The 285,671-nt window shown below is 48.7% G+C and overlaps 4 protein-coding genes and 3 long non-coding RNA genes across 7 annotated transcripts; 4 read left to right on the top strand and 3 right to left on the bottom strand.

The window, feature by feature from the left end:
• Positions 1-59,289: 59,289 nt before the first annotated feature.
• Positions 59,290-158,145, top strand: LOC135307652 (IQ motif and SEC7 domain-containing protein 2-like). Its single transcript, XM_064432057.1, has 5 exons — positions 59,290-59,373; positions 148,761-148,934; positions 149,751-149,927; positions 156,100-156,149; positions 157,554-158,145. The coding sequence occupies exons 1-5, from the start codon at positions 59,343-59,345 to the stop codon at positions 157,998-158,000; spliced, it is 879 nt and encodes a 292-aa protein (XP_064288127.1). The 5' UTR covers positions 59,290-59,342; the 3' UTR covers positions 158,001-158,145.
• Positions 158,146-164,148: 6,003 nt separating this feature from the next.
• LOC135307651 (uncharacterized) lies at positions 164,149-167,383 on the bottom strand. Its single transcript, XR_010368343.1, has 2 exons — positions 166,493-167,383; positions 164,149-164,344 (listed from the first exon to the last, which is right to left on the bottom strand). It is a non-coding gene; the product is annotated as an uncharacterized LOC135307651 (long non-coding RNA).
• A 6,689-nt stretch (positions 167,384-174,072) lies between these two features.
• LOC135308293 (complex I assembly factor ACAD9, mitochondrial-like) lies at positions 174,073-183,619 on the top strand. Its single transcript, XM_064433233.1, has 14 exons — positions 174,073-174,100; positions 174,258-174,355; positions 175,262-175,436; positions 176,035-176,108; positions 177,330-177,405; positions 178,095-178,165; positions 178,496-178,615; positions 179,241-179,369; positions 180,123-180,202; positions 180,691-180,817; positions 181,521-181,598; positions 182,085-182,213; positions 182,959-183,031; positions 183,482-183,619. Exons 1-14 carry the CDS (start codon positions 174,073-174,075, stop codon positions 183,580-183,582), a joined length of 1,359 nt encoding a protein of 452 aa, XP_064289303.1. The 3' UTR covers positions 183,583-183,619.
• Positions 183,620-238,290: 54,671 nt separating this feature from the next.
• On the top strand, positions 238,291-246,469 carry LOC135308292 (histidine-rich glycoprotein-like). Its single transcript, XM_064433232.1, has 3 exons — positions 238,291-238,422; positions 244,574-244,623; positions 246,020-246,469. The coding sequence occupies exons 2-3, from the start codon at positions 244,618-244,620 to the stop codon at positions 246,467-246,469; spliced, it is 456 nt and encodes a 151-aa protein (XP_064289302.1). The 5' UTR covers positions 238,291-238,422; positions 244,574-244,617.
• Positions 246,470-251,117: 4,648 nt separating this feature from the next.
• Positions 251,118-257,431, bottom strand: LOC135307650 (uncharacterized). The gene is made up of 3 exons (XR_010368342.1): positions 256,277-257,431; positions 254,942-255,508; positions 251,118-252,803 (listed from the first exon to the last, which is right to left on the bottom strand). It is a non-coding gene; the product is annotated as an uncharacterized LOC135307650 (long non-coding RNA).
• A 3,443-nt stretch (positions 257,432-260,874) lies between these two features.
• LOC135307649 (complex I assembly factor ACAD9, mitochondrial-like) lies at positions 260,875-272,176 on the top strand. Its single transcript, XM_064432055.1, has 16 exons — positions 260,875-260,976; positions 261,145-261,251; positions 261,964-262,064; positions 262,726-262,804; positions 263,711-263,885; positions 264,484-264,557; positions 265,779-265,854; positions 266,549-266,619; positions 266,950-267,069; positions 267,695-267,823; positions 268,577-268,656; positions 269,146-269,272; positions 269,976-270,053; positions 270,540-270,668; positions 271,410-271,482; positions 271,933-272,176. Exons 1-16 carry the CDS (start codon positions 260,955-260,957, stop codon positions 272,031-272,033), a joined length of 1,542 nt encoding a protein of 513 aa, XP_064288125.1. The 5' UTR covers positions 260,875-260,954; the 3' UTR covers positions 272,034-272,176.
• A 1,710-nt stretch (positions 272,177-273,886) lies between these two features.
• On the bottom strand, positions 273,887-274,828 carry LOC135307171 (uncharacterized). Its single transcript, XR_010367893.1, has 2 exons — positions 274,675-274,828; positions 273,887-274,165 (listed from the first exon to the last, which is right to left on the bottom strand). It is a non-coding gene; the product is annotated as an uncharacterized LOC135307171 (long non-coding RNA).
• Between the last annotated feature and the right edge of the window lie 10,843 nt (positions 274,829-285,671).

Raw genomic sequence — 285,671 nt, 5'->3', positions numbered from 1 at the left:
AAAGGACACTTGGTGACCACTACTAAAGAAGTGAACTACCTCATTCTCTGACTAACAAGTTTTAAAAACTCTTCCACACCGCTTTTGGTTTCTGTAGACCTAGTTGCCTAAGCAATTTCATCATGCTCAACCTGTAAACCCATCTAGAAGGGACTCACCAGGCAGCAGGAAAAGAGAAACTATGGCAATGGCTGGGTCAGCAGCTAGAGGAATAATGTCACTTCCCAGACTTTCCATGGAAAGTAATGGTTTCTCTTTTGCAGTAAAAAAAGGACACTCTAATAGTTCCAAGCAAAACAGGGCTCAGCTCAACTACAGCCCTCAGGTTTTGCATAGAGGATCTATTTAAAAAGCAGTGAAACATCATCCCAGCTGTAACTTTCTGTTGTTAAGGGATGCTTCAAAAAAAACATGCAGAGTGTACTTCAAAGTGGTACTTAGATGAAAAATTACCCCATTTTGGAGCAAGCTTTAGATACTACAACGATGAATTTAATAACCTATCCTTTACTAGTCAAAACAAGAATTTGTTATCAAGATTCCTGCACAATTACCTTGGTTTACAAAATTCAAGATCCTTTATGCTTCCGTGCACCATCACTGACAACATCCAGACAATAAAAACCATGTTCCCAACTCCCCAGTGGCTGGTTTTTCATGTGAACCATAAATAAAGATTATTAAAAGGGAAAAAATCATTGAAGAGGATATATATTTAGAGAAACCTGCAGGAAAATAGGGGCAATATCAATTGTTTTGACTACAAAATCCACTAAATTATACACATTGTATACAAACATGGAGAGAGATATTAAATAAAAAGAAATTTTAATAAAAAGCACAGCTTATTGTTGGTTCTCTTTTTCCAAAGAAAGGTTCACTTCTTGAAAGCTGTGAGAGACATGTGATTTCTTACCCATTTATAGGGCTAGCTTTGAATTTTTATGTGTTAGACAGTAACTCTTCTGTAACTTTCACACACACGGAAAAAAATATATTTAGTTCCCCAAAACAACGACTTCAAACAAGTTTGCAACCACTCAATACATTCCACACAAAGTGCACACATGGTCAGACTTCCATTTCTCTACAGTTCTGGCCCAGATCAAAAAAAAAAGCAAAACATGCACTGAAATCTGTCAAAGTTTCATCCGAGTTGAAGTACAATTGTGCCGAGTTGCTGTCCGAGGTTTTTTCTCTACTCCCCCGGGCGGGGGAGGAGGCTGCACCGGCCGAGCTGTGGCACAGCAACTGACAGCCGGGGGGGCACTGCCCAGATGCGCCGGGGGCGTCCGGGCAGCGCCTCAGCAGGAGGCAGCAGTGATCAGCAAGAAGGCGAAGTAGAAAAGAGGGACCCGAATCAGGGCAAAGTCCAGAGTGCTTTAATGTCTCCAGGGAACGCCAGCCGAGTCGGGACCACGAGGCAGGGGTACAGCCGATGAGAAAGGGACGGAACATAGAACATTTCAACCAATGAGAGAGAACTTGGGAGGGAACAAACTCGTGACAAATATGCCGGCTCGCCAATAGGGAATGCGACAGGGAGGGACCCTTGTTCCCGATCCAGTCACCCACCGAGGAGGGGAGAACTTTCTGGAAATAGGGAAGGGGACAGTGGCTGATGGACAGGAACTCAGGGAGGGATTGACAGAGGGTAACCAGGGGAACAGGGGTGGAGACAAAAAACTGACACTCTCAAAAGGAGGGGTTGCCAGGGGGGGAACCCTAGGACCGAACCGTTATAACTTTAGGGGGAAACGGAAGAAACCAAATGAACCCTGCACCACAACACAATTGCAATAGTCATCAGATATTTAAAGAGATTTAAAAGTCATATGCAGTACACAGTTACTTCTTAATTATTTTGTGGAAGATTGCTGATATATTCACTTGATCTTATTTAAGTTAATCCAAATTCCAGTGCACTGATTGTATGCTATAATGTGTATCATTGAAAATATTTCTGAAAAACCTCTGAATTAAAAACAATTTCATCTGGTTTTAAAATGCTTTCACAAAAATGTACACCATGTCCTTGGCTAACAACAACAGTTAAAAGGCATAAAGAAACTGATAACTTTTTTATTATCTATGTGCCCATGAAACAAAAGTGCAGGACATCTGGAACAAGCTGGATACTATCTGAACCTGGGGTTTGGATAAACCCCTCATAGCAAGTGAAGGCACATGAAAACCATGGACCTAAAGACATACCATACTCTGAAATTTTCCAAAATTTTGACGTTGAGAGCTGCATTACAGCCACATACACTGCTTAAAATTCAACAGTCTATGATAAAAAGATGACTTTACACTAAGAAAATTTACTCTTCATGGTAAAACCACAAGTGTTTAATTCCTTAAAATTTACTCTTCATGACAAAACCACAAGTGTTTCATTGACCATATTCTTTGGCTGTGGGTACTTGTCCTTTACCTCTCCTAAAGTTTGTCCCAGCTACCTTCCACAAACTACTACCCCATCATCCCCACCACACAGAGGCAGCCCAGTTGCCCACTGCTAAATAGATATTTATACATAGACAACACGAGGAGAAAGGCCAGTCCACATGCTGTGGTTCTTGTTTCCATGTGAAGTTTAATATGATGATGGTTTCCATTTTTAGAGGGCAATTTTCTGAACTGATAGGCAGATCTGAATCATCTGTAAATAACAGTGTCTTCAGCTTGGCATCAGCTCTCTTCTCTGCAGCACTAACCTTTGTTCTTGCCCTAATGACTTCTCAGCCATAGTTTTCCCCAGACTCTAATAATGCTAAATTTAGATCACAACAGATATTTTTTATTATATTCTCTGGCATCTTTGCACTACAACCATTGCCTTACATTAGCTGCACTTTTTTAGCTCCACTGCTTTTACTCCCATAGCTCTTTTTCCAAGAGTGCTCTAACAACTAATTATGTGAGCTAACAGATAAGAAAAAAGTACTTATTTTTTTCAGACCCTCATGTGAATATAATCATATTGTTAAGTAGATTTTACCTACTTTCATCCACATATTTATTTTGAAAAGTAACTGAAATGGGATAGTTTAGTCTTCATAATCATACAGGATCAAAAACTTAAATACAGCAGATTTTTATTTTAGACTGGAAAATAAAATTTAAAAAAAGGCAAAAAACCCAGCAACAACAACCCAACATGGGAATAAGAAAACACTGGAAATCAAAAATACTCCATAGGCAAATGTAGTGAACCTTAGGAGTTTTTGACACATATTAAATTGTTAAAAAAAATTAAAAAAAGCTTGACCAAAACATTGTTTCCAATTTGTGGAATTAAGTCAGATGCAAAGAGCACTGAAGTCAAAGCTTCTTTTTGACATACTTCAAGGGGCTCTGAATTAGACTGTAAGTAATAACCTGCTTCAACTTTAGTTTCATGTTATTTTGTACATTTAAGCTATTCAACATCCACAATTCTTTGATAATGACAGTTACGCTTTCTTAGGAATGACTGATTTTTAGTCGACATCTGTGTTCCTTCCTAAACCTACCACAGTAAAAGAACTACTTTTCAGCTTGGTCTAACTGGACAATTTTTTTGAGAAAATTATGTAACACAGGCCCAGCATGGAATTCTTTTAACATGAGAGGCCTAAAAATAAGCAAAGTCTTCAGATTTTACAAGGTCCCCTGGGTGCTGTGGTGGGGGGAACAATCATCACTGATGACCTGTAGTAAGACCTGAGCCTACTCAAGCCCATAAACCTGTTGATGGACCTGTTCCCATTTCTCCTCTTCCCACCACAGCCATGCCTGACATGGACAAAGTCCCAGCCAGCACCAACAAGGACACTGTCCCCAAGTGAGGGGAGTGGGGCACGCAGAACTCACCGATTGTGAGGTCACGGGCACATCTCCAGGGAGGCCTGAGGTATAACCGTTGCTGTACATCAACATTGCACTCAGAGCTGAGGACAGGATCCCGAGAGGGAGCTTGCCCAAGGCTGCTGAGCGAGTTTTGGTGTCTCTGAGGCATCTCTCTTCACTCAAGGAAGGATTGGAAGGCTTTGTCAGGAGGAGAAAGGCCGGCAGTGCTGTGGCACAGACCATCCAGGCATTCCTCTGTACCCACAATGGTGCAGCAGAACGCTGCTAAGAAGCGTCCCCCTGGCAAGGAGCGAGGTGAGAGCCAAGTCTCCCTCCCCACAGATGGCAGAGGGGGAGCGGCCAAGAGCAGCAGAAAGGGGAAACAGGAGATCCACAGAATCACCCCAGAGTAGAGGCCCTCCTCTCATGGGCCAGAGGAGCCAGGCTGGGCTGTGGGCACCGGCACTTCCCCTGCCCTTTAGCCAGCCAGCAGGGCCTTGGGGACAATGCTGCAGGGACATTTCCTGAGCTCTACAAGGTGCTCACTCCCCCTGCCCTCTCTCTCTCTCCCCAATGCACACCGTGTCACCGGGCAGAGGCAGACGCAGAGAGCGGCAGCTGCCTCTCCGGACATGCCAGGCCGGACCAAGCTCGTCGCCGTTCATGGAGACAGCAAGCACAAGACTCGGGCAGCCAGAAAGGAAAACGCATCTGGCTCAACCGCGTGCCACTGCTGCGTGCTGAGACCAGCAGCCCCAGCACCGCCCCTCAGGCGGTGTCAGGGCAGTCCCAGGCCGTGGGGCTGGTCACCAGCAGCAGCTTGCCCTGCCGAAAGCAGGGCCTGAAGCGAGGCCACCCACGGGGAGACACGGAGCCTCAGGCACCCAAGAGCCCACTGGCAAAGCGCCGCAGGTTGGAGGATGGTCCAACCCCTCAGGAGGTGTCAGGGTGGTCCCAGGCCATGGGGCTGGTCACCAGCAGCAGCTTGCCCTGCCGAAAGCAGGGCCTGAAGCGAGGCCACCCACGGGGAGACACGGATCCTCAGGCACCCAAGAGCCCACTGGCAAAGCGCCGCAGGTTGGAGGATGGTCCAGCCCAGAGTGCTGGTACCACCAGCCAGGTGGCATTGAGGCTGTCCCAGGAATCTCAGTCATCCAGGAAACAAACAGCCCCATACATACCCCCCTGGATCTTGCCCCGCTCCCAATCCGGGCCAATTCGTGTGAGGCACGTCTTGCGGCGGCAGCTGCGAGATAAAAAGCCCTACAGTCGGCCGGAAAACCAGGGCAGGACCAGACGAGCACCCACCCCTGTTGTTTGGCCCCCTCATCCCTCAAAATAAAGTTTTCTGGTTTGTTTGTTTGAACTGGGAGATGCCACATTCTTTTTTCCAGTCGTCTGCAGCTGATCTCCAAATAGGGGCCCCAAGCTCAGTGGGACAAGTGTGTGCCTTCAAGGACTCACCTGTCCCATGGCAACACCCAGCGTCACCACGTTCCATGGCAACACCCAGTGTCACCATGTCCCCTGGTCTGGAGATACCAGCCCTGCTTCTGCCAGGGAAAAAACAGAACTGTGCAAAAGGAGCACGGGGATTTTGCAAGCATTCCTGGCTGAGGCAGCCTCAGTGGGAGGGCACAGCTCTGCCTGCTGCAGGTGCCCAGGAGGGAAAATCATGGATGCAGTAGGATTATTCCCCTCCCAACCCAGCCCAGGCACAGTTCAATCTACCACTGCTGCCACTGGGGTTGCACGTACCAGCCTGGAGAGTAACTGGAATAAGAGAGAGTAACTTCCCAGCATCAGTGCAGCTGATGCTGGGAAGGTAAAACTAAAGCCAGTCCCGCCCCCAGTAAAAATACACTGCACCTGAAAAAAAATAGCCAGCACCCTCCTGTTCTCTGCAAATGGGACCAAAAATTTCAAAAGCATTAAAAAAATTAACCAGGCTTTGGAGCAGTTACAGGTCAGACTACATGAGGCTGGAAAAGATTGTACAGGTGACAGTTCTCAGAGGAAAATTAGCAGGAAATCCCTTCTTTCTGCTATTAAAATCTCAGGCTGTTGCCATGAGACACTCAAGCCACAAGAAAAGTACTTAAGCACCAGCATCCAACTGAGCACCTGTTTGATCCACTTCAGTGGAAAGCCATCACTTTGCCAGCAGAATTCCTCCTCTGGGTTACACACAACATATTTTTTTCTATCTGGGAGTGCCACTGGATTTTTTTACCTAGCATTTAATATTAAATTGTGGAAGTATTTTAAATTAAAAGGGAATGAAAAGATGGACCCACGAGATGGGACAGGAGGAAGCCGGGCAGCCTTTTAAAGAGGGAGATGCTAAGCTGTACATCCAGGAGAGCTCCTCTGAGCACAGAGCAGCCACAGAGCACACCTGACCACAACATTTCTAGTTCACCTGTGTCCTTATAAATGGGAAAAGAACAAAACAGTGGCAGGAAAGGAGGCAGAAGTCAACAGTGAAAGTTTCATTCACAACACATGATTCTCTGCAAGAAGCACTGGAGAAGTGCATGGGGTAAGAGTTCTGCAAGTGCCAGGCTCTTCTGCAGCAGAAAAGGTCTAAAAAAATCAAAATTCTAGCAAGCAAAATAAATCCATCCTTTAGGGCTTGTAAATACTCCGATGAATCTCAGTTACTTTGGGACAAAAACAAACACAGGGCAAACTTTCCCAAGTATGGTTTCATGACAAAATTCCCATTTGTCTGCTCCTGTTTGTCGGAGAAGACAAGGTTACAAGCTGCCCAGCTCAAGAAGGAAAGGAGGATCTACACTTCCCTGTCATATTTTCCTACTGACAAAGGATTTAAGACAGAGAATTTGGGTAAATGGAAGGATAAGACTGGAGTACGGATGAAGTTTCACATCTAAGATACTTCATTTGCTAAAATAGAAGCACTTTTGTTGTACATGGATCTCCTTGCTAAACCTCTTTGTCTTCAAACTCCCTTCCTCCATGGCAGAACTGAGCAAGCTCCATGTGTCAGAGCTTCGAGTTAAAAGCTCTATGATGAGTTAGTTTTAATGGATCCATTTCCAGTCCGTGGGGTTGCTGTCATGAGGAGCTCAGGTGGCTTTTTGTTGAGATCAAAATCAATGAGCCATTTGTCCCAGCTCCACCTGTCCTGAGGCAGCACTGGCTCCACTGTGCCATTTCTAATGAAAATTGAACCTCCTAAAGAAGCCAGGCCAAAATCACAAGAGAGTAGTCACAAAAATTAATTTTGGCAGTTTACTGGGTATTGATCTAACAGCTACCACCTTCCCAAAGTCCAGGCAACAGTTAACAAGGCTCTTTGCTCTGTAAACGGCCTTTCAGTTGGTAGTGTTTCATACCCATGCAGAAAAACAAAAAGCCACTTCCACTGTAGAAACATGAGCTGCAGCTATGCAGTAAGTTGTGCTCAGTAGCTGACCTGCTGCTTTAGTTTTGGGGCAGGAGATACTGCCATAAAATTTCACAAGGAAACTATCAAGTATCTAAACTATGCAGCATTATGTTATTTTCTACCTCCAGTATTGCCAGCACATAGCTTAAGGAAGACAGCCACCATAGATGAAAAAATTAGAATGAAAAATGGCTTTTAAGGAAATCAGAGTGATGGCCACCAGTCATTTTCCAGCTTTGCAGGATTTTGGTTCACAGTCAATCTAAACAAGCCTGCATATGTCTAGCAAGAAGGAAATCACAGAAACATTTCATAGATTGTAGCAGTTTGTTTGGCGGGGGGGGGGGGGTTCCTCGGGGAGTCCCCGGAGGGCCCCCTGGGCTGTGAGTTCGCTGGCAGCAGCAGGCACGCAAGGAGACTCCACACGGCTTCTGAGGGTGCTGATTAGATGAGGGTTTATTGGGGGCCCCAGCCCCGGGAGTAACATGGTTTCAGAGGGAGAAGGGGGAAAGGCAAAAGGAAGGGGGAGAGAGGGCGAGCCTAGGGGAGAGATGGGCCATGAGAGAATCTGGTCTTCCTCGCACAGCTTAAGAGGGAAATTCAAAGTGGGCACGAAATAAGATGTGGGCCAATGGGATTGCAGATTCATGGGACTTCAGGGGAGGAACACAGGTTGGAATAAATCATACATTTTTGAGGGGTACATTTTCAAGATAGAGCATACCATTTGAATGAAATGCAACACCACAATAGATTAATATGATAGATGATAGATAGATAGATAGATAGATAGATAGATAGATAGATAGATAGATTGACAAGGAAAATAGAGATATATGGATGCACTTGCCTGTATCACTTTGTATAGAAAAGGATGGGGAAGTGAGAGGTTATTCTTTTCCACACATGGGAAACTGTCTTTTTCCCAGAAAAATCAGCTTCCTTCTTCAGTGACCACCAGGGTATCTGAAGACCCCACCAAGAAGGCCCTGTGATGCCATTGGCCTGTGCATCCACCAAGTCAAGAAAGTAAGGCCTGCCTCTTAATACTACAGTGGTGTTAAAGAGGTTTATTCTCGGTTTTTGGTACCAAGAGGAACAAACTGAAGCCACTTGCCATAAAATGCCTGCACAAGTACCAGTGCAAATCACAGCCAAAGGAAGGATGAAGCCAAGGTGTCCCACAACCACAGCCCAAGCGGCCAGAGATCCTCCTTCAACCCTGGCTGCATTGAAGCCCCACTGACTGCCAAGAAGAAAAGCACCCTACTGAGAGCAAGCAAACTTAACCCTCTGGCAGGACACAAATTCAGAGGGAAAAAAATTTTAAAATCCCCACACCACCAGCCACACTTCCCAGTGAGAAGGGTTGGAACTCTCTGGCTCCCAGCACTTCCCCAGCAGGCAGGTTCACAAAGGTGCTGGGAGCTAAGCTGTGCCCTGCGAGGGAACAGAGCCAGCCTCCCTTCAGTGGCAGAAGGCGCGGCCTCAGCTGTAGCCCCGGGTGCCTGCGGTGGCCCAGGGCACGGCCATAGCTGTCAATGTGTTGGGCTGCAGCACAGGGCAGGCCGGAGCTCAGCAGCCTCAGCAGAGCCCAGGGCCGCGGCCCTTCCCTGCCGGGGCCTGAGCCTGGCCCGGCCCGGCCTGAGCAGCCCGGACTGGCCCAGGGGATGGGCTGCGCCCGCCCGCTGTGCCCACAGGCTGGGCCCAAGCCTTTGCAAGAGGCTTTCTCCCAGCTTGGCAAAACCTCGGCCAAGTGTCCCTGTGCTGTGCTGAGAAGAGTAAAAACCCTCTCAAATTTAACCCTGCTGCCCAACGCATGAGGGATCCCTGCACACCTTAGGAGAGGCCATCAATACTCCTTTGTGCCTCATGAGGGATCCCTGCACCCCTCAGCAGGGACACCAAAATATCCCTTTGAGCCTCTTCAGGTCCAGGCCCAGATGATGCCACGAAAGGAAATGTGCCCTCAGCCCAGGGAAGCTCAGCATGGGCTCCCCCATCCCCTCGGGGCCCCGCCGCTGGGCACAGCAGCCCCTGCCTGGCTCCTGCCTGCCCACACCATGGGCATCCACGGCTGCTCCTGGGCATGGAGCTCAGTCAGTGCTGGTGCCGGGTGGGCTTTGTTGGTGCTACCAACCGGACATAGCTGTGAAAACTCTAATTCTTTATTTAAACATAAAATGTGGGAAAAGCCCTGCCCTGCCAGGCAAGGGCTGCCCACCTTCAGTCCTGGCTGGGGAACAGGACCAGGGGGCTCAGGGGCAGAGGGTCTCGTTGAGGAGGGGTGGGTTTTGGGACGGCCGCATGGCGGGGATGCAGCCACGGCAGGGCAGATAGGGGCAGAAGGGAAGAGCTGGGATAAACTGCCAGGTTGTCATTGCCTCTGTTTTTAGGTTTGTCTTCTGAAGATACACGCGAGCACCTGTGAATAGAGGTGGTGGCTAAGGCCCCAGCTGCCAGTGGCACACAGGGAGCCTCCTGCACAGCAGGGCCCAGAGCTGGCAAGGCTCCCCAGCACGGCTGGAGCTGCTGGCACAGCTGGGCCCAGCTGGACAGCTGCCCCTCAAGGCCCCGGCCAGCAGGGCACGGCTCTGGGCAGGGTCCCTGGCCAGGAGCGGGCCCCAGAGCGCCTCTGCCTTTCAAGGGCAACCTCGGCCCTGCTCTTTCTCCTCCCCACCTGCCTCTGCCTCTGCCCCGTGCCCCTGGGGCTGCTCTTGGCCAGGCAGCCTCAGTGGGAGCCAGCACTGGCTGCAGCCCCAGCGGGGCCCCCAGGACAAGGCCCAGCAATTGAGAGGCCAATGGAAGCACTGGGCAGCAGCAGAACCCTCAGGAGAGTTATTTGGACTATCATGGACTGGCCACAACTCCACTGCAGCCTCAATGGGAATGTTCCCTGTCCACGTTAGACTTTCAAAAGAAGCTGTTGGAGGGGGAGAGCACAAAACACTCACTGTTTTCTGTTCCAAGAATACCAGATTCCAACGCAGCACAATATGAAGACAAGCTCCAAATAAAGCACGCCTGCCAGAAACCCTAGCCAGCAGCCTGTTCCCTGACAGAAACCACTTCCGAGGCTATCCTGGGCATTGGGAACAGGTCTTGTGGTGCCAGCTGCATCTGTAGGAGCAATGGGAAGCGTGAGCCCGTGCTGTGCTGCACTGCTGAGCTGGCAGCACGGTGGATACGGGCAGGACGTTCTCTGTTTCCCCCAGAGCTGGGGCCTGCAGGCACCTTGCCGGCCCTTGGCACAGGCTGTGCCAGCCAACAAAGCCCAGCAGGCCGGGAGGAGAGCCCGGGGCCAGCGCAGCTGCTTGGGCAGTGGCTGCTGCCAGGGACACGGGCCAAAGCCATCCCTGAGCAGCCACTGCCAGCCCTGGCACTCCCTGCCCCGTGACAGCTCCCCCAGCCCCAGGGGACAGGCTCAGGCCCTGTCAGGACCCAGCGCAGCCCCTGCCCAGTCGGGAGCCAGGGCTGGCTCTGGCCCTGGGCTGGCGGCAGGGCTCCCGCTCGGGGCTGCTCCTGTGCCTTGGGCCTCTGGGCACTCAGGGCCAGGTCTGCAGCAGCTGCAGCGCCAGGGACGTTGCTGCACCAGTCCCGTTTCCCCGGGGCTCTGAACCAGCTCCAGAGGCCTGGAAGCCGAGGCGCCTCCAGCTTTGGCTGCTGCCGGGCTGGGCAAGGGCAGGCCCTGGAGGAAGAGCTGCTGCCACACAGCCCCAGCCAGGCCTGAGCCCGGCACAGCAATTACCTGCTGTGCCTGTGCCCCTGTCTGGCTTTGCCTTCCCTCCTGCAGCAGGGGCTCGCACCGAAGATGGAGTGCTTCCTTCAAGAAATACCACCTTCCACTGAAGCACTATGTCCATCTCTTGACAAAGGAAGGGAGACAGCTGCATCAGATGGAGCTGTTTCCCACTTGGGTGGTGGCATCAGAGGTAATATTTGTGAAATTTATGGAGCAGGAAAATGGCCAGGTTACAGTGGCATGATGAGAGCACTTCCACCTCCAAACAGCCACCCTTTTCCTAATCTGCAGGGCTGGATATAGTGGGGGATCTCAGGGTGTCTTACAGTTTGGGCATGGCCTGTCAGCTGATGCCAAATAACTTCCGGCAGAGGCTGGGCAGAAGCTGCAGCCAGGCCAGGCTGGCAAACAGCCCTGCAGGGCGTGAAAGCAGCAGCGGGGCAGCAAGGCTGCCATGGATCCCTTTCTGCTGTGCCGGGCATGGCGTGTTCAGATGTGCAGCCAAAGCCCCCGGCTGCTGACTCCCAGGAGCAGCATGAGGGAAATGCACCCACCTTCTCTTGTCTGCAGGGGTTCCTTCAGCTCTTGCCTCATCTGTTTGGATGGTTCCAGGGATATCTTATCTGTTGTATCTTGGATTTTCCCTGTTGGAGTACCTTAGAGAAAAATATTTCCATTTGCCAGGAATGGATCCCAGAAAAGCAGGGTTCAGCCTGTGGGGTCAGCAGGGACACACTACTCACCCCTGAGATGGGAGCTGGGCTTGAGTGCAGCATCCAAGGTAGCAGCTGGAGAAGCTGGAGAAGTCTTCCCTGTAGACACATCTGTAACACAACAGCCACAGAAGCTTCTGTCACCTGGTGCCTGCCCGCTTGTCTACAATTCTTCCTTGGTGGCACACTGAGAACATACCTGCAGGAGGCTCCAAGGGCTTCAAAACTTTATTCATCCAAGCTGATGGAGAAGCCTTCCCAGCACCCTCATCTACAATGCAGCACCGATGAGAACATTTTCCAGTGTGTGCTGGGATCTCTTTCTGCCACAGGGAACTGGGCACTGCCAGGGAGTCGGCTAAGGCCATGGGAGCCAGATGTGAATAGACATGGCCAAAGCTGCCCAGGGGCCTGGGGAGCTCTGGGCTGGCTCCTGGTCACTCTCCACACTCTTTCCCTGCCCTCAGCAACATCCCTGGGAGGGGTGGCTGCAGCAGTGCAGGGACCTGGAACTCTCCCCCTCACACACAGAAGAAATCCTCCCTAAAGCATGGGGGAAAACTGCAGCAGGCAGTGCCACAGCTATCCATCCTGCCCTCCCTCTGTCCCTCCTGCCCTCCTTCTGTGGGGAAACCCCCCAGATCCCAAGGGCAAACAGCCAGGCCCTCTCAGGACACACTGGAGCCTTGCTCTCCCCCTCTGTCCTTTCCCCACCGTGGGCACCCCGTGCAGTCGCTCCCAGGTTTCAGGACATGTCTCCCATGGAGGGACCCCAGCAGGACTGCTCAGTGCCCTGCGCCTGCTCGGGATAATTCCCCTGGGCTGTGCTGCTCTAGTCCAGGCTGTGCCCGCACTGCCAAACAGCAGAGAGGGCAGCTCAAGCCTCAGCAGGGCTCAGGCCCAGAGGCACAGCAATTACCTCCTGTGTCTGTGCCTGGCATGGCCTCCCTTCCTGGAGCTGAGGCTGGCATGCAACCACTGCTTCCTCCGGGAAATGCTTCTTTCTCCGCAGGCTCTCCTTTCATTTCTGGAGAATGGAAAAGAGACAGCTGGATCAGATGAAAACATTCCTGACTGGGAATGGGGAAGGGGACAATTTCAGGAGGCATCACTTGTGAAAGGAATGCACAAGGATCAGAAAACACCCAGGATTTTGGGACAACCCAAGGCTGCTTCCTTCCCCAAACAGCCCCAACATCTGATCTGCCTGGACACCAGGAAATTGCAGGGCATCTGAGGGTGGGCATGGCCTGTGGTGCAATTGGGGCTGTCTGCCAGCTGATGCCAAATGCCTTCCTGCAGAGGCTGGGCAGAAGCTGCAGCCAGGCCAGGCTGGGAAACAGCCCTGCAGGGCGTGAAAGCAGCAGCGGGGCACCAAGGCTGCCATGGATCCCTTCCTGCTGTGCCGGGCACGGTGTGTCCAGATGTGCAGCCAAAGCCCCCGGCTGCTGAGTCCCAGGAGCAGCATGAGGGAAATGCACCCACCTTGTCTTCTCTGCAGACGTTCCTTCAGCATTTGCCACATGATTTCCAATGGGTCCTGGAATTTCCTGCCTGCCATGTCTTTGGTCTTTCCTGTCAGAGGACCTTAAGAGAAAGTAGTTCCATTTCCCAGGAATGGACCCCACAAAAGCAGGGCTCAGCCTGAGGGGTCAGCAGGGACACACTACTCACCCCTGCCATGGGAGCTGGGCTTTTGTGCAGCATCCAAGGTAGGAGTTGGTGAGGTCGTCCCTGCAGACACGCCTGTAACACAACAGACACAGAAGCTTCTGTCACCTGGTTCTTACCAGTCAGTCAAACATTACGCCTTGGTGGGACAGTGAGAACATACCTGAAGAATGCTCGGAGGGCTTCACAACTTCAGAGCGCCAGGCTAATGGAGAATCCTTCCCAGCATCCCAGTCTGGAAGCAAACCAAGATGAGAACTGTTTCCATTGTGTGCCAGTGCTGGCTCTGGCCCCGGGCTGGCGGCAGGGCTCCCGCTCGGGGCTGCTCCTGTGCCTTGGGCCTCTGGGCACTCAGGGCCAGCTCTGCAGCAGCTGCAGCGCCAGGGACGTTGCTGCACCAGTCCCGTTTCCCCAGGGATCTGAACCAGCTTCAGAGGCCTGGAAGCCCAGGCGCCTCCAGCTTTGGCTGCTGCCGGGCCGGGCAAGGGCAGGCCCTGGGGGAAGAGCTGCTGCCACACAGCCCCGGCCAGGCCTGAGCCCGGCACAGCAATTACCTGCTGTGCCTGTGCCCCTGTCTGGCTTTGCCTTCCTTCCTGCAGCAGGGGCTGGCACCGAAGATGGAGTGCTTCCTTCAAGAAATACCACCTTCCACTGAAGCACTATGTCCATCTCTTGACAAAGGAAGGGAGACAGCTGCATCAGATGGAGCTGTTTCCCACTTGGGTGGTGGCATCAGAGGTAATATTTGTGAAATTTATGGAGCAGGAAAATGGCCAGGTTACAGTGGCATGATGAGAGCACTTCCACCTCCAAACAGCCACCCTTTTCCTAATCTGCAGGGCTGGATATAGTGGGGGATCTCAGGGTGTGTTACAGTTTGGGCATGGCCTGTCAGCTGATGCCCAATAACTTCCGGCAGAGGCTGGGCAGAAGCTGCAGCCAGGCCAGGCTGGGAAACAGCCCTGCAGGGCGTGAAAGCAGCAGTGGGGCAGCGAGGCTGCCATGGATCCCTTCCCGCTGTGCCGGGCATGGCGTGTCCAGATGTGCAGCCAAAGCCCCCGGCTGCTGACTCCCAGGGGAAGCATGAGGGAAATGCACCCACCTTCTCTTGTCTGCAGGGGTTCCTTCAGCTCTTGCCTCATCTGTTTGGATGGTTCCAGGGATATCTTATCTGTTGCATCTTGGATTTTCCCTGTTGGAGTACCTTAGAGAAAAATATTTCCATTTGCCAGGAATGGATCCCAGAAAAGCAGGGTTCAGCCTGTGGGGTCAGCAGGGACACACTACTCACCCCTGAGATGGGAGCTGGGCTTGAGTGCAGCATCCAAGGTAGCAGCTGGAGAAGCTGGAGAAGTCTTCCCTGTAGACACATCTGTAACACAACAGCCACAGAAGCTTCTGTCACCTGGTGCCTGCCCGCTTGTCTACAATTCTTCCTTGGTGGCACACTGAGAACATACCTGCAGGAGGCTCCAAGGGCTTCAAAACTTTATTCATCCAAGCTGATGGAGAAGCCTTCCCAGCACCCTCATCTACAATGCAGCACCGATGAGAACATTTTCCAGTGTGTGCTGGGATCTCTTTCTGCCACAGGGAACTGGGCACTGCCAGGGAGTCGGGTAAGGCCATGGGAGCCAGATGTCAATAGACATGGCCAAAGCTGCCCAGGGGCCTGGGGAGCTCTGGGCTGGCTCCTGGTCACTCTCCACACTCTTTCCCTGCCCTCAGCAACATCCCTGGGAGGGGTGGCTGCAGCAGTGCAGGGACCTGGGACTCTCCCCCTCACACACAGAAGAAATCCTCCCTAAAGCATGGGGGAAAACTGCAGCAGGCAGTGCCACAGCTATCCATCCTGCCCTCCCTCTGTCCCTCCTGCCCTCCTTCTGTGGGGAAACCCCCCAGATCCCAAGGGCAAACAGCCAGGCCCTCTCAGGACACACTGGAGCCTTGCTCTCCCCCTCTGTCCTTTCCCCACCGTGGGCACCCCGTGCAGTCGCTCCCAGGTTTCAGGACATGTCTCCCACGGAGGGACACCAGCAGGACTGCTCAGTGCCCTGTGCCTGCTCAGGATAATTCCCCTGGGCTGTGCTGCTCTAGTCCAGGCTGTGCCCGCACTGCCAAACAGCAGAGAGGGCAGCTCAAGCCTCAGCAGGGCTCAGGCCCAGAGGCACAGCAATTACCTCCTGTGCCTGTGCCTGGCATGGCCTCCCTTCCTGGAGCTGAGGCTGGCATGCAACCACTGCTTCCTCCGGGAAATGCTTCTTTCTCCGCAGGCTCTCCTTTCATTTCTGGAGAATGGAAAAGAGACAGCTGGATCAGATGAAAACATTCCTGACTGGGAATGGGGAAGGGGACAATTTCAGGAGGCATCACTTGTGAAAGGAATGCATAAGGATCAGAAAACACCCAGGATTTTGGGACAACCCAAGGCTGCTTCCTTCCCCAAACAGCCCCAACATCTGATCTGCCTGGACACCAGGAAATTGCAGGGCATCTGAGGGTGGGCATGGCCTGTGGTGCAATTGGGGCTGTCTGCCAGCTGATGCCAAATGCCTTCCTGCAGAGGCTGGGCAGAAGCTGCAGCCAGGCCAGGCTGGCAAACAGCCCTGCAGGGCGTGAAAGCAGCAGTGGGGCAGCGAGGCTGCCATGGATCCCTTCCTGCTGTGCCGGGCACGGCGTGTCCAGATGTGCAGCCAACGCCCCCGGCTGCTGAGTCCCAGGAGCAGCATGAGGGAAATGCACCCACCTTGTCTTCTCTGCAGACGTTCCTTCAGCATTTGCCACATGATTTCTAATGGGTCCTGGAATTTCCTGCCTGCCATGTCTTTGGTCTCTCCTGTCAGAGGACCTTAAGAGAAAGTAGTGCCATTTCCCAGGAATGGACCCCACAAAAGCAGGGCTCAGCCTGAGGGGTCAGCAGGGACACACTACTCACCCCTGCCATGGGAGCTGGCCTTTTGTGCAGCATCCAAGGTATAAGTTGGTGAGGTCGTCCCTGCAGACACGCCTGTAACACAACAGCCACAGAAGCTTCTGTCACCTGGTTCTTACCAGTCAGTCAAACATTACGCCTTGGTGGGACAGTGAGAACATACCTGCAGAATGCTCAGAGGGCTTCACAACTTCAGAGCGCCAGGCTAATGGAGAATCCTTCCCAGCATCCCAGTCTGGAAGCAAACCAAGATGAGAACTGTTTCCATTGTGTGCCAGGGCTGGCTCTGGCCCTGGGCTGGCGGCAGGGCTCCCGCTCGGGGCTGCTCCTGTGCCTTGAGCCTCTGGGCACTCAGGGCCAGCTCCGCAGCAGCTGCAGCGCCAGGGACGTTGCTGCACCAGTCCCGTTTCCCCGGGGCTCTGAACCAGCTCCAGAGGCCTGGAAGCCGAGGCGCCTCCAGCTTTTGCTTCTGCCGGGCTGGGCAAGGGCAGGCCCTGGGGGAAGAGCTGCTGCCACACAGCCCCGGCCAGGGCTGAGCCCGGCACAGCAATTACCTGCTGTGCCTGTGCCCGTGTCTGGCTTTGCCTTCCTTCCTGCAGCAGGGGCTGGCACCGAAGATGGAGTGCTTCCTTCAAGAAATACCACCTTCCACTGAAGCACTATGTCCATCTCTTGACAAAGGAAGGGAGACAGCTGCATCAGATGGAGCTGTTTCCCACTTGGGTGGTGGCATCAGAGGTAATATTTGTGAAATTTATGGAGCAGGAAAATGGCCAGGTTACAGTGGCATGATGAGAGCACTTCCACCTCCAAACAGCCACCCTTTTCCTAATCTGCAGGGCTGGATATTGTGGGGGATCTCAGGGTGTCTTACAGTTTGGACATGGCCTGTCAGCTGATGCCTAATAACTTCCGGCAGAGGCTGGGCAGAAGCTGCAGCCAGGCCAGGCTGGGAAACAGCCCTGCAGGGCGTGAAAGCAGCAGCGGGGCAACAAGGCTGCCATGGATCACTTCCCACTGTGCCGGGCATGGCGTGTCCAGATGTGCAGCCAAAGCCCCCGGCTGCTGAGTCCCAGGGGAAGCATGAGGGAAATGCACCCACCTTCTCTTGTCTGCAGGGGTTCCTTCAGCTCTTGCCTCATCTGTTTGGATGGTTCCAGGGATATCTTATCTGTTGTATCTTGGATTTTCCCTGTTGGAGTACCTTAGAGAAAAATATTTCCATTTGCCAGGAATGGATCCCAGAAAAGCAGGGTTCAGCCTGTGGGGTCAGCAGGGACACACTACTCACCCCTGAGATGGGAGCTGGGCTTGAGTGCAGCATCCAAGGTAGCAGCTGGAGAAGCTGGAGAAGTCTTCCCTGTAGACACATCTGTAACACAACAGCCACAGAAGCTTCTGTCACCTGGTGCCTGCCCGCTTGTCTACAATTCTTCCTTGGTGGCACACTGAGAACATACCTGCAGGAGGCTCCAAGGGCTTCAAAACTTTATTCATCCAAGCTGATGGAGAAGCCTTCCCAGCACCCTCATCTACAATGCAGCACAGATGAGAACATTTTCCAGTGTGTGCTGGGATCTCTTTCTGCCACAGGGAACTGGGCACTGCCAGGGAGTCGGGTAAGGCCATGGGAGCCAGATGTCAATAGACATGGCCAAAGCTGCCCAGGGGCCTGGGGAGCTCTGGGCTGGCTCCTGGTCACTCTCCACACTCTTTCCCTGCCCTCAGCAACATCCCTGGGAGGGGTGGCTGCAGCAGTGCAGGGACCTGGGACTCTCCCCCTCACACACAGAAGAAATCCTCCCTAAAGCATGGGGGAAAACTGCAGCAGGCAGTGCCACAGCTATCCATCCTGCCCTCCCTCTGTCCCTCCTGCCCTCCTTCTGTGGGGAAACCCCCCAGATCCCAAGGGCAAACAGCCAGGCCCTCTCAGGACACACTGGAGCCTTGCTCTCCCCCTCTGTCCTTTCCCCACCGTGGGCACCCCGTGCAGTCGCTCCCAGGTTTCAGGACATGTCTCCCACGGAGGGACCCCAGCAGGACTGCTCAGTGCCCTGTGCCTGCTCAGGATAATTCCCCTGGGCTGTGCTGCTCTAGTCCAGGCTGTGCCCGCACTGCCAAACAGCAGAGAGGGCAGCTCAAGCCTCAGCAGGGCTCAGGCCCAGAGGCACAGCAATTACCTCCTGTGCCTGTGCCTGGCATGGCCTCCCTTCCTGGAGCTGAGGCTGGCATGCAACCACTGCTTCCTCCGGGAAATGCTTCTTTCTCCGCAGGCTCTCCTTTCATTTCTGGAGAATGGAAAAGAGACAGCTGGATCAGATGAAAACATTCCTGACTGGGAATGGGGAAGGGGACAATTTCAGGAGGCATCACTTGTGAAAGGAATGCATAAGGATCAGAAAACACCCAGGATTTTGGGACAACCCAAGGCTGCTTCCTTCCCCAAACAGCCCCAACATCTGATCTGCCTGGACACCAGGAAATTGCAGGGCATCTGAGGGTGGGCATGGCCTGTGGTGCAATTGGGGCTGTCTGCCAGCTGATGCCAAATGCCTTCCTGCAGAGGCTGGGCAGAAGCTGCAGCCAGGCCAGGCTGGCAAACAGCCCTGCAGGGCGTGAAAGCAGCAGTGGGGCAGCGAGGCTGCCATGGATCCCTTCCTGCTGTGCCGGGCACGGCGTGTCCAGATGTGCAGCCAACGCCCCCGGCTGCTGAGTCCCAGGAGCAGCATGAGGGAAATGCAGCCACCTTGTCTTCTCTGCAGACGTTCCTTCAGCATTTGCCACATGATTTCTAATGGGTCCTGGAATTTCCTGCCTGCCATGTCTTTGGTCTCTCCTGTCAGAGGACCTTAAGAGAAAGTAGTGCCATTTCCCAGGAATGGACCCCACAAAAGCAGGGCTCAGCCTGAGGGGTCAGCAGGGACACACTACTCACCCCTGCCATGGGAGCTGGCCTTTTGTGCAGCATCCAAGGTATAAGTTGGTGAGGTCGTCCCTGCAGACACGCCTGTAACACAACAGCCACAGAAGCTTCTGTCACCTGGTTCTTACCAGTCAGTCAAACATTACGCCTTGGTGGGACAGTGAGAACATACCTGCAGAATGCTCAGAGGGCTTCACAACTTCAGAGCGCCAGGCTAATGGAGAATCCTTCCCAGCATCCCAGTCTGGAAGCAAACCAAGATGAGAACTGTTTCCATTGTGTGCCAGGGCTGGCTCTGGCCCTGGGCTGGCGGCAGGGCTCCCGCTCGGGGCTGCTCCTGTGCCTTGGGCCTCTGGGCACTCAGGGCCAGCTCCGCAGCAGCTGCAGCGCCAGGGACGTTGCTGCACCAGTGCCGTTTCCCCGGGGCTCTGAACCAGCTCCAGAGGCCTGGAAGCCGAGGCGCCTCCAGCTTTGGCTGCTGCCGGGCCGGGCAAGGGCAGGCCCTGGGAGAAGAGCTGCTGCCACACAGCCCCGGCCAGGCCTGAGCCCGGCACAGCAATTACCTGCTGTGCCTGTGCCCGTGTCTGGCTTTGCCTTCCTTCCTGCAGCAGGGGCTGACACCGAAGATGGAGTGCTTCCTTCAAGAAATGCCACCTTCCACTGAAGCACTATGTCCATCTCTTGACAAAGGAAGGGAGACAGCTGCATCAGATGGGGCTGTTTCCCACTTGGGTGGTGGCATCAGAGGTAATATTTGTGAAATTTATGGAGCAGGAAAATGGCCAGGTTACAGTGGCATGATGAGAGCACTTCCACCTCCAAACAGCCACCCTTTTCCTAATCTGCAGGGCTGGATATTGTGGGGGATCTCAGGGTGTCTTACAGTTTGGGCATGGCCTGTCAGCTGATGCCCAATAACTTCCGGCAGAGGCTGGGCAGAAGCTGCAGCCAGGCCAGGCTGGCAAACAGCCCTGCAGGGCATGAAAGCAGCAGCGGGGCAGCGAGGCTGCCATGGATCCCTTCCCGCTGTGCCGGGCATGGCGTGTCCAGATGTGCAGCCAAAGCCCCCGGCTGCTGAGTCCCAGGGGAAGCATGCGGGAAATGCACCCACCTTCTCTTGTCTGCAGGGGTTCCTTCAGCTCTTGCCTCATCTGTTTGGATGGTTCCAGGGATATCTTATCTGTTGTATCTTGGATTTTCCCTGTTGGAGCACCTTAGAGAAAAATATTTCCATTTGCCAGGAATGGATCCCAGAAAAGCAGGGTTCAGCCTGTGGGGTCAGCAGGGACACACTACTCACCCCTGAGATGGGAGCTGGGCTTGAGTGCAGCATCCAAGGTAGCAGCTGGAGAAGCTGGAGAAGTCTTCCCTGTAGACACATCTGTAACACAACAGCCACAGAAGCTTCTGTCACCTGGTGCCTGCCCGCTTGTCTACAATTCTTCCTTGGTGGCACACTGAGAACATATCTGCAGGAGGCTCCAAGGGCTTCAAAACTTTATTCATCCAAGCTGATGGAGAAGCCTTCCCAGCACCCTCATCTACAATGCAGCACAGATGAGAACATTTTCCAGTGTGTGCTGGGATCTCTTTCTGCCACAGGGAACTGGGCACTGCCAGGGAGTCGGGTAAGGCCATGGGAGCCAGATGTCAATAGACATGGCCAAAGCTGCCCAGGGGCCTGGGGAGCTCTGGGCTGGCTCCTGGTCACTCTCCACACTCTTTCCCTGCCCTCAGCAACATCCCTGGGAGGGGTGGCTGCAGCAGTGCAGGGACCTGGGACTCTCCCCCTCACACACAGAAGAAATCCTCCCTAAAGCATGGGGGAAAACTGCAGCAGGCAGTGCCACAGCTATCCATCCTGCCCTCCCTCTGTCCCTCCTGCCCTCCTTCTGTGGGGAAACCCCCCAGATCCCAAGGGCAAACAGCCAGGCCCTCTCAGGACACACTGGAGCCTTGCTCTCCCCCTCTGTCCTTTCCCCACCGTGGGCACCCCGTGCAGTCACTCCCAGGTTTCAGGACATGTCTCCCATGGAGGGACCCCAGCAGGACTGCTCAGTGCCCTGAGCCTGCTCGGGATAATTCCCCTGGGCTGTGCCGCTCTAGTCCAGGCTGTGCCCGCACTGCCAAGCAGCAGAGAGGGCAGCTCAAGCCTCAGCAGGGCTCAGGCCCAGAGGCACAGCAATTACCTCCTGTGCCTGTGCCTGGCATGGCCTCCCTTCCTGGAGCTGAGGCTGGCATGCAACCACTGCTTCCTCCGGGAAATGCTTCTTTCTCCGCAGGCTCTCCTTTCATTTCTGGAGAATGGAAAAGAGACAGCTGGATCAGATGAAAACATTCCTGACTGGGAATGGGGAAGGGGACAATTTCAGGAGGCATCACTTGTGAAAGGAATGCATAAGGATCAGAAAACACCCAGGATTTTGGGACAACCCAAGGCTGCTTCCTTCCCCAAACAGCCCCAACATCTGATCTGCCTGGACATCAGGAAATTGCAGGGGATCTGAGGGTGGGCATGGCCTGTGGTGCATTTGGGGCTGTCTGCCAGCTGATGCCAAATGCCTTCCTGCAGAGGCTGGGCAGAAGCTGCAGCCAGGTCAGGCTGGCAAACAGCCCTGCAGGGCGTGAAAGCAGCAGCGGGGCAGCAAGGCTGCCATGGATCCCTTCCTGCTGTGCCGGGCACGGCGTGTCCAGATGTGCAGCCAAAGCCCCCGGCTGCTGAGTCCCAGGAGCAGCATGAGGGAAATGCAGCCACCTTGTCTTCTCTGCAGACGTTCCTTCAGCATTTGCCACATGATTTCTAATGGGTCCTGGAATTTCCTGCCTGCCATGTCTTTGGTCTCTCCTGTCAGAGGACCTTAAGAGAAAGTAGTTCCATTTCCCAGGAATGGACCCCACAAAAGCAGGGCTCAGCCAGAGGGGTCAGCAGGGACACACTACTCACCCCTGCCATGGGAGCTGGCCTTTTGTGCAGCATCCAAGGTAGGAGTTGGTGAGGTCGTCCCTGCAGACACGCCTGTAACACAACAGCCACAGAAGCTTCTGTCACCTGGTTCTTACCAGTCAGTCAAACATTACGCCTTGGTGGGACAGTGAGAACATACCTGCAGAATGCTCAGAGGGCTTCACAACTTCAGAGCGCCAGGCTAATGGAGAATCCTTCCCAGCATCCCAGTCTGGAAGCAAACCAAGATGAGAACTGTTTCCATTGTGTGCCAGGGCTGGCTCTGGCCCTGGCTGGCGGCAGGGCTCCCGCTCAGGGCTGCTCCTGTGCCTTGGGCCTCTGGGCACTCAGGGCCAGCTCCGCAGCAGCTGCAGCGCCAGGGACGTTGCTGCACCAGTCCCGTTTCCCCGGGGCTCTGAACCAGCTCCAGAGGCCTGGAAGCCGAGGCGCCTCCAGCTTTGGCTGCTGCCGGGCCGGGCAAGGGCAGGCCCTGGGGGAAGAGCTGCTGCCACACAGCCCCAGCCAGGCCTGAGCCCGGCACAGCAATTACCTGCTGTGCCTGTGCCCGTGTCTGGCTTTGCCTTCCTTCCTGCAGCAGGGGCTGGCACCGAAGATGGAGTGCTTCCTTCAAGAAATACCACCTTCCACTGAAGCACTATGTCCATCTCTTGACAAAGGAAGGGAGACAGCTGCATCAGATGGAGCTGTTCCCCACTTGGGTGGTGGCATCAGAGGTAATATTTGTGAAATTTATGGAGCAGGAAAATGGCCAGGTTACAGTGGCATGATGAGAGCACTTCCACCTCCAAACAGCCACCCTTTTCCTAATCTGCAGGGCTGGATATTGTGGGGGATCTCAGGGTGTCTTACAGTTTGGGCATGGCCTGTCAGCTGATGCCAAATAACTTCCTACAGAGGCTGGGCAGAAGCTGCAGCCAGGCCAGGTTGGGAAACAGCCCTGCAGGGCGTGAAAGCAGCAGCGGGGCAGCAAGGCTGCCATGGATCCCTTCCTGCTGTGCCTGGCATGGCGTGTCCAGATGTGCAGCCAAAGCCCCCGGCTGCTGACTCCCAGGGGAAGCATGAGGGAAATGCACCCACCTTCTCTTGTCGGCAGGGGTTCCTTCAGCTCTTGCCTCATCTGTTTGGATGGTTCCAGGGATATCTTATCTGTTGTATCTTGGATTTTCCCTGTTGGAGTACCTTAGAGAAAAATATTTCCATTTGCCAGGAATGGATCCCAGAAAAGCAGGGTTCAGCCTGTGGGGTCAGCAGGGACACACTACTCACCCCTGAGATGGGAGCTGGGCTTGAGTGCAGCATCCAAGGTAGCAGCTGGAGAAGCTGGAGAAGTCTTCCCTGTAGACACATCTGTAACACAACAGCCACAGAAGCTTCTGTCACCTGGTGCCTGCCCGCTTGTCTACAATTCTTCCTTGGTGGCACACTGAGAACATACCTGCAGGAGGCTCCAAGGGCTTCAAAACTTTATTCATCCAAGCTGATGGAGAAGCCTTCCCAGCACCCTCATCTACAATGCAGCACAGATGAGAACATTTTCCAGTGTGTGCTGGGATCTCTTTCTGCCACAGGGAACTGGGCACTGCCAGGGAGTCGGGTAAGGCCATGGGAGCCAGATGTCAATAGACATGGCCAAAGCTGCCCAGGGGCCTGGGGAGCTCTGGGCTGGCTCCTGGTCACTCTCCACACTCTTTCCCTGCCCTCAGCAACATCCCTGGGAGGGGTGGCTGCAGCAGTGCAGGGACCTGGGACTCTCCCCCTCACACACAGAAGAAATCCTCCCTAAAGCATGGGGGAAAACTGCAGCAGGCAGTGCCACAGCTATCCATCCTGCCCTCCCTCTGTCCCTCCTGCCCTCCTTCTGTGGGGACACCCCCCAGATCCCAAGGGCAAACAGCCAGGCCCTCTCAGGACACACTGGAGCCTTGCTCTCCCCCTCTGTCCTTTCCCCACCGTGGGCACCCCGTGCAGTCACTCCCAGGTTTCAGGACATGTCTCCCATGGAGGGACCCCAGCAGGACTGCTCAGTGCCCTGCGCCTGCTCGGGATAATTCCCCTGGGCTGTGCTGCTCTAGTCCAGGCTGTGCCCGCACTGCCAAGCAGCAGAGAGGGCAGCTCAAGCCTCAGCAGGGCTCAGGCCCAGAGGCACAGCAATTACCTCCTGTGCCTGTGCCTGGCATGGCCTCCCTTCCTGGAGCTGAGGCTGGCATGCAACCACTGCTTCCTCCGGGAAATGCTTCCTTCTGCACAGGCTCTCCTTTCATTTCTGGAGAATGGAAAAGAGACAGCTGGATCAGATGAAAACATTCCTGACTGGGAATGGGGAAGGGGACAATTTCAGGAGGCATCACTTGTGAAAGGAATGCATAAGGATCAGAAAACACCCAGGATTTTGGGACAACCCAAGGCTGCTTCCTTCCCCAAACAGCCCCAACATCTGATCTGCCTGGACATCAGAAAATTGCAGGGGATCTGAGGGTGGGCATGGCCTGTGGTGCATTTGGGGCTGTCTGCCAGCTGATGCCAAATGCCTTCCTGCAGAGGCTGGGCAGAAGCTGCAGCCAGGCCAGGCTGGCAAACAGCCCTGCAGGGCGTGAAAGCAGCAGCGGGGCAGCGAGGCTGCCATGGATCCCTTCCTGCAGTGCCGGGCACGGCGTGTCCAGATGTGCAGCCAACGCCCCCGGCTGCTGAGTCCCAGGAGCAGCATGAGGGAAATGCACCCACCTTGTCTTCTCTGCAGACGTTCCTTCAGCATTTGCCACATGATTTCTAATGGGTCCTGGAATTTCCTGCCTGCCATGTCTTTGGTCTTTCCTGTCAGAGGACCTTAAGAGAAAGTAGTTCCATTTCCCAGGAATGGACCCCACAAAAGCAGGGCTCAGCCTGAGGGGTCAGCAGGGACACACTACTCACCCCTGCCATGGGAGCTGGCCTTTTGTGCAGCATCCAAGGTAGGAGTTGGTGAGGTCGTCCCTGCAGACACGCCTGTAACACAACAGCCACAGAAGCTTCTGTCACCTGGTTCTTACCAGTCAGTCAAACATTACGCCTTGGTGGGACAGTGAGAACATACCTGCAGAATGCTCAGAGGGCTTCACAACTTCAGAGCGCCAGGCTAATGGAGAATCCTTCCCAGCATCCCAGTCTGGAAGCAAACCAAGATGAGAACTGTTTCCATTGTGTGCCAGGGCTGGCTCTGGCCCTGGGCTGGCGGCAGGGCTCCCGCTCGGGGCTGCTCCTGTGCCTTGAGCCTCTGGGCACTCAGGGCCAGCTCCGCAGCAGCTGCAGCGCCAGGGACGTTGCTGCACCAGTCCCGTTTCCCCGGGGCTCTGAACCAGCTCCAGAGGCCTGGAAGCCGAGGCGCCTCCAGCTTTTGCTTCTGCCGGGCTGGGCAAGGGCAGGCCCTGGGGGAAGAGCTGCTGCCACACAGCCCCGGCCAGGCCTGAGCCCGGCACAGCAATTACCTGCTGTGCCTGTGCCCGTGTCTGGCTTTGCCTTCCTTCCTGCAGCAGGGGCTGGCACCGAAGATGGAGTGCTTCCTTCAAGAAATACCACCTTCCACTGAAGCACTATGTCCATCTCTTGACAAAGGAAGGGAGACAGCTGCATCAGATGGAGCTGTTTCCCACTTGGGTGGTGGCATCAGAGGTAATATTTGTGAAATTTATGGAGCAGGAAAATGGCCAGGTTACAGTGGCATGATGAGAGCACTTCCACCTCCAAACAGCCACCCTTTTCCTAATCTGCAGGGCTGGATATTGTGGGGGATCTCAGGGTGTCTTACAGTTTGGACATGGCCTGTCAGCTGATGCCCAATAACTTCCGGCAGAGGCTGGGCAGAAGCTGCAGCCAGGCCAGGCTGGGAAACAGCCCTGCAGGGCGTGAAAGCAGCAGCGGGGCAACAAGGCTGCCATGGATCACTTCCCACTGTGCCGGGCATGGCGTGTCCAGATGTGCAGCCAAAGCCCCCGGCTGCTGAGTCCCAGGGGAAGCATGAGGGAAATGCACCCACCTTCTCTTGTCTGCAGGGGTTCCTTCAGCTCTTGCCTCATCTGTTTGGATGGTTCCAGGGATATCTTATCTGTTGTATCTTGGATTTTCCCTGTTGGAGTACCTTAGAGAAAAATATTTCCATTTGCCAGGAATGGATCCCAGAAAAGCAGGGTTCAGCCTGTGGGGTCAGCAGGGACACACTACTCACCCCTGAGATGGGAGCTGGGCTTGAGTGCAGCATCCAAGGTAGCAGCTGGAGAAGCTGGAGAAGTCTTCCCTGTAGACACATCTGTAACACAACAGCCACAGAAGCTTCTGTCACCTGGTGCCTGCCCGCTTGTCTACAATTCTTCCTTGGTGGCACACTGAGAACATATCTGCAGGAGGCTCCAAGGGCTTCAAAACTTTATTCATCCAAGCTGATGGAGAAGCCTTCCCAGCACCCTCATCTACAATGCAGCACAGATGAGAACATTTTCCAGTGTGTGCTGGGATCTCTTTCTGCCACAGGGAACTGGGCACTGCCAGGGAGTCGGGTAAGGCCATGGGAGCCAGATGTCAATAGACATGGCCAAAGCTGCCCAGGGGCCTGGGGAGCTCTGGGCTGGCTCCTGGTCACTCTCCACACTCTTTCCCTGCCCTCAGCAACATCCCTGGGAGGGGTGGCTGCAGCAGTGCAGGGACCTGGGACTCTCCCCCTCACACACAGAAGAAATCCTCCCTAAAGCATGGGGGAAAACTGCAGCAGGCAGTGCCACAGCTATCCATCCTGCCCTCCCTCTGTCCCTCCTGCCCTCCTTCTGTGGGGACACCCCCCAGATCCCAAGGGCAAACAGCCAGGCCCTCTCAGGACACACTGGAGCCTTGCTCTCCCCCTCTGTCCTTTCCCCACCGTGGGCACCCCGTGCAGTCACTCCCAGGTTTCAGGACATGTCTCCCATGGAGGGACCCCAGCAGGACTGCTCAGTGCCCTGAGCCTGCTCGGGATAATTCCCCTGGGCTGTGCCGCTCTAGTCCAGGCTGTGCCCGCACTGCCAAGCAGCAGAGAGGGCAGCTCAAGCCTCAGCAGGGCTCAGGCCCAGAGGCACAGCAATTACCTCCTGTGCCTGTGCCTGGCATGGCCTCCCTTCCTGAAGCTGAGGCTGGCATGCAACCACTGCTTCCTCCGGGAAATGCTTCTTTCTCCGCAGGCTCTCCTTTCATTTCTGGAGAATGGAAAAGAGACAGCTGGATCAGATGAAAACATTCCTGACTGGGAATGGGGAAGGGGACAATTTCAGGAGGCATCACTTGTGAAAGGAATGCATAAGGATCAGAAAACACCCAGGATTTTGGGACAACCCAAGGCTGCTTCCTTCCCCAAACAGCCCCAACATCTGATCTGCCTGGACATCAGGAAATTGCAGGGGATCTGAGGGTGGGCATGGCCTGTGGTGCATTTGGGGCTCTCTGCCAGCTGATGCCAAATGCCTTCCTGCAGAGGCTGGGCAGAAGCTGCAGCCAGGTCAGGCTGGCAAACAGCCCTGCAGGGCGTGAAAGCAGCAGCGGGGCAGCAAGGCTGCCATGGATCCCTTCCTGCTGTGCCGGGCACGGCGTGTCCAGATGTGCAGCCAAAGCCCCCGGCTGCTGAGTCCCAGGAGCAGCATGAGGGAAATGCAGCCACCTTGTCTTCTCTGCAGACGTTCCTTCAGCATTTGCCACATGATTTCTAATGGGTCCTGGAATTTCCTGCCTGCCATGTCTTTGGTCTCTCCTGTCAGAGGACCTTAAGAGAAAGTAGTTCCATTTCCCAGGAATGGACCCCACAAAAGCAGGGCTCAGCCAGAGGGGTCAGCAGGGACACACTACTCACCCCTGCCATGGGAGCTGGCCTTTTGTGCAGCATCCAAGGTAGGAGTTGGTGAGGTCGTCCCTGCAGACACGCCTGTAACACAACAGCCACAGAAGCTTCTGTCACCTGGTTCTTACCAGTCAGTCAAACATTACGCCTTGGTGGGACAGTGAGAACATACCTGCAGAATGCTCAGAGGGCTTCACAACTTCAGAGCGCCAGGCTAATGGAGAATCCTTCCCAGCATCCCAGTCTGGAAGCAAACCAAGATGAGAACTGTTTCCATTGTGTGCCAGGGCTGGCTCTGGCCCTGGCTGGCGGCAGGGCTCCCGCTCAGGGCTGCTCCTGTGCCTTGGGCCTCTGGGCACTCAGGGCCAGCTCCGCAGCAGCTGCAGCGCCAGGGACGTTGCTGCACCAGTACCGTTTCCCCGGGGCTCTGAACCAGCTCCAGAGGCCAGGAAGCCGAGGCGCCTCCAGCTTTGGCTGCTGCCGGGCCGGGCAAGGGCAGGCCCTGGGGGAAGAGCTGCTGCCACACAGCCCCAGCCAGGCCTGAGCCCGGCACAGCAATTACCTGCTGTGCCTGTGCCCGTGTCTGGCTTTGCCTTCCTTCCTGCAGCAGGGGCTGGCACCGAAGATGGAGTGCTTCCTTCAAGAAATACCACCTTCCACTGAAGCACTATGTCCATCTCTTGACAAAGGAAGGGAGACAGCTGCATCAGATGGAGCTGTTCCCCACTTGGGTGGTGGCATCAGAGGTAATATTTGTGAAATTTATGGAGCAGGAAAATGGCCAGGTTACAGTGGCATGATGAGAGCACTTCCACCTCCAAACAGCCACCCTTTTCCTAATCTGCAGGGCTGGATATTGTGGGGGATCTCAGGGTGTCTTACAGTTTGGGCATGGCCTGTCAGCTGATGCCAAATAACTTCCTACAGAGGCTGGGCAGAAGCTGCAGCCAGGCCAGGTTGGGAAACAGCCCTGCAGGGCGTGAAAGCAGCAGCGGGGCAGCAAGGCTGCCATGGATCCCTTCCTGCTGTGCCTGGCATGGCGTGTCCAGATGTGCAGCCAAAGCCCCCGGCTGCTGACTCCCAGGGGAAGCATGAGGGAAATGCACCCACCTTCTCTTGTCGGCAGGGGTTCCTTCAGCTCTTGCCTCATCTGTTTGGATGGTTCCAGGGATATCTTATCTGTTGTATCTTGGATTTTCCCTGTTGGAGTACCTTAGAGAAAAATATTTCCATTTGCCAGGAATGGATCCCAGAAAAGCAGGGTTCAGCCTGTGGGGTCAGCAGGGACACACTACTCACCCCTGAGATGGGAGCTGGGCTTGAGTGCAGCATCCAAGGTAGCAGCTGGAGAAGCTGGAGAAGTCTTCCCTGTAGACACATCTGTAACACAACAGCCACAGAAGCTTCTGTCACCTGGTGCCTGCCCGCTTGTCTACAATTCTTCCTTGGTGGCACACTGAGAACATACCTGCAGGAGGCTCCAAGGGCTTCAAAACTTTATTCATCCAAGCTGATGGAGAAGCCTTCCCAGCACCCTCATCTACAATGCAGCACAGATGAGAACATTTTCCAGTGTGTGCTGGGATCTCTTTCTGCCACAGGGAACTGGGCACTGCCAGGGAGTCGGGTAAGGCCATGGGAGCCAGATGTCAATAGACATGGCCAAAGCTGCCCAGGGGCCTGGGGAGCTCTGGGCTGGCTCCTGGTCACTCTCCACACTCTTTCCCTGCCCTCAGCAACATCCCTGGGAGGGGTGGCTGCAGCAGTGCAGGGACCTGGGACTCTCCCCCTCACACACAGAAGAAATCCTCCCTAAAGCATGGGGGAAAACTGCAGCAGGCAGTGCCACAGCTATCCATCCTGCCCTCCCTCTGTCCCTCCTGCCCTCCTTCTGTGGGGACACCCCCCAGATCCCAAGGGCAAACAGCCAGGCCCTCGCAGGACACACTGGAGCCTTGCTCTCCCCCTCTGTCCTTTCCCCACCGTGGGCACCCCGTGCAGTCACTCCCAGGTTTCAGGACATGTCTCCCATGGAGGGACCCCAGCAGGACTGCTCAGTGCCCTGCGCCTGCTCGGGATAATTCCCCTGGGCTGTGCTGCTCTAGTCCAGGCTGTGCCCGCACTGCCAAGCAGCAGAGAGGGCAGCTCAAGCCTCAGCAGGGCTCAGGCCCAGAGGCACAGCAATTACCTCCTGTGCCTGTGCCTGGCATGGCCTCCCTTCCTGGAGCTGAGGCTGGCATGCAACCACTGCTTCCTCCAGGAAATGCTTCCTTCTGCACAGGCTCTCCTTTCATTTCTGGAGAATGGAAAAGAGACAGCTGGATCAGATGAAAACATTCCTGACTGGGAATGGGGAAGGGGACAATTTCAGGAGGCATCACTTGTGAAAGGAATGCATAAGGATCAGAAAACACCCAGGATTTTGGGACAACCCAAGGCTGCTTCCTTCCCCAAACAGCCCCAACATCTGATCTGCCTGGACATCAGAAAATTGCAGGGGATCTGAGGGTGGGCATGGCCTGTGGTGCATTTGGGGCTGTCTGCCAGCTGATGCCAAATGCCTTCCTGCAGAGGCTGGGCAGAAGCTGCAGCCAGGCCAGGCTGGCAAACAGCCCTGCAGGGCGTGAAAGCAGCAGCGGGGCAGCGAGGCTGCCATGGATCCCTTCCTGCAGTGCCGGGCACGGCGTGTCCAGATGTGCAGCCAACGCCCCCGGCTGCTGAGTCCCAGGAGCAGCATGAGGGAAATGCAGCCACCTTGTCTTCTCTGCAGACGTTCCTTAAGCATTTGCCACATGATTTCTAATGGGTCCTGGAATTTCCTGCCTGCCATGTCTTTGGTCTCTCCTGTCAGAGGACCTTAAGAGAAAGTAGTTCCATTTCCCAGGAATGGACCCCACAAAAGCAGGGCTCAGCCTGAGGGGTCAGCAGGGACACACTACTCACCCCTGCCATGGGAGCTGGCCTTTTGTGCAGCATCCAAGGTAGGAGTTGGTGAGGTCGTCCCTGCAGACACGCCTGTAACACAACAGCCACAGAAGCTTCTGTCACCTGGTTCTTACCAGTCAGTCAAACATTACGCCTTGGTGGGACAGTGAGAACATACCTGCAGAATGCTCAGAGGGCTTCACAACTTCAGAGCGCCAGGCTAATGGAGAATCCTTCCCAGCATCCCAGTCTGGAAGCAAACCAAGATGAGAACTGTTTCCATTGTGTGCCAGGGCTGGCTCTGGCCCTGGGCTGGCGGCAGGGCTCCCGCTCGGGGCTGCTCCTGTGCCTTGGGCCTCTGGGCACTCAGGGCCAGCTCCGCAGCAGCTGCAGCGCCAGGGACGTTGCTGCACCAGTCCCGTTTCCCCGGGGCTCTGAACCAGCTCCAGAGGCCTGGAAGCCGAGGCGCCTCCAGCTTTGGCTGCTGCCGGGCCGGGCAAGGGCAGGCCCTGGGGGAAGAGCTGCTGCCACACAGCCCCGGCCAGGGCTGAGCCCGGCACAGCAATTACCTGCTGTGCCTGTGCCCGTGTCTGGCTTTGCCTTCCTTCCTGCAGCAGGGGCTGGCACCGAAGATGGAGTGCTTCCTTCAAGAAATGCCACCTTCCACTGAAGCACTATGTCCATCTCTTGACAAAGGAAGGGAGACAGCTGCATCAGATGGAGCTGTTCCCCACTTGGGTGGTGGCATCAGAGGTAATATTTGTGAAATTTATGGAGCAGGAAAATGGCCAGGTTACAGTGGCATGATGAGATCACTTCCACCACCAAACAGCCACCCTTTTCCTAATCTGCAGGGCTGGATATTGTGGGGGATCTCAGGGTGTCTTACAGTTTGGGCATGGCCTGTCAGCTGATGCCAAATAACTTCCGGCAGAGGCTGGGCAGAAGCTGCAGCCAGGCCAGGCTGGGAAACAGCCCTGCAGGGCGTGAAAGCAGCAGCGGGGCAGCAAGGCTGCCATGGATCCCTTCCTGCTGTGCCGGGCATGGCGTGTCCAGATGTGCAGCCAAAGCCCCCGGCTGCTGAGTCCCAGGGGAAGCATGAGGGAAATGCACCCACCTTCTCTTGTCGGCAGGGGTTCCTTCAGCTCTTGCCTCATCTGTTTGGATGGTTCCAGGGATATCTTATCTGTTGTATCTTGGATTTTCCCTGTTGGAGTACCTTAGAGAAAAATATTTCCATTTGCCAGGAATGGATCCCAGAAAAGCAGGGTTCAGCCTGAGGGGTCAGCAGGGACACACTACTCACCCCTGAGATGGGTGCTGGGCTTGAGTGCAGCATCCAAGGTAGCAGCTGGAGAAGCTGGAGAAGTCTTCCCTGTAGACACATCTGTAACACAACAGCCACAGAAGCTTCTGTCACCTGGTGCCTGCCCGCTTGTCTACAATTCTTCCTTGGTGGCACACTGAGAACATACCTGCAGGAGGCTCCAAGGGCTTCAAAACTTTATTCATCCAAGCTGATGGAGGAGCCTTCCCAGCACCCTCATCTACAATGCAGCACAGATGAGAACATTTTCCAGTGTGTGCTGGGATCTCTTTCTGCCACAGGGAACTGGGCACTGCCAGGGAGTCGGGTAAGGCCATGGGAGCCAGATGTCAATAGACATGGCCAAAGCTGCCCAGGGGCCTGGGGAGCTCTGGGCTGGCTCCTGGTCACTCTCCACACTCTTTCCCTGCCCTCAGCAACATCCCTGGGAGGGGTGGCTGCAGCAGTGCAGGGACCTGGGACTCTCCCCCTCACACACAGAAGAAATCCTCCCTAAAGCATGGGGGAAAACTGCAGCAGGCAGTGCCACAGCTATCCATCCTGCCCTCCCTCTGTCCCTCCTGCCCTCCTTCTGTGGGGACACCCCCCAGATCCCAAGGGCAAACAGCCAGGCCCTCTCAGGACACACTGGAGCCTTGCTCTCCCCCTCTGTCCTTTCCCCACCGTGGGCACCCCGTGCAGTCACTCCCAGGTTTCAGGACATGTCTCCCATGGAGGGACCCCAGCAGGACTGCTCAGTACCCGAGTGCCCTGAGCCTGCTCGGGATAATTCCCCTGGGCTGTGCCGCTCTAGTCCAGGCTGTGCCCGCACTGCCAAACAGCAGAGAGGGCAGCTCAAGCCTCAGCAGGGCTCAGGCCCAGAGGCACAGCAATTACCTCCTGTGCCTGTGCCTGGCATGGCCTCCCTTCCTGGAGCTGAGGCTGGCATGCAACCACTGCTTCCTCCGGGAAATGCTTCTTTCTCCGCAGGCTCTCCTTTCATTTCTGGAGAATGGAAAAGAGACAGCTGGATCAGATGAAAACATTCCTGACTGGGAATGGGGAAGGGGACAATTTCAGGAGGCATCACTTGTGAAAGGAATGCATAAGGATCAGAAAACACCCAGGATTTTGGGACAACCCAAGGCTGCTTCCTTCCCCAAACAGCCCCAACATCTGATCTGCCTGGACACCAGGAAATTGCAGGGCATCTGAGGGTGGGCATGGCCTGTGGTGCAATTGGGGCTGTCTGCCAGCTGATGCCAAATGCCTTCCTGCAGAGGCTGGGCAGAAGCTGCAGCCAGGCCAGGCTGGCAAACAGCCCTGCAGGGCGTGAAAGCAGCAGTGGGGCAGCGAGGCTGCCATGGATCCCTTCCTGCTGTGCCGGGCACGGCGTGTCCAGATGTGCAGCCAACGCCCCCGGCTGCTGAGTCCCAGGAGCAGCATGAGGGAAATGCACCCAACTTGTCTTCTCTGCAGACATTCCTTCAGCATTTGCCACATGATTTCTAATGGGTCCTGGAATTTCCTGCCTGCCATGTCTTTGGTCTTTCCTGTCAGAGGACCTTAAGAGAAAGTAGTTCCATTTCCCAGGAATGGACCCCACAAAAGCAGGGCTCAGCCTGAGGGGTCAGCAGGGACACACTACTCACCCCTGCCATGGGAGCTGGCCTTTTGTGCAGCATCCAAGGAAGGAGTTGGTGAGGTCGTCCCTGCAGACACGCCTGTAACACAACAGCCACAGAAGCTTCTGTCACCTGGTTCTTACCAGTCAGTCAAACATTACGCCTTGGTGGGACAGTGAGAACATACCTGCAGAATGCTCAGAGGGCTTCACAACTTCAGAGCGCCAGGCTAATGGAGAATCCTTCCCAGCATCCCAGTCTGGAAGCAAACCAAGATGAGAACTGTTTCCATTGTGTGCCAGGGCTGGCTCTGGCCCTGGGCTGGTGGCAGGGCTCCCGCTCGGGGCTGCTCCTGTGCCTTGGGCCTCTGGGCACTCAGGACCAGCTCCGCAGCAGCTGCAGCGCCAGGGACGTTGCTGCAGCAGTCCCGTTTCCCCGGGGCTCTGAACCAGCTCCAGAGGCCTGGAAGCCGAGGCGCCTCCAGCTTTGGCTGCTGCCGGGCCGGGCAAGGGCAGGCCCTGGGGGAAGAGCTGCTGCCACACAGCCCCGGCCAGGGCTGAGCCCGGCACAGCAATTACCTGCTGTGCCTGTGCCCGTGTCTGGCTTTGCCTTCCTTCCTGCAGCAGGGGCTGGCACCGAAGATGGAGTGCTTCCTTCAAGAAATACCACCTTCCACTGAAGCACTATGTCCATCTCTTGACAAAGGAAGGGAGACAGCTGCATCAGATGGAGCTGTTTCCCACTTGGGTGGTGGCATCAGAGGTAATATTTGTGAAATTTATGGAGCAGGAAAATGGCCAGGTTACAGTGGCATGATGAGAGCACTTCCACCACCAAACAGCCACCCTTTTCCTACTCTGCAGGGCTGGATATAGTGGGGGATCTCAGGGTGTGTTACAGTTTGGGCATGGCCTGTCAGCTGATGCCAAATGCCTTCCTGCAGAGGCTGGGCAGAAGCTGCAGCCAGGCCAGGCTGGCAAACAGCCCTGCAGGGCGTGAAAGCAGCAGCGGGGCAGCAAGGCTGCCATGGATCCCTTCCCGCTGTGCCGGGCACGGCGTGTCCAGATGTGCAGCCAAAGCCCCCGGCTGCTGACTCCCACGAGCAGCATGAGGGAAATGCACCCACCTTCTCTTGTCTGCAGGGGTTCCTTCAGCTCTTGCCTCATCTGTTTGGATGGTTCCAGGGATATCTTATCTGTTGTATCTTGGATTTTCCCTGTTGGAGTACCTTAGAGAAAAATATTTCCATTTGCCAGGAATGGATCCCAGAAAAGCAGGGCTCAGCCTGTGGGGTCAGCAGGGACACACTACTCACCCCTGAGATGGGAGCTGGGCTTGAGTGCAGCATCCAAGGTAGCAGCTGGAGAAGCTGGAGAAGTCTTCCCTGTAGACACATCTGTAACACAACAGCCACAGAAGCTTCTGTCACCTGGTGCCTGCCCGCTTGTCTACAATTCTTCCTTGGTGGCACGCTGAGAACATACCTGCAGGAGGCTCCAAGGGCTTCAAAACTTTATTCATCCAAGCTGATGGAGAAGCCTTCCCAGCACCCTCATCTACAATGCAGCACAGATGAGAACATTTTCCAGTGTGTGCTGGGATCTCTTTCTGCCACAGGGAACTGGGCACTGCCAGGGAGTCGGGTAAGGCCATGGGAGCCAGATGTGAATAGACATGGCCAAAGCTGCCCAGGGGCCTGGGGAGCTCTGGGCTGGCTCCTGGTCACTCTCCACACTCTTTCCCTGCCCTCAGCAACATCCCTGGGAGGGGTGGCTGCAGCAGTGCAGGGACCTGGAACTCTCCCCCTCACACACAGAAGAAATCCTCCCTAAAGCATGGGGGAAAACTGCAGCAGGCAGTGCCACAGCTATCCATCCTGCCCTCCCTCTGTCCCTCCTGCCCTCCTTCTGTGGGGAAACCCCCCAGATCCCAAGGGCAAACAGCCAGGCCCTCTCAGGACACACTGGAGCCTTGCTCTCCCCCTCTGTCCTTTCCCCACCGTGGGCACCCCGTGCAGTCACTCCCAGGTTTCAGGACATGTCTCCCATGGAGGGACCCCAGCAGGACTGCTCAGTGCCCTGAGCCTGCTCGGGATAATTCCCCTGGGCTGTGCCGCTCTAGTCCAGGCTGTGCCCGCACTGCCAAACAGCAGAGAGGGCAGCTCAAGCCTCAGCAGGGCTCAGGCCCAGAGGCACAGCAATTACCTCCTGTGCCTGTGCCTGGCATGGCCTCCCTTCCTGGAGCTGAGGCTGGCATGCAACCACTGCTTCCTCCGGGAAATGCTTCTTTCTCCACAGGCTCTCCTTTCATTTCTGGAGAATGGAAAAGAGACAGCTGGATCAGATGAAAACATTCCTGACTGGGAATGGGGAAGGGGACAATTTCAGGAGGCATCACTTGTGAAAGGAATGCACAAGGATCAGAAAACACCCAGGATTTTGGGACAACCCAAGGCTGCTTCCTTCCCCAAACAGCCCCAACATCTGATCTGCCTGGACACCAGGAAATTGCAGGGGATCTGAGGGTGGGCATGGCCTGTGGTGCAATTGGGGCTGTCTGCCAGCTGATGCCAAATGCCTTCCTGCAGAGGCTGGGCAGAAGCTGCAGCCAGGCCAGGCTGGGAAACAGCCCTGCAGGGCGTGAAAGCAGCAGCGGGGCAGCAAGGCTGCCATGGATCCCTTCCTACTGTGCCGGGCACGGCGTGTCCAGATGTGCAGCCAAAGCCCCCGGCTACTGAGTCCCAGGAGCAGCATGAGGGAAATGCACCCACCTTCTCTTCTCTGCAGACGTTCCTTCAGCATTTGCCACATGATTTCTAATGGGTCCTGGAATTTCCTGCCTGCCATGTCTTTGGTCTTTCCTGTCAGAGGACCTTAAGAGAAAGTAGTTCCATTTCCCAGGAATGGACCCCACAAAAGCAGGGCTCAGCCTGAGGGGTCAGCAGGGACACACTACTCACCCCTGCCATGGGAGCTGGCCTTTTGTGCAGCATCCAAGGTAGGAGTTGGTGAGGTCGTCCCTGCAGACACGCCTGTAACACAACAGCCACAGAAGCTTCTGTCACCTGGTTCTTACCAGTCAGTCAAACATTACGCCTTGGTGGGACAGTGAGAACATACCTGCAGAATGCTCAGAGGGCTTCACAACTTCAGAGCGCCAGGCTAATGGAGAATCCTTCCCAGCATCCCAGTCTGGAAGCAAACCAAGATGAGAACTGTTTCCATTGTGTGCCAGGGCTGGCTCTGGCCCTGGGCTGGTGGCAGGGCTCCCGCTCGGGGCTGCTCCTGTGCCTTGGGCCTCTGGGCACTCAGGGCCAGCTCCGCAGCAGCTGCAGCGCCAGGGACGTTGCTGCACCAGTCCCGTTTCCCCGGGGCTCTGAACCAGCTCCAGAGGCCTGGAAGCCGAGGCGCCTCCAGCTTTGGCTGCTGCCGGGCCGGGCAAGGGCAGGCCCTGGGGGAAGAGCTGCTGCCACACAGCCCCGGCCAGGGCTGAGCCCGGCACAGCAATTACCTGCTGTGCCTGTGCCCGTGTCTGGCTTTGCCTTCCTTCCTGCAGCAGGGGCTGGCACCGAAGATGGAGTGCTTCCTTCAAGAAATACCACCTTCCACTGAAGCACTATGTCCATCTCTTGACAAAGGAAGGGAGACAGCTGCATCAGATGGAGCTGTTTCCCACTTGGGTGGTGGCATCAGAGGTAATATTTGTGAAATTTATGGAGCAGGAAAATGGCCAGGTTACAGTGGCATGATGAGAGCACTTCCACCACCAAACAGCCACCCTTTTCCTACTCTGCAGGGCTGGATATAGTGGGGGATCTCAGGGTGTGTTACAGTTTGGGCATGGCCTGTCAGCTGATGCCAAATGCCTTCCTGCAGAGGCTGGGCAGAAGCTGCAGCCAGGCCAGGCTGGCAAACAGCCCTGCAGGGCGTGAAAGCAGCAGCGGGGCAGCAAGGCTGCCATGGATCCCTTCCCGCGGTGCCGGGCACGGCGTGTCCAGATGTGCAGCCAAAGCCCCCGGCTGCTGACTCCCACGAGCAGCATGAGGGAAATGCACCCACCTTCTCTTGTCTGCAGGGGTTCCTTCAGCTCTTGCCTCATCTGTTTGGATGGTTCCAGGGATATCTTATCTGTTGTATCTTGGATTTTCCCTGTTGGAGTACCTTAGAGAAAAATATTTCCATTTGCCAGGAATGGATCCCAGAAAAGCAGGGCTCAGCCTGTGGGGTCAGCAGGGACACACTACTCACCCCTGAGATGGGAGCTGGGCTTGAGTGCAGCATCCAAGGTAGCAGCTGGAGAAGCTGGAGAAGTCTTCCCTGTAGACACATCTGTAACACAACAGCCACAGAAGCTTCCGTCACCTGGTGCCTGCCCGCTTGTCTACAATTCTTCCTTGGTGGCACGCTGAGAACATACCTGCAGGAGGCTCCAAGGGCTTCAAAACTTTATTCATCCAAGCTGATGGAGAAGCCTTCCCAGCACCCTCATCTACAATGCAGCACAGATGAGAACATTTTCCAGTGTGTGCTGGGATCTCTTTCTGCCACAGGGAACTGGGCACTGCCAGGGAGTCGGGTAAGGCCATGGGAGCCAGATGTGAATAGACATGGCCAAAGCTGCCCAGGGGCCTGGGGAGCTCTGGGCTGGCTCCTGGTCACTCTCCACACTCTTTCCCTGCCCTCAGCAACATCCCTGGGAGGGGTGGCTGCAGCAGTGCAGGGACCTGGAACTCTCCCCCTCACACACAGAAGAAATCCTCCCTAAAGCATGGGGGAAAACTGCAGCAGGCAGTGCCACAGCTATCCATCCTGCCCTCCCTCTGTCCCTCCTGCCCTCCTTCTGTGGGGAAACCCCCCAGATCCCAAGGGCAAACAGCCAGGCCCTCTCAGGACACACTGGAGCCTTGCTCTCCCCCTCTGTCCTTTCCCCACCGTGGGCACCCCGTGCAGTCGCTGTCAGGTTTCAGGACATGTCTCCCATGGAGGGACCCCAGCAGGACTGCTCAGTGCCCTGAGCCTGCTCGGGATAATTCCCCTGGGCTGTGCCGCTCTAGTCCAGGCTGTGCCCGCACTGCCAAACAGCAGAGAGGGCAGCTCAAGCCTCAGCACGGCTCAGGCCCAGAGGCACAGCAATTACCTCCTGTGCCTGTGCCTGGCATGGCCTCCCTTCCTGGAGCTGAGGCTGGCATGCAACCACTGCTTCCTCCGGGAAATGCTTCTTTCTCCACAGGCTCTCCTTTCATTTCTGGAGAATGGAAAAGAGACAGCTGGATCAGATGAAAACATTCCTGACTGGGAATGGGGAAGGGGACAATTTCAGGAGGCATCACTTGTGAAAGGAATGCACAAGGATCAGAAAACACCCAGGATTTTGGGACAACCCAAGGCTGCTTCCTTCCCCAAACAGCCCCAACATCTGATCTGCCTGGACACCAGGAAATTGCAGGGGATCTGAGGGTGGGCATGGCCTGTGGTGCAATTGGGGCTGTCTGCCAGCTGATGCCAAATGCCTTCCTGCAGAGGCTGGGCAGAAGCTGCAGCCAGGCCAGGCTGGGAAACAGCCCTGCAGGGCGTGAAAGCAGCAGCGGGGCAGCAAGGCTGCCATGGATCCCTTCCTACTGTGCCGGGCACGGCGTGTCCAGATGTGCAGCCAAAGCCCCCGGCTACTGAGTCCCAGGAGCAGCATGAGGGAAATGCACCCACCTTGTCTTCTCTGCAGACGTTCCTTCAGCATTTGCCACATGATTTCTAATGGGTCCTGGAATTTCCTGCCTGCCATGTCTTTGGTCTTTCCTGTCAGAGGACCTTAAGAGAAAGTAGTTCCATTTCCCAGGAATGGACCCCACAAAAGCAGGGCTCAGCCTGAGGGGTCAGCAGGGACACACTACTCACCCCTGCCATGGGAGCTGGCCTTTTGTGCAGCATCCAAGGTAGGAGTTGGTGAGGTCGTCCCTGCAGACACGCCTGTAACACAACAGCCACAGAAGCTTCTGTCACCTGGTTCTTAACAGTCAGTCAAACATTACGCCTTGGTGGGACAGTGAGAACATACCTGCAGAATGCTCAGAGGGCTTCACAACTTCAGAGCGCCAGGCTAATGGAGAATCCTTCCCAGCATCCCAGTCTGGAAGCAAACCAAGATGAGAACTGTTTCCATTGTGTGCCAGGGCTGGCTCTGGCCCTGGGCTGGTGGCAGGGCTCCCGCTCGGGGCTGCTCCTGTGCCTTGGGCCTCTGGGCACTCAGGGCCAGCTCCGCAGCAGCTGCAGCGCCAGGGACGTTGCTGCACCAGTCCCGTTTCCCCGGGGCTCTGAACCAGCTCCAGAGGCCTGGAAGCCGAGGCGCCTCCAGCTTTGGCTGCTGCCGGGCCGGGCAAGGGCAGGCCCTGGGGGAAGAGCTGCTGCCACACAGCCCCGGCCAGGGCTGAGCCCGGCACAGCAATTACCTGCTGTGCCTGTGCCCGTGTCTGGCTTTGCCTTCCTTCCTGCAGCAGGGGCTGGCACCGAAGATGGAGTGCTTCCTTCAAGAAATACCACCTTCCACTGAAGCACTATGTCCATCTCTTGACAAAGGAAGGGAGACAGCTGCATCAGATGGAGCTGTTTCCCACTTGGGTGGTGGCATCAGAGGTAATATTTGTGAAATTTATGGAGCAGGAAAATGGCCAGGTTACAGTGGCATGATGAGAGCACTTCCACCACCAAACAGCCACCCTTTTCCTAATCTGCAGGGCTGGATATAGTGGGGGATCTCAGGGTGTGTTACAGTTTGGGCATGGCCTGTCAGCTGATGCCAAATGCCTTCCTGCAGAGGCTGGGCAGAAGCTGCAGCCAGGCCAGGCTGGCAAACAGCCCTGCAGGGCGTGAAAGCAGCAGCGGGGCAGCAAGGCTGCCATGGATCCCTTCCCGCGGTGCCGGGCACGGCGTGTCCAGATGTGCAGCCAAAGACCCCGGCTGCTGACTCCCACGAGCAGCATGAGGGAAATGCACCCACCTTCTCTTGTCTGCAGGGGTTCCTTCAGCTCTTGCCTCATCTGTTTGGATGGTTCCAGGGATATCTTATCTGTTGTATCTTGGATTTTCCCTGTTGGAGTACCTTAGAGAAAAATATTTCCATTTGCCAGGAATGGATCCCAGAAAAGCAGGGCTCAGCCTGTGGGGTCAGCAGGGACACACTACTCACCCCTGAGATGGGAGCTGGGCTTGAGTGCAGCATCCAAGGTAGCAGCTGGAGAAGCTGGAGAAGTCTTCCCTGTAGACACATCTGTAACACAACAGCCACAGAAGCTTCCGTCACCTGGTGCCTGCCCGCTTGTCTACAATTCTTCCTTGGTGGCACGCTGAGAACATACCTGCAGGAGGCTCCAAGGGCTTCAAAACTTTATTCATCCAAGCTGATGGAGAAGCCTTCCCAGCACCCTCATCTACAATGCAGCACAGATGAGAACATTTTCCAGTGTGTGCTGGGATCTCTTTCTGCCACAGGGAACTGGGCACTGCCAGGGAGTCGGGTAAGGCCATGGGAGCCAGATGTGAATAGACATGGCCAAAGCTGCCCAGGGGCCTGGGGAGCTCTGGGCTGGCTCCTGGTCACTCTCCACACTCTTTCCCTGCCCTCAGCAACATCCCTGGGAGGGGTGGCTGCAGCAGTGCAGGGACCTGGAACTCTCCCCCTCACACACAGAAGAAATCCTCCCTAAAGCATGGGGGAAAACTGCAGCAGGCAGTGCCACAGCTATCCATCCTGCCCTCCCTCTGTCCCTCCTGCCCTCCTTCTGTGGGGAAACCCCCCAGATCCCAAGGGCAAACAGCCAGGCCCTCTCAGGACACACTGGAGCCTTGCTCTCCCCCTCTGTCCTTTCCCCACCGTGGGCACCCTGTGCAGTCGCTGTCAGGTTTCAGGACATGTCTCCCATGGAGGGACCCCAGCAGGACTGCTCAGTGCCCTGAGCCTGCTCGGGATAATTCCCCTGGGCTGTGCCGCTCTAGTCCAGGCTGTGCCCGCACTGCCAAACAGCAGAGAGGGCAGCTCAAGCCTCAGCACGGCTCAGGCCCAGAGGCACAGCAATTACCTCCTGTGCCTGTGCCTGGCATGGCCTCCCTTCCTGGAGCTGAGGCTGGCATGCAACCACTGCTTCCTCCGGGAAATGCTTCTTTCTCCACAGGCTCTCCTTTCATTTCTGGAGAATGGAAAAGAGACAGCTGGATCAGATGAAAACATTCCTGACTGGGAATGGGGAAGGGGACAATTTCAGGAGGCATCACTTGTGAAAGGAATGCACAAGGATCAGAAAACACCCAGGATTTTGGGACAACCCAAGGCTGCTTCCTTCCCCAAACAGCCCCAACATCTGATCTGCCTGGACACCAGGAAATTGCAGGGGATCTGAGGGTGGGCATGGCCTGTGGTGCAATTGGGGCTGTCTGCCAGCTGATGCCAAATGCCTTCCTGCAGAGGCTGGGCAGAAGCTGCAGCCAGGCCAGGCTGGGAAACAGCCCTGCAGGGCGTGAAAGCAGCAGCGGGGCAGCAAGGCTGCCATGGATCCCTTCCTACTGTGCCGGGCACGGCGTGTCCAGATGTGCAGCCAAAGCCCCCGGCTACTGAGTCCCAGGAGCAGCATGAGGGAAATGCACCCACCTTGTCTTCTCTGCAGACGTTCCTTCAGCATTTGCCACATGATTTCTAATGGGTCCTGGAATTTCCTGCCTGCCATGTCTTTGGTCTTTCCTGTCAGAGGACCTTAAGAGAAAGTAGTTCCATTTCCCAGGAATGGACCCCACAAAAGCAGGGCTCAGCCTGAGGGGTCAGCAGGGACACACTACTCACCCCTGCCATGGGAGCTGGCCTTTTGTGCAGCATCCAAGGTAGGAGTTGGTGAGGTCGTCCCTGCAGACACGCCTGTAACACAACAGCCACAGAAGCTTCTGTCACCTGGTTCTTACCAGTCAGTCAAACATTACGCCTTGGTGGGACAGTGAGAACATACCTGCAGAATGCTCAGAGGGCTTCACAACTTCAGAGCGCCAGGCTAATGGAGAATCCTTCCCAGCATCCCAGTCTGGAAGCAAACCAAGATGAGAACTGTTTCCATTGTGTGCCAGGGCTGGCTCTGGCCCTGGGCTGGTGGCAGGGCTCCCGCTCGGGGCTGCTCCTGTGCCTTGGGCCTCTGGGCACTCAGGACCAGCTCCGCAGCAGCTGCAGCGCCAGGGACGTTGCTGCAGCAGTCCCGTTTCCCCGGGGCTCTGAACCAGCTCCAGAGGCCTGGAAGCCGAGGCGCCTCCAGCTTTGGCTGCTGCCGGGCCGGGCAAGGGCAGGCCCTGGGGGAAGAGCTGCTGCCACACAGCCCCGGCCAGGGCTGAGCCCGGCACAGCAATTACCTGCTGTGCCTGTGCCCGTGTCTGGCTTTGCCTTCCTTCCTGCAGCAGGGGCTGGCACCGAAGATGGAGTGCTTCCTTCAAGAAATACCACCTTCCACTGAAGCACTATGTCCATCTCTTGACAAAGGAAGGGAGACAGCTGCATCAGATGGAGCTGTTTCCCACTTGGGTGGTGGCATCAGAGGTAATATTTGTGAAATTTATGGAGCAGGAAAATGGCCAGGTTACAGTGGCATGATGAGAGCACTTCCACCACCAAACAGCCACCCTTTTCCTACTCTGCAGGGCTGGATATAGTGGGGGATCTCAGGGTGTGTTACAGTTTGGGCATGGCCTGTCAGCTGATGCCAAATGCCTTCCTGCAGAGGCTGGGCAGAAGCTGCAGCCAGGCCAGGCTGGCAAACAGCCCTGCAGGGCGTGAAAGCAGCAGCGGGGCAGCAAGGCTGCCATGGATCCCTTCCCGCTGTGCCGGGCACGGCGTGTCCAGATGTGCAGCCAAAGCCCCCGGCTGCTGACTCCCACGAGCAGCATGAGGGAAATGCACCCACCTTCTCTTGTCTGCAGGGGTTCCTTCAGCTCTTGCCTCATCTGTTTGGATGGTTCCAGGGATATCTTATCTGTTGTATCTTGGATTTTCCCTGTTGGAGTACCTTAGAGAAAAATATTTCCATTTGCCAGGAATGGATCCCAGAAAAGCAGGGCTCAGCCTGTGGGGTCAGCAGGGACACACTACTCACCCCTGAGATGGGAGCTGGGCTTGAGTGCAGCATCCAAGGTAGCAGCTGGAGAAGCTGGAGAAGTCTTCCCTGTAGACACATCTGTAACACAACAGCCACAGAAGCTTCCGTCACCTGGTGCCTGCCCGCTTGTCTACAATTCTTCCTTGGTGGCACGCTGAGAACATACCTGCAGGAGGCTCCAAGGGCTTCAAAACTTTATTCATCCAAGCTGATGGAGAAGCCTTCCCAGCACCCTCATCTACAATGCAGCACAGATGAGAACATTTTCCAGTGTGTGCTGGGATCTCTTTCTGCCACAGGGAACTGGGCACTGCCAGGGAGTCGGGTAAGGCCATGGGAGCCAGATGTGAATAGACATGGCCAAAGCTGCCCAGGGGCCTGGGGAGCTCTGGGCTGGCTCCTGGTCACTCTCCACACTCTTTCCCTGCCCTCAGCAACATCCCTGGGAGGGGTGGCTGCAGCAGTGCAGGGACCTGGAACTCTCCCCCTCACACACAGAAGAAATCCTCCCTAAAGCATGGGGGAAAACTGCAGCAGGCAGTGCCACAGCTATCCATCCTGCCCTCCCTCTGTCCCTCCTGCCCTCCTTCTGTGGGGAAACCCCCCAGATCCCAAGGGCAAACAGCCAGGCCCTCTCAGGACACACTGGAGCCTTGCTCTCCCCCTCTGTCCTTTCCCCACCGTGGGCACCCCGTGCAGTCGCTGTCAGGTTTCAGGACATGTCTCCCATGGAGGGACCCCAGCAGGACTGCTCAGTGCCCTGAGCCTGCTCGGGATAATTCCCCTGGGCTGTGCCGCTCTAGTCCAGGCTGTGCCCGCACTGCCAAACAGCAGAGAGGGCAGCTCAAGCCTCAGCAGGGCTCAGGCCCAGAGGCACAGCAATTACCTCCTGTGCCTGTGCCTGGCATGGCCTCCCTTCCTGGAGCTGAGGCTGGCATGCAACCACTGCTTCCTCCGGGAAATGCTTCTTTCTCCACAGGCTCTCCTTTCATTTCTGGAGAATGGAAAAGAGACAGCTGGATCAGATGAAAACATTCCTGACTGGGAATGGGGAAGGGGACAATTTCAGGAGGCATCACTTGTGAAAGGAATGCACAAGGATCAGAAAACACCCAGGATTTTGGGACAACCCAAGGCTGCTTCCTTCCCCAAACAGCCCCAACATCTGATCTGCCTGGACACCAGGAAATTGCAGGGGATCTGAGGGTGGGCATGGCCTGTGGTGCAATTGGGGCTGTCTGCCAGCTGATGCCAAATGCCTTCCTGCAGAGGCTGGGCAGAAGCTGCAGCCAGGCCAGGCTGGGAAACAGCCCTGCAGGGCGTGAAAGCAGCAGCGGGGCAGCAAGGCTGCCATGGATCCCTTCCTACTGTGCCGGGCACGGCGTGTCCAGATGTGCAGCCAAAGCCCCCGGCTACTGAGTCCCAGGAGCAGCATGAGGGAAATGCACCCACCTTGTCTTCTCTGCAGACGTTCCTTCAGCATTTGCCACATGATTTCTAATGGGTCCTGGAATTTCCTGCCTGCCATGTCTTTGGTCTTTCCTGTCAGAGGACCTTAAGAGAAAGTAGTTCCATTTCCCAGGAATGGACCCCACAAAAGCAGGGCTCAGCCTGAGGGGTCAGCAGGGACACACTACTCACCCCTGCCATGGGAGCTGGCCTTTTGTGCAGCATCCAAGGTAGGAGTTGGTGAGGTCGTCCCTGCAGACACGCCTGTAACACAACAGCCACAGAAGCTTCTGTCACCTGGTTCTTAACAGTCAGTCAAACATTACGCCTTGGTGGGACAGTGAGAACATACCTGCAGAATGCTCAGAGGGCTTCACAACTTCAGAGCGCCAGGCTAATGGAGAATCCTTCCCAGCATCCCAGTCTGGAAGCAAACCAAGATGAGAACTGTTTCCATTGTGTGCCAGGGCTGGCTCTGGCCCTGGGCTGGTGGCAGGGCTCCCGCTCGGGGCTGCTCCTGTGCCTTGGGCCTCTGGGCACTCAGGGCCAGCTCCGCAGCAGCTGCAGCGCCAGGGACGTTGCTGCAGCAGTCCCGTTTCCCCGGGGCTCTGAACCAGCTCCAGAGGCCTGGAAGCCGAGGCGCCTCCAGCTTTGGCTGCTGCCGGGCCGGGCAAGGGCAGGCCCTGGGGGAAGAGCTGCTGCCACACAGCCCCGGCCAGGGCTGAGCCTGGCACAGCAATTACCTGCTGTGCCTGTGCCCGTGTCTGGCTTTGCCTTCCTTCCTGCAGCAGGGGCTGGCACCGAAGATGGAGTGCTTCCTTCAAGAAATACCACCTTCCACTGAAGCACTATGTCCATCTCTTGACAAAGGAAGGGAGACAGCTGCATCAGATGGAGCTGTTTCCCACTTGGGTGGTGGCATCAGAGGTAATATTTGTGAAATTTATGGAGCAGGAAAATGGCCAGGTTACAGTGGCATGATGAGAGCACTTCCACCACCAAACAGCCACCCTTTTCCTACTCTGCAGGGCTGGATATAGTGGGGGATCTCAGCGTGTGTTACAGTTTGGGCATGGCCTGTCAGCTGATGCCAAATGCCTTCCTGCAGAGGCTGGGCAGAAGCTGCAGCCAGGCCAGGCTGGGAAACAGCCCTGCAGGGCGTGAAAGCAGCAGTGGGGCAGCGAGGCTGCCATGGATCCCTTCCCGCGGTGCCGGGCACGGCGTGTCCAGATGTGCAGCCAAAGCCCCCGGCTGCTGAGTCCCAGGAGCAGCATGAGGGAAATGCACCCACCTTCTCTTGTCTGCAGGGGTTCCTTCAGCTCTTGCCTCATCTGTTTGGATGGTTCCAGGGATATCTTATCTGTTGTATCTTGGATTTTCCCTGTTGGAGTACCTTAGAGAAAAATATTTCCATTTGCCAGGAATGGATCCCAGAAAAGCAGGGCTCAGCCTGTGGGGTCAGCAGGGACACACTACTCACCCCTGAGATGGGAGCTGGGCTTGAGTGCAGCATCCAAGGTAGCAGCTGGAGAAGCTGGAGAAGTCTTCCCTGTAGACACATCTGTAACACAACAGCCACAGAAGCTTCTGTCACCTGGTGCCTGCCCGCTTGTCTACAATTCTTCCTTGGTGGCACGCTGAGAACATACCTGCAGGAGGCTCCAAGGGCTTCAAAACTTTATTCATCCAAGCTGATGGAGAAGCCTTCCCAGCACCCTCATCTACAATGCAGCACAGATGAGAACATTTTCCAGTGTGTGCTGGGATCTCTTTCTGCCACAGGGAACTGGGCACTGCCAGGGAGTCGGGTAAGGCCATGGGAGCCAGATGTGAATAGACATGGCCAAAGCTGCCCAGGGGCCTGGGGAGCTCTGGGCTGGCTCCTGGTCACTCTCCACACTCTTTCCCTGCCCTCAGCAACATCCCTGGGAGGGGTGGCTGCAGCAGTGCAGGGACCTGGAACTCTCCCCCTCACACACAGAAGAAATCCTCCCTAAAGCATGGGGGAAAACTGCAGCAGGCAGTGCCACAGCTATCCATCCTGCCCTCCCTCTGTCCCTCCTGCCCTCCTTCTGTGGGGAAACCCCCCAGATCCCAAGGGCAAACAGCCAGGCCCTCTCAGGACACACTGGAGCCTTGCTCTCCCCCTCTGTCCTTTCCCCACCGTGGGCACCCCGTGCAGTCGCTGTCAGGTTTCAGGACATGTCTCCCATGGAGGGACCCCAGCAGGACTGCTCAGTGCCCTGAGCCTGCTCGGGATAATTCCCCTGGGCTGTGCCGCTCTAGTCCAGGCTGTGCCCGCACTGCCAAACAGCAGAGAGGGCAGCTCAAGCCTCAGCAGGGCTCAGGCCCAGAGGCACAGCAATTACCTCCTGTGCCTGTGCCTGGCATGGCCTCCCTTCCTGGAGCTGAGGCTGGCATGCAACCACTGCTTCGTCCGGGAAATGCTTCTTTCTCCACAGGCTCTCCTTTCATTTCTGGAGAATGGAAAAGAGACAGCTGGATCAGATGAAAACATTCCTGACTGGGAATGGGGAAGGGGACAATTTCAGGAGGCATCACTTGTGAAAGGAATGCACAAGGATCAGAAAACACCCAGGATTTTGGGACAACCCAAGGCTGCTTCCTTCCCCAAACAGCCCCAACATCTGATCTGCCTGGACACCAGGAAATTGCAGGGGATCTGAGGGTGGGCATGGCCTGTGGTGCAATTGGGGCTGTCTGCCAGCTGATGCCAAATGCCTTCCTGCAGAGGCTGGGCAGAAGCTGCAGCCAGGCCAGGCTGGGAAACAGCCCTGCAGGGCGTGAAAGCAGCAGCGGGGCAGCAAGGCTGCCATGGATCCCTTCCTACTGTGCCGGGCACGGCGTGTCCAGATGTGCAGCCAAAGCCCCCGGCTGCTGAGTCCCAGGAGCAGCATGAGGGAAATGCAGCCACCTTGTCTTCTCTGCAGACGTTCCTTCAGCATTTGCCACATGATTTCTAATGGGTCCTGGAATTTCCTGCCTGCCATGTCTTTGGTCTCTCCTGTCAGAGGACCTTAAGAGAAAGTAGTTCCATTTCCCAGGAATGGACCCCACAAAAGCAGGGCTCAGCCAGAGGGGTCAGCAGGGACACACTACTCACCCCTGCCATGGGAGCTGGCCTTTTGTGCAGCATCCAAGGTAGGAGTTGGTGAGGTCGTCCCTGCAGACACGCCTGTAACACAACAGCCACAGAAGCTTCTGTCACCTGGTTCTTACCAGTCAGTCAAACATTACGCCTTGGTGGGACAGTGAGAACATACCTGCAGAATGCTCAGAGGGCTTCACAACTTCAGAGCGCCAGGCTAATGGAGAATCCTTCCCAGCATCCCAGTCTGGAAGCAAACCAAGATGAGAACTGTTTCCATTGTGTGCCAGGGCTGGCTCTGGCCCTGGGCTGGTGGCAGGGCTCCCGCTCGGGGCTGCTCCTGTGCCTTGGGCCTCTGGGCACTCAGGGCCAGCTCCGCAGCAGCTGCAGCGCCAGGGACGTTGCTGCAGCAGTCCCGTTTCCCCGGGGCTCTGAACCAGCTCCAGAGGCCTGGAAGCCGAGGCGCCTCCAGCTTTGGCTGCTGCCGGGCCGGGCAAGGGCAGGCCCTGGGGGAAGAGCTGCTGCCACACAGCCCCGGCCAGGGCTGAGCCTGGCACAGCAATTACCTGCTGTGCCTGTGCCCGTGTCTGGCTTTGCCTTCCTTCCTGCAGCAGGGGCTGGCACCGAAGATGGAGTGCTTCCTTCAAGAAATACCACCTTCCACTGAAGCACTATGTCCATCTCTTGACAAAGGAAGGGAGACAGCTGCATCAGATGGAGCTGTTTCCCACTTGGGTGGTGGCATCAGAGGTAATATTTGTGAAATTTATGGAGCAGGAAAATGGCCAGGTTACAGTGGCATGATGAGAGCACTTCCACCACCAAACAGCCACCCTTTTCCTAATCTGCAGGGCTGGATATAGTGGGGGATCTCAGGGTGTGTTACAGTTTGGGCATGGCCTGTCAGCTGATGCCAAATGCCTTCCTGCAGAGGCTGGGCAGAAGCTGCAGCCAGGCCAGGCTGGCAAACAGCCCTGCAGGGCGTGAAAGCAGCAGCGGGGCAGCAAGGCTGCCATGGATCCCTTCCCGCGGTGCCGGGCACGGCGTGTCCAGATGTGCAGCCAAAGCCCCCGGCTGCTGACTCCCACGAGCAGCATGAGGGAAATGCACCCACCTTCTCTTGTCTGCAGGGGTTCCTTCAGCTCTTGCCTCATCTGTTTGGATGGTTCCAGGGATATCTTATCTGTTGTATCTTGGATTTTCCCTGTTGGAGTACCTTAGAGAAAAATATTTCCATTTGCCAGGAATGGATCCCAGAAAAGCAGGGCTCAGCCTGTGGGGTCAGCAGGGACACACTACTCACCCCTGAGATGGGAGCTGGGCTTGAGTGCAGCATCCAAGGTAGCAGCTGGAGAAGCTGGAGAAGTCTTCCCTGTAGACACATCTGTAACACAACAGCCACAGAAGCTTCCGTCACCTGGTGCCTGCCCGCTTGTCTACAATTCTTCCTTGGTGGCACGCTGAGAACATACCTGCAGGAGGCTCCAAGGGCTTCAAAACTTTATTCATCCAAGCTGATGGAGAAGCCTTCCCAGCACCCTCATCTACAATGCAGCACAGATGAGAACATTTTCCAGTGTGTGCTGGGATCTCTTTCTGCCACAGGGAACTGGGCACTGCCAGGGAGTCGGCTAAGGCCATGGGAGCCAGATGTGAATAGACATGGCCAAAGCTGCCCAGGGGCCTGGGGAGCTCTGGGCTGGCTCCTGGTCACTCTCCACACTCTTTCCCTGCCCTCAGCAACATCCCTGGGAGGGGTGGCTGCAGCAGTGCAGGGACCTGGAACTCTCCCCCTCACACACAGAAGAAATCCTCCCTAAAGCATGGGGGAAAACTGCAGCAGGCAGTGCCACAGCTATCCATCCTGCCCTCCCTCTGTCCCTCCTGCCCTCCTTCTGTGGGGAAACCCCCCAGATCCCAAGGGCAAACAGCCAGGCCCTCTCAGGACACACTGGAGCCTTGCTCTCCCCCTCTGTCCTTTCCCCACCGTGGGCACCCCGTGCAGTCGCTGTCAGGTTTCAGGACATGTCTCCCATGGAGGGACCCCAGCAGGACTGCTCAGTGCCCTGAGCCTGCTCGGGATAATTCCCCTGGGCTGTGCCGCTCTAGTCCAGGCTGTGCCCGCACTGCCAAACAGCAGAGAGGGCAGCTCAAGCCTCAGCACGGCTCAGGCCCAGAGGCACAGCAATTACCTCCTGTGCCTGTGCCTGGCATGGCCTCCCTTCCTGGAGCTGAGGCTGGCATGCAACCACTGCTTCCTCCGGGAAATGCTTCTTTCTCCGCAGGCTCTCCTTTCATTTCTGGAGAATGGAAAAGAGACAGCTGCATCAGATGAAAACATTCCTGACTGGGAATGGGGAAGGGGACAATTTCAGGAGGCATCACTTGTGAAAGGAATGCACAAGGATCAGAAAACACCCAGGATTTTGGGACAACCCAAGGCTGCTTCCTTCCCCAAACAGCCCCAACATCTGATCTGCCTGGACACCAGGAAATTGCAGGGGATCTGAGGGTGGGCATGGCCTGTGGTGCAATTGGGGCTGTCTGCCAGCTGATGCCAAATGCCTTCCTGCAGAGGCTGGGCAGAAGCTGCAGCCAGGCCAGGCTGGGAAACAGCCCTGCAGGGCGTGAAAGCAGCAGCGGGGCAGCAAGGCTGCCATGGATCCCTTCCTACTGTGCCGGGCACGGCGTGTCCAGATGTGCAGCCAAAGCCCCCGGCTACTGAGTCCCAGGAGCAGCATGAGGGAAATGCACCCACCTTGTCTTCTCTGCAGACGTTCCTTCAGCATTTGCCACATGATTTCTAATGGGTCCTGGAATTTCCTGCCTGCCATGTCTTTGGTCTTTCCTGTCAGAGGACCTTAAGAGAAAGTAGTTCCATTTCCCAGGAATGGACCCCACAAAAGCAGGGCTCAGCCTGAGGGGTCAGCAGGGACACACTACTCACCCCTGCCATGGGAGCTGGCCTTTTGTGCAGCATCCAAGGTAGGAGTTGGTGAGGTCGTCCCTGCAGACACGCCTGTAACACAACAGCCACAGAAGCTTCTGTCACCTGGTTCTTAACAGTCAGTCAAACATTACGCCTTGGTGGGACAGTGAGAACATACCTGCAGAATGCTCAGAGTGCTTCACAACTTCAGAGCGCCAGGCTAATGGAGAATCCTTCCCAGCATCCCAGTCTGGAAGCAAACCAAGATGAGAACTGTTTCCATTGTGTGCCAGGGCTGGCTCTGGCCCTGGGCTGGTGGCAGGGCTCCCGCTCGGGGCTGCTCCTGTGCCTTGGGCCTCTGGGCACTCAGGGCCAGCTCCGCAGCAGCTGCAGCGCCAGGGACGTTGCTGCACCAGTCCCGTTTCCCCGGGGCTCTGAACCAGCTCCAGAGGCCTGGAAGCCGAGGCGCCTCCAGCTTTGGCTGCTGCCGGGCCGGGCAAGGGCAGGCCCTGGGGGAAGAGCTGCTGCCACACAGCCCCGGCCAGGGCTGAGCCTGGCACAGCAATTACCTGCTGTGCCTGTGCCCGTGTCTGGCTTTGCCTTCCTTCCTGCAGCAGGGGCTGGCACCGAAGATGGAGTGCTTCCTTCAAGAAATACCACCTTCCACTGAAGCACTATGTCCATCTCTTGACAAAGGAAGGGAGACAGCTGCATCAGATGGAGCTGTTTCCCACTTGGGTGGTGGCATCAGAGGTAATATTTGTGAAATTTATGGAGCAGGAAAATGGCCAGGTTACAGTGGCATGATGAGAGCACTTCCACCACCAAACAGCCACCCTTTTCCTACTCTGCAGGGCTGGATATAGTGGGGGATCTCAGGGTGTGTTACAGTTTGGGCATGGCCTGTCAGCTGATGCCAAATGCCTTCCTGCAGAGGCTGGGCAGAAGCTGCAGCCAGGCCAGGCTGGCAAACAGCCCTGCAGGGCGTGAAAGCAGCAGCGGGGCAGCAAGGCTGCCATGGATCCCTTCCAGCTGTGCCGGGCACGGCGTGTCCAGATGTGCAGCCAAAGCCCCCGGCTGCTGACTCCCACGAGCAGCATGAGGGAAATGCACCCACCTTCTCTTGTCTGCAGGGGTTCCTTCAGCTCTTGCCTCATCTGTTTGGATGGTTCCAGGGATATCTTATCTGTTGTATCTTGGATTTTCCCTGTTGGAGTACCTTAGAGAAAAATATTTCCATTTGCCAGGAATGGATCCCAGAAAAGCAGGGCTCAGCCTGTGGGGTCAGCAGGGACACACTACTCACCCCTGAGATGGGAGCTGGGCTTGAGTGCAGCATCCAAGGTAGCAGCTGGAGAAGCTGGAGAAGTCTTCCCTGTAGACACATCTGTAACACAACAGCCACAGAAGCTTCTGTCACCTGGTGCCTGCCCGCTTGTCTACAATTCTTCCTTGGTGGCACGCTGAGAACATACCTGCAGGAGGCTCCAAGGGCTTCAAAACTTTATTCATCCAAGCTGATGGAGAAGCCTTCCCAGCACCCTCATCTACAATGCAGCACAGATGAGAACATTTTCCAGTGTGTGCTGGGATCTCTTTCTGCCACAGGGAACTGGGCACTGCCAGGGAGTCGGGTAAGGCCATGGGAGCCAGATGTGAATAGACATGGCCAAAGCTGCCCAGGGGCCTGGGGAGCTCTGGGCTGGCTCCTGGCCACTCTCCACACTCTTTCCCTGCCCTCAGCAACATCCCTGGGAGGGGTGGCTGCAGCAGTGCAGGGACCTGGAACTCTCCCCCTCACACACAGAAGAAATCCTCCCTAAAGCATGGGGGAAAACTGCAGCAGGCAGTGCCACAGCTATCCATCCTGCCCTCCCTCTGTCCCTCCTGCCCTCCTTCTGTGGGGAAACCCCCCAGATCCCAAGGGCAAACAGCCAGGCCCTCTCAGGACACACTGGAGCCTTGCTCTCCCCCTCTGTCCTTTCCCCACCGTGGGCACCCCGTGCAGTCGCTCCCAGGTTTCAGGACATGTCTCCCATGGAGGGACCCCAGCAGGACTGCTCAGTACCCGAGTGCCCTGAGCCTGCTCGGGATAATTCCCCTGGGCTGTGCCGCTCTAGTCCAGGCTGTGCCCGCACTGCCAAACAGCAGAGAGGGCAGCTCAAGCCTCAGCAGGGCTCAGGCCCAGAGGCACAGCAATTACCTCCTGTGCCTGTGCCTGGCATGGCCTCCCTTCCTGGAGCTGAGGCTGGCATGCAACCACTGCTTCCTCCGGGAAATGCTTCTTTCTCCACAGGCTCTCCTTTCATTTCTGGAGAATGGAAAAGAGACAGCTGGATCAGATGAAAACATTCCTGACTGGGAATGGGGAAGGGGACAATTTCAGGAGGCATCACTTGTGAAAGGAATGCACAAGGATCAGAAAACACCCAGGATTTTGGGACAACCCAAGGCTGCTTCCTTCCCCAAACAGCCCCAACATCTGATCTGCCTGGACACCAGGAAATTGCAGGGGATCTGAGGGTGGGCATGGCCTGTGGTGCAATTGGGGCTGTCTGCCAGCTGATGCCAAATGCCTTCCTGCAGAGGCTGGGCAGAAGCTGCAGCCAGGCCAGGCTGGGAAACAGCCCTGCAGGGCATGAAAGCAGCAGCGGGGCAGCAAGGCTGCCATGGATCCCTTCCTGCTGTGCCGGGCACGGCGTGTCCAGATGTGCAGCCAAAGCCCCCGGCTGCTGAGTCCCAGGAGCAGCATGAGGGAAATGCACCCACCTTGTCTTCTCTGCAGACGTTCCTTCAGCATTTGCCACATGATTTCTAATGGGTCCTGGAATTTCCTGCCTGCCATGTCTTTGGTCTTTCCTGTCAGAGGACCTTAAGAGAAAGTAGTTCCATTTCCCAGGAATGGACCCCACAAAAGCAGGGCTCAGCCTGAGGGGTCAGCAGGGACACACTACTCACCCCTGCCATGGGAGCTGGCCTTTTGTGCAGCATCCAAGGTAGGAGTTGGTGAGGTCGTCCCTGCAGACACGCCTGTAACACAACAGCCACAGAAGCTTCTGTCACCTGGTTCTTACCAGTCAGTCAAACATTACGCCTTGGTGGGACAGTGAGAACATACCTGCAGAATGCTCAGAGGGCTTCACAACTTCAGAGCGCCAGGCTAATGGAGAATCCTTCCCAGCATCCCAGTCTGGAAGCAAACCAAGATGAGAACTGTTTCCATTGTGTGCCAGGGCTGGCTCTGGCCCTGGGCTGGTGGCAGGGCTCCCGCTCGGGGCTGCTCCTGTGCCTTGGGCCTCTGGGCACTCAGGGCCAGCTCCGCAGCAGCTGCAGCGCCAGGGACGTTGCTGCAGCAGTCCCGTTTCCCCGGGGCTCTGAACCAGCTCCAGAGGCCTGGAAGCCGAGGCGCCTCCAGCTTTGGCTGCTGCCGGGCCGGGCAAGGGCAGGCCCTGGGGGAAGAGCTGCTGCCACACAGCCCCGGCCAGGGCTGAGCCCGGCACAGCAATTACCTGCTGTGCCTGTGCCCGTGTCTGGCTTTGCCTTCCTTCCTGCAGCAGGGGCTGGCACCGAAGATGGAGTGCTTCCTTCAAGAAATGCCACCTTCCACTGAAGCACTATGTCCATCTCTTGACAAAGGAAGGGAGACAGCTGCATCAGATGGGGCTGTTCCCCACTTGGGTGGTGGCATCAGAGGTAATATTTGTGAAATTTATGGAGCAGGAAAATGGCCAGGTTACAGTGCCATGATGAGAGCACTTCCACCTCCAAACAGCCACCCTTTTCCTAATCTGCAGGGCTGGATATAGTGGGGGATCTCAGGGTGTGTTACAGTTTGGGCACGGCCTGTCAGCTGATGCCAAATAACTTCCGGCAGAGGCTGGGCAGAAGCTGCAGCCAGGCCAGGCTGGGAAACAGCCCTGCAGGGCGTGAAAGCAGCAGCGGGGCAGCGAGGCTGCCATGGATCCCTTCCTGCTGTGCCGGGCACGGCGTGTCCAGATGGGCAGCCAAAGCCCCCGGCTCCTGTGTGCCAGGGGAAGCATGAGGCAAATGCACCCACCTTGTCCTCCCTGCAGCACTTCCTTCAGCATTTGCCACATAATTTCTAATGGATTCTGGAATTTCTCGTCTGCCATGTCTTTGATCTCTTCTGGTGGAGGACCTTAAGAGAAAGTAGTTCCATTTCCCAGGAATGGATCCCACAAAAGCAGGGCTCAGCCTGAGGGGTCAGCAGGGACACACTACTCACCTCTGCGATGGGAGCCAGGCTTCTCTGTAGGAATCAGCAAAGGAGCTGGAGAAGTCCTCCCCGCAGACACACCTGTAACAAAACAGCAACAGAAGCTTCTGCCATCTCTGCTGATCTGCACGGGCACCGCTGAGCCGCAGGAGCGGTGAGGGGATCGCGCAGGGCGAGGGCACACACGTGCATGGTTCTGTGCTGGCACCTGCAGCGATGCCCCCCTGGCCAAGATTTGGGCTCTGAGCTGGCAGCTCTCCCAGGGGAAAGGCCTTGACCCACCCTCAGCATCTCCCACAGCCTCAGTCCTGGACGTGGCTTGGGAAGCTGCACCACCTTCACCAGCAGGTTCAGCTGCAAAGAAAGACAGGACAGAAGACCTGTAAATCCACCAACAGAAACACCAGCCAAACCTCACTAAAAAGTCACCACTACTCCTTGAAGTAAAATAGACTGATGCATGTTAATACCTAAGCTTGTAAGCTGTAAAACCCATTGTTATGAGAAGTAAAATATTTTATTTTAAACTGTATTATTCATGAGGTTGTTTTAAGTGAACTGAATATTTAAGGTGTGATATGCAAATTTATTTCAAAAAATAAAATATTTTAGTGCTTTTGTCATAACAGACAAAAGAAATAGAAGTAAAAGCTAATGAAACACTGTAAAGAATATATTAGAACAATAATATGATTTGTGAAAAATTGGGAAAAAATTAAGTATATAAGATACAAACCAGATTTAAGTTCCAAGAAACACTAAAAGTAACATTAAATCAGATAGGATATAACAAAAGCCGTTAGATATTTAATAAGGATCAAATTAAAATAAAGGAAAACAGCCAAGTATAGCTGAAAGAAAGAGAAGTGTACAGACTAATTACAACTTTAGAGCTAAAATGTCAAAGAAATAAAACTATAACAATTAGAAATAAGCAGATGCTATCCTAAATCCTGAAAAACAATTTAAAAGGCTCTTATAAATCTTATGAAGTAAATACTGAGAATGAGACGAATGACACCAGTGACTAGATCCCAAGGTGTAAGCTCTGCTACCAAGAAGATACACATCTTGGCCCTTTGGCTGCAACCCAAAGGGGCTTTGAGAGAGCTAGAGTGTTAAAACTGCAGAGGATTATTGTCACCGTATTAGTCATCCAAGCCCAAAAAGAATGAGCCATATGCACACTCCCAAGTTAGTGTAGTACGCTATAATTTTAACAAATTCAGAAGGTGCACTATGAGTAGTAAAAGACACTGGAATAAAGAAAATGTGAAATATAGCAAAAAGAATAAAATGGCAAAATTTGTAAGCAATATATTAAAACTTTTTGTTCTGGAAGAGCTAGAGAAGAAATAAATCCTGAGAGTAGAATAAAGCAAATTGCTCAAGAATTAAAAAACAAGAACATGAGACAGTTATAAAGATACATTTTAGCAGGCAACATAAGAAAACATGAAAAACTTATTTTACAAATATTACCAGCCTTAAACGACTATGGAGTCAAAATATATCTAAAGTACAATAAGCACATGCATTGATATAAAAAAATATAATTGACAATCCAAAGAAAAGAAATTAAAGATTTAGAATAATCTACCTTATGAGAAGAGCTGTTAATTTTATACCCTGACTAGTAGTATGAAAGTGTAGTTGTCAAGTTTTATAAATACTAAACATAAAATTAGAAAATAAGTAAGCTTTTTCAAAGTGTATCCTAAAAGTACAAATTTAATAAATTAATAGAGAAAGGGAGGGATTCTGATAGATTGTATGCACAAATTCATGCTGAGACTACAGTAATCTCGCCTAATGAAAATCCTAGCATAACAAAGAAGGGTTCAGGGCAATCAACATGCACCAGAATCCTAGCCTGAATATTCGTCCCCAGAAATGCTGATTCCAGAAGATTATTTCTCTGACCAAACCTCAGCAATGTGCATTCGATTTGCATCATCTATAAGATAAATGTGTGCCTCCTAGAATGCATATTGCATTTTCCTCTAACAAAGTGAATCTTTTACCAGTTTTGGGGAAACTCTCAGCAAGAGCTGCAGCAAGAAAGGAAAAAATACATGAATATGCAAAAAGGATAAAAACAACCATAAGAAAGCAGAAAAACTCCTGCCCTCCACACCGCTTGGAGCTTGGAAATGGACAAAAAAGACTTTGAGAGAGCTGTCCCTTCGTGATGCACAGGGGAGAGAAATGCCCCACCTGTCTCATCTGACGCTGTTAGCCTGCTTCAGGGCCAATCTGATATTTGCTTCTAGATTTTCTACGACTGAATTTTAATTATGGAATAAATTCTCCTTATTAATCAAAAAAGCTAATTCATTTAAAACATGCGGGACTCCTGGAACCCTCATCAGGCAACCCAAAATATCCCTTTGTGCCTCTTCAGGTCCAGGCCCAGATGATCCCCCAGAAGGAAATGTGCCCTCAGCCCAGGGATGCTCAGCATGGGCTCCCCCATCCCCTCGGGGCCCCGCCGCTGGGCACAGCAGCCCCTGCCTGGCTCCTGCCTGCCCACACCGTGGCCATCCATGGCTGCTCCTGGGCACGGAGCTCAGCCACTGCTGGTGCTGGGTGGGCTTTGCTGCTGCTACCACACGAACATAACTGTGAAAACTCCAACTCTTTATTTGAATATAAAATGTGGGCCACGCCCTGCCCTGCCAGGCAAGGGCTGCCCACCTTCAGTCCAGGCCGGGGAACAGGACCAGGGGGCTCAGGGGCAGAGGTTCTCGTTGAGGAGCGGTGGGTTTTGGGATGGCCTCGTGACACTGCTGCAGCCACGGCAGGGTAGATAGGGGCAGAAGTGGAGAGCTGAGGTCATGGCTCAAATTCTCGCTGCCTGCGTTGTTAGGCTGGTCTTCTGGAGATGGAGAGGAGCACCTGTGTAGAGAGGAGGTGGCTGAGGCCCCAGCTGCCAGTGGCACACAGGGACCCTCCTGCACAGCTGGGCCCAGTCCTGGCCTCCACGGCTGCTCCTGGACATGGAGCTCAGGCAGTGCTGCTGCCAGGTGGGCTTTGCTGGTGCTACCTCCCAGGCACTCGCGTGACAGCTGCATCTCTTTATTGCAGCAGAAGAGCTGATTTGGGAAGTGCTCTGCTGCCCCATGTCTTCAGCCCCACTAGCTGCCCACACCCACAGTGGCACTGGGCCGCCCCCAGAAAACTGTCGAATCTGGGCTGTGGCTGCAGGGCACAGCTGCTCTACAGCACAGGTGGACTGCCTTGGGGGTAGGACTGCACTGAGGGTAGGGACAAGGAACAGGGTGAGGTCTGCTCTATGATTTCCGAAGGTGATTACTCTACAGACCATCAGGGGCAGGCCAACACTGCACTAAAGGCATACACCCTTCCAAACTTGGCAGGGTCCCAGGGGAGGATCCAATCTTTAGCCAATTGGGAGAAACTGAGGGTGGAACACCAGGCGGGGAATACAAGGTTTAAACCAATTGGGGATTACAGGGGAGGGGAAGAACTTAAACAAACCAATGGGGTTCCGAAGGATACAAAATTGATAGGAAAATTTCTAGAGCAAGGGGCAAGCTTGGAGAGGGACTGACATGCAATGGGAGGAGGAACAGTGAACAAAAGGGCAGGTCTTTGGGGAAATGGACAAGTGGAGCAAAACCAACACATGGGGTAAAGGAGCAAGCCCTTGGTAATAAAATATGCTATAACAATAGAAAATAAGGGGAGAGGTATAAAACTGACTGCTAGGACCGAATTACAATCAAAGACATGAACTGCAGTGCCGAAACTCTGAGTTGAGGTTCAGTTGAGCACTTCCAAATAATTTCCTGGCAGAAACAGATAGCCAGACTTGCCCTTATCACATGCAAACAGAGGGTTCCCCAACAGCAACCCATTCTGAGGCTCTTCTGGGAATGGGAAACACGTGTTGTGGGGTCGGCCGCATCTGTGGGAGCAATGGGGAGCGTGAGCCCGTGCTGTGCTGCACTGCTGAGCTGGCAGCACGGTGGATACGGGCAGGACGTTCTCTGTTTCCCCCAGAGCTGGGGCCTGCAGGCACCTTGCCGGCCCTTGGCACAGGCTGTGCCAGCCAACAAAGCCCAGCAGGCCGGGAGGAGAGCCCGGGGGCAGCGCAGCTACTTGGGCAGTGGCTGCTGCCAGGGACACGGGCCAAAGCCATCCCTGAGCAGCCACTGCCACCTCTGGCCCTCCCTAACAAATTCTAGGTTACATCTGTGAATTGCATGCTGCACTTTCCTTCATGTTTTTCCCAATACCAGGACGTTTCTATGTATAGTAATGCCCTTGAGAATCTCTGATTATTTTAAGGTTTTATTTTCTTTTTTTTTTTTTTTTTTAGTTGAGACAGATGAAACAGCCTTATTGGTCTTAGTTTTGGCAGGTCTGTTTTTTTTCTTTGCATGATGGTTTACTTATTATCTACATTTAAGCTTGTTTTTATTTATGGGTTTTTTGTTCCCCAAGCAATTATTTTGACAGTCTTTTGTTCACTTCTTACTTAATGTTCCATAGATGAATAGTTTGGACTCTCTTTTTATAGTAATATGAAGATCTGAGAAAGCTCTATTTTTAATTTTGATAACATTCTCTCTCCCCGCTCCTAGCTTTCACAATGATCGTTTTTGAAACATCACTGAGGATAGACAGAGTTATTTGGGAAATAACCAATAGGCTTGGCTTAACCTGGGTATTGGATTATTATTTTCAGTGCTATAAACCTACATTGCTTCAAGGTTCACACCACGGTCCTGATTTGTGGCTCAATGCATGGATGACTGAATTAAAAGAATGTTTGTGAGGCAGCTGAAGAGCTTAGACCTCAGCGATTAAAATTCCTGGGAGGAGGAGGTGGAGGAAGAAAGGATAAAATCCTGATTCAAAGGGTTTTTTCTCACTTCTAGTATGCCAGAAGTATGGTAGACTACACCTGTATTCAAATGGCATTTACTTACAGAACAACTCTCTACAGTGTCAGACTCCAGGAGAAATGACTCAACACTTTGCCTCCCAATGCATCAGCTTTAATTCTAGTGAGAGGTAGGCCTTAATTACAGTCCGATTAGAGCAAATCAACAAAGCAGTCTTGCCATTGTGAGAGTGGCAAGAGGAATTTGCTTGTGAACAGATGAATATGTCCCACTCAGTAATGAACAAAATTTGCCCTGACTTGGAAGAAAGTAGACAAGGAGCAATGCAGTATTTGGGTTTTATTCAGGGATAAATGGGGCAAGAAGCTGTAACAACTTACCTGTTTTACAGAACACAAGTACTGATATGGCCAATAATGAACCCACATGAAGGGATCTTCAGGACATTCCTTTATTTCTCTAACCAGGAATGGGCAGCAAAATGCTGGCATTTATCTGAACTGGAAGCCGTGTTCCTCTCCTTTTTCTCCTTGAGCACACTGAGTGTTATTTGCAGACTTCACTGTCCAGCCCATCAATCCTCTCATGGCCAATTGCTAAATGGCACAAGTACCAAAATACAGGTGCCAGCATAATCAGCCCAGCACTAATGCAGCACTGCTTTGATGGTGCACAGGAGCACAGAATGGCTTGGGTTGGAAGGGACATTTAAAGGCCATCTTGTCCCAATGCCCTGCAATGAGCAGGGGACACCTTGAACTAGGTCAGGTTGCTCAGAGCAGGAGCTTGAATGTCTGCAGGGATGGATGTCCACCTCTCTGGGCAACCTGTGCCAGGGTTTCAAAAGCAATAGTGTAAAATATGTGTTTCTTTCATCTAGTCTGAATTGACCATCTTTTAGATTAAAACCATTCCCTCTCTGTATGGTCACAAAAGGCTTTACTAAAAATTCAGTCCCGTCTCTTTACAAGCCCCCAGAAGACACTGAAAGGCAGCAATCAGGTGTCCCTGGAGTCTTCTCTCTTCCAGGCTGAACACTGCCAGCTCTCCCAGCCTGTGTCTCCAAAGCAGAAGGGCTCCAGCCCTCAGAGCATTTTGTCCCTCCTCTGGACTAGATCTCACGGGACCATGTCCTTCCTGTCTTGGGGACCCAGAGCAGGATGCAGTACTCTGTCGTGGGAGAGGTCGAGACACTACAAGGCAACACAGTCCATTTCCAGAAGGCTTCAAACCCTGTTTTTATTCTAGCCTGCATGCTTTTTCTCCATTCTTACAAAGCTCTTAAGTTTATACTTTACTTATTGGTCACGAGATACAAACAAAATACTCATTGAAATAGGGAGTTGCAGGTTTCTCTTATTTATCCTTCTTTCTTTCTTGGTTTCTATGTCAACAACCTTGGTAGAAAATTCTTTCAGGGGTTAGCATGGATCCTCTTATCAAACTTCTCGATGGGTCACAGAGGTCACTGTAAAACGTCTTCCACAGTACTCCAGGTGGGGTCTCACCAGAGCAGAGAGGTGGAATCACCTCCTTCAACCTGCTGGGCACTCTCCCTTGGATGCACATGGCTGCCTCATGTCCAGCCTCTCTTCTAGCAGCAACCCCAAGTCCTTGGTGGAGCTGCTCTCCATCCCTTCATGCCCCAGCCTGTGAGATCAGCTGAGCTGGGACTGTGTCACAGCCCTTGGGCAGAGCAGCTGGGCAGGATGAGCTCACTCCCGAAGAAGGCAGATCCAGCTCCCGAAACAACTGCACCCTGGTCATGAGCTCACAGCAGGCTCTGAGGTCCCAGAGGTGCCAGAGCCCCGTGGTTGCACAGCAGCACAAGGAGCCAGCAGTCAGTCCCTGAGCACAACTGTTGCGGCAGCAGCGACGGTGGCAGCAGCGGTGCTGACGTTGGGACAGCGGTGTCGGGACAGCGGTGGCAGCAAGAGCTGCGGGACTGGCAGAGGGCAAGGCAGCATGGCCCTTGCTCTGCGCCTCCTACTCCTGCTGCTCCTGGCCGTGGCCCTGCCTGCCAGGGCTGCCCAGGCTGCTCCACTGCAAGCGCGGGGAGCAGGTGAGCCGGCAGCCTGGCTGCCCTTTCCCGGGACAGCGCTCCCTGCTCCCCGGGAAGCGCTGGGGATGGTTTTGCCCAGGGCTTTGGGGAGGGGTTCCTCTGTGGGAGGGAGGGAGGGAGGGAGGGAGGGAGGGAGGGAGGGAGGGAGGGAGGGAGGGAGGGAGGGAGGGAGGGAGGGAGGGAGGGAGGGAGGGAGGGAGGGAGGGAGGGAGGGAGGGAGGGAGGGAGGGAGACCCCAGGGGCCTGGGGCTTCCTCAGTTTCCACTCCAAGGATGTTCCACAGAGCTAGGAAATAGTGTGGAGAGTGACCGGAGCAAGGCCATAGCTCCCCAGCCCCTGGTACTGCTTTGGTCATGGCCGTTGACATCTGGCTCCCATGGCCTTATCCGACCCATCCTCATGAAGAGGAACTACCTTTCTCTAATGTCCTCGAAGAGACAAGACCCAAGATACAGAAGACAAAAAATCCCTGGAGGCAGCCAAACATCTGGACCAGATGATGAGTGCACAGGTGAGACGCCATGGTCAGTGCATTTCCCTCCCTTGGTCAGTGCAATTCCCTCCCTTTCAGTGCCCAGATCCCTAAGGCAGAAGGAAATTCCGGTACACCATGGAAACACTTCTGATCTGTGCTCCCTTCTAGGTGAGGGTGCTGGGATGGCTTCTCCAGGAGCGGGGATGGAAGATGATTTGGAGCCCTTGGGAATTTCTGCAGGTTAGTTCACCAGTTTCCCTCAGAGAATAATTATTGTAATCCTGGAAGAAAAAGGTGACAGAAGCTTCTCTGGCTGTTGAGTTCCAGGTGTGTCTGCAGGGAGGACTTTTCAAGCCCCAGGGCTGGATGCTGCACACAATCCCCGCTCCCATGGCAGGGGTGAGTAGTGTGTCCCTGCTGACACCGCAGGCTGAGTCCTATTTTTGTGGGATCCATCCACACGAACTGGAAGTACTTTTAAGGTCCTCCAACAGGCAGTACCAAAGAGGAGACAGTAAGTTCCTGGAGTCAGCAAAACATCTGGGCCAGATGCTGAGTGACCTGGAGAGATGCTGTGGTGGGTGCATTTCCCTCATGCTTCCCCTGGGACTCAGCAGACGGGGGCTTTGGCTGCACATCTGGACACGCTGTGCCCGGCACAGTGGGAAGGGATCCATGGCAGCCTCACTGCCCCGCTGCTGCTTTCACGCCCTGCAGGGCTGCTTCCCAGCCTGGCCTGGCTGCAGCTTCTGCCCAGCCTCTGCAGGAAGGCATTTGGCATCTGCTGACACGGTGCCCAAACTGCACCATAGGCCATGCCCACCCTGAGATCCTCTACAATTTCCCAGTCTCCAGGCAGATCAGGAGGGGTGGTGCTTTGGAGAAGGGAGGGGCCTGTCCAATCCCAAAAGCTCATCTGATTTCCTCATCCTTGTCCATGACATTCACACATTTAGCTTCTGAAGATGACACCTCCCCAATGGGGAACTGTCCCATCTGATCCATCTGTCCCTTTCCTTTCTCCAGCGATTACCCAAAACTTGGCACAGAAGGTGGCTGATCCAGGAGGAAGCAGTGGCTCAGTGGCAGCCTCTTCTGCAGGAGAACAGGCAGTTCCAGGCACTGGCACAGCAGGTGATGCCTCCAGTGTCTCCTGAGAGGGCCTGAGCCTGTCCCCTGGCGCTGGGGGAGCTGTGACGGGGCAGGGAGTGCAAGGGCTGGCAGTGGCTGCTCAGGGATGGCTTTGGCCCTTGTCCCTGGCAGCAGCCGCTGCCCAAGCAGCTGCGCTGCCCCCGGGCTCTCCTCCCGGCCTGCTGGGCTTTGTTGGCTGGCACAGCCTGTGCCAAGGGCCGGCAAGGTGCCTGCAGGCCCCAGCGCTGGGGGAAACAGAGAACGTCCTGCCCGTATCCACCGTGCTGCCAGCTCAGCAGTGCAGCACAGCAGGGGCTCACGCTCCCCATTGCTCCCACAGATGCAGCCGGCACCACAACACAACTGCCCGATGCCCAGAAGGGCCTCGGAAGGGGCTTCTGTAAGGAAGCAGGGTGCTGGGCAGGGTTAATGGCAGGCCTGCTTTGTTTGGAGTTTATCTTCATCTTATGCTGTGTCCAAATTCATTTTTACTGGAAGAGAAAATGGTGAGTGCTTTCTTCATCTTTTCCTGAAACAGCTTCTTATGAAGATCTAATGCAGACAGGAAACATTCACAGGGAGGCTGCAATAGAGTTGTGGCCAGGCTATGATTGTCCAAAGAACTCTGCTGCTGCCCAGTGCTTCCATTGGCCTCTCAATTGCTGGGCCTTGTCCTGGGGGCCCCGTTGGGGCTGCAGCCAGAGCTGGCTCCCACTGAGGCTGCCTGGCCAAGAGCAGCCCCAGGGGCACAGGGCAGAGGCAGAGGGAGGTGGGGAGGAGAAAGAGCAGGGCCGAAGTTGCCCTTGAATGTCAGAGGCGCTCTGGGGCCCGCTCCTGGCCAGGGACCCTGCCCAGAGCCGTGCCCTCCTGGCCGGGGCCTTGAGGGGCAGCTGTCCAGCTGGGCCCAGCTGTGCACGAGGGTCCCTGTGTGCCACTGGCAGCTGGGGCCTCAGCCACCTCCTCTCTTCACAGGTACTCCGGTGCATATTCAGAAGACGCACCTAAAAACAGAGGCAATGAGAACCTGAAACTTTATCCGAGCTCTCCACTTCTGCCCCTATCTGCCCTGCCGTGGCTGCATCCCCGCCATGAGGCCGTCCCAAAACCCACCCCTCCTCAACGAGACCCTCTCCCCCTGAGCCCCCTGGTCCTGTTCCCCGGCCAGGACTGAAGGTGGGTAGCCCTTGTCTGCCAGGGCAGCGCTTGGCCTATATTTTATGTTCAAATAAAGAAATTGAGTTTTTGCAGCTACGTCTGGGTGGGTAGCAGCAGCAAAGCCCACCCGGCACCAGCACTGACCGAGCTCCATGCCCAGGAGCAGCCATGGATGGCCACGGTGTGGGCAGGCAGGAGCCAGGCAGGGGCTCACAGGCATATTTTGGGGTCCCTGCTGAGGGGTGCAGGGATCCCTTATGAGGCACAAAGGAGTATGGATGGCCTCTCCTAAGGTGTGCAGGGATCCCTCATGCGTTGGGCAGCAGGGTTAAATTTGAGGGGGTTTTTTACTCTTCTCAGCACAGCACAGGGACACTTGGCCGAGGTTTTGCCAAGCTGGGAGAAAGCCTCTTGCAAAGGCTTGGGCCCAGCCTGTGGGCACAGCGGGCGGGCGCAGCCCATCCCCTGGGCCAGTCCGGGCTGCTCGGGCCGGGCCGGGCCGGGCCAGGCTCGGGCCCCGGCAGGGAAGGGCCGCAGCCCTGGGCTCTGCTGAGGCTGCTGAGCTCCGGCCTGCCCTGTGCTGCAGCCCAACACATTGACAGCCATGGCCGTGCCCTGGGCCACCGCAGGCACCCGGGGCTACAGCTGAGGCCGCGCCTTCTGCCACTGAAGGGAGGCTGGCTCTGTTCCCTCGCAGGGCACAGCTTAGCTCCCAGCACCTTTGTGAACCTGCCTGCTGGGCAAGTGCTGGGGGGCAGAGAGTTCCAACCCTTCTCACTGGGAAGTGTGTCTGGTGGTGTAGGGATTTTAAATTATTTCCCTCTAAATTTGTGTCCTGGCAGAGGGTTAAGTTTGGTCGCTCTCAGTAGGGCGCTTTTCTTCTTGGCAATCAGTGGGGCTTCAATGCAGCCAGAGTTGAAGGAGGATCTCTGGCCGCTTGAGCTGTGGTTGTGGGACTGGCTTCATCCTTCCTTTGGCTGTGATTTGCACTGGTGCTTGTGCAGGCATTTTACAGTAACTGGCTTCAGTTCCTTCCTCTTGCCACCAAAAACTGAGAATAAACCTCTTTAACACCACTGTAGTATTAAGAGGCAGGCCTTACTTTCTTGACTTGCTGGATGCACAGGCCAATGGCATCACAGGGCCTTCTTGGTGGGGTCTTCAGATACCCTGGTGGTCACAGAAGAAGGAAGCTGAATTTTCTGGGAAAAAGATAGTTTCCCATGTGTGGAAAAGAATAACCTGTCACTTCCCCATCCCTTTCTTTGTAAAGTGATACAGGCAAGTGCGTTTATATATCTCTATCTGCTTTGTCTATCTATCTATCTATCTATCTATCTATCTATCTATCTATCTATCTATCTATCTATCTATCATCTATCATACTAATCTATTGTGGTGTTGCATTTTATTCAAATTGTATGCTCTGTCTCAAAAATGTACCCCTCAAAAATATATGGTTTATTCCAAGCTGTGTTCCTCTCCTGAAGTCTCATGGATCTGCAATCCCATTGGCCCAAATCTTATTTCGCACCTACTTTGAATTTCCCTCTTAAGCTGTGTGAGGAAGACCAGATGTTCTCATGGCCCATCTCTCCCCTAGGCTCGTCCTCTCTCCCCCTCCCTTTCCCTTTCTCCCTTCTGCCTCTGAAACTATGTTACATCCGGGGCTGGGACCCCCAATAAACCCTCATCTAATCAGCACCCTCAGAAGCCGTGTGGAGTCTCCTCTCTGGAGAGCTGGAAAAGAATACAAAGAATATATCTTTGGTATAGCAAAGCTTGAGTGCAGGAGCAAACCTGAACTGTGATTTCCTTCTTGCTAGACATATGCTGGCTTGTTTAGATTGACTTTGAACTGAAATCCTGCAAAGCTGGAAAATGACTTGTGGCCATCACTCTGATTTCCTTAAAAGCCCCTTTTTTTCATTTTAATGTTTTTCATTTCTGGTGGCTGGTAAATTCCTTTCTTTCTTAAGCTGTGTCCTGGCAATACTGGAGGTAGAAAATAACCATAATACTGCATTATTTTAGATACTTGATAATTTTCTTGTGAAATTTTATGGCAGTATCTCCTGCCTAAAACTGCCTCAAAACTAAAGCAGCAGGTCAGCTACTGAACACGACTCACTGCATAGCTGCAGCTCATGTTTCTACAGTGGAAGTGGCTTTTTGTTCTTCTGCATGGGTATGAAACACTACCAATTGAAAGGCTCCTTACAGAGCAAAGAGCCTTGTTTAGTGGAGCCTGGACTTTGGGATGCTGGTAGCTGTTTGATCAATACCCAGCAAACTGCCAAAATTATTTTTTGTGACTACTCCCTCATGATTTTAGCTTGGCTTCTTTAGGAGATTCAATTTTCATTTAGAAATGGCACAGTGGAGCCAGTGCTGCCTCAGGAGAGGTGGAGCTGGGACAAATGGCTCATTGATTTTGATCTCAACAAAAAGCCACCTGAGCTCCACATGACAGCAACCCCACGGACTGGTAATGGATCCATTAAAAATAACTCATCACAGAGCTTTTCACTTGAAGCTCTGACTTATGGAGCTTGTTCAGTTCTGCCATGGAGGAAGGGAGTTTGAAGACAAAGAGGTTAACAAGGAGATCCATGTACAACAAAAGTGCTTCTATTTTAGCAAATTAAGTATCTTAGGATGTAAAACCACATCCATACCCCAGTCTTATCCCTCCATTTACCCAAATTCTTGGTCTTAATTCCTTTGTCAGTAGGAAAATATGACAGGGAAGTGTAGATCCTCCTTTCCTTCTTCAGCTGGACAGCTTGTAACCTCTTGTTCCACAAACAGGAGCAGACCACCAGGAATGTTGTCTTCAAACCATATTTTTGGAAAGTTTTCACTGTGTTTGTTTTTGTCCCGAAGTAACTGAGATTCATCAGAGTATTTACAAGCCTTAAAGGATGGATTTATTTGGGTTGCTAGAATCTTTCATATTTTATGACTTTTCTGCTGCACAAGAGCCTGGCACTTGCAGAACTCTTGCCCCATGCACTTCTCCAGTGCTTCTCGCAGAGAAGCTTTTGGAAGCACTCAGGAAAAGTGCCATGTTCGTGTGCGGGTTATAGAGCCCACAGGACAGGGAAATGTCTTTGCAGTGGGCACTGCCTTTTATTCCAAGGAGTTGTTATTGCTGTGGGCACTGGCTGTTGCTCCAACACCTGTGTCATTTATTCTACTGGAATCCTTGTGAAAAAGTTCTTCTTTGCCATCGAGATTTTTGATCTGAAACTGCCCAAAGTTTTCCATCTCACAGGTTTCTGATGCTGGTTTTTCGTTTCCAGTCTGTTGTTGGCCCATGAAGATGCTGCTTCGATTCTGAAGGCCCCCATACATGGGTACCAAGCTGAAAGTTCTCCAGTGCTCCACAGCAGCACAGTTATCCACAGGAGGGCCAAGAGCAGCTCCAGAAGCTCCAAGGGATTCTAACAGATGAATTTCTGTCCCTCAGGAAGGCAGGGCTGGGTCTGAAGTAAAGGGTCTAACCCTGCACCCACCACTGCATGGCAACAGCTGTCCCACACTTTGTGGAAGGCACATACATGTGACACTCTTAATTCAGCACTGGGTTAGTCAGTCTTATAAACCTCTTAAAAAAAAACCAGACCAGGCAAAAAATATTTATATTTTAGTTGGTTGGGGTATTTTTGGCTTTTTTTTTTTCTTGGTTCTTTGCTTTGGTGCTCAGAGATAATGAAGGAGATTTTCTGTTCAACTTGCCTGTCAGTATGCAGGGGGCATGAAAAGAAGATCAGTTTTTCACCAGCTGGTTAAGGAGTTCTAAAAGCAATTGTGCTGTCCCTAATCAGGGGGTGGGGGCACTTCTAACAGTCTGGATTGTCCCCACCTGTGTTTCCCTCCTTACCAAAGTGCTGTGTAGATCCAGAGCCTTGTGCCTTGGCCTGATGGTACAAAATCCACCCAATATCCATCTGTTTGCATAAATAAAGGCTTTGTTCTCATTAAGATGAAAAGCTGTATGGATAGCCTGCAGCTTATGTTCCTTTGTTGCCTGGACCCCAGTCAGTGCTGACATCTAAATGACTGACCAGCCCCAAGCTGCTCTTAAGACTGATTTGATCAAAGGCACTGAAGCTCTGTTGAGTGCAAGTTCTCCAGGAAAACAAGCACAGGAACTTGGATAATGTTGGTGACAGAAGCAGAGTGCAGAGTTGAACCTCTGAGGACACCTCACTGCTGCCTCCCCCCACCCTTTTATTTTTAATTCATTTGATATTCTGAGTGCCAGCTCTTGCATGAAGTAGGTCCTCAGCAAGGAGCTGCTGGGCCTCCTGGCTGTGTCCGTTTGTGCTCCCAGTGCTTCTGGTCTGGTTTGGCTGGGAAACTTGTCCATCCTGCCTCTGTGTTTTCTTCCTATCTTTCCAATGCACAGCCCTTTCCCGCTGCTTGGCATTTGAATACTCTGATTACTTCATTGGGTAACTTGCATCTTGCACTCCATGACATTAAATTGTGTTGCTCTGACGCTGTCCTATTCTGAGTTTCTGGAACACATTTCTAAGCCTTCCAGCTGTAGCCCAAGGGAAGCTGTTTCTGCCTTGCATCACAAAATTTGCAGATTTTTTGCAAAGACAGCCCGTTACAAAGGACTTGCTGTGTGCATTAACATCTGAGGGGCTGCTTTCAAAGACAGGCAAAAAACCCATGAACAAACAGCAAACCAACCAAACAACATATTTTTAAAAATTACTTTATTTTTACCTCTTATTTTTAATCTTTTCCAAACTGGCCTCCTTTTCCACTGCAGTGTTTTTCTTTGGACAGAAAAGCCCCCTTGCCAGATGATGCGACTTCACAGGAAAACAAAACTCACACACAATGCATATATGAAAGCTAAACGTAGAGATTCCCATTATCACAATCACCATCATTGATTTTCAGTGTATTTTGATGTCAGATTGTTTCCAGAAGGGTGAGAACAGTATCTCAGATCCCCTGGCTAGTTTGGTGTCATACCCACTTATTATCTCTCCTTTCTTATTATCTTTCCTTTCTGCACTTCTGTAGTTGCTCTGCCCATTTGTTGCTCTTGGATCTCTGCCTCCTTCACCTGATTTTTACCTTTTTCTGGATTTGTGGGGATTTTTCTGTTGGTTTTGCTTTTTTCTTGGTGGTTGTTTTGTTTGCCTATTTTATTTGGTCCCTGTTAGAGAGCCTTTTGGGCAGATGCTGTGGCCTATGTGCACAACCCTGCAGATAAAAACCAATGGACATTCTGTGGATTTAGAAGCATGCTTGCCAACACTTCGGGTATGTGCCTGATAGCAGAAGCTTGCTGCCCTTGGACAGCCAGCCTGAGAAAGTTTGCCAACTGAAGAAGACGTGAAAGTACATGGTCTGAAGATTCTAGCAGAGGATGAGAAAATGTTCTACTGATATTGCTGACAAGCTGAGCTACATGACCAAGATATGTTTAAGAAATAGTCTTTGTTTTAGGTATAAGTGCTTTGTTAACCAATCAGATACTTTCCCATGTCGCTTGAACCCTGGAACCATATAAATGTACCCTGAAACTAACAGTAAATGGAGCATTGATCATACTTCTATGAGAACTCGATCTTTGACTCTGGAGGCCCCTCTTCCTTTTTCCCCCTACCCCTACTCTCTGTCTCCAGCAAGAGGTCCCGGTTGTGCTTTAGTTTTTTGTGGTTTTATTAATCTACTCAACAGCAGAATCAGCTTGTGATTTCTATTATGAAATTTTGATATACAGGTGTAGCACATAAAGGTTGTTTTTGTTTTTAAAGTCATCTCAGACACAGACCTGCAAGCTCCTGTGACTTTGAGAACTGAGTGCTCTCAGACAGCAAATTGTGCATGAATAGGAAACTTGTAGTTCCCGTCTCCATTACACACAGCAAAATGTAAAGTGGTTGGAATTGTTGTAGATAGAAATTGATCAAGCCAATTTAATAATAATAAATATATGTATATAATTTATTGTGTGACTGATATACAGGCTTGAGATCCACAATCAAAGGGACAGTGTTGAGCCTGGATGGACACTGGGTGAACACTGATCCGACCTCTATCGCATCAGACCCGCTCTGTTCACTAAGGCAGTCTGGTACAGTCAGGTTTTATACCCTTTCTGTTGCTTGAGGCAGCGTCTCTCTTGTTCTTTTCATGGTCAAACACATTCATGATGTCCTCTTTCTCCAAGTTGCACTGGACAATGTGGTTCCTGGCAAGCTGTGAATGCTGACAGTAGGGGGTACCTGGTATTGGGATACCAGTTCCCTGATAACTTCTGCTATCTCAATCTCAGTGCTTGATGAGCGTTGACCGCCCAGGTTTGGATTGTTTGAGAAATGATCCATCTCCTTCCCCAGATAGGTTCTTTTAATTGCAAATTAGATCCCTCCTCACTGCTGTCTGCAGTTTTGCAATGGCATGCAGCAGTCTCTAAGCATGAAGCAATTCCATGTGGATTTGAAAATGCTTTTGTGTATTTCTTTTAAACATTATAACATATCTTCCTCTCATATTCTACATAAGCACAAATTACCTATATCACATATTACAGAATGGTACCAATTCTAGCCTTTATTTTGCCTTCGTTTGCTGCCATGCATCAAACTGGGTCAGACTCATCAATGACCTGGGTTCTTCCAGGATGGGGTGTGCAAGGATGATCCCTCAGCTCATGTGTGGACCTGGTGTGCACCAGGCCAGAGACGTGAGTGTCATCCATAGCCAGCCCCTGTCTGCCAAGAGAACAGGGAGCTGCAGCTCTGAGGAACTCAGGGGTGAGGCAGCAAACAGCCCAAATGCCTAGTTTATATCAGTTACTGGTCAGGAGGATTTACTGCGGAGAGATTTTTATCTTCCTACCCAGAGCTGGAAAAAAAGAGCTCTCTCTCTGTGAAGAGACTCTTTTCAACAGGTTCCAGCTCTTCTGCTTGTCTAAATTAAAAGTAGAGCCAAACTCTTCTGTTGGTCACATCAAACCAACATAAGTTTCAGGAGTCTGTGGAAGACATAAGAGTGTCAACATTATTTCATTTTATAATACTTACAGTCTTCTAATTCAGCCATGGGATAATTAGGCCATCACTCACTATATCAAATAACTGGAAAAAGCACTGGAAAAGAAGTTTTTTTACAACTAAGTTTTAAAAACTAATGAATGCATTTCATAAAGAAAACCATGTAGTAAGAATACAGTAATTTAAACATCTCAAAGCTCTTTGATAATGGAGCCCTGAACCCCAGTCATGTGCAGTGCAGCCTCGGCTGTCCCTTTGAGGCCAGACAACTACCAAGGCTCAGGGCTGGGATGAGCCTTCGCCCAAAACCAGCTCCAAGACTGACTGGGATTCAATCCAGAGCAGGGCTGACACAAAGAGCAAAGTCTCAAGGCCAAAGCCAAACCTTCATCATGTTGGATTTGTTTTCACACTGATCTGGAGCAAATTTGCCTGACCTGCAACAACACTCTTACTGTAAAACTTTACATGAGCTACTAAATAAGCACTGTCCTGTCCTGTCCTGAGCTGTGCTGCCCAAATACTGTGGAGAACTTGCTCTGCCTCTGCCCTGTGCCCCTGGGGCTGCTCTTGGCCAGGCAGCCTCAGTGGAAGCCAGCACTGGCTGCAGCCCCAGCGGGCCCCCAGGACAAGGCCCAGCAATTGAGAGGCCAATGGAAGCACTGGGCAGCAGCAGAACCCTCAGCAGAGATATTTGGACAGCCATGGACTGGCCACAGCTCCACTGCAGCATGACTCCCAGTGAGGCTACCTATGCAGGAGCAGAGTTATAAGAAAACTGTGGAGAAAAATCAACAACTGACTGTCTGAGCCCGTACAGTTTGCGAATGCCAAGATAGCAGCCTATCAGCACAAGTGGCACAGTGAACACTGTCACCACTGTGCCTATCATGCAGGTCCTGAACACATCCTGGGGGCAGACAATTCTTGGGAAGCGCACTGGATCCGGGGCATATATTCCTGTTTCATTGATAACGTCTGTGGGAGCAATGGGGAGCGTGAGCCCGTGCTGTGCTGCACTGCTGAGCTGGCAGCACGGTGGGTACGGGCAGGACGTTCTCTGTTTCCCCCAGAGCTGGGGCCTGCAGGCACCTTGCCGGCCCTTGGCACAGGCTGTGCCAGCCAACACAGCCCAGCAGGCCGGGAGGAGAGCCCGGGGGCAGCGCAGCTTCTTGGGCAGTGGCTGCTGCCAGGGACACGGGCCAAAGCCATCCCTGAGCAGCCACTGTCACCCCTGGCCCTCCCTGCCCCGTGACAGCTCCCCCAGCGCCAGGGGACAGGCTCAGGCCCTCTCAGGAACACTGGAGCAATCACCTGCTGTGCCAGTGCCTGGAACTGCCTGTTCTCCTGCAGAAGAGGCTGCCACTGAGCCACTGCTTCTTCCTGGAACAGCCACCTTCTGTGCCAGCTTTTGGGTCATCACTGGTGAAAGAAAAGGGACAGATGGATCAGATGGGACAGTTCCCCATCAGGGAGGTGTTGTCTTCAGAAGCTAACACTGGTGAAAGTCATGGACAAGGATGAGGAAATCAGATGAGCTTTTGGGATTGGACAGGCCCCTCCCTTCTCCAAACCACCACCTCTCGTGATCTGCCTGGAGACTGGGAAATTGCAAGGGATCTCAGGGTGGGCATGGCCCATGGTGCAGTTTGGGCACCGTGTCAGCAGATGCCAAATGCCTTCCTGCAGAGGCTGGGCAGAAGCTGCAGCCAGGCCAGGCTGGGAAACAGCCCTGCAGGGCGTGAAAGCAGCAGCGGGGCAGCGAGGCTGCCATGGATCCCTTCCTGCTGTGCCGGGCATGGCGTGTCCAGATGTGCAGCCAAAGCCCCCGGCTGCTGAGTCGCAGGAGATGGCTGAGGGAAACCACGACAACTCTCCGGTTCACTCAGGATTTGGTCCACTTGTTTGGATTCCTCCAGGGACTTACTCTGATTTGTAGGTTTTTTCCTTCCTCCTTGAGTACCTTAAGAGGAAGTATTTCCATTTCTCCAGAAATGGATTCCACAGAACCAGGGCACAGCCTGTGGCGTCAGCAGGGAAGCACTACTCACCCCTGCGATGGGAGCGGGGCTTTTGTGCAGCAACCAGCCCTGGAGCTAGAAAAGTCTTCCCTGCAGACACACCTGTAACTCAACAGCCACAGAAGCTCCTGTCACCTGGTTCCTGACAGTTTGTCAATGATTATTCTCTGAGGGGAAGTTGAGAACTTACCTGCAGAGGCTCCCAAGGGTTCCAAACCATCTTCCATCCCAACTGCTGGAGAACCTATCCCAGCAACCTCACCTAGAAAGGGAGCATAGATCAGACCCATTTCCATGGTGTGCTGGGATCCCCCTCTGCTTTTGGGAACTGGGCACTGCAAGGGGGTCGAGTAAGGCTGCGGGAGGCAGATGTCAATGGACAAGGCCAAAGCTGCACAGGGGCCTGGGGAGCTCTGGGCTGGCTCCTGGTCACTCTCCACCCTCTTTGCAGGCCCTGTGAAACATCCCTGAAGGGGCAGGCACTGACACACAGCAGCAGAGAGGGCAGCTGAAGCCTCAGCAGGGCTCAGGCTCAGAGGCACAGCAATTACCTCCTGGGCCTGTGCCTGGCATCGCCTCCCTTCCTGCAGCAGAGGCTGCCAATGAGCCAATGCTTCCTCTGGGAAGCTCAGTCTTCAGCAAGGCATTTCGTTTCATATCTGCAGAACGAAAAAGGAACTGGTGGATTAGGTGCAGATGTTCCCCTTTCTGGGAGTTGGAATCTTCAGGAGACAATACTGGTCTAACTGATGGATAAGGATCTGGAAATCAAAAAAACTTTTGGGATTGGACAGGGCACTCTCTTGTCCAAGCAGCTGCCATTCCTGATCTGCCTGGAGACCGGGAAATTTCAGGGCATCTCAGGCCAATGGTGCAGTTTGGGCAGCCTGTCAGCTGATGCCAAATGCCTTCCTGCAGGGGCTGGGCAGAAGCTGCAGCCAGGCCAGGCTGGGAAACAGCCCTGCAGGGCGTGAAAGCAGCAGCAGGGCAGCGAGGCTGCCATGGATCCCTTCCCACTGTGCCGGGCACGGCGTGTCCAGATGTGCAGCCAAAGCCCCCGGCTGCTGAGTCCCAGGGGAAGGCTCAGGGAAATACACTCACCACGGCGTCTCTCCAGATCACTCAGCATCATGTTCCGAAGTTTGGCTGCCTCCAGCGACTTGCTTCCTCCTGTGTCTTGGTTCTTCCATCTAGGAGGACCTTAATGGAAAGTGATTCAATTTCTCCTTCAGGCCTGAGTGGCAGTGAGGGCACCTGGGTGACTGGTGCCCTCCAAGGCACTCCCTCAGCTCTGCCTCCCACTCAGGAGCACAGGTGGTTTCTCAGTGAGCTTTGCTTGGGTGGTATGTGCAAAGTGGTGAATTATTGGTGGATCAGGCTCTGATGTTGTACAGTTCAAGAAGCTGATGACATAGAGAGCCTTGCAAAGTCTTGCAACTGGAGAAATGATTTTTGTTTCTCTCTATTGCTGATTGAGGACTCTTTTGAGGGTTTGATGCGTCCTTTCTATGACGGATTGTCCTGTGGGGTTTGCAGGTATACCTGTCTTATCTTCTATTCCCCACTCACTGAAGAACTCTTTCAACTTGCGAGAGGTATAGGCAGGTCCATTGTCTGTTTTGATCTCCTTTGGTACTCCCAGGGTAGCAAAGGCCAGGAAAAAATGTTTTATGGTGTGCTGCGAGTTTCTCCTGTATGTGTTGATGCAAATACTGCTCCTGAAAATATATTGACCCATACATGCACATACTTTGACCTTCCAAAAGGTGCAAAGTGGGTTACATCTGTCTGCCACAGCTGGCAGCTGTTTAAACCTCTGGGACTGACTCCCGTCCCCATAGATTGTATCTGGTAGTTTTGACAGTTCGGGCATGTGGCAACAATAGCTTCTGCTTGATCTTTTGAATACTTGAACATTCTGATAAGGGCAGGCACATTTTGATGAAAAAATGAGTGTGACAGCTTTGCCTGGGCAAAGATGTTAGGGACATTAGCAGTCTCTATTGCCATGGCTAAGGTGTCTGCTTTCCTGTTCCCTTCTGGAATGAAACCTGGGAGGTCAGTGTGTGACCTCACGTGCATTATATGGTAAGGTTGTTTTCTGTGGGAAATTAAGTGTGTTAATGTAGAAATCAATTGGTATAACTTTGGATTGGAAACCTCTTTGAGAAGAGCATGTTCTGCTCTCATAGCTATGCCAGCAACATAAGCTGAATCTGTGACCAGATCAAAAGGTTCATTTTTGAATTTCTCAAAGGCTCTGACAACAGCTGCTAATTCTGCAATCTGTGGAGATCCCTCCACTATTTCCATGTCAGATTCCCAGTTTTGGGTCTTAGGGTCTCTCCATGTCATTACTGACTTGTGGGATGACCCTGAGCCATCTGTAAAGATGGTTAGAGCTTTGAGAGGTGTTCTACTTTGGATTAATTTTGGGGTCAGATGAAAGGTTACATCACAATTAAAAAGCTTATGTTTTGGGATATGTACTGAAATTTGGCCTGTATAGCTGTCTAAGGCATACTGGAGATTTTCATTGGTCTGGAGCAAATGTTCCAGGTCCCCAGTGGTCACTGGCAAATATATGCATGTGAACTCACACCCTGCAAGGGAGCGGAGGTGAGTTCTAGCCTTTTTTATTAAATGTGCCATAATTTCTTGGAAGGTGGTAATTGTCTTTGTGGGTTGGTTATTTGTAAAGATCCATTCCAGTATTAGTAAAGGGTCTCGAAGTTGAGTGTCCCATTGGAAGATCAGTCCATAGAACCAAGGTGCTTTTCCCAGAATGACGAACTGGAAAGGCAGGCTGGGCTCAAAGCGATGGGCTTTGAGTGAAGACAGGGCTTCTTGGACCTTGGTGATGGTATCTCGGGCTTCTGCTGTAAGAGTGCATGGAGAGTCCAGATCCTCCTTGCCCCAAAGAAGGTTGAACAGTGGAGTGAGGTCCTCTGTTGTAATTCCTAGCAGTGGACGTACCCAGCTGATGGATCCGCACAGACTGTGTAAGTCTCTCAGAGTTTTTGGGTTGTCTCGGATGGCGAGCTGCTGGGGTACGATGGTCCTTTCCCGGATCTGGAGTCCAAGCTAAGTCCATGGGTTGGTGTACTGTATTTTGTCCTCACAGATCTCGAATCCTGCCTTTTCTATGGTTTCAATAGTCTTTTTAACTGCTTTGTCCAAGTAAGCTTTTCCTGATGCACAGACTAGGATATCGTGCATATAGTGATGGATGATTGCATCTGGGAATAGGTTCCGAACAGGAGACAGGATGTGAGCAACATACCACTGGTATAGAGTGGAACTGCATTCAAGTCCCTGAGGAAGATACAGCCAATGATATCTTTTGAGTGGAGCCTCTCTGTTAAGAGAGGGGACGGAGAAGGCAAACCGTGGGGCGTCCTGGGGATGCAGCGGGATGCTGAAGAAACAGTCTTTAATATCAATGATAGCAAGTGTCCAGTCTCTAGGCAGCATCGATGGTGAGGGCAGGCCAGGCTGGAGGGGACCCATGTCCTCGATGACCTCATTGATTTTGCGAAGATCGTGGAGGAGCCTCCACCTGTCAGTTCCAGGCTTTTGTAGTACGAAGACTGGAGAGTTCCAAGGGCTGGTGGTCTCTACAATGTGGCCTTTGGCGAGCTGTTCATCCACAAGGGCATGTAGTGTGCGCAGTTTGACTTTAGAGAGGGGCCACTGCTCGATCCAGATCGGGTTATGGCATTTCCAGGTGAGACGAGGAGTGTCTGGCAGTGAGCGCTCCTCAGTGGCCCCAGTTAGAATTCCGGACTGGGAATATACGTAGGGAAGCACCCCACTGGAATAAAATGTGCCTGCCATAGAGGATGATGGGGGCCCTTACCATGAACGGGCGGATGGTTGCCAACTTGCCTTCAGGCCCTTTGACGAGGATGTTGTACTTGCTCCGCATGGAAACTGTAGCTCCACCGATCCCTGTGATCATGCCTGCCACAGGTTGTAGCTCCCAGTGAGCTGGCCATTCTGAGCGGGCGATGATGGTCACGTCTGCACCGGTGTCCAGCACCCTGGTAGGTGGAACTTCTCTCCTCTGCAGGTAAGACCGCACTCGATGACAGGCTTACTCGGTCCCACAACTTGTGTCCACATTGCTGTGGGGTTGAGAGGAAGCTGTTCTCTGTGATTCTTAGGGAGTAAAAAGGCTTGTGCGAACGGAGTACCCTTTGGAAGAAAAAATGGTAAGTCTGTGCAGTACATCTGGACAGAGATTTCTTGGCCCGAGTACACTGTTTGTACTTCTGGAACAACAAATATTTCCTTTGGGCTACGGAGAGTATCACCTATAATTAGGATGTTAGAAGGACCACCTTTTGGCCCACGTTTGCCTGTGGGAACACGATAAACATTGTCATTTTTAAAGTCAATGGACAGTGCAGTTACCAGTAGCTGGCAGGTTCCCCTCGGTATTGCTCTGTGTGTTGGGTCCTACTCATGTGGTCTGGAATCTCCTGGGATGGTGCGTGACTGGCTGTGGATGGCCTTTGATTTGGTGTCCTTGCCTGGGGCCCCACCACGCTCCACTGGAAGTTTCCCGGACGTGGCTGATAGTACTGCTGATTCTGGGACCTTTGGTAGAAATTGTGAGGGTACCTGGGATGTGACCTCTCTGGACAGTCCTTTATACAATGTCCACAGTCTCCGCAGTGGTAGCAGCAGACCTGGTCTTTAGAAGCTATTATTGCATATGCACCAGAAACTCCTTCTGCAACACCCTTAGTAACTGCTTGGGCCACTGTATCTTCAGTGGACAGGTGGCGTGTGCAGCTTTCCAGCATTTGCTCTATGGTAGGTTCTGTGTCTAAGGGTAAGACTCTCAGAATTGCTTTACATTTTTCATTTGAGTTACTCATGGGAAGATTGCACAACAGTTCTTTTCTTGCCTCTGTGCTCTCTATCTGTTTTTCCAGAGCATCCTTAATTCTATCTACAAATTTGATAAAGCTTTCATCTATTCCTTGTTTAATACTAGAAAAGTGTTGGGTAGAAATAGAGTCATCAGGGGTAAGAAGTAAGGAGGTTTCTGCTGCAATAACCATGTCTTGTAGTGTTGTCTTAGGTAAGGTATCAGCTTGGTGAGAGGGTTTCTGCAAATCCCCTTCACCAGCCAGCTGTTCGAGTGTAAGGTTTGACTTATCAGCATCAGCAGCATAGTTATCTGATAATGTTTTTAATTGCTTTTTCCAATGCCTTTCCCAAAGCATGTACTCGGCAGGAGAAAGGAGGCACTGGGCAATATTTTTAATATCGTGGGGTACCAGAACATGTGCTGAGAATGTAGATTCTAGGGAATTTCTAAAACTATGTGAACTTCTACCATGTTCTTTTGTACAAGTTCTTTATTTGTAATAGGTTCCCATGTCTTTCTAGTAGTAGCACCGCCCCTTTTTTCCTTTTTATAATCTACTGGAAAGGCAGTAATTCTCTGAGCCAAAACGGAAACAGGCGCAGTTGCACTCGGAGATAACGCAGAGCAAGGTCGCTCGCAGGATGCCGCGGGCTGCACAGTGGAATTCACGTCCAAGGGGGAGGGGGGGACACAGGCAGGAGCCTCGGGCACGGCAGGGGTGGGGGAGGCGGCACAAGGGGAGCGGGGGACAGCAGGACACTAGGAACCAGGGGAAGAGTGGAGGGTGAAGGAATGTTATCAGCACGATTAGCATTTGATGGAAAGGGTTCTGGTGAAACAGATAAGTTAGCACTTTGTTCATAAAAGGTTCGCACTGAAGTTACAGGTTTTTTGTTAGTTTTTTCTATGGCTTTGGTTATAATGTGAAATATAGGGATAAACTGAGTTACAGAAAAATCTTGGTTAGTGTGAAACTTATATATCGTGGTCCCAATTGTATCCCAAAAGGAGTCTAAAGTGGTAGTGTGTGTGTTAGTATCTGGAAAGTGGGAAAGAATCCATTTTATAAATTTTTTCAGGTTAGTTTTTGAAGGGTTACCTTTAGAAAAAGAAAAGTTGTTAGAAGATAGGATTTCTAGGATTAGTAAATATAAATCTCTCTCGTTCTGGGATTGTTTTAACGTACTGAGCTTCGATCCCATGTTCCCGTTCCCTGCCAGCAGAAAAAAAAAGAAAAAAAAAAAAAAAAAAAAAGGGGACCCAAGGAAAAAGTTTTTTGCGTGCAAGAAAGGCTGTTTTAAAACGTACACTTCTTCAGCCAGATGTGGGTCAAAGGTCTGCCAGCAGGTAGTCTGCTGAATCAGTCTCCTCGAGCACTTTTTGTGCCCAGATGTCAGCGGTTTGAGGGTTGACTGACAGCCTTTCAGAAGAGTCCTGCTAAAACGGAGGGCTTCTTCTTCCAGGACGTCTGGTGAGCGAAGGCAGTGACAATTTCAAGAAGAAATGCTGCTCCTCTGAAATGCCAGGTCCAGCATTCAGTTTGGGTGCCAGTTTATCACGGCAGTTTCCCACCAGGCTGATGCCCAGCAGGGTGCCGGAGCCAGGATAACTCAGTGGAGGCTCAAGCAGCCTAGGCAAGCTATAGTGATTGGAGCTCTTAGTGATTATCAGCTCAGTGATTTCAGCTCGTGGCTTGCTAGGTGCTGCAGCAGCAGACGCAGGGAGAGAGAGGAGAAGGCCGTGTGAGGTTCCACAGGATTCTTTATGCAGGTGTGCCACGAAGGTTCCCAGTGACAGCTCTTCTGCTGAACCGGGCAGAATCAGGGGTTTTTATACCCTACAGGGGTTTTGAAAACTGTCCAAGAGAAAGGGTCAGGGGAAAGTGACCTATGGGCTTACAGAGAGATAAGCAGGGTCGGAAAGGCGGAAGAGAGGGGCTGCTAGGGTCCAGTCATGCTGACCTGGCATTTCCTAGCTCAGGCCTCTGACCGCCAAGGAGGCCTTGCAGCCCCTGGGCCTGCTACACTGACCCACAGGGTGTCAGGTCCTGCTCTGACCCTGGCTGTGGGTTTTGGGTTTTTTTCTTTTGTATTGTTGCATTTGTATTTTTAGTTTTCCTAGTAAAGAACTGTTATTCGTATTCCCATATCTTTAACTGAGAACTTTTTAATTTCAAAATTATAGCAATTTGAAGGGAGGGGGTTGACATTGTCCATTTCATGGAAGGCTCCTGCCTTCCTTAGCAAAAGCTGTCTTTTCCCACCAAGACACCTCCAATGCTCTTACAGAGAAAAAGAATATGGACACTTTATTAAGTAATCGATTTCTAAGCCACCTCCAATCTAGTATAGAAAACAAAGCTAACTCATATTTGGCAAGAACAATTCACGTCAAACCAATCCAGTTTCCTTTTCTGACAGGGCAAATGGCTCAATGGGTGAAAGAAGCAGTAGATGTGACATTTGTACTGTAGTAATATTTTAATGTGTGGTATTTTTAGAAACAACACTTAAAAATCATAGGATTCCATTAGAACATGGAAGATGTCACCTTGTGCTGCAGCAGAACTTAGAGGGGGGGAAAAAGGGAGTTTAGGGAATAGTGACCAATGATTTGTCCTGTGAGAATAAATCCCTGGGCACTGCATAAAAATGGGACGTGCCTGACTTCCTAAACTCTCCTGTCATCAGGCACTGGCAACTACACACTCTTGATACAACACCAATAGTAAGTATACAATTTCTTGTGATGTCTTTTGCACTGAAATGAATTGAACTCAAGCTTTTCAGGAAGGAATTTATTGAAATGTACCTTTAAAGTTGAGCTGACTCACTAACTTGACAGGGATTAAAAAGTAAAAGCTGAAAGATAGTCCAGACACAAACCTGGCACACGCATCAGAGTAGGAAGATCAGGATGGGCACCTGAAGAAAAGAACTATGAACTATTTGGTCAACTAGGCTGGTTTAGGAACCCAGTGACATGACAGGGGCAGTTCAAACCCTGGCACAGGAACTTGTGCTCTCAGAAGAAGTTCATGTTTAAGTCATACAGATTGCAGGAATATGAGTCTGGAATATGAAATCAGGAATAGGTGATTATAATTACACACTCCAATTTAGGACAACATTTAATCACTTGCAGGTACTTAAACACTTTCTTGACTAAATGCAAACTCTTGTTTCCTGCATTAGGGATTATAACTTAAGGTCATGGCTGGGATTTCAGATCTAAGTGATAGCAAGTAGGTCTCAGATGAAGGTCTAGAAGAGGGATTTAGATGCTAAAAGAGCTTTTAAAATCTGAGCCTAAAAGGAGAAAGCATTTCCTTGATAAATATGAAACTATAAACGTGAGCAGTGTGTAAAGCTTACAGGTTGGACTCTTTCTTGAATATGATCCTCTCTGGAAGAAAGTGGACTTTAGCTGGAGGAAACCTGTGGCTCACCAAGCCAGTTAATGGAGATTCTCAGAAGAGATATCTCCAATTGGCAATGCTTCCTGCAGAACACCCAAATCCCCCCCCATTCCTCTCCAGCCCTACCTTGCAGCATTTACAGATGGCTCAGGGTCGTCCCACAAGTCGGTAAGGACCGGGAAAGACCCTAAGACCCAAAACTGGGAATCTGACATAGAAATAGTGGAGCGATCTCCACAGATTGCAGAATTAGCAGCTGTTGCCAGAGCCTTTGAGAAATTCAAAAATGAACCTTTTAATCTGGTCACATAAAACTCAGCTTATGTTGCTGGCATATCTATGAGAGCAGAACATGCTCTTCTCAAAGAGGTTTCCAATCCAAAGTTATACCAATTGATTTCTACATTAACACGCTTAATTTCCCACAGAAAACAACCTTACCATATAATGCACGTGAGGTCACACACTGACCTCCCAGGTTTCATTCCAGAAGGGAACAGGAAAGCAGACACCTTAGCCATGGCAATAGAGACTGCTAATGTCCCTAACATCTGTGCCCAGGCAAAGTTGTCACACTCATTTTTTCATCAAAATGTGCCTGCCCTTATCAGAATGTTCAAGCATTCAAAAGATCAAGCAGAAGCTATTGTTGCCACATGCCCAAACCGTCAAAACTACCAGATACCATCTATGGAGATGGGAGTCAATCCCCGAGGTTTAAACAGCTGCCAGCTGTGGCAGACAGATGTAACCCACTTTGCAACTTTTGGAAGGTCAAAATATGTGCATGTATGGGTCAATATATTTTCAGGAGCAGTATTTGCATCAACACATCCAGGAAAAACTGCGCAGCACACCATAAAACAATTTTTCCTGGCCTTTGCTACCCTGGGAGTACCAAAGGAGATCAAAACAGACAATGGACCTGCCTATACCTCTCGCAAGTTGAAAGAGTTCTTCACTGAGTGGGGAATAGAACATAAGACAGGTATACCTGCAAGCCCCACAGGACAATCCGTCATAGAAAGGATGCATCAAACCCTCAAAAGAGTCCTCAATCAGCAATAGAGAGAAACAAAAATCATTTCTCCAGTTGAAAGACTTTGCAAGGCTCTCTATGTCATCAGCTTCTTGAACTGTACAACATCAGAGCCTGATCCACCAATAATTCACCACTTTGCACATACCACCCAAGCAAAGCTCACTGAGAAACCACCTGTGCTCCTGAGTGGGAGGCAGAGCTGAGGGAGTGCCTTGGAGGGCACGAGTCACCCAGGTGCCCTCACTGCCACTCAGGCCTGAAGGAGAAATTGAATCACTTTCCATTAAGGTCCTCCTAGATGGAAGAACCAAGACACAGGAGGAAGCAAGTCACTGGAGGCAGCCAAATTTCTGAACAAGATGCTGAGTGATCTGGAGAGGTGCCGTGGTGAGTGTATTTCCCTCATGCTTCCCCTGGGACTCAGCAGCTGGGGGCTTTGGCTGAACATCTGGACATGCCGTGCCCGGCACAGCGGGAAGGGATCCATGGCAGCCTCGCTGCCCCGCTGCTGCTGCTGCTGCTTTCACGCCCTGCAGGGCTGTTTCCCATCCTGGCCTGGCTGCAGCTTCTGCCCAGCCTCTGCAGGAAGGCATTTGGCATCTGCCACCAGGGAGCCCAAACTGCACCATGGGCCATGCCCACCCTGAGATCCCCTGCAATTTCCCAGTCTCCAGGCAGATCACGAGAGGTGGTGGTTTGGAGAAGGGAGGGGCCTGTCCAATCCCAAAAGCTCATCTGATTTCCTGATCATTGTCCGTGACTTTCAGCAGTGTTAGCTTCTGAAGACGATATCTCCCTGATGGGGAACTGTCCCATCTGATACATCTGTCCCTTTTATTTCTCAAGCGATGACCCAAAAGCTGGCACAGAAGGTGGCTGTTCCAGGAAGAAGCAGTGGCTCAGTGGCAGCCTCTTCTGCAGGAGAACAGGCAGTTCCAGGCACTGGCACAGCAGGTGATTGCTCCAGTGTCTCCTGACAGGGCCTGACTGTCCCCTGGGGCTGGGGGAGCAGTCATGGGGCAGGGAGGTCCAGGGGTGGCAGTGGCTGCTCAGGGATGGCTTTGGCCCGTGTCCCTGGCAGCAGCCACTGCCCAAGCAGCTGCGCAGCCCCCGGGCTCTCCTCCCGGCCTGCTGGGCTTTGTTGGCTGGCACAGCCTGTGCCAAGGGCCGGCAAGGTGCCTGCAGGCCCCAGCTCTGGGGGAAACAGAGAATGTCCTGCCTGTATCCACCGTGCTGCCAGCTGAGCAGTGCAGCACAGCACCGGCTCACGCTCCCCATTGCTCCCACAGACGTTATCAATGAAACAGGAATATATGCCCCGGATCCAGTGCGCTTCCCAAGAATTGTCTGCCTCCAGGATGTGCGCAGGACCTGCATGATAGGCACGGTGGTGACAGTGTTCACTGTGCCACTTGTGCTGATAGGCTGCTATCTTGGCATTCGCAAGCTGTACGAGAACAGATGGTCAGTTGTTGATTTTTCTCCACAGTTTTCTTATAACTCTGCTCCTGCATACGTAGCCTGACTGGGAGTCATGCTGCAGTGGAGTTGTGGCCAGTCCATGGTTGTCCAAATAACTCTGCTGAGGGTTCTGCTGCTGCCCCGTGCTTCCATTGGCCTCTTAATTACTGGGCCTTGTCCTGGTGGCCCGCTGGGGCAGCAGCCAGTGCTGGCTCCCACTGAGGCTGCCTGGCCAAGAGCAGCCCCAGGGGCACAGGGCAGAGGCAGAGCAAGTTCTCCACAGTATTTGGGCAGCACAGCTCAGGACAGGACGGGACAGTGCTTATTTAGTACCTCATGTAAAGTTTTACAGTAAGAGTGTTGTTGCAGGTCAAGCAAATTTGCTCCAGATCAGTGTTAAAACAAATCCAACATGATGAAGGTTTGGCTTTGGCCTTGAGACTTTCCTCTTTGTGTAGGCCTTGCTCTGGATTGATTCCAAATCAGTCTTGGAACTGGTTTTGGGTGAAGGCTCATCCCAGCCCTGAGCCTTGGCAGTTCTCTGGCCTCAAAGGGACAGCTGAGGCTGCACTGCACATGACTGGGGCTCAGGGCTCCATTGTCAAAGAGATTTGAGATGTTTAAATTACTGTATTCTTACTACATGGTTTTTGTTATGAAATTCATTCATTAGTTTTTAAAACTTAGTAGTAAAAAAACTTCTTCTTCAGTGCTTTTTCCCGTTTTTTGATATAGTCAGTGATGGCCTAATTATCTCATGACTGAATTAGAAGACTGTAAGTATTATAAAATGAAATAATGTTGACACTCTTATGTCTTCCACAGACTCCTGAAACTTATGTTGGTTTGATGTGACCAACAGAAGAGTTTGGCTCTGCTTTTAATTTAGACAAGCAGAAGAGCTGGAACCTGTTGAAAAGAGTCTCTTCACAGCTAAAGCAAACTGCCAGGGTTCTTTTTTTCCAGCTCTGGGCAGGACAATAAAAATCTCTCAGCAGTAAATTCTCCTGACCAGTAACTGATATAAACTAGGCATTTGGGCTGTTTGCTGCCTCACCCCGGAGTTCCTCAGAGCTGCAGCTCCCTGTTCTCTTGGCAGACAGGGGCTGGCTATGGATGACACTCACGTCTCTGGCCTGGTGCACACCAGGTCCACACATGAGCTGAGGGATCGTCCTTGCACACCCCATCCTGGAAAAACCCAGTTCATTGATGAGTCTGACACAATTTGGTGCATGGCAGCAAAAGAAGGCAAAATAAAGGCTAGAATTGGTACCATTCTGTAATATGTGATATAGGTAATTTGTGCTTATGTAGAATATGAGAGGAAGATATGTTATAATGTTTAAAAGAAATACACAAAAGCATTTTCAAATCCACATGGAATTGCTTCATGCTTAGAGACTGCTGCATGTCATTGCAAAACTGCAGACAGCAGGAAGGAGGGGGTCTAATTTGCAATTAAAAGAGCCTAGCTGGGGAAGGAGATGGATCATTTCTCAAAGGCCACCTGGGCGGTCAACGCTCATCAAGCACTGAGATTGAGATAGCAGAAGTTATCAGGGAACTTGCATCCCAATACCAGGTTCCCCCTACTCTCAGCATTCACAGCTTGCCAGGAACCACATTGTCCAGTGCAACTTGGAGAAAGAGGACATCATGAATGTGTTTGACTATGAAAAGAACAAGAGAGACGCTGCCTCGAGCAACAGAAAGGGTATAAAACCTGACTGTACCAGACTGCCTTAGTGAACAGAGCGGGCCTGATGCGATAGAGGTCGGATCAGTGTTCACCCAGTGTCCATCCAGGCTCAATGCTGTCCCTTTGATTGTGGATCTCAAAACTGTATATCAGTCGCACAATAAATTATATACATATATTTATTATTATTAAATTGGTTTGATCAGTTTTTATCTACAACAATCTTAGTGACCCCTACATGATCTGATTTAGGGGTTCTGGGGACCCCCTTCCTCTGGTCAGGATGTGCCCTGGTCATTTCAGTGGCCCAACAAGGTTGGGAAGCCCTGTAGGACCAATCAGACAAACCAAAAGCTAAAAGATACAATCTGGGACGAGATTTTAAAAAAAAAAGGGGGCCCAAAAATAGCTCTCAGGTATTTGGAGGTGGGTCTCCGAGGCTGCGGCAACATTTTTTCACTCATAGAAGTCTACGTGCACGAAGAATCCACACGGAAAAAAGAATCATATCATGTGGTTGAGTGAGGTGTGATTGAGCGCGTGTGTGAGACATGATACTATCACAAAGCGAGTGCAAACTCCAAGATCCCAGCTCCCCTCTCCCTCGAGGGAAGGGGTCGGTCAAGGGGGAAGCAGAGGAGCTCATTTCACACGTAAAGCCTGTAACTCCGGGGAGGGGAGTTCAGGGGTTTGATCACGGGCGGACCAGAAAGGGAGGGTACGTTCCCAGGCGTTCGGAAGCTGGTAAATTTTTTTGGTCCAGGACTTCAGTAAGTCCAGGTAAGAGAGCCTTCTACCAGTCGGCAAACCGACACTGTGAGCCTAGCAGGCTGGTAACGTTCAATTAGGATTAAAAACAGGTACGGTACTGATTCAGGGAAAACTTTAGGACTCATATCGAAATACAACACAGGAACACGGTATGGAGAGACTAAAAGAAATAGAGTCGAGGAAGGTGGGGCAGAAAAAGAGTAAGATGCAGGGAAAAACTCAGGGTAAATCAAAAAAGGAACAGGAGAACGGTTTACCTGAAATTCCGAGAAATAGTCCATTGGGGTGGATGTTAGAACATTGGGAGGACTGCCTCAAGAGAAGTATGAGATCCAAGGAACGAATGATACATTATTGCATTGAGGTATGGGGAGGAAAAGAGATTAAAAGACACCTAACGTGGCTGATGTTTGGCACTTTCGAAAGGTGGACTTGCCGAGCTTTGCACGACTACGTGTACGATGAGTACCTGCCAGAAAGTGAGGAGATGAGCTATGCCAAACTATGGGAATATGCTAGCACAGTTAAAACTTACAGGAGTGCCATGATTCAGGGAGAAACGTGGGAGCCCTTAGATAACCTTCTGCCTCCATATCCTCTGCAGGCTCAGGTTCCTTTGCCTGCATCCTTGGATCCTTCACACCCACCCACACAGGCACAGGCACCTCCGCTCCCAGTGCAGCAGCCGTAAGTCCTGCTCCCACAGGGACAGGCTTGGCTCCATAGTATCCACAAGATAGTGCTCAGCCCCCCCCCCTACTGCTGCCAGTGGAAAGCAAGTGGCAAGCCTGTCATACTGGGGAAACCAGTTCTCCTCCAGCCAGCCGAATATGGCACAAGACAAGGAGGGTGGCCAATGATGATAGTGAGAGCGAGGAGGACAAACAGAATCTCTTTAAGAGAAATGCCCATTGCCCCAGGAATAATTTGGTACGTAAATGTACCAATTAATACTGAGGATGTAAGGGCTTTCAAGAAAGAGATGGGGAGTTTGATGGACAATCCGATAGGAGTAGCAGAAAGCTAGATGAATTCCTGGGGGCAAGCGTATACACTTATGATGATATAATGCCATACTAAGGTCATTGTCTTATCATAAGGGATATGATAAGACAAGTGGCGATATGAGACTGGGATCACAGGAATCCCCAAGGGACATGGGGGAACCAGAAGTGGCCAGATCAGAGGCTATCATGGAATGCTCAGAATGAGGAGGACTGAACAAAAATGATAGAACTGAGAAATATGGTAATACAGGGTATAGGGAAAGCAGTGCCAAAAGAACAAGATATCAGTAAGGTATTCCAGGAATGCCAATGAAAAGATGAGACACCCACAGAATGGCTAGAGAGACTAAGGAAAGGACTTTGAATGCATTCGGGGACAGATCCGGACTCCCCTGTCAGGGAGGTTATGCTAAAAACACAATTCGTTGCGAAATCATGGGAGGATATATAGAGAAAACTAGAGAAAATAGAAGGCTGGCAGGAAAAAGGATTACAGAAATTACTAAGGAAGGCTCTAAAGGTTTATATGAGAAGAGACGAGGAACAACAAAAAGCACAGGCAAAGGTACTGGTGGCCGCCGTCAGGGAAGCCCAAAAGCAGGAACGGACTCAAGACTCTATGAAACCAACACAGAGTCATCCGCCTCCGAGAAAGCCAAACCTTCCTCAGAGAAGGCACTCGAACAGTAACAAGTACAACCCCGAGTGCTTTTACTGCAAGCCCAGGGAGCACCTTCGGAGGGAATGCAAGAAAAGAGTGAAGGATGAGAAAATCTTTCAGGAAGATTAGAGGTGTCAGGGGCTTTTTAATTTGGGGTCCAGAACATCCAACGAGCCCTTAATAAAATTAAAGACAAGACCCCGAAACAGGAATTAACTTTTCTAGTAGATTCAGGAGCAGAGCAGAGCACCATTCAGCGGCTGCCACCAGGATGTATAAGAAGCAAAGACACCATGGTGGTGATCGGATTGAAGGGAGACCTTTTTAAGGTACCTGTGATTAAAAATGTTAAGATAGAATCAAAGTTTTGCTTCGGGAATATGTTACTGGTGGAAGAGGCAGATTATAACCTACTAGGAAGGGATCTGATGGTAGCCCTGGGGATAAGTATAATTGCACAGGAGTCTCAACTCATGCTAAGTTTATATAAACTAACCACTGAGGACAAAAGCAAAATAAATTCAAAGGTTCGGCATACACAAGGAGAGGCTGGGAGGCTGCATATGGAGCCAATTTGTATTGAAATCGAAAGACCAGAGGATCCAGTTAGAATTAGAAATACCCTATACCTATGGAAGGTAGAAAAGGGCTGAAAGCAATAATAGAGGAATTCATCACAAAAGGAACACTAGAACCGTGCATGTCTAGACATAATACTCCTATTCTGGCAGTATGGAAACCAGTTGGAAATTACAGATTAGTACAGGATTTGAGGGCTGTGAATGGGAGGACAAAAATGCTATTCCCCACAGTTTCCAATCCTTACACTCTGCTAAATAATATTTCTCCTGAGGGTACATGGTATAGCATAATAGATTTAGAAGATGCTTTTTGGACCCGTCCTTTAGCTAAAGAAAGTAGGGACTATTTTGCATTTCAATGGGAGGATCCAGAGACGAATAGGAAGCAACAGCTCAGATGGACATCTGCCTCAGAGGTTCGTGGATTCACCAAACTCATTTGGACAGGCTCTTGAGCAATTTCTAAGCCAATTTGTACCGCCAGAGGGTATCAAGCTACTGCCGTATGCAGATGACTTACTGGTAGCAGGTCCTAAGGAGGAAGATGTAAGGGCCAGCACAATTTCATTGTTTCTTGGGAGACAAAGGATTAAAGGTCTCAAACTCCAAGCTACAGTTTACTGAGCCCGAGGTAAGATACTTGGGACGCTGGTTGTCCTGAAAGAGTGGCACGAATTGTTGCTTTACCCTCCCTGTGGACGAAGAGAGAAATCAGACAACTGTTGGGACTTTTAGGATATTGCAGGCAGTGGATCGAGGGATATAGTGAGAAGGTGAAGTTTTTCTATGAGAAATGGACCACTGATAGACTGAAATGGACACAGCAGGATGAGGAAGGATTTAAGCAGATAAAAGAGACCCTGACGGCAGCTCCGGTGTTGAGTTTGCCTGATATAAAAAGACAATTTCAGTTGTTTGTGGACATGAGTAGCCATACTGCTCACGGGGTACTAATGCAGGATTGGGCAGGGGATAAGAAACCAGTAGGATATGTATCTAAGCCTTTAGACCCGGTGGTAGCCCACCTGTCTGCAAGCTATTGTAGCTGTGGCATTATTAGTGGAGGAAGCGAAAAAGGTAACTTTTGGAGCCCCACTAGTGGTATACACTCCTCATAGTGTGAGGAACATATTGCAACAAAAGGTCGAGAAATGGCTCACTGATGCCAGGCTTTTGAAATATGAAGCCATATTAATCCACTCCCGTGATCTTGAACTACAACTGACTACTGCAAAAAATCTGGCACAATCTTGTTCAGGGAAGCCTCAGGGGAACCAGCGTACGATTGCGTCGAGGTGGTGGAATTGCAGACCAAGATAAGACCTGACCTAGAGGAAGAGGACTTAGACGAGGGAGAGAAATGGTTTGTAGACGGCTCAGCCAGAGTCATAGAGGGGAATAGGAAATCTGGATATGCTGTAGTGGATGGTAAGATCAGAGAAGTAATAGAATCAGGACCCCTGAGTGTTAGCTGGTCAGCAGAAGCATGTGAATTATATGCAGTAATTACAGCCCTATGGAAATTAAAAGGCAAAAAGGGAACGGTTTTCATAGATTCTAAGCACTCGTTTGGGATAGTCCATACCTTCGGAAAAATTTGGGAGGAGCGAGGATTACTTAACACCAAGGGACGAGAACTAGTGCATGGAGAATTAATAAAGCAAATCTTAGAAGCCATCAGGGAGCCAGAGGCAATATCAATAGTCCATGTGAAAGGGCACCAAGCAGGAATGCAGTTCTGGACCCGAGGGAATAATCTAGCAGGGAAGCGAAAAACACTGCTCTATTGCAGGTAAGTACCCCAGAGATCAAAGAAAGCGGTACCCAGGAATATCCTCTGTATCCTTCTCCCAAAGAAATTGAAGGGTATGAGAAAATAGGGGGAAGATTAGAAGAAGGTAAGTGGAAATTACCAGATGGGAGAGAATTACTGTCTAAAGACTATACCAGAAGGATATTGAAAAGATTAAACCAGCAGACGCTTTGGGGCTCTCAGGCCCTTGCAGAACAGTTTCTAAAATTTTTCGGATGTAAGAGGATTTATGAATTAGCCAAACAAGGAATACAGGGATGTATGGTTTGCCAGAAAGTTAATTGAGCCAGGGCACGACAGGTAGCATTGGGAAGGCGTCCAACAGCATACTGTCCTTTGGAGAGGATTCAGGTGGATTTTACAGAACTGCCTAAGGAAGGAAGATGCAAATTTTTACTAGTACTAGTGGACAAAATGACCCATTGGGTAAAGGCCTTTCCAAGCTCTAGGGCTATGACTCAGGCAGTATCAATATTTTTACTAGAAGAAATCATACCTCGATATGGGTTGGTGAAATATACAGATTCAGATCAAAATATATAGATTCAGATCAAATTCTAAAATCATTAAGCAACTAGCAGGAGCCTTGGGGATCAGGTGGGAACACCATACTCCATGGCACCCACAGAGTTTGGGACAGGTTGAAAGGATGAACCAGATGCTGAAGGCTCAATTATCAAAGCTGATACTTGAAACCAAGATGTCCTGGTCAAAGTGCCTCCCCTTAGCTTTGCTAAACATCAGGACCATGCCCCATTCAGAGACAGGGCTGTCACCTTTTGAAATGTAATATGGGATGCTGGTAGGACACCCAAGAAAAGAGGATGGCCAGGTACAGCCATACCTGATAGAGATAAGAATCTGCAGGAATTACGAAAGCAGGATATAATAACTCAGGGCACCCCCTTGGGGTTTGCTGTACATAGGCTACAGCCCAGGGATTGAGTGCTCATAAAAACATGGAGAGAGGTCCCTCTCTCCTCACTGGGAAGGCCCTTTTCTCATCCTATTGACCACAGACACCGCCGTCGGGACAGCAGAGAAAGGCTGGACCCACGCGTCTCGAGTAAAAAAGATTGAGCACCGGGAGGAGATGCCTGAGTGGAAGGCTACCACTTCCCCTGGAGACCTAAAGATAACTTTATGTCGGCCAAGTAAATGACCAAACGGGATCAGATAAGTTGTGCAACTCCTAGGTGTAGATGTTATCCGTTTGTGCATTTTAAGTGTGAATATTGTAACAAGGTGTGGGTGGTACATTGTAGAAGGGGATATTGACCAAAGGGCTTGTGTGATAAGTGCCTAGAGGACAAACTGTACCTGACTAGCCGTGTCTTAGAGCTCGCTACTGCTTTGGGTATAATAGAATTAGATTCCTGGGAATGGTTTCACCTGTTTCAAAACAGGGTGGGAGGAAAATTAAACTCCAGAGCTCAAATTATAACGGTTGAGTGCCAGAGGTTAAAAAAAAGTTCCCTGCAGCGCTGATGCCATTAAACTTGTGAGGTGGGGCTCCTTTAGGAGGACGTATGCAGTTCGGTCCAGGACCCTGGAAGAATATTCCTGCTGCTGAAAAGATGGCTTATCTCGCTGTTGGTGGCAACCCAGTGGGCGCAGGCAGAGGCAGAGGGATACAAATATGGGGAGTTCTGATGAGCCTGAGTCTAGTCACGTGCCACTTGATTAGCCTGCACCAAGAGAATTCACCCAGCCAGAAAGGGTCAAGTCTCGATAACGGGTGCGGGCAGTGTGTGGAAATTGTCCGGGGGAGGACAAGGAGAAGCGGAGACTCTGGCATACCCAGCCCCAGGAAATTGCAACATGAATAAGCAAAGCAGGTTCTGCTTTATAAATGGCACTCAATATGTGAGTTGACTGGAAAGATGATATGTTATTCACAAAAGGCAATCTAAGGACAGGCAGTCAGAACATAGACTACATAAACAGAATGTTGAACAGATGTCTATTCCTATCTGTAACAAATGCAATCACACGGTATGGGTAGGAGGAAAAACAGAGTCAGGATTTGTAGCTTACTTTCAGGTTAACAAACTATGTTATGATAATAGCCAACTGGAGATGTGTGCAATGGGAGGAAAACATATTGGATTGGAAAGAACTTGAAATATGAAGGCAGGGTATCCCTCAGAAATGAACTGGTCTTTCTTGACCTCCTTGAGGAACATGATGACAGAGCCTGTCTACAGTTTGACAAAACATTCTGCCTTTCAAAGAATAAGGATGGTATAGACCCAGAGGGGAAAATGAAACAGGTAGCCCAAGAATTGAAAAGACAGGAATCAGAAATGAGGAAAAAGAGAATAGAGCAAGAAAGGCTAAGAACTCTAAGTGAACAATACAACCAATTGGAAAAGCAGTATACTGGCTGGGGGCTGCCTGCTTCAGAGAGAAATTTATTTATAGATCTAATGCAAGAAATTGCTACTGAACTGGGTTTATCAAATTGCTGGATTTGCAGAGGGCTTAAATCAGCGGACAAATGGCCTTGGAAAGGTGAGAGCTTAACTCCAGAGCAGCTGCTAAAATGGGATAACACTGAGATTTCAAGAACAATACAGAGGCCCCAGAGGTGGGTCTTGGACCAGTGGGGAATTGGGATAGTTTGTATCAGCCAAGAAGGGAGAGAATATAACAAGGTAGTGGGATATACCTTATTTATCTCTACCTTACCAGTAAATTCAACTAATAAAAGCAGGACCTGGCAACCAGAACCTCCTGCTGGATATTGGAGCCGGGAAAAAGGGACCACTTGTGAGTGGAACAAAATAATTGCGCTCTGCTGGAACAAAGGCTCTGGAGTTAATCCTTACCAATCCTTGGGAGACCTAAAGGGATACTGGAACTCCCCAAAGGGAGCCAGAAAATACCGAGGGGAATTGGAAAAACCCCAAATGGTATATATTGGATCTGTGGGAGAAAAGCATACAAAAAATTACCCCTGAAATGGAAAGGGTCGTGCACCCTAGGAAAAATCAGGTTTTGTTCACACTCCCTATGTCAGAAAGTAGCTCATTGGGAGCACCCTTATATGAAACTTTAAGTAGGGGAAAAAGAGAAATAAAGAAGAAATTCCATGTGGTGGACGGTAGCCAGACATGGGGAGAGGAAGAGTGGCCTGCTGAGGGAATAATAGAATATTATGGCCCTGCCACGTAAGCCCCAGATGGAAGCTGGGGGTACAGAACCCTGATTTTTCTGTTGAACAGGCTAATATGACTTCAGGCTGTAGTTGAGATAATTTCAAAACATACATCAGATGCCCTCGAATTGTTATCTAGACAGCATTCCCAAATGCGGGTTTTTGTATATCAAAATCAGATAGCCCTGGATTATTTGTTAGCTGAAGAAGGGGGCATCTGTGGAAAATTTAACAAATCAGAATGTTGCATAGAAATTGGCCATTATGGGGAAACCATCTGAGGTCTGGCAGCAGAAATTAAGAGGGTAGCACATGTACCAGTTCAGAAATGGAATTCCATTCTCTAAGCATCCTGGTGGGATCACTTATTCGAAGGAGCCTGGTGGAAGAAAGTAGTATTCTTTATACTATGTTCAGTAGCCAGGGTTATATTCCTACCCTGTTTTAATACCTTGTTTTATTAGACTGCTGTACTCAGTTGTGTAAGGTATGTAAGTAGCAGCCATGCCCATAGACCTAGAATGTGCTGCAGGAAAAGTAAGTCAAGTGTCTAAAATAATGAAATTAGAGGAAAAAGATAATAAAGCAGCTGAGGCCCTGGCAACATTTGAAAAACAAGTGAAGGGAGACAGGGCTGTCTGTAAAGTATATCAGGAGATATCCCAGGACAAATAGGAAAAAGACAGAGAGGCTGGGGAAAATTAAAAAGGTAACTATATTTCCTAAAAACACAAAATAGCTAACACACATAGATATTAAAGAAGTTACATGGGCTAAGGGAAAATTCACTAAATGAATTAAAGGATATTAGGACTCTAGCATGAATTAATGTGTTTATATAGAAGGGGAGGGATTGTAATATGTGATACAGGTAATTTGTGCTTATGTAGAATATGAGAGGAAGATACGTTATAATGTTGAAAAGAAATACTCAAAAGCATTTTCAGCGGAAGCCAAGGAATTGCTTCATGTTTAGAGACTGCCACATGCCATTGCAAAACTGCATACAGCAGTGAGGAGGGGTCTAACTTGCAATTAAAAGAGCCTAGCTGGGGAAGGAGATGGATCCTTACTCAAATGCCACCTGGGCGGTCAACGCTCCTCAAGCTCTGAGATCAAGATAGCAGAAGTTATCAGGGAACTTGTATCCCAATACCAGGTTCCCCCTACCATCAGCATTCACAGCTTGCCAGGAACCACATTGTCCAGTGCAACTTGGAGAAAGAGGACATCATGAATGTGTTTGACTATGAAAAGAACAAGAGAGACGCTGCCTCGAGCAACAGAAAGGGTATAAAACCTGACTGTACCAGACTGCCTTAGTGAACAGAGCGGGCCTGATGCGATAGAGGTCAGATCAGTGTTCACCCAGTGTCCATCCAGGCTCAACGCTGTCCCTTTGATTGTGGATCTCAAGACTGTATATCAGTCATGCAATACATTCCATTCTTTTCTTTTTTAATTCTTATTAAATTGGCTTGATCAATTTCTATCTATAACAATTCCAACCACTTGACATTCAGCTGTGTGTAATGGAGATAGGTACTACAAGTATCCTATTCATACACAATTTGCTGTCTGAGAGCACTCAGTTCTCAAAGTCACAGGAGCTTGCAGGTCTGTGTCTGAGATGACTTTAAAAACAAAAACAACCTTAATGTGCTACACCTGTATATCAAAACTTCATAATAGAAATCACAAGCTGATTCTGCTGTTGAGTGGATTAAAAAAAACCCACAAAAAACTATAGCAAAACTGTGACCAAATAAAATAGGTAAACAAAACAACCACCAAGAAAAAGCCAAAACCAACAGAAAAATCCCCACAAATCCAGAAAAAGGTAAAAATCAGGTGAAGGAGGCAGAGATCCAAGAGCAACAAATGGGCAGAGCAACTACAGAACTGCAGAAAGGAAAGATAATAAGAAAGGAGAGATAATAAGTGGGTATGACACCACACTAGCCAGGGGATCTGAGATACTGTTCTCACCCTTCTGGAAACAATCTGACATCAAAATACACTGAAAATCAATGATGGTGATTGTGATAATGGGAATCTCTACGTTTAGCTTTCATATATGCATTGTGTGTGAGTTTTGTTTTCCTGTGAAGTCGCATCATCTGGCAAGGGGGCTTTTCTGTCCAAAGAAAAACACTGCAGTGGAAAAGGAGGCCAGTTTGGAAAAGATTAAAAATAAGAGGTAAAAATAAAGTAATTTTTAAAAATATGTTGTTTGGTTGGTTTGCTGTTTGTTCATGGGTTTTTTGCCTGTCTTTGAAAGCAGCCCCTCAGATGTTAATGCACACAGCAAGTCCTTTGTAACGGGCTGTCTTTGCAAAAAAATTGCCAATTTTGTTATGCAAGACAGAAACAGCTTCCCTTGGGCTACAGCTGGAAGGCTTAGAAATGTGTTCCAGAAACTCAGGATAGGGCAGAGTCTGAGTAAACGCAATTTAATGTCATGGAGTGCAAGATGCAAGTTACCCAATGAAGTAATCAGAGCTTGTAAATGCCAAGCAGCGGGAAAGGGCTGTGCATTAGAATGACAGGGAGCAGCCACAGAGGCAGGATGGACAAGTTTCCCAGCCAAAGCAGACCAGAAGTGTTATGAATAAAAAGTTATCTATGTTTTTAAGGTTGCAGAGTTAAAACAAGTTGGACCAGTTGCTGTTCAGTTAGCTTCATTGTTAAGAGTTCTTCTTCAATTACCTGTTAATGGTTGGTGATTAACCATTGTCCCCATGAGGCTTGCCAGGGAGTGACACAGGGTCCCTGCAGGTACCAGGAGAATGGGAGTGGCATCAGAGCTGGTATGCAGATGAGAAATGCATTGCACCAAATTTTGCAGTTTTCCAGGAAAACCCCTAAAAACAAGGAGCCAACATAGAACTAGGGGACCTAGGTGATGTCTAAGGATGGGAGCGTAGTCCAGTGCCTGCTTGGATCCTTTTTGTTTCTCACCCTAACCCGAAAAGATGTTGATTAAAGAGAAGCCCCGGGGTGTTAGACAAAAAAGATAGGAATCTCCTAATCTCTGGTGAGGACGGAATCCCCAGCTCTGCCTGCAGACCAGTGGACACAGCTGCATCATCCTCCTCCTCCGTGCCACGCCTGGGAGCACCGGCGGCGTGGGCGCGACCTTTTGATTTCTCCCCACCTGAGCTGATTCTTTTTAATAAAGGCATTAAAAAGGAGAAAGATCTCCTGCCCCATTTATTTCAAGAAGCACTGGGAGCACAAAGGGACACAGCCAGGAGGCCCAGCAGCTCCTTGCTGAGGACCCACTTCATGCAAGAGCTCACACTCAGAATATTAAATGAATTTAAAATAAAAGGGTGGGGGGAGGCAGCAGGGAGGTGTCCTCAGAGGTTCAACTCTGCACTCTGCTTTTTCCAGCAACATTATCCAAGTTCCTGTGCTTGTTTTCCTGAAGAATTTGCACTCAACAGAGCTTCAGTGCCTTTGATCAAATCAGTCTTAAGAGCAGCTTGGGGCTGGTCAGTCATTTAGATGTGAGCACTGAAATAAATGGACAGGAGATCTTTCTACTTTTAATGCCTTTATTAAGAAGAATCAGCTCAGGTGGGGAGAAATCGACGGGTTGCGCCCACGCCGCCGTTGCTCCCAGGCATGGCACGGAGAAGGAGGGTGATGCAGCTTTGTCCACTGGTCTGTAGACAGAGCTGGGGATTCCATCCTCACGGGAGATTAGCAGATTCCTGGCTTTTTTGTCTAACACCCCGGGGCTTCTCTTTAATCAACATCTTTTCAGGATAGGGTGAGAAGCAAAAAGGATCCAAGCAGGTCCGGGACAATGCTCCTATCCTTAGACTTCACTTAGGTCACTTGTTGGCTCGTAATGTTAGGGGGTTTTCCTGTAAAAACTGTAAAACTGTAAAAATTTGGGGCGCAATGCATTTCTCATCTGCATACTGGCTCTGATGTCACTCCTATTCTCTTCATACTTGGAGGGTCTGTCCCTGAGTCCGTCCCTGGCAAGCAGCCAGCATCAGGGGAACAATGGTGAATCACCGGACATTAACAGGTAATTGAAGAGCTTTTCTTTGGCAGTGAAACTAAAGAGGTCTGATGGTCTGACTTGTTGTTAACTCTGAAACTTAAAAAAAATACAAGTTTCTAATCATAACAAGCACTGACTGGGGTACAGGCAACAAAACAACATTAGCTGCAGGCTACCCATACAGCTTTTCATCTTAATGAGCACAAAGCCTTTATTTTTGCGAAGGGATGGATATTGGGAGAATTTTTGCACCATCAGGCCGAGACAGAAGGCTCTGGATCTACACAGCACTTTGGTAAGGAGGGGAACACAGGTGGGGGCAATCCAGGCTGTTAGCAGTGCCCCCACCCCCTGATTAGGGACAGCACAATTGCTTTTCGAGCTCATTAACCAGATGGTGAAACACTGATCTTCTTTTCCTGCTCCTTGCATACTGACAGGCAAGTTGAACAGAAAATCTGCCTCTTCCTCCATGATCTCTGAGCACCAAAGCAAAGAACCAAGGAAAAAAAAAAAAACAACAAAAAAACCCAAAAACACCCCAAGCAACTAAAACGCAAATATTATTTGCTCAGGCTAGGTTTTTTTAAGAGGCTTATAAGACTGACTAAGCCAGTGCTGATTTAAGAGTGGCACATGTTATGTGCCTTCCACAAAGTGTGGGACAGCTGCTGCAATGCAAAGTGGGTGCAGTGTCAGACCCTTTACTTCAGACCCAGCCCTGCCTTCCTGAGGGATAGAAATTCATCTGTTAGAATCCCTTGGAGCTTATGGAGCTGCTCTTGGCCCTCCTGTGATAACGGGACTACTGTGGAGCACTGGAGAACTTTCAGCTTGGTACCTGTTATATATATTATGGTAATTCGTGCTGATAGAATATATATATATATAGCTAGATAGATAGATAGATACATAGATATATATATAATGGTAATTCATACTCATACTATATATATATATGTGTATATATATATATATATAAGAATAAAATATAAAACTTGAAATCACAGTAGCAAGGGAAGAGGGGATTGCTTCACAGGGTGAGCAAACCGCAGCTGGCAGTCGGGTAGGAGGAGTGTCATTAACATAGGAAGTGAACCCAGCCGGCACAGGAGATTGTCGTTCTCACTGGTGTGAACAGGAGGAGGCCCAGCGATGGTGGCCCATGGAGATGTTCATCTTAGACAGAGGGGACCATCAAGGACATACATCTGCATACGGGATTCCGGTAACCAAAGAGTGGATACACATCAGTTCCTGCACAAGGTTTTGTCCAGCACAGGACGGAGAATAGAGGCATCATGAATGTGAAGAACCCTGAGGAAAGACAAAGGGACTCCGCCACGGGCTAGAAAAAGAGTATAAGAACGGATTCTGCCAAGCGGCATTGGTGAACAGGGGGGATTGGGTGCGATAGAAGGCGGATCTGTGTTCACCCAGCTTCCATCCCGGGGTCGGTGCTGTCCTTGATTGTTGGCTGTCGTGGCTGCATATCGGTTGTGAATAAATTTATATTTTATTTTTATTAAATTGGCTGGATCGATTTTTACCTATAACAGTACCCATGTATGGGGGCCTGCAGAATCTAAGCAGCATCTTCCTTGGCCAACAACAGACTGGAAAGGGAAAACCAGCATCAGAAACCTGTGAGATGGAAAACTTTGGGCTGTTTGAGATCAAAAATGTCACCTAAAAATCTCAATGGCGAAGAACAACCTTTCTGACAAGGATTCCAGTAGAATAAATGACACAGGTGTTGGAATAACAGCCAGTGCCCACAGCAATGACAATTCCTTGGTGAGGAGGGTCCCACGGAGAGTCGGCTGTGTAATGACACTCACAGCCAATGTGGCTACATGTCGTTCTCCTTTATTAAGCAACTTTGACATAGTTATCCTCCTCTATACACTGTCTCCTGCCACTAATGCTTAATGCTCATTGGTTAAGTAGCTATATTCACACATACATCTTAATTACTGATTGGTTGTCACACTATAAGCATCTTTAGCTAAGGTGTGCCAAATTAGGAGCTCCCACAACGTGCTTGGCGCATTTGGTTTCATCCTGGCACAATGCTCATTCTTCCTTGTTGTATTTGAGGACAGCACATGGTCTATCTTGTTCCTGTTTGAGGACGATACATGGTTTTCAGAGTAACTCTGTAATCTGCAGACCAGGGCTGTCCAATACCCACAGGGGAATATCATGGCATTGTTCAGCCAAGAATCCTTCTACACCTTGGAATAAAAGGCAGTGCCCACTGCAAAGACATTTCCCTGTCCTGTGGGCTCCACAAACCACACATGAACATGGCACTTTTCCTGAGTGCTTCCCAAAGCTTCTCTGCAAGAAGCACTGGGGAAGTGCATGGGGTAAGAGTTCTGCAAGTGCCAGGCTCTTGTGCAGCAGAAAAGTCATAAAATATGAAAGATTCTAGCAACCCAAATAAATCCATCATTTATGGCTTGTAAATATTCCGGTGAATCTCAGTTACTTCAGGGCAAAAACAAACACAGGGCAAACTTGCCCAAGTATGATTTCATGACAAGATTCCCATTTGTCTGCTCCTGTCTGTGGGAGAAGACGAGATTACAAGCTGTCCAGCTGAAGAAGGAAAGGAGGATCTACACTTCCCTGTCATATTTTCCTACTGACTAAGGAATTAAGACCAAGAATTTGGGTAATGGAGGGATAAGACTGGAGTATGGATTAGGGTTTACATCCTAAGATACTTCATTTGCTGAAATAGAAGCACTTTTATTGTACATGGATCTCCTTGCTAAACCTCTTTGTCTACAAACTCCCTTCCTCCATGGCAGAACTGAACAAGCAACATAAGTCAGAGCCTCAAGTTAAAAGCTCTGTGATGAGTTAGTTTTAATGGATCCATTACCATTCTGTGGGGTTGCTGTCATGAGGAGCTCAGGTGGCTTTTTGTTGAGATCAAAATCAATGAGCCATTTGTCCCAGCTCCACCTGTCCTGAGGCAGCACTGGCTCCACTGTGCCATTTCTAAATGAAAACAGAATCTCCTAAAGAAGCCAGGCCAAAATCATGAGGGAGTAGTCACAAAAAATAACTTAGGTCGTTTGCTGGGTATTCATCTAACAGATACCACCTTCCCAAAGTCCAGGCTACACTAAACAAGGCTCTTTGCTCTGTAATCAACCTTTCAATTGGTAGTGTTTCATACCCATGCAGAAGAACAAAAAGCCACTTCCACTGTAGAAACATGAGCTGCAGCTATGCAGTAAGTTGTGCTCAGTAGCTGACCTGCTGCTTTAGCTGTGAGGCAGGAGATACTGCCATAAAATTTCACAAGAAAATTTTCAAGTATCTAAAATATGCCGTGTTATTTTATTTTCTACCTCCAATATTGCCTGCACATAGCTTAAGGAAGAAAGGTATTTACCTGCCACCATAGATGAAAAAAATTAAAATGAAAAAAGGGCTTTTAAGGATATCAGAGTGATGGCCACCAGTCATTTTCCAGCTTTGTAGGATTTCAGTTGAAAGTCAATCTAAACAAGCCAGCATATGTCTAGCAAGAAGGAAATCACAGATCATCTCTGCTCCTACACCCAAGCTTTTCTATATCAAAGATGGATGGTATTCTTTTCCAGCTCTCAAGAGATGTGTCATAATTTACCAATAAACAAAATATCATGCATAGAAATATTTCATGGATTGTAGCAGTTCCTTTGAGGGGAGCTCCCCAGGGAGTCCCCGGAGGGCCCCCTGGGCTGTGAGTTCGCTGGCAGCAGCAGGCACGCAAGGAGACTCCACACGGCTTCTGAGGGTGCTGATTAGATGAGGGTTTATTGGGGGACCCAGCCCCGGGAGTAACATGGTTTCAGAGGGAGAAGGGGGAAAGGGAAAGAGAGGGGGAGAGAGGGCGAGCCTAGGGGAGAGATGGGCCATGAGAGAAACTGGTCTTCCTCGCACAGCTTAAGAGGGAAATTCAATGTAGGTGCGAAATAAGGTTTGGGCAAATGGGATTGTAGATTCATGGGACTTCAGGGGAGGAACACAGCTTGGAATAAACCATATATTTTCAAGAGCTACATTTTTGAGACAGAGCATACCATTTGAATAAAATGCAACACCACAATAGATTATTAAGATAGATAGTTGATAGATAGATAGATGATAGATAGATAGATAGATAGATAGATAGATAGATAGATAGATAGATAGATAGATAGATAGACAAGGCAGATAGAGATAGATGAATGCACTTGCCTGTATCACTTTGTATAGAAAGGGATGGGGAAGTGACAGGTTATTCTTTTCCACACATGGGAAACTATCTTTTTCCCAGAAAATTCAGCTTCCTTCTTCAGTGACCACCAGGGTATCTGAAGACCCCACCAAGAAGGCCCTGTGATGCCAATGGCCTGTGCATCCAGCAAGTCAAGAAAGTAAGGCCTGCCTCTTAATACTACAGTGGTATTAAAGAGGTTTATTCTTGGTTTTTGGTACAAAGAGGAACAAACTGAAGCCACTTACTGTAAAATGCCTGCATAAGCACCAGTGCAAATCACAGCCAAAGGAAGGATGAAGCCAAGGTGTCCCACAACCACAGCCCAAGTGGCCAGAGATCCTACTTCAACCCTGGCTGCATTGAAGCCCCACTGACTGCCAAGAAGAAAAGCGCCCTACTGAGAGCAAGCAAACTTAACCCTATGGCAGGACACAAATTTAGAGGGAAAAAAATGTTAAAACCCCCACACCACCAGCCACACTTCCCAGTGAGAAGGGTTGGAACTCTCTGGCTCCCAGCACTTGCCCAGCAGGCAGGTTCACAAAGGTGCTGGGAGCTAAGCTGTGCCCTGCGAGGGAACAGAGCCAGCCTCCCTTCAGTGGGAGAAGGCGCGGCCTCAGCTGTAGCCCCGGGTGCCTGCGGTGGCCCAGGGCACGGCCATGGCTGTCAATGTGTTGGGCTGCAGCACAGGGCAGGCCGGAGCTCAGCAGCCTCAGCAGAGCCCAGGGCCGCGGCCCTTCCCTGCCGGGGCCCGAGCCTGGCCCGGCCCGGCCCGGCCTGAGCAGCCCGGACTGGCCCAGGGGATGGGCTGCGCCCGCCCGCTGTGCCCACAGGCTGGGCCCAAGCCTTTGCAAGAGGCTTTCTCCCAGCTTGGCAAAACCTCGGCCAAGTGTCCCTGTGCTGTGCTGAGAAGAGTAAAAAACCTCCTCAAATTTAACCCTGCTGCCCACCACATGAGGGATCCCTGCACCCCTTAGGAGAGGCCATCAATACTCCTTTGTGCCTCATGAGGGATCCCTGCACCCCTCAGCAGGGACCTCAAAATATCCCTGTGTGCCTCTTCAGGTCCAGGCCCAGATGATCCCACAGAAGGAAATGTGCCCTCAGCCCAGGGACGCTCAGCATGGGCTCCCCCATCCCCTCGGGGCCCCGCCGCTGGGCACAGCAGCCCCTGCCTGGCTCCTGCCTGCCCACACCGTGGCCATCCATGGCTGCTCCTGGGCATGGAGCTCAGCCAGTGCTGGTGCCGGGTGGGCTTTGCTGCTGTTACCACACGGACATAATTGTGAAAACTTTATTCTTTTATTTGAATATGAAATATGGGCCAAGCCCTGCCCTGGCAGACAGGGGATGCCCACCTTCATTCCTGGCCGGGGAACAGGACCAGGGGGCTGAGGGGCAGAGGGTCTTGTTGTGGAGGGGTGGGTTTTGGGACGGCCTCCTGACGCTGCTGCAGCCATGGCAGGGCAGATAGGGGCAGAAGTGGAGAGCTGGGATAAACTGTCAACCTCCCGCTGCCTGTGTTGTTAGGCACATCTGCTGACGATGCACAGGAGCATCTGTGAAGAGAGGAGGTGGCTGAGGCCCCAGCTGCCAGTGGCACACAGGGACCCTCATGCACAGCAGGGCCCAGAGCTGGCAAGGCTCCCCAGCACGGCTGGAGCTGCTGGCACAGCTGGGCCCAGCTGGACAGCTGCCCCTCAAGGCCCCGGCCAGCAGGGCACGGCTCTGGGCAGGGTCCCTGGCCAGGAGCGGGCCCCAGAGCACCTCTGCCTTTCAAGGGCAATCTCGGCCCTGCTCTTTCTCCTCCCCACCTCCCTCTGCCTCTGCCCCGTGCCCCTGGGGTTGCTCTTGGCCAGGCAGCCTCAGTGGGAGCCAGCTCTGGCTGCAGCCCCAGCGGGGCCCCCAGGACATGGCCCAACAATTGAGAGGCCAATGGAAGCACTGGGCAGCAGCAGAACCCTCAGCAGAGTTATTTGGAAAATCATGGACTGGCCACAACTCCACTGCAGACTCTCTGGGAATGTTCCCTGACTATGAGCAGCCTGTAAAGGAAGCTGTTTGAGGTGGAGAATCGCAAAACACTCACGATTTTCTCTTCCAGCAATACCAGATTCCTGCACAGCACATCATCAGGCAAAGTGCCGCACCAGCCACAATGGCCATCAACTTAATCAAACAAGGTGTTCCCCAGCAGAAAACTCTTCTCATGCTTTTCCAATTGATGTCAGAATGTGTTGAGGTGCTGTCTGCATCTGTTGGAGCAATGGGGAGCGTGAGCCCGTGCTGTGCTGCACTGCTGAGCTGGCAGCACGGTGGATACGGGCAGGACGTTCTCACTCCCTGTTTACCCCACAGCTGGGGCCTGCAGGCACCTTGCTGCCCCTTGGCACAGGCCAAACCCCCTGAGCCTGCATGCCATAATTCCTCTGTGCTGTGCCCTTCTGCTCCAGGCAACAGTTGTCAAAGACATGGATAAGGAGAATGGCCAGGGTTTTGGAGCTGCTCCATGGCCCTTCCTCCTGCACAGAGCGGCCCCTCCAGATGTGCCCAGAGACTGGGAAATTGCAGGGGATCTTAGGGTGTGCATGGCCTGTGGTGCATGGATGCCTTCCCGCTGTGCCGGGCACGGCGTGTCCACATGTGCAGCCAATGCCCCCAGCTGCTGAGTCCCAGGGGAAGCATGAGGGAAATGCACCCACCACGCTGGCTGTCCACATCACTCAGGAGTTTTTCCAGATATTTGGATTCCTCCAGGGATGTACGAGCTCCTGTAGGTTTCTTCTTCCGTCTTGGAGGACCTTAAGAGAAATATTTCCGTTTCCCAGGAAAGGATCCCACAAAACGAGGGCTCAGCCTGTGGGGTCAGCAGGAACAAACTACTCACCCCTGTGATGGGAGCTGGGCTTGCGTGCAACATCCACCAAAGGACCTGGGAAATTCCTCCCTGCAGACACACCTGTAACAAAACAGCTTCTGCCATCTCTGCTGATCTGCACGGGCACCACTGAGCCGCAGGAGCAGGGAGGGGATTGCGCAGGGCGAGGGCACACACGTGCCTGGTTCTGTGCTGGTACTTGCAGCAATGCCCCCCTGGCCCAGCTTTGGGATCTGCACTGGCAGCTCTCCCAGGGGAAAGGCCTTGACCTACCCTCAGCATCGCCCAGAGGCTCAGTAATGGGTATGCGTTGGGAATCCAAGTCATCTCCATTCATAGGATAGTCTTCGTCAACAGGCTCATATTCATCATCAGGATCATCATCAGGTTCATCTGCAAAGAAAGGCAGGACTGAAGAGCTCCTGTGACACTGTTGAAGATTCTCCTTCAGGCCCGAGTGGCAGTGAGGGCACCTGGATTCTTGGTGCTCTCCAAGGCACTCCCTCAGCTCTGCCTCCCACTCAGGAGCAGGAGCAGGGGGAGCACGTTCCTGCAGTGGCCCCACACTGGGATGGAAGGAGTCCCTTGCGGGGCAGTCGGGGCAGAAAGGACTCCCTGGAGCTGCCAGCAGCTCTAAACCCAGCCACGGGCAGGGCCAGGGCTTGGCAGTGGCAACAGGAGCAGCTCAGGCTCCCTGGGGTCGGTAAAGGAGCTGCCAAAGGCTCAGCCCCGGGGCACAGCCCTGGGCCCGGCCCCTTCCCTCTCTGCTCTTCGCCCTGGCTGCACAGAGCACACGGAAGGACAGACTGGCATTGCCCACGGGAGGAAGATGGACAGCTAAATGCTCCTTCCTCCCACTGACAGCAATCCTGTGGGATCATTGTTGGGTACAAGAGTAAAAATTTGGAGGCTAGGATTTACAGAATCCATCAAACCTTGGAGGATCTTAAGGGAAGTGACAGAGGAATATTACTCTGGACAATGATTACACTTAGACAATGATTATTCTGTTAGCGAAGGGTTGCTGATAACCTACCTTCACCAAGCTCCAACATCCTTAAAGTGTGCTTTAACAAATGATGGAAGTCACGTTCCCAGTCTAGAAAGGAGCACAGATGGGAACTGTTCCATGCTGTGCTGGGATCCCCTTGTATAGGAAACCGAGCACTGCAAGGGGGTCAGGTAATGCTGTGTGCCTGCACTGCCAAGCAGCAGAGAGGGCAGCTGAAGCCTCAGCAGGGCTCAGGCCCAGAGGCACAGCAATTACCTCCTGGGCCTGTGCCTGGCATGGCCTCCCTTCCTGCAGCAGAGGCTGCCAATGAGCCACTGCTTCCTCTGGGAAATGCTGCCTTCAGCACAGGCTTTCTTTCCATCTCTGCAGAAAGGAAAAGGGACAGCTGAATCAGGTGTGGCTCTTCCCCAGTGGGAATGTGGCATCTTCAGGAGGCAATGCTTGTCACCAGGTTACTGGGGCTGCTCCAGGGCCCTCCCTCCTCCAAAGAGCGGCCCCTCCAGATGTGCTCAGAGACTGGGAAATTGCAGGGGATCTCAGGGTGGGCATGGCCCATGGTGCAGTTTGGGCTCCCTCGCAGCTGATGCCAAATGCCTTCCTGCAGAGGCTGGGCAGAAGCTGCAGCCAGGCCAGGCTGGGAAACAGCCCTGCAGGGCGTCAAAGCAGCAGCAGCTGTGGGGCAGCGAGGCTGCCATGGATCCCTTCCCGCTGTGCCGGGCACGGCGTGTCCAGATGTGCAGCCAAAGCCCCTGGCTGCTGAGTCCCAGGGGAAGCAGGAGGGAAATGCACCCACCACGCTGCCTGTCCACCTCACTCAGGACCCTATCCATGTGTTTGGATGCCTCCAGGGACTTCCTGTCTCCTATAGGTTTGTTCCTCCCTCTTGGAGGACTTTAAGAGAATTATTTGCATTTTCCCTGGGAGGGATCCCACAGAACAAGGGCTCAGCCTGTGGGGTCAGCAGGCACACACTACTCACCCCTGCCATGGGAGCGGGGCTTGTGTGCAGCATCCAAGAAAGGAGCCTGAAAAGTCTTTCTTGCAGACACACCTGTAACTCAACAGCCACAGAAACTCCTGTCACCCCGTGCCTACAAGGCTGTCCATGATTATTCTTTTAGGAACATTGACAACATACCAGCAGGAGGCTTAAGAGGCTGAAAATCTTCATGGAGCCACGCTGCTGGAGAAGCCTTCCTAGCATGCTCATCTAGAGGGGAGCACAGATCTGATCAGACCCATTTCCATGGTGTGCTGGGATCCCCCTCTGCCTTAGGGAAGTGGGCACTGCAAGGGGGTCGGGTAAGGTCTTGGCTGCCAGATGTCAGTGGACAAGGCCAAAGGTGCACAGGGGCCTGGGGAGCTCTGGACTGGCTCTGGTCACTCTCCACCCTCTTTGCAGGCCCTGTACAACATCCCTGGAGGGGCGGCAGGAGTAGCCCAGGGCCCGTGGGGGCTCTGTCCCTCCCACAAAGGAAATCCACACTAAATCCTTGGGGAAGACTGCAGCAGGCAGTGCCACAAGTGTCCCTCCCAACCTCTGTCCCTCCTTCTGCGGTGACAGCTTCCCCAGCCCACGTGGACATACCCAGGCCCTCTCAGGACACACTGGAGCCTTGCTCTCCCCCTCGGCCCTTTCCCCACCATGGACACCCTGTGCAGTGGCTCCCAAGTTTCAGTTCGTGTCCCCCATGGAGGGACCCCAGCAGGACTGCTCAGTACCCGAGTGCCCCTGAGCCTGCTCAGGATAATTCCCCTGGGCTGTGCTGGTCCTCTCCGGGCTCTTTCCGCATTGCCAAGCAGCAGAGAGGGCAGCTGAAGCCTCAGCAGGGCTCAGGCTCAGAGGCACAGCAATTACCTCCTGGGCCTGTGCCTGGCATGGCCTCCCTTCCTGCAGCAGAGGCTGCCAATGAGCCACTGCTTCCTCTGGGAAACTCAGCCTTCAGCACAGGCTTTCCTTCCATCTCTGCATAAAGGAGAAGGGACAGATGAATCAGGTGGGGCTCTTCCCCAATGGGAAGGCGGCATCTTCAGGAGGCAATGCTAGTTGAAGATATTAATAAGGTTCAGGAAGTCATCCAAGCTTTGGAGCGGGACCAGGGCCCTCCCTCCTCCAAACCACCACCCCTCCGGAGCTCCCCAGTGAAGGGAAATGGCAAAGGATCTCAGGGTGGGCATGGCCCATGGTGCAGTTTGGGCTCCCTCGCAGCTGATGCCAAATGCCTTCCTGCAGAGGCTGGGCAGAAGCTGCAGCCAGGCCAGGCTGGGAAACAGCCTTGCAGGGCGTGAAAGCAGCAGCAGCAGCGGGGCAGCGAGGCTGCCATGGATCCCTTCCCGCTGTGCCGGGCACGGCGTGTCCAGATGTGCAGCCAAAGCCCGCGGGTGATGAGTCCCAGGGGAAGGCTGAGGGAAATGCACCCACCACGCTGCCTGTCCACCTCACTCAGGACCCTATCGAAACCCTATGTGTTTGGATGCCTCCAGGGACTTCCTGTCTCCTATAGGTTTGTTCCTCCCTCTTGGAGGACTTTAAGAGAATTATTTGCATTTTCCCCGGGAGGGATCCCACAGAACAAGGGCTCAGCCTGTGGGGTCAGCAGGCACACACTACTCACCCCTGCCATGGGAGCGGGGCTTGTGTGCAGCAACCAGGAAAGGAGCCTGAAAAGTCTTTCCTGCAGACACACCTGAAACTCAACAGCCACAGAAGCTCCTGTCACCTGGTGCCTACCAGGCTGTCCATGATTATTCTTTTAGGAACATTGACAACATACCTGCTGGAGGGTTAAGAGGCTGGAAATCTTCACGGAGCCAAGCTGCTGGAGAAGCCTTCCTAGCATGCTCATCTAGAGGGGAGCAAGATCTGATCAGACCCATTTCCATGGTGTGCTGGGATCCCCCTGTGCCTTAGAGAACTGGGTACTGCAAGGGGGTCCGGTAAGGCTGTGGGAGCCAGATGTCAGTGGACAAGGCCAGAGGTGCACAGGGGCCTGGGGAGCTCTGGAATGGCTCTGGTCACTCTCCACCCTCTTTGCAGGCCCTGTGCAACATCCCTGGAGTGATGGCTGGAGCCGCCCAGGCCCTGTGGGGGCTCTGTCCCTCCCACAGAGGAAACCCTCCCTAAAGCCCTGGCCAAAACCATCCCCAGCGCTTCCCAGGGAGCAGGGAGCGCTGTGCCAGGAAAGGGCAGCCAGGCTGCCGGCTCACCTGCTCGCCGCGCTTGGAGTGGAGCCGCCTGGGCAGCCCTGGCAGGCAGGGCCACGGCCAGGAGCAGCAGGAGTAGGAGGCGCAGAGCAAGGGCCATGCTGCCTTGCCCTCCGCCAGTCCCGCAGCTCTTGCTGCCACCGCTGTCCCGACACCGCTGTCCCAATGTCAGCACCGCTGCTGCCACCGCCGCTGCTGCCGCAACAGTTGTGCTCAGGGACTGACTGCTGGGTCCTTGTGCTGCTGTGCAACCACGGGGCTCTGGCACCTCTGGCACCTCTGTGACCTCAGGGCCTGCTGAGAGCTCAGCCTGCTGTGACCCGTGAGCCTGCTGTGACCTCATGGCCCGGGGCAGGTTTTTGTGGCAAAGGATCTCAAGAGGTGCCCTTCCAGCAAGGAGAGTGTGTCCCTGCTGGTAGTTATGTGCAATCTAGCTCTTTTTCACCAGAAGTGAGTTAGACAATATTGGGCATGTGAGACATTTCATGGTTCTACATGCCAAAGCAATGTCATGTCCAAAATTCATCTCACGTTGGCCATTCCCACTATTGCAGGCAGCCCCAGCCCTGCCCCGCTCCCACCAAGTCCGTGCTGTGCGCTGTGCTGGCCTTTGGCCCCTATTTCAAAAGTGAAGGACTTGATGCCATACAAAAGTAATGCAACACAGGCCATCAGGGGAGCTGCACACTTTAGGGGACACCCAAACCCACTGCACATCTTATGGCTATACCCTCAGCCACCCTAAAATCCCCCTGTGTGCCTCACAAGAGACCCCAGACCCCTGCTCTATTTACAGGTGTCCCTTGACCCCTGCACACCTTTTCACATACAGTAAATTCCCTGCACAATTTTGGGTGCCCCCAGCCCCTTGCACAGCACCGAGATGACCTAAAGCCCCTGCGTGCCTTTTAGAGGGAGCCAAACATAACACTCAGGGAGCAGCAACAGGGCTGAGCCATCTTCGGTGTGTGCTCACCACGTGTCCCTGGGTGAACAGATGAGGCTTGGGGGCAAATGGCCTCTCTGCTCATAAGAGATCTGCGGGTGCCACAGGCTCAGTCTCTGTCTCTGGGCTCTGAGCTCACCCCTCAGGCTATGAAGGACTTCCTTCAGAGTCCAGCCTCATTCCATTGATCTCAAGGCAAGCACTTTCTAGGTGGTTTCCCTCTTTTCCTGGGCATGCCCCTGGACGGGGTCCAGGCTCAGATGATGCCAAAGAAGGAAATGTGCCCTCAGCCCAGGGACGCTCAGCATGGGCTCCCCCATCCCCTCGGGGCCCCGCCGCTGGGCACAGCAGCCCCTGCCTGGCTCCTGCCTGCCCACACCATGGCCATCCACGGCTGCTCCTGGGCACGGAGCTCAGCCACTGCTGGTGCCCGGTGGGCTTTGCTGCTGCTACCACTCGGACATAGTTGCGACAACTCCATCTCTTTATTTGAACATAAAATGTGGGACAAGCCCTGCCCTGCCAGACAAGGGCTGCCCACCTTTAGTCCTGGCCGGGGAACAGAACCAGGGGACTCAGGGGCAGAGGGTCTCGTTGTGGAGGGGTGGGTTTTGGGACGGCCTCATGGCAGGGGTGCAGCCACAGCAGGGCAGATAGGGGCAGAAGCGAAGACCTGGCATAAACTGTCAACTTCTCATTGCCTCTGCTTTTCTGCTTGTCTTCTGAATATGCACAGGAGCACCTGTGTAGAGAGGAGGTGGCTGAGGTCCCAGTTGCCAGTGGCAAACGGGGACCCTCCTGCACAGCTGGGCCCAGAGCTGGCATCCACGGCTGCTCCTGGGCATGGAGCTCAGCCAGTGCTTTTGCCAGTTGGGCTTTGCTTGTGCTACCACCAGGACACTGGGTCACAGCTGCATCTGTTTATTGCAGCAGAAGAGCTGATTTGGGAAGTGCTGTGCTGCCCCATTTCTTCAGCCCCACTAGCTGCCCACACCCACAGTGGCACTGGGCCGCCCCCAGAAAACTGTCGAATCTGGGCTGTGGCTGCAGGGCACAGCTGCTCTACAGCACAGGTGGACTGCCTTGGGGGTAGGACTGCCCTGAGGGTAGGGACAAGGAACGGGGTGAGGTCTGCTCTATGTTTTCCGAAGGTGATTACTCTACAGACGACCAGGGCCAGACCAACACTGCATTAAAGGCATACACCAACTTACAGACTTGGCAGGGTCCCAGGGCAGGATACAATCTTTAGCCAATTGGGAGAGACTGAGGGTGGAACACCAGGCGGGGAATACAAGGTTTAAACCAATTGGGGATTACAGGGGAGGGGAAGAACTTAAACAAACCAATGGGGTTCTGAAGGATACAAAATTGATAGGGAAATTTCAAGAGCAAGGGGCAGGCTTGGAGAGGGACTGACATGCAATGAGAGGAGGAACAGTGAACAAAAGGGCAGGTCTTTCGGGAGATGGACAAGCGGGGCAAAACCAACATCACAGGGGGGAATGGAGCAACCCATTGGTAATAAAATATGCTATAACAATAGAAAATAAGGGGAGGGGTATAAAACTGACTGCTAGGACTGAATTACAATCAAAGACCTGAACTGCAGTGGGGAAGCTCTGATTCAAGGTTCAGTTGAGCACTTCCAAATAATTTCCTGGCAGAAACAGATAGCCAATCTTGCCCTTATCACATGCAAACAGAGGGTTCCTCAACAGCAACCCATTCTGAGGCTCTTCTGGGAATGGGGAAGACGTGTTGTGGTGCCAGGTGCATCTGTGGGAGCGATGGGGAGCGTGAGCCCGTGCTGTGCTGCACTGCTGAGCTGGCAGCACGGTGGATACGGGCAGGACGTTCTCTGTTTCCCCCAGAGCTGGGGCCTGCAGGCACCTTGCCGGCCCTTGGCACAGGCTGTGCCAGCCAACAAAGCCCAGCAGGCCGGGAGGAGAGCCCGGGGGCAGCGCAGCTGCTTGGGCAGTGGCTGCTGCCAGGGACACGGGCCAAAGCCATCCCTGAGCAGCCACTGCCACCCCTGGCCCTCCCTGCCCCGTGACAGCTCCCCCAGCCCCAGGGGACAGAGTGTCAAAAACTCCACAGCCAGCAAAGAGATTGTCCCAGGAATTGTGTGCTGCTTTTCTTCCCTCCAGTTGTAAATCCCTCAGACTGCTGGAAATGCCCACACGTGGTCTGATCAACCCCTATGCTTTTCCAGTCTCCTCTCAGAAATTCTGCAACAAAGCCACTAACAAATTCTAGGTTACATCTGTGAATTGCATGCTACACTTTCCTTCATGTTTTTCCCAATAGCTGGAAGTTTCTATATAAAGTAATGCCCTTGAGAATCTCTGATTCTTTTCAGGTTTTATTTTATTAAGACAGACGAAACAGCCTTATTGGTTTTAGTTTTGGCAGGTCTGTTTTTTTTCTCCGCATGATGGTTTACTTATTATCTACATTTAAGCTTGTTTTTATTTATGGGGTTTTTATTCCCCAAGCAGTAATTTTGACAGTCTTTTGTTCACTTCTTAGTTAATGTTCCATAGATGAACAGTTTGGACTCTTTTTTTATAGGAATATAAAGATCTCAGAAAGCTGTATTTTTAATTTTGATAACATTCTCTCTCCCTGCTCCTAGCTTTTACAATGATGGTTTTTGAAACATCACTGAGGATAGATAGAGTTATTTGGGAAATAACCAATAGGCTTGGCTTAACCTGGGTATTGGATTATTATTTTCAGTGCTATAAACTCACATTGCTTCAAGGTTCACACCACGGTCCTGATTTGTGGCTCACTGCATGGATGCCTGTCTGAATTAAAAGAATGTTTGTGAGGCAGCTGAAGAGCTTAGACCTCAGAGATTAAAATTCCTGGGAGGAGGAGGTGGAGGAAGAAAGGATAAAATCCTGATTCAAAGGGTTTTTTCTCACTTCTAGTATGCCAGAAGTATGGTAGACTACACCTGTCTTCAGATGTCATTTAGTTACAGAACAACTCTCTACAGTGCCAGATTCCAAGAGAAATGACTCAACACTTTGCCTCCCAATGCATCAGCTTTAATTCTAGTGAGAGGTAGGCCTTAATTACAGTCTGATTAGAGCAAATCAACAAAGCAGTCTTGCCATTGTGAGAGTGGCAAGAGGAATTTGCTTGTGAACAGATGACTATGTCCCACTCAGTAATGAACAAAATTTGCCTTGACTTGGAAGAAAGTAGAAAAGGAGCAATGCAGTATTTGGGGTTTATCCAGGGATAAATGTGGCAAGAAGCTGTAACAACTTACCTGTTTTACAGAACACAAGTACTGATATGGCAAGTAATGCACCCACATGAAGGGATCTTCAGGACATTCCTTTATTTCTCTAACCAGGAATGGGCAGCAAAATGCTGGCATTTATCTGAACTGGAAGCCGTGTTCCTCTCCTGTTTCTCCTTGAGCACACTGTGTGTTATTTGCAGACTTCACTGCCCAGCCCATCAATCCTCTCGTGGCCAATTGCTAAATGGCACAAGTACCAAAATACAGGTGCCAGCATAATCAGCCCAGCACTAATGCAGCACTGCTTTGATGGTGCACAGGAGCACAGAATGGCTTGGGTTGGAAGGGACATTTAAAGGCCATCTTGTCCCAATGGCCTGCAGTGAGCAGGGACACCTTGAACTAGGTCAGGTTGCTCAGAGCAGGAGCTTGAATGTCTGCAGGGATGGATGTCCAGCTCTCTGGGCAACCTGTGCCAGGGTTTCAAAATCAACAGTGTAAAAAATGTGTTTCTTTCATCTAGTCTGAATTGACCATCTTTTAGATTAAAAGACCCTCGGTCTGGTCACAAAAGGCTTTACTAAAAATTCTGTCCCATCTCTTTACAAGCCCCCATAAGGCACTGAAAGGCAGCAATCAGATCTCTCTGGAGTCTTCTCTCTTCCAGGCTGAACACTGCCACCTCTCCCAGCCTGTCTCCAAAGCAGAAGGGCTCCAGCCCTCAGAGCATTTTGTCCCTCCTCTGGACTAGATCCAACAGGTCCATGTCCTTCCTGCCTTGAGACCCAGAGATGGTTGCAGTACTATGTTGTGGGAGAGACCAAGACACTACAAAGCAACACAGTCCATTTCCAGAAGGCTTCAAAGCCTGTTTTTATTCTAGCCTGCATGCTTTTTCTCCATTCTTACAAAGCTCTTAATTTTATACTTTACTCATTGGTCACGAGATACAAACGAAATACTCATTGCAATAGGGAGTTGCAGGTTTCTCTTATTTATCCTTCTTTCTTTCTTGGTTTCTATGATCAATGACATAGAAAATTACTAGAAAATTATTTTAGTTGTAAACATGGATCCTCTTATCAAACCTCTCAATGGCTCACAGAGGTCACTGTAAAACATCTTCCACAGTACTCCAGGTGGGGTCCCACCAGAGCAAAGGGGGGGAGTCACCTCCTTCAACCTGCTGGGCACTCTCCTTTGGATGCACATGGCTGGCTCATGTCCAACCTCTCATCTAGCAGTACCCCCAAGTCCTTCTCGGCAGAGCTGCTCTCCATCCCTTCATGTCCCAACCTGTGAGATCAGCTGAGCTGGGACTGTGTCACAGCCCTTAGGCAGAGCAGCTGAGCAGGATGAGCTCCCTTCCAAAGAAAGCAGAACCCACTCCACACAACTCCACCCTGGCCATGAGGTCACAAGCAGGCTCTGAGATCACAGAGGTCCCAGAGCCCCGCGGTTGCACAGCAGCACAAGGAGCCAGCAGTCAGTCCCTGAGCACAACTGTTGCGGTGGCAGCAGCAGCGGTGGCAGCAGCGGTGCTGACATTGGGACAGCGGAGTCAGGACAGCGGTGGCAGCAAGAGCTGCGGGACTGGCAGAGGGCAAGGCAGCATGGCCCTTGCTCTGCGCCTCCTACTCCTGCTCCTCCTGGCCGTGGCCCTGCCTGCCAGGGCTGCACAGGCGGCTCCACTCCAAGCGCGGCGAGCAGGTGAGCCGGCTGCCTGGCTGTCCTTTCCTGCAACAGCGCTCCCTGCTCCCTGGGAAGCGCTGGGGATGGTTTTGCCCAGGGCTTTAAAGAGGATTTCCTCTGTGGCAGGGACAGAGCTGCCATGGGCCTGGGGCTGCTCCAGCCACAACCCCAGGGGTGTTGCACAGGGCCTGCAAAGAGGGTGGAGAGTGACCAGAGCCAGTCCAGAGCTCCCCAGGCCCCTGTGCAGCTTTGGCCTTGTCCACTGACATCTGGCAGCCAAGGCCTTACCCGACCCCCTTGCAGTGCCCAGTTCTCTAAGGGAGAGGGGAATCCCAGCACACCATGGAAATTTTCTGATCTTTGCTCCCTGCTAGATTGGGATCGTGATATGGCTTATATGGAAAAGCTAGTGCATAACAGTTGGAAGACTCCAGAGCATGGTGGAGGCAAGTTCTTCATGTGTCTTTCCTGACAAAATAATTGGTGTCCAAGTGGCAAGAGCTCCCTCATGTGCTATTTCCCTTAACATAATCTCTTGATTTAAAGTATCTGGAAATCTGGCTGTGCTCCTTTCTTGAACCATGAATGATCTCACAGGATTGCAATCTGTGGGAGGAAGGAGCATTTAGCTGTCCATCTTCCTTCCGTGTGCCATGCCAGTGTGTCCTTCCGTGTGCTCTGTGCAGCCCGGCAGAAGAGCAGAGAGGGAAGGGGCCGGGCCCAGGGCTGAGCCCCGGAGCTGAGCCTTTGGCAGCTCCTTTGCCAGCCCCGGGGATCCTGAGCTGCTCCTGCTGCCACTGCCAAGCCCTGGCCCTGCCTGTGGCTCGGTTTAGAGCTGCTGGCAGCTCCAGGGAGTCCTTTCTGCCCCGAATGCCCGGCAAGGGGCTGCTTCCATCCCAGTGTGGGGCCACTGCAGGCACATGTTCCCCCTGCCCCTGCTCCTGAGTGGAAGGCAGAGCTGAGGGAGTACCTTGGAGGGCATCAATCACCCAGGTGCCCTCACTGCCACTCAGGCCTGAAAGAGAAATGGAGCAATTTTCCATTAAGGTCCTCCTACAATGAAGAAGGAAGAGATGGCAGGCCGTGGTGGGTGCATTTCCCTCAACCTACCCCTGTGTCGCAGCAGCCGGGGGCTTTGGCAACACAGCGGGAAGGGATCCATGGCAGCCTCACTGCCCCGCTGCTGCTTTCACACCCTGCAGGGCTGTTTCCCAGCCTGGCTTGACTGCAGCTTCTGCCCAGCCCCTGCAGGAAGGCATTTGGCATCTGCTGGCAGGCAACCCAAACTGCACCATGGGCCATGCCCACCCTGAGATCCCTTGCAATTTCCCAGTCTCTGAGCACATGTGGAGGGGCAGCTCCATGGAGGAGGGAGGACCCTGGCCCAGACCTAACAACCTGGCCATCTTCCTGAGCATTATCCATGACTTCACAAGTACTGATTCCTGATGATGCAACCCTCCACAATGCTGAATGGTTCCATCTGGTCCAGCTGTACTTTTTCCTTTCCACAGCAATGGAGCAAAAGTCCATGCAGATGGCGCCATATCATACTGGAAGCAATGGCTCTGTGTCAGATTCTGATGGAGGAAAGGAGGAGTTGCCAGACATGAGCAAAGGCATAGGAGGTAATTGCCGTGCTGGGCTCAGCCCTGGGCAGGGCTGTGTGGCAGCAGCTCTTCCCCCAGGGCCTGCCCTTGGCTTCCAGGCCTCTGGAGCTCGTTCAGAGCCCCAGGGAAATGGGACTGGTGCAGCAACGTCCCTCCCGCTGCAGCTGCTGCAGAGCTGGCCCTGAGTGCCCAGAGGCCCAAGGCACAGGAGCAGCCCCAGCCAGGGCCAGAGCCAGCCCTGGCTCCCGACTGGGCAGGGGCTGCGCTGGCTCCTGACAGGGCCTGAGCCTGTCCCCTGGGGCTGGGGGAGCTGTCACGGGGCAGGGAGGGCCAGGGGTGGCAGTGGCTGCTCAGGGATGGCTTTGGCCCGTGTCCCTGGCAGCAGCCACTGCCCAAGCAGCTGCGCTGCCCCCGGGCTCTCCTCCCGGCCTGCTGGGCTTTGTTGGCTGGCACAGCCTGTGCCAAGGGCCGGCAAGGTGCCTGCAGGCCCCAGCTCTGGGGGAAACAGAGAACGTCCTGCCCGTATCCACCGTGCTGCCAGCTCAGCAGTGCAGCACAGCACGGGCTCACACTCCCCATTGCTCCCACAGATGCAGCCGGCACCACAACACGTATTCCCAATGCCCAGGATGGCCTCGGAAGGGGTTTCTATCAGGAAACAGGCTACTGGCTAGCAATACTGGCATTTCTGCTTTGTTTGGAGCTTGTCTTCGTGTTGTGCTTGTTTGGAATCCGGTATTTGGAATCGGGAAGAGAAAACAGTGAGTGTATTGTTGCTGTCCCCCTCCAACAGCTTCTTTTGAAAGTCTACTGCAGACAGGGAACATTCCCATTGAGACTGCAGTGGGGTTGTGGCCAGTCCATGATAGTCCAAATAACTCTGCTGAGGGTTCTGCTGCTGCCCAGTGCTTCCATTGGCCTCTCAATTGCTGGGCCTTGTCCTGGGGGCCCCGCTAAGGCTGCAGCCAGAGCTGGCTCCCACTGGGGCTGCCTGGCCAAGAGCAGCCCCAGGGACTCGGGGCAGAGGCAGAGGGAGGTGGGGAAGAGAAAGAGCAGGGCCGAGATTGCCCTTGAAAGGCAGAGGTGCTCTGGGGCCCGCTCCTGGCCAGGGACCCTGCCCAGAGCCGTGCCCTGCTGGCCGGGGCCTTGAGGGGCAGCTGTCCAGCTGGGCCCAGCTGTGCCAGCAGCTCCAGCCGTGCTGGGGAGCCTTGCCAGCTCTGGGCCCTGCTGTGCACGAGGGTCCCTGTGTGCCACTGGCAGCTGGGGCCTCAGACACCTCCTCTCTTCACAGATGCTCCTGTGCATCGTCAGCAGATGAGCCTAAGAACACAGGCAGCGGGAGGTTGACAGTTTATCCCAGCTCTCCACTTCTGCCCCTATCTGCCCTGCCATGGCTGCAGCAGCGTCAGGAGGCCGTCCCAAAACCCACCCCTCCACAACAAGACCCTCTGCCCCTCAGCCCCCTGGTCCTGTTCCCCGGCCAGGAATGAAGGTGGGCATCCCCTGTCTGCCAGGGCAGGGCTTGGCCCATATTTCATATTCAAATAAAAGAATAAAGTTTTCACAATTATGTCCGTGTGGTAACAGCAGCAAAGCCCACCCGGCACCAGCACTGGCTGAGCTCCATGCCCAGGAGCAGCCATGGATGGCCACGGTGTGGGCAGGCAGGAGCCAGGCAGGGGCTGCTGTGCCCAGCGGCGGGGCCCCGAGGGGATGGGGGAGCCCATGCTGAGCGTCCCTGGGCTGAGGGCACATTTCCTTCTGTGGGATCATCTGGGCCTGGACCTGAAGAGGCTCAAAGGGATATTTTGAGGTCCCTGCTGAGGGGTGCAAGGATCCCTCATGAGGCACAAAGGAGTATTGTTGGCCTCTCCTAAGGGGTGCAGGGATCCCTCATGCGTTGGGCAGCAGGGTTAAATTTGAGGGGGTTTTTTACTCTTCTCAGCACAGCACAGGGACACTTGGCCGAGGTTTTGCCAAGCTGGGAGAAAGCCTCTTGCAAAGGCTTGGGCCCAGCCTGTGGGCACAGCGGGCGGGCGCAGCCCATCCCCTGGGCCAGGCCGGGCTGCTCAGGCCGGGCCGGGCCGGGCCAGGCTCGGGCCCCGGCAGGGAAGGGCCGCGGCCCTGGGCTCTGCTGAGGCTGCTGAGCTCCGGCCTGCCCTGTGCTGCAGCCCAACACATTGACAGCCATGGCCGTGCCCTGGGCCACTGCAGGCACCCGGGGCTACAGCTGAGGCTGCGCCTTCTGCCACTGAAGGGTGGCTGGCTCTGTTCCCTCGCAGGGCACAGCTTAGCTCCCAGCACCTTTGTGAACCTGCCTGCTGGGCAAGTGCTGGGAGCCAGAGAGTTCCAACCCTTCTCACTGGGAAGTGTGGCTGGTGGTGTGGGGGTTTTAACATTTTTTTCCCTCTAAATTTGTGTCCTGCCATAGGGTTAAGTTTGCTTGCTCTCAGTAGGGCGCTTTTCTTCTTGGCAGTCAGTGGGGCTTCAATGCAGCCAGGGTTGAAGGAGGATCTCTGGCCACTTGGGCTGTGGTTGTGGGACACCTTGGCTTCATCCTTCCTTTGGCTGTGATTTGCACTGGTGCTTATGCAGGCATTTTACAGTAAGTGGCTTCAGTTTGTTCCTCTTTGTACCCAAAACCAAGAATAAACCTCTTTAGTATTAATACCACTGTAGTATTAAGAGGCAGGCCTTACTTTCTTGACTTGCTGGATGCACAGGCCATTGGCATCACAGGGCCTTCTTGGTGGGGTCTTCAGATACCCTGGTGGTCACTGAAGAAGGAAGCTGAATTTTCTGGGAAAAAGATAGTTTCCCATGTGTGGAAAAGAATAACCTGTCACTTCCCCATCCCTTTCTATACAAAGTGATACAGGCAAGTGCATTCATCTATCTCTATCTGCCTTGTCTGTCTATCTATCTATCTATCTATCTATCTATCTATCTATCTATCTATCATCTATCTATCTATCAACTATCTATCTTAATAATCTATTGTGGTGTTGCATTTTATTCAAATGGTATGCTCTGTCTCAAAAATGTAGCTCTTGAAAATATATGGTTTATTCCAAGCTGTGTTCCTCCCCTGAAGTCCCATGAATCTACAATCCCATTTGCCCAAACCTTATTTCGCACCTACATTGAATTTCCCTCTTAAGCTGTGCGAGGAAGACCAGTTTCTCTCATGGCCCATCTCTCCCCTAGGCTCGCCCTCTCTCCCCCTCTCTTTCCCTTTCCCCCTTCTCCCTCTGAAACCATGTTACTCCCGGGGCTGGGACCCCCAATAAACCCTCATCTAATCAGCACCCTCAGAAGCCGTGTGGAGTCTCCTTGCGTGCCTGCTGCTGCCAGCGAACTCACAGCCCAGGGGGCCCTCCGGGGACTCCCTGGGGAGCTCCCCTCAAAGGAACTGCTACAATCCATGAAATATTTCTATGCATGATATTTTGTTTATTCGTAAATTATGACACATCTCTTGAGAGCTGGAAAGGAATACCATCCATCTTTGATATAGAAAAGCTTGGGTGTAGGAGCAGAGATGATCTGTGATTTCCTTCTTGCTAGACATATGCTGGCTTGTTTAGATTGACTTTCAGCTGAAATCCTACAAAGCTGGAAAATGACTGGTGGCCATCACTCTGATATCCTTAAAAGCCCTTTTTTCATTTTAATTTTTTTCATCTATGGTGGCTGGTAAATACCTTTCTTCCTTAAGCTATGTGCAGGCAATATTGGAGGTAGAAAATAACATAACACGGCATATTTTAGATACTTGATAATTTTCTTGTGAAATTTTATGGCAGTATCTCCTGCCTCACAGCTAAAGCAGCAGGTCAGCTACTGAGCACAACTTACTGCATAATTGCAGCTCATGTTTCTACAGTGAAAGTGGCTTTTTGTTCTTCTGCATGGGTATGAAACACTACCAATTGAAAGGTTGATTACAGAGCAAAGAGCCTTGTTTAGTGTAGCCTGGACTTTGGGAAGGTGGTATCTGTTAGATGAATACCCAGCAAACGACCTAAGTTATTTTTTGTGACTACTCCCTCATGATTTTGGCCTGGCTTCTTTAGGAGATTCTGTTTTCATTTAGAAATGGCACAGTGGAGCCAGTGCTGCCTCAGGACAGGTGGAGCTGGGACAAATGGCTCATTGATTTTGATCTCAACAAAAAGCCACCTGAGCTCCTCATGACAGCAACCCCACAGAATGGTAATGGATCCATTAAAACTAACTCATCACAGAGCTTTTAACTTGAGGCTCTGACTTATGTTGCTTGTTCAGTTCTGCCATGGAGGAAGGGAGTTTGTAGACAAAGAGGTTTAGCAAGGAGATCCATGTACAATAAAAGTGCTTCTATTTCAGCAAATGAAGTATCTTAGGATGTAAACCCTAATCCATACTCCAGTCTTATCCCTCCATTACCCAAATTCTTGGTCTTAATTCCTTAGTCAGTAGGAAAATATGACAGGGAAGTGTAGATCCTCCTTTCCTTCTTCAGCTGGACAGCTTGTAATCTCGTCTTCTCCCACAGACAGGAGCAGACAAATGGGAATCTTGTCATGAAATCATACTTGGGCAAGTTTGCCCTGTGTTTGTTTTTGCCCTGAAGTAACTGAGATTCACTGGAATATTTACAAGCCATAAATGATGGATTTATTGGGGTTGCTAGAATCTTCCATATTTTATGACTTTTCTGCTGCACAAGAGCCTGGCACTTGCAGAACTCTTACCCCATGCACTTCCCCAGTGCTTCTTGCAGAGAAGCTTTGGGAAGCACTCAGGAAAAGTGCCATGTTCATGTGTGGTTTGTGGAGCCCACAGGACAGGGAAATGTCTTTGCAGTGGGCACTGCCTTTTATTCCAAGGTGTAGAAGGATTCTTGGCTGAACAATGCCATGATATTCCCCTGTGGGTATTGGACAGCCCTGGTCTGCAGATTACAGAGTTACTCTGAAAACCATGTATCGTCCTCAAACAGGAACAAGATAGACCATGTGCTGTCCTCAAATACAACAAGGAAGAATGAGCATTGTGCCAGGATGAAACCAAATGCGCCAAGCACGTTGTGGGAGCTCCTAATTTGGCACACCTTAGCTAAAGATGCTTATAGTGTGACAACCAATCAGTAATTAAGATGTATGTGTGAATATAGCTACTTAACCAATGAGCATTAAGCATTAGTGGCAGGAGACAGTGTATAGAGGAGGATAACTATGTCAAAGTTGCTTAATAAAGGAGAACGACATGTAGCCACATTGGCTGTGAGTGTCATTACACAGCCGACTCTCCGTGGGACCCTCCTCACCAAGGAATTGTCATTGCTGTGGGCACTGGCTGTTATTCCAACACCTGTGTCATTTATTCTACTGGAATCCTTGTCAGAAAGGTTGTTCTTCGCCATTGAGATTTTTAGGTGACATTTTTGATCTCAAACAGCCCAAAGTTTTCCATCTCACAGGTTTCTGATGCTGGTTTTCCCTTTCCAGTCTGTTGTTGGCCAAGGAAGATGCTGCTTAGATTCTGCAGGCCCCCATACATGGATACTGTTATAGGTAAAAATCGATCCAGCCAATTTAATAAAAATAAAATATAAATTTATTCACAACCGATATGCAGCCACGACAGCCAACAATCAAGGACAGCACCGACCCCGGGATGGAAGCTGGGTGAACACAGATCCGCCTTCTATCGCACCCAATCCCCCCTGTTCACCAATGCCGCTTGGCAGAATCCGTTCTTATACTCTTTTTCTAGCCCGTGGCGGAGTCCCTTTGTCTTTCCTCAGGGTTCTTCACATTCATGATGCCTCTATTCTCCGTCCTGTGCTGGACAAAACCTTGTGCAGGAACTGATGTGTATCCACTCTTTGGTTACCGGAATCCCGTATGCAGATGTATGTCCTTGATGGTCCCCTCTGTCTAAGATGAACATCTCCATGGGCCATCATCGCTGGGCCTCCTCCTGTTCACACCAGTGAGAACGACAATCTCCTGTGCCGGCTGGGTTCACTTCCTATGTTAATGACACTCCTCCTACCCGACTGCCAGCTGCGGTTTCCTCACCCTGTGAAGCAATCCCCTCTTCCCTTGCTACTGTGATTTCAAGTTTTATATTTTATTCTTATATATATATATATATATATACACATATATATATATAGTATGAGTATGAATTACCATTATATATATATCTATGTATCTATCTATCTAGCTATATATATATATATTCTATCAGCACGAATTACCATAATATATATAACAGGTACCAAGCTGAAAGTTCTCCAGTGCTCCACAGTAGTCCCGTTATCACAGGACGGCCAAGAGCAGCTCCATAAGCTCCAAGGGATTCTAACAGATGAATTTCTATCCCTCAGGAAGGCAGGGCTGGGTCTGAAGTAAAGGGTCTGACTCTGCACCCACTTTGCATTGCAGCAGCTGTCCCACACTTTGTGGAAGGCACATAACATGTGCCACTCTTAAATCAGCACTGGCTTAGTCAGTCTTATAAGCCTCTTAAAAAAACCTAGCCTGAGCAAATAATATTTGCGTTTTAGTTGCTTGGGGTGTTTTTGGGTTTTTTTGTTGTTTTTTTTTTTTTCCTTGGTTCTTTGCTTTGGTGCTCAGAGATCATGGAGGAAGAGGCAGATTTTCTGTTCAACTTGCCTGTCAGTATGCAAGGAGCAGGAAAAGAAGATCAGTGTTTCACCATCTGGTTAATGAGCTCGAAAAGCAATTGTGCTGTCCCTAATCAGGGGGTGGGGGCACTGCTAACAGCCTGGATTGCCCCCACCTGTGTTCCCCTCCTTACCAAAGTGCTGTGTAGATCCAGAGCCTTCTGTCTCGGCCTGATGGTGCAAAAATTCTCCCAATATCCATCCCTTCGCAAAAATAAAGGCTTTATGCTCATTAAGATGAAAAGCTGTATGGGTAGCCTGCAGCTAATGTTGTTTTGTTGCCTGTACCCCAGTCAGTGCTTGTTATGATTAGAAACTTGTATTTTTTTTAAGTTTCAGAGTTAACAACAAGTCAGACCATCAGACCTCTTTAGTTTCACTGCCAAAGAAAAGCTCTTCAATTACCTGTTAATGTCCGGTGATTCACCATTGTTCCCCTGATGCTGGCTGCTTGCCAGGGATGGACTCAGGGACAGACCCTCCAAGTATGAAGAGAATAGGAGTGACATCAGAGCCAGTATGCAGATGAGAAATGCATTGCGCCCCAAATTTTTACAGTTTTACAGTTTTTACAGGAAAACCCCCTAACATTACGAGCCAACAAGTGACCTAAGTGAAGTCTAAGGATAGGAGCATTGTCCCGGACCTGCTTGGATCCTTTTTGCTTCTCACCCTATCCTGAAAAGATGTTGATTAAAGAGAAGCCCCGGGGTGTTAGACAAAAAAGCCAGGAATCTGCTAATCTCCCGTGAGGATGGAATCCCCAGCTCTGTCTACAGACCAGTGGACAAAGCTGCATCACCCTCCTTCTCCGTGCCATGCCTGGGAGCAACGGCGGCGTGGGCGCAACCCGTCGATTTCTCCCCACCTGAGCTGATTCTTCTTAATAAAGGCATTAAAAGTAGAAAGATCTCCTGTCCATTTATTTCAGTGCTCACATCTATATGACTGACCAGCCCCAAGCTGCTCTTAAGACTGATTTGATCAAAGGCACTGAAGCTCTGTTGAGTGCAAATTCTTCAGGAAAACAAGCACAGGAACTTGGATAATGTTGCTGGAAAAAGCAGAGTGCAGAGTTGAACCTCTGAGGACACCTCCCTGCTGCCTCCCCACACCCTTTTATTTTAAATTCATTTCATATTCTGAGTGCCAGCTCTTGCATGAAGTGGGTCCTCAGCAAGGAGCTGCTGGGCCTCCTGGCTGTGTCCCTTTGTGCTCCCAGTGTTTCTTGAAATAAATGGGGCAGGAGATCTTTCTCCTTTTTAATGCCTTTATTAAAAAGAATCAGCTCAGGTGGGGAGAAATCAAAAGGTCGCGCCCACGCCGCCGGTGCTCCCAGGCGTGGCACGGAGGAGGAGGATGATGCAGCTGTGTCCACTGGTCTGCAGGCAGAGCTGGGGATTCCGTCCTCACCAGAGATTAGGAGATTCCTATCTTTTTTGTCTAACACCCCGGGGCTTCTCTTTAATCAACATCTTTTCGGGTTAGGGTGAAAAACAAAAAGGATCCAAGCAGGCACTGGACTACGCTCCCATCCTTAGACATCACCTAGGTCCCCTAGTTCTATGTTGGCTCCTTGTTTTTAGGGGTTTTCCTGGAAAACTGCAAAATTTGGTGCAATGCATTTCTCATCTGCATACCAGCTCTGATGCCACTCCCATTCTCCTGGTACCTGCAGGGACCCTGTGTCACTCCCTGGCAAGCCTCATGGGGACAATGGTTAATCACCAACCATTAACAGGTAATTGAAGAAGAACTCTTAACAATGAAGCTAACTGAACAGCAACTGGTCCAACTTGTTTTAACTCTGCAACCTTAAAAACATAGATAACTTTTTATTCATAACACTTCTGGTCTGGTTTGGCTGGGAAACTTGTCCATCCTGCCTCTGTGGCTGCTCCCTGTCATTCCAATGCACAGCCCTTTCCCGCTGCTTGGCATTTACAAGCTCTGATTACTTCATTGGGTAACTTGCATCTTGCACTCCATGACATTAAATTGCGTTTACTCAGACTCTGCCCTATCCTGAGTTTCTGGAACACATTTCTAAGCCTTCCAGCTGTAGCCCAAGGGAAGCTGTTTCTGTCTTGCATAACAAAATTGGCAATTTTTTTGCAAAGACAGCCCGTTACAAAGGACTTGCTGTGTGCATTAACATCTGAGGGGCTGCTTTCAAAGACAGGCAAAAAACCCATGAACAAACAGCAAACCAACCAAACAACATATTTTTAAAAATTACTTTATTTTTGCCTCTTATTTTTAATCTTTTCCAAGCTGGCCTCCTTTTCCGCTGCAGTGTTTTTCTTTGGACAGAAAAGCCCCCTTGCCAGATGATGCGACTTCACAGGAAAACAAAACTCACACACAATGCATATATGAAAGCTAAACGTAGAGATTCCCATTATCACAATCACCATCATTGATTTTCAGTGTATTTTGATGTCAGATTGTTTCCAGAAGGGTGAGAACAGTATCTCAGGTCCCCTGGCTAGTTTGGTGTCATACCCACTTATTATCTCTCCTTTCTTATTATCTTTCCTTTCTGCACTTCTGTAGTTGCTCTGCCCATTTGTTGCTCTTGGATCTCTTCCTCCTTTACCTGATTTTTACCTTTTTCTGGATTTGTGGGGATTTTTCTGTTGGTTTTGGCTTTTTCTTGGTGGTTGTTTTGTTTACCTATTTTATTTGGTCACAGTTTTGCTATAGTTTTTTGTGGGTTTTTTTTAATCCACTCAACAGCAGAATCAGCTTGTGATTTCTATTATGAAGTTTTGATATACAGGTGTAGCACATAAAGGTTGTTTTTGTTTTTAAAGTCATCTCAGACACAGACCTGCAAGCTCCTGTGACTTTGAGAACTGAGTGCTCTCAGACAGCAAATTGTGTATGAATAGGATACTTGTAGTACCTATCTCCATTACACACAGCTGAATGTCAAGTGGTTGGAATTGTTATAGATAGAAATTGATCAAGCCAATTTAATAAGAATTAAAAAAGAAAAGAATGGAATGTATTGCATGACTGATATACAGTCTTGAGATCCACAATCAAAGGGACAGCGTTGAGCCTGGATGGACACTGGGTGAACACTGATCCGACCTCTCTCGCACCAGACCCGCTCTGTTCACTAAGGCAGTCTGGTACAGTCAGGTTTTATACCCTTTCTGTTGCTCGAGGCAGCGTCTCTCTTGTTCTTTTCATAGTCAAACACATTCATGATGTCCTCTTTCTCCAAGTTGCACTGGACAATGTGGTTCCTGGCAAGCTGTGAATGCTGATGGTAGGGGGAACCTGGTATTGGGATACAAGTTCCCTGATAACTTCTGCTATCTCAATCTCAGTGCTTGATGAGCATTGACCGCCCAGGTGGCATTTGAGTAAGGATCCATCTCCTTCCCCAGCTAGGCTCTTTTAATTGCAAGTTAGACCCCTCCTCACTGCTGTATGCAGTTTTGCAATGGCATGTGGCAGTCTCTAAACATGAAGCAATTCCTTGGCTTCCGCTGAAAATGCTTTTGAGTATTTCTTTTCAACATTATAACGTATCTTCCTCTCATATTCTACATAAGCACAAATTACCTGTATCACATATTACAATCCCTCCCCTTCTATATAAACACATTAATTCATGCTAGAGTCCTAATATCCTTTAATTCATTTAGTGAATTTTCCCTTAGCCCATGTAACTTCTTTAATATCTATGTGTGTTAGCTATTTTGTGTTTTTAGGAAATATAGTTACCTTTTTAATTTTCCCCAGCCTCTCTGTCTTTTTCCTATTTGTCCTGGGATATCTCCTGATATACTTTACAGACAGCCCTGTCTCCCTTCACTTGTTTTTCAAATGTTGCCAGGGCCTCAGCTGCTTTATTATCTTTTTCCTCTAATTTCATTATTTTAGACACTTGACTTACTTTTCCTGCAGCACATTCTAGGTCTATGGGCATGGCTGCTACTTACATACCTTACACAACTGAGTACAGCAGTCTAATAAAGCAAGGTATTAAAACAGGGTAGGAATATAACCCTGGCTACTGAACATAGTATAAAGAATACTACTTTCTTCCACCAGGCTCCTTCGAATAAGTGATCCCACCAGGATGCTTAGAGAATGGAATTCCATTTCTGACCTGGTACATGTGCTACCCTCTTAATTTCTGCTGCCAGACCTCAGATGGTTTCCCCATAATGGCCAATTTCTATGCAACATTCTGATTTGTTAAATTTTCCACAGATGCCCCCTTCTTCAGCTAACAAATAATCCAGGGCTATCTGATTTTGATATACAAAAACCCGCATTTGGGAATGCTGTCTAGATAACAATTCAAGGGCATCTGATGTATGTTTTGAAATTATCTCAACTACAGCCTGAAGTCATATTAGCCTGTTCAACAGAAAAATCAGGGTTCTGTACCCCCAGCTTCCATCTGGGGCTTACGTGGCAGGGCCATAATATTCTATTATTCCCTCAGCAGGCCACTCTTCCTCTCCCCATGTCTGGCTACCGTCCACCACATGGAATTTCTTCTTTATTTCTCTTTTTCCCCTACTTAAAGTTTCATATAAGGGTGCTCCCAATGAGCTACTTTCTGACATAGGGAGTGTGAACAAAACCTGATTTTTCCTAGGGTGCACGACCCTTTCCATTTCAGGGGTAATTTTTTGTATGCTTTTCTCCCACAGATCCAATATATACCATTTGGGGTTTTTCCAATTCCCCTCGGTATTTTCTGGCTCCCTTTGGGGAGTTCCAGTATCCCTTTAGGTCTCCCAAGGATTGGTAAGGATTAGCTCCAGAGCCTTTGTTCCAGCAGAGCGCAATTATTTCGTTCCACTCACAAGTGGTCCCTTTTTCCCGGCTCCAATATCCAGCAGGAGGTTCTGGTTGCCAGGTCCTGCTTTTATTAGTTGAATTTACTGGTAAGGTAGAGATAAATGAGGTATATCCCACTACCTTGTTATATTCTCTCCCTTCTTGGCTGATACAAACCATCCCAATTCCCCACTGGTCCAAGACCCACCTCTCAGGCCTCTGTATTGTTCTTGAAATCTCAGTGTTATCCCATTTTAGCAGCTGCTCTGGAGTTAAGCTCTCACCTTTCCAAGGCCATTTGTCCGCTGATTTAAGCCCTCTGCAAATCCAGCAATTTGATAAACCCAGTTCAGTAGCAATTTCTTGCATTAGATCTATAAATAAATTTCTCTCGGAAGCAGGCAGCCCCCAGCCAGTATACTGCTTTTCCAATTGGTTGTATTGTTCACTTAGAGTTCTTAGCCTTTCTTGCTCTATTCTCTTTTTCCTCATTTCTGATTCCTGTCTTTTCAATTCTTGGGCTACCTGTTTCATTTTCCCCTCTGGGTCTATACCATCCTTATTCTTTGAAAGGCAGAATGTTTTGTCAAACTGTAGATAGGCTCTGTCATCATGTTCCTTAAGGAGGTCAAGAAAGACCAGTTCATTTCTGAGGGATACCCTGCCTTCATATTTCAAGTTCTTTCCAACCCAATATGTTTTCCTCCCATTGCACACATCTCCAGTTGGCTATTATCATAACATAGTTTGTTAACCTGAAAGTAAGCTACAAATCCTGACTCTGTTTTTCCTCCTACCCATACCGTGTGATTGCATTTGTTACAGATAGGAATAGACATCTGTTCAACATTCTGTTTATGTAGTCTATGTTCTGACTGCCTGTCCTTAGATTGCCTTTTGTGAATAACATATCATCTTTCCAGTCAACTCACATATTGAGTGCCATTTATAAAGCAGAACCTGCTTTGCTTATTCATGTTGCAATTTCCTGGGGCTGGGTATGCCAGAGTCTCCGCTTCTCCTTGTCCTCCCCCGGACAATTTCCACACACTGCCCGCACCCGTTATCGAGACTTGACCCTTTCTGGCTGGGTGAATTCTCTTGGTGCAGGCTAATCAAGTGGCACGTGACTAGACTCAGGCTCATCAGAACTCCCCATATTTGTATCCCTCTGCCTCTGCCTGCGCCCACTGGGTTGCCACCAACAGCGAGATAATCCATCTTTTCAGCAGCAGGAATATTCTTCCAGGGTCCTGGACCAAACTGCATACATCCTCTTAAAGGAGCCCCACCTCACAAGTTTAATGGCATCAGCGCTGCAGGGAACTTTTTTTTAACCTCTGGCCCTCAACCGTTATAATTTGAGCTCTGGAGTTTAATTTTCCTCCCACCCTGTTTTGAAACAGGTGAAACCATTCCCAGGAATCTAATTCTATTATACCCAAAGCAGTAGCGAGCTCTAAGACACGGCTAGTCAGGTACAGTTTGTCCTCTAGGCACTTATCACACAAGCCCTTTGGTCGATATCCCCTTCTACAATGTACCACCCACACCTTGTTACAATATTCACACTTAAAATGCACAAATGGATAACATCTACACCTAGGAGTTGCACAACTTATCTGATCCCGTTTGGTCATTTACTTGGCCGACATAAAGTTATCTTTAGGTCTCCAGGGGAAGTGGTAGCCTTCCACTCAGGCATCTCCTCCCGGTGCTCAATCTTTCTTACTCGAGACGCGTGGGTCCAGCCTTTCTCTGCTGTCCCGACGGCGGTGTCTGTGGTCAATAGGATGAGAAAAGGGCCTTCCCAGTGAGGAGAGAGGGACCTCTCTCCATGTTTTTATGAGCACTCAATCCCTGGGCTGTAGCCTATGTACAGCAAACCCCAAGGGGGTGCCCTGAGTTATTATATCCTGCTTTCGTAATTCCTGCAGATTCTTATCTCTATCAGGTATGGCTGTATCTGGCCATCCTCTTTTCTTGGGTGTCCTACCAGCATCCCATATTACATTTCAAAAGGTGACAGCCCTGTCTCTGAATGGGGCATGGTCCTGATGTTTAGCAAAGCTAAGGGGAGGCACTTTGACCAGGACATCTTGGTTTCAAGTATCAGCTTTGATAATTGAGCCTTCAGCGTCTGGTTCATCCTTTCAACCTGTCCCAAACTCTGTGGGTGCCATGGAGTATGGTGTTCCCACCTGATCCCCAAGGCTCCTGCTAGTTGCTTAATGATTTTAGAATTTGATCTGAATCTATATATTCTGATCTGAATCTGTATATTTCACCAACCCATATCGAGGTATGATTTCTTCTAGTAAAAATATTGATACTGCCTGAGTCATAGCCCTAGAGCTTGGAAAGGCCTTTACCCAATGGGTCATTTTGTTCCCTAGTACTAGTAAAAATTTGCATCTTCCTTCCTTAGGCAATTCTGTAAAATCCACCTGAATCCTCTCCAAAGGACAGTATGCTGTTGGACGCCTTCCCAATGCTACCTGTCGTGCCCTGGCTCAATTAACTTTCTGGCAAACCATACATCCCTGTATTCCTTGTTTGGCTAATTCATAAATCCTCTTACATCCGAAAAATTTTAGAAACTGTTCTGCAAGGGTCTGAGTGCCCCAAAGCGTCTGCTGGTTTAATCTTTTCAATATCCTTCTGGTATAGTCTTTAGACAGTAATTCTCTCCCATCTGGTAATTTCCACTTACCTTCTTCTAATCTTCCCCCTATTTTCTCATACCCTTCAATTTCTTTGGGAGAAGGATACAGAGGATATTCCTGGGTACCGCTTTCTTTGATCTCTGGGGTACTTACCTGCAATAGAGCAGTGTTTTTCGCTTCCCTGCTAGATTATTCCCTCGGGTCCAGAACTGCATTCCTGCTTGGTGCCCTTTCACATGGACTATTGATATTGCCTCTGGCTCCCTGATGGCTTCTAAGATTTGCTTTATTAATTCTCCATGCACTAGTTCTCGTCCCTTGGTGTTAAGTAATCCTCGCTCCTCCCAAATTTTTCCGAAGGTATGGACTATCCCAAACGAGTGCTTAGAATCTATGAAAACCGTTCCCTTTTTGCCTTTTAATTTCCATAGGGCTCTAATTACTGCATATAATTCACATGCTTCTGCTGACCAGCTAACACTCAGGGGTCCTGATTCTATTACTTCTCTGATCTTACCATCCACTACAGCATATCCAGATTTCCTATTCCCCTCTATGACTCTGGCTGAGCCGTCTACAAACCATTTCTCTCCCTCGTCTAATTCCTCTTCCTCTAGGTCAGGTCTTATCTTGGTCTGCAATTCCACCACCTCGACGCAATCATACGCTGGTTCCCCTGAGGCTTCCCTGAACAAGATTGTGCCAGATTTTTTGCAGTAGTCAGTTGTAGTTCAAGATCACGGGAGTGGATTAATATGGCTTCATATTTCAAAAGCCTGGCATCAGTGAGCCATTGCTCGACCTTTTGTTGCAATATGTTCCTCACACTATGAGGAGTGTATACCACTAGTGGGTCTCCAAAAGTTACCTTTTTCGCTTCCTCCACTAATAATGCCACAGCTACAATAGCTTGCAGACAGGTGGGCTACCACCGGGTCTAAAGACTTAGATACATATCCTACTGGTTTCTTATCCCCTGCCCAATCCTGCATTAGTACCCCGTGAGCAGTATGGCTACTCATGTCCACAAACAACTGAAATTGTCTTTTTATATCAGGCAAACAACATCGGAGCTGCCGTCAGGGTCTCTTTTATCTGCTTAAATCCTTCCTCATCCTGCTGTGTCCATTTCAGTCTATCAGTGGTCCATTTCTCATAGAAAAACTTCACCTTCTCACTATATCCCTCTCACTATATCACTGCCTGCAATATCCTAAAAGTCCCAACAGTTGTCTGATTTCTCTCTTCGTCCACAGGGAGGGTAAAGCAACAATTCGTGCCACTCTTTCAGGACAACCAGCGTCCCAAGTATCTTACCTCGGGCTCAGTAAACTGTAGCTTGGAGTTTGAGACCTTTAATCCTTTGTCTCCTAAGAAACAATGAAATTGTGCTGGCCCTTACATCTTCCTCCTTAGGACCTGCTACCAGTAAGTCATCTGCATACGGCAGTAGCTTGATACCCTCTGGCGGTACAAATTGGCTTAGAAATTGCTCAAGAGCCTGTCCAAATGAGTTTGGTGAATCCACGAACCTCTGAGGCAGATGTCCATCTGAGCTGTTGCTTCCTATTCGTCTCTGGATCCTCCCATTGAAATGCAAAATAGTCCCTACTTTCTTTAGCTAAAGGACGGGTCCAAAAAGCATCTTCTAAATCTATTATGCTATACCATGTACCCTCAGGAGAAATATTATTTAGCAGAGTGTAAGGATTGGAAACTGTGGGGAATAGCATTTTTGTCCTCCCATTCACAGCCCTCAAATCCTGTACTAATCTGTAATTTCCAACTGGTTTCCATACTGCCAGAATAGGAGTATTATGTCTAGACATGCACGGTTCTAGTGTTCCTTTTGTGATGAATTCCTCTATTATTGCTTTCAGCCCTTTTCTACCTTCCATAGGTATAGGGTATTTCTAATTCTAACTGGATCCTCTGGTCTTTCGATTTCAATACAAATTGGCTCCATATGCAGCCTCCCAGCCTCTCCTTGTGTATGCCGAACCTTTGAATTTATTTTGCTTTTGTCCTCAGTGGTTAGTTTATATAAACTTAGCATGAGTTGAGACTCCTGTGCAATTATACTTATCCCCAGGGCTACCATCAGATCCCTTCCTAGTAGGTTATAATCTGCCTCTTCCACCAGTAACATATTCCCGAAGCAAAACTTTGATTCTATCTTAACATTTTTAATCACAGGTACCTTAAAAAGGTCTCCCTTCAATCCGATCACCACCATGGTGTCTTTGCTTCTTATACATCCTGGTGGCAGCCGCTGAATGGTGCTCTGCTCTGCTCCTGAATCTACTAGAAAAGTTAATTCCTGTTTCGGGGTCTTGTCTTTAATTTTATTAAGGGCTCGTTGGATGTTCTGGACCCCAAATTAAAAAGCCCCTGACACCTCTAATCTTCCTGAAAGATTTTCTCATCCTTCACTCTTTTCTTGCATTCCCTCCGAAGGTGCTCCCTGGGCTTGCAGTAAAAGCACTCGGGGTTGTACTTGTTACTGTTCGAGTGCCTTCTCTGAGGAAGGTTTGGCTTTCTCGGAGGCGGATGACTCTGTGTTGGTTTCATAGAGTCTTGAGTCCGTTCCTGCTTTTGGGCTTCCCTGACAGCGGCCACCAGTACCTTTGCCTGTGCTTTTTGTTGTTCCTCGTCTCTTCTCATATAAACCTTTAGAGCCTTCCTTAGTAATTTCTGTAATCCTTTTTCCTGCCAGCCTTCTATTTTCTCTAGTTTTCTCTATATATCCTCCCATGATTTCGCAACGAATTGTGTTTTTAGCATAACCTCCCTGACAGGGGAGTCCGGATCTGTCCCCGAATGCATTCAAAGTCCTTTCCTTAGTCTCTCTAGCCATTCTGTGGGTGTCTCATCTTTTCATTGGCATTCCTGGAATACCTTACTGATATTTTGTTCTTTTGGCACTGCTTTCCCTATACCCTGTATTACCATATTTCTCAGTTCTATCATTTTTGTTCAGTCCTCCTCATTCTGAGCATTCCATGATAGCCTCTGATCTGGCCACTTCTGGTTCCCCCATGTCCCTTGGGGATTCCTGTGATCCCAGTCTCATATCGCCACTTGTCTTATCATATCCCTTATGATAAGACAATGACCTTAGTATGGCATTATATCATCGTAAGTGTATACGCTTGTCCCCAGGAATTCATCTAGCTTTCTGCTACTCCTATCGGATTGTCCATCAAACTCCCCATCTCTTTCTTGAAAGCCCTTACATCCTCAGTATTAATTGGTACATTTACGTACCAAATTATTCCTGGGGCAATGGGCATTTCTCTTAAAGAGATTCTGTTTGTCCTCCTCGCTCTCACTATCATCATTGGCCACCCTCCTTGTCTTGTGCCGTATTCGGCTGGCTGGAGGAGAACTGGTTTCCCCAGTATGACAGGCTTGCCACTTGCTTTCCACTGGCAGCAGTAGGGGAGGGGGCTGAGCACTATCTTGTGGATACTATGGAGCCAAGCCTGTCCCTGTGGGAGCAGGACTTACGGCTGCTGCACTGGGAGCGGAGGTGCCTGTGCCTGTGTGGGTGGGTGTGAAGGACCCAAGGATGCAGGCAAAGGAACCTGAGCCTGCAGAGGATATGGAGGCGGAAGGTTATCTAAGGGCTCCCACGTTTCTCCCTGAATCATGGCACTCCTGTAAGTTTTAACTGTGATAGCATATTCCCATAGTTTGGCATAGCTCATCTCCTCACTTTCTGGCAGGTACTCATCGTACACGTAGTCGTGCAAAGCTCGGCAAGTCCACCTTTCGAAAGTGCCAAACATCAGCCACGTTAGGTGTCTTTTAATCTCTTTTCCTCCCCATACCTCAATGCAATAATGTATCATTCGTTCCTTGGATCTCATACTTCTCTTGAGGCAGTCCTCCCAGTGTTCTAACATCCACCCCAATGGACTATTTCTCGGAATTTCAGGTAAACCGTTCTCCTGTTCCTTTTTTGATTTACCCTGAGTTTTTCCCTGCATCTTACTCTTTTTCTGCCCCACCTTCCTCGAGTCTATTTCTTTTAGTCTCTCCATACCGTGTTCCTGTGTTGTATTTCGATATGAGTCCTAAAGTTTTCCCTGAATCAGTACCGTACCTGTTTTTAATCCTAATTGAACGTTACCAGCCTGCTAGGCTGACAGTGTTGGTTTGCCGACTGGTAGAAGGCTCTCTTACCTGGACTTACTGAAGTCCTGGACCAAAAAAATTTACCAGCTTCCGAACGCCTGGGAACGTACCCTCCCTTTCTGGTCCGCCCGTGATCAAACCCCTGAACTCCCCTCCCCGGAGTTACAGGCTTTACGTGTGAAATGAGCTCCTCTGCTTCCCCCTTGACCGACCCCTTCCCTCGAGGGAGAGGGGAGCTGGGATCTTGGAGTTTGCACTCGCTTTGTGATAGTATCATGTCTCACACACGCGCTCAATCACACCTCACTCAACCACATGATATGATTCTTTTTTCCGTGTGGATTCTTCGTGCACGTAGACTTCTATGAGTGAAAAAATGTTGCCGCAGCCTCGGAGACCCACCTCCAAATACCTGAGAGCTATTTTTGGGCCCCCTTTTTTTTTTTAAATCTCGTCCCAGATTGTATCTTTTAGCTTTTGGTTTGTCTGATTGGTCCTACAGGGCTTCCCAACCTTGTTGGGCCACTGAAATGACCAGGGCACATCCTGACCAGAGGAAGGGGGTCCCCAGAACCCCTAAATCAGATCATGTAGGGGTCACTAAGATTGTTGTAGATAAAAACTGATCAAACCAATTTAATAATAATAAATATATGTATATAATTTATTGTGCGACTGATATACAGTTTTGAGATCCACAATCAAAGGGACAGCATTGAGCCTGGATGGACACTGGGTGAACACTGATCCGACCTCTATCGCATCAGACCCGCTCTGTTCACTAAGGCAGTCTGGTACAGTCAGGTTTTATACCCTTTCTGTTGCTCGAGGCAGCACCTCTCTTGTTCTTTTCATAGTCAAACACATTCATGATGTCCTCTTTCTCCAAGTTGCACTGGACAATGTGGTTCCTGGCAAGCTGTGAATGCTGAGAGTAGGGGGAACCTGGTATTGGGATGCAAGTTCCCTGATAACTTCTGCTATCTCAATCTCAGTGCTTGATGAGCGTTGACCGCCCAGGTGGCCTTTGAGAAATGATCCATCTCCTTCCCCAGCTAGGCTCTTTTAATTGCAAATTAGACCCCTCCTTCCTGCTGTCTGCAGTTTTGCAATGACATGCAGCAGTCTCTAAGCATGAAGCAATTCCATGTGGATTTGAAAATGCTTTTGTGTATTTCTTTTAAACATTATAACATATCTTCCTCTCATATTCTACATAAGCACAAATTACCTATATCACATATTACAGAATGGTACCAATTCTAACCTTTATTTTGCCTTCTTTTGCTGCCATGCACCAAATTGTGTCAGACTCATCAATGACCTGGGTTCTTCCAGGATGGGGTATGCAAGGACGATCCCTCAGCTCATGTGTGGACCTGGTGTGCACCAGGCCAGAGACGTGAGTGTCATCCATAGCCAGCCCCTGTCTGCCAAGAGAACAGGGAGCTGCAGCTCTGAGGAACTCCGGGGTGAGGCAGCAAACAGCCCAAATGCCTAGTTTATATCAGTTACTGGTCAGGAGGATTTACTGCTGAGAGATTTTTATTGTCCTGCCCAGAGCTGGAAAAAAAGAACCCTGGCAGTTTGCTTTAGCTGTGAAGAGACTCTTTTCAACAGGTTCCAACTCTTCTGCTTGTCTAAATTAAAAGCAGAGCCAAACTCTTCTGTTGGTCACATCAAACCAACATAAGTTTCAGGAGTCTGTGGAAGACATAAGAGTTTCAACATTATTTTATTTTATAATACTTACAGTCTTCTAATTCAGTCATGAGATAATTAGGCCATCACTGACTATATCAAAAAACGGGAAAAAGCACTGAAGAAGAAGTTTTTTTACAACTAAGTTTTAAAAACTAATGAATGAATTTCATAAAGAAAACCATGTAGTAAGAATACAGTAATTTAAACATCTCAAATCTCTTTGATAATGGAGCCCTGAGCCCCAGTCATGTGCAGTGCAGCCTCATCTGTCCCTTTGAGGCCAGAGAACTGCCAAGGCTCAGGGCTGGGATGAGCCTTCACCCAAAACCAGTTCCAAGACTGATTTGGAATCAATCCAGAGCAAGGCCTACACAAAGAGGAAAGTCTCAAGGCCAAAGCCAAACCTTCATCATGTTGGATTTGTTTTAACACTGATCTGGAGCAAATTTGCTTGACCTGCAACACCACTCTTACTGTAAAACTTTACATGAGGTACTAAATAAGCACTGTCCTGTCCTGTCCTGAGCTGTGCTGCCCAAATACTGTGGAGAACTTGCTCTGCCTCTGCCCTGTGCCCCTGGGGCTGCTCTTGGCCAGGCAGCCTCAGTGGGAGCCAGCACTGGCTGCTGCCCCAGCGGGCCACCAGGACAAGGCCCAGTAATTAAGAGGCCAATGGAAGCACTGGGCAGCAGCAGAAGCCTCAGCAGAGTTATTTGGACAACCATGGACTGGCTACAAGTCCACTGCAGCATGACTCCCAGTCAGGCTACGTATGCAGGAGCAGAGTTATAAGAAAACTGTGGAGAAAAATCAACAACTGACCGTCTGAGCTCGTACAGCTTGCGAATGCCAAGATAGCAGCCTATCAGCACAAGTGGCACAGTGAACACTGTCACCACCGTGCCTATCATGCAGGTCCTGCGCACATCCTGGAGGCAGACAATTCTTGGGAAGCGCACTGGATCCGGGGCATATATTCCTGTTTCATTGATAACGTCTGTGGGAGCAATGGGGAGCGTGAGCCCGTGCTGTGCTGCACTGCTGAGCTGGCAGCACGGTGGATACGGGCAGGACGTTCTCTGTTTCCCCCAGAGCTGGGGCCTGCAGGCACCTTGCCGGCCCTTGGCACAGGCTGTGCCAGCCAACAAAGCCCAGCAGGCCGGGAGGAGAGCCTGGGGGCAGCGCAGCTGCTTGGGCAGTGGCTGCTGCCAGGGACAAGGGCCAAAGCCATCCCTGAGCAGCCACTGCCACCCCTGGCCCTCCCTGCCCCATGACTGCTCCCCCAGCCCCAGGGGACAGTCAGGCCCTCTCAGGAGACACTGGAGCAATCACCTGCTGTGCCAGTGCCTGGAACCGCCTGTTCTCCTGCAGAAGAGGCTGCCACTGAGCCACTGCTTCTTCCTGGAACAGCCACCTTCTGTGCCAGCTTTTGGGTCATCGCTTGAGAAATAAAAGGGACAGATGTATCAGATGGGACAGTTCCCCATTAGGGAGATCTCGTCTTCAGAAGCTAATACTGGTGAAAGTCACGGACAATGATCAGGAAATCAGATGAGCTTTTGGGATTGGACAGGCCCCTCCCTTCTCCAAAGCACCACCACTCGTGATCTGCCTGGAGACTGGGAAATTGCAGGGGATCTCAGGGTGGGCATGGCCCATGGTGCAGTTTGGGCTCCCTGGTGGCAGATGCCAAATGCCTTCCTGCAGGGGCTGGGCACAAGCTGCAGCCAGGCCAGGCTGGGAAACAGCCCTGCAGGGCGTCAAAGCAGCAGCAGCAGCAGCGGGGCAGCGAGGCTGCCATGGATCCCTTCCCGCTGTGCCGGGCACGGCGTGTCCAGATGTGCAGCCAAAGCCCCCAGCTGCTGAGTCCCAGGGGAAGCATGAGGGAAATACACTCACCATGGCACCTCTCCAGATCACTCAGCATCTTGTGCAGAGATTTGGCTGCCTCCAGCGACTTGCTGTCTCCTGTGTCTTGGTTCTTCCATCTAGGAGGACCTTAATGGAAAGTGATTCAATTTCTCATTCAGGCCTGAGTGGCAGTGAGGGCACCTGGGTGACTGGTGCCCTCCAAGGCACTCCCTCAGCTCTGCCTCCCACTCAGGAGCACAGGTGGTTTCTCAGTGAGCTTTGCTTGGGTGGTATGTGCAAAGTGGTGAAGTATTGGTCGATCAGGCTCTGATGTTGTACAGTTCAAGAAGCTGATGACATAGAGAGCCTTGCAAAGTCTTTCAACTGGAGAAATGATTTTTGTTTCTCTCTTTTGCTGATTGAGGACTCTTTTGAGGGTTTGATGCATCCTTTCTACGATGGATTGTCCTGTGGGGTTTGCAGGTATACCTGTCTTGTGTTGTATTCCCCAGTCACTGAAGAACTCTTTCAACTTGTGAGAGGTATAGGCAGGTCCATTGTCTGTTTTGATCTCCTTTGGTACTCCCAGGGTAGCAAAGGCCAGGAAAAAATGTTTTATGGTGTGCTGCACAGTTTTTCCTGGTTGTGTTGATGCAAATACTGCTGCTGAAAATATATCGACCAATACATGCAAGTATTTTGACTTTCCAAAAGGTGCAAAGTGGGTTACATCTGTCTGCCACAGCTGGCAGCTGTTTAAACCTCTGGGACTGACTCCCATCCCCATAGATTGTATCTGGTAGTTTTGACAGTTCGGGCATGTGGCAACAATAGCTTCTGCTTGATCTTTTGAATGCTTGAACATTCTGATAAGGGCAGGCACATTTTGATGAAAAAATGAGTGTGACAGCTTTGCCTGGGCAAAGATGTTAGGGACATTAGCAGTCTCTATTGCCATGGCTAAGGTGTCTGCTTTCCTGTTCCCTTCTGCAATGAAACCTGGGAGGTCAGTGTGTGACCTCATGTGCATTATATGGTAAGGTTGTTTTCTGTGGGAAATTAAGCGTGTTAATGTAGAAATCAATTGGTATAACTTTGGATTGGAAACCTCTTTGAGAAGAGCATGTTCTGCTCTCATAGCTATGCCAGCAACATAAGCTGAATCTTATGTGACCAGATTAAAAGGTTCATTTTTGAATTTCTCAAAGGCTCTGACAACAGCTGCTAACTCTGCAATCTCTGAAGATCCCTCCACTATTTCTATGTCAGATTCCCAGTTTTGGGTCTTAGGGTCTTTCCCGGTCCTTACCGACTTGTGGGATGACCCTGAGCCATCTGTAAAGATGGTTAGAGCTTTGAGAGGTGTTCTACTTTGAATTAATTTTGGGGTCAGATGAAAGGTTACATCACGATTAAAAAGCTTATGTTTTGGGATATGTATGGAAATTTGGCCTGTATAGCTGTCTAAGGCATACAGGTGAGACGAGGAGTGTCTGGCAGTGCGCGCTCCTCAGTGGCCCCAATTAGAATTCCGGACTGGGAATATACGTACTGGGAAGCACCCCACTGGAATAAAATGTGCCTGCCATAGAGGATGATGGGGGCCCTTACCATGAACGGGCGGATGGTTGCCAACTTGCCTTCAGGCCCTTCAACGAGGATGTAGTTCTTGCTCCGCATGGAAACTGTAGCTCCACCGATCCCTGTGATCATGCCTGCCACAGGTTGTAGCTCCCAGTGTGCTGGCCATTCTGAGCGGGCGATGATGGTCACGTCTGCACCGGTGTCCAGCACCCTGGTAGGTGGAACTTCTCTCCTCTGCAGGTAAGACCGCACTCGATGACAGGCTTACTCGGTCCCACAACTTGTGTCCACATTGCTGTGGGGTTGAGAGGAAGCTGTTCCCTGTGATTCTTAGGGAGTAAAAAGGCTTGTGCGAACGGAGTATCCTTTGGAAGAAAAAATGGTAAGTCTGTGCAGCACATCTGGACAGAGGTTTCTTGTCCCGAGTACACTGTTTGTACTTCTGGAACAACAAATATTTCCTTTGGGCTACGGAGAGTATCACCTATAATTAGGATGTTAGAAGGACCACCTTTTGGCCCATGTTTGCCTGTGGGAACACGCTAAACATTGTCATTTTTAAAGTCAATGGACAGTGCAGTTACCAGTAGCTGGCGGGTTCCCCTCGGTATTGCTCTGTGTGTTGGGTCCTCCTCATGTGGTCTGGAATCTCCTGGGATGTTGCATGACTGGCTGTGGATGGCCTTTGATTTGGTGTCCTTGCCTGGGGCCCCACCACGCTCCACTGGAAGTTTCCCAGATGCGGCTGATAGTACTGCTGATTCTGGGACCTTTGGTAGAAATTGTGAGGGTACCTGGGAGGTGACCTCTCTGGACAGTCCTTTATAAAATGTCCAAAGTCTCCACAGAGGTAGCAGCGGATCTGGTCTTTAGAAGCTATTACTGCATATGCACTAGAAACTCCTTCTGCAATACCCTTAGTTACTGCTTGGGCCACTGTATCTTCAGTGGACAGGTGGCGTGTGCAGCTTTCCAGCATTTGCTCTATGGCAGGTTCTGTGTCTAAGGGTAAGGCTCTCAGAATTGCTTTACATTTTTCATTTGAGTTACTCATGGGAAGCTTGCACAACAGTTCTTTTCTTGCCTCTGTGCTCTCTATCTGTTTTTCCAGAGCATCCTTAATTCTATCCACAAATTTGATAAAGCTTTCATCTATTCCTTGTTTAATACTAGAAAAGTGTTGGGTAGAGATAGAGTCATCAGGGGTAAGAAGTAAGGAGGTTTCTGCTGCAATAACCATGTCTTGTAGTGTTGTCTTAGGTAAGGTATCAGCTTGGTGAGAGGGTTTCTGCAAATCCCCTTCACCAGCCAGCTGTTCGACTGTAAAGTTTGACTTATCAGCATCAGCAGCATAGTTATCTGATAATGTTTTTAATTGCTTTTTCCAATGCCTGTCCCAAAGCATGTACTCGGCAGGAGAAAGGAGGCACTGGGCAATATTTTTAATATCGTGGGGTACCAGAACATGTGCTGAGAACGTAGATTCTAGGGAATTTCTAAAACTATGTGAACTTCTACCATGTTCTTTTGTACAAGTTCTTTATTTGTAATAGGTTCCCATGTCTTTCTAGTAGTAGCACCGCCCCTTTTTTCCTTTTTATAATCTACTGGAAAGGCAGTAATTCTCTGAGCCAAAACGGAAACAGGCGCAGTTGCACTCGGAGATAACGCAGAGCAAGGTCGCTCACAGGATGCCGCGGGCTGCACAGTGGAATTCACGTCCAAGGGGGAGGAGGGGACACAGGCAGGAGCCTCGGGCACGGCAGGGGTGGGGGAGGCGGCACAAGGGGAGGGGGGACGGCAGGACACTAGGAACCAGGGGAAGAGTGGAGGGTGAAGGTATGTTATCAGCACGATTAGTATTTGATGGAAAGGGTTCTGGTGAAACAGATAAGTTAGCACTTTGTTCATAAAAGGCTCGCACTGAAGTTACAGGTTTTTTGTTAGTTGTTTCTATGGCTTTGGTTATAATGTGAAATATAGGGATAAACCGAGTTACAGAAAAATCTTGGTTAGTGTGAAACTTATATATCGTGGTCCCAATTGTATCCCAAAAGGAGTCTAAAGTGGTAGTGTGTGTGTTAGTATCTGGAAAGTGGGAAAGAATCCATTTTATAAATTTTTTCAGGTTAGTTTTTGAAAGGTTACCTTTAGAAAAAGAAAAGTTGTTAGAAGATAGGATTTCTAGGATTAGTAAGTATAAATCTCTCTCGTTCTGGGATTGTTTTAACATACTGAGCTTCGATCCCATGTTCCCGTTCCCTGCCAGCAGAAAAAAAGAGAAAAAAAAAACAAACAAAAAAAGGACCCAAGGAAAAAGTTTTTTGCGTGCAAGAAAGGCTGTTTTAAAACTTACACTTCTTCAGCCAGATGTGGGTCAAAGGTCTGCCAGCAGGTAGTCTGCTGAATCAGTCTCCTCGAGCACTTTTTGTGCCCAGATGTCAGCGGTTTGAGGGTCGACTGACAGCCTTTCAGAAGAGTCCTGCTAAAACGGAGGGCTTCTTCTTCCAGGACGTCTGGTGAGCAAAGGCAGTGACAATTTCAAGAAGAAATGCTGCTCCTCTGAAATGCCAGGTCCAGCATTCAGTTTGGGTGCCAGTTTATCACGGCAGTTTCCCACCAGGCTGATGCCCAGCAGGGTGCCGGAGCCAGGATAACTCAGTGGAGGCTCAAGCAGCCTAGGCAAGCTATAGTGATTGGAGCTCTTAGTGATTATCAGCTCAGTGATTTCAGCTCGTGGCTTGCTAGGTGCTGCAGCAGCAGACGCAGGGAGAGAGAGGAGAAGGCCGTGTGAGGTTCCACAGGATTCTTTATGCAGGTGTGCCACGAAGGTTCCCAGTGACAGCTCTTGTGCCGAACCGGGCAGAATCGGGGGTTTTTATACCCTACAGGGGTTTTGAAAACTGTCCAACAGAAAGGGTCAGGGGAAAGTGACCTATGGGCTTACAGAGAGATAAGCAGAGTCGGAAAGGCGGAAGAGAGGGGCTGCTAGGGTCCAGTCATGCTGACCTGGCATTTCCTAGCTCAGGCCTCTGACCGCCAAGGAGGCCGTGCAGCCCCTGGGCCTGCTACACTGACCCACAGGGTGTCAGGTCCTGCTCTGACTCTGGCTGTGGGTTTTGGGTTTTTTTCGTTTGTACTGTTGCATTTGTATTTTCAGTTTTCCTAGTAAAGAACTGTTATTCCTATTCCCATATCTTTAACTGAGAACTTTTTAATTTCAAAATTACAGCAATTTGAAGGGAGGGGGTTGACATTGTCCATTTCACGGAAGGCTCACGCCTTCCTTAGCAAAAGCTGTCTTTTCCCACCAAGACACCTCCAATGCTCTTACAGAGAAAAAGAATATGGACACTTTATTAAGTAATTGATTTCTAAGCCACCTCCAATCTAGTACAGAAAACAAAGCCAACTCATATTTGGCAAGAACAATTCACGTCAAACCAATCCAGTTTCCTTTTCTGACAGGGCAAATGGCTCAATGGGTGAAAGAAGCAGTAGATGTGACATTTGTACTGTAGTAATATTTTAATGTGTGGTATTTTTAGAAACAACACTTAAAAATCATAGGATTCCATTAGAACATGGAAGATGTCACCTTGTGCTGCAGCAGAACTTAGAGGGGGGGAAAAAGGGAGTTTAGGGAATAGTGACCAATGATTTGTCCTGTGAGAATAAATCCCTGGGCACTGCATAAAAATGGGACTTGCCTGACTTCCTAAACTCTCCTGTCATCAGGCACTGGCAACTACACACTCTTGATACAACACCAATGGTAAGTATACAATTTCTTGTGATGTCTTTTGCACTGAAATGAATTGAACTCAAGCTTTTCAGGAAGGAATTTATTGAAATGTACCTTTAAAGTTGAGCTGACTCACTAACTTGACAGGGATTAAAAAGTAAAAGCTGAAAGATAGTCCAGACACAAACCTGGCACACTCATCAGAGTAGGAAGATCAGGATGGGCACCTGAAGAAAAGAACTATGAACTATTTGGTCAACTAGGCTGGTTTAGGAACCCAGTGATGTGACAGGGGCAGTTCAAACCCTGGCACAGGAATCTGTGCTCTCAGAAGAAGTTCATGTTTAAGTCATACAGATTGCAGGAATATGAATCTGGAATATGAAATCAGGAATAGGTGATTATAATTACACACTCCAATTCAGGACAACATTTAATCACTTGCAGGTACTTAAACACTTTCTTGACTAAATGCAAACTCTTGTTTCCTGCATTAGGGATTATAACTTCAGGTCATGGCTGGGATTTCAGATCTAAGTGATAGCAAGTAGGTCTCAGATGAAGGTCTAGAAGAGGGATTTAGATGCTAAAAGAGCTTTTAAAATCTGAGCCTAAAAGGAGAAAGCATTTCCTTGATAAATATGAAACTATAAACATGAGCAGTGTGTAAAGCTTACAGGTTGGACTCTTTCTTGAATATGATCCTCTCTGGAAGAAAGTGGACTTTAGCTGGAGGAAACCTGTGGCTCACCAAGCCAGTTAAGGTGAATTCTCAGGAGAGATATCTCCAATTGGCAGTGCTTCCTGCAGAACACCCAAATCCCCCCCATTCCTCTCCAGCCCTACCTTGCAGCATTAGTTCTGGCCAAATCCAGACCCTGCTCACAAACTCTGTGTGGCACCTGGCAAGGGGGAAAACTGTTCACTGGAGTGGTGACTGAAACACAGCCAGACTTCAACAGGGCAGGTAACAGCAACTGAAACCCAGCCAGACTTAAGCAACAGGACAAGTGACACTTTTGTCAAGTGACAGAACCCTGTGGGTTCCCAGCTGTCCCTCCCTCTCCCCGCCTCAGCCAACCCATCTCTTCCCCTCAACAAAAGCAACAAGAGCAGTGGACTATTACATTTGTGACCAACTTTCTGACTTCTGCAAGCATTTATTTATGCTGTGGCAAAAGTGGGGTTTAGTTGGCTAGTGGTTTTTCTTTCAGATTCCCACTCTATTTTCTTGTGGGTTTAGGAACGTTTCAGCTTCTCTCCTCTATCACCTGTTCTGTCAGTGAAGAAGCAATGAAGTCACAGCAAGTTTCAAACCACTGGCCAGAAGTTGTCCTTGTGTGCTTTTTCCCAATTCCTAGGACAAGCTGAAGAGCTTTTATATGAAATGGAGACTCAGCCATCTGATTACAGCTGGCTTGGAATGGGACCTAAGGACCAGGAAAGGCAGCAAAAAAAGTAAGTGTGCTGGAAATGGTTTCTGAAGGACTGTAAGCAATTTGTTTTGAGGCTTTCTTGAAGCATTACCATGCTGAGTTCTGCTGTTGTGTGTCTGAAGAGTAACTTCAGCTCTCTGTAGATCTGCACCCTGACTTTTGCCTGGAAGACTCCCACATCTCCTAAAGACCCCTACCAAGAAAATGCATGAGCAGCTTCTCATTTCCCTCTGGCCAGATTTCACAAGGTGTTTTGGAGACATCTAATAAGCCCCAGCCAGAGATTCTCAAACTCACTTGTGCCCCAAGCCAGTGATTTTATAGGCACTTTTTGTCAGACTCCAACCTACCTGTAGTGCTGCAGTTGTGATTCCAGCTGCTGGATGTGTATTTGCAGATGTGGCACCTCGTTAGCTCTCACTTCCAGCTCCTTCACTTTGCCAAGACTGTTCAGGACAGCCTGTCTGGCCTCTTCCACCTTCCTCCTCATCTCTGCCTGCTCCCTCTTCAGGTGACGGTTGCAATCTTCCAGGCTGACCAGAGCTTCCTGAGAGCTCTCCAGCTCCTTCTCCAGCTCCTGACTGAACAGGATGGCTTCTTCAACCTCCCCATCCCCGGAGCTCTGGATGAGCTCCATCTCCTCCAGGACACTTTGGAGATACTTGGACTGGGAGTGCTTCTGTGTTAACGCTCTCTTCCTCCCTGTGAAGCAGGATCCTTCTTCTCTATGGCTGGCACGGCTCTTCCGCAGTCCCACCTGTAATGACCAGGAGCACAAAGCAGGGAGAAATTGATGGGGTTTACTGAAGACTGAAAGTGGCTGGACTGTGCTTTGTTTTTGTTTTTGTTTTTTTTTAGTTTTTTTTTTTTTAATCACATAGAGTTGATCAGCAACTAAAGCTACTTGACCTCTGCCAGATACAGAGACAAGAAAACAATCTCTGGAAAGTATTTTTTAATACCTAGCTATGCATTTAATTTTCAAACTACACACTATCATGTTAATGCACAAGTTTCTGTATAGCTTTAATGTCATTACTGTGGTCTCTAATCAGGAGTTAAGTAGTCTTCTGAAAAAGATATTTCCAATGAAGTTGTGTTCATGAGAAAGGAGCAGGGAGCAGCTGGGAGTGTTCTGGAGCTCTCCTCTTTGTCGTTTTCATTGTTCCTGGGACTTCTGACTGGTGACTTGGTGATGGAGAAGGAAGACTCGCTCACCATATGATGATCGACAAGTCTCATCTTTATTCCCGAATCACCGATTATTATACACCCTTTAATTAGCTCATGCATAATGCAAAATCCCAGCTCACCATTGGCTAACTAGCTATCAGCTAACTACGTGCTGTTTTTGGTATAACTATCACCACTTTCCCAGGCTATCCCGCTCCACCACCTGTGTCTGTGCATTACTTCATCCGTGGGCCAAGGACACAGTTTAATTAGAATGGCAACTCCCCTCATTTTCTATCTTGGTCAAATTAATCTCACTGTGAGCTTTAGCTCGGAGCTAGCTTGTTACAAAGCTCTCAACACAGAACATATTTTCATTCTGAGTATCTTTCTGTAAATGAACATTCTGTCTCAACCAGGAGGTATTTTTGACCAGCTGTTAAAACTTCAGAAGTACACCTAGAAAAGAGGCAAAGACAGTTTCCTGAAACATCTGCCTTTTATTAAAAGTCCATAATATGGGTCAAAAGAAGGGTGAAAAAACCAAATCAGTCCTTTTACTTCTTCAGTATGTGATTTCACAGATACTTTTAATTTCATTTTAAAGAAAAAAAGGAAAGTAGCATGTACAGGGAGAACAATCCAATAGGAAATACTAAATCTGTACCTGTTTGTGTGTCAACTCACCTGCAAATGGTGAGTTAAAAGTAAAAGATAATTTGTAGCATTTGAAATGTCTTCAAGTAGCCTTTACACTCAGCAAAACTTTGGTCACAAGTGGATAAGGTGATCATGGGATCTGTTCCATGAAAAAAAAAATATCCCCTTAGATTTTTTTTTTTCCTACTGTTTTTGATATATATTGCATATTGTGCCTTAAGGGCAGCAGCTACATAAAGATATCTCTCAGTATTTGTTCAGTATTTGACAGTTAGGCTGTTCCAATGTACCTTAGGGATTTTTATTCTAATTTTATGCTGTCAGACTTTTATTTCTCTGACTTTGTATCCTCTGTGGTAATATTACTAAAAGCTTTCTGGTTTTGTGGGTATTTTTATTAAAAGAAAAGTAATTGTATTAATCAGAGCTTAGTTTTTCTTGCCTTTTTCTTCCAGATTATCCCAATGGCATTCGGCTCACGTCAGCTGTTCCAGGAGCAGATATCAAAGTACTCATAAATTTCAATGCACCAAATCCTCAGGACAGGAAGAAGTTTACAGATGATTTGAGGGAATCAATTGCAGAAGTTCAAGAAATGGAAAAGCACAGAATAGAGTGTAAGTACAAAGGTACATATAATGGAGCATTTTCCAGCTAATCAAAATAATAAAAAGTAATATTACCCTTGGAAAATTTAAATTTTAAATTAAAAATTACCATTAATAAAAAGTATAAGAGTATAACACATTAGAACTCTGTAAAAGTTCAAAATAATGTGGGTTTTTCTGTGACTTTATCTTGAGAAGAAGGAAAAAGCCAATAATGCCTTAAGCCCCGGCTGAGTTCATTGACTACTATTTACTGCAGTGTAGCTGCAGTGGAATTCATCTTGGACAAGCTGCAAATAACAATGGGCAGAGGAGAGCTGGGTCTGTGATTTGTAGCATAAATTACAGGAAGAATTTTAGGGATAATTTGGACAGAAGAGAGCTGGGTCTGTGATTTGTAGTATAAATTACTGCAGGAATTTTTAGGGATAATGTGGAGAAGAAAGATGGATCCATGATTTGTACTATAAATTCCTGTAAGAATTTTAGGGATAATGTGGACAGAGGAGAGCTGGCTCTGTGATTTGTATCACAAATTACAGCAGGAATTTTAAGGGCAATTTACCTCACACTGAAATTCCCAATGATGGCTCTTCCAATAAGCTTCATTGAATTTTTCTTCATTTCCGGGTTGCAATTCCTGTGGTCAGTAAGGAAGTCATGGTCCAAACCGATACATTTTGCTGGTAGTCCCGTGAGTGTCTGAAGATGAAATTTTATCCCATTTTCCCAAAAGAGAAATCCAGCTGTGGGTAGAGGGGTGAAACTCCCTGTGGGACGTTCTGGGTTGTTTCATGCCCACAAACACCCCTGTAAAAGCCCCCGTGTGTGTTGCAGCCGAGCTGGAGAAGCAGAAGGGGGTGGTGCGTCCCAGCATGTCGCAGTGCTCCAGCCTGAAGAAGGACTCCGGGAACGGGACCCTGCCCCGGGCGTGCCTGGACGACAGCTACGCCGGCGGCGAGGGGCTGAAGCGGAGCGCGCTCAGCTCCTCCCTGCGCGACCTGTCCGAAGCAGGTAAGAGCTGCCTCTCCTCCCCGGCTCGCTGCATGCCTCCACAAATAGCAGTGGTGGAATCTTACACTTCCAAGTAGCTCCTTACTCCCCCCTCCTCGGCTCGTGGTTAATTTCTGTTTGTTTTGGGTTTTTTTTTTTTTACCTTTGTTCTGTTAAGCGGCTGCTGTTTGAAAGTATTAAAGCCGTTGTAGGTTGCTATAGAAACTTTTAAAGGACAGTGAAGACAGAGGAAAAATTGTAAGTTTTTAATAAAACAGAAGTGACTGACTTGTGCTAGGAGCAATTCACTTGGTTTTCCTTTCTTTTTTTTTCATTGCCTTTGCTTTTTCCCCCTCATAGACTAGGCCTGGAAAGGGAAGGAAAGCTCCTGGTCTCTGTGTGACGAGCGCTTTCTGTGTACTCTGTGCTCAAGTGTACCTGTGTCACCACCTCGATGAATGAAACTGAGTGAAGCCCTACTAAATTCTCTCTAGAGCTGTGTAACACCAGTGTGCCCCTGATGCTCTTTTCTGGTTCTGTAACTCAGACACAGTTCCTAATTCTTGCAAAAAGAGGTTGTTGTGAAGTACTCTTTGCAACAGAACCAAAGAAGCCCTATTGGACAAGGATGCTGATAACCCACAAAGCCACTGATGTGTCTTAAGTTTTATTAACTGGTTAAAGACTGGAAAGCAGTGGTGATACAATTTGTTAGCCAAAGCAAGCCAGGGGAAGTTGGGCATGTTTTTATTTGATGGTTTGCCTCACACCTGGCATAGCCATGTAATCTTTCAGTGTTAAAGATTCCTGTCACTGACAAGAACTCTTATCTGAACACCATGTCCACTATTCAGAAAGTACTTCCATAGATAGTAGCAACTCTATTTTTTTTAGTTATTTGGTTTTTAGTTCATAGGCTGTGTTGCATACTCTGCTTTGTTCTTTCAATTGCAGTGATGATGTCCAGTGTAGTCATAATTTCAATATTCTGTATATCTTTGGTAGTAGACACTACTTACCTATTTCCTTTTTTTTTAACTAAAGAGGAGACATTAGCTATGCTGCAATAAATAAAATTGTTGTAAACTGAAATGATAGCCTGTGTTTTGTGGGTATATGTATGTGCATACAAATATGTAGAGAGTGAGCTCTTTCAATTCTTTTCTTCTCTGTTTAGGCTTTCATACTCACATCTCCATGTGCTTCATTAAAAAGACTTAGGCCCTTGATCCAAAATCAGGCTGAAGTTGACTATTGGTGCTTGCTTGGCTCCAGCGGATTTTAGATCAAGCCCTAGTCTTCACCACTCTTATCTCTCAGATTTGAAGATACTTCATCTTTTTCTGTTGTTTTGGTTTTATTTCATTAGAATGAGAACTACCATATTGTTAATATGTGAGTTCAGTGGGTATCTGTACCCCTAAATGTGATTTCTGATTAATTTTTTCATTCCATTAGAATTACTCATCCCTCTCTTTCAAACACTGCCATGTATTTGAATTCATATTATGGGTTTAATTCAACAAACCAACATTTGTAATCACAAACACATTTCACAGGGCATGCCTACAACTGGCATGCTTCTTACTGAAAATAACCTTTTTCCATGACAAAAAGTAGAAATCACTCACAGACTGCAGGGTTTATCAATGAGTTTGTTAAACCCAACTAAACTTAATTTTAACCTGAAATAACTGAGAATTATGGAGAGCTTCTGTTTGGTCTTGTGCAGTGCAACTGACTTGAGAAACAACCAGCCTGTTATTTGCTTTGTTATTTGGTGGAATGACTTAAGGGAGATGATCCATATCATTCTGCCTTCTCTCAGGGAATAGCTTGCATGTGAGGCTAATTTTATTTTTAATGTGGGAGAAGTGATCCACAGAAAAGCAAAGAAATCTCTTTCAGTTAGGAAGATACTGCCCCTCAGTGATTATCCCATATTAAATTGCTTCTCTAAAACAGGCCTGAGTTAGGTTCCCTCAAATCCTTCTGTGGATGAAGCACAGGATGAACAAGGAGGAGGAACAGGAGTGTGTGGGCCTGTAGGAAAGTAGATTTTTAGAGAGACCTTTCTACCTTGAATCAAAAATAAATCTAACAAACAAGAGAAAATGGCCTGATTTCATATTTATGCAGGAAGGCAGGTAAATGTCCAGTGAACATTGCAAACTCAAAATTTTAACTGTTTATTCAGTGAAGGGAAATGTGACTGAACAGCATTTGGCTGCACAGGTACTTGACAGAACTATTTAGGAAAAAAATCCATTGCTGTCCCCCAGACATCCCAGTAAATGGAGGCTGTGGAAATTACTAAATTTCTCTGAGTGACAATTCAGCAGCTTCTGAGATCTAGCAAATACCCTGACTGATTCTGCCTCCTAGGCTGGGCATGCACAGAAAAGCAGGATGTGTCCATCAGGTATCCTTTCCTGAGAGTGTTTCCATGCCTTGGCCACAGCAGCTCAACTCCCAGCTGTGGGAAGGGTGTGCTGAGGATCTCTTCACTGGGAGATGCTGTTGTTCCTTGTGCCTTGACAGTTCTTTCCATGGAATATAAAACAGAATGTGACATCCAAGTGTTCCAAGATGCGAATATATCAAAAATATTTAGGGCTTTATTTTTCTCTAAAGATAAATGTATAATTTTTATTGCACATTCTTGAGCTGGAAGAACTGAATTTATTTTTTCCAGACCTTGAAATTCTTAATTTATACAAAAATATTAGAGCCAGGCAAATTTTAATGAATCTAAAGCTGAGTTTTATGAGTTTACAGAAAGATGGGAAAAGTATGATGTCCCCTCATGGCCACTGTTCCACAGGAAGAATGATTTGGTCACTAAAGCAGAGCAGAAAGAGTTGGACTGGCTGTGTTTCCCATTCTGTTTCTCCCAGAAACAGTCCCATTGCACTGATTTTAGGTTCTTCAATTTGAATTCCAGCCACTTTGAATTGCTGGGGGACCCAGTGCTTTTACATTGAGTTTACAGAGGAATTCAAACTTTATTCCCACATCACTAATCTGTAAGGTGGGAGTAGTATTTACACACTGAACTGGTTTAAAAATTGCAGTTTTCTTGTTTGCCCCAGTACTCCACAACTGGCACAGCCAGGTAGTACTGACCAGGTGAGGGTGGTGCAGTGGTTCCTGTTACTGAGAGCTGGGCTTGTCTAAAACAGCCACAGGCCAAAAAAGATTACTGCAAAATCAAAACAAAACCAAAGGTATTTCCAGGATTAAAATAGTTCTGTTTCAGTGTGAAATCTTAAGATTGTACCTGTTTCACACAGAAACAAGCTGAAAATGTAAAGGTGGCAAACAGTACTTTCCCCCTCAAAAGTGGTCTCTCCAGTCATTGGAGAGAGTAATTTAACTTAAAACTTTTTTCCAAGCTTTCTCCCCCAAGACACTCAAAGCCAAATCATAATACTAAATCATAATATCAAATCATTGATAGTCTTTAGCTATCAGTTATGTCACTGGCCCAGAAGAGTTTCAAGAACTACAGAGCAGGAGTGAGAAATATTTCCATGTACTGAGCTGATCTGTAGCCTAAACTGTGAGATCACCACACATCCTGTGATGTGTCCTGCACACATCCATTCTGCAAGGTGCAGTGGCCTTTATTAATGAAGCTCAATATTCTTTTGGCATGGTTAAGTTTGTAAAAATCTTGTAATCACTTCATATCTCTACTATAAATTTGAAATGTTCTTGGCCCTATATAGTGCATGTTCATATATGAGGCATACACTTGTGTAAGTTCAAGATATTTCTTGCAAGGAATATTCATATCTAACAGATAAGGTTAAATTAATTGAAAATTTATTTTTATAAATTAAAGTCCACTCTAACAGCCTTAAAATATTAAAGTAAGCTTAATATATTAAGCAAAACTAATCTTCAGATTTGATAAATACCACCTTGCTTTGTACCACAGCTACTAATTATCCTGCCAGTACATGCTTGGGTGCAGTTCTAGTTTAGAATTTCCCTGAGATGCATGTGAAGGCTGGAGCTCCAGGGAGGCATTTCTGCGATGGGATGCTATCCCAAAGACCAGGGAACAGTCTGGAATAAACACACATTGGCAGGGGGAATGCTCCAGGGGATTTACTGAGTAAACCCACCACACTGCATGTCAGCACAGAATCGGGATCAATTTGTTTTTAAGAAAAAGAACTAAGCCTCTGTACGGCAGTAGTGCCTATCTGAGGGAAATTACAGGCATTTAAAGTGGATTTTTCTCTTTGTTCTTGGCTTTGCAAGTACTACTTTGCCCTGGAGTTATTCTGAGCAAAATTCCATCTGTCGCTCTCTGTCTGTATTTACTGTGTCCGTGGTTATTTGATCAGACTGTGACTCCTGCCATATGCAAAAGGCATTGGATTGTTGTGTTTTCCTTCATTTTTGGCCACGTTTAATGCCCCGTGTCAGCTCTCAGTCTTATTTGCAACCCTGACTGCTAAGTTCCGAGGTGGCTGCCGCAGTGTGTTTGCATCAGCAAGCAAGAGGGGTTGGAGTGTTAATCAGTACTAATCCCGTTATCAGAGCAGAAAAATATCAAACCTGACTAGGAGTCAACATAAGGGATGAACAAACCCAGTTTTTCTTGGGGGACTCATAAGATAGTAGAGTTTGGCTGAGGCTAAAACTGCAGCAGGAGATGAAGCAGTGAGCTTTTGACAAAGAGCCCATCCAGGGAAATTGTTCCAAATCCCAATGAATTTCTCAAGTCAAACACAACACCTTGACCACAAACGCCTTCCCCTCAATTTAATGTCACTGCAGAGGGGTTGTACTGGGGAGCAACTCTTTTTAAGAGGGGAGAATGTTCCAGTAGCCTGGAACTGTAGCTCTTACAAGAAACTTGTTTCAGGGCAGTGTTCTGTGACCAACCAGGTCAATACTATGCTTATAAATCCAGCAGGTGGTAGATTTTGGTCATCCTGATCCTTTGGGTAGTCTGAATTGCCCTATGAGCAGTTCCACTGCTCTCTAGTTCTGATCACAGGTGCTTTTGGGGTGTCTGTGATGAGGGTACATCATTAATTGGTTAAGTGATGCTGAAATCCTCACATTCTCTGCCAAAACTACCTCTCCGTGTAGAAAACTCTGAATGCAGCCAATGCAGGGTGGAGACTGATATTTGGCCTTGCAGGAAAACAAGGAGAGAGTGCTGAGAAAGCTTTGGTTTCGAAAGCCCTGCAGATTTTAGGGAAGCTCTGAGCACCAGGAGGGCTCCTCAAAGCTCAGCTTTGTTTCTGCACCCTGCCAGGAAAGTATTCTGAAACTTTGCAAAGCAAAGCTCCACAAGTTATCTTCTAAAAATCTCTATTTCCACTGCAGCCAGATGCTATTTTCTCTGTGAAGAGAAAGAAAATCTGAAGTGAAGTGAGAAAGAAAATCTGAGATCCTGTGTCCTATCCAGCCACTGAGGTCTTCTGGCTCTTTAGGCAAACTGTCTGGAGTTTCACGTGTGGGTTTAGGCAAAAGTTTTTGCAGTTTGAGACTGTTGGAGTACAATCCAACATGCTTAAAGATAAAGCACTGCACAGCTAAACAAACAAAATCTAGCCATAATGTCAAGACAGATTCCAGATTTACTGATCAAAAATTAAGTTTAGTTTTTTTTTTAAACTTCATGAAAGAATATTGTATGAAATCCACTGAGGTTCAAAGCTGAAATTGAAATTATAAATTCGATAAAATGATAAAACCGATGAAGTGATAAAACTGATTAATTGATAAAACCGATGGCCCTCACAGTGCCCCACACTGAAGTTCAGAATATTTCAACGTTAAATTTTGCATTTAAGTTAATGCCACCCCACAACTATATCTCAATACTTAAAGAAAAAAAAACCTCCATGGCCGATTAGCTTCCAGTAAACCAAACCCTTTAAAATCATTGCTGCTCAGCATCACAAGCGCAGCACTAAACCCAGCTGCCCAAACACCTCTACTTCAAAAGTTGTGCAAATTACCAACAAAATAATCACCCCCCGCTCGTGTGAGCCGATCCCCAGCACCAGCAGCTCTCCAAATTTCCACTGATCCCCTAGAAACGCAGGCAGGTGCAGGGAGTTGCTGTCCCTGCTGGCCCTGAAGCTGTGGGGCTGTGGGGCCGCGGCTCCTGGCGCCGGTCGTGTCGCAGTCTCTAATCTCTGCTGTTGCATGTCCTGGGCAGGCAAGCGTGGGCGACGCAGCAGTGCAGGATCGCTAGGCAGCAATATGGAAGTAAGTAGGAAGTTCCTGATGTCTAGCTGGATGTGATGATGTGCATTTCAAACCTTTCTTTTATATACATACATATTTTTTTGCTCTTTTTTCTTCTAACATATATATATATACACATATATATAACCTGCCTGCCACAAGTAAAATGCATGCCTAGGCTATTCACTCTGTATTCTTCCAGCTTACAAAGCACTGACAGCTTGTTTTAGAACAATGCCATTTTTGGTTTGAGCTAACCTTGTTCCCTTTGTTCCTGCCAGCATGGTTAAATGGATATGATGTGTCCTTTTGCCACCATTTCAGTCTGGTCCCAGCTTAAAAGCCCACCTTGCTCTTTGTTACCAAGTACACTGTTCTTGCTGTTTGATATTTAGCTACAACTATTGACTGTCATGCTCAACCATCCCCATTGCTTATTTTCGAGTTCAATTGCTAAATGTATGCAGTCATGACACCATGGAATTGCACAGATAGGGCATGGGAGGACAAAAAAAATTATTCAGATAGGTGAATTCAATGTGGATTTCATGAGATTTCATTCATCTTCAAACCATTTATATATACTGTTCATGTCTCTGAATTCAGCTTACAGATTTTTTCTTTTTTTTTTCTTTTTTCTTTTTTCTTTTTTTTTTTTTTTGTGTTTGCTTTAGGTAGATTACAGTTTAAATCTAGCATACATTGCCTAACTACTCTTGTGTCCCATAACTCTTTAAAAATACAAACCCTCAACTTCAGCAACTAAATTCCAGGCTAAATAATAGAGAATGTTGGACCATAGGTCAGAAAAATATAAGCACATAGAAATGTTAGTGGCAAAAATGGTATGGTTCCATTTACCACAAAATGCAGAGGTAGGCCTGAGAAGCAGCACTGTCATATATAGTAGTGGAAAACTGCTATAAATAAATATTTAAATACCATTTTAAAATCTGAGCTGTAACTGTAATATTTGCTGCTGTATGTTTAACTATTTAGGTTGCATTTAATGTAGCGCTTTTTTTTTTGTGGTAAAAAAGCAAGTATGGTATTTTTTGCAGTATTTTAAAATGTATTTTTCCTTTAAAAACACACTCGTAGGTCTTATATCATGTTACATTTCCGTGACATTTTTTTTTTTAATTTGAAGTCATATCACTTTATGTCAAAATATTGAGAGAAAATCACCCAATGCTTAACAACCTCTAAGAAGGGCATGAGTGCCCCACTGGCCACTTAGGGAAGGTGGAGATAAAATTTCCCCTAGAGCTCTCTAACATAATCCACCCATGTTAACCCTAAAGGAGGAGTTTGTGGGTCAGTGTGAACTTTTTCTTTTTTTTTTTTTTTAATTTTTTTTTTCCCTTTCCGAACATTTCAAGATATATTTTTTTTAATTTTTATTTTCTATTAATTTCTTTTTAGGGGTCCATCATTAGCAGTCCTCACATGCGCCGAAGAGCTACATCAACCCGAGAGTGTCCATCTCGCCCTCACCAGACTATGCCCAACTCCTCCTCACTCCTAGGGTCCCTGTTCGGTAGCAAGAGGGGCAAGCCCCCCTCGCAGAGCCACGCGGCCGCGCAGACCCCGCACCACGCGGAGGGCGCGGCCGCCACGCCGCACCCGCACCACGCGCAGTTCTGCCACCAGAACCCGCCGCCCTACCACCACCACCACCACTACCACCCGCCCCTGCACCCGCACCCGCACCAGTACCACCAGCACGGGCACGGCCACGGGCACGGCCCCTACCTGCCGCACGCCCCGCACCACGGCCCGCACCACGGCCCGCACCACCACGGGCCGCCCCCGCCGCCCGCCGCCGCCAGCACCAAGCCCAAACACAGCGGCATCAGCACCATAGTCTAGGCCTAAAGACCCTCCTCGTGACTCTAGTTCCAAACCCAGCTGCAAAGGCACTTAGAGGAAGCAACAAAATCACACCGTCAGTTTTTACCCAGGCCGTTTAATGAGCTTAAAGGCTTGCTGTTACTAAATAAAATAATTCCAGTTAGCCCAGGCCATACTGGTTTTACTTATCTACTGGATAGATGTTCACCACCATCTGGTTAGTTCTCATTTCCAAACTTGCCTTGACAACGTGCTGCTTGCTGAATCTGAGGAAAGCTACCTTTTACACCAAACCCCTGGACAATTTTACACACATAATGAAAAGCTAGCCTATGGAAAAAAAACAGGGAAAAAAGTCAGACAGAACCAAGTGTTGCATTCTTGCTCTTTTACTCTCAATGGGCAAAAAAAAATAAGTAGACCTGATATGGTTGATGAAAGTACGTAAGTAAACTTTATATAATATAAATATATACATATAAATATATATATATATATATACTGTATAGTTAACATTTGTGCTTGGAAAGAAATTTTTTCAGTCCACAAAACTAGCAATATAGACTTTACAAGGAATTCCACTTACTTGATAGGACAGTATAATAGATGAATAGCATATGAAAGTAGACCAAAACCATTAAACATTAGAAACCAATTTCAAACATTTCAGTATTTTCATCACAAGTCCCCTGGACTTGTTAAGATTTCTAAGCAATCATTACTAAATGTGCCAAGTAACATAGCATTTAAATGTTATAGTCCAATACTGCTTTGTATAAATCCTTATTTTATTAACACGATGATATCATACGTAATCAGTATTAGAGCTGCTCTGCTATTTCAGGTAAGCAAACTCGTTAAGATGCAGTAATTATTCCGTAGCAATGGAGGGTGCCCACCTACCAGGGGGCACCTCCGAGCATCGATCACACAAGTTCTTAGACACTTTAAAGGCTGTGATAACTGTGAATTTACATGATCCACATTTCTTTTGTAAGCATATGGATTGAACGAGCACATGGGAAGAGTTCCGCCAGGTGCATGTAAACACTGCAAAAGCATTCATCTCAAACATGAAAATGGCAAACCTCCATCCTTCTCAGCTACTTTGGTTCCTGTTTACCATAATTGCTCATTTTTACCCCCAGCGAAGCTGAATTCTAGTCCAGAGTGTTTCCAGTGGAAGTGCTCTAAAACTTGAAGGTTTGTTTTAGAATTTAGTATAGGGTTTTTATATATATATATATATATATATATATATATATTAAAAAAAAATTCAAAATCTGTAATTCCATGTAGCCATGTGCTAGCAATGAAGTGGCTTTACCATTTTTACTCATCACATTTGTTAGTTTGAAACACCCAGCACTCAGCAGGCTGAGTTTATGCTCAAACCTTCACTTCCATAGTCCAGTTAGTTGCAAGACATCACATAAAAATAGGCTGTGCTGTTGTTGCTTATGTGTTGTAACCAAACAATTTGCAAATTTCTCTACAATTTGTATCCCGAAATCCTGTACAAAGTTATCCATGGCACCTACTTTGTAGTTTCAGCACTTTGAGCCACTGCAAGGACTTAACACCTAAACAGTAGAGACAAAGGAATCACAACTGCAAAACTGTACCAGCCTAAAAGCAAACCTTGAAGAGGATGAGCAAAAAGTTCCAGTGAGAGATGGGTAAAAGTAATCACAGCTCCAACCAGTCGGGTTTCTGTGGAACAGAAAACAAACAGTAATAAAAGCGTCCCAAATCGGGAGGACATGGGAGCAACAGAGTGACTTGTCCTGTTGGCTTGCTCATGGCATCTCTAGCGTGGGGAGGATGGGAGAGGTTCAGTCATTTTTTCCCTTTCATACCATGGATACCACAATACCAGCAGAACTGCAAACTGAGCACTTTGTTCACCTCCACAGAGAGCAAATACAGCAATCTAGAGTTTAGCCTTTTGTTTCCAGCAGTCCACGTTTGTTTCACACATGTGCAATATGTTTTCCCCTTCTGCTCCTTCTCCTCAGAATGATCTCCATGAAAAGAAAACAAATGATTATTATTCTTTTTCTGTGTCACTCATTCTATTCTAAATTCTGCGGCTTACCTTAAGAGGGCTCACCTGGGTCCCCTGAGGCTCTGTTCCTTGCAGTTTAAAAAATATATACTGTTCTTATAAGGGAAAGTAGAACTGTCTGCATGTCATCTAATGTTATTAGTGTGAGGCTACACTCTACATATTGTATAATTGCAAAATATATCAGTGTTACTGTTGATATTAGTTGAAGTAAAGTGATAACATGTTTCAATATGTAGACTTTTCTTCATACATCTGTACCAATAGTAGAGTCTAACTGTAATTTATAGGTTGTTCCAGAAAAGATGAAGAACCATTTAGGTGCAAACATCTCTGAGAAACTGCATCTTTTAATTAAAACAGAGGTAAGAAAGCTCCTCTTCACTGGGTGATGGAGTCTGTACTTGTTTCAGATGCAGAGGCATAATGGAAGTAAAATTCTGTAGATGGAATAAAGGCAGAATATGCAGTAGCAGTGGAGAGGAAAATCTGACTCACTGTGTTGATTAACGCTGAAGGTGTTAAATCTCCCAGATCTGCATTTGCTTTGTGTTTAAAAAACCCTTCCATTCATTTAAATTAGAGTTACATATATTCTGTGCTTAAACAGTGAGCCACAGTTTAATGCCTGCCCACTGATTTTCCATGTGCAGTCAATGTATTTGTGAACCAAAGTGTTGAGGAGATGTCACAAACGTGCATGCACAGAAACATTTCCACATGGTTCCATGGACACTGGGGAGGAGAATGTGCCTGCCCTGGGCCTGCAGGGAGTGTGAAATCACAGATCACTTGGAGGCTGGTTAGAAACCAAAACTGGTAACCTGAGAGCACGGGATTTGGAAACTCTGTTCTTGCTCTTTCAAGCCAAGGAGGAGAAACAGTGGACTTTACTTTTTTTTTTTCCCTAGTTTTGTTCTGTTTTGTTTCTTAGACTATGTGTTTCTATGTACTCCAACCAAACAAAAGTGTCTTGGTGTCAGCACAAGTCTCCAGACCTTTGCTGCTTGTTTAGGGTCATAGTAAAACCTCTCTGACTCCATCCTTGATCAACAGTTGCTTAGAGCAGTGTGGGTCGTGCCTAGAATAGGAGAATTCCAGCACTTAACACTGCCTGGGGTTAAGAAAATGAATTAAAATGAATTCTTCAGCCTGCAGACAGGAGTAGAATGAAGAGGGTTTTTTATCAGATACCATTGCCAATTACAAACTGGTACAGAACTGCATAGACTGACCGTGATTCTCTCTTCCCATAAACGATGTGGCAAAGCAGTAATGCTGATTTGGACAAATGAAAGGGAAACGTAAAGAATGAAGGTGTGGCAACAACAAAAAAAATCTTTTCTGGGACAACAATCAAATATATATTTGGGGTTTTTATTTTTTTAAGTTAAGAATGAAATGTAAAACAATGTAAAGAAACAAAAAATCAAAGTTCATCCTAATATAATGTGCGTCTTGTATTGCTAAAAAAAAGAGTCTAACATACAGTGTAGAATGATTTTCCCATCATGTACTGCATGCAGCAGAAGCCTCTTGTTTCTTGATAAAATGAGCTGAAAGACAGTCAGCAGATATTTAAACACTGAATCTCTAGATGTTGACTTGCTGTTCCATATGAAGCTGTGTGTTTTCTGCAGTTAAGCATGCATTTTGCTGTTCCCTTGTAAAATACCATCGCACTTCTTGACTGAAAAATGGATTCTCGTGTATATATTTCAAAGAAAAGTGGAACCAATAACAAGATTCAATTTGGAAAAGAGAAAAGGGGGTGGTGAAAATGGGACCAGTAGGGGGAATAGAGAATTATTTAAATTGTACATAGTGTGTAAATTAGCATTTCTATAAGTCTGCAGTCACTTTGAGGTTGCCTATCTCCTGCTAGGAACTTAAATCAGCTTTGAGTTGTATTAAACTGTTAGAATTAGGTCTTGAATGCAGACTCTTAAAGACTTCAAAAATCATTATGCTTACAAGAAGCTTCTGTTCTGGGGAGGCTCGAGACCCCTTTTGTAACTCTGGGGAAGAAAGGAGTGCTTTCATTTTAATATGCATTCTGTTTGTAAGTAGTAACAGACCCTATTGATGTAAAACTATAACTGTGATCATGTGGAGAAATCAAATAAATCATTTAAAACTCTTTGTTTCTCATTTAATGCAATCCAAGAGCTTCAACTCTTCATATTTGAAATGAAGGAAATTCCTTCCAATGGTATCCTGGCCCTGCTGAGGCAGTGGGATTTGTGCTGCTCACTTCAGAGGGGCCAGGAACTGAGGATCAGGTGGAGGAGGTGGTGAGTGGAGTCTGTGACCCGTCCTCACTCAGCTTGGTGGGGTAGTGCTGAAATAAATTGAGTTCTAGAGTCACTAAAGAGCAATGAATCCAACAGCCAGATGTGCAGACAGGGAGAGAGTGACTCCAGCACCCAGATGTGCAGACAGGGAAGCACGGCAGAGGTCCTGGTGGACAATTCCTAAACCCCTCGAGCCCCGGAGAGTGCTGGCAGCTTTGAGACCTTCTGTCCCAGGGGCTGTGTGTCCAGCTGACCCCACGCAGCCTCAGGAGCTCCTGTCCAGGGCACTTGTGCCCTGCCTGGGCAGGGCCCCGTTTGTCCTTTCCAGGGTCAAGTCCTGGGCTGCTCCGTGGAACCCCCAGGAGCTGGCAGTGCCTCGTGGCCACGGGCAGGGAGCCCCGGACCCCTCAGCCCAGCACCGAGTAAGTACTGCCCAGTTACTCCTTGTCCTCTGTTTGTGTGTCTCAGTTTCCAGCCCTGAAGGATCCTTTGCCACACGTGACCTTCCCAGTGTTTGAATTGCAGTTACACTTTGACAATCACCTGTGGATATTCCATTGTGCCCTGAACTTGGTGCATTTCCAGCCTTTCCAGGAGATTGTAGTGTGTTCTGGAAAGCCTGGCCAAGCTAATGCTCAGCTGTCAGTTAAACTAAACACTATGTTTGCTTCTGTTTTCTACAAATTTTAGGACATTCTTGAATTATTTTGTGGGAATAGTCAACTATGACCTCTTTCTGGAGGGCTGTAATTTCAGGATGCGCATCTTCACCAATTTTTTTTTTTTGGTAGGTAAGTACCCACTTACCATCATCCTCTGTGCCACTCTGAGCTGTGGGAGCCCTTTGAAGGTGACCAGTGAAACATCCTCTAGTGGAAGTAGAAGAATTTGCAGAGCTGTTCTTCACTGATGCTTCTATTCCTGGTTTAGAAATTAGGATTTGTAGAACTTTAGCAGATTTTGAGAAGACAAGAGGTTTGCACGTGGCAGTGCACTCACAGATTGTGGGAATGAGTCGTCATGCAATAAACAACTTCTCAAGCTCTTCTAAATAGCAACTTTTTAAAAACAGGTTCTTTCCCAAGAATTTTTGCTTTTTTTTTTTTTTGTTGAAATAAAGAAATGCAAGATTAAAAGGACAGAAAAACAAAATAAAGATCTTCAAATGTTTTATCTGTATCTTTCTTCAGATTTTTGTTGACTTAACAATCAATGAATTCTATTTAACTTTGTTTTTTTCCAGTTGGCCTTAATGATTGATTTTGATTCAGAGTTTCATAAAAACAGGTATGGTATTTTAGCATATATTTATTTTAATAGTTGTGTAGTGTTTTATTCATCTCCACCCTGTGTTACAGCTGCATTAAATACACCTTTTCCAAAGGAATCTTTCTGGATTTTTACCCTGCTTAGTGATTTTGGTGCCATATTTTGTTGATGTAAAATTCCTGGAAGGGAACATAGCACAACCAATTTAATAGAAATATCTGAACCACACAAAAAATTCATTTTAGGTGTAGTTTTTTAAAGTAAGCCTTCTTTCTGTTTCCTATTATTTCAAGAATTAAAGACAAATCCTGTATTACTCAGCAAAAGTAAATCAACTTCAGGATGAGGCTGGTCATGAAAGTTAGGAAAATCTTAAATTAATATTTCTGCTGGAAGTACTTCCTCAGCTAAGCAAGACTTAAATGAAAGTTGTGTGTGGGTGATGCTGACTTGAAGCCATCACTTCTTCACTTTTTCAAATCTTTAGATTTATCATTTTTGCCATGTGAATAATCACACATTTTTAGGGATAAAATGGAAATAAAAAACAACAACAAAACCTTTATTTAGCATTTTTGCAGTAACTGAGATGTGAAATTAGCAGCATGGTTCACGAGACACAGCAGCTGAAAGCAGCCACAGGAGAGTGCAATCCATCAGCTCTGCTGGGTAACGGCACCACTGGAGCTTTCATTTATTTTTCATCCTTGGACACAGTGCTTTAGACAGGTCTGTGTAATGAGCAAAGCAAAAATAATCTGTCTTTAACATGATGAGCAGAGGAAATTCATTCCAAGGCAAATGAAATATTAGGAGGGCATGATGGAAATGTCTTTTCTCTGCAGTTTCTCAGCTCTGCCACAGCACAGTGCCTGGTTTCTGATGAGGAGATGGGCCCTGGGTGAGTGTCCAGGGAAGTGGGAGAAGCAGGGACGGTGCAGGAGTTCTGTGACTCAGCAGTGGGATCAGAGTGAACCAAGGCTGGAAATTACTTCATTTAACCATTGCCAGTCTGACTTTGTAGTGATTTTTTATAGGAGCAGAGCTCAGCTGAGTGTGGGGCCCTGAAGGGAGGTGCCCACCCCCTGAGCATCTTCCCCCTCCACCAGCTCCCCGTGTTCTCTTGGCTGATATTCCTTCACTTGCTGGCTAATATTTCTTTATGTCCATCTCCAACAAGGAAGAACATTTTTATTTAATGATTCATCCTGTATATTGTCCTTGCCATCTTTCTGGTAGTCTCGTGTCTCTGATTCTGCCTCAGCCCTTACACCAGGCTCCAAAAAATGACTCTGCTGTAATTAAAAATAACATCCAAAAAAACCCCAACCAAACCCCAAAAAACCAACCAACCAAACACACCCCTGCAATCAGCAGAGTTTGAGATGCTTCTGTTGTCCTTCAACCCCTGAAATTGGAAGAGCAGCAACATTTTCCAGCCCAGTGACGAATGCGCTGAATATTCCAATTCAGACTTGGAGCATCCCACGTGTTTATAGCCCTGAATTTTCATGGCATTTCAGCAGGTTTTAAAAATGTCCTTGATTATGTGCTAACTCCTCTGCTATGCCAATCTGTACATCTTCAAAATCTTTTGTTTGTGTATTTTGTGCCTAAAGGAGGAGGAAACTTTGTTTCTGCTCTTCCTATTTTTTTTTGTACTAGTACAATATGCAGTTTCCTGGGCTGTTGCAATATTCCATTACCCTCCTCACAAATTTCCAGACTGCCAGCATAGCTTCATGCAAAAAAACCCACAAAAAACCCAAAAAACAAACAATAACAACAACAACAACAAAAAAACAAAACCAAAAACCAAAAAAAAAAAACCACCAAAAAAAAACCCACACAAACCCAACCTGTCTATACATTAGTAGTGAACCACAGGGGACATGTCCTCAGCAATTCCTCTGACTGCAGGAATTTGAAATGCCTTTGAAAAAAAGCTGGTGAAAAAGCACTGGCATTTTGGGTCATCTGTTTCTCTTCCCAGATGAGAAAAGGGAGAAACAGATGCCTCATTGAACTAATAAATAAATAATAAATTAAATTAATACTAGAAATATTTAACATAAATATATAAATAAATTATTTAATAGAAATACTTAAATTATTTAATATAAATAATGTAAATAATAGTTTATTAATATTGTACTAATAATTATTAATGAAATGTTCTTGAGTTCATGGAGCTCTTCCCTTGTCTCTGACATTACAGTGCAATGAAGGTTATTTTGGCAAAGAGCTTCTTGACCCATGTCCCTTCTGTATCCATTAATAATGCCAAGATGTGCTTTAACCAGTTGCTGCAAGGTCTTTTTATAGCCAGCCTTGGCCTCTCACTCATCACTGTCCCCTGTGTGTGACATAAAGGCAGCACTCTCCAGGCTGGCCCACAGCTCCTTGGGTGCAGTCCCACAGCAACAGCTTCTTTCCTGCACTGAGCTCAGGTCACCTCCCCTCGCTGAGCCAGAAACTTGATTTCAATACACTCTCCGGCACATTTTCCCTTGCTTGAGAAACTAAATCTTATTTGGCTGTTAAAAAAAATTATAGCGTGAAATAAAATATAAAATACTTCAAAACATGAGGCAATTTAGTGCTTCCTTTTAATCTAACATGGCAGAGCTGATGGACAATTTCCCTGCAAGTGCCACCTGACGTTGTGAGAGTCCCTTTGACTAACAGAATGTGTCTTTATTTTTCAGGTGGTTTCTTAGATGGCCACAGTCCAGTCAGTGTGGATGGACAAGAGCCTGGACGAATTTATTGATGTATTTATACAGTGACCATGTTAACATCTGGGTTTCAAACACATCACATCACTTGCACAGCCCACAACCAGGAGCAAAAGTGGAAATACCCGTTCCTGCCCTCACCTTTCCCAGGATTTCATATGTGAAACAGCTTTTTAAAAAAATGTTCCAAGTCAGGAGGTGATGCAATGAGCACATCATCGATGAGCACACGCCTGTGGGAAAGACAATTATGGATGTCAAGTGCAAAACTTTCATACCATCTGTCAGCTTGAACAGGAGCAAACAATGATTGCATAAAGAGAGGAGGAATTGTATGCATTTTCCTGGAAGTGCTGCAAAGCCTGGTGAATGTTTTTGTAAAGTGGTTTAGTAACACTTTTTCAGTAAATAAAATATCTATGTCTCAAAGACCTAAATGTTATCAGGTCATTTTATTGCTGAATACCAGTTTTTAAGCAGCTGCTGGAAAAATATGGAAGAATAAAAAGGAAAGCTGAAGGGTATTTTTATTGTAGTCATTTACTGATCTCCACTTCTCTTGCATTAATTCCTTCTCAGGAAGAAATTTTTCCGCTTCTGTGTGGAATGGGCTGAAATGGACATCACTGTGGGAGTTGTGGTTGTTCACAAAATGTGGGTTATGAGGAGCTGTAACAGCTGAGGGATTGGATGGCCCAGGAAGGGAACCTGAAATGATGGGAACACGTGGATGAATACCTCAGTGGCAGAGACAGCAGAGAGGAGTCATAAATAAAAGTGGGGAAAGGAAAAGGTTGGGCATATTGCTGAAGCAAAAGAGAAAAATACTGTTTTAACTTTTTTTTTAGTAGATGGTGCAGTTCTGTGCAAGGCAGTTTGAAGATGTGTCAGGTCAGGGTGGAGGGATTCTGCAGAGAACTGCAGCTGCCAGCAGTGTGATTTCAGCTGTGGTTACACACAGCACTGGATGGGACAAGATCTTTGGTGTGGCACCACTGGTGCCAGCGCAGGGACAGAGCATTCTCCGTGCCAGTGATGGTCCACCTGCAGTTTCGTGCTGTGGGTGTGATATCACCCCCTGTGGCTGGAAAACCCCAGGTGTTTATTTATTTAGGATACCCCCACAATGCCATCCTCATGCTTGCTGAGTGAACACACAGGGTGGGGTGTGCTGGCTGCTGCCTCAGTTCTTGTGGACTTCATGACGAGGCATCTTTTCCCTGTGCTTCCCAACTGCCCAGCCTTGTTTTCACTCTTTGGATCATTTTCTTCAAGCAGTTTGTACCACGCTCTGTTTATCCTTTCTTTCAAGCTGCCACATCACCCCTACATCACCAGAACCTGCCTGACTTGTCTCAGGAGAGGGTGGCCTCAGTTTAACCCTTTCATTCCTGATATTCAGTCTGGCAGGTGTTGTGGGACCTGCACCTCTCCTGCCCAGGAAGATAAAAAACTAATTTTTTAATCATTTTTTACCTCTCCTGCCCAGAGCTGGGATGTGGCACTGCTGTGGCAGTGCCACCCAGGTCCCCTCAGAGGGACATGGTGTGGCTCTGCCCCATTAACCCCACATGTCACAAGGCTGAGGCGTGTTCCCTTCTATCCATACCATCAAGCACTGGCACCTCATCACTGCACCCCAAAGATTGCCAAGTGCTGCACCCAGCTCAGCGTTCCCCACCCATTGTTTGCTGCCCGGGAGCATTAGACATCACCTCTTGCTTTTCCACCCTTCAAAAGCAAAAGAAGCAGGATAATGTTACTTAATGAGAGCTGAGCACATCCTCACCTTTTCCTGATCCCTCACTCTCAGCCCTTCTTGTTCCCTACTTGCAGTACAGTCGAGAGGCAACCAACATGGCAATTTATTTGTGCTACAACATTAAAGGATTTTCATTTTATGAGTCATAAGTAAAGGAAGCAAAATAAGTGAGTTCATTAAGCCTGTGTTTACTTGTTCTTTTTGCAAATGCCATTTTGTAACATTCTGCAGTTCCACACAGACCAAAGCAAAGTCAAGGCAGGTGGACATGGAGATGCCTAAAATGACAGAGTAGCGGCAGCCTTTAAAGGGCTTATTTTATCTGAAAGAAACAGTTCAAACAAATTAATTCTACCCTTGAGTAAATGAAGCTCAACACGCCTTTAACAGCCCTTCTGTGTCGGTGAGCAGCCCCAGCCACCTGCAGGTGAGGCAGCGGCTGTGGGGTGATGGTGCCACAAAACTGACTGTGACCTCCCGTACTGAGTGCTTCTCAGCCAGATTTCAGTGAATATCAGTAATTTCACACAGGTTTGGCACCTGGGTTTTTAAAAAAAGACAAAACCCGCTGCCAGAGGGATGGCAGGGGAAGTGAAGGAGGAGGGGGATGCTCGGTGCAGGGCAGCGCTCTCGCAGGGCACAGCGAGCAGACAGGTCTTTGACACTTGTTTATGTGCGGGAAGGGCTGCAGGAGTGCGGGGCCGCTCAGGGGAGGTTGGAGCTGCCCACACCATCCTGCCCCGGCTCCCGACACACGGAGCAGGGGGAGTTAGGCTTGGATTTGGGAGATTCGGGGGCGATTTCCACGCTGCAGCCCAGCGTGTCCCGCAGCTCCAGGAGGGGAAGCAGCGATCCCTGCCTGCGGTGCTGCTCGCGGGCTGGCCTGCGCCGCGGCTTTCGCTTCATGAGGGCGATTCAAAGGCTGCACCAAGAGCTGCTTCTCGGCGGGACCGTGCGGCTCGGGCAAGAGCTGCCGGGCCGGGGAGGGGAGGGCACCAGGGAAGCCGTGAGGAAGCCGTGAGGAAGCCGTGAGGAAGCCGTGAGCGGCGTTACTGCGGGCCCTGCGAGCGAAGCAAGGAGCCGCGGGGCTGTGGGGCCGTGCCCGCCGCAGGTCACCCGGATGGAGCACATCCCCGCGGCTCCTGCGAGCGAAGCGCCGCCCCGTGAGGCGGTGAGGCCGCGGGGCTGTGGGGCTGCGGACCGTGCCCCGCCCCGGCGGGGCCGGGCGCTCGGCGGTGCCGTCAGCGGAGCGCCGAGCGCGGCCATGAGCGCGGTGCTGCTGCTGCTGCGGGCCCTGCGCTCTGCCCGGCCCCAGCTCCAGCCCCAGCCCCAGCCCCGGCCCCGGGCCGGCCCCGCGGCCTGCGCACGGCCGCGCCCCGCCGCGCCTTCGCCAAGGAGCTGTTCCTCGGCACGCTGCGCAAGGTGGGTCCGCGGGGGGCGGTGGGGGCCGGCCGCGCCCGGGGGTCGCTGCCCTTTCACCGGCAGACAGCGGGGCTGGCACGCACCGGGGGCTCGTCCGCAGCAGCGCCAGGGCCTTTCCCAGCTGCTCATCCCAGCCCGGGCTGCGGGCGTTGCTGTGAGCCCTCGGCAGGGCCCGGCCCGGCCCGGCTGCCCCGCAGCCCCCGGGTCCAGCCCTGCGGAGCTCCCTGCCCTGGCTCTGTGTGCCCCTCAGCTGCAGCCGGGTAACTGAAGGGAGCCTTTGCACACAGAACAGGCGATGGGGCTCAGAGTGACCCAAACAACGCCGAGAGCCCCTGTGCCTGCCAGCCCGGCGGGTCCCCTGGGCGCTGCCTGTCGCCGTGCTCCCCCTCTGGGCATGCCGCTGAACTTGGATCGCTTCGTCCTCTGGTTGTTCTTCAAGGATGGAGGCTTCATGTAAATCTCTGCCTACAGTTTTGGTAGGAAAGATTGGTGTTCTTGTGGTGCCTTGAGATGCCACTGGACAAAGAAGTTAAAATCTGAGATGGAACGCTGTATTAAGCAGAGTTTGTTACTGCAGGGCTTAGAGTGTGCATTTATCAGAGATTGCAGGGTGAAGTAAACGGAAAGAAGGAATAACTCAAATCCACTGAAATAAGTTGAGCAATAAAGTCTCCTGCAATGGAGCTTGTCAGATAAGGTGTTAAAACAGGCAGCACTCAGGCTCCACTGTGTTAAACCCCTCTACAGATGTGTCTCGGGTGTTTCTTCCCTCAAGTTTCAACACAGCAGCTTTCTGAAAACCTCTAACATTTCACAGGTCCTGAATTTTTGATGCTGATATATTGCTCAGAGTACCATGAACAGATTTGTGTGGACAGAGATAAATTCTTCTGTTTAAAAGGGGAAAGGCAGTAAAAATCAGAAGTGTTCTTCTCACGTAGCCTCCCACTCCTTGTGTTCCTTGTTTGTATTTTTTACCAATTCCAACCTGTCAGGCTGTGCTGCTTCCAGTTCATGGCCAGAACACCCTGGGGATGATAAGGAGTGGTGGGGCTCACTCACCTTTGTCCTCGAGGCATTAGCAGGTGAAATGTGCTGGGTGTTCGCAAGGGACAGTGCTCATGGGCTGAGCTTTGGAAACATCAAACTCATTTTTATCAGTCCCTGAATAGGGTTAAAACTCATGGGTGATGAAGAACTTTTGCATCCTCGTGGTTCTTAAAAGATCTCTTGATTTCTCCCTCATGTTTCTGTTGTTCAGTTAACACCCTCTGGTCTGGTTTTGATGTGAAATAAAGTTGGGTCCTGTGGAGCCCTATTTCTGTTTCGGGACATTTTCCACAATTCTTAATTTGCACAGTGTTTTAGAGTCTTTGCAAGGCATATCTCCCATGATTTTTATTTTAACTGCATGGTTCGTGTATTAAAAATTATTAAATAATTCTCCTATTCTCCTATTTTAGGAAGAAGTTTTTCCTTACCCAGAAATTAGCAATGAAGAACTGGCAGAAATCAACCAGTTTGTGGGACCTGTTGAAAAGTTCTTCAATGAAGAAGGTATATTATTGTGTTTTTATCCATGCAAGTGATTTAGTGATTACAAAATTATTTCACTATAGCAGTTCCATAAGGTGTTTCAAACATTTAATTTAGTTTATGCATTTATTGCTGCTCACACAGTGATGCTGATTCTGTAGCATGTCCATTTGTGGCTTTTTTGGGAAGTATTTGGGTGCTGATCAGAAGAATTAAATCTCCAAAACAGGGGAAAAACCAAGGATGTAAAAGAATTCTGGGATAAAGATAGGATTTGAAATTGGTTTTAGCTCAGCTGAATTGTGCTTCTAACTACTTCATACATTGTGATTTTTTTTTCCTAGTTCTAGTTCCTAGAACTTTATAGCTGTCCTACTCTGCTAAAACTGACCGTGGCAAAATGCAGCAGAGATACTCAGAAATGCTGGCTCGTTGAGGAGTTATGAAAAATCAAAAGCATTTCTGTTTTTTCAGTATTAGAGTAATAATTCCATTTGGGAAAGGCCTTATTACCCGTCTGCATTCCAGAGAGCATTGCAGGGTGTTCTTCCATTCGTGCTGCCTTGGATAAGCCAATTCCAGAGCAATTGCAGAATAGTGGTTTGCACAGACAGCAATTTCTGGGGCAGTTAAACAGCACTGTCTCAGCCTTCCCATTGACAGAGGTTTTCCAAACTCTGTAGGAGTTTGGAGAAGCCAGTGATTGTCACACATCACAATTGGCAAGATCCAGGTGATTTTAACTGTAAAATTGTAGTGTTGCTCACTGACAGTAAATAAAGGATTTATCCAAATTACATTTTTTAACTCTTTGCTCTGTGGGGGGGAACATGGTTCATGGAGTAAACAGCCTGATGTTTAGGGAAGGAATAAAAGGGTCAAATTATGGAGTCTGGAGAAAGTATGATTCCTGTTTGTTTTCACTGCCATGGTACAGAACAGCTCTCTTAATCCCCCAAGAATCTAAAATCTCCTAAGAACAAGATTTTCTAATTTCCTCATTTATGTACTTTTTTTTTTCTTGTATTCACGACCTAGACTTAGTTCAGATAGAGAATCCTGAAAATACTTTGCTTATTCCAGTCTTGGAATCTGCTGGCATGCAGAACCAGTAGAAATGTTTGAGAAAATGAAATAAATGCTGTATTTTTCCCATTTGCAAGTCTTTTTCCTGAATATGTGGTGAGGACAAACAGGATGGTCAGGCTGAAGCTAGAAAGAAGAAATTCTTGTGAAGCTGGGAATGAGAAGGGTCATGAGTGACTGTGGCCCTGGTGGGGGAATCCTGTAGCCTCCCAGCTGCTCTGGGCACTGAGAAACACAGTGTTAAATGAGAAAAAATTCTGTATTTGTAGTGGACTCGAAGAAAATCGATCAAGATGCAAAAATCCCACCCGAAACCTTACAAGGACTGAAGGACCTGGGTCTCTTTGGCATGGAGATTCCAGAGGAATATGGTGAGTAAATGCCACAGAAGAACATCTAGGGGTGCATTTTGTGCCGCTTTTGTACCTCTCCAGTTAAAGCTGCTACATTCCTGTATTTCTGTACTTGAAATGGATTTTTGGGGGAGCGGGGAAGTGGCACAAAAAATGTACTGAAATAAAACCTGGTGCCTGTTCCAGGTGGGCTGGGCCTGTCAAACACCATGTATGCACGTCTGGGAGAAATCAGCTCCCTGGATGGCTCCATTGCAGTGACCCTGGCAGCTCACCAGGCCATTGGGCTGAAGGTAATGCTGCTGCTCTGGGGCCAGGGCTTCTGCACAGATTGCATGGAAAAGGTGAAGTGAAAAATGTGGGGCTTAGGGGGAGCAAATCAGAATTACTGGCAAAGCATAAATCAGGTTGTTGGTGTCTGCAGCAGCCTCTGCCACTGGTTCAGTGTGAGACAGAAAGGCTGCATAGGAAGTACACAAGGAAGTTACTATTAGGATAATTGTTCTTAGGTGAATGAGTCCAAGTTGGTTTTTTTCAAATTGGCTAAACTTGTCTAAAGTACCTAGAATAAATAGAATTGAAACAGTATCAGGGGGGCTCAGGTGATGAGGAAGGAAAGAATTCAGAAAAGAGGAATTTTGGCTGGCTGGGGCTGCATGTTGGGGGGCCTAGAGGAGATAACTCATCTGAGAGAAAGTGTGTCAGTTTTGAACTTGAATATAGCCATAGGTATTTACCTTTTTAGTGCTGGGTGGATGGCAGAAAGAAGCTTGAAACCACACTCAGTTTGTTATAGCAAGAGAAGATTCCTTGTGGAATTGAGCAGAGAATGCTAATGAAAAAATATTTTAATGACTGACAAATAATACAGTCTTGTTGATTAAACTGTCTCTTGCTATGCCATAAAACTTGCAGATGAAGCTTTCTAAACATGCTGGAGCTTGTCAGCTCCCTCTCTTTTCCCACAGGGTGATGCTGCAAAGTTTCCTGTGCTTGTTTCTGCAGGGGATCCTCATTGCTGGCACCGAGGAGCAGAAGGCCAAGTACCTGCACCGCCTGGCCTCGGGGGAGCACATTGCTGCCTTCTGCCTCACCGAGCCCGGCAGGTGCTGCTGCCCCACAGCCCCACAGGGGCTCACTGCCTTAGCTGCATTGCTTCATACCTTCAGGCTTCTTTATCTGGGGCCCATGGCTTCAGTATATACATCTGTGGCTTAGTTTTGGTATTTCAAGGAACACTCCAATTACTCTTTCCCCAACATGCTGCTTTTGGCAGTGTCCATGAAATCCTTGATTCTTGTTCTCATCCCAGGAATTCATTTACTTGAAAGGATGCTTTGTGCTACGTCAGAAATAATGTGCTGTGACTGTTCTGGGATGCTTTCAGTTCTTATTCAAAATATAAAAGCCTGTTTTGAAGGAGCTACCAAAACTAAAAGGAAGAATTTTTGTTGTCACTTAAGTGAGAGGCTCATTGTGTGTTCACATAGCTCAAAGTGTAGCTCCAAAATGTTGCTTTTGTGGCATTCTACACAGTCTGGTCAGGTTATAATCCTGATAACATGGTAATGAGAAGAAATGTCCCCTCAGGTAACTTTTAGAACTGTTCAATCTAGTGAGCTTCCTTGTTAGTTAAAAGCTAAAATTTATATACTGCTATTTGAGACCCCCTCCTTTTTACAGAATAGGAAGAGGGGGAATATGCAGTTTTGTTTTTTTAAAGCGTGTTTACTTCTTTAAACATTAGTAACTTGTTTGTTTTCTAGTGGGAGTGATGCTGCATCCATCCAGACAAGGGCAACCCTGAGTGAAGATGGGAAACACTTCCTGTTAAATGGCTCCAAGGTACCTACTCACAGACTGGGAACAGGAAAGGGGTTTCTTACAAATGTAGGAAGTGTTCTTGTCTTTTGCATCAGTCTGGAACTGGGAGGTTTCCAAGCTAGAGGAGAATGACCCTGTCAAAAAGATTAGGCACAAAGGGACTAGAAAATTATTGTTAGAGAATTACTGCATTAAACTCCTGGTAAGGAAAATGGAAAACTACCCTGGGTTCTTTCTCTGTTGGCCATTTGTGTGTTCAGCTTCAGGGCGGGTTGGTTTCTTAGTAAATCAGCCCCTTCCATGACAGCTTAGGTAAAAGGAAACCTGAACCTGTATTTGACATCTCTTCATTCTGCAGGCTAGATTTTAAAATACAACTTGATATTTAATTAGAAATAGGTCTGCCTGGAACCTTTCTGTTAAAAGAAACCGTGACAAAAGCCAGTCTTGAAGAAATCAGAGATGTCCTGGTTTCAGCAGTATTGGATGCGTTGCAGACTTGGTCTGTAGTTGTTGATCCATTTGTGGTGTGAAGAGACCCACCCTGGGGGAGAGGCTGATCAGAGAATTTCTCATCAGAGTTAATTTTTGGCCACAGGGTTTGTCCAGTCTGCATTGCCCCTGTATCTCTCAGGTGCCAGCAGCAGCAGGATGGACCAGCTTTTGTGGAAATGCACTGTGGATTTTAATTTAATGCATATTGATACTACATTCTGGTTTTAAAGTTGCTCTAAACTGAGCACATGTGGTCAGCTCTCCTCAGAAATGTGCTCACCCTGGGAGCAGACCCTCATTAGAACTGAAGGGAAGGAACAGCAATTTTTCAGCACTCTGTTCTTTTCCCAGCCTGTTACAAAACCCTGGAGGGCTGTGCCCACAAAATCAGCACACTTACCTTTCTTACACATCTTCCCTCTCTCAAAACAGGTCTGGATCTCCAATGGTGGCCTGGCCAGTATTTTCACAGTGTTTGCCAGGACAGAGATTGTGGACAAGGACGGGCAGGTGAAGGATAAAATCACTGCTTTCATCGTGGAGCGGGACTTCGGGGGTGTCACCCATGGGAAACCCGAGGATAAACTGGGCATTCGAGGCTCCAACAGTAAGAGCCACCTAAAACTGTTAGCAGAACTTGTTTTCATAGTTTAAGGTTTTATTTTGGTTGGATCATCTGAATTCAGGGGCAAATCAATACGTATTCCATGTTACAGTATAAGTTTCATGTTTCTTTAGCTGGCTTTTCCCAGGAGCCCTTCCTGACGCAGGGTCTGAAATAAGAAATCCAATTTGTGGAGTTCATTCACTGTGCAGTGAAAGAAATTATTCAGGAGTCTCAGTGGCCAATAGGTTTAATCTAGAAGTCCACGTTCTTCAGCTCTTCTAAGCTTTGTAATGATTGCATCTTTTCACCATCTTGGTGACTGTTCAGTCAGTTCCTTAGAACTAGAAATAAAGACCAAACTGTAGTTCTCTGTTTACACAGTGTATATTCATAATATTTTAAATATTTTACATCAATAACTGATGTCAACTACAGCCTTTTCCCAAATTCTCACTTCTTTGGCGAAGCATGTATAATTCTGTCATAAACAATGCATTAGGAAGACTTCATTTCCTGCTACAAATAGTGACTTAAGTTCCTGAATGTCTTTTAAGTATTTCTGTGTCATATTTGATCAAGTGTTAATTCTGTGTTTCAGCCTGTGAAGTACATTTTGAAAACACCAAAGTGCCTATAGAGAATGTAATTGGAGAAGTTGGAGGGGGATTTAAGGTAAGCAGTGGAGAATAACTACTGGTGATTTATAGAAGTCTGAAGGAGGCTGTTTCCCCCCGTGCTGAAGTTTCCTTGTGGGTGGTGTGAGCACTGCCACACTCTAGGGTACAGGAAGAGAGATTCCCCCATTGATCTGTAAATTGGTGTCACTGGACAGTGCACAGTGTGCCATCATCTCAGATTTCTGTGTTTCTTCTCTTCTTGTTGGGCTTTTGGTTGTTTGTTGTGGTGTCCCCTCAGAAGAGGGAGTGACTTCAGCTGCCCTTCTGCCCTGAATGGAGGACATGTCCTCTGCTGGTTCCAGAGCAGAATGTGGGAAGGGAGACACCCTGGCACAGGCTGTGTGGATGTCACAGGGAGTGCTGGAGGCATGCCCAGCTCCAAGGTGCCCTGGCTGTCAGGTGCTTCTCCAGGGCTGCCCTGTTGCACAGGGAAATGCTGGCAGGACCCCAGGAGAGAAAACCACAGGTGGCCTTGCTGTGTAACCTTTCTCTGAGAGTGTGACCTGGGGAGTTGCTAACCTGCTCTTACTCCTTCTCCATTTCTTATTCCTGCTGTAGCAGGCAAGTCCAGGCCTAAGTGCTAAAAGAAATTATTTTCCTTAATGTAGTAGAGATTAAAAGAAGATTGTTATGGTGCCTTCCTGACAAGTTAAAATGTAGGACAGTGACTTCTTTCCTAACAGGCTTTGACATGAGTCACCCATGTTGAGAAACAACACTACAGACACCAGACTCCAAAATCTATTTTTTTTACGTTATTGGTCTGTATTTCATTTCTATACCTCCTTTCTTATCCCTTCTGTGATGTGTTGCTGAAAGCCACCTGAGGCAGAGAGCAGCCATCACAGGTCAGCTGCAAGGAGAAATACTGTGGTTTTCTTCATCTGATAAACTGGAGCCGTGCTGTCCAGCTGGAATGTTGTTTACCAGCTGCAGAAAAATGCATTTTTATCTACATTTTACCTTCATCTAATTAGAGATTATTTCCAAGTCACCGGATCATCTACTTCAGATACAAAATTGGATGTAATGGGTGGCAGGAAAAGCCCAGTTTTGAAGCATTTTCCTTGGGATGCTGAGAGCTGTGGTGGCTGATGTGAGGGCACTCTCCAGGACTGGCAGTGTGTCCCAGTGAGGAGTGAAATCCAGGGAACACAGAAGCAGGAAGCAGTGACCTAAGGAGAATGTGGCCTAAACCCCATCTGTTTCTTCACAGGTTGCCATGAATATCCTCAACAGTGGAAGATTTAGCATGGGCACTGCATCTGCTGGAATGATTAAGAAGTTGATAGGTGGGTGAATTGGGAGCTCTGCATGGCTGGGTGCCAGCAGAAACTGCTCTGCCTGAGGCAGATCATGCAAGACATTCAGAGTGGGAGCAGGAGTCTTGACCTTGTCATAACAGGCTTTGATATCTTTAAAACACGAAAATATGGTTTTGAAAAATTAAATTAAAAGCCTGCTTGCAGAGGTTTTGAAATAAAGGTCTTTTTCCTTTTGTACAGTGTAGATTCAGTTCATAGAGTGGGAGGTTATTGCCTCTGTTGGACTTCCCTGAGGTAAAATGTTATTCCCAACAAAAAAACCTCCGTACTATTGATTTTAGAAGGTGTAATCTCCCCTGGAACCTCCCACCTGAATAACTGGCTCAAAGCTGCACACAGTAACTAGGGCTAAAACTGCTTTCTGCCAATTATTAGCCAAAACAGTAACAGAAGTCTCTCTAACCAATTAGCACCAAACCTGATCACTTCTCTTAAGAGTACAGGTTCATACCTCTGGTTCAAAAGCCTTTGACAGGCTGGTCCCACACTTGGTCAACAACATCAGTGTGAGGGTGATTTTCACAAAGTGCTGCTTCTGGAACAGCCAGGGGGCTCCTGGGCACAGACTGGAATGTCACCGCCCAGGGAAGGACACCAGCTGCTGGAATGGTCTGTCACAGCCCTTCTGAGAATGACTTGTTTTTCTTTCTTTGAAGAACTGACATCAGAGTATGCTTGCACCAGGAAACAATTCAATAAGAAACTCAGCCAGTTTGGATTAATTCAGGTAACAAAACATGAAACACCTAAATCTCTGTGCGAAGTGCCAGGACATAGATTGCATTGGGTGTATTTTGGCTGTACTGGTTTAAAGGATTTGCTAGAAATTTGTGTGAACCTGGTGCTGACTTCTGTACACTGATCTTTTAAATGTCCAGAATGATAAATGTATAAAAGTATTTTTTATTTATTGTTGTTTCAAAGTGGTACTTTTTATTGATTGATTAATTTGATGATGTAAAACATATAAGAACTGCAGGTCTTTTTAAGTTTGAGGGTTGATTGTGGACTTTTGCATCTGAATTTCTGTACGATTCCTCCTGTTGCTGTGTGGCAGGAGAAGTTTTGTTTGATGGCTGTGAAAGCCTACGTGATGGAGAGCATGGCTTACCTGACTGCAGGGATGATGGACAGGCCAGGCTTCCCTGACTGCTCCGTCGAGGCTGCCATGGTCAAGGTAACCAGGGCTGGGAAAAGGCTCAGTGTTCAGCCTGCAGAGGGCTGAGAACTCAGGGCTGCATTTAGAGGAGAGAAGCACTGCAGCCAGGTGGAATGACAGATACTGTTCTGTCTGTACCCCACAAGCTCAGACTCGTGCAAAATAAAACCAGCAGGGAACAGGTTGAGAATGTCACAGCCGCTGAGCTGGCGTCTGAGGAGGCCTCACATGAGCACTGGGACACTCAGTCACACTCCAGCTGCCATCCTGGCCAAGCTGCTGCTGTGCCAGCTTTCCCAGGGAGCTGATGGCACAACAAACCCTGTGGAATATCCAGGCTGTGGCTGTCAGGGTGTCCCTCATGGTCACTGCAGAAAACTCCTGCTCTGGGCTCCAGCCAAGCAGCTGCAGCTGCTCTCCCTGTGTGGGGCTGCCCCTGTCCCTGGAATGTGGAGAGTGCCCTGTGCATTGCATCACTAAATTTGACAAACCCCTGAGCCACAGGGATACTGCTCCAGGACCGGTGTAACACACAAAAAACGCTGCAGCAGTGTCCTGTGGATACAACCCCAGAGCAGGGCATCCTGTGTTTATTGCTGATTTATTATCTACTCTCTGCTGATCAAACCCTGTTCCATGGCAGGTGTTCAGCTCTGAAGGTGCCTGGGCATGTGTGAGTGAGGCTCTGCAGATCCTTGGAGGCCTTGGCTACATGAAGGATTATCCTTATGAACGCTACCTCAGAGACACCAGGAACCTGCTCATCTTTGAGGCAAGTACCAGGATCCCCTTTTTCTGCAAACTGCAGTTCACACCTCCTATAAAGGGGAGTAGAAACCTGAAGGTTTGATTGACCAGGATCTTGTTCCTTCAGCTGCAAAGTCTCTAAGAGTAAAACTGCAGGACTAACCTTGTTTTCTTTGGAATATCAATAGTAGTTCCCTATAATAAAATAAGCTATGATGGCTTTTACAGACTGACCACAGTGTGAGTTACAGCAGTAACCTTTCCTCTTGTGTGCTTCTCACAAGAGAAGCAGAGAAACTCATAAAAGATCAACTTAGACATTTAATTAACTTATTGATGGCTATTTAAATTAAAAGAAAGGTTGGTTCTGAAGCTTGTTCTCTTTCCAAGCTGGATTGTCAGTGACCCATCATGTGCACATCAGAGTCACTGTCAGACTTGATTTTAACTCAGCTCATTTTGAGCAGTTCTACAACTATTCAAATATTCCTTCACTGGAACAGTGCAGAGCATTTTTAATCAAAATGCATTTTGTCTGTTTTCTTTTACATTGGGGTATATTTGTGTGTTTAATGATGAGGGGCTCAACTTCTGCAATGCCCCATGAAATCAGAATTAAAACTGAGATAAAGCAAAAGGCGGCAGTTTATGTGTGGGGAGAGTCATCATGTGATACTGGAGCAGTGGGAAGAGCACAGGGGCACAACAGACCTGCTTGGAAAACACTATTGTAAACTCTGGTTACCCACCTTCTCACTTTCTCTTCTGCTTTTTCCAGGGCACCAATGAAATCCTGAGAATGTACATTGCACTGACAGGGATGCAGCATGCAGGGAAGATCTTAACTGACAAAATTAAGTATGTTCTTATTTATTCTTAATAGTTTTAAATAAACTAAACAGAATCAGATAACTTTATAGATAAGAGGACAAACTGCAGGGAATACCTGCAGTATTTCTATTTATTGTCTGTAAAAGTTCACTGTTACAGGGACTCTGTGTTTTTAATGGGATGGTTCATAGATTTAGGAATTGTAGCATTTAATGCATTTTATCTTGGACTTTTACACAAGCTGTAATTATTTCTTTCAAGACCAGTAATGAATATTTTGTATCTGAATGAAGTTGTATTGACACAACAGCTGCATTGTGCATATTGAGTACTGGTCTCTGGAATTCCTTGTGGGTGTCTTGGAGAGCAGCTGATGACTCTTAAGGCTCCACAGTTGTTCTCCAGACTTCACAGCAGTGGATCAGGACTTGGTGCTAAAGTATTTGGAATTCCAACTGGTTGTGTCTGAACCTCTTGGAATTTTTTTTAACAGCCATTTTTCCCCAACATTTCAGAGCAATCAAGAAAGGAAACGTGGGAGTGGCGCTGGGGGAGTTCCTGACCAGGTTACAGGACACCCTGGGCAGGAAGGTGGATCTGGGGCTTGTAGGTGACAGTGGGGTGGTGCATCCCAGCCTCCAGGTAAGGGCCTCTCTGCTGAGCTCTTGTGTTTGTTCCCTTTGCTGCTTGCCACAATTTCATCTCCTGTTTTTGCAAACCAAAATGTATACCTAGGGGCAGTGAGATTTTCCAGGGTAAGCAGATGTTGGCACCATGACAGGGTAAGAAGTTACAGTTATTGTCCAGGTATCAAGGGAGGATGAAGGCTGCTCTAAGCCTGTGTTTATACCAAATCCAGTTTTAGATCCATTTGGATAATTTGTATAAATTGAGCCTTCACCATATGAAAGCGTTTTTAATAGCTGCCCTTTGTTATAAGGTTAGTTACAAAACAGGAGTTTTTCCTGTTTAATTGGAACAGAGTTTCAGGTCAGAATGACTGTGAATTACACATACACATACTTGCTTAATCACTTAGGAAAAGGTTTTTATGACCAAAAATGAATGTTCTGTTAATAGGAAAAAGATAAGGTATATTTTTCATGGGGCGTTCTGTTAGTTACTTTTGTTATCATAAGCCTATACTAAAAGTTACTGAGAGTAAACTCCAGAAAATTGTAATGGATCTTTGAGAGAAAGAAATGTGCCTGTCTGGCTTTTGGCAGCAAGGTGGATGAATGTTAAAAAAGAGAAAATCCAGTATCCTCTTTAAAGGGGGTGGGGGTATGTTGCTTTTCTGTTATAAGACTACTCAAATTGTTCTATTTTGTGTTTTGTTTTATAGGAGAATGCCAAGAAACTTGAAGAAAACGTTTATTATTTTGGAACTACAGTCAGGGGCCTGCTAAGTAGGTTTGGCAAGGTAACTATTTATTTTGTCTGTTGTCTTTGTTACTGAATAGTTTATCCTCAGGGCCCCACTGGAACCTGAAGGGGACTGAGTGTGGCAGGACCAGCACTTCCTTCACATGACACCTTCTCACTGGGTGTGAGAAAACACACTGACATTAGGTACTCAGTGTAATGGGCAAGTTACATTGTTAGAACCAAAACCAAAGTACCAGCACCCTCAGTGAATTGGTTGTTTTCTTCTTGTGTAAGCACAAATCCTGCTGCTACAGGCATTTAACAAAGTGGTTTAAGGCACACATCAATATTACAATTTTACAAGTAGAATTTAAAAGGTGCAGCTTAGTAAACCCAAAACTAACAATGATAATTTCTGACCTAGGCTAGAACTGGTTTATGCGAAATAAAGCTGGACCTAAACATGAAGTATGGACAGTGATATTTGGTTAAAGTTTTAAATTGGCAAACCACAAGCAGATAATGATTTTCTCTCTCCCAGACAATAGTGGATGAGCAGCTGGTGCTGAAGAGAGTGGCAGATGTGGTGATTAATTTGTATGCAATGACTGCAGCCATCTCCCGGGCCAGCCGCTCCATCAGCATCGGGCTCAGGAACCATGACCACGAGGTGAGTGTCCCTCAGCACCAACCATTCCCACCCACTCAGGCTGTGCTCCTGGCAGCAGGCAGGCTGCATCTCTGGGGAATTACAGCAAACTCTCCCATAAAAGTGCAGCAGAACGTGGCTAAACCTGCCAGAGTGCAAGAGCCTCTCAGGGGCTCTGCTTGTTGAGCTGCACACTTTCAACATGTTTAAAATACTTCTTTAACACATACACAGACATTTAGAACCTCACCACAACTCTGCACGTTCTCTCAAATCTGTTAACACCATGCAGTTCTTCCCAAGCTCTTTCCATATAATCATTAATAAAAACACATAAGCACAACAGTATTTGGGCAGCACAGCTCAGGACAGGAAAGGACAGTGCTTATTTAGTAGCTCATGTAAAGTTTCATGGTAACAGTGGTGTTGCAGGTCAAGAAAAATTTGCTCCAGATCAGTGTGAAAACAAATCCAACATGATGAAGGTTTGGCTTTGGCCTTGAGACTTTGCTCTTTGTGTGAGCCCTGCTCTGGACTGATTCCCAATCAGTCTTGGAGTAGCTTTTGGGTGAAGGCTCATCCCAGCCCTGAGCCTTGGCAGTTCTCTGGCCTCAAAGGGAGAGCTGAGGCTGCACTGCACATGACTGGGGTTCAGGGCACCATCATCAAAGAGCTTTGAGATGTTTAAATTACTGTATTCTTACTACATGGTTTTTGTTATGAAATTCATTCACTATTTTTAAACTCAGTTTTACTCCTTTTCCAGGTGCTTCTTACAAATATCTTCTGCACAGAAGCCTATTTCAAGAATAATTATGCCATGGCTCAATTAGAAAAATGTAAGTACTATAAAATAGTTCTTACGCTCTTCTGTCTTTCAGACTATAATCAAAAAAAGGTGAGTTTGATGTGACCAACAGAAGAGTTTGGCTCCGCTTTTAATTGAAACAAGCAGCAGAGCTGGAACCTGTTGAAAAGAGTCTCTTCACTTCATAGCTAAAGCCAACTGCCAGCGTTCCTTATTGAGGAATATAATATCTACATTTCATGTATATACTTCTGACAAGTAGCTGATAGAAATGAGGGATTTGGACTCTTTGGGAAGTACTGACCAGTTGGGCATTGGCTCTCTGAAGCTCAGTCTGTAATAACCAATCTTTTTCAGAAGAAAATATTCAATTTCTTCCTGGCCCTCACACTCTTGCATTTGTGTTCAAAAACACTTCTTGAAAGAAATTTACAACAGCTCTTTGTGGTCCCTTAGTTGACTTTTCTCTCTTTCTCCACAGATGCTGATGAAAACCTGGATGATTCCATTAAAAAAGCTGCAAAGCAGATCCTGGAGAAGAGGGCATACATCTGCTCTCACCCTCTGGACAGGACCTTCTGATTCCTTCCTGAGAGCAGGCACACATGAATGTCAGTCAGGGAGGAATTTGCTGCAGTTCCAGTATTTGGCATCTTAAAAGCATCTGTTATTTAATGTCCTGACTAAATGTAACTGTGTAAAATAAAACTTCTTTCTAACCAAAATTTCATAGGAAAAGGATAAATACAGAGATTTCATTTAAAGCTGAAGTTATTTTATTACAGACATACATATATATATATATATATATATATATATATATATATATATGTCTGTTTCCCCTGTAACTGGATAAAGACAGGTGAGGTTTAGATGGGGAGATGTTTCTTCCTAGGAAGGGACTGTGGGGTTTCTCAGTATTTTTGTACTTCAATCAGCTGCTCATTCACTGAGCAAGCCTGAAAGACTTGGGTATACCTGTGTTTGAGGATTCCAGGATGAGGGAAGAGATGAGAATCTTGACTCCATGTTTCAGAAGGCTGATATATGAGGATATTATATTAAAGTACTACACTACAACTATACTAAATAGAGAGAAAGAATTCATCAAAAAGCTGGAAGGGAAAGCAAAGGAATGAATAACAAATCTTGTGACTGTTCACAGCTTTAACACAGGTGGCTGTCATTGCTCATCAAGTAAAAACAATTTCACATGCTGGGTAACAATTCTCCAAATCACATTCCAAAGCAACAAAACATGGAGAAGCTGAAGCTTCCCAGCTTCACAGGAGAAAAGACCCTGGAAAAAGGATTTTTCATAAAATGTGTCTGTGACACTCGTAGAATGAGAACAGTTCTGTTTGGGAGCCCAAACATTGGTGCTAAACAGGTTTATTCTCGGTTTTTGGGGGCAAGAGGAAAGAACTGAAGCCAGTTACTGTAAAATGCCTGCACAAGCACCAGTGCAAATCACAGCCAAAGGAAGGATGAAGCCAGTCCCACAACCACAGCCCAAGCGGCCAGAGATCCTCCTTCAACCCTGGCTGCATTGAAGCCCCACTGACTGCCAAGAAGAAAAGCGCCCTACTGAGAGCAAGCAAACTTAAACCTCTGCCAGGACACAAATTTAGAGGGAAAAAAATCAGACACACTTCCCAGTGAGAAGGGTTGGAACTCTCTGCCCCCCAGCACTTGCCCGGCAGGCAGGTTCACAAAGGTGCTGGGAGCTAAGCTGTGCCCTGCGAGGGAACAGAGCCAGCCTCCCTTCAGTGGCAGAAGGCGCGGCCTCAGCTGTAGCCCCGGGTGCCTGCGGTGGCCCAGGGCACGGCCATGGCTGTCAATGTGTTGGGCTGCAGCACAGGGCAGGCCGGAGCTCAGCAGCCTCAGCAGAGCCCAGGGCCGCGGCCCTTCCCTGCTGGGGCCCGAGCCTGGCCCGGCCCGGCCCGGCCTGAGCAGCCCGGACTGGCCCAGGGGATGGGCTGCGCCCGCCCGCTCTGCCCACAGGCTGGGCCCAAGCCTTTGCAAGAGGCTTTCTCCCAGCTTGGCAAAACCTCGGCCAAGTGTCCCTGTGCTGTGCTGAGAAGAGTAAAAAACCCCCTCAAATTTAACCCTGCTGCCCACCGCATGAGGGATCCCTGCACACCTTAGGAGCGGCCATCAATACTCCTTTGTGCCTCATGAGGGATCCCTGCACCCCTCAGCAGGGACCCCAAAATATCCCTTTGTGCCTCTTCAGGTCCAGGCCCAGATGATCCCCCGGAAGGAAATTTGCCCTCAGCCCAGGGACGCTCAGCATGGGCTCCCCCTTCCCCTCGGGGCCCCGCCGCTGGGCACAGCAGCCCCTGCCTGGCTCCTGCCTGCCCACACCGTGGGCATCCACGGCTGCTCCTGGGCATGGAGCTCAGTCAGTGCTGGTGCCGGGGGGGCTTTGCTGGTGCTACCACATGGACATAGCTGTGAAAACTCTATTTCTTTATTTAAACATAAAATAGGGGCCAAGCCCTGCCCTGCCAGACAAGGGCTGCCCACCTTCAGTCCTGGCCGGGGAACAGGACCAGGGGACTCCGGGGCAGAGGGTCTCGTTGAGGAGGGGTGGATTTGGGGATGCCTTCATTATGGTGGTGCAGCCACGGCAGGGCAGATAGGGGCAGAAGTGAAGAGCTGGGATAAATTGTCAAGTTGTCGTTGTCTCTATTTTTAGGATCATTTTCTGAAGATGCACAGGAGCACCTGTGGAGAGAGGAGCAGGCTGAGGCCCCAGCTGCCAGTGGCACACAGGGAGCCTCCTGCACAGCAGGGCCCAGAGCTGGCAAGGCTCCCCAGCACGGCTGGAGCTGCTGGCACAGCTGGGCCCAGCTGGACAGCTGCCCCTCAAGGCCCCGGCCAGCAGGGCACGGCTCTGGGCAGGGTCCCTGGCTAGGAGCGGGCCCCAGAGCGCCTCTGCCTTTCAAGGGCAACCTCGGCCCTGCTCTTTCTCTTCCCCACCTCCCTCTGCCTCTGCCCCGTGCCCCTGGGGCTGCTCTTGGCCAGGCAGCCTCAGTGGGAGCCAGCACTGGCTGCTGCCCCAGCGGGCCCCAAGGACAAGGCCCAGCAATTGAGAGGCCAATGGAAGCTCCGCAGAGCTATTTGTAGAATCATGGACTGGCCACAGCTCCACTGCAGACTCTCTGGGAATGTTCCCTGACTATGAGCAGCATTTAAAGGAAGCTGCTTGAGGCAGAGAATCGCAAAACACTCACGATTTTCTCTTCCAGCAATACCAGATTGCTGCACAGCACATCATCAGGCACAGTGCCGCACCAGCCACAATGGCCATCAACTTAATCAAACAAGGTGTTCCCCAGCAGAAAACTCTTCTCATGCTTTTCCAGATGATGTCAGAATGTGTTGAGGTGCCGGCTGCATCTGTGGGAGCAATGGGGAGCATGAGCCCGTGCTGAGCTGCACTGCTGAGCTGGCAGCACAGTGGATACAGGCAGGACGTTCTCACTCCCTGTTTCCCCCAGAGCTGGGGCCTGCAGGCACCTTGCTGCCCTTGGGCACAGGCCTGCTCAGTACCCGAACCCCTGAGCCTGCACACCGTAATTCCACTGTGCTGTGCCATTCTGCTCCAGGCAACACTTGTTGAAGACATGGATAAGGAGAAGGAAAATGGCCAGCGTTTTGGAGCTGCTCCAGGGCCCTCCCTCCTGCACAGAGCGGCCCCTCCAGATGTGCTCAGAGACTGGGAAATTGCAGGGGATCTTAGGGTGTGCATGGCCTGTGATGCATGGATGCCTTCCCACTGTGCCTGCCATGGCATGTCCAGATGTGCAGCCAATGCCCCCAGCTGCTGAGTCCCAGGGGAAGGCTGAGGGAAATGCACCCACCACGCTGGCTGTCCACACCACTCAGGAGTTTTTCCAGATGTTTGGATTCCTCCAGGGATGTACTAGCTCCTATAGGTTTCTTCTTCCTTCTTGGAGGACCTTAAGAGAAATATTTCCGTTTCCCAGAAATGGATCCCACAAAACGAGAGCTCAGCCTGTGGGGTCAGCAGGCACACGCTACTCACCCCTGCCATGGGAGCTGGGCCTGCGTGCAACATCCACCAAAGTCCTCCCTGCAGACACACCTGTAACACAACAGCCACAGAAGCTTCTGCCATCTCTGCTGATCTGCACGGGCACCACTGAGCCGCAGGAGCGGTGAGGGGATCGCGCAGGGTGAGGGCACACACGTGCATGGTTCTGTGCTGGCACCTGCAGCGATGCCCCCCTGGCCCAGCTTTGGGCTCTGAGCTGGCAGCTCTCCCAGGAGAAAGGCCTTGACCTACCCTCAGCATCTCCCAGAGGCTCAGTAATGGGTATGCGTTGGGAATCCAGATCGTCTCCATTCACAGGATAGTCTTCGTCCACAGGATCATCTTTGTCAACAGGCTCATCTTCATCATCAGGATCATCATCAGGGTCATCTGCAAAGAAAGGCAGGACAGAACAGTTCCTTTGACCCTGCTGAAGGTTCTCCTTCAGGCCTGAGTGGCAGTGAGGGCACCTGGGTTCTTGGTGCCCTCCAAGGCACTCCCTCAGCTCTGCCTCCCACTCAGGAGCAGGGGCAGGGGCAGGGGGACCTCGTGCCTGCAGTGGCCCCACACTGGGATGGAAGGAGCCCCTTGCAGGGCAGTCAGGGCAGAAAGGATTCCCTGGAGCTGCCAGCAGCTCTAAAGCCAGCCCCGGGCAGGGCCAGGGCTTGGCAGTGGCAGCAGGAGCAGCTCAGGCTCCCTGGGGCTGGCAAAGGAGCTGCCAAAGGCTCAGCCCCGGGGCACAGCCCTGGGCCCGGCCCCTTCCCTCTCTGCTCTTCTCCCTGGCTGCACAGAGCACACGGAAGGACACACTGGCATTGCCCACGGGAGGAAGATGGACAGCTAAATGCTCCTTCCTCCCACGGGCAGCAATCCTGTGAGATCATTGTTGGGTACAAGAGTACAAATTTGGAGGCCAGGATTTCCAGAATCCATCAAACTTTGGAGGATCTTAAGGGAAATCACAAAGGAATATTACTCTGGACAATGATTACACTTGGATTGTGATTGCTCTGTTAGCAAAGGGTTGCTGATAACCTACCACCACCAAGCTCCAAGATCCTTAAACTGTGCTTTAACAAATGACGGAAGTCACGTTCCCAGTCTAGAAAGGAGCACAGATGGGAACTGTTCCATGCTGTGCTGGGATCCCCTTGTATAGGGAACCGAGCACTGCAAGGGGGTCAGGTAATGCTGTGTGCCCGCACTGCCAGACAGCAGAGAGGGCAGCTGAAGCCTCAGCAGGGCTCAGGCCCAGAGGCACAGCAATTACCTCCGGGGCCTGTGCCTGGCATCGCCTCCCTTCCTGCAGCAGAGGCTGCCATGGAGCCACTGCTTCCTCTGGGAAATGCTGCCTTCAGCACAGGCTCTCCTTCCATCTCTGCAGAAAGGAGAAGGGAATGCTCCATCAGGTGAGGCTGTTCACCAATGGGAATGTGGCATCTTCAGGAGGCAATGCTTGTCTCAGTAATGGACAAGATTCAGGAGAAAGACCAGGTTATTGGGGCCGCTCCAGGGCCCTCCCTCCTCCAAGGAGCTGCCCCTCCAGATGTGCTCAGAGACTGGGAAATTGCAGGGGATGTCAGGGTGGGCATGGCCCATGGTGCAGTTTGGGCAGCCAGTCAGCTGATGCCAAATGCCTTCCTGCAGGGGCTGGGCAGAAGATGCAGCCAGGCCAGGCTGGGAAACAGCCCTGCAGGGCATGAAAGCAGCAGCAGCAGCGGGGCAGCGAGGCTGCCATGGATCCCTTCCCACTGTGCCGGGCACGAAGTGTCCAGATGTGCAGCCAAAGCCCCCGGCTGCTGAGTCCCAGGGGAAGCATGAGGGAAATGCACCCACCACGCTGCCTGTCCACATCACTCAGGACGCTATTCATGTGTTTGGATGCCTCCAGGGACTTCCTGTCTCCTATAGGTTTGTTCCTCCTTCTCGGAGGACCTTAAGAGAAGTATTTGCATTTCAGGTGAATGGATCCCACAGAACAAGGGCTCAGCCTGTGGGGTCAGCAGGCACACACTACTCACCCCTGCCATGGGAGTGGGGCTTGTGTGCAGCAACCAGGAAAGGAGCCTGAAAAGTCTTTGCTGCAGACACACCTGTAACTCAACAGCCACAGGAGCTCCTGTCACCTGGTGCCTACCAGGCTGTGCATGATTATTCTTTTAGGAACATTGACAACATACCTTCAGGAGGCTTAAGAGGTTGGAAGTCTTCATGGAGCCAAGCTGCTGGAGAAGCCTTCCTAGCATGCTCATCTAGAGGGGAGCACAGATCTGATCAGACCCATTTCCATGGTGTGCTGGGATCTCCCTCTGCCTGAGGGAACTGGGCACTGCAAGGGGGTCGGGTAAGGCCGTGGGAGCCAGATATCAATGGACAAGGCCAAAGCTGCACAGGGGCCTGGGGAGCTCTGGACTGGCTCTGGTCACTCTCCTCCCTCTTTGCAGGCCCTGTGCAACATCTCTGGAGTGGTGGCTGGAGGAGCCCAGAGCCCGTGGGGGCTCTCTCCCTCCCACAGAGGAAATCCACACTAAATCCTTGGGGGAAACTGCAGCAGGCAGTGCCACAAGTGTCCCTCCCAACCTCCGTCCCTCCTTCTGCTGGGACAGCTTCCGCAGCCCAAGGGCACATATCCAGGCTCTCTCAGGACACACTGGAGCCTTGCTCTCCCCCTCTGTCCTTTCCCCACCATGCGCACTCCGTGCAGTCACTCCCAGGTTTCAGGAAGTGTTTCCCACGCAGGGACCCCAGCAGGACTGCTCAGTACCCGAGTGCCCTGAGCCTGCTCGGGATAATTCCCCTGGGCTGTGCCAGTCTTGTCGGGGCTGTGCCTGCACTGCCAAGCAGCAGAGAGGGCAGCTCAAGCCTCAGCAGGGCTCAGGCCCAGAGGCACAGCAATTACCTCCTGGGCCTGTGCCTGGCATCGCCTCCCTTCCTGCAGCAGAGGCTGGCACAGAACCACTGCTTCCTCCGGGAAACTCAATCTTCACCACAGGCTTTGTTTCCATCTCTGTAGAAAGGAAAAGGGACAGATGAATCAGGTGGGGCTGTTCCCCAATGGGAAGGCGGCATCTTCAGGAGGCAATGCTTGTCAAACACATTAATAAGGTTCAGGAAGTCATCCAAGCTTTGGAGCGGGACCAGGGCCCTCCCTCCTCCAAATCACCACCCCTCTGGAAATGCCCTGTGACCGGGAAGTTGCAAGGGATCTCAGGGTGGGCATGGCCCATGGTGCAGTTTGGGCAGCCAGTCAGCTGATGCCAAATGCCTTCCTGCAGAGGCTGGGCAGAAGATGCAACCAGGCCAGGCTGGGAAACAGCCCTGCAGGGCGTGAAAGCAGCAGCAGCAGCGGGGCAGCGAGGCTGCCATGGATCCCTTCCCACTGTGCCGGGCACGAAGTGTCCAGATGTGCAGCCAAAGCCCCCGGCTGCTGAGTCCCAGGGGAAGCATGAGGGAAATGCACCCACCACGCTGCCTGTCCACATCACTCAAGACCCTATTCATGTGTTTGGATGCCTCCAGGGACTTCCTGTCTCCTATAGGTTTGTTCCTCCCTCTTGGAGGACCTTAAGAGAAGTATTTGCATTTTCCCCGGGAAGGATCCCACAGAACCAGGGCTCAGCCTATGGGGTCAGCAGGCACACACTACTCACCCCTGCCATGGGAGTGGGGCTTGTGTGCAGCAACCAGGAAAGGAGCCTGAAAAGTCTTTGCTGCAGACACACCTGTAACTCAACAGCCACAGGAGCTCCTGTCACCTGGTGCCTACCAGGCTGTGCATGATTATTCTTTTAGGAACATTGACAACATACCTTCAGGAGGCTTAAGAGGCTGGAACTCTTCATGGAGCCAAGCTGCTGGAGAAGCCTTCCTAGCATGCTCGTCTAGAGGGGAGCACAGATCAGATCAGACCCATTTCCATGGTGTGCTGGGATCCCCCTCTGCTTTAGGGAACTGGGCACTGCAAGGGGGTCGGGTAAGGTCTTGACTGCCAGATGTCAGTGGACAAGGCCAAAGCTGCACAGGGGCCTGGGGAGCTCTGGACTGGCTCTGGTCACTCTCCACCCTCTTTGCAGGCCCTGTGCAACATCCCTGGAAGGGTGGCTGGAGGAGCCCAGAGCCCGTGGGGGCTCTCTCCCTCCCACAGAGGAAACCCTCCCTAAAGCCCTGGGCAAAACCATCCCCAGCGCTTCCCGGGGAGCAGGGAGCACTGTGCCGGGAAAGGGCAGCCAGGCTGCCGGCTCACCTGCTCGCCGCGCTTGCAGCGGAGCAGCCTGGGCAGCCCTGGCAGGCAGGGCCACGGCCAGGAGGAGCAGGAGGAAGAGGCGCAGAGCAAGGGCCATGGTGCCTTGCCCTCTGCCAGTCCCGCAGCTCTTGCTGCCACCGCTGTCCCGACACCGCTGTCCCAACGTCAGCACCGCTGCTGCCACCGCCGCTGCTGCCGCAACAGTTGTGCTCAGGGACTGACTGCTGGCTCTTTGTGCTGCTGTGCAACCACGGGGCTCTGGCACCTCTGGCACCTCTGTGACATCAGGGCCTGCTGTGTCCTCAGCCTGCTGTGAGCCCAGAGCCTGCTGTGACCTCATGGCCGGGGCAGGTTTTTGTGGGAATGGATCTCAAGAGGTGCCCTTCCAGCAAGGAGAGTGTGTCCCTGCTGGTAGCTATGTGCAATCTAGCTCTTTTTCACAAGAACCGAGCTATACAATATTGGACACGTGAGACATTTCATGGTTCTACATGCCAAAGCAATGTCACGTCCAAAATTCATCTCACGTTGGCCATTCCCACTATTGCAGGCAGCCCCAGCCCCGCCACGCTCCCACAAAGTCCGTGCTGTGCGCTGTGCTGGCCTTTGACCCCTATTTCAAAAGTGGAGGACTTGATGCCATAGCTTACAAAAGTAATGCAACACAGGCCATCAGGGGAGCTGCACACTTTAGGGGACACCCAAACCCACTGCACATCTTATGGGTATCCTCCGCCACCCTAAAATCCCCCTGTGTGCCTCACAGGAGACCCCAGAACCCTGCTCAATTTACAGGTGTCCCTCGGCCCCTGCACACCTTTCCACATACAATAAATTCCCTGCACAATTTTTGGGGGCCCCCAGCCCCTTGCACAGCACAGAGATGATCCAAAGCTGCTGTGTGCCTTTAGAGGGAGCCAAACATAACACTCAGGGAGCAGCAACAGGGCTGAGCCACCTTCTGTGTGTGCTCACCATGTGTCCCTGGGGGAACAGATGAGGCTTGGGGGCAAATGGCCTCTCTGCTCATAAGAGATCTGGGAGTGCCACAGGTTCAGTCTCTGTCGGGCTCTGAGCTCACCCCTCAGGCTATGAAGGACTTCCTTCAGAGTCCAGCCTCATTCCATTGATCTCAAGGCATGCACTTTCTAGGTGGTTTCCCTCTTTTCCTGGGCATGCCCCTGGAGGAAGAACAGGCCCAGATGATGCCACGGAAGGAAATGTGCCCTCAGCCCAGGGATGCTCAGCATGGGCTCCCCCATCCCCTCGGGGCCCCGCCGCTGGGCACAGCAGCCCCTGCCTGGCTCCTGCCTGCCCACACCGTGGCCATCCACGGCTGCTCCTGGGCATAGACCTCACCCACTGCTGGTGCCGGGTGGGCTTTGCTGCTGCTACCACCAGGACACTGGGTCACAGCTCCATCTCTTTATTGCAGCAGAAGAGCTGATTTGGGAAGTGCTGTGTTGCCCCATTTCTTCAGCCCCACTAGCTGCCCACACCCACAGTGGCACTGGGCCGCCCCCAGAAAACTGTCGAATCTGGGCTGTGGCTGCAGGGCACAGCTGCTCTACAGCACAGCTGGACTGCCTTGGGGGTAGGACTGCCCTGAGGGTAGGGACAAGGAACGGGGTGAGGTCTGCTCTATGTTTTCCAAAGGTGATTATTCTACAGACGATCAGGGGCAGACCAACACTGCATTAAAGGCATACACCAACCTACAAACTTGGCAGGGTCCCAGGGCAGGATCCAATCTTTAGCCAATTGGGAGAAACTGAGGGTGGAACACCAGGCGGGGAATACAAGGTTTAAACCAATTGGGGATTACAGGGGAGGGGAAGAACTTAAACAAACCAATGGGGTTCCGAAGGATACAAAATTGATAGGGAAGTCTCTAGAGCAAGGGGCAGGCTTGGAGAGGGACTGACATGCAATGGGAGGAGGAACAGTGAACAAAAGGGCAGGTCTTTGGAGAGATGGACGAGTGGGGCAAAACCAACAACACAGTGGGAAAGGACCAACCCATTAGTAATAAAATATGCTATAACAATACAAAATAAGGGGAGGGGTTTATAAAACTGTCTGTTAGGACCGAATTACAATCAAAGACATGAACTGCAGTGGGGAAGCTCTGATTCAAGGTTCAGTTGAGCACTTCCAAATTATTTCCTGGCAGAAACAGATGGCCCAACTTGCCCTTATCACATGGAAATAAAGGGTTCCCCAACAGCAACCCATTCTGAGGCCCTTCTGGGCATCGGGAACACGTGTTGTGGTGCCGGCTGCATCTGTGGGAGTGATGGGGATCATGAGCCCCTGCTGTGCTGCACTGCTGAGCTGGCAGCACGGTGGATACGGGCAGGACGTTCTCTGTTTCCCCCAGAGCTGGGGCCTGCAGGCACCTTGCCGGCCCTTGGCACAGGCTGTGCCAGCCAACAAAGCCCAGCAGGCCGGGAGGAGAGCCCGGGGGCAGCGCAGCTGCTTGGGCAGTGGCTGCTGCCAGGGACACGGGCCAAAGGCATCCCTGAGCAGCCACTGCCACCCCTGGCCCTCCCTGCCCCATGACAGCTCCCCCAGCCCCAGGGGACAGACTGTCAAAAAGTCCACAGCCAGCAAAGAGATTGTCCCAGGAATTGTGTGCTGCTTTTCCTCCCTCCAGTTGTAAATCCCTCAGACTGCTGTAAATGCCCACACGTGCTCTGATCAGCCCCTATGCTTTTCCACTCTGCTCTCAGAAATTTTGCAACAAATCCACCAATAAATTCGAGGTTACATCTGTGAATTGCACACTACAGTTTCCTTCATTTTTCCCAGTACCTGGAAGTTTCTATATTTAGTAATGCCCTTGAGGATCTCTGATTCTTTTCAGTATTTGGGTTTTTTTGTATTGAGACAGACGATACAGCCTAATTCATTTTAGTTTTTGCAGGTCTGGGTTTTTCCTCAGCATGATGGTTTACTTATTATCTACATGTAAACTTGTTTTTATTTATGGTTTTTTTTGGTTCCCCAAGGAATTATTTTGACAATCTGTCATTCACTTCATAGTTAATGTTCCGTAGAAGAACAATTTGGACTCTCTTTTTATAGAAATATAAAGATCTCAGAAAGCTGTATTTTTAATTTTGAGGACACTCTTTCTTCCCACTCCCACCTATAACAGTGATCGTTTTTGAAACATCTCTGAGGACATGTGGAGTTATTTGGGAAATGCTTGGCTTAACCTGGGTAATGGGTTACTATTTTCAGTGCTATAAACCTACATTGCTTCAAGGTTCACACCACGGTCCTGATTTGTGGCTCAATGCATGGATACCTGCCTGAATTAAAACAATGTTTGTGAGGCAGCTGAAGAGCTTAGACCTCAGCGATTAAAATTCCTGGGAGGAGGAGGAGGAAGAAAGGATAAAATCCTGTTTCAAAAGCTGTTTTCTCACTTCTAGTATGCCAGAAGTATGGTAGACTACACCTGTCTTCAAATGCCATTTACTTACAGAACAACTCTCTACAGTGCCAGACTCCAGGAGAAATGACTCAACACTTTGCCTCCCAATGCATCAGCTTTAATTCTAGTGAGAGGTAGGCCTTAATTACAGTCTGATTAGAGCAAATCAACAAAGCAGTCTTGCCATCGTGTGAGTGGCAAGAGGAATTTGCTTGTGAACAGATGAATATGTCCCACTCAGTAATGAACAAAATTTGCCCTGACTTGGAAGAAAGTAGACAAGGAGCAATGCAGTATTTGGGGTTTATCCAGGGATAAATGGGGCAAGAAGCTGTAACAACTTACCTGTTTTACAGAACACAAGTACTGATACGGCCAATAATGAACCCACATGAAGGGATCTTCAGGACATTCCTTTATTTCTCTAACCAGGAATGGGCAGCAAAATGCTGGCATTTATCTGAACTGGAAGCCGTGTTCCTCTCCTGTTTCTCCTTGAGCACACTGAGTGTTATTTGCAGACTTCACTGTCCAGCCCATCAATCCTCTCGTGGCCAATTGCTAAATGGCACAAGTACCAAAATACAGGTGCCAGCATAATCAGCCCAGCACTAATGCAGCACTGCTTTGATGGTGCACAGGAGCACAGAATGGCTTGGCTTGGAAGGGACATTTAAAGGCCATCTAGTCCCAATGGCCTGGAGTGAGCAGGGACACTTTGAACTAGGTCAGGTTGCTCAGAGCAGGAGCTTGAATGTCTGCAGGGATGGATGTCCACCTCTCTGGGCAACCTGTGCCAGGTTTTCATAACAAACAGTGTAAAAAATGTGCTTCTTTCATCTAGTCTGAATTGACCATCTTTTAGATTAAAACCATTCCCCCTAGGTCTGGTCATGAAAGGCTCTGTTAAAATTCTGTCCCATCTCTTTACAAGCCCCCAGAAGGCACTGAAAGGCAGCAATCACGTGTCCCTGGAGTCTTCTCTCTTCCAGGCTGAACACTGCCAGCTCTCCCAGCCTGTCTCCAAAGCACAAGGGCTCCAGCCCTCAGAGCATTTTGTCCCTCCTCTGGATTTGATCCAACAGGTCCATGTCCTTCCTGTCTTGGGGACCCAGAGCAGGATGCAGTACTCTGTCGTGGGAGAGACCGAGACACTACAAAGCAACACACTCCATTTCCAGAAGAATTCAAACCCTGTTTTTATTCTAGCCTGCATGCTTTTTCTCCATTTTTACAAAGCTCTTAAGTTTATACTTTACTCATTGGTCACGAGATACAAACAAAATACTCATTGAAATAGGGAGTTGTAGGTTTCTCTTATTTATCCATGTTTCTTTCTTGGTTTCTATGTCAACAACCTTGGTAGAAAGTTCTTTCAGGGGTTAGCACGGATCCTCTTATCAAACTTCTCAATGGCTCACAGAAATCACTGTAAAACCTCTTCCACAGTACTCCAGGTGGGGTCTCACCAGAGCAGAGAGGTGGAATCACCTCCTTCAACCTGCTGGGCACTCTCCCTTGGATGCACATGGCTGCCTCATGTCCAGCCTCTCTTCTAGCAGCAACCCCAAGTCCTTGGTGGAGCTGCTCTCCATCCCTTCATGTCCCAACCTGTGAGATCAGCTGAGCTGGGACTGTGTCACAGCCCTTGGGCAGAGCAGCTGGGCAGGATGAGCTCCCTCCCGAAGAAGGCAGATCCAGCTCCCGAAACAAGTGCACCCTGGCCATGAGCTCACAGCAGGCTCTGAGGTGCCAGAGGTGCCAGAGCCCCGTGGTTGCACAGCAGCACAAGGAGCCAGCAGTCAGTCCCTGAGCACAACTGTTGCGGCAGCAGCGGCGGTGGCAGCAGCGGTGCTGACGTTGGGACAGCGGTGTCGGGACAGAGGTGGCAGCAAGAGCTGCGGGACTGGCAGAGGACAAGGCACCATGGCCCTTGCTCTGCGCCTCCTACTCCTGCTGCTCCTGGCCGTGGCCCTTCCTGCCAGGGCTGCCCAGGCTGCTCCGCTGCAAGCGCGACGAGCAGGTGAGCCGGCAGCCTGGCTGCCCTTTCCCGGCACAGCGCTCCCTGCTCCCTGGGAAGTGCTGGGGATGGTTTTGCTCAGGGCTTTTGGGAGGGTTTCCTCTGTGGGAGGGAGACCCCAGAGGTCTGGGGCTTCCTCAGTTTCCACTCCAAGGATGTTTCACAGAGCTAGGAAATAGTGTGGAGAGTGACCGGGGCAAGGCCATAGCTCCCCAGCCCCTGGTACTGCTTTGGTCATGGCCATTGACATCTGGCTCCCATGGCCTTATCCAACCCATCCTCATGAAGAGGAACTACCTTTCTCTAATGTCCTCGAAGAGACAAGACCCAAGACACAGAAGACAAAAAATCCCTGGAGGCAGCCAAACATCTGGACCAGATGATGAGTGCACAGGTGAGACGCCATGGTCAGTGCATTTCCCTCCCTTGGTCAGTGCATTTCCCTCCCTTGCAGTGCCCAGATCCCTAAGGCAGAAGGAGATTCCAGTACACCATGGAAACACTTCTGATCTGTGCTCCCTTCTAGGTGAGGGTGCTGGGATGGCTTCTCCAGCAGTGGGGATGGAAGATGATTTGGAGCCCTTGGGAATTTCTGCAGGTTAGTTCACCAGTTTCCCTGAGAGAATAATTATTGTAAGCCTGGAAGAACAAGGTGACAGAAGCTTCTCTGGCTGTTGAGTTCCAGGTGTGTCTGCAGGGAGGACTTTTCAAGCCCCAGGGCTGGATGCTGCACACAATCCCAGCTCCCATGGCAGGGGTGAGTAGTGTGTCCCTGCTGACACCGCAGGCTGAGTCCTATTTTTGTGGGATCCATCCACATGAACTGGAAGTACTTTTAAGGTCCTCCAACAGTCAGTACCAAAGAGGAGACAGCAAGTTCCTGGAGTCAGGAAAACATCTGGGCCAGATGCTGAGTGACCTGGAGAGATGCTGTGGTGGGTGCATTTCCCTCATGCTTCCCCTGGGACTCAGCAGCCAGGGCCTTTGGCTGCACATCTGGACACGCCGTGCCCGGCACAGCGGGAAGGGATCCATGGCAGCCTTGCTGCCGCGCTGCTGCTTTCACGCCCTGCAGGGCTGTTTCCCAACCTGGCCTGGCTGCAGCTTCTGCCCAGCCTCTGCAGGAAGGCATTTGGCATCAGCTGACAGACAGCCCCAATTGCGCCACAGGCCATGCCCTCCCTCAGATCCCCTGCAATTTCCTGATGTCCAGGCAGATCAGATGTTGGGGCTGTTTGGGGAAGGAAGCAGCCTTGGGTTGTCCCAAAATCCTGGGTGTTTTCTGATCCTTATCCATTCCTTTCATAAGTGATGCCTCACCTTCCCCATTCCCAGTCAGGAATGTTTTCATCTGATCCAGCTGTCTCTTTTCCATTTTCCAGAAATGAACAGAGAACCTGTGCAGAAGGAAGCATTTCCCGGAGGAAGCAGTGGTTCCGTGCCAGCCTCAGCTCCAGGAAGGGAGGCCATGCCAGGCACAGGCACAGGAGGTAATTGCTGTGCCTCTGGGCCTGAGCCCTGCTGAGGCTTGAGCTGCCCTCTCTGCTGCTTGGCAGTGCGGGCACAGCCTGGACTAGAGCGGCACAGCCCAGGGGAATTATCCCGAGCAGGCTCAAGGCACTCGGGTCCTGAGCAGTCCTGCTGGGGTTCCTCCATGGGAGACATGTCCTGAAACCTGGCAGTGACTGCACGGGGTGCCCACGATGGGGAAAGGACAGAGGGGGAGAGCAAGGCTCCAGTGTGTCCTGAGAGGGCCTGGCTGTTTGCCCTTGGGATGTGGGAGCTGTCCCAGCAGAAGGAGGGCAGGAGGGAGTGTAGGAGGGAGGGACAGCTGTGGCACTGCCTGCTGCAGTTTTCCCTAGGGCTTTAGGGAGGGTATTCTGTGAGTTTGAGGGAGAGAGCCCCAGGGCCCTGGGCTACTCCAGCCACCCCTCCCAGGGATGTTGCTGAGGGCAGGGAAAGAGTGTGGAGAGTGATCAGGAGCCAGCCCAGAGCTCCCCAGGCCCCTGGGCAGCTTTGGCCATGTCCATTCCCATCTGGGTCCCATAGCCTTACACGACCCCCTTCCAGTGCCCTTTTCCATGTAGCATTCGGGCATCCCAGCATGCCGCAGATACGGTTCTGATCTCTGCTCCCTTTTAGACTGGAATCGTGACATGGGTTTTCAGGACGTCCTGATGAAGGATGGTTTGAAGTTCCTGGAGGATGCTGGAGGCAAGTTTTCATTCTGCCCTTCCTGAGTGAATAATCAGGATCAATGCAACAAAAGCTCATTTATAAACCATTTCCCTTAACATTATGTAAACGCTGAAGGATTCTGAGAATCTTTCCCTTCTCCCTTCTGGATCCCTGAGGGATCCTTCAGGATCGCTGTCAGTGGGAGGAAGGAGCATTGATCTTTCAGTCCTCCTCCCGTGTGCTGTGCCAGTGTGTCCTTCCGTGTGCTCTGTGCAGTCAAAGAGAAGAGCAGGGAGGGAAGGGGCCGGGCCCAGGGCTGTGCCCCGGGGCTGAGCCTTGTGGGCAGCCTGAGGATCTCCTGCAGTGCCACAGGAGCTCTTCTGTCCTGCCTTTCTTTGCAGCTGAACCTGCCGGTGAAGGCCCCACATCCAGGACTGAGGCTCTGGGAGATGCTGAGGGTAGGTCAAGGCCTTTCCCCTGGGAGAGCTGCCAGCTCAGAGCCCAAAGCTGGGCCAGGGAGGCAGCGCTGCAGGTGCCAGCACAGAACCATGCACGTGTGTGCCCTCGCCCTGCACGATCCCCTCACCGCTCCTGCGGCTCAGTGGTGCCCGTGCAGATCAGCAGAGATGGCAGAAGCTTCTGTGGCTGTTGAGTTACAGGTGTGTCTGCAGGGAGGACTTCTCCAGCTCCTTTGCTGGATGCTTGGCCCCAACCCAGCTCCCATGGCAGGGGTGAGTAGTGTGTCCCTGCTGACACCACAGGCTGAGCCCTGCTTTTGCGGGACCCATTCCTGGGAAATGGAACTCTTTCTCTTAAGGTCCTCCAAAAGGGAAGACCCAAGATACTGCAGCCAAAATGTCTCATGAGGCAGATGAATTCCTGAGAGAAACACAGAAGGAAGCACCCGGAGGACAAGGTGGGTGCATTTCCCTCATGCTTCCCCTGGGACTCAGCAGCCGGGGGCTTTGGCTGCACATCTGGACACGCCGTGCCCGGCACAGCAGGAAGGGATCCATGGCAGCCTCGCTGCCCCGCTGCTGCTTTCACACCCTGCAGGGCTGTTTCCCATTCTGGCCTGGCTGCAATTCCTCCCCAGCCTCTGCAGGATGGAATTTGGCATTAGCTGATAGGGTGCCCCAGCTGTACTGTGGGCCTGAGATCCCCTGCCATTTCCCAGTCTCTGAGAAATCAGGCGGTGTAGCTGTTTGCTCATGGGAGTGCACTGGCCTAGCCCAAATTACCTGGGATTTTTCCTGGTCTTTATCTGTGACTTTGACAAGCATTTCCTGATGAAGATGCCACTTCCCCAGTGGGGAATGTTTCCATTTGATCCAGTTGTCCCTTTTTTCCTTTTTCAAGTGATGGACCAAAAGGCTGTTCAGGAGGAGGAACACTCAGGGAGAAGCAGTGGCTCACTGGCAGCGCTAGCTGCAGGAAGGAAGGCGATGCCAGACATGGGCACAGGCACAGCAGGTAATTGCTGTGCCGGGCTCAGCCCTGGCCGGGGCTGTGTGGCAGCAGCTCTTCCCCCAGGGCCTGCCCTTGCCCGGCCCGGCAGCAGCCAAAGCTGGAGGCGCCTCGGCTTCCAGGCCTCTGGAGCTGGTTCAGAGCCCCGGGGAAACGGGACTGGTGCAGCAACGTCCCTGGTGCTGCAGCTGCTGCGGAGCTGGCCCTGAGTGCCCAGAGGCCCAAGGCACAGGAGCAGCCCCGAGCGGGAGCCCTGCCGCCAGCCCAGGACAGAGCCAGCCCTGGCTCCCGAGTGAGCAGGGGCTGCGCTGGGTCCTGACAGGGCCTGAGCCTGTCCCCTGGGGCTGGGGGAGCTGTCACGGGGCAGGGAGTGCCAGGGCTGGCAGTGGCTGCTCAGGGATGGCTTTGGCCCGTGTCCCTGGCAGCAGCCACTGCCCAAGCAGCTGCGCTGCCCCGGGATCTCCTCCCGGCCTGTTGGGCTTTGTTGGCTGGCACAGCCTGTGCCAAGGGCCGGCAAGGTGCCTGCAGGCCCCAGCTCTGGGGGAAACAGAGAACGTCCTGCCCGTATCCACCGTGCTGCCAGCTCAGCAGTGCAGCACAGCACGGGCTCACGCTTCCCATTGCTCCTACAGATGCAGCTGGCACCACAAGACCTGTTCCCAATGCCCAGGATGGCCTCGGAAGTGGTTTCTGTCAGTGAACAGGCTGCTGGCTAGGGTTTCTGGCAGGCGTGCTTTATTTGGAGCTTGTCTTCATATTGTTCTGCATTGGAATCTGGTATTCTTGGAACAGAAAACAGTGAGTGTTTTGTGCTCTCCCCCTCCAACAGCTTCTTTTGAAAGTCTAACATGGACAGGGAACATTCCCATTGAGGCTGCAGTGGAGTTGTGGCCAGTCCATGATAGTCCAAATAACTCTCCTGAGGGTTCTGCTGCTGCCCAGTGCTTCCATTGGCCTCTCAATTGCTGGGCCTTGTCCTGAGGGCCCCGCTGGGGCTGCAGCCAGAGCTGGCTCCCACTGAGGCTGCCTGGCCAAGAGCAGCCCCAGGGGCACGGGGCAGAGGCAGAGGGAGGTGGGGAGGAGAAAGAGCAGGGCCGAGGTTGCCCTTGAAAGGCAGTGGCGCTCTGGGGCCCGCTCCTGGCCAGGGACCCTGCCCAGAGCCGTGCCCTGCTGGCCGGGGCCTTGAGGGGCAGCTGTCCAGCTGGGCCCAGCTGTGCCAGCAGCTCCAGCCGTGCTGGGGAGCCTTGCCAGCTCTGGGCCCTGCTGTGCACGAGGGTCCCTGTGTGCCACTGGCAGCTGGGGCCTCAGCCACCCCTCTATTCACAGGTGCTCGCGTGTATCTTCAGAAGACAAACCTAAAAACAGAGGCAATGACAACCGGGCAGTTTATCCCAGCTCTTCCCTTCTGCCCCTATCTGCCCTGCCGTGGCTGCATCCCCGCCATGCGGCCGTCCCAAAACCCACCCCTCCTCAACGAGACCCTCTGCCCCTGAGCCCCCTGGTCCTGTTCCCCAGCCAGGACTGAAGGTGGGCAGCCCTTGCCTGGCAGGGCAGGGCTTGTCCCACATTTTATGTTTAAATAAAGAATTAGAGTTTTCACAGCTATGTCCGGTTGGTAGCACTAACAAAGCCCACCCGGCACCAGCACTCACTGAGCTCCATGCCCAGGAGCAGCCGTGGATGCCCACGGTGTGGGCAGGCAGGAGCCAGGCAGGGGCTGCTGTGCCCAGCGGCGGGGCCCCGAGGGGATGGGGGAGCCCATGCTGAGCGTCCCTGGGCTGAGGGCACATTTCCTTCCGTGGCATCATCTGGGCCTGGACCTGAAGAGGCTCAAAGGGATATTTTGGTGTCCCCGCTGAGGGGTGCAGGGATCCCTCATGAGGCACAAAGGAGTATTGATGGCCTCTCCTAAGGTGTGCAGGGATCCCTCATGCGTTGGGCAGCAGGGTTAAATTTGAGAGGGTTTTTACTCTTCTCAGCACAGCACAGGGACACTTGGCCGAGGTTTTGCCAAGCTGGGAGAAAGCCTCTTGCAAAGGCTTGGGCCCAGCCTGTGGGCACAGCGGGCGGGCGCAGCCCATCCCCTGGGCCAGTCCGGGCTGCTCAGGCCGGGCCAGGCCGGGCCAGGCTCGGGCCCCAGCAGGGAAGGGCCGCGGCCCTGGGCTCTGCTGAGGCTGCTGAGCTCCGGCTTGCCCTGTGCTGCAGCCCAACACATTGACAGCCATGGCCGTGCCCTGGGCCACCGCAGGCACCCGGGGCTACAGCTGAGGCCGCGCCTTCTGCCACTGAAGGGAGGCTGGCTCTGTTCCCTCGCAGGGCACAGCTTAGCTCCCAGCACCTTTGGGAACCTGCCTGCCGGGGAAGTGCTGGGGGACAGAGTGTTCCAACCCTTCTCACTGGGAAGTGTGGCTGGTGGTGTGGGGGTTTTAACATTTTTTTCCCTCTAAATTTGTGTCCTGGCAGAGGGTTAAGTTTGCCTGATCTCAGTAGGGCGCTTTTCTTCTTGGCAGTCAGTGGGGTTTCAATGCAGCCACGGTTGAAGGAGGATCTCTGGCAGATTGGGCAGTGGTTGTGGGACACCTTGGCTTCATCCTTCCTTTGGCTGTGACTTGCACTGGTGCTTGTGCAGGCATTTTACAGTAAGTGGCTTCAGTTTGTTCCTCTTTGTACCAAAAACCAAGAATAAACCTCTTTAACACCACTGTGGTATTAAGAGGCAGGCCTTACTTTCTTGACTTGCTGGATTGCACAGGCCATTGGCATCACAGGGCCTTCTTGGTGGGGTCTTCAGATACCCTGGTGGTCACAGAAGAAGGAAGCTGAATTTTCTGGGAAAAAGATAGTTTCCCATGTGTGGAAAAGAATAACCTGTCACTTCCCCATCCCTTTCTATACAAAGTGATACAGGCAAGTGCATTCATCTATCTCTATCTGCCTTGTCTGTCTATCTATCTATCTATCTATCTATCTATCTATCTATCTATCTATCTATCTATATATCTATCTATCTATCTATCTATCTATATCATCTATCTATCTATCAACTATCTATCTTAATAATCTATTGTGGTGTTGCATTTTATTCAAATGGTATGCTCTGTCTCAAAAATGTAGCTCTTGAAAATATATGGTTTATTCCAAGCTCTGTTCCTCCCCTGAAGTCCCATGAATCTACAATCCCATTTGCCCAAACCTTATTTCGCACCTACATTGAATTTCCCTCTTAAGCTGTGCGAGGAAGACCAGATTCTCTCATGGCCCATCTCTCCCCTAGGCTCGCCCTCTCTCCCCCTCTCTTTCCCTTTCCCCCTTCTCCCTCTGAAACCATGTTACTCCCGGGGCTGGGACCCCCAATAAACCCTCATCTAATCAGCACCCTCAGAAGCCGTGTGGAGTCTCCTTGCGTGCCTGCTGCTGCCAGCCAACTCACAGCCCAGGGGGCCCTCCGGGGACTCCCTGGGGAGCTCCCCTCAAAGGAACTGCTACAATCCATGAAATATTTCTATGCATGATATTTTGTTTATTCGTAAATTATGACACATCTCTTGAGAGCTGGAAAAGAATACCATCCATCTTTGATATAGAAAAGCTTGGGTGTAGGAGCAGAGATGATCTGTGATTTCCTTCTTGCTAGACATATGCTGGCTTGTTTAGATTGACTTTCAGCTGAAATCCTACAAAGCTGGAAAATGACTGGTGGCCATCACTCTGATATCCTTAAAAGCCCTTTTTTCATTTTAATTTTTTTCATCTATGGTGGCTGGTAAATACCTTTCTTCCTTAAGCTATGTGCAGGCAATATTGGAGGTAGAAAATAACATAACACGGCATATTTTAGATACTTGATAGTTTCCTTGTGAAATTTTATGGCAGTATCTCCTGCCTCACAGCTAAAGCAGCAGGTCAGCTACTGAGCACAACTTACTGCATAGCTGCAGCTCATGTTTCTACAGTGGAACTGGCTTTTTGTTCTTCTGCATGGGTATGAAACACTACCAATTGAAAGGTTGATTACAGAGCAAAGAGCCTTGTTTAGTGTAGCCTGGACTTTGGGAAGGTGGTATCTGTTAGATGAATACCCAGCAAACGACCTAAGTTATTTTTTGTGACTACTCCCTCGTGATTTTGGCCTGGCTTCTTTAGGAGATTCTGTTTTCATTTAGAAATGGCACAGTGGAGCCAGTGCTGCCTCAGGACAGTGGAGCTGGGACAAATGGCTCATTGATTTTGATCTCAACAAAAAGCCACCTGAGCTCCTCATGACAGCAACCCCACAGAATGGTAATGGATCCATTAAAACTAACTCATCACAGAGCTTTTAACTTGAGGCTCTGACATATGTTGCTTGTTCAGTTCTGCCATGGAGGAAGGGAGTTTGTAGACAAAGAGGTTTAGCAAGGAGATCCATGTACAATAAAAGTGCTTCTATTTCAGCAAATGAAGTATCTTAGGATGTAAACCCTAATCCATACTCCAGTCTTATCCCTCCATTACCCAAATTCTTGGTCTTAATTCCTTAGTCAGTAGGAAAATATGACAGGGAAGTGTAGATCCTCCTTTCCTTCTTCAGCTGGACAGCTTGTAATCTCGTCTTCTCCCACAGACAGGAGCAGACAAACGGGAATCTTGTCATGAAACCATACTTGGGCAAGTTTGCCCTGTGTTTGTTTTTGCCCTGAAGTAACTGAGATTCACCGGAATATTTACAAGCCATAAATGATGGATTTATTGAGGTTGCTAGAATCTTTCATATTTTATGACTTTTCTGCTGCACAAGAGCCTGGCACTTGCAGAACTCTTACCCCATGCACTTCCCCAGTGCTTCTTGCAGAGAAGCTTTGGGAAGCACTCAGGAAAAGTGCCATGTTCATGTGTGGTTTGTGGAGCCCACAGGACAGGGAAATGTCTTTGCAGTGGGCACTGCCTTTTATTCCAAGGTGTAGAAGGATTCTTGTCTGAACAATGCCATGATATTCCCCTGTGGGAATTGGACAGCCCTGGTCTGCAGATTACAGAGTTACTCTGAAAACCATGTATCGTCCTCAAACAGGAACAAGATAGACCATGTGCTGTCCTCAAATAGATACAACAAGGAAGAATGAGCATTGTGCCAGGATGAAACCAAATGCGCCAAGCACGTTGTGGGAGCTGCTAATTTGGCACACCTTAGCTAAAGATGCTTATAGTGTGACAACCAATCAGTAATTAAGATGTATGTGTGAATGTAGCTACTTAACCAATGAGCATTAAGCATTAGTGGCAGGAGACAGTGTATAGAGGAGGATAACTATGTCAAAGTTGCTTAATAAAGGAGAACGACGTGTAGCCACATTGGCTGTGAGTGTCATTACTCAGCCGACTCTCCGTGGGACCCTCCTCACCAAGGAATTGTCATTGCTGTGGGCACTGGCTGTTATTCCAACACCTGTGTCATTTATTCTACTGGAATCCTTGTGAGAAAGGTTGTTCTTCGCCATTGAGATTTTTAGGTGACATTTTTGATCTCAAACAGCCCAAAGTTTTCCATCTCACAGGTTTCTGATGCTGGTTTTCCCTTTCTAGTCTGTTGTTAGCCAAGGAAGATGCTGCTTACATTCTGCAGGCCCCTATACCCTGGTACTATTATAGGTAAAAATCGATCCAGCCAATTTAATAAAAATAAAATATAAATTTATTCACAACCGATATGCAGCCACGACAGCCAACAATCAAGGACAGCACCGACCCCGGGATGGAAGCTGGGTGAACACAGATCCGCCTTCTATCGCACCCAATCCCCCCTGTTCACCAATGCCGCTTGGCAGAGTCCCTTCTTATACTCTTTTTCTAGCCCATGGCAGAGTCCCTTTGTCTTTCCTCAGGGTTCTTCACATTCATGATGCCTCTATTCTCCGTCCTGTGCTGGACAAAACCTTGTGCAGGAACTGATGTGTATCCACTCTTCGGTTACCGGAATCCCGTATGCAGATGTATGTCCTTGATGGTCCCCTCTGTCTAAGAGGAACATCTCCATGGGCCATCATCGCTGGGCCTCCTCCTGTTCACACCAGTGAGAACGACAATCTCCTGTGCTGGCTGGGTTCACTTCCTATGTTAATGACACTCCTCCTACCCGACTGCCAGCTGCGGTTTCCTCACCCTGTGAAGCAATCCCCTCTTCCCTTGCTACTGTGATTTCAAGTTTTATATTTTATTCTTATATATATATATATATATACATATATATATATAGTATGAGTATGAATTACCATTATATATATATCTATGTATCTATCTATCTATCTAGCTATATATATATATATTCTATCAGCACGAATTACCATAATATATATAACAGGTACCAAGCTGAAAGTTCTCCAGTGCTCCACAGCAGCCCAGTTATCCACAGGAGGGCCAAGAGCAGCTCCAGAAGCTCCAAGGGATTCTAACAGATGAATTTCTATCCCTCAGGAAGGCAGGGCTGGGTCTGAAGTAAAGGGTCTGACTCTGCACCCACTTTGCATTGCAGCAGCTGTCCCACACTTTGTGGAAGGCACATAACATGTGCCACTCTTAAATCAGCACTGGCTTAGTCAGTCTTATAAGCCTCTTAAAAAAACCTAGCCTGAGCAAATAATATTTGCGTTTTAGTTGCTTGGGGTGTTTTTGGGTTTTTTTGTTGTTTTTTTTTTTTTCCTTGGTTCTTTGCTTTGGTGCTCAGAGATCATGGAGGAAGAGGCAGATTTTCTGTTCAACTTGCCTGTCAGTATGCAAGGGGCAGGAAAAGAAGATCAGTGTTTCACCATCTGGTTAATGAGCTCTAAAAGCAATTGTGCTGTCCCTAATCAGGGGGTGGGGGCACTGCTAACAGCCTGGATTGCCCCCACCTGTGTTCCCCTCCTTACCAAAGTGCTGTGTAAATCCAGAGCCTTCTGTCTCGGCCTGATGGTGCAAAAATCCTCCCAATATCCATCCCTTTGCAAAAATAAAGGCTTTGTGCTCATTAAGATGAAAAGCTGTATGGGTAGCCTGCAGCTAATGTTGTTTTGTTGCCTGTACCCCAGTCAGTGCTTGTTATGATTAGAAACTTGTATTTTTTTTAAGTTTCAGAGTTAACAACAAGTCAGACCATCAGACCTCTTTAGTTTCACTGCCAAAGAAAAGCTCTTCAATTACCTGTTAATGGCCGGTCATTAACCATTGTTCCCCTGATGCTGGCTTCTTGCCAGGGACGGACACAGGGACAGACCCTCCAAGTATGAAGAGAATAGGAGTGACATCAGAGCCAGTATGCAGATGAGAAATGCATTGCGCCCCAAATTTTTACAGTTTTACAGTTTTTACAGGAAAAACCCCTAAAATTACGAGCCAACAAGTGACCTAAGTGACGTCTAAGGATAGGAGCATTGTCCTGGAACTGCTTGGATCCTTTTTGCTTCTCACCCTATCCTGAAAAGATGTTGATTAAAGAGAAGCCCCGGGGTGTTAGACAAAAAAGCCAGGAATCTGCTAATCTCCCGTGAGGATGGAATCCCCAGCTCTGTCTGCAGACCAGTGGACAAAGCTGCATCACCCTCCTTCTCCGTGCCATGCCTGGGAGCAACGGCGGCGTGGGCGCAACCCGTCGATTTCTCCCCACCTGAGCTGATTCTTCTTAATAAAGGCATTAAAAAGTAGAAAGATCTCCTGTCCATTTATTTCACTGCTCACATCTAAATGACTGACCAGCCCCAAGCTGCTCTTAAGACTGATTTGATCAAAGGCACTGAAGCTCTGTTGAGTGCAAATTCTTCAGGAAAACAAGCACAGGAACTTGGATAATGTTGCTGGAAAAAGCAGAGTGCAGAGTTGAACCTCTGAGGACACCTCCCTGCTGCCTCCCCCCACCCTTTTATTTTAAATTCATTTAATATTCTGAGTGTGAGCTCTTGCATGAAGTGGGTCCTCAGCAAGGAGCTGCTGGGCCTCCTGGCTGTGTCCCTTTGTGCTCCCAGTGCTTCTTGAAATAAATGGGGCAGGAGATCTTTCTCCTTTTTAATGCCTTAATTAAAAAGAATCAGCTCAGGTGGGGAGAAATCAAAAGGTCGCGCCCACGTCGCCGGTGCTCCCAGGCGTGGCACGGAGGAGGAGGATGATGCAGCTGTGTCCACTGGTCTGCAGGCAGAGCTGGGGATTCCGTCCTCACCAGAGATTAGGAGATTCCTATCTTTTTTGTCTAACACCCCGGGGCTTCTCTTTAATCAACATCTTTTTGGGTTAGGGTGAAAAACAAAAAGGATCCAAGCAGGCACTGGACTACGCTCCCATCCTTAGACATCACCTAGGTCCCCTAGTTCTATGTTGGCTCCTTGTTTTTAGGGGTTTTCCTGGAAAACTGCAAAATTTGGTGCAATGCATTTCTCATCTGCATACCAGCTCTGATGCCACTCCCATTCTCCTGGTACCTGCAGGGACCCTGTGTCACTCCCTGGCAAGCCTCATGGGGACAATGGTTAATCACCAACCATTAACAGGTAATTGAAGAAGAACTCTTAACAATGAAGCTAACTGAACAGCAACTGGTCCAACTTGTTTTAACTCTGCAACCTTAAAAACATAGATAACTTTTTATTCATAACACTTCTGGTCTGCTTTGGCTGGGAAACTTGTCCATCCTGCCTCTGTGGCTGCTCCCTGTCATTCCAATGCACAGCCCTTTTCCGCTGCTTGGCATTTACAAGCTCTGATTACTTCATTGGGTAACTTGCATCTTGCACTCCATGACATTAAATTGCATTTACTCAGACTCTGCCCTATCCTGAGTTTCTGGAACACATTTCTAAGCCTTCCAGCTGTAGCCCAAGGGAAGCTGTTTCTGTCTTGCATAACAAAATTGGCAATTTTTTTGCAAAGACAGCCCGTTACAAAGGACTTGCTGTGTGCATTAACATCTGAGGGGCTGCTTTCAAAGACAGGCAAAAAACCCATGAACAAACAGCAAACCAACCAAACAACATATTTTTAAAAATTACTTTATTTTTACCTCTTATTTTTAATCTTTTCCAAACTGGCCTCCTTTTCCACTGCAGTGTTTTTCTTTGGACAGAAAAGCCCCCTTGCCAGATGATGCAACTTCACAGGAAAACAAAACTCACACACAATGCATATATGAAAGCTAAACGTAGAGATTCCCATTATCACAATCACCATCATTGATTTTCAGTGTATTTTGATGTCAGATTGTTTCCAGAAGGGTGAGAACAGTATCTCAGATCCCCTGGCTAGTTTGGTGTCATACCCACTTATTATCTCTCCTTTCTTATTATCTTTCCTTTCTGCACTTCTGTAGTTGCTCTGCCCATTTGTTGCTCTTGGATCTCTGCCTCCTTCACCTGATTTTTACCTTTTTCTGGATTTGTGGGGATTTTTCTGTTGGTTTTGGCTTTTTCTTGGTGGTTGTTTTGTTTACCTATTTTATTTGGTCACAGTTTTGCTATAGTTTTTTGTGGGGTTTTTTTAATCCACTCAACAGCAGAATCAGCTTGTGATTTCTATTATGAAGTTTTGATATACAGGTGTAGCACATAAAGGTTGTTTTTGTTTTTAAAGTCATCTCAGACACAGACCTGCAAGCTCCTGTGACTTTGAGAACTGAGTGCTCTCAGACAGCAAATTGTGTATGAATAGGATACTTGTAGTACCTATCTCCATTACACACAGCTGAATGTCAAGTGGTTGGAATTGTTACAGATAGAAATTGATCAAGCCAATTTAATAAGAATTAAAAAAGAAAAGAATGGAATGTATTGCATGACTGATATACAGTCTTGAGATCCACAATCAAAGGGACAGCGTTGAGCCTGGATGGACACTGGGTGAACACTGATCCGACCTCTATCGCATCAGGCCCGCTCTGTTCACTAAGGCAGTCTGGTACAGTCAGGTTTTATACCCTTTCTGTTGCTCGAGGCAGCGTCTCTCTTGTTCTTTTCATAGTCAAACACATTCATGATGTCCTCTTTCTCCAAGTTGCACTGGACAATGTGGTTCCTGGCAAGCTGTGAATGCTGAGAGTAGGGGGAACCTGGTATTGGGATGCGAGTTCCCTGATAATTTCTGCTATCTCAATCTCCGTGCTGGATGAGCGTTGACCGCCCAGGTGGCATTTGAGTAAGGATCCATCTCCTTCCCCAGCTAGGCTCTTTTAATTGCAAGTTAGACCCCTCCTCACTGCTGTATGCAGTTTTGCAATGGCATGTGGCAGTCTCTAAGCATGAAGCAATTCCTTGGCTTCCGCTGAAAATGCTTTTGAGTATTTCTTTTCAACATTATAACGTATCTTCCTCTCATATTCTACATAAGCACAAATTACCTGTATCACATATTACAATCCCTCCCCTTCTATATAAACACATTAATTCATGCTAGAGTCCTAATATCCTTTAATTCATTTAGTGAATTTTCCCTTAGCCCATGTAACTTCTTTAATATCTATGTGTGTTAGCTATTTTGTGTTTTTAGGAAATATAGTTACCTTTTTAATTTTCCCCAGCCTCTCTGTCTTTTTCCTATTTGTCCTGGGATATCTCCTGATATACTTTACAGACAGCCCTGTCTCCCTTCACTTGTTTTTCAAATGTTGCCAGGGCCTCAGCTGCTTTATTATCTTTTTCCTCTAATTTCATTATTTTAGACACTTGACTTACTTTTCCTGCAGCACATTCTAGGTCTATGGGCATGGCTGCTACTTACATACCTTACACAACTGAGTACAGCAGTCTAATAAAACAAGGTATTAAAACAGGGTAGGAATATAACCCTGGCTACTGAACATAGTATAAAGAATACTACTTTCTTCCACCAGGCTCCTTCGAATAAGTGATCCCACCAGGATGCTTAGAGAATGGAATTCCATTTCTGAACTGGTACATGTGCTACCCTCTTAATTTCTGCTGCCAGACCTCAGATGGTTTCCCCATAATGGCCAATTTCTATGCAACATTCTGATTTGTTAAATTTTCCACAGATGCCCCCTTCTTCAGCTAACAAATAATCCAGGGCTATCTGATTTTGATATACAAAAACCCGCATTTGGGAATGCTGTCTAGATAACAATTCAAGGGCATCTGACGTATGTTTTGAAATTATCTCAACTACAGCCTGAAGTCATATTAGCCTGTTCAACAGAAAAATCAGGGTTCTGTACCCCCAGCTTCCATCTGGGGCTTACGTGGCAGGGCCATAATATTCTATTATTCCCTCAGCAGGCCACTCTTCCTCTCCCCATGTCTGGCTACCGTCCACCACATGGAATTTCTTCTTTATTTCTCTTTTTCCCCTACTTAAAGTTTCATATAAGGGTGCTCCCAATGAGCTACTTTCTGACATAGGGAGTGTGAACAAAACCTGATTTTTCCTAGGGTGCACGACCCTTTCCATTTCAGGGGTAATTTTTTGTATGCTTTTCTCCCACAGATCCAATATATACCATTTGGGGTTTTTCCAATTCCCCTCGGTATTTTCTGGCTCCCTTTGGGGAGTTCCAGTATCCCTTTAGGTCTCCCAAGGATTGGTAAGGATTAACTCCAGAGCCTTTGTTCCAGCAGAGCGCAATTATTTCGTTCCACTCACAAGTGGTCCCTTTTTCCCGGCTCCAATATCCAGCAGGAGGTTCTGGTTGCCAGGTCCTGCTTTTATTAGTTGAATTTACTGATAAGGTAGAGATAAATAAGGTATATCCCACTACCTTGTTATATTCTCTCCCTTCTTGGCTGATACAAACTATCCCAATTCCCCACTGGTCCAAGACCCACCTCTGGGGCCTCTGTATTGTTCTTGAAATCTCAGTGTTATCCCATTTTAGCAGCTGCTCTGGAGTTAAGCTCTCACCTTTCCAAGGCCATTTGTCCGCTGATTTAAGCCCTCTGCAAATCCAGCAATTTGATAAACCCAGTTCAGTAGCAATTTCTTGCATTAGATCTATAAATAAATTTCTCTCGGAAGCAGGCAGCCCCCAGCCAGTATACTGCTTTTCCAATTGGTTGTATTGTTCACTTAGAGTTCTTAGCCTTTCTTGCTCTATTCTCTTTTTCCTCATTTCTGATTCCTGTCTTTTCAATTCTTGGGCTACCTGTTTCATTTTCCCCTCTGGGTCTATACCATCCTTATTCTTTGAAAGGCAGAATGTTTTGTCAAACTGTAGATAGGCTCTGTCATCATGTTCCTTAAGGAGGTCAAGAAAGACCAGTTCATTTCTGAGGGATACCCTGCCTTCATATTTCAAGTTCTTTCCAACCCAATATGTTTTCCTCCCATTGCACACATCTCCAGTTGGCTATTATCATAACATAGTTTGTTAACCTGAAAGTAAGCTACAAATCCTGACTCTGTTTTTCCTCCTACCCATACCGTGTGATTGCATTTGTTACAGATAGGAATAGACATCTGTTCAACATTCTGTTTATGTAGTCTATGTTCTGACTGCCTGTATTTAGATTGCCTTTTGTGAATAACATATCATCTTTCCATTCAACTCACATATTGAGTGCCATTTATAAAGCAGAACCTGCTTTGCTTATTCATGTTGCAATTTCCTGGGGCTGGGTATGCCAGAGTCTCCGCTTCTCCTTGTCCTCCCCCGGACAATTTCCACACACTGCCCGCACCCGTTATCGAGACTTGACCCTTTCTGGCTGGGTGAATTCTCTTGGTGCAGGCTAATCAAGTGGCACGTGACTAGACTCAGGCTCATCAGAACTCCCCATATTTGTATCCCTCTGCCTCTGCCTGCACCCACTGGGTTGCCACCAACAGCGAGATAAGCCATCTTTTCAGCAGCAGGAATATTCTTCCAGGGTCCTGGACCGAACTGCATACATCCTCTTAAAGGAGCCCCACCTCACAAGTTTAATGGCATCAGCGCTGCAGGGAACTTTTTTTTAACCTCTGGCACTCAACCGTTATAATTTGAGCTCTGGAGTTTAATTTTCCTCCCACCCTGTTTTGAAACAGGTGAAACCATTCCCAGGAATCTAATTCTATTATACCCAAAGCACTAGCGAGCTCTAAGACACGGCTAGTCAGGTACAGTTTGTCCTCTAGGCACTTATCACACAAGCCCTTTGGTCGATATCCCCTTCTACAATGTACCACCCACACCTTGTTACAATATTCACACTTAAAATGCACAAATGGATAACATCTACACCTGGGAGTTGCACAACTTATCTGATCCCGTTTGGTCATTTACTTGGCCGACATAAAGTTATCTTTAGGTCTCCAGGGGAAGTGGTAGCCTTCCACTCAGGCATCTCCTCCCGGTGCTCAATCTTTCTTACTCGAGACGCGTGGGTCCAGCCTTTCTCTGCTGTCCCGATGGCGGTGTCTGTGGTCAATAGGATGAGAAAAGGGCCTTCCCAGTGAGGAGAGAGGGACCTCTCTCCATGTTTTTATGAGCACTCAATCCCTGGGCTGTAGCCTATGTACAGCAAACCCCAAGGGGGTGCCCTGAGTTATTATATCCTGCTTTCGTAATTCCTGCAGATTCTTATCTCTATCAGGTATGGCTGTATCTGGCCATCCTCTTTTCTTGGGTGTCCTACCAGCATCCCATATTACATTTCAAAAGGTGACAGCCCTGTCTCTGAATGGGGCATGGTCCTGATGTTTAGCAAAGCTAAGGGGAGGCACTTTGACCAGGACATCTTGGTTTCAAGTATCAGCTTTGATAATTGAGCCTTCAGCGTCTGGTTCATCCTTTCAACCTGTCCCAAACTCTGTGGGTGCCATGGAGTATGGTGTTCCCACCTGATCCCCAAGGCTCCTGCTAGTTGCTTAATGATTTTAGAATTTGATCTGAATCTATATATTTTGATCTGAATCTGTATATTTCACCAACCCACATCGAGGTATGATTTCTTCTAGTAAAAATATTGATACTGCCTGAGTCATAGCCCTAGAGCTTGGAAAGGCCTTTACCCAATGGGTCATTTTGTCCACTAGTACTAGTAAAAATTTGCATCTTCCTTCCTTAGGCAGTTCTGTAAAATCCACTTGAATCCTCTCCAAAGGACAGTATGCTGTTGGACGCCTTCCCAATGCTACCTGTCGTGCCCTGGCTCAATTAACTTTCTGGCAAACCATACATCCCTGTATTCCTTGTTTGGCTAATTCATAAATCCTCTTACACCTGAAAAATTTTAGAAACTGTTCTGCAAGGGCCTGAGCGCCCCAAAGCGTCTGCTGGTTTAATCTTTTCAATATCCTTCTGGTATAGTCTTTAGACAGTAATTCTCTCCCATCTGGTAATTTCCACTTACCTTCTTCTAATCTTCCCCCTATTTTCTCATACCCTTCAATTTCTTTGGGAGAAGGATACAGAGGATATTCCTGGGTACCGCTTTCTTTGATCTCTGGGGTACTTACCTGCAATAGAGCAGTGTTTTTCGCTTCCCTGCTAGATTATTCCCTCGGGTCCAGAACTGCATTCCTGCTTGGTGCCTTTTCACATGGACTATTGATATTGCCTCTGGCTCCCTGATGGCTTCTAAGATTTGCTTTATTAATTCTCCATGCACTAGTTCTCGTCCCTTGGTGTTAAATAATCCTCGCTCCTCCCAAATTTTTCCGAAGGTATGGACTATCCCAAACGAGTGCTTAGAATCTATGAAAACCGTTCCCTTTTTGCCTTTTAATTTCCATAGGGCTGTAATTACTGCATATAATTCACATGCTTCTGCTGACCAGCTAACACTCAGGGGTCCTGATTCTATTACTTCTCTGATCTTACCATCCACTACAGCATATCCAGATTTCCTATTCCCCTCTATGACTCTGGCTGAGCCGTCTACAAACCATTTCTCTCCCTCGTCTAATTCCTCTTCCTCTAGGTCAGGTCTTATCTTGGTCTGCAATTCCACCACCTCGACGCAATCATGCACTGGCTCCCCTGAGGCTTCCCTGAACAAGATTGTGCCAGATTTTTTGCAGTAGTCAGTTGTAGTTCAAGATCACGGGAGTGGATTAATATGGCTTCATATTTCAAAAGCCTGGCATCAGTGAGCCATTTCTCGACCTTTTGTTGCAATATGTTCCTCACACTATGAGGAGTGTATACCACTAGTGGGGCTCCAAAAGTTACCTTTTTCGCTTCCTCCACTAATAATGCCACAGCTACAATAGCTTGCAGACAAGTGGGCTACCACCGGGTCTAAAGGCTTAGATACATATCCTACTGGTTTCTTATCCCCTGCCCAATCCTGCATTAGTACCCCGTGAGCAGTATGGCTACTCATGTCCACAAACAACTGAAATTGTCTTTTTATATCAGGCAAACTCAACACCGGAGCTGCCGTCAGGGTCTCTTTTATCTGCTTAAATCCTTCCTCATCCTGCTGTGTCCATTTCAGTCTATCAGTGGTCCATTTCTCATAGAAAAACTTCACCTTCTCACTATATCCCTCGATCCACTGCCTGCAATATCCTAAAAGTCCCAACAGTTGTCTGATTTCTCTCTTCGTCCACAGGGAGGGTAAAGCAACAATTCGTGCCACTCTTTCAGGACAACCAGCGTCCCAAGTATCTTACCTCGGGCTCAGTAAACTGTAACTTGGAGTTTGAGACCTTTAATCCTTTGTCTCCTAAGAAACAATGAAATTGTGCTGGCCCTTACATCTTCCTCCTTAGGACCTGCTACCAGTAAGTCATCTGCATACGGCAGTAGCTTGATACCCTCTGGCGGTACAAATTGGCTTAGAAATTGCTCAAGAGCCTGTCCAAATGAGTTTGGTGAATCCACGAACCTCTGAGGCAGATGTCCATCTGAGCTGTTGCTTCCTATTCGTCTCTGGATCCTCCCATTGAAATGCAAAATAGTCCCTACTTTCTTTAGCTAAAGGACGGGTCCAAAAAGCATCTTCTAAATCTATTACGCTATACCATGTACCCTCAGGAGAAATATTATTTAGCAGAGTGTAAGGATTGGAAACTGTGGGGAATAGCATTTTTGTCCTCCCATTCACAGCCCTCAAATACTGTACTAATCTGTAATTTCCAACTGGTTTCCATACTGCCAGAATAGGAGTATTATGTCTAGACATGCACGGTTCTAGTGTTCCTTTTCTGATGAATTCCTCTATTATTGCTTTCAGCCCTTTTCTACCTTCCATAGGTATAGGGTATTTCTAATTCTAACTGGATCCTCTGGTCTTTCGATTTCAATACAAATTGGCTCCATATGCAGCCTCCCAGCCTCTCCTTGTGTATGCCGAACCTTTGAATTTATTTTGCTTTTGTCCTCAGTGGTTAGTTTATATAAACTTAGCATGAGTTGAGACTCCTGTGCAATTATACTTATCCCCAGGGCTACCATCAGATCCCTTCCTAGTAGGTTATAATCTGCCTCTTCCACCAGTAACATATTCCCGAAGCAAAACTTTGATTCTATCTTAACATTTTTAATCACAGGTACCTTAAAAAGGTCTCCCTTCAATCCGATCACCACCATGGTGTCTTTGCTTCTTATACATCCTGGTGGCAGCCGCTGAATGGTGCTCTGCTCTGCTCCTGAATCTACTAGAAAAGTTAATTCCTGTTTCGGGGTCTTGTCTTTAATTTTATTAAGGGCTCGTTGGATGTTCTGGACCCCAAATTAAAAAGCCCCTGACACCTCTAATCTTCCTGAAAGATTTTCTCATCCTTCACTCTTTTCTTGCATTCCCTCCGAAGGTGCTCCCTGGGCTTGCAGTAAAAGCACTCGGGGTTGTACTTGTTACTGTTTGAGTGCCTTCTCTGAGGAAGGTTTGGCTTTCTCGGAGGCGGATGACTCTGTGTTGGTTTCATAGAGTCTTGAGTCCGTTCCTGCTTTTGGGCTTCCCTGACGGCGGCCACCAGTACCTTTGCCTGTGCTTTTTGTTGTTCCTCGTCTCTTCTCATATAAACCTTTAGAGCCTTCCTTAGTAATTTCTGTAATCCTTTTTCCTGCCAGCCTTCTATTTTCTCTAGTTTTCTCTATATATCCTCCCATGATTTCGCAACGAATTGTGTTTTTAGCATAACCTCCCTGACAGGGGAGTCCGGATCTGTCCCCGAATGCATTCAAAGTCCTTTCCTTAGTCTCTCTAGCCATTCTGTGGGTGTCTCATCTTTTCATTGGCATTCCCGGAATACCTTACTGATATTTTGTTCTTTTGGCACTGCTTTCCCTATACCCTGTATTACCATATTTCTCAGTTCTATCATTTTTGTTCAGTCCTCCTCATTCTGAGCATTCCATGATAGCCTCTGATCTGGCCACTTCTGGTTCCCCCATGTCCCTTGGGGATTCCTGTGATCCCAGTCTCATATCGCCACTTGTCTTATCATATCCCTTATGATAAGACAATGACCTTCGTATGCCGTTATATCATCGTAAGTGTATACGCTTGTCCCCAGGAATTCATCTAGCTTTCTGCTACTCCTATCGGATTGTCCATCAAACTCCCCATCTCTTTCTTGAAAGCCCTTACATCCTCAGTATTAATTGGTACATTTACGTACCAAATTATTCCTGGGGCAATGGGCATTTCTCTTAAAGAGATTCTGTTTGTCCTCCTCGCTCTCACTATCATCATTGGCCACCCTCCTTGTCTTGTGCCGTATTCGGCTGGCTGGAGGAGAACTGGTTTCCCCAGTATGACAGGCTTGCCACTTGCTTTCCACTGGCAGCAGTAGGGGGGGGGCTGAGCACTATCTTGTGGATACTATGGAGCCAAGCCTGTCCCTGTGGGAGCAGGACTTACGGCTGCTGCACTGGGAGCGGAGGTGCCTGTGCCTGTGTGGGTGGGTGTGAAGGATCCAAGGATGCAGGCAAAGGAACCTGAGCCTGCAGAGGATATGGAGGCGGAAGGTTATCTAAGGGCTCCCACGTTTCTCCCTGAATCATGGCACTCCTGTAAGTTTTAACTGTGATAGCATATTCCCATAGTTTGGCATAGCTCATCTCCTCACTTTCTGGCAGGTACTCATCGTACACGTAGTCGTGCAAAGCTCGGCAAGTCCACCTTTCGAAAGTGCCAAACATCAGCCACGTTAGGTGTCTTTTAATCTCTTTTCCTCCCCATACCTCAATGCAATAATGTATCATTCGTTCCTTGGATCTCATACTTCTCTTGAGGCAGTCCTCCCAGTGTTCTAACATCCACCCCAATGGACTATTTCTCGGAATTTCAGGTAAACCATTCTCCTGTTCCTTTTTTGATTTACCCTGAGTTTTTCCCTGCGTCTTACTCTTTTTCTGCCCCACCTTCCTCAAGTCTATTTCTTTTAGTCTCTCCATACCGTGTTCCTGTGTTGTATTTCGATATGAGTCCTAAAGTTTTCCCTGAATCAGTACCGTACCTGTTTTTAATCCTAATTGAACGTTACCAGCCTGCTAGGCTCACAGTGTCGGTTTGCCGACTGGTAGAAGGCTCTCTTACCTGGACTTACTGAAGTCCTGGACCAAAAAAATTTACCAGCTTCCGAACGCCTGGGAACGTACCCTCCCTTTCTGGTCCGCCCGTGATCAAACCCCTGAACTCCCCTCCCCGGAGTTACAGGCTTTACGTGTGAAATGAGCTCCTCTGCTTCCCCCTTGACCGACCCCTTCCCTCGAGGGAGAGGGGAGCTGGGATCTTGGAGTTTGCACTCGCTTTGTGATAGTATCATGTCTCACACACGCGCTCAATCACACCTCACTCAACCACATGATATGATTCTTTTTTCCGTGTGGATTCTTCGTGCACGTAGACTTCTATGAGTGAAAAAATGTTGCCGCAGCCTCGGAGACCCACCTCCAAATACCTGAGAGCTATTTTTGGGCCCCCTTTTTTTCTTTAAATCTCGTCCCAGATTGTATCTTTTAGCTTTTGGTTTGTCTGATTGGTCCTACAGGGCTTCCCAACCTTGTTGGGCCACTGAAATGACCAGGGCACATCCTGACCAGAGGAAGGGGGTCCCCAGAACCCCTAAATCAGATCATGTAGGGGTCACTAAGATTGTTGTAGATAAAAACTGATCAAACCAATTTAATAATAATAAATATATGTATATAATTTATTGTGCGACTGATATACAGTTTTGAGATCCACAATCAAAGGGACAGCATTGAGCCTGGATGGACACTGGGTGAACACTGATCCGACCTCTATCGCATCAGACCCGCTCTGTTCACTAAGGCAGTCTGGTACAGTCAGGTTTTATACCCTTTCTGTTGCTCGAGGCAGCGTCTCTCTTGTTCTTTTCATAGTCAAACACATTCATGATGTCCTCTTTCTCCAAGTTGCACTGGACAATGTGGTTCCTGGCAAGCTGTGAATGCTGATGGTAGGGGGAACCTGGTATTGGGATGCAAGTTCCCTGATAACTTCTGCTATCTCAATCTCAGTGCTTGATGAGCGTTGACCGCCCAGGTGGCCTTTGAGAAATGATCCATCTCCTTCCCCAGCTAGGCTCTTTTAATTGCAAATTAGACCCCCTCCTTCCTGCTGTCTGCAGTTTTGCAATGACATGCAGCAGTCTCTAAGCATGAAGCAATTCCATGTGGATTTGAAAATGCTTTTGTGTATTTCTTTTAAACATTATAACATATCTTCCTCTCATATTCTACATAAGCACAAATTACCTATATCACATATTACAGAATGGTACCAATTCTAGCCTTTATTTTGCCTTCTTTTGCTGCCATGCACCAAATTGTGTCAGACTCATCAATGAACTGGGTTCTTCCAGGATGGGGTGTGCAAGGACGATCCCTCAGCTCATGTGTGGACCTGGTGTGCACCAGGCCAGAGACGTGAGTGTCATCCATAGCCAGCCCCTGTCTGCCAAGAGAACAGGGAGCTGCAGCTCTGAGGAACTCCGGGGTGAGGCAGCAAACAGCCCAAATGCCTAGTTTATATCAGTTACTGGTCAGGAGGATTTACTGCTGAGAGATTTTTATTGTCCTGCCCAGAGCTGGAAAAAAAGAACCCTGGCAGTTTGCTTTAGCTGTGAAGAGACTCTTTTCAACAGGTTCCAGCTCTTCTGCTTGTCTAAATTAAAAGCAGAGCCCAACTCTTCTGTTGGTCACATCAAACCAACATAAGTTTCAGGAGTCTGTGGAAGACATAAGAGTGTCAACATTATTTCATTTTATAATACTTACAGTCTTCTAATTCAGTCATGAGATAATTAGGCCATCACTGACTATATCAAAAAACGGGAAAAAGCACTGAAGAAGAAGTTTTTTTACAACTAAGTTTTAAAAACTAATGAATGAATTTCATAAAGAAAACCATGTAGTAAGAATACAGTAATTTAAACATCTCAAATCTCTTTGATAATGGAACCCCGAATCCCAGTCATGTGCAGTGCAGCCTCAGCTGTCCCTTTGAGGCCAGAGAACTGCCAAGGCTCAGGGCTGGGATGAGCCTTCACCCAAAACCAGTTCCAAGACTGATTTGGAATCAATCCAGAGCAAGGCCTACACAAAGAGGAAAGTCTCAAGGCCAAAGCCAAACCTTCATCATGTTGGATTTGTTTTAACACTGATCTGGAGCAAATTTGCTTGACCTGCAACACCACTCTTACTGTAAAACTTTACATGAGGTACTAAATAAGCACTGTCCTGTCCTGTCCTGAGCTGTGCTGCCCAATTACTGTGGAGAACTTGCTCTGCCTCTGCCCTGTGCCCCTGGGGCTGCTCTTGGCCAGGCAGCCTCAGTGGGAGCCAGCACTGGCTGCTGCCCCAGCGGGCCACCAGGACAAGGCCCAGTAATTAAGAGGCCAATGGAAGCACGGGGCAGCAGCAGAAGCCTCAGCAGAGTTATTTGGACAACCACGGACTGGCCACAAGTCCACTGCAGCATGACTCCCAGTCAGGCTACGTATGCAGGAGCAGAGTTATAAGAAAACTGTGGAGAAAAATCAACAACTGACCATCTGTTCTCGTACAGCTTGCGAATGCCAAGATAGCAGCCTATCAGCACAAGTGGCACAGTGAACACTGTCACCACCATGCCTATCATGCATGTCCTGCGCACATCCTGGAGGCAGACAATTCATGGGAAGCGCACTGGATCCGGGGCATATATTCCTGTTTCATTGATAACGTCTGTGGGAGCAATGGGGAGCGTGAGCCGGTGCTGTGCTGCACTGCTGAGCTGGCAGCACGGTGGATACGGGCAGGACATTCTCTGTTTCCCCCAGAGCTGGGGCCTGTAGGCACCTTGCCGGCCCTGGGCACAGGCTGTGCCAGCCAACAAAGCCCAGCAGGCTGGGAGGAGAGCCCGGGGGCAGCGCAGCTGCTTGGGCAGTGGCTGCTGCCAGGGACACGGGCCAAAGCCATCCCTGAGCAGCCACTGCCACCTCTGGCCCTCCCTGCCCCATGACTGCTCCCCCAGCCCCAGGGGACAGTCAGGCCCTGTCAGGAGACACTGGAGCAATCACCTGCTGTGCCAGTGCCTGGAACCGCCTGTTCTCCTGCAGAAGAGGCTGCCACTGAGCCACTGCTTCTTCCTGGAACAGCCACCTTCTGTGCCAGCTTTTGGGTCATCGCTTGAGAAATAAAAGGGACAGATGTATCAGATGGGACAGTTCCCCATCAGGGAGATATCGTCTTCAGAAGCTAATACTGGTGAAAGTCACGGACAATGATCAGGAAATCAGATGAGCTTTTGGGATTGGACAGGCCCCTCCCTTCTCCAAACCACCACCTCTCGTGATCTGCCTGGAGACTGGGAAATTGCAGGGGATCTCAGGGTGGGCATGGCCCATGGTGCAGTTTGGGCTCCCTGGTGGCAGATGCCAAATGCCTTCCTGCAGGGGCTGGGCAGAAGCTGCAGCCAGGCCAGGATGGGAAACAGCCCTGCAGGGCGTGAAAGCAGCAGCGGGGCAGCGAGGCTGCCATGGATCCCTTCCCGCTGTGCCGCGCACGGCGTGTCCAGATGTGCAGCCAGAGCCCCCAGCTGCTGAGTCCCAGGGGAAGCATGAGGGAAATGCACTCACCATGGCACCTCTCCAGATCACTCAGCATCTTGTGCAGAGATTTGGCTGCCTCCAGAGACTTGCTGTCTCCTGTGTCTTGGTTCTTCCATCTAGGGGGACCTTAATGGAAAGTGATTCAATTTCTCATTCAGGCCTGAGTGGCAGTGAGGGCACCTGGGTGACTGGTGCCCTCCAAGGCACTCCCTCAGCTCTGCCTCCCACTCAGGAGCACAGGTGGTTTCTCAGTGAGCTTTGCTGGGGTGGTATGTGCAAAGTGGTGAAGTATTGGTGGATCAGGCTCTGATGTTGTACAGTTCAAGAAGCTGATGACATAGAGAGCCTTGCAAAGTCTTGCAACTGGAGAAATGATTTTTGTTTCTCTCTATTGCTGATTGAGGACTCTTTTGAGGGTTTGATGCGTCCTTTCTAGGATGGATTGTCCTGTGGGGTTTGCAGGTATACCTGTCTTATGTTCTATTCCCCAGTCACTGAAGAACTCTTTCAACTTGTGAGAGGTATAGGCAGGTCCATTGTCTGTTTTGATCTCCTTTGGTACTCCCAGGGTAGCAAAGGCCAGGAAGAAATGTTTTATGGTGTGCTGCGCAGTTTTTCCTGGTTGTGTTGATCCAAGTACTGCTCCTGAAAATGTATCGACCGATACATGCAAGTATTTTGACCTTCCAAAAGGTGCAAAGTGGGTTACATCTGTCTGCCACAGCTGGCAGCTGTTTAAACCTGTTTAAACTCCCGTCCCCATAGATGGTATCTGGTAGTTTTGACAGTTCGGGCATGTGGCAACAATAGCTTCTGCTTGATCTTTTGAATGCTTGAACATTCTGATAAGGGCAGGCACATTTTGATGAAAAAACGCATGTGACAACTTTGCCTGGGCACAGATGTTAGGGACATTAGCAGTCTCTATTGCCATGGCTAAGGTGTCTGCTTTCCTGTTCCCTTCTGTAATGAAACCTGGGAGGTCAGTGTGTGACCTCATGTGCATTATATGGTAAGGTTGTTTTCTGTGGGAAATTAAGCGTGTTAATGTAGAAATCAATTGGTATAACTTTGGATTGGAAACCTCTTTGAGAAGAGCATGTTCTGCTCTCATAGCTATGCCAGCAACATAAGCTGAATCTTATGTGACCAGATTAAAAGGTTCATTTTTGAATTTCTCAAAGGCTCTGATAACAGCTGCTAATTCTGCAATCTGTGGAGAGCGCTCCACTATTTCCGTGTCAGATTCCCAGTTTTGGGTCTTAGGGTCTTTCCATGTCATTACTGACTTGTGGGATGACCCTGAGCCATCTGTAAAGATGGTTAGAGCTTTGAGAGGTGTTCTACTTTGGATTAATTTTGGGGTCAGATGAAAGGTTACATCACAATTAAAAAGCTTATGTTTTGGGATATGTACTGAAATTTGGCCTGTATAGCTGTCTAAGGCATACTGGAGATTTTCATTGGTCTGGAGCAAATGTTCCAGGTCCCCAGTGGTCACTGGCAAATATATGCATGTGAACTCACACCCTGCAAGGGAGTGGAGGCGAGTTCTAGCCTTTTTTAGTAAATGTGCCATAATTTCTTGGAAGGTGGTAATTGTCTTTGTGGGTTGGTTATTTGTAAAGATCCATTCCAGTATTAGTAAAGGGTCTCAAAGTTGAGTGTCCCATTGGAAGATCAGTCCATAGAACCAAGGTGCTTTTCCCAGAATGACGAACTGGAAAGGCAGGCTGGGCTCAAAGCGATGGGCTTTGCGTGAAGACAGGGCTTCTTGGACCTTGGTGATGGCATCTCGGGCCTCTGGTGTTAGAGTGCATGGAGAGTCCAGATCCTCCTTGCCCCAAAGAAGGTTGAACAGTGGAGCGAGGTCCTCTGTTGTAATTCCTAGCAGTGGATGTACCCAGCTGATGGATCCGCACAGACTGTGTAAGTCTCTCAGAGTTTTTGGGTTGTCTCGGATGGCGAGCTGCTGGGGTACGATGGTCCTTTCCCGGATCTGGAGTCCAAGGTAAGTCCATGGGTTGGTGTACTGTATTTTGTCCTCACGGATCTCGAATCCTGCCTTTTCTATGGTTTCAATAGTCCTTTTAACTGCTTTGTCCAAGTACGTTTTTTCTGGTGCACAGACCAGGATATCGTCCATATAGTGATGGATGATTGCGTCTGGGAATAGGTTCCGAACAGGCAACAGGATGTGAGCAACATACCACTGGCATAGAGTGGGACTGCACTTGAGACCTATAGGAAGAAAAAGCCAATGATATCTTTTGAGTGGAGCCTCTCTGTTAAGAGAGGGGACGGAGAAGGCAAACCGTGGGGCGTCCTGGGGATGCAGCGGGATGCTGAAGAAACAGTCTTTAATATCAATGATAGCAAGTGTCCAGTCTCTAGGCAGCATCAATGGTGAGGGCAGGCCAGGCTGGAGGTGACCCATGTCCTCGATGACCTCGTTGATTTTGCAAAGATTGTGGAGGAGCCTCCACCTGTCCATTCCAGGCTTTTGTAGTACGAAGACTGGAGAATTCCAAGGGCTGGTGGTCTCTACAATGTGGCCTTTGGCGAGCTGTTCATCCACAAGGGCATGTAGTGCGCGCAGTTTGACTTTAGAGAGGGGCCACTGCTCGATCCAGATCGGGTTATGGCATTTCCAGGTGAGACGAGGAGTGTCTGGCAGTGCGCGCTCCTCAGTGGCCCCAGTTAGAAATCCGGACTGGGAATATACATAGGGAAGCACCCCACTGACATAAAATGTCCCGTCCGTACAAGGTGAGGGGGGCCCTTACCACGAATGGGCAGATGGTTGCCAACTTGCCTTCAGGCCCTTCAACAAGGATGTAGTTCTTGCTCTGCATGGAAACTGTAGCTCCACCGATCCCTGTAATCATGCCTGCCACAGGTTGTAGTTCCCAGTGTGCTGGCCATTCTGAGCGGGTGATGATGGTCACGTCTGCACTGGTGTCCAGCATCCCTGGTAGGTGGATCTTTTCTCCTCTGCAGGTAACACTGCACTCGATGACAGGCTTACTCGGTCCCACAGCTTGTGTCCACATTGCTGTGGGGTTTAGAGGAAGCTGTTCCCTGTGATTCTTAGGGAGTAAAAAGGCTTGTGCAAACGGAGTACCCTTTGGAAGAAAAAATGGTAAGTCTGTGCAGTACATCTGGACAGAGATTACTTGTCCCGAGTACACTGTTTGTACTTCTGGAACAACAAATACTTCCTTTGGGCTACGGAGAGTATCACCTATAATTAGGATGTTAGAAGGACCACCTTTTGGCCCACGTTTGCTTGTGGGAACACAATAAACATTGTCATTTTTAAAGTCAATGGACATAGCAGTTACCAGTAGCTGGCAGGTTCCCCTCGGTATTGCTCTGTGTGTTGGGTCCTCCTCATGTGGTCTGGAATCTCCTGGGATGTTGCATGACTGGCTCTGGATGGCCTTTGATTTGGTGTCCTTGCGTGGGGCCCCACCACGCTCCACTGGAAGTTTCCCGGACGCGGCTGATAGTACTGCTGATTCTGGGACCTTTGGTAGAAATTGTGAGGGTACCTGGGAGGTGACCTCTCTGGACAGTCCTTTATACAATGTCCAACGTCTCCGCAGTGGTAGCAGCGGACCTGGTCTTTAGAAGCTATTACTGCATATGCACTAGAAACTCCTTCTGCAATACCCTTAGTAACTTCTCGGGCTACTGTATCTTCAGTGGACAGGTGGCGTGTGCAGCTTTCCAGCATTTGCTCTATGGCAGGTTCTGTGTCTAAGGGTAAGGCTCTCAGAATTGCTTTACATTTTTCATTTGAGTTACTCATGGGAAGCTTGCACAACAGTTCTTTTCTTGCCTCTGTGCTCTCTATCTGTTTTTCCAGAGCATCCTTAATTCTATCTACAAATTTGATAAAGCTTTCATCTATTCCTTGTTTAATACTAGAAAAGTGTTGGGTAGAGATAGAGTCATCAGGGGTAAGAAGTAAGGAGGTTTCTGCTGCAATAACCATGTCTTGTAGTGTTGTCTTAGGTAAGGTATCAGCTTGGTGAGAGGGTTTCTGCAAATCCCCTTCACCAGCCAGCTGTTCGAGTGTAAAGTTTGACTTATCAGCATCAGCAGCATAGTTATCTGATAATGTTTTTAATTGCTTTTTCCAATGCCTTTCCCAAAGCATGTACTCGGCGGGAGAAAGGAGGCACTGGGCAATATTTTTAATATCGTGGGGTACCAGAACATGTGCTGAGAATGTAGATTCTAGGGAATTTCTAAAACTATGTGAACTTCTGCCATGTTCTTTTGTACAAGTTCTTTATTTGTAATAGGTTCCCATGTCTTTCTAGTAGTAGCACCGCCCCTTTTTTCCTTTTTATAATCTACTGGAAAGGCAGTAATTCTCTGAGCCAAAACGGAAACAGGAGCAGTTGCACTTGGAGATAACGCAGAGCAAGGTCGCTCGCAGGATGCCGCGGGCTGCACAGTGGAATTCACGTCCAAGGGGGAGGGGGGGACACAGGCAGGAGCCTCGGGCACGGCAGGGGTGGGGGAGGTGGCACAAGGGGAGGGGGGACGGCAGGACACTAGGAACCAGGGGAAGAGTGGAGGGTGAAGGAATGTTATCAGCACGATTAGCATTTGATGGAAAGGGTTCTGGTGAAACAGATAAGTTAGCACTCTGTTCATAAAAGGCTCGCACTGAAGTTACAGGTTTTTTGTTAGTTGTTTCTATGGCTTTGGTTATAATGTGAAATATAGGGATAAACTGAGTTACAGAAAAATCTTGGTTAGTTTGAAACTTATATATCGTGGTCCCAATTGTATCCCAAAAGGAGTCTAAAGTGGTAGTGTGTGTGTTAGTATCTGGAAAGTGGGAAAGAATCCATTTTATAAATTTTTTCAGGTTAGTTTTTGAAAGGTTACCTTTAGAAAAAGAAAAGTTGTTAGAAGATAGGATTTCTAGGATTAGTAAATATAAATCTCTCTCGTTCTGGGATTGTTTTAACGTACTGAGCTTCGATCCCATGTTCCCGTTCCCTGCCAGCAGAAAAAAAAAGAAAAAAGAAAAAAAAAAAAAAGGACCCAAGGAAAAAGTTTTTTGCGTGCAAGAAAGGCTGTTTCAAAACTTACACTTCTTCAGCCAGATGTGGGTCAAAGGTCTGCCAGCAGGTAGTCTGCTGAATCAGTCTCCTCGAGCACTTTTTGTGCCCAGATGTCAGCGGTTTGAGGGTCGACTGACAGCCTTTCAGAAGAGTCCTGCTAAAACGGAGGGCTTCTTCTTCCAGGACGTCTGGTGAGCAAAGGCAGTGACAATTTCAAGAAGAAATGCTGCTCCTCTGAAATGCCAGGTCCAGCACTCAGTTCGGGTGCCAGTTTATCACAGCAGTTTCCCACCAGGCTGATGCCCAGCAGGGTGCCGGAGCCAGGATAACTCAGTGGAGGCTCAAGCAGCCTAGGCAAGCTATAGTGATTTTCAGCTCTTAGTGATTATCAGCTCAGTGATTTCAGCTCGTGGCTTGCTAGGTGCTGCAGCAGCAGACGCAGGGAGAGAGAGGAGAAGGCCGTGTGGGGTTCCACAGGATTCTTTATGCAGGTGTGCCACGAAGGTTCCCAGTGACAACTCTTCTGCCGAACCGGGCAGAATCGGGGGGTTTTATACCCTACAGGGGTTTTGAAAACTGTCCAAGAGAAAGGGTCAGGGGAAAGTGACCTATGGGCTTACAGAGAGATAAGCAGGGTCGGAAAGGCGGAAGAGAGGGGCTGCTAGGGTCCAGTCATGCTGACCTGGCATTTCCTAGCTCAGGCGTCTGACCGCCAAGGAGGCCTTGCAGCCCCTGGGCCTGCTACACTGACCCACAGGGTGTCAGGTCCTGCTCTGACTCTGGCTGTGGGTTTTGGGTTTTTTTTGTTTGTACTGTTGCATTTGTATTTTCAGTTTTCCTAGTAAAGAACTGTTATTCCTATTCCCATATCTTTAACTGAGAACTTTTTAATTTCAAAATTACAGCAATTTGAAGGGAGGGGGTTGACATTGTCCATTTCACGGAAGGCTCCTGCCTTCCTTAGCAAAAGCTGTCTTTTCACACCAAGACACCTCCAATGCTCTTACAGAGAAAAAGAATATGGACACTTTATTAAGTAATTGATTTCTAAGCCACCTCCAATCTAGTACAGAAAACAAAGCCAACTCATATTTGGCAAGAACAATTCACGTCAAACCAATCCAGTTTCCATTTCTGACAGGGCAAATGGCTCAATGGGTGAAAGAAGCAGTAGATGTGACATTTGTACTGTAGTAATATTTTAATGTGTGGTATTTTTAGAAACAACACTTAAAAATCATAGGATTCCATTAGAACATGGAAGATGTCACCTTGTGCTGCAGCAGAACTTAGAGGGGGGGAAAAAGGGAGTTTAGGGAATAGTGACCAATGATTTGTCCTGTGAGAATAAATCCCTGGGCACTGCATAAAAATGGGATTTGCCTGACTTCCTAAACTCTCCTGTCATCAGGCACTGGCAACTACACACTCTTGATACAACACCAATGGTAAGTATACAATTTCTTGTGATGTCTTTTGCACTGAAATGAATTGAACTCAAGCTTTTCAGGAAGGAATTTATTGAAATGTACCTTTAAAGTTGAGCTGACTCACTAACTTGACAGGGATTAAAAAGTAAAAGCTGAAAGATAGTCCAGACACAAACCTGGCACACGCATCAGAGTAGGAAGATCAGGATGGGCACCTGAAGAAAAGAACTATGAACTATTTGGTCAACTAGGCTGGTTTAGGAACCCAGTGACATGACAGGGGCAGTTCAAACCCTGGCACAGGAACTTGTGCTCTCAGAAGAAGTTCATGTTTAAGTCATACAGATTGCAGGAATATGAGTCTGGAATATGAAATCAGGAATAGGTGATTATAATTACACACTCCAATTCAGGACAACATTTAATCACTTGCAGGTACTTAAACACTTGACTAAATGCAAACTGTTGTTTCCTGCATTAGGGATTATAACTTCAGGTCATGGCTGGGATTTCAGATCTAAGTGATAGCAAGTAGGTCTCAGATGAAGGTCTAGAAGAGGGATTTAGATGCTAAAAGAGCTTTTAAAATCTGAGCCTAAAAGGAGAAAGCATTTCCTTGATAAATATGAAACTATAAACATGAGCAGTGTGTAAAGCTTACAGGTTGGACTCTTTCTTGAATATGATCCTCTCTGGAAGAAAGTGGACTTTAGCTGGAGGAAACCTGTGGCTCACCAAGCCAGTTAAGGTGAATTCTCAGGAGAGATATCTCCAATTGGCAGTGCTTCCTGCAGAACACCCAAATCCCCCCCATTCCTCTCCAGCCCTACCTTGCAGCATTAGTTCTGGCCAAATCCAGACCCTGCTCACAAACTCTGTGTGGCACCTGGCAAGGGGGAAAACTGTTCACTGGAGTGGTGACTGAAACGCAGCCAGACTTCAACAGGGCGGGTAACAGCAACTGAAACCCAGCCAGACTTAAGCAACAGGACAAGTGACACTTTTGTCAAGTGATAGAACCCTGTGTGTTCCCAGCTGTCCCTCCCTCTCCCCGCCTCAGCCAACCCATCTCTTCCCCTCAACAAAAGCAACAAGAGCAGTGGACTATTACATTTGTGACCAACTTTCTGACTTCTGCAAGCATTTATTTATGCTATTGCAAAAGTGGGGTTTAGTTGGCTAGTGGTTTTTGTTTCAGATTCCCACTCTATTATCTTGTGGGTTTAGGAACGTTTCAGCTTCTCTCCTCTATCACCTGTTCTGTCAGTGAAGAAGCAATGAAGTCACAGCAAGTTTCAAACCACTGGCCAGAAGTTGTCCTTGTGTGCTTTTCCCCAATTCCTAGGACAAGCTGAAGAGCTTTTATATGAAATGGAGACTCAGCCATCTGATTACAGCTGGCTTGGGATGGGACCTAAGGACCAGGAAAGGCAGCAAAAAAAGTAAGTGTGCTGGAAATGGTTTCTGAAGGACTGTAAGCAATTTGTTTTGAGGCTTTCTTGAAGCATTACCGTGCTGAGTTCTGTCATTGTGTGTCTGAAGAGTAACGTCAGCTCTCTGTAGATCTGCACCCTGACTTTCGCCTGGAAGGCTCCCACATCTCCTAAAGACCCCTACCAAGAAAATGCATGAGCAGCTTCTCATTTCCCTCTGGCCAGATTTCACAAGGTGTTTTGGAGACATCTAATAAGCCCCAGCCAGAGATTCTCAAACTCACTTGTGCCCCAAGCCAGTGATTTTATAGGCACTTTTTGTCAGACTCCAACCTACCTGTAGTGCTGCAGTTGTGATTCCAGCTGTTGGATGTGTATTTGCAGATGTGGCACCTCGTTAGCTCTCACTTCCAGCTCCTTCACTTTGCCAAGACTGTTCAGGACAGCCTGTCTGGCCTCTTCCACCTTCCTCCTCATCTCTGCCTGCTCCCTCTTCAGGTGACGGTTGCAATCTTCCAGGCTGACCAGAGCTTCCTGAGAGCTCTCCAGCTCCTTCTCCAGCTCCTGACTGAACAGGATGGTTTCTTCAACCTCCCCATCCCCGGAGCTCCGGATGAGCTCCATCTCCTCCAGGACACTTTGGAGATACTTGGACTGGGAGTGCTTCTGTGTTAACGCTCTCTTCCTCCCTGTGAAGCAGGATCCTTCTTCTCTATGGCTGGCACGGCTCTTCCGCAGTCCCACCTGTAATGACCAGGAGCACAAAGCAGGGAGAAATTGATGGGGTTTACTGAAGACTGAAAGTGGCTGGACTGTGCTTTGTTTTTGTTTTTGTTTTTTTTTAGTTTTTTTTTTTTTAATCACATAGAGTTGATCAGCAACTAAAGCTACTTGACCTCTGCCAGATACAGAGACAAGAAAACAATCGCTGGAAAGTATTTTTTAATACCTAGCTATGCATTTAATTTTCAAACTACACACTATCATGTTATTGCACAAGTTTCTGTATAGCTTTAATGTCATTACTGTGGTCTCTAATCAGGAGTTAAGTAGTCTTCTGAAAAAGATATTTCCAATGAAGTTGTGTTCATGAGAAAGGAGCAGGGAGCAGCTGGGAGTGTTCTGGAGCTCTCCTCTTTGTCGTTTTCATTCTTCCTGGGACCTCTGACTGGTGACTTGGTGATGGAGAAGGAAGACTCGCTCACCATATGATGATCGACAAGTCTCATCTTTATTCCCGAATCACCGATTATTATACACCCTTTAATTAGCTCATGCATAGTGCAAAATCCCAGCTCACCATTGGCTAACTAGCTATCAGCTAACTACGCGCTGTTTTTGGTATAACTATCACCACTTTCCCAGGCTATCCCGCTCCACCACCTGTGTCTGTGCATTACTTCATCCGTGGGCCAAGGACACAGTTTAATTAGAATGGCAACTCCCCTCATTTTCTATCTTGGTCAAATTAATCTCACTGTGAGCTTTAGCTCGGAGCCAGCTTGTTACAAAGCTCTCAACATTTCCCCCGTTTTCTTTTTGGGCTAGAAGTGTTGTTTTCCAAGCCTTTTCTATCGTCTGACTCACCATTCTTTGTATGCAATTAAGCAAGCATGGTAATACAAGCATTAACAATACTATCACACCTAATATCCCTATAGCATACATGATCATTGTTCTCAGCCAAGGGCCCAGTCCCAGGCTCTTTAACCATCCTTCTGATCCCAATCCATCATCCTCTTTCAGGGCATGTAACCCTTTCTGGAGCTCTTTAATTTTTGCATGTATTGATACAGAATGATCCAATAAATTCATAGAACACATACTCTCAAATTCTTCACAACCATGGCCTTGAGCTAATAATAAGAAATCGATTGCTGCTCTATTCTGCAATACTGCATGATTTACACTTTGTACATCTTGAGACAGCATGTCCACTACCTGGGAGGTGGCGTTCAGCTCGTCTTTGGCCCAGCAGCCTAATTGCTTGGCCAAATTCATGGCCTTATTAGCTGCCCCTCCAGGTAAAAGTGTAGCTACTACTACCTGTTTCAGCTTGCTCCAGAATGTGGGTTGCCCTATTTGGCAGTCCCTCTGGAGCGAAGAGAACAGGACTTAAGTTGCTTGATGCAGTCGTCTAGTGCCTCCTCAACCCCACAGTCTTTTTTAATCGGTCCTACAGTGGATGTCTGTGTGAGGGGCACAAGCTTTCGACAGCGCGAAGCTATTATGTGAGTACGCGCTTGCTTTTCTACTCGCTCACACAAGGTCTTAAGTTGCCAAGTAACATATGCCAAAATAATTTGCTCCGGGGCTTCATACAAGTCTAACGATCCTCTCAAATCAAGCCCTGTAAAATCCCTTAGTGCTCGCTGCCACGAGTTCTGCAAGTTCCAGGAGAATCGGCAGCTTGGGCACCAGTTCTGCCGAACGGTCGATTGCTCCAACCAAAACACCTTATTACAGCCTCCACAGTCTAGCACGATCCATGCAGCACATTTATTGTCCCCACAGTCCAAGCATGGCTGTGATTGAGGGGCTTTTACTTCTACTGTAAGGTCCTGACACCACTCGATCCAATCGTCAGGAAGATGAACACAGGCACATCGCGCGTCGTTAGAGTAGGGCTGGAGGCGTTGCAAATAGGGCCGCAATATCAGCGTCAGTTTGTTGTGCACCCTCTCTTTGTCCTCCGGTGACAAGGCCGCAATGGTCCTGAACATCAGCTCGAGTCCACTTCGCGGGGATCCACAAGGGTCCTGTTGGAGAGGAAACACAAAGATATCCCCTCCCCCAGTATAGTACCCTGGCAGCTACTCCTGCTACATAAAGGGAGTCAGTCACAATATTCAAAGGACCTTTTAAATTCATCATTGCCCATACTACAGCTAAAAGTTCCAATGTCTGTAGACTGTCCCTGGCATCTGCATCTAACAAATGTTGTCACCACTGTCTTTGCTGTTTCCATGTCACGGCTGCTCTCCTGGACTTTTTACCAGCGTCCGTAAAGGCCGTGATAGCCCCCCTTAATGGTGACAGACTCCGAATGGGCTTTGTTATCCAGTCCCATTCTGTCATCCACTGGAGGGGACTAGGATGCATTTTCCCAGTCTCCACGACAGCTCCAGCTCCTAAAAGGGCTTCCTGGAGCTCCCCAGAGTTCACCAAATACCAGTCAAGCGTGTCCTTTATAATGGGCAATCGTATTGTGGAAGGCTCTGCTCCTGTAACTTGGATTGCCCTAAAACGTCCTTTCTTTATGAGGGATGCAATCATTTCAATTTTCAGTCTCACAGTTTTCTGTTGCTGTAGCGGTGGAGAGAGCCACTCCAATACCCTGAGCTCCCCCGTTTTCTTTTCAAGCTGAGACAGGGCACCTGTTAAAACAGAAACAAATCCCACATCCCTGCAGGACTGAAGAATCTTCTCAAAATCTTGGAGGTGAAAAATGGGTCCTGGTTTCATTTTGCAATGTTACATAAAGAAATGTTAAAATAAAAGTAATTAGGAATTAATTTAGATAATACACACAGTCAACAACACATACAAAATAAAAAAATTACTAAACACTGTAACACTGAACTCTTATCCCAGAGTCTGCAACAGCTGACAAACCTTAAAATGACAGAGAATTGGAGAAACCATGTCCGGATTCATGTTTCTCCAAATCACCTCTGAAAATGGCTCAGCTGTCATAGATGGTCAAATTGCCAAGTCAAAAGGACTTGAATACTTTTTGATGCAGAAAACATCTGGGTTGATTGTCAGTCACTCCATCCAAATAGAGCTAGAGCTTGGCCAGAGCCCAAACTCTAATTGGTGAGTGTCACTTAACACATTTTTTAAACAGGGCTTTTAAAAACAACTGTTATAAACAAGAAACCTTAGGGTTACAAACCAATCAAACCAGCAAATAATTGAATCCTTCTGAAGTTTCTGTCAAGACAGAGATTTTCCAAACACAGCAAACTTCTTGAATTCTCTGCTGGAGTATTTCTGTAATAATAATTAAAAGAACTACAAAACTGGCAATTTGGATAAAAACCCTCAGAAACATCAAAATAGTTAGGAAATAAAAAGACAGGATCCTGAAGAGACACGTGTCTTGTAGGTGATCACACAAAAAAATAGAAAAACACATGAAAGCTGGCTGTAAATACTGCAACAATATCTTAATAATAATTCTTATCACAAAAATCTGAAAACTCCTTAACAAGAAGTGCTTGAAGGGGTTAAGACAACCTTCCCAAAGTATTCATCTAGTATTAACAACAGTCACTATCTATCAGCATTACTTACAAAAACTAAAAATAACAAAGATTATAAACTTAATATCAATAATTCTTAAAACTTTGAATCTTGGATAGATATTTTAAAACAAAACTGAAAAAGATGACAGATAATCTTAAACACAAATAATTTCACTTAAATTAAGGATAGTCAAAATAATTAGCACATTTACATCCATTTATCTAATGCCATCTCTTAATGAATAGAAGAAAGCAAAGACTATAAAGCCCATAGTATACAGAAATATTACAGTTTAAATCTTCTCATATGTAGTCCAAACAGAAACTAGGAAGTTTACTTAGACTCTGCCCCCCTAAAAGGTTGTTCTTGCCTCAGGCAAGGGAAAGGAAATGAAGTCATCAAACTCAAAGCCATCAAACCCAAATACTCAATCACTTTTAGAAAAGCAAACACATTTACAAAAAAAACTGGTAAACAAACTGTAAAGTCTGTGGAACAGTTGGGTGAAATGCCCCGTATAACATCTGGATGAAGCACTGTGTGAATTTTCAGAAGTTTTCTATCCTGATCTTGAAGGAAATTCCTGACCTGTTTTTTCTCAGACACTTGTTTGAATTTCTGCGATGGGCTGTCTGCTGTGGTTGCTAGGCAGCTGTGACAGGGCGGTGCTTTGAGGAATGTCTGCCCGCGCCCGTCTCCTGTGTGCTCCGGCACAGCCTCAGTCTGTGCTATCCCGGGGGTGCGGAAAGGAACGCTCTCGCCCGGACCCGCGCAGCCCCGATCTCCTTTGGGCTCCGCTCGGCCTGGATCTCTGCTCGGGCTGGTTCCCCCTGGCTCTGCGCCAACACCCGCAGCCAGCGGGAGAATGTCCCACACCGCTGGTGCTTTTGTGCGCTTGCAAAAAGTGAAAAAGCCCTCCTAGCTCCAGCTTTCGGGTTTCGCGTTACTGGTGCGCGTCCGCTGCCGCTAGCACCTATTCGGCTGCCGCGTCTCGCTTTGGCCGGCTTGGCCCTGGCCGGCACTTCCCTCACGATCTGTGCGCTTTCCCCACGGACAGCTGCCGTGCGAGTTTTTGTCACCGCGCGTGTCACTGGACCCGCGGTGCGCGTAACCGCCGCCGGCACCGAGTACGCCGCCTCCGCAGCGCTCGGTCCATTCCGCCGCTGCGTCACCGGGAGCGCCGCCGGCATACGCGTTTTCGCCTCCGCGTCTGCCCCGGGCTGTCCCGCGGTGCGCGTAACCGCCCTCCTGGTCCCGAACTTACGCCACTCTGTTAGCTCATGGACCGTATGGGGGTTGAAAAACAACCCTGTAGCGTACCCGTAATCTAACAACTGTGGGAGCTCCCTCTGCAAGTCCATGTCTTTAATCTGCCGCTTTTTTAAAAAGCAAATAAATAAATCATATGCTGCTTGCCTTTCCATTTCTAATCAGCGCTGTTGCAAGGCTTACAGACTTCGGCAGCACGTAGGCTAGGACTATATTTATAGCTCCTAGGGCCGCGACCCGCAGTGGTCGTTTGCCGTCCTCCCCCTTGCTTCAGAAGGACCCGCTCCTACTTCCCCATCCGTGGCAGCCGTGTCTGTCCGTAGTCGTCGACGTCGGGGTCACCATTTGATGGAGAAGGAAGACTTGCTCACCATATGATGATCGACAAGTCTCGTCTTTATTCCCGAATTACCGATTATTATACACCTTTTAATTAGCTCATGCATAGTGCAAAATCCCAGCTCACCATTGGCTAACTAGCTATCAGCTATTTACGTGCTATTTTGGTATAACTACTTATTACTTTCCCAGGCTGTTTTTCTCCACCACCTGCTCGGTGCATTACTTCATCCGCGGGCCAAGGACACAGTTTAATTGGAAGGCAACTCCCCTCATTTTCTATCTTGGTCAAATTAATCTCACTGTGAGCTTTAGCTCGGAGCTAGCTTGTTACAAAGCTCTCAACACAGAACATATTTTCATTCTGAGTATCTTTCTGTAAATGAACATTCTGTCTCAACCAGGAGGTATTTTTGACCAGCTGTTAAAACTTCAGAAGTACACCTAGAAAAGAGGCAAAGACAGTTTCCTGAAACATCTGCCTTTTATTAAAAGTCCATAATATGGGTCAAAAGAAGGGTGAAAAAACCAAATCAGTCCTTTTACTTCTTCAGTATGTGATTTCACAGATACTTTTAATTTCATTTTAAAGAAAAAAAGGAAAGTAGCATGTACAGGGAGAACAATCCAATAGGAAATACTAAATCTGTACCTGTTTGTGTGTCAACTCACCCGCAAATGGTGAGTTAAAAGTAAAAGATAATTTGTAGCATTTGAAATGTCTTCAAGTAGCCTTTACACTCAGCAAAACTTTGGTCACAAGTGGATAAGGTGATCATGGGATCTGTTCCATGAAAAAAAAATATCCCCTTAGATTTTTTTTTCCCCTACTGTTTTTGATATATATTGCATATTGTGCCTTAAGGGCAGCAGCTACATAAAGATATCTCTCAGTATTTGTTCAGTATTTGACAGTTAGGCTGTTCCAATGTACCTTAGGGATTTTTATTCTAATTTTATGCTGTCAGACTTTTATTTCTCTGACTTTGTATCCTCTGTGGTAATATTACTAAAAGCTTTCCGGTTTTGTGGGTATTTTTATTAAAAGAAAAGTAATTGTATTAATCAGAGCTTAGTTTTTCTTGCCTTTTTCTTCCAGATTATCCCAATGGCATTCTGCTCACGTCAGCTGTTCCAGGAGCAGATATCAAAGTACTCATAAATTTCAATGCACCAAATCCTCAGGACAGGAAGAAGTTTACAGATGATTTGAGGGAATCAATTGCAGAAGTTCAAGAAATGGAAAAGCACAGAATAGAGTGTAAGTACAAAGGATACATATAATGGAGCATTTTCCAGCTAATCAAAATAATAAAAAGTAATATTACCCTTGGAAAATTTAAATTTGAAATTAAAAATTACCATTAATAAAAAGTATAAGAGTATAACACATTAGAACTCTGTAAAAGTTCAAAATAATGTGGGTTTTTCTGTGACTTTATCTTGAGAAGAAGGAAAAAGCCAATAATGCCTTAAGCCCCGGCTGAGTTCATTGACTACTATTTACTGCAGTGTAGCTGCAGTGGAATTCATCTTGGACAAGCTGCAAATAACAATGGGCAGAGGAGAGCTGGGTCTGTGATTTGTAGCATAAATTACAGGAAGAATTTTAGGGATAATTTGGACAGAAGAGAGCTGGGTCTGTGATTTGTAGTATAAATTACTGCAGGAATTTTTAGGGATAATGTGGAGAAGAAAGATGGATCCGTGATTTGTACTATAAATTCCTGTAAGAATTTTAGGGATAATGTGGACAGAGGAGAGCTGGCTCTGTGATTTGTATCACAAATTACAGCAGGAATTTTAAGGGCAATTTACCTCACACTGAAATTCCCAATGATGGCTCTTCCAATAAGCTTCATTGAATTTTTCTTCATTTCCGGGTTGCAATTCCTGTGGTCAGTAAGGAAGTCATGGTCCAAACCGATACATTTTGCTGGTAGTCCCGTGAGTGTCTGAAGATGAAATTTTATCCCATTTTCCCAAAAGAGAAATCCAGCTGTGGGTAGAGGGGTGAAACTCCCTGTGGGACGTTCTGGGTTGTTTCATGCCCACAAACACCCCTGTAAAAGCCCCCGTGTGTGTTGCAGCCGAGCTGGAGAAGCAGAAGGGGGTGGTGCGTCCCAGCATGTTGCAGTGCTCCAGCCTGAAGAAGGACTCCGGGAACGGGACCCTGCCCCGGGCGTGCCTGGACGACAGCTACGCCGGCGGCGAGGGGCTGAAGCGGAGCGCGCTCAGCTCCTCCCTGCGCGACCTGTCCGAAGCAGGTAAGAGCTGCCTCTCCTCCCCGGCTCGCTGCATGCCTCCACAAATAGCAGTGGTGGAATCTTACACTTCCAAGTAGCTCCTTACTCCCCCCTCCTCGGCTCGTGGTTAATTTCTGTTTGTTTTGGGGTTTTTTTTTTACCTTTGTTCTGTTAAGCAGCTGCTGTTTGAAAGTATTAAAGCCGTTGTAGATTGCTATAGAAACTTTTAAAGGACAGTGAAGACAGAGGAAAAATTGTAAGTTTTTAATAAAACAGAAGTGACTGACTTGTGCTAGGAGCAATTCACTTGGGTTTCCTTTCTTTTTTTTTTCATTGCCTTTGCTTTTTCCCCCTCATAGACTAGGCCTGGAAAGGGAAGGAAAGCTCCTGGTCTCTGTGTGACGAGCGCTTTCTGTGTACTCTGTGCTCAAGTGTACCTGTGTCACCACCTCGATGAATGAAACTGAGTGAAGCCCTACTAAATTCTCTCTAGAGCTGTGTAACACCAGTGTGCCCCTGATGCTCTTTTCTGGTTCTGTAACTCAGACACAGTTCCTAATTCTTGCAAAAAGAGGTTGTTGTGAAGTACTCTTTGCAACAGAACCAAAGAAGCCCTATTGGACAAGGATGCTGATAACCCACAAAGCCACTGATGTGTCTTAAGTTTTATTAACTGGTTAAAGACTGGAAAGCAGTGGTGATACAATTTGTTAGCCAAAGCAAGCCAGGGGAAGTTGGGCATGTTTTTATTTGATGGTTTGCCTCACACCTGGCATAGCCATGTAATCTTTCAGTGTTAAAGATTCCTGTCACTGACAAGAACTCTTATCTGAACACCATGTCCACTATTCAGAAAGTACTTCCATAGATAGTAGCAACTCTATTTTTTTTAGTTATTTGGTTTTTAGTTCATAGGCTGTGTTGCATACTCTGCTTTGTTCTTTCAATTGCAGTGATGATGTCCAGTGTAGTCATAATTTCAATATTCTGTATATCTTTGGTAGTAGACACTACTTACCTATTTCCTTTTTTTTTAACTAAAGAGGAGACATTAGCTATGCTGCAATAAATAAAATTGTTGTAAACTGAAATGATAGCCTGTGTTTTGTGGGTATATGTATGTGCATACAAATATGTAGAGAGTGAGCTCTTTCAATTCTTTTCTTCTCTGTTTAGGCTTTCATACTCACATCTCCATGTGCTTCATTAAAAAGACTTAGGCCCTTGATCCAAAATCAGGCTGAAGTTGACTATTGGTGCTTGCTTGGCTCCAGCGGATTTTAGATCAAGCCCTAGTCTTCACCACTCTTATCTCTCAGATTTGAAGATACTTCATCTTTTTCTGTTGTTTTGGTTTTATTTCATTAGAATGAGAACTACCATATTGTTAATATGTGAGTTCAGTGGGTATCTGTACCCCTAAATGTGATTTCTGATTAATTTTTTCATTCCATTAGAATTACTCATCCCTCTCTTTCAAACACTGCCATGTATTTGAATTCATATTATGGGTTTAATTCAACAAACCAACATTTGTAATCACAAACACATTTCACAGGGCATGCCTACAACTGGCATGCTTCTTACTGAAAATAACCTTTTTCCATGACAAAAAGTAGAAATCACTCACGGACTGCAGGGTTTATCAATGAGTTTGTTAAACCCAACTAAACTTAATTTTAACCTGAAATAACTGAGAATTATGGAGAGCTTCTGTTTGGTCTTGTGCAGTGCAACTGACTTGAGAAACAACCAGCCTGTTATTTGCTTTGTTATTTGGTGGAATGACTTAAGGGAGATGATCCATATCATTCTGCCTTCTCTCAGGGAATAGCTTGCATGTGAGGCTAATTTTATTTTTAATGTGGGAGAAGTGATCCACAGAAAAGCAAAGAAATCTCTTTCAGTTAGGAAGATACTGCCCCTCAGTGATTATCCCATATTAAATTGCTTCTCTAAAACAGGCCTGAGTTAGGTTCCCTCAAATCCTTCTGTGGATGAAGCACAGGATGAACAAGGAGGAGGAACAGGAGTGTGTGGGCCTGTAGGAAAGTAGATTTTTAGAGAGACCTTTCTACCTTGAATCAAAAATAAATCTAACAAACAAGAGAAAATGGCCTGATTTCATATTTATGCAGGAAGGCAGGTAAATGTCCAGTGAACATTGCAAACTCAAAATTTTAACTGTTTATTCAGTGAAGGGAAATGTGACTGAACAGCATTTGGCTGCACAGGTACTTGACAGAACTATTTAGGAAAAAAATCCATTGCTGTCCCCCAGACATCCCAGTAAATGGAGGCTGTGGAAATTACTAAATTTCTCTGAGTGACAATTCAGCAGCTTCTGAGATCTAGCAAATACCCTGACTGATTCTGCCTCCTAGGCTGGGCATGCACAGAAAAGCAGGATGTGTCCATCAGGTATCCTTTCCTGAGAGTGTTTCCATGCCTTGGCCACAGCAGCTCAACTCCCAGCTGTGGGAAGGATGTGCTGAGGATCTCTTCACTGGGAGATGCTGTTGTTCCTTGTGCCTTGACAGTTCTTTCCATGGAATATAAAACAGAATGTGACATCCAAGTGTTCCAAGATGCGAATATATCAAAAATATTTAGGGCTTTATTTTTCTCTAAAGATAAATGTATAATTTTTATTGCACATTCTTGAGCTGGAAGAACTGAATTTATTTTTTCCAGACCTTGAAATTCTTAATTTATACAAAAATATTAGAGCCAGGCAAATTTTAATGAATCTAAAGATGAGTTTTATGAGTTTACAGAAAGATGGGAAAAGTATGATGTCCCCTCATGGCCACTGTTCCACAGGAAGAATGATTTGGTCACTAAAGCAGAGCAGAAAGAGTTGGACTGGCTGTGTTTCCCATTCTGTTTCTCCCAGAAACAGTCCCATTGCACTGATTTTAGGTTCTTCAATTTGAATTCCAGCCACTTTGAATTGCTGGGGGACCCAGTGCTTTTACATTGAGTTTACAGAGGAATTCAAACTTTATTCCCACATCACTAATCTGTAAGGTGGGAGTAGTATTTACACACTGAACTGGTTTAAAAATTGCAGTTTTCTTGTTTGCCCCAGTACTCCACAACTGGCACAGCCAGGTAGTACTGACCAGGTGAGGGTGGTGCAGTGGTTCCTGTTACTGAGAGCTGGGCTTGTCTAAAACAGCCACAGGCCAAAAAAGATTACTGCAAAATCAAAACAAAACCAAAGGTATTTCCAGGATTAAAATAGTTCTGTTTCAGTGTGAAATCTTAAGATTGTACCTGTTTCACACAGAAACAAGCTGAAAATGTAAAGGTGGCAAACAGTACTTTCCCCCTCAAAAGTGGTCTCTCCAGTCATTGGAGAGAGTAATTTAACTTAAAACTTTTTTCCAAGCTTTCTCCCCCAAGACACTCAAAGCCAAATCATAATACTAAATCATAATATCAAATCATTGATAGTCTTTAGCTATCAGTTATCTCACTGGCCCAGAAGAGTTTCAAGAACTACAGAGCAGGAGTGAGAAATATTTCCATGTACTGAGCTGATCTGTAGCCTAAACTGTGAGATCACCACACATCCTGTGATGTGTCCTGCACACATCCATTCTGCAAGGTGCAGTGGCCTTTATTAATGAAGCTCAATATTCTTTTGGCATGGTTAAGTTTGTAAAAATCTTGTAATCACTTCATATCTCTACTATAAATTTGAAATGTTCTTGGCCCTATATAGTGCATGTTCATATATGAGGCATACACTTGTGTAAGTTCAAGATATTTCTTGCAAGGAATATTCATATCTAACAGATAAGGTTAAATTAATTGAAAATTTATTTTTATAAATTAAAGTCCACTCTAACAGCCTTAAAATATTAAAGTAAGCTTAATATATTAAGCAAAACTAATCTTCAGATTTGATAAATACCACCTTGCTTTGTACCACAGCTACTAATTATCCTGCCAGTACATGCTTGGGTGCAGTTCTAGTTTAGAATTTCCCTGAGATGCATGTGAAGGCTGGAGCTCCAGGGAGGCATTTCTGCGATGGGATGCTATCCCAAAGACCAGGGAACAGTCTGGAATAAACACACATTGGCAGGGGGAATGCTCCAGGGGATTTACTGAGTAAACCCACCACACTGCATGTCAGCACAGAATCGGGATCAATTTGTTTTTAAGAAAAAGAACTAAGCCTCTGTACGGCAGTAGTGCCTATCTGAGGGAAATTACAGGCATTTAAAGTGGATTTTTCTCTTTGTTCTTGGCTTTGCAAGTACTACTTTGCCCTGGAGTTATTCTGAGCAAAATTCCATCTGTCGCTCTCTGTCCGTATTTACTGTGTCCGTGGTTATTTGATCAGACTGTGACTCCTGCCATATGCAAAAGGCATTGGATTGTTGTGTTTTCCTTCATTTTTGGCCACGTTTAATGCCCCGTGTCAGCTCTCAGTCTTATTTGCAACCCTGACTGCTAAGTTCCGAGATGGCTGCCGCAGTGTGTTTGCATCAGCAAGCAAGAGGGGTTGGAGTGTTAATCAGTACTAATCCCGTTATCAGAGCAGCAAAATATCAAACCTGACTAGGAGTCAACATAAGGGATGAACAAACCCAGTTTTTCTTGGGGGACTCATAAGATAGTAGAGTTTGGCTGAGGCTAAAACTGCAGCAGGAGATGAAGCAGTGAGCTTTTGACAAAGAGCCCATCCAGGGAAATTGTTCCAAATCCCAATGAATTTCTCAAGTCAAACACAACACCTTGACCACAAACGCCTTCCCCTCAATTTAATGTCACTGCAGAGGGGTTGTACTGGGGAGCAACTCTTTTTAAGAGGGGAGAATGTTCCAGTAGCCTGGAACTGTAGCTCTTACAAGAAACTTGTTTCAGGGCAGTGTTCTGTGACCAACCAGGTCAATACTATGCTTATAAATCCAGCAGGTGGTAGTTTTTGGTCATCCTGATCCTTTGGCTAGTCTGAATTGCCCTATGAGCAGTTCCACTGCTCTTTAGTTCTGATCACAGGTGCTTTTGGGGTGTCTGTGATGAGGGTACATCATTAATTGGTTAAGTGATGCTGAAATCCTCACATTCTCTGCCAAAACTACCTCTCCGTGTAGAAAACTCTGAATGCAGCCAATGCAGGGTGGAGACTGATATTTGGCCTTGCAGGAAAACAAGGAGAGAGTGCTGAGAAAGCTTTGGTTTCGAAAGCCCTGCAGATTTTAGGGAAGCTCTGAGCACCAGGAGGGCTCCTCAAAGCTCAGCTTTGTTTCTGCACCCTGCCAGGAAAGTATTCTGAAACTTTGCAAAGCAAAGCTCCACAAGTTAGCTTCTAAAAATCTCTATTTCCACTGCAGCCAGATGCTATTTTCTCTGCTGTGAAGTGAGAAAGAAAATCTGAGATCCTGTGTCCTATCCAGCCACTGAGGTCTTCTGGCTCTTTAGGCAAACTGTCTGGAGTTTCACGTGTGGGTTTAGGCAAAAGTTTTTGCAGTTTGAGACTGTTGGAGTACAAATCCAACATGCTTAAAGATAAAGCACTGCACAGCTAAACAAACAAAATCTAGCCATAATGTCAAGACAGATTCCAGATTTACTGATCAAAAATTAAGTTTAGTTTTTTTTTAAACCTCATGAAAGAATATTGTATGAAATCCACTGAGGTTCAAAGCTGAAATTGAAATTATAAATTCGATAAAATGATAAAACCGATGAAGTGATAAAACGGATTAATTGATAAAACCGATGGCCCTCACAGTGCCCCACACTGAAGTTCAGAATATTTCAACGTTAAATTTTGCATTTAAGTTAATGCCACCCCACAATTATATCTCAATATTTAAAGAAAAAAAAACCTCCATGGCCGATTAGCTTCCAGTAAACCAAACCCTTTAAAATCATTGCTGCTCAGCATCACAAGCGCAGCACTAAACCCAGCTGCCCAAACACCTCTACTTCAAAAGTTGTGCAAATTACCAACAAAATAATCACCCCCCGCTCGTGTGAGCCGATCCCAGCACCAGCAGCTCTCCAAATTTCCACTGATCCCCTAGAAACGCAGGCAGGTGCAGGGAGTTGCTGTCCCTGCTGGCCCTGAAGCTGTGGGGCTGTGGGGCCGCGGCTCCTGGCGCCGGTCGTGTCGCAGTCTCTAATCTCTGCTGTTGCATGTCCTGGGCAGGCAAGCGTGGGCGACGCAGCAGTGCAGGATCGCTAGACAGCAATATGGAAGTAAGTAGGAAGTTCCTGATGTCTAGCTGGATGTGATGATGTGCATTTCAAACCTTTCTTTTATATACATACATATTTTTTTGCTCTTTTTTCTTCTAACATATATATATATACACATATATATAACCTGCCTGCCACGAGTAAAATGCATGCCTAGGCTATTCACTCTGTATTCTTCCAGCTTACAAAGCACTGACAGCTTGTTTTAGAGCAATGCCATTTTTGGTTTGAGCTAACCTTGTTCCCTTTGTTCCTGCCAGCATGGTTAAATGGATATGATGTGTCCTTTTGCCACCATTTCAGTCTGGTCCCAGCTTAAAAGCCCACCTTGCTCTTTGTTACCAAGTACACTGTTCTTGCTGTTTGATATTTAGCTACAGCTATTGACTGTCATGCTCAACCATCCCCATTGCTTATTTTCGAGTTCAATTGCTAAATGTATGCAGTCATGACACCATGGAATTGCACAGATAGGGCATGGGAGGACAAAAAAAATTATTCAGATAGGTGAATTCAATGTGGATTTCATGAGATTTCATTCATCTTCAAACCATTTATATATACTGTTCATGTCTCTGAATTCAGCTTGCAGATTTTTTCTTCTTTTTTTCTTTTTTCTTTTTTCTTTTTTTTTTTTTTGTGTTTGCTTTAGGTAGATTACAGTTTAAATCTAGCATACTTTGCCTAACTACTCTTGTGTCCCATAACTCTTTAAAAATACAAACCCTCAACTTCAGCAACTAAATTCCAGGCTAAATAATAGAGAATGTTGGACCATAGGTCAGAAAAATATAAGCACATAGAAATGTTAGTGGCAAAAATGGTATGGTTCCATTTAACACAAAATGCAGAGGTAGGCCTGAGAAGCAGCACTGTCATATATAGTAGTGGAAAACTGCTATAAATAAATATTTAAATACCATTTTAAAATCTGAGCTGTAACTGTAATATTTGCTGCTGTATGTTTAACTATTTAGGTTGCATTTAATCTAGCGCTTTTTTTTGTGGTAAAAAAGCAAGTATGGTATTTTTTGCAGTATTTTAAAATGTATTTTTCCTTTAAAAACACACTTGTAGGTCTTATATCATGTTACATTTCCGTGACTTTTTTTTTTTTAATTTGAAGTCATATCACTTTATGTCAAAATATTGAGAGAAAATCACCCAATGCTTAACATCCTCTAAGAAGGGCATGAGTGCCCCACTGGCCACTTAGGGAAGGTGGAGATAAAATTTCCCCTAGAGCTCTCTAACATAATCCACCCATGTTAACCCTAAAGGAGGAGTTTGTGGGTCAGTGTGAACTTTTTCTTTTTTTTTTTAATTTTTTTTTCCCTTTCCGAACATTTCAAGATATTTTTTTTTTAATTTTTATTTTCTATTAATTTCTTTTTAGGGGTCCATCATTAGCAGTCCTCACATGCGCCGAAGAGCTACATCAACCCGAGAGTGTCCATCTCGCCCTCACCAGACTATGCCCAACTCCTCCTCACTCCTAGGGTCCCTGTTCGGTAGCAAGAGGGGCAAGCCCCCCTCGCAGAGCCACGCGGCCGCGCAGACCCCGCACCACGCGGAGGGCGCGGCCGCCGCGCCGCACCCGCACCACGCGCAGTTCTGCCACCAGAACCCGCCGCCCTACCACCACCACCACCACCACTACCGCCCGCCCCCGCACCCGCACCTGCACCAGTACCACCAGCACGGGCACGGCCACGGGCACGGCCCCTACCTGCCGCACGCCCCGCACCACGGCCCGCACCACGGCCCGCACCACCACGGGCCGCCCCCGCCGCCCGCCGCCGCCAGCACCAAGCCCAAACACAGCGGCATCAGCACCATAGTCTAGGCCTAAAGACCCTCCTCGTGACTCTAGTTCCAAACCCAGCTGCAAAGGCACTTAGAGGAAGCAACAAAATCACACCGTCAGTTTTTACCCAGGCCGTTTAATGAGCTTAAAGGCTTGCTGTTACTAAATAAAATAATTCCAGTTAGCCCAGGCCATACTGGTTTTACTTATCTACTGGATAGATGTTCACCACCATCTGGTTAGTTCTTATTTCCAAACTTGCCTTGACAACGTGCTGCTTGCTGAATCTGAGGAAAGCTATCTTTTACACCAAACCCCTGGACAATTTTACACACATAATGAAAAGCTAGCCTATGGAAAAAAAACAGGGAAAAAAGTCAGACAGAACCAAGTGTTGCATTCTTGCTCTTTTACTCTCAATGGGCAAAAAAAATAAGTAGACCTGATATGGTTGATGAAAGTACGTAAGTAAACTTTATATAATATAAATATATACATATAAATATATATATATATATATATATATACTGTATAGTTAACATTTGTGCTTGGAAAGAAATTTTTTCAGTCCACAAAACTAGCAATATAGACTTTACAAGGAATTCCACTTACTTGATAGGACAGTATAATAGATGAATAGCATATGAAAGTAGACCAAAACCATTAAACGTTAGAAACCAATTTCAAACATTTCAGTATTTTCATCACAAGTCCCCTGGACTTGTTAAGATTTCTAAGCAATCATTACTAAATGTGCCAAGTAACATAGCATTTAAATGTTATAGTCCAATACTGCTTTGTATAAATCCTTATTTTATTCACACGAGATATCATACGTAATCAGTATTAGAGCTGCTCTGCTATTTCAGGTAAGCAAACTCGTTAAGATGCAGTAATTATTCCGTAGCAATGGAGGGTGCCCACCTACCAGGGGGCACCTCCGAGCATTGGTCACACAAGTTCTTAGACACTTTAAAGGCTGTGATAACTGTGAATTTACATGATCCACATTTCTTTTGTAAGCATATGGATTGAACGAGCACACGGGAAGAGTTCCGCCAGGTGCATGTAAACACTGCAAAAACATTCATCTCAAACATGAAAATGGCAAACCTCCATCCTTCTCAGCTACTTTGGTTCCTGTTTACCATAATTGCTCATTTTTACCCCCAGCGAAGCTGAATTCTAGTCCAGAGTGTTTCCAGTGGAAGTGCTCTAAAACTTGAAGGTTTGTTTTAGAATTTAGTATAGGGTTTTTTTATATATATATATATATATATATTAAAAAAAAATTCAAAATCTGTAATTCCATGTAGCCATGTGCTAGCAATGAAGTGGCTTTACCATTTTTACTCATCACATTTGTTAGTTTGAAACACCCAGTACTCAGCAGGCTGAGTTTATGCTCAAACCTTCACTTCCATAGTCCAGTTAGTTGCAAGACATCACATAAAAATAGGCTGTGCTGTTGTTGCTTATGTGTTGTAACCAAACAATTTGCAAATTTCTCTACAATTTGTATCCCGAAATCCTGTACAAAGTTATCCATGGCACCTACTTTGTAGTTTCAGCACTTTGAGCCACTGCAAGGACTTAACACCTAAACAGTAGAGACAAAGGAATCACAACTGCAAAACTGTACCAGCCTAAAAGCAAACCTTGAAGAGGATGAGCAAAAAGTTCCAGTGAGAGATGGGTAAAAGTAATCACAGCTCCAACCAGTCGGGTTTCTGTGGAACAGAAAACAAACAGTAATAAAAGCGTCCCAAATCGGGAGGACATGGGAGCAACAGAGTGACTTGTCCTGTTGGCTTGCTCATGGCATCTCTAGCGTGGGGAGGATGGGAGAGGTTCAGTCATTTTTTCCCTTTCATACCATGGATACCACAATACCAGCAGAACTGCAAACTGAGCACTTTGTTCACCTCCACAGAGAGCAAATACAGCAATCTAGAGTTTAGCCTTTTGTTTCCAGCAGTTCACGTTTGTTTCACACATGTGCAATATGTTTTCCCCTTCTGCTCCTTCTCCTCAGAATGATCTCCATGAAAAGAAAACAAGTGATTATTATTATTTTTCTGTGTCACTCATTCTATTCTAAATTCTGCGGCTTACCTTAAGAGGGCTCACCTGGGTCCCCTGAGGCTCTGTTCCTTGCAGTTTAAAAAAATATATACTGTTCTTATAAGGGAAAGTAGAACTGTCTGCATGTCATCTAATGTTATTAGTGTGAGGCTACACTCTACATATTGTATAATTGCAAAATATATCAGTGTTACTGTTGATATTAGTTGAAGTGATAACATATTTCAATATGTAGACTTTTCTTCATACATCTGTACCAATAGTAGAGTCTAACTGTAATTTATAGGTTGTTCCAGAAAAGATGAAGAACCATTTAGGTGCAAACATCTCTGAGAAACTGCATCTTTTAATTAAAACAGAGGTAAGAAAGCTCCTCTTCACTGGGTGATGGAGTCTGTACTTGTTTCAGATGCAGAGGCATAATGGAAGTAAAATTCTGTAGATGGAATAAAGGCAGAATATGCAGTAGCAGTGGAGAGGAAAATCTGACTCACTGTGTTGATTAACGCTGAAGGTGTTAAATCTCCCAGATCTGCATTTGCTTTGTGTTTAAAAAACCCTTTCATTCATTTAAATTAGAGTTACATATATTCTGTGCTTAAACAGTGAGCCACAGTTTAATGCCTGCCCACTGATTTTCCATGTGCAGTCAATGTATTTGTGAACCAAAGTGTTGAGGAGATGTCACAAATGTGCATGCACAGAAACATTTCCACATGGTTCCATGGACACTGGGAGGAGAATGTGCCTGCCCTGGGCCTGCAGGGAGTGTGAAATCACAGATCACTTGGAGGCTGGTTAGAAACCAAAACTGGTAACCTGAGAGCACGGGATTTGGAAACTCTGTTCTTGCTCTTTCAAGCCAGGGAGGAGAAACAGTGGACTTTACTTTTTTTTTTCCTAGTTTTGTTCTGTTTTGTTTCTTAGACTATGTGTTTCTATGTACTCCAACCAAACAAAAGTGTCTTGGTGTCAGCACAAGTCTCCAGACCTTTGCTGCTTGTATAGGGTCATAGTAAAACCTCTCTGACTCCATCCTTGATCAACAGTTGCTTAGAGCAGTGTGGGTCGTGCCTAGAATGGGAGAATTCCAGCACTTAACACTGCCTGGGGTTAAGAAAATGAATTAAAATGAATTCTTCAGCCTGCAGACAGGAGTAGAATGGAGAGGGTTTTTTATCAGATACCATTGCCAATTACAAACTGGTACAGAACTGCATAGACTGACCGTGATTCTCTCTTCCCATAAACGATGTGGCAAAGCAGTAATGTTGATTTGGGCAAATGAAAGGGAAATGTAAAGAATGAAGGTGTGGCAACAACAAAAAAAATCTTTTCTGGGACAACAATCAAATATATATTTGGGGTTTTTATTTTTTTAAGTTAAGAATGAAATGTAAAACAATGTAAAGAAACAAAAAATCAAAGTTCATCCTAATATAATGTGCGTCTTGTATTGCTAAAAAAAAAGAGTCTAACATACAGTGTAGAATGATTTTCCCATCATGTACTGCATGCAGCAGAAGCCTCTTGTTTCTTGATAAAATGAGCTGAAAGACAGTCAGCAGATATTTAAACACTGAATCTCTAGATGTTGACTTGCTGTTCCATATGAAGCTGTGTGTTTTCTGCAGTTAAGCATGCATTTTGCTGTTCCCTTGTAAAATACCATCGCACTTCTTGACTGAAAAATGGATTCTCGTGTATATATTTCAAAGAAAAGTGGAACCAATAACAAGATTCAATTTGGAAAAGAGAAAAGGGGGTGGTGAAAATGGGACCAGTAGGGGGAATAGAGAATTATCTAAATTGTACATAGTGTGTAAATTAGCATTACTATAAGTCTGCAGTCACTTTGAGGTTGCCTATCTCCTGCTAGGAACTTAAATCAGCTTTGAGTTGTATTAAACTGTTAGAATTAGGTCTTGAATGCAGACTCTTAAAGACTTCAAAAATCATTATGCTTACAAGAAGCTTCTGTTCTGGGGAGGCTCGAGACCCCTTTTGTAACTCTGGGGAAGAAAGGAGTGCTTTCATTTTAATATGCATTCTGTTTGTAAGTAGTAACAGACCCTATTGATGTAAAACTATAACTGTGATCATGTGGAGAAATCAAATAAATCATTTAAAACTCTTTGTTTCTCATTTAATGCAATCCAAGAGCTTCAACTCTTCATATTTGAAATGAAGGAAATTCCTTCCAATGGTATCCTGGCCCTGCTGAGGCAGTGGGATTTGTGCTGCTCACTTCAGAGGGGCCAGGAACTGAGGATCAGGTGGAGGAGGTGGTGAGTGGAGTCTGTGACCCGTCCTCACTCAGCTTGGTGGGGTAGTGCTGAAATAAATTGAGTTCTAGAGTCACTAAAGAGCAATGAATCCAACAGCCAGATGTGCAGACAGGGAGAGAGTGACTCCAGCACCCAGATGTGCAGACAGGGAGGCACAGCAGAGGTCCTGGTGGACAATTCCTAAACCCTCGAGCCCCGGAGAGTGCTGGCAGCTTTGAGACCTTCTGTCCCAGGGGCTGTGTGTCCAGCTGACCCCACGCAGCCTCAGGAGCTCCTGTCCAGGGCACTTGTGCCCTGCCTGGGCAGGGCCCCGTTTGTCCTTTCCAGGGTCAAGTCCTGGGCTGCTCCGTGGAACCCCCAGGAGCTGGCAGTGCCTCGTGGCCACGGGCAGGGAGCCCCGGACCCCTCAGCCCAGCACCGAGTAAGTACTGCCCAGTTACTCCTTGTCCTCTGTTTGTGTGTCTCAGTTTCCAGCCCTGAAGGATCCTTTGCCACACGTGACCTTCCCAGTGTTTGAATTGCAGTTACACTTTGACAATCACCTGTGGATATTCCATTGTGCCCTGAACTTGGTGCATTTCCAGCCTTTCCAGGAGATTGTAGTGTGTTCTGGAAAGCCTGGCCAAGCTAATGCTCAGCTGTCAGTTAAACTAAACACTATGTTTGCTTCTGTTTTCTACAAATTTTAGGACATTCTTGAATTATTTTGTGGGAATAGTCAACTATGACCTCTTTCTGGAGGGCTGTAATTTCAGGATGCGCATCTTCACCAATTTTTTTTTTTTTGGTAGGTAAGTACCCACTTACCATCATCCTCTGTGCCACTCTGAGCTGTGGGAGCCCTTTGAAGGTGACCAGTGAAACATCCTCTAGTGGAAGTAGAAGAATTTGCAGAGCTGTTCTTCACTGATGCTTCTATTCCTGGTTTAGAAATTAGGATTTGTAGAACTTTAGCAGATTTTGAGAAGACAAGAGGTTTGCACGTGGCAGTGCACTCACAGATTGTGGGAATGAGTCGTCATGCAATAAACAACTTCTCAAGCTCTTCTAAATAGAAACTTTTTAAAAACAGGTTCTTTCCCAAGAATTTTTGCCTTTTTTTTTTTTTGTTGAAATAAAGAAATGCAAGATTAAAAGGACAGAAAAACAAAATAAAGATCTTCAAATGTTTTATCTGTATCTTTCTTCAGATTTTTGTTGACTTAACAATCAATGAATTCTATTTAACTTTGTTTTTTTCCAGTTGGCCTTAATGATTGATTTTGATTCAGAGTTTCATAAAAACAGGTATGGTATTTTAGCATATATTTATTTTAATAGTTGTGTAGTGTTTTATTCATCTCCACCCTGTGTTACAGCTGCATTAAATACACCTTTTCCAAAGGAATCTTTCTGGATTTTTACCCTGCTTAGTGATTTTGGTGCCATATTTTGTTGATGTAAAATTCCTGGAAGGGAACATAGCACAACCAATTTAATAGAAATATCTGAACCACACAAAAAATTCATTTTAGGTGTAGTTTTTTTTAAGTAAGCCTTCTTTCTGTTTCCTATTATTTCAAGAATTAAAGACAAATCCTGTATTACTCAGCAAAAGTAAATCAACTTCAGGATGAGGCTGGTCATGAAAGTTAGGAAAATCTTAAATTAATATTTCTGCTGGAAGTACTTCCTCAGCTAAGCAAGACTTAAATGAAAGTTGTGTGTGCATGATGCTGACTTGAAGCCATCACTTCTTCACTTTTTCAAATCTTTAGATTTATCATTTTTGCCATGTGAATAATCACACATTTTTAGGGATAAAATGGAAAAAACAACAACAACAAAACCTTTATTTAGCATTTTTGCAGTAACTGAGATGTGAAATTAGCAGCATGGTTCACGAGACACAGCAGCTGAAAGCAGCCACAGGAGAGTGCAATCCATCAGCTCTGCTGGGTAACGGCACCACTGGAGCTTTCATTTATTTTTCATCCTTGGACACAGTGCTTTAGACAGGTCTGTGTAATGAGCAAAGCAAAAATAATCTGTCTTTAACAAGATGAGCAGAGGAAATTCATTCCAAGGCAAATGAAATATTAGGAGGGCATGATGGAAATGTCTTTTCTCTGCAGTTTCTCAGCTCTGCCACAGCACAGTGCCTGGTTTCTGATGAGGAGATGGGCCCTGGGTGAGTGTCCAGGGAAGTGGGAGAAGCAGGGACGGTGCAGGAGTTCTGTGACTCAGCAGTGGGATCAGAGTGAACCAAGGCTGGAAATTAGTTCATTTAACCATTGCCAGTCTGACTTTGTAGTGATTTTTTATAGGAGCAGAGCTCAGCTGAGTGTGGGGCCCTGAAGGGAGGTGCCCACCCCCTGAGCATCTTCCCCCTCCACCAGCTCCCCGTGTTCTCTTGGCTGATATTCCTTCACTTGCTGGCTAATATTTCTTTATGCCCATCTCCAACAAGGAAGAACATTTTTATTTAATGATTCATCCTGTATATTGTCCTTGCCATCTTTCTGGTAGTCTCGTGTCTCTGATTCTGCCTCAGCCCTTACACCAGGCTCCAAAAAATGACTCTGCTGTAATTAAAAATAACATCCAAAAAAACCCCAACCAAACCCCAAAAAACCAACCAACCAAACACACCCCTGCAATCAGCAGAGTTTGAGATGCTTCTGTTGTCCTTCAACCCCTGAAATTGGAAGAGCAGCAACATTTTCCAGCCCAGTGACGAATGTGCTGAATATTCCAATTCAGACTTGGAGAATCCCACGTGTTTATAGCCCTGAATTTTCATGGCATTTCAGCAGGTTTTAAAAATGTCCTTGATTATGTGCTAACTCCTCTGCTATGCCAATCTGTACATTTTCAAAATCTTTTGTTTGTGTATTTTGTGCCTAAAGGAGGAGGAAACTTTGTTTCTGCTCTTCCTATTTTTTTTCTACTAGTACAATATGCAGTTTCCTGGGCTGTTGCAATATTCCATTACCCTCCTCACAAATTTCCAGACTGCCAGCATAGCTTCATGCAAAAAAACCCACAAAAAAACCCAAAAAACAAACAATAACAACAACAACAACAAAAAAACAAAACAAAAACCAAAAAAAAAAAACAACACCAAAAAAAAAACCCCACAAACCCAACCTGTCTATATATTAGTAGTGAACCACAGGGGACATGTCCTCAGCAATTCCTCTGACTGCAGGAATTTGAAATGCCTTTGAAAAAAAGCTGGTGAAAAAGCACTGGCATTTTGGGTCATCTGTTTCTCTTCCCAGATGAGTAAAGGGAGAAACAGATGTCTCATTGAACTAATAAATAAATAATAAATTAAATTAATAATAGAAATATTTAACATAAATATATAAATAAATTATTTAATAGAAATACTTAAATTATTTAATATAAATAATGTAAATAATAGTTTATTAATATTGTACTAATAATTATTAATGAAATGTTCTTGAGTTCATGGAGCTCTTCCCTTGTCTCTGACATTACAGTGCAATGAAGGTTATTTTGGCAAAGAGCTTCTTGACCCATGTCCCTTCTGTATCCATTAATAGTGCCAAGATGTGCTTTATCCAGTTGCTGCAAGGTCTTTTTATAGCCAGCCTTGGCCTCTCACTCATCACTGTCCCCTGGGTGTGACATAAAGGCAGCACTCTCCAGGCTGGCCCACAGCTCCTTGGGTGCAGTCCCACAGCAACAGCTTCTTTCCTGCACTGAGCTCAGGTCACCTCCCCTCGCTGAGCCAGAAACTTGAATTCAATACACTCTCCGGCACATTTTCCCTTGCTTGAGAAACTAAATCTTATTTGGCTATTAAAAAAAATTATAGCGTGAAATAAAATATAAAATACTTCAAAACATGAGGCAATTTAGTGCTTCCTTTTAATCTAACATGGCAGAGCTGATGGACAATTTCCCTGCAACGTTGTGAGAGTCCCTTTGACTAACAGAATGGGTCTTTATTTTTCAGGTGGTTTCTTAGATGGCCACAGTCCAGTCAGTGTGGATGGACAAGAGCCTGGACGAATTTATTGATGTATTTATACAGTGACCATGTTAACATCTGGGTTTCAAACACATCACATCACTTGCACAGCCCACAACCAGGAGCAAAAGTGGAAATACCCGTTCCTGCCCTCACCTTTCCCAGGATTTCATATGTGAAACAGCTTTTTAAAAAAATGTTCCAAGTCAGGAGGTGATGCAATGAGCACATCATCGATGAGCACACGCCTGTGGGAAAGACAATTATGGATGTCAAGTGCAAAACTTTCATACCATCTGTCAGCTTGAACAGGAGCAAACAATGATTGCATAAAGAGAAGAGGAATTGTATGTATTTTCCTGGAAGTGCTGCAAAGCCTGGTGAATGTTTTTGTAAAGTGGTTTAGTAACACTTTTTCAGTAAATAAAATATCTATGTCTCAAAGACCTAAATGTTATCAGGTCATTTTATTGCTGAATACCAGTTTTTAAGCAGCTGCTGGAAAAATATGGAAGAATAAAAAGGAAAGCTGAAGGGTATTTTTATTGTAGTCATTTACTGATCTCCACTTCTCTTGCATTAATTCCTTCTCAGGAAGAAATTTTTCCGCTTCTGTGTGGAATGGGCTGAAATGGACATCACTGTGGGAGTTGTGGTTGTTCACAAAATGTGGGTTATGAGGAGCTGTAACAGCTGAGGGATTGGATGGCCCAGGAAGGGAACCTGAAATGATGGGAACACGTGGATGAATACCTCAGTGGCAGAGACAGCAGAGAGGAGTCATAAATAAAAGTGGGGAAAGGAAAAGGTTGGGCATATTGCTGAAGCAAAAGAGAAAAATACTGTTTTAACTTTTTTTTTAGTAGATGGTGCACTTCTGTGCAAGGCAGTTTGAAGATGTGTCAGGTCAGGGTGGAGGGATTCTGCAGAGAACTGCAGCTGCCAGCAGTGTGATTTCAGCTGTGGTTACACACAGCACTGGATGGGACAAGATCTGTGGTGTGGCACCACTGGTGCCAGCGCAGGGACAGAGCATTCTCTGTGCCAGTGATGGTCCACCTGCAGTTTCATGCTGTGGGTGTGATATCACCCCCTGTGACTGGAAAACCCCAGGTGTTTATTTATTCAGGATATCCCCACAATGCCATCCTCATGCTTGCTGAGTGAACACACAGAGTGGGGTGTGCTGGCTGCTGCCTCAGTTCTTGTGGACTTCATGATGAGGCATCTTTTCCCTGTGCTTCCCAACTGCCCAGCCTTGTTTTCACTCTTTGGATCATTTTCTTCAAGCAGTTTGTACCACGCTCTGTTTATCCTTTCTTTCAAGCTGCCACATCACCCCTACATCACCAGAACCTGCCTGACTTGTCTCAGGAGAGGGTGGCCTCAGTTTAACCCTTTCATTCCTGATATTCAGTCTGGCAGGTGTTGTGGGACCTGCACCTCTCCTGCCCAGGAAGATAAAAAACTAATTTTTTTATCATTTTTTACCTCTCCTGCCCAGAGCTGGGATGTGACACTGCTGTGGCAGTGCCACCCAGGTCCCCTCAGAGGGACATGGTGTGGCTCTGCCCCATTAACCCCACGTGTCACAAGGCTGAGGCGTGTCCCCTTCTATCCATACCATCAAGCACTGGCACCTCATCACTGCACCCCAAAGACTGCCAAGTGCTGCACCCAGCTCAGCGTTCCCCACCCATTGTTTGCTGCCCGGGAGCATTAGACATCACCTCTTGCTTTTCCACCCTTCAAAAGCAAAAGAAGCAGGATAATGTTACTTAATCAGAGCTGAGCACATCCTTACCTTTTCCTGATCCCTCACTCTCAGCCCTTCTTGTTCCCTACTTGCAGTACAGTCGAGAGGCAACCAACATGGCAATTTATTTGGGTTACAACATTAAAGGATTTTCATTTTATGAGTCATAAGTACAGGAAGCAAAATAAGTGAGTTCATTAAGCCTGTGTTTACTTGTTCTTTTTGCAAATGCCATTTTGTCACATTCTGCAGTTCCACACAGACCAAAGCAAAGTGAAGGCAGGTGGACATGGACATGCCTAAAATGACAGAGTAGCAGCAGCCTTTAAAGGGATTATTTTATCTGAAATAAATAGTTCAAACAAATTAATTCTACCCTTGAGTAAATGAAGCTCAACACGCCTTTAACAGCCCTTCTGTGTCGGTGAGCAGCCCCAGCCACCTGCAGGTGAGGCAGCGGCTGGGGGGTGATGGTGCCACAAAACTGACCGTGACCTCCCGTACAGAAGGGGAGCACTGAGTGCTTCTCAGCCAGATTTCAGTGAATATCAGTAATTTCACACAGGTTTGGCACCTGGGTTTTTTAAAAAAAGACAAAACCTGCTGCCAGAGGGATGGCAGGGAAAGTGAAGGAGGAGGGGGATGCTCGGTGCAGGGCAGCGCTCTCGCAGGGCACAGCGAGCAGACAGGTCTTTGACACTTGTTTATGTGCGGGAAGGGCTGCAGGAGTGCGGGGCCGCTCAGGGGAGGTTGGAGCTGCCCACACCATCCTGCCCCGGCTCCCGACACACGGAGCAGGGGGAGTTAGGCTTGGATTTGGGAGATTCGGGGGCGATTTCCACGCTGCAGCCCAGCGTGTCCCGCAGCTCCAGGAGGGGAAGCAGCGATCCCTGCCTGCGGTGCTGCTCGCGGGCTGGCCTGCGCCGCGGCTTTCGCTTCATGAGGGCGATTCAAAGGCTGCACCAAGAGCTGCTTCTCGGCGGGACCGTGCGGCTCGGGCAAGAGCTGCCGGGCCGGGGAGGGCACCAGGGAAGCCGTGAGGAAGCCGTGAGGAAGCCGTGAGGAAGCCGTGAGCGGCGTTACTGCGGGCCCTGCGAGCGAAGCGCCGCGGGGCTGTGGGGCCGTGCCCGCCGCAGGTCACCCGGATGGAGCACATCCCCGCGGCTCCTGCGAGCGAAGCGCCGCCCCGTGAGGCGGTGAGGCCGCGGGGCTGTGGGGCTGCGGGCCGTGCCCCGCCCCGGCGGGGCCGGGCACTCGGCGGTGCCGTCAGCGGAGCGCCGAGCGCGGCCATGAGCGCGGTGCTGCTGCTGCTGCGGGCCCTGCGCTCCGCCCGGCCCCGGCCCCAGCTCCAGCCCCAGCCCCGGGCCGGCCCCGCGGCCTGCGCACGGCCGCGCCCCGCCGCGCCTTCGCCAAGGAGCTGTTCCTCGGCACGCTGCGCAAGGTGGGTCCGCGGGGGGCGGTGGGGGCCGGCCGCGCCCGGGGGTCGCTGCCCTTTCACCGGCGGACAGCGGGGCTGGCACGCACCGGGGGCTCGTCCGCAGCAGCGCCAGGGCCTTTCCCAGCTGCTCATCCCAGCCCGGGCTGCGGGCGTTGCTGTGAGCCCTCGGCAGGGCCCGGCCCGGCCCGGCTGCCCCGCAGCCCCCGGGTCCAGCCCTGCGGAGCTCCCTGCCCTGGCTCTGTGTGCCCCTCAGCTGCAGCCGGGTAACTGAAGGGAGCCTTTGCACACAGAACAGGCGATGGGGCTCAGAGTGACCCAAACAACGCCGAGAGCCCCTGTGCCTGCCAGCCCCGCGGGTCCCCTGGGCGCTGCCTGTCGCCGTGCTCCCCCTCTGGGCATGCCGCTGAACTTGGATGGCTTCGTCCTCTGGTTGTTCTTCAAGGATGGAGGCTTCTTGTAAATCTCTGCCTACAGTTTTGGTAGGAAAGATTGGTGTTCTTGTGGTGCCTTGAGATGCCACTGGACAAAGAAGTTAAAATCTGAGATGGAACGCTGTATTAAGCAGAGTTTGTTACTGCAGGGCTTAGAGTGTGCATTTATCAGAGATTGCAGGGTGAAGTAAACGGAAAGAAGGAATAATTCAAATCCACTGAAATGAGTTGAGCAATAAAGTCTCTTTCAACAGAGCTTGTCAGATAAGGTGTTAAAACAGGCAGCACTCAGGCTCCACTGTGTTAAACCCCTCTACAGATGTGTCTCGGGTGTTTCTTCCCTCAAGTTTCAACACAGCAGCTTTCTGAAAACCTCTAACATTTCACAGGTCCTGAATTTTTGATGCTGATATATTGCTCAGAGTACCATGAACAGATTTGTGTGGACAGAGATAAATTCTTCTGTTTAAAAGGGGAAAGGCAGTAAAAATCAGAAGTGTTCTTCTCACGTAGCCTCCCACTCCTTGTGTTCCTTGTTTGTATTTTTTACCAATTCCAACCTGTCAGGCTGTGCTGCTTCCAGTTCATGGCCAGAACACCCTGGGGATGATAAGGAGTGGTGGGGCTCACTCACCTTTGTCCTCGAGGCATTAGCAGGTGAAATGTGCTGGGTGTTCGCAAGGGACAGTGCTCATGGGCTGAGCTTTGGAAACATCAAACTCATTTTTATCAGTCCCTGAATAGGGTTAAAACTCATGGGTGATGAAGAACTTTTGCATCCTCGTGGTTCTTAAAAGATCTCTTGATTTCTCCCTCATGTTTCTGTTGTTCAGTTAACACCCTCTGGTCTGGTTTTGATGTGAAATAAAGTTGGGTCCTGTGGAGCCCTATTTCTGTTTCGGGACATTTTCCACAATTCTTAATTTGCACAGTGTTTTAGAGTCTTTGCAAGGCATATCTCCCATGATTTTTATTTTAACTGCATGGTTCGTGTATTAAAAATTGTTAAATAATTCTCCTATTCTCCTATTTTAGGAAGAAGTTTTTCCTTACCCAGAAATTAGCAATGAAGAACTGGCAGAAATCAACCAGTTTGTGGGACCTGTTGAAAAGTTCTTCAATGAAGAAGGTATATTATTGTGTTTTTATCCATGCAAGTGATTTAGTGATTACAAAATTATTTCACTATAGCAGTTCCATGAGGTGTTTCAAACATTTAATTTAGTTTATGCATTTACTGCTGCTCACACAGTGATGCTGATTCTGTAGCATGTCCATTTGTGGCTTTTTTGGGAAGTATTTGGGTGCTGATCAGAAGAATTAAATCTCCAAAACAGGGGAAAAACCAAGGATGTAAAAGAATTCTGGGATAAAGATAGGATTTGAAATTGGTTTTAGCTCAGCTGAATTGTGCTTCTAACTACTTCATACATTGTGATTTTTTTTTCCTAGTTCTAGTTCCTAGAACTTTATAGCTGTCCTACTCTGCTAAAACTGACCGTGGCAAAATGCAGCAGAGATACTCAGAAATGCTGGCTCGTTGAGGAGTTATGAAAAATCAAAAGCATTTCTGTTTTTTCAGTATTAGAGTAATAATTCCATTTGGGAAAGGCCTTATTACCCGTCTGCATTCCAGAGAGCATTGCAGGGTGTTCTTCCATTCGTGCTGCCTTGGATAAGCCAATTCCAGAGCAATTGCAGAATAGTGGTTTGCACAGACAGCAATTTCTGGGGCAGTTAAACAGCACTGTCTCAGCCTTCCCATTGACAGAGGTTTTCCAAACTCTGTAGGAGTTTGGAGAAGCCAGTGATTGTCACACATCACAATTGGCAAGATCCAGGTGATTTTAACTGTAAAATTGTAGTGTTGCTCACTGACAGTAAATAAAGGATTTATTCAAATTACATTTTTTAACTCTTTGCTCTGTGGGGGGAAACATGGTTCATGGAGTAAACAGCCTGATGTTTAGGGAAGGAATAAAAGGGTCAAATTATGGAGTCTGGAGAAAGTATGATTCCTGTTTGTTTTCACTGCCATGGTACAGAACAGCTCTCTTAATCCCCCAAGAATCTTAAAATCTCCTAAGAACAAGATTTTCTAATTTCCTCATTTATGTACTTTTTTTTTTCTTGTATTCACGACCTAGACTTAGTTCAGATAGAAAATCCTGAAAATACTTTGCTTATTCCAGTCTTGGAATCTGCTGGCATGCAGAACCAGTAGAAATGTTTGAGAAAATGAAATAAATGCTGTATTTTTCCCATTTCCAAGTCTTTTTCCTGAATATGTCATGAGGACAAACAGGATGGTCAGGCTGAAGCTAGAAAGAAGAAATTCTTGTGAAGCTGGGAATGAGAAGGGTCATGAGTGACTGTGGCCCTGGTGGGGGAATCCTGTAGCCTCCCAGCTGCTCTGGGCACTGAGAAACACAGTGTTAAATGAGAAAAAATTCTCTATTTGTAGTGGACTCGAAGAAAATCGATCAAGATGCAAAAATCCCACCCGAAACCTTACAAGGACTGAAGGACCTGGGTCTCTTTGGCATGCAGATTCCAGAGGAATATGGTGAGTAAATGCCACAGAAGAACATCTAGGGGTGCATTTTGTGCCGCTTTTGTACCTCTCCAGTTAAAGCTGCTACATTCCTGTATTTCTGTACTTGAAATGGATTTTTGGGGGAGCGGGGAAGTGGCACAAAAAATGTACTGAAATAAAACCTGGTGCCTGTTCCAGGTGGGCTGGGCCTGTCAAACACCATGTATGCACGTCTGGGAGAAATCAGCTCCCTGGATGGCTCCATTGCAGTGACCCTGGCAGCTCACCAGGCCATTGGGCTGAAGGTAATGCTGCTGCTCTGGGGCCAGGGCTTCTGCACAGATTGCATGGAAAAGGTGAAGTGAAAAATGTGGGGCTTAGGGGGAGCAAATCAGAATTACTGGCAAAGCATAAATCAGGTTGTTGGTGTCTGCAGCAGCCTCTGCCACTGGTTCAGTGTGAGACAGAAAGGCTGCATAGGAAGTACACAAGGAAGTTACTATTAGGATAATTGTTCTTAGGTGAATGAGTCCAAGTTGTTTTTTTTTAAATTGGCTAAACTTGTCTAAAGTACCTAGAATAAATAGAATTGAAACAGTATCAGGGGGGCTCAGGTGATGAGGAAGGAAAGAATTCAGAAAAGAGGAACTTTGGCTGGCTGGGGCTGCATGTTGGGGGGCCTAGAGGAGATAACTCATCTGAGAGAAAGTGTGTCAGTTTTGAACTTGAATATAGCCATAGGTATTTACCTTTTTAGTGCTGGGTGGATGGCAGAAAGAAGCTTGAAACCACACTCAGTTTGTTATAGCAAGAGAAGATTCCTTGTGGAATTGAGCAGAGAATGCTAATGAAAAAATATTTTAATGACTGACAAATAATACAGTCTTGTTGATTAAACTGTCTCTTGCTATGCCATAAAACTTGCAGATGAAGCTTTCTAAACATGCTGGAGCTTGTCAGCTCCCTCTCTTTTCCCACAGGGTGATGCTGCAAAGTTTCCTGTGCTTGTTTCTGCAGGGGATCCTCATTGCTGGCACCGAGGAGCAGAAGGCCAAGTACCTGCCCCGCCTGGCCTCGGGGGAGCACATTGCTGCCTTCTGCCTCACCGAGCCCGGCAGGTGCTGCTGCCCCACAGCCCCACAGGGGCTCACTGCCTTAGCTGCATTGCTTCATACCTTCAGGCTTCTTTATCTGGGGCCCATGGCTTCAGTATATACATCTGTGGCTTAGTTTTGGTATTTCAAGGAACACTCCAATTACTCTTTCCCCAGCATGCTGCTTTTGGCAGTGTCCATGAAATCCTTGATTCTTGTTCTCATCCCAGGAATTCATTTACTTGAAAGGTTGCTTTGTGCTACGTCAGAAATAATGTGCTGTGACTGTTCTGGGATGCTTTCAGTTCTTATTCAAAACATAAAAGCCTGTTTTGAAGGAGCTACCAAAACTAAAAGGAAGAATTTTTGTTGTCACTTAAGTGAGAGGCTCATTGTGTGTTCACATAGCTCAAAGTGTAGCTCCAAAATGTTGCTTTTGTGGCATTCTACACATTCTGGTCAGGTTATAATCCTGATAACATGGTAATGAGAAGAAATGTCCCCTCAGGTAACTTTTAGAACTGTTCAATCTAGTGAGCTTCCTTGTTAGTTAAAAGCTAAAATTTATATACTGCTATTTGAGACCCCCTCCTTTTTACAGAATAGGAAAGAGGGGGAATATGCAGTTTTGTTTTTTTAAAGCATGTTTACTTGTTTAAACATTAATAACTTGTTTGTTTTCTAGTGGGAGTGATGCTGCATCCATCCAGACAAGGGCAACCCTGAGTGAAGATGGGAAACACTTCCTGTTAAATGGCTCCAAGGTACCTACTCACAGACTGGGAACAGGAAAGGGGTTTCTTACAAATGTAGGAAGTGTTCTTGTCTTTTGCATCAGTCTGGAACTGGGAGGTTTCCAAGCTAGAGGAGAATGACCCTGTCAAAAAGATTAGGCACAAAGGGAATAGAAAATTATTGTTAGAGAATGACTGCATTAAACTCCTGGTAAGGAAAATGGAAAACTACCCTGGGTTCTTTCTCTGTTGGCCATTTGTGTGTTCAGCTTCAGGGCGGGTTGGTTTCTTAGTAAATCAGCCCCTTCCATGACAGCTTAGGTAAAAGGAAACCTGAACCTGTATTTGACATCTCTTCATTCTGCAGGCTAGATTTTAAAATACAACTTGATATTTAATTAGAAATAGGTCTGCTTGGAACCTTTCTGTTAAAAGAAACCGTGACAAAAGCCAGGCTTGAAGAAATCAGAGATGTCCTGGTTTCAGCAGTATTGGATGCGTTGCAGACTTGGTCTGTAGTTGTTGATCCATTTGTGGTGTGAAGAGACCCACCCTGGGGGAGAGGCTGATCAGAGAATTTCTCATCAGAGTTAATTTTTGGCCACAGGGTTTGTCCAGTCTACATTGCCCCTGTATCTCTCAGGTGCCAGCAGCAGCAGGATGGACCAGCTTTTGTGGAAATGCACTGTGGATTTTAATTTAATGCATATTGATACTACATTCTGGTTTTAAAGTTGCTCTAAACTGAGCACATGTGGTCAGCTCTCCTCAGAAATGTGCTCACCCTGGGAGCAGACCCTCATTAGAACTGAAGGGAAGGAACAGCAATTTTTCAGCACTCTGTTCTTTTCCCAGCCTGTTACAAAACCCTGGAGGGCTGTGCCCACAAAATCAGCACATTTACCTTTCTTACATATCTTCCCTCTCTCAAAACAGGTCTGGATCTCCAATGGTGGCCTGGCCAGTATTTTCACAGTGTTTGCCAGGACAGAGATTGTGGACAAGGACGGGCAGGTGAAGGATAAAATCACTGCTTTCATCGTGGAGCGGGACTTCGGGGGCGTCACCCATGGGAAACCCGAGGATAAACTGGGCATTCGAGGCTCCAACAGTAAGAGCCACCTAAAACTGTTAGCAGAACTTGTTTTCATAGTTTAAGGTTTTATTTTGGTTGGATCATCTGAATTCAGGGGCAAATCAATACGTATTCCATGTTACAGTATAAGTTTCATGTTTCTTTAGCTGGCTTTTCCCAGGAGCCCTTCCTGACGCAGGGTCTGAAATAAGAAATCCAATTTGTGGAGTTCATTCACTGTGCAGTGAAAGAAATCATTCAGGAGACTCAGTGGCCAGTAGGTTTAATCTAGAAGTCCACGTTCTTCAGCTCTTCTAAGCTTTGTAATGATTGCATCTTTTCACCATCTTGGTGACTGTTCAGTCAGTTCCTTAGAACTAGAAATAAAGACCAAACTGTAGTTCTCTGTTTACACAGTGTATATTCATAATATTTTAAATATTTTACATCAATAACTGATGTCAACTACAGCCTTTTCCCAAATTCTCACTTCTTTGGCAAAGCATGTATAATTCTGTCATAAACAATGCATTAGGAAGACTTCATTTCCTGCTACAAATAGTGACTTAAGTTCCTGAATGTCTTTTAAGTATTTCTGTGTCATATTTGATCAAGTGTTAATTCTGTGTTTCAGCCTGTGAAGTACATTTTGAAAACACCAAAGTGCCTATAGAGAATGTAATTGGAGAAGTTGGAGGGGGATTTAAGGTAAGCAGTGGAGAATAACTACTGGTGATTTATAGAAGTCTGAAGGAGGCTGTTTCCCCCCGTGCTGAAGTTTCCTTGTGGGTGGTGTGAGCACTGCCACACTCTAGGGTACAGGAGGAGAGATTCCCCCATTGATCTGTAAATTGGTGTCACTGGACAGTGCACAGTGTGCCATCATCTCAGATTTCTGTGTTTCTTCTCTTCTTGTTGGGCTTTTGGTTGTTTGTTGTGGTGTCCCCTCAGAAGAGGGAGTGACTTCAGCTGCCCTTCTGCCCTGAATGGAGGACATGTCCTCTGCTGGTTCCAGAGCAGAATGTGGGAAGGGAGACACCCTGGCACAGGCTGTGTGGATGTCACAGGGAGTGCTGGAGGCATGCCCAGCTCCAAGGTGCCCTGGCTGTCAGGTGCTTCTCCAGGGCTGCCCTGTTGCACAGGGAAATGCTGGCAGGACCCCAGGAGAGAAAACCACAGGTGGCCTTGCTGTGTAACCTTTCTCTGAGAGTGTGACCTGGGGAGTTGCTAACCTGCTCTTACTCCTTCTCCATTTCTTACTCCTGCTGTAGCAGGCAAGTCCAGGCCTAAGTGCTAAAAGAAATTATTTTCCTTAATGTAGTAGAGATTAAAAGAAGATTGTTATGGTGCCTTCCTGACAAGTTAAAATGTAGGACAGTGACTTCTTTCCTAACAGGCTTTGACATGAGTCACCCATGTTGAGAAACAACACTACAGACACCAGACTCTAAAATCTATTTTTTTTACATTATTGGTCTGTATTTCATTTCTATACCTCCTTTCTTATCCCTTCTGTGATGTGTTGCTGAAAGCCACCTGAGGCAGAGAGCAGCCATCACAGGTCAGCTGCAAGGAGAAATACTGTGGTTTTCTTCATCTGATAAACTGGAGCCGTGCTGTCCAGCTGGAATGTTGTTTACCAGCTGCAGAAAAATGCATTTTTATCTACATTTTACCTTCATCTAATTAGAGATTATTTCCAAGTCACCGGATCATCTACTTCAGATACAAAATTGGATGTAATGGGTGGCAGGAAAAGCCCAGTTTTGAAGCATTTTCCTTGGGATGCTGAGAGCTGTGGTGGCTGATGTGAGGGCACTCTCCAGGACTGGCAGTGTGTCCCAGTGAGGAGTGAAATCCAGGGAACACAGAAGCAGGAAGCAGTGACCTAAGGAGAATGTGGCCTAAACCCCATCTGTTTCTTCACAGGTTGCCATGAATATCCTCAACAGTGGAAGATTTAGCATGGGCAGTGCATCTGCTGGAATGATTAAGAAGTTGATAGGTGGGTGAATTGGGAGCTCTGCATGGCTGGGTGCCAGCAGAAACTGCTCTGCCTGAGGCAGATCATGCAGGACATTCAGAGTGGGAGCAGGAGTCTTGACCTTGTCATAACAGGCTTTGATAACTTTAAAACACGAAAATATGGTTTTGAAAAATTAAATTAAATTAAAAGCCTGCTTGCAGAGGTTTTGAAATAAAGGTCTTTTTCCTTTTGTACAGTGTAGATTCAGTTCATAGAGTGGAAGGTTATTGCCTCTGTTGGACTTCCCTGAGGTAAAATGTTATTCCCAACAAAAAAACCTCTGTACTATTGATTTTAGAAGGTGTAATCTCCCCTGGAACCTCCCACCTGAATAACTGGCTCAAAGCTGCACACAGTAACTAGGGCTAAAACTGCTTTCTGCCAATTATTAGCCAAAACAGTAACAGAAGTCTCTCTAACCAATTAGCACCAAACCTGATCACTTCTCTTAAGAGTACAGGTTCATACCTCTGGTTCAAAAGCCTTTGACAGGCTGGTCCCACACTTGGTCAACATCATCAGTGTGAGGGTGATTTTCACAAAGTGCTGCTTCTGGAACAGCCAGGGGGCTCCTGGGCACAGACTGGAATGTCACCGCCCAGGGAAGGACACCAGCTGCTGGAATGGTCTGTCACAGCCCTTCTGAGAATGACTTGTTTTTCTTTCTTTGAAGAACTGACATCAGAGTATGCTTGCACCAGGAAACAATTCAATAAGAAACTCAGCCAGTTTGGATTAATTCAGGTAACAAAACATGAAACACCTAAATCTCTGTGCGAAGTGCCAGGACATAGATTGCATTGGGTGTATTTTGGCTGTACTGGTTTAAAGGATTTGCTAGAAATTTGTGTGAACCTGGTGCTGACTTCTGTACACTGATCTTTTAAATGTCCAGAATGATAAATGTATAAAGGTATTTTTTATTTATTGTTGTTTCAAAGTGGTACTTTTTATTGATTGATTAATTTGATGATGTAAAACATATAAGAACTGCAGGTCTTTTTAAGTTTGAGGGTTGATTGTGGACTTTTGCATCTGAATTTCTGTACAATTCCTCCTGTTGCTGTGTGGCAGGAGAAGTTTTGTTTGATGGCTGTGAAAGCCTACGTGATGGAGAGCATGGCTTACCTGACTGCAGGGATGATGGACAGGCCAGGCTTCCCTGACTGCTCCGTCGAGGCTGCCATGGTCAAGGTAACCAGGGCTGGGAAAAGGCTCAGTGTTCAGCCTGCAGAGGGCTGAGAACTCAGGGCTGCATTTAGAGGAGAGAAGCACTGCAGCCAGGTGGAATGACAGATACTGTTCTGTCTGTACCCCACAAGCTCAGACTCGTGCAAAATAAAACCTGCAGGGAACAGGTTGAGAATGTCACAGCCGCTGAGCTGGCGTCTGAGGAGGCCTCACATGAGCACTGGGACACTCAGTCACACTCCAGCTGCCATCCTGGCCAAGCTGTTGCTGTGCCAGTTTTCCCAGGGAGCTGATGGCACAACAAACCCTGTGGAATATCCAGGCTGTGGCTGTCAGGGTGTCCCTCATGGTCACTGCAGAAAACTCCTGCTCTGGGCTCCAGCCAAGCAGCTGCAGCTGCTCTCCCTGTGTGGGGCTGCCCCTGTCCCTGGAATGTGGAGAGTGCCCTGTGCATTGCATCACTAAATTTGACAAACCCCTGAGCCACAGGGATACTGCTCCAGGACCGGTGTAACACACAGAAAACGCTGCAGCAGTGTCCTGTGGATACAACCCCAGAGCAGGGCATCCTGTGTTTATTGCTGATTTATTATCTACTCTCTGCTGATCAAACCCTGTTCCATGGCAGGTGTTCAGCTCTGAAGGTGCCTGGGCATGTGTGAGTGAGGCTCTGCAGATCCTTGGAGGCCTTGGCTACATGAAGGATTATCCCTATGAACGCTACCTCAGAGACACCAGGATCCTGCTCATCTTTGAGGCAAGTACCAGGATCCCCTTTTTCTGCAAACTGCAGTTCACACCTCCTATAAAGGGGAGTAGAAACCTGAAGGTTTGATTGACCAGGATCTTGTTCCTTCAGCTGCAAAGTCTCTAACAGTAAAACTGCAGGACTAACCTTATTTTCTTTGGAATATCAATAGTAGTTCCCTATAATAAAATAAGCTATGATGGCTTTTAAAGACTGACCACAGTGTGAGTTACAGCAGTAACCTTTCCTCTTGTGTGCTTCTCACAAGTGAAGCAGAGAAACTCATAAAAGATCAACTTAGATGTTTAATTAACTTATTGATGGGCATTTAAATTAAAAGAAAAGTTGGTTCTGAAGCTTGTTCTCATTCCAAGCTGGATTGTCAGTGACCCATCGTGTGCATATCAGACTCACTGTCAGACTTGATTTTAACTCAGCTCATTTTGAGCAGTTCTACAACTATTCAAATATTCCTTCACTGGAACAGTGCAGAGCATTTTTAATCAAAATGCATTTTGTCTGTTTTCTTTTACATTGGGGTATATTTGTGTGTTTAATGATGAGGGGCTCAACTTCTGCAATGCCCCATGAAATCAGAATTAAAACTGAGATAAAGCAAAAGGCGGCAGTTTATGTGTGGGGAGAGTCATCATGTGGTACTGGAGCAGTGGGAAGAGCACAGGGGCACAACAGACCTGCTTGGAAAACACTATTGTAAACTCTGGTTACCCACCTTCTCACTTTCTCTTCTGCTTTTTCCAGGGCACCAATGAAATCCTGAGAATGTACATTGCACTGACAGGGATGCAGCATGCAGGGAAGATCTTAACTGACAAAATTAAGTATGTTCTTATTTATTCTTAATAGTTTTAAATAAACTAATCAGAATCAGATAACTTTATAGATAAGAGGATAAACTGCAGGGAATACCTGCAGTATTTCTATTTATTGTCTGTAAAAGTTCACTGTTACAGGGACTCTGTGTTTTTAATGGGATGGTTCATAGATTTAGGAATTGTAGCATTTAATGCATTTTATCTTGGACTTTTACACAAGCTGTAATTATTTCTTTCAAGACCAGTAATGAATATTTTGTATCTGAATGAAGTTGTGTTGGCACAACAGCTGCATTGTGCATATTGAGTACTGGTCTCTGGAATTCCTTGTGGGTGTCTTGGAGAGCAGCTGATGACTCTTAAGGCTCCACAGTTGTTCTCCAGACTTCACAGCAGTGGATCAGGACTTGGTGCTAAAGTATTTGGAATTCCAACTGGTTGTGTCTGAACCTCTTGGAATTTTTTTTAACAGCCATTCTTTCCCCAACATTTCAGAGCAATCAAGAAAGGAAACGTGGGAGTGGTGCTGGGGGAGTTCCTGACCAGGTTACAGGACACCCTGGGCAGGAAGGTGGATCTGGGGCTTGTAGGTGACAGTGGGGTGGTGCATCCCAGCCTCCAGGTAAGGGCCTCTCTGCTGAGCTCTTGTGTTTGTTCCCTTTGCTGCTTGCCACAATTTCATCTCCTGTTTTTGCAAACCAAAATGTATACCTAGGGGCAGTGAGATTTTCCAGGGTAAGCAGATGTTGGCACCATGACAGGGTAAGAAGTTACAGTTATTGTCCAGGTATCAAGGGAGGATGAAGGCTGCTCTAAGCCTGTGTTTATACCAAATCCAGTTTTAGATCCATTTGGATAATTTGTATAAATTGAGCCTTCACCATATGAAAGCGTTTTTAATAGCTGCCCTTTGTTATAAGGTTAGTTACAAAACAGGAGTTTTTCCTGTTTAATTGGAACAGAGTTTCAGGTCAGAATGACTGTGAATTACACATACACATACTTGCTTAATCACTTAGGAAAAGGTTTTTATGACCAAAAATGAATGTTCTGTTAATAGGAAAAAGATAAGGTATATTTTTCATGGGGCGTTCTGTTAGTTACTTTTGTTATCATAAGCCTATACTAAAAGTTACTGAGGGTAAACTCCAGAAAATTGTAATGGATCTTTGAGAGAAAGAAATGCGCCTGTCTGGCTTTTAGCAGCAAGGTGGATGAATGTTAAAAAAGAGAAAATCCAGTATCCTCTTTAAAGGGGGTGGGGGTATGTTGCTTTTCTGTTATAAGACTACTCAAATTGTTCTATTTTGTGTTTTGTTTTATAGGAGAATGCCAAGAAACTTGAAGAAAACGTTTATTATTTTGGAACTACAGTCAGGGGCCTGCTAAGTAGGTTTGGCAAGGTAACTATTTATTTCGTCTGTTGTCTTTGTTACTGAATAGTTTATGCTCAGGGCCCCACTGGAACCTGCAGGCGACTGAGTGTGGCAGGACCAGCACTTCCTTCACATGACACCTTCTCACTGGGTGTGAGAAAACACACTGACATTAGGTACTCAGTGTAATGGGCAAGTTACATTGTTAGAACCAAAACCAAAGTACCAGCACCCTCAGTGAATTGGTTGTTTTCTTCTTGTGTAAGCACAAATCCTGCTGCTACAGGCATTTAACAAAGTGGTTTAAGGCACACATCAATATTACAATTTTACAAGTAGAATTTAAAAGGTGCAGCTTAGTAAACCCAAAACTAACAATGATAATTTCTGACCTAGGCTAGAACCGGTTTATGCGAAATAAAGCTGGACCTAAACATGAAGTATGGACAGTGATATTTGGTTAAAGTTTTAAATTGGCAAACCACAAGCAGATAATGATTTTCTCTCTCCCAGACAATAGTGGATGAGCAGCTGGTGCTGAAGAGAGTGGCAGATGTGGTGATTAATTTGTATGCAATGACTGCAGCCATCTCCCGGGCCAGCCGCTCCATCAGCATCGGGCTCAGGAACCATGACCACGAGGTGAGTGTCCCTCAGCACCAACCATTCCCACTCAGGCTGTGCTCCTGGCAGCAGGCAGGCTGCATCTCTGGGGAATTACAGCAAACTCTCCCATAAAAGTGCAGCAGAACGTGGCTAAACCTGCCAGAGTGCAGGAGCCTCTCAGGGGCTCTGCTTGTTGAGCTGCACACTTTCAACATGTTTAAAATACTTCTTTAACACATACACAGACATTTAGAACCTCACCACAACTCTGCACGTTCTCTCAAATCTGTTAACACCATGCAGTTCTTCCCAAGCTCTTTCCATATAATCATTAATAAAAACACATAAGCACAACAGTATTTGGGCAGCACAGCTCAGGACAGGAAAGGACAGTGCTTATTTAGTAGCTCATGTAAAGTTTCATGGTAACAGTGGTGTTGCAGGTCAAGAAAAATTTGCTCCAGATCAGTGTGAAAACAAATCCAACGTGATGAAGGTTTGGCTTTGGCCTTGAGACTTTGCTCTTTGTGTGAGCCCTGCTCTGGATTGATTCCCAATCAGTCTTGGAGTAGCTTTTGGGCGAAGGCTCATCCCAGCCCTGAGCCTTGGCAGTTCTCTGGCCTCAAAGGGACAGCTGAGGCTGCACTGCACATGACTGGGGTTCAGGGCACCATTATCAAAGAGCTTTGAGATGTTTCAATTACTGTATTCTTACTACATGGTTTTTGTTATGAAATTCATTCACTATTTTTAAACTCAGTTTTACTCCTTTTCCAGGTGCTTCTTACAAATATCTTCTGCACAGAAGCCTATTTCAAGAATAATTATGCCATGGCTCAATTAGAAAAATGTAAGTACTATAAAATAGTTCTTACGCTCTTCTGTCTTTCAGACTGTAATCAAAAAAAGGTGAGTTTGATGTGACCAACAAAAGAGTTTGGCTCCGCTTTTAATTGAAACAAGCAGCAGAGCTGGAACCTGTTGAAAAGAGTCTCTTCACTTCATAGCTAAAGCCAACTGCCAGCGTTCCTTATTGAGGAATATAATATCTACATTTCATGTATATACTTCTGACAAGTAGCTGATAGAAATGAGGGATTTGGACTCTTTGGGAAGTACTGACCAGCTGGGCATTGGGTCTCTGAAGCTCAGTCTGTAATAACCAATCTTTTTCAATAGAGAATGTTCAGTTTCTTCCTGGCCCTCACACTCTTGCATTTGTGTTCAAAAACACTTCTTGAAAGAAATTTACAACAGCTCTTTGTGGTCCCTTAGTTGACTTTTCTCTCTTTCTCCACAGATGCTGATGAAAACCTGGATGATTCCATTAAAAAAGCTGCAAAGCAGATCCTGGAGAAGAGGGCATACATCTGCTCTCACCCTCTGGACAGGACCTTCTGATTCCTCCCTGAGAGCAGGCACTCATGAATGTCAGTCAGGGAGGAATTTGCTGCAGTTCCAGTATTTGGCATCTTAAAAGCATCTGTTATTTAATGTCTTTACTAAATGTAACTGTGTAAAATAAAACTTCTTTCTAACCAAAATTTCATAGGAAAAGGATAAATACAGAGATTTCATTTAAAGCTGAAGTTATTTTATTACAGACATACATACATATATATATATATATATATATGTCTGTTTCCCCTGTAACTGGATAAAGACAGGTGAGGTTTAGATGGGGAGATGTTTCTTCCTAGGAAGGGACTGTGGGGTTTCTCAGTATTTTTGTACTTCAATCAGCTGCTCATTCACTGAGCAAGCCTGAAAGACTTGGGTATACCTGTGTTTGAGGATTCCAGGATGAGGGAAGAGATGAGAATCTTGACTCCATGTTTCAGAAGGCTGATATATGAGGATATTATATTAAAGTACTACACTACAACTATACTAAATAGAGAGAAAGAATTCATCAAAAAGCTGGAAGGGAAAGCAAAGGAATGAATAACAAATCTTGTGACTGTTCACAGCTTTAACACAGGTGGCTGTCATTGCTCATCAAGTAAAAACAATTTCACATGCTGGGTAACAATTCTCCAAATCACATTCCAAAGCAACAAAACATGGAGAAGCTGAAGCTTCCCAGCTTCACAGGAGAAAAGACCCTGGAAAAAGGATTTTTCATAAAATGTGTCTGTGACACTCGTAGAATGAGAACAGTTCTGTTTGGGAGCCCAAACATTGGTGCTAAACAGGTTTATTCTCGGTTTTTGGGGGCAAGAGGAAAGAACTGAAGCCAGTTACTGTAAAATGCCTGCACAAGCACCGGTGCACATCACAGCCAAAGGAAGGCTGAAGCCAGTCCCACAACCACAGCCCAAGCGGCCAGAGATCCTCCTTCAACCCTGGCTGCATTGAAGCCCCACTGACTGCCAAGAAGAAAAGCGCCCTACTGAGAGCAAGCAAACTTAAACCTCTGCCAGGACACAAATTTAGAGGGAAAAAAATCAGACACACTTCCCAGTGAGAAGGGTTGGAACTCTCTGCCCCCCAGCACTTCCCCGGCAGGCAGGTTCACAAAGGTGCTGGGAGCTAAGCTGTGCCCTGCGAGGGAACAGAGCCAGCCTCCCTTCAGTGGGAGAAGGCGCGGCCTCAGCTGTAGCCCCGGGTGCCTGCGGTGGCCCAGGGCACGGCCATGGCTGTCAATGTGTTGGGCTGCAGCACAGGGCAGGCCGGAGCTCAGCAGCCTCAGCAGAGCCCAGGGCCGCGGCCCTTCCCTGCCGGGGCCCGAGCCTGGCCCGGCCCGGCCCGGCCTGAGCAGCCCGGACTGGCCCAGGGGATGGGCTGCGCCCGCCCGCTGTGCCCACAGGCTGGGCCCAAGCCTTTGCAAGAGGCTTTCTCCCAGCTTGGCAAAACCTCGGCCAAATGTCCCAATGCCGTGCTGAGAAGAGTAAAAACCCCCTCAAATTTAACCCTGCTGCCCACCGCATGAGGGATCCCTGCACACCTTAGGAGAGGCCATCAATACTCCTTTGTGCCTCATGAGAGATCCCTGCACGCCTCTGCAGGGACCCCAAAATATCCCTTTGTGCCTCGTAAGGTCCAGGCCCAGATGATCCCCCGGAAGGAAATTTGCCCTCAGCCCAGGGACGCTCAGCATGGGCTCCCCCTTCCCCTCGGGGCCCTGCGCTGGGCACAGCAGCCCCTGCCTGGCTCCTGCCTGCCCACACCGTGGCCTTCCACGGCTGCTCCTGGGCATGGAGCTCAGTCAGTGCTGGTGCCGGGGGGGCTTTCCTGGTGCTACCACATGGACATAGCTGTGAAAACTCTATTTCTTTATTTAAACATAAAATAGGGGCCAAGCCCTGCCCTGCCAGACAAGGGCTGCCCACCTTCAGTCCTGGCCGGGGAACAGGACCAGGGGACTCCGGGGCAGAGGGTCTCGTTGAGGAGGGATGGATTTGGGGATGCCTTCATTATGGTGGTGCAGCCACGGCAGGGCAGATAGGGGCAGAAGTGAAGAGCTGGGTTATATTGTCAAGTTGTCGTTGTCTCTATTTTTAGGATAATTTTCTGAAGATGCACAGGAGCACCTGTGAAGAGAGGAGGTGGCTGAGGCCCCAGCTGCCAGTGGCACACAGGGAGCCTCCTGCACAGCAGGGCCCAGAGCTGGCAAGGCTCCCCAGCACGGCTGGAGCTGCTGGCACAGCTGGGCCCAGCTGGAGAGCTGCCCCTCAAGGCCCTGGCCAGCAGGGCACGGCTCTGGGCAGGGTCCCTGGCCAGGAGCGGGCCCCAGAGCGCCTCTGCCTTTCAAGGGCAACCTCGGCCCTACTCTTTCTCCTCCCCACCTCCCTCTGCCTCTGCCCCGTGCCCCTGGGGCTGCTCTTGGCCAGGCAGCCTCAGTGGGAGCCAGCTCTGGCTGCTGCCCCAGAGGGCCCCAAGGACAAGGCCCAGCAATTGAGAGGCCAATGGAAGCTCCGCAGAGCTATTTGTAGAATCATGGACTGGCCACAGCTCCACTGGAGACTCTCTGGGAATGTTCCCTGACTATGAGCAGCATTTAAAGGAAGCTGTTTGAGGCAGAGAATCGCAAAACACTCACGATTTTCTCTTCCAGCAATACCAGATTGCTGCACAGCACATCATCAGGCACAGTGCCGCACCAGCCACAATGGCCATCAACTTAATCAAACAAGGTGTTCCCCAGCAGAAAACTCTTCTCATGCTTTTCCAGATGATGTCAGAATGTGTTGAGTTGCTGGCTGCATCTGTGGGAGCAATGGGGAGCGTGAGCCCGTGCTGTGCTGCACTGCTGAGCTGGCAGCACGGTGGATACAGGCAGGATGTTCTCTGTTTCCCCCAGAGCTGGGGCCTGCAGGCACCTTGCTGCCCTTTGGCACAGGCCTGCTTAGTACCCAAACCCCTGAGCCTGCACACCGTAATTCCTCTGTGCTGTGCCATTCTGCTCCAGGCAACACTTGTTGAAGACATGGATAAGGAGAAGGAAAATGGCCAGCATTTTGGAGCTGCTCCAGGGCCCTCCCTCCTGCACAGAGCGGCCCCTCCAGATGTGCGCAGAGACTGGGAAATTGCAGGGGATCTTAGGGTGTGCATGGCCTGTGATGCATGGATGCCTTCCCACTGTGCCTGCCATGGCGTGTCCAGATGTGCAGCCAATGCCCCCGGCTGCTGAGTCCCAGGGGAAGGCTGAGGGAAATGCACCCACCACGCTGGCTGTCCACACCACTCAGGAGTTTTTCCAGATGTTTGGATTCCTCCAGGGATGTACTAGCTCCTATAGGTTTCTTCTTCCTTCTTGGAGGACCTTAAGAGAAATATTTCCGTTTCCCAGGAATGGATCCCACAAAACAAGGGCTCAGCCTGTGGGGTCAGCAGGCACACGCTACTCACCCTTGCCATGGGAGCTGGGCCTGCGTGCAACATCCACCGAAGTCCTCCCTGCAGACACACCTGTAACACAACAGCCACAGAAGCTTCTGCCATCTCTGCTGATCTGCACGGGCACCACTGAGCCGCAGGAGCGGTGAGGGGATCGCGCAGGGTGAGGGCACACACGTGCATGGTTCTGTGCTGGCACCTGCAGCAATGCCCCCCTGGCCCAGCTTTGGGCTCTGAGCTGGCAGCTCTCCCAGGAGAAAGGCCTTGACCTACCCTCAGCATCTCCCAGAGGCTCAGTAATGGGTATGCGTAGGGAATCCAGATCGTCTCCATTCACAGGATAGTCTTCGTCCACAGGATCATCTTTGTCAACAGGCTCATCTTCATCATCAGGATCATCATCAGGGTCATCTGCAAAGAAAGGCAGGACAGAACAGTTCCTTTGACCCTGCTGAAGGTTCTCCTTCAGGCCTGAGTGGCAGTGAGGGCACCTGGGTTCTTGGTGCCCTCCAAGGCACTCCCTCAGCTCTGCCTCCCACTCAGGAGCAGGGGCAGGGGCAGGGGGACCTCGTGCCTGCAGTGGCCCCACACTGGGATGGAAGGAGCCCCTTGCAGGGCAGTCAGGGCAGAAAGGATTCCCTGGAGCTGCCAGCAGCTGTAAAGCCAGCCCCGGGCAGGGCCAGGGCTTGGCAGTGGCAGCAGGAGCAGCTCAGGCTCCCTGGGGCTGGCAAAGGAGCTGCCAAAGGCTCAGCCCCGGGGCACAGCCCTGGGCCCGGCCCCTTCCCTCTCTGCTCTTCTCCCTGGCTGCACAGAGCACATGGAAGGACACACTGCCATTGCCCACGGGAGGAAGATGGACAGCTAAATGCTCCTTCCTCCCACGGGCAGCAATCCTGTGAGATCATTGTTGGGTACAAGAGTACAAATTTGGAGGCCAGGATTTCCAGAATCCATCAAACTTTGGAGGATCTTAAGGGAAATCACAAAGGAATATTACTCTGGACAATGATTACACTTGGATTGTGATTGCTCTGTTAGCAAAGGGTTGCTGATAACCTACCACCACCAAGCTCCAACATCCTTAAACTGTGCTTTAACAAATGACGGAAGTCACGTTCCCAGTCTAGAAAGGAGCACAGATGGGAACTGTTCCATGCTGTGCTGGGATCCCCTTGTATAGGGAACCGAGCACTGCAAGGGGGTCAGGTAATGCTGTGTGCCCGCACTGCCAGACAGCAGAGAGGGCAGCTGAAGCCTCAGCAGGGCTCAGGCCCAGAGGCACAGCAATTACCTCCTGGGCCTGTGCCTGGCATCGCCTCCCTTCCTGCAGCAGAGGCTGCCATGGAGCCACTGCTTCCTCTGGGAAATGCTGCCTTCAGCACAGGCTCTCCTTCAATCTCTGCAGAAAGGAGAAGGGAATGCTCCATCAGGTGAGGCTGTTCACCAATGGGAATGTGGCATCTTCAGGAGGCAATGCTTGTCTCAGTAATGGACAAGATTCAGGAGAAAGACCAGGTTATTGGGGCCGCTCCAGGGCCCTCCCTCCTCCAAGGAGCTGCCCCTCCAGATGTGCTCAGAGACTGGGAAATTGCAGGGGATGTCAGGGTGAGCATGGCCCATGGTGCAGTTTGGGCAGCCAGTCAGCTGATGCCAAATGCCTTCCTGCAGGGGCTGGGCAGAAGATGCAGCCAGGCCAGGCTGGGAAACAGCCCTGCAGGGCATGAAAGCAGCAGCAGCAGCGGGGCAGCGAGGCTGCCATGGATCCCTTCCCACTGTGCCGGGCACGAAGTGTCCAGATGTGCAGCCAAAGCCCCCGGCTGCTGAGTCCCAGGGGAAGCATGAGGGAAATGCACCCACCACGCTGCCTGTCCACATCACTCAGGACCCTATTCATGTGTTTGGATGCCTCCAGGGACTTCCTGTCTCCTATAGGTTTGTTCCTCCTTCTCGGAGGACCTTAAGAGAAGTATTTGCATTTCAGGTGAATGGATCCCACAGAACAAGGGCTCAGCCTGTGGGGTCAGCAGGCACACACTACTCACCCCTGCCATGGGAGTGGGGCTTGTGTGCAGCAACCAGGAAAGGAGCCTGAAAAGTCTTTGCTGCAGACACACCTGTAACTCAACAGCCACAGGAGCTCCTGTCACCTGGTGCCTACCAGGCTGTCCATGATTATTCTTTTAGGAACATTGACAACATACCTTCAGGAGGCTTAAGAGGTTGGAAGTCTTCATGGAGCCAAGCTGCTGGAGAAGCCTTCCTAGCATGCTCATCTAGAGGGGAGCACAGATCTGATCAGACCCATTTCCATGGTGTGCTGGGATCTCCCTCTGCCTGAGGGAACTGGGCACTGCAAGGGGGTCGGGTAAGGCCGTGGGAGCCAGATATCAATGGACAAGGCCAAAGCTGCACAGGGGCCTGGGGAGCTCTGGACTGGCTCTGGTCACTCTCCTCCCTCTTTGCAGGCCCTGTGTAACATCTCTGGAGTGGTGGCTGGAGGAGCCCAGAGCCCGTGGGGGCTCTCTCCCTCCCACAGAGGAAATCCACACTAAATCCTTGGGGGAAACTGCAGCAGGCAGTGCCACAAGTGTCCCTCCCAACCTCCGTCCCTCCTTCTGCTGGGACAGCTTCCGCAGCCCAAGGGCACATATCCAGGCTCTCTCAGGACACACTGGAGCCTTGCTCTCCCCCTCTGTCCTTTCCCCACCATGCGCACTCCGTGCAGTCACTCCCAGGTTTCAGGAAGTGTTTCCCACACAGGGACCCCAGCAGGACTGCTCAGTACCCGAGTGCCCTGAGCCTGCTCGGGATAATTCCCCTGGGCTGTGCCAGTCCTGTCGGGGCTGTGCCTGCACTGCCAAGCAGCAGAGAGGACAGCTCAAGCCTCAGCAGGGCTCAGGCCCAGAGGCACAGCAATTACCTCCTGGGCCTGTGCCTGGCATCGCCTCCCTTCCTGCAGCAGAGGCTGGCACAGAACCACTGCTTCCTCCGGGAAACTCAATCTTCACCACAGGCTTTGCTTCCATCTCTGTAGAAAGGAAAAGGGACAGATGAATCAGGTGGGGCTGTTCCCCAATGGGAAGGCGGCATCTTCAGGAGGCAATGCTTGTCAAACACATTAATAAGGTTCAGGAAGTCATCCAAGCTTTGGAGCGGGACCAGGGCCCTCCCTCCTCCAAATCACCACCCCTCTGGAAATGCCCTGTGACCGGGAAGTTGCAAGGGATCTCAGGGTGGGCATGGCCCATGGTGCAGGTTGGGCAGCCAGTCAGCAGATGCCAAATGCCTTCCTGCAGAGGCTGGGCAGAAGATGCAACCAGGCCAGGCTGGGAAACAGCCCTGCAGGGCGTGAAAGCAGCAGCAGCAGCGGGGCAGCGAGGCTGCCATGGATCCCTTCCCACTGTGCCGGGCACGAAGTGTCCAGATGTGCAGCCAAAGCCCGCGGCTGCTGAGTCCCAGGGGAAGCATGAGGGAAATGCACCCACCACGCTGCCTGTCCACATCACTCAGGACCCTATTCATGTGTTTGGATGCCTCCAGGGACTTCCTGTCTCCTATAGGTTTGTTCCTCCCTCTTGGAGGACCTTAAGAGAAGTATTTGCATTTTCCCCGGGAAGGATCCCACAGAACCAGGGCTCAGCCTATGGGGTCAGCAGGCACACACTACTCACCCCTGCCATGGGAGTGGGGCTTGTGTGCAGCAACCAGGAAAGGAGCCTGAAAAGTCTTTGCTGCAGACACACCTGTAACTCAACAGCCACAGGAGCTCCTGCCACCTGGTGCCTACCAGGCTGTCAATGATTATTCTTTTAGGAACATTGACAACATACCTTCAGGAGGCTTAAGAGGCTGGAAGTCTTCATGGAGCCAAGCTGCTGGAGAAGCCTTCCTAGCATGCTCGTCTAGAGGGGAGCACAGATCAGATCAGAACCCATTTCCATGGTGTGCTGGGATCCCCCTCTGCTTTAGGGAACTGGGCACTGCACGGGGATCGGGTAAGGTCTTGGCTGCCAGATGTCAGTGGACAAGGCCAAAGCTGCACAGGGGCCTGGGGAGCTCTGGACTGGCTCTGGTCACTCTCCACCCTCTTTGCAGGCCCTGTGCAACATCCCTGGAAGGGTGGCTGGAGATGCCCAGGCCCTGTGGGGGCTCTGTCCCTCCCACAGAGGAAACCCTCCCTAAAGCCCTGGCCAAAACCATCCCCAGCGCTTCCCGGGGAGCAGGGAGCGCTGTCCCGGGAAAGGGCAGCCAGGCTGCTGGCTCACCTGCTCGCCGCGCTTGCAGCGGAGCAGCCTGGGCAGCCCTGGCAGGCAGGGCCACGGCCAGGAGTAGTAGGAGGAAGAGGCGCAGAGCAAGGGCCATGGTGCCTTGCCCTCTGCCAGTCCCGCAGCTCTTGCTGCCACCGCTGTCCCGACACCGCTGTCCCAATGTCAGCACCGCTGCTGCCACCGCCGCTGCTGCCGCAACAGTTGTGCTCAGGGACTGACTGCTGGGTCCTTTTGCTGCTGTGCAACCACGGGGCTCTGGCACCTCTGGCACCTCTGTGACATCAGGGCCTGCTGTGAGCTCAGCCTGCTGTGACCCCAGAGCCTGCTGTGACCTCATGGCCAGGGCAGGTTTTTGTGGGAATGGATCTCAAGAGGTGACCTTCCAGCATGGAGAGTGTGTCCCTGCTGGTAGCTATGTGCAATCTAGCTCTTTTTCACAAGAAGCGAGCTATACAATATTGGACACGTGAGACATTTCATGGTTCTACATGCCAAAGCAATGTCACGTCCAAAATTCATCTCACGTTGGCCATTCCCACTATTGCAGGCAGCCCCAGCCCTGCCCCGCTCCCACCGAGTCCGTGCTGTGCGCTGTGTTGGCCTTTGACCCCTATTTCAAAAGTGAAGGACTTGATGCCATAGCTTACAAAAGTAATGCAACACAGGCCATCAGGGTAGCTGCAAACTTTAGGGGACACCCAAACCCTCTGTACATCTTATGGCTATACCCTCAGCCACCCTAAAATCCCCCTGTGTGCCTCACAGGAGACCCCAGAACCCTGCTCAATTTACAGGTGTCCCTCGGCCCCTGCACACCTTTCCACATACAATAAATTCCCTGCACAATTTTTGGGGGCCCCCAGCCCCTTGCACAGCACAGAGATGATCCAAAGCTGCTGTGTGCCTTTAGAGGGAGCCAAACATAACACTCAGGGAGCAGCAACAGGGCTGAGCCACCTTCTGTGTGTGCTCACCATGTGTCCCTGGGGGAACAGATGAGGCTTGAGGGCAAATGGCCACTCTGCTCATAAGAGATCTGGGAGTGCCACAGGTTCAGTCTCTGTCGGGCTCTGAGCTCACCCCTCAGGCTATGAAGGACTTCCTTCAGAGTCCAGCCTCATTCCATTGATCTCAAGGCATGTACTTTCTAGGTGGTTTCCCTCTTTTCCTGGGCATGCCCCTGGAGGAAGAACAGGCCCAGATGATGCCACGGAAGGAAATGTGCCCTCAGCCCAGGGGCGCTCAGCATGGGCTCCCCCATCCCCTCGGGGCCCCGCCGCTGGGCACAGCAGCCCCTGCCTGGCTCCTGCCTGCCCACACCGTGGCCATCCACGGCTGCTCCTGGGCATGGACCTCAGCCACTGCTGGTGCCGGGTGGGCTTTGCTGCTGCTACCACCAGGACACTGGGTCACAGCTCCATCTCTTTATTGCAGCAGAAGAGCTGATTTGGGAAGTGCTGTGTTGCCCCATTTCTTCAGCCCCACTAGCTGCCCACACCCACAGTGGCACTGGGCCGCCCCCAGAAAACTGTCGAATCTGGGCTGTGGCTGCAGGGCACAGCTGCTCTACAGCACAGCTGGACTGCCTTGGGGGTAGGTCTGCCCTGAGGGTAGGGACAAGGAACCGGGTGAGGTCTGCTCTATGTTTTCCAAAGGTGATTATTCTACAGACGATCAGGGCCAGAACAACACTGCATTAAAGGCATACACCAACTTACAAACTTGGCAGGGTCCCAGGGCAGGATCCAATCTTTAGCCAATTGGGAGAAACTGAGGGTGGAACACCAGGCGGGGAATACAAGGTTTAAACCAATTGGGGATTACAGGGGAGGGGAAGAACTTAAACAAACCAATGGGGTTCCGAAGGATACAAAATTGATAGGGAAGTCTCTAGAGCAAGGGGCAGGCTTGGAGAGGGACTGACATGCAATGGGAGGAGGAACAGTGAACAAAAGGGCAGGTCTTTGGAGAGATGGACGAGTGGGGCAAAACCAACAACACAGTGGGAAAGGAGCAACCCATTAGTAATAAAATATGCTATAACAATACAAAATAAGGGGAGGGGTTTATAAAACTGTCTGTTAGGACCGAATTACAATCAAAGACATGAACTGCAGTGGGGAAGCTCTGATTCAAGGTTCAGTTGAGCACTTCCAAATTATTTCCTGGCAGAAACAGATGGCCCAACTTGCCCTTATCACATGGAAATAAAGGGTTCCCCAACAGCAACCCCTTCCGAGGCCATCCTGGGCATCGGGAACAGGTCTTGTGGTGCCGGCTGCATCTGTGGGAGTGATGGGGAGCGTGAGCCCGTGCTGTGCTGCACTGCTGAGCTGGCAGCACGGTGGATACGGGCAGGACGTTCTCTGTTTCCCCCAGAGCTGGGGCCTGCAGGCACCTTGCCGGCCCTTGGCACAGGCTGTGCCAGCCAACAAAGCCCAGCAGGCCGGGAGGAGAGCCCGGGGGCAGCGCAGCTGCTTGGGCAGTGGCTGCTGCCAGGCACACGGGCCAAAGCCATCCCTGAGCAGCCACTGCCACCCCTGGCCCTCCCTGCCCCATGACAGCTCCCCCAGCCCCAGGGGACAGACTGTCAAAAACTCCACAGCCAGCAAAGAGATTGTCCCAGGAATTGTGTGCTGCTTTTCCTCCCTCCAGTTGTAAATCCCTCAGACTGCTGTAAATGCCCACACGTGGTCTGATCAGCCCCTATGCTTTTCCACTCTGCTCTCAGAAATTTTGCAACAAATCCACCAATAAATTCGAGGTTACATCTGTGAATTGCACACTACAGTTTCCTTCATTTTTCCCAGTACCTGGAAGTTTCTATATTTAGTAATGCCCTTGAGGATCTCTGATTCTTTTCAGTATTTGGGTTTTTTTGTATTGAGACAGACGATACAGCCTAATTCATTTTAATTTTTGCAGGTCTGGGTTTTTCCTCAGCATGATGGTTTACTTATTATCTACATGTAAACTTGTTTTTATTTATGGTTATTTTTGGTTCCCCAAGGAATTATTTTGACAATCTGTCATTCACTTCATAGTTAATGTTCCGTAGAAGAACAATTTGGACTCTCTTTCTATAGAAATATAAAGATCTCAGAAAGCTGTATTTTTAATTTTGAGGACACTCTTTCTTCCCACTCCCACCTATAACAGTGATCCCTTTTGAAACATCTCTGAGGACATGTGGAGTTATTTGGGAAATGCTTGGCTTAACCTGGGTAATGGGTTACTATTTTCAGTGCTATAAACCTACATTGCTTCAAGGTTCACACCACGGTCCTGATTTGTGGCTCAATGCATGGATACCTGCCTGAATTAAAACAATGTTTGTGAGGCAGCTGAAGAGCTTAGACCTCAGTGATTAAAATTCCTGGGAGGAGGAGGTGGAGGAAGAAAGGATAAAATCCTGTTTCAAAAGCTGTTTTCTCACTTCTAGTATGCCAGAAGTATGGTAGATTACACCTATCTTCAAATGTCATTTACTTACAGAACAACTCTCTACAGTGCCAGACTCCAGGAGAAATGACTCAACACTTTGCCTCCCAATGCATCAGCTTTAATTCTAGTGAGAGGTAGGCCTTAATTACAGTCTGATTAGAGCAAATCAACAAAGCAGTCTTGCCGTTGTGTGAGTGGCAAGAGGAATTTGCTTGTGAACAGATGAATATGTCCCACTCAGTAATGAACAAAATTTGCCCTGACTTGGAAGAAAGTAGACAAGGAGCAATGCAGTATTTGGGGTTTATCCAGGGATAAATGGGGCAAGAAGCTGTAACAACTTACCTGTTTTACAGAACACAAGTACTGATATGGCCAATAATGAACCCACATGAAGGGATCTTCAGGACATTCCTTTATTTCTCTAACCAGGAATGGGCAGCAAAATGCTGGCATTTATCAGAACTGGAAGCCGTGTTCCTCTCCTGTTTCTCCTTGAGCACACTGTGTGTTATTTGCAGACTTCACTGTCCAGCCCATCAATCCTCTCGTGGCCAATTGCTAAATGGCACAATACCAAAATACAGGTGCCAGCATAATCAGCCCAGCACTAATGCAGCACTGCTTTGATGGTGCACAGGAGCACAGAATGGCTTGGGTTGGAAGGGACATTTAAAGGCCATCTAGTCCCAATGGCCTGGAGTGAGCAGGGACACCTTGAACTAGGTCAGGTTGCTCAGAGCAGGAGCTTGAATGTCTGCAGAGATGGATGTCCACCTCTCTGGGCAACCTGTGCCAGGTTTTCATAACAAACAGTGTAAAAAATGTGTTTCTTTCATCTAGTCTGAATTGACCATCTTTTAGATTAAAACCATTCCCCCTAGGTCTGGTCATGAAAGGCTCTGTTAAAATTCTCTCCCATCTGTTTACAAGCCCCCATAAGGCACTGAAAGGCAGCAATCAGGTGTCCCTGGAGTCTTCTCTCTTCCAGGCTGAACACTGTCAGCTCTCCCAGCCTGTCTCCAAAGCAGAAGGGCTCCAGCCCTCAGAGCATTTTGTCCCTCCTCTGGATTTGATCCAACAGGTCCATGTCCTTCCTGTCTTGGGGACCCAGAGCAGGATGCAGTACTCTGTCGTGGGAGAGACCGAGACACTACAAAGCAACACACTCCATTTCCAGAAGACTTCAAACCCTGTTTTTTTTCTAGCCTGCATGCTTTTTCTCCATTTTTACAAAGCTCTTAAGTTTATACTTTACTCATTGGTCACGAGATACAAACAAAATACTCATTGAAATAGGGAGTTGTAGGTTTCTCTTATTTATCCATGTTTCTTTCTTGGTTTCTATGTCAACAACCTTAGTAGAAAGTTCTTTCAGGGGTTAGCACGGATCCTCTTATCAAACTTCTCAATGGCTCACAGAAATCACTGTAAAACCTCTTCCACAGTACTCCAGGTGGGGTCTCACCAGAGCAGAGAGGTGGAATCACCTCCTTCAACCTGCTGGGCACTCTCCCTTGGATGCACATGGCTGCCTCATGTCCAGCCTCTCTTCTAGCAGCAACCCCAAGTCCTTGCTGGAGCTGCTCTCCATCCCTTCATGCCCCAGCCTGTGAGATCAGCTGAGCTGGGACTGTGTCACAGCCCTTGGGCAGAGCAGCTGGGCAGGATGAGCTCCCTCCCGAAGAAGGCAGATCCAGCTCCCGAAACAACTGCACCCTGGCCATGAGCTCACAGCAGGCTCTGAGGTGCCAGAGGTGCCAGAGCCCCGTGGTTGCACAGCAGCACAAGGAGCCAGCAGTCAGTCCTTGAGCACAACTGTTGCGGCAGCAGCGGCGGTGGCAGCAGCGGTGCTGACGTTGGGACAGCGGTGTCGGGACAGCGGTGGCAGCAAGAGCTGCGGGACTGGCAGAGGACAAGGCACCATGGCCCTTGCTCTGCGCCTCCTACTCCTGCTGCTCCTGGCCGTGGCCCTTCCTGCCAGGGCTGCCCAGGCTGCTCCGCTGCAAGCGTGACGAGCAGGTGAGCCGGCAGCCTGGCTGCCCTTTCCCGGGACAGCGCTCCCTGCTCCCCGGGAAGTGCTGGGGATGGTTTTGCTCAGGGCTTTTGGGAGGGTTTCCTCTGTGGGAGGGAGACCCCAGAGGTCTGGGGCTTCCTCAGTTTCCACTCCAAGGATGTTTCACAGAGCTCGGAAATAGTGTGGAGAGTGACCGGGGCAAGGCCATAGCTCCCCATCCCCCGGTACTGCTTTGGTCATGGCCATTGACATCTGGCTCCCATGGCCTTATCCGACCCATCCTCATGAAGAGGAACTACCTTTCTCTAATGTCCTCGAAGAGACAAGACCCAAGACACAGAAGACAAAAAATCCCTGGAGGCAGCCAAACATCTGGACCAGATGATGAGTGCACAGGTGAGACGCCATGGTCAGTGCATTTCCCTCCCTTGCAGTGCCCAGATCCCTAAGGCAGAAGGAGATTCCAGTACA

Source organism: Passer domesticus, chromosome 9 (assembly GCF_036417665.1).
Source record: "Passer domesticus isolate bPasDom1 chromosome 9, bPasDom1.hap1, whole genome shotgun sequence".
Lineage (NCBI taxonomy): Eukaryota > Metazoa > Chordata > Aves > Passeriformes > Passeridae > Passer > Passer domesticus.
The sequence above is the reverse complement of the archived record's forward strand: the minus strand, read 5'-3'. Positions and strand labels throughout refer to the sequence as shown.

Bases quoted from the DNA above. Each gene is read 5' to 3' on its own strand.
- LOC135307652 (XM_064432057.1), top strand. From the start codon at position 59,343: ATGGACAAGTGGAGCAAAACCAACACATGGG. The intron at 59,374-148,760 runs GTAAAGGAGCAA...TTTTTCTTCCAG, and splicing joins GAGCAAAACCAACACATGGG to ATTATCCCAATGGCATTCGG. The intron at 156,150-157,553 runs GTAAGTAGGAAG...ATTTCTTTTTAG, and splicing joins CGCTAGGCAGCAATATGGAA to GGGTCCATCATTAGCAGTCC.
- LOC135308293 (XM_064433233.1), top strand. From the start codon at position 174,073: ATGGTAATGAGAAGAAATGTCCCCTCAG. The intron at 174,101-174,257 runs GTAACTTTTAGA...TTTAAACATTAG, and splicing joins GAGAAGAAATGTCCCCTCAG to TAACTTGTTTGTTTTCTAGT. The intron at 178,166-178,495 runs GTAACAAAACAT...GCTGTGTGGCAG, and splicing joins GCCAGTTTGGATTAATTCAG to GAGAAGTTTTGTTTGATGGC.
- LOC135307649 (XM_064432055.1), top strand. From the start codon at position 260,955: ATGCAGATTCCAGAGGAATATG. The intron at 269,273-269,975 runs GTAAGGGCCTCT...TTTGTTTTATAG, and splicing joins TGGTGCATCCCAGCCTCCAG to GAGAATGCCAAGAAACTTGA. The intron at 270,054-270,539 runs GTAACTATTTAT...TCTCTCTCCCAG, and splicing joins TGCTAAGTAGGTTTGGCAAG to ACAATAGTGGATGAGCAGCT.